Source organism: Pocillopora verrucosa, chromosome 1 (assembly GCF_036669915.1).
Source record: "Pocillopora verrucosa isolate sample1 chromosome 1, ASM3666991v2, whole genome shotgun sequence".
In the NCBI taxonomy this organism is placed as follows: Eukaryota; Metazoa; Cnidaria; class Anthozoa; order Scleractinia; family Pocilloporidae; genus Pocillopora; species Pocillopora verrucosa.
The window spans coordinates 15873967-16158651 of NC_089312.1; the positions used below are offsets into that span (position 1 = coordinate 15873967).

A 284685-nucleotide genomic window follows, 5' to 3' on the forward strand; every position below is an offset into this window, starting at 1 on the left:
ATATACGATGAAATATAGAAGATGCTCAGAAGGAATTTTTGGGAAATTAGTAACATATATTTTATTTCCAAGAGGGTGTAGTAGCGAATCTTGAAATCTGACTGGCTCTTAGTACGGTCCGGATCTCTACCCACGGGTACGATGACGCTTAAGTGAGTCGCTGAGTACATCCCTCGCATCGTTGCCATTTTTCATCGCGGAAAAGCAATTGCGTGACGCTCGGTAAGTTGCAAGATGACATGTTATCACGTATCAGACGAAAAAACAGTATAAATTCTCAGTCTGCATTTTGTACCCGGTCTGCAGTCAGCAATCTGCATTTTTTAATGACCGGATTGGTATTGCTGTTTTTGTTCGAGCGAGCCTCAAGTCCGGACCAAAATATTGGAGCTCGAAAAAAAATTCTAGGGAGACTATCTTGGCCGCTATGACTGATGTGTGGACTGTATTTTGCAGAGCTCACGAGGAAAAGTACAATGATAGAGCTATGATTACTTTATACAGACTGAAGACGAACGCAAATGCGCGGCTTACCAATATGGCAACTTTTGATGCTCTTTCGCGGGTCTCCTAGGTGTGGACATTTCGGCTTCTTGATTCAAGTTGCATTTTCAGAAGTTCGAAAATGTGAATTGAGGTTATTATTTTATTAAACCATATAAACATTTTATTTCTTTCAACGTGAGTTTCTGAGCTTCAACGAAATTAATTTTGACTTTCACTAACTGGGGAGGGGTAGCACGCGAGTTTACTTCCGTTCACGGTCCACAATGCAACTTCCGTCCACGGAATACAACTTCCGTCCACGGTCGACAACTTCCGTCAATATCTGCTCCACCACGATACGTCATTCATTGCTTTCAGCATGAATGAGCTAAAAAGAAAAAAAAGACCTTATAGTTTCATTGTGAGATTTGACTAGAAGTCTAAGGTAATTTAGCATTTTTTTAAAAAGCTGGAAAAACATTTCAATGTACACCAACTTAATCACAGTTTTGATTGTAACAACTTTAATTTCACTGATTCAACACTCACCTTGACAAATTGTATATTGATCAGAGTTTTATAGATAACATTTATTGCGTAATTTCCGTGGGTGTATGTGAAGTTTGATTAATATTAGGGAAAAATGATCAGCTTCGATCTTATTTATTATACATATTTACAGTCAATAAGGAACGGTATCAAGAAATCTTGCAAATGCGGAGAGTATTCATCAGCCACCTGTGGGTTGAGCGCTATTTTAATGATCCACACGTGCATCAGCTGATGCTAGAATTTTTAATTAAGCTACCCAAGCTAAATTCCTTCCTATCCTTCAAGCGATAGCGATCCTTCATAATGTACGTTATTATAATATCATGAACGTATTGTGTAATGTAGTCCACTAAATCAATTAATATATTTTTACATTATTACGGTAAGTTTATTTTATAATGATATGCTGGATAATACGTTTATTTATAGCTTATGTTATCAACCCACTTACATAAACATTTCAGTATATTGATTTAGAATTTGTTTCAACCCTCGCGCAGGATTAAACTGAAAGCCATCACATATGTTCAACTTATTTAAAGTAAATAAAATGTCTAGTTGTCTCTATACGTAACGTGCAGCTACGCTACAACAAAGACGAAGTTTTAGGAGTAACCTTGTCTTATTGATAGATCAGTTCAAGTCATTCGGACTGTCCCAAAGGCAGAGGAAAACTTTTTTAATTCCGTGGACAAAATAATCCGATGGACTCACACATTAAAGTTTAAATCCAACCATTAAGGCCTGTCACCTCTTTGGAATGGCAACGCATTTAAGCCGGCAGACTTTTTGTCATGTCATTCAAAGATGCAACTATCCTTGCTTGTGAACCAAGGAAAACATCTATAAACCAGCTTTTAAGACAAACGGTACACTTGGAGCATGTCTTCTCCGCTTTTACCAGTGTTCTATGAGGAGTTAGGATTCTGGTTCTGAGGTGGTGGACTATTTAGGTACGAGTGGCCTTCTTTGATGCTCATCCATGACAAAGACAGGTTAGTGTGCCCTCTTTCCCGCTTCTCTGAGGGACTACGCGGCAACGTGTACGCCGTTACTCGACCAAACGACATCATTTTCCACATGGTACCTCCAGTTGTAAAACTGTTCTCCTCCTCATTCTGTGACGAAGCCGACAAAAAGCGTGCCAGCCTGACTCGATAACGAGGACAGCAAGTCACCGTGATGAAAAGTTCTTTGCGAAATTTGCTGTTCAGCAAAATATAAAGTGATGGATTTATTGCACTGTTTGCGTGCGCGAGCCACAAAAACATTAGCTGTGCTTCCTCCGGTATCGAGTACCGAAGGTCAGGTCGCACGAACCAAATGTAATGATCAATATAATTTGGGAACCAGCAGATTGCAAAGACCAAGACGATTATGACTAATAACCGAACAACTTTGCGTTTGGATTTTTCAGCCGCAGCATGATTGGTAGTTGTCACATTTCCTGGGATCTTTCGAAGCCATAGTTTGCGGCAAATTAAGAAGTAGATGACGATGGTTATTGAAAGGGGCCATGCGTACAGCACAACGAAAATCGTGATGTGAAAGATCTTAAGTACGCGATAGGTTTCAGCATTTGTAACATCGTTTTTGTCTTGCCATGGCCACACTTGTAAACATAAATGCTTGTTCACTTGAGGACTATACTCTATTTGGTACAACATAGGATATGGGACCATCAGCACTAAAGATAGAATCCAAATTGTGGCGGACAATATTTTTGGCCTTCGGAAGATCTTCTCTCTGAGTGGATAGAATATGGCGTAAAATCGATCGAAGGAAATGAACATCATCGTGAACACAGTTGCTGCTATTGAAACTGGGATGATGTAGGACACCAGCTTGCATGTGACGATTCCCAGTGTTCCCGGAATCCAAGAAACACCCTTATGAATGAAATTCACCTGAACTGGCATGAGTGTACACGTCAACATCAGATCTGCAACGGCCATATTGGCGATAAACAAGTTCGTGACGCAGGTGGAAGAAGACCTCTTTAGCACAACGTACAACCCAAATGAATTTCCAAGGAAAGCGATGATAAAAATAACTGCATATGCACATGTTATGCCAGTTTTGAATTCCTGAGAGATGTCTTTTGGAGGGGGTGGGGTGCTTGATGCTGCAGAGGGAATCAAAAATCGCCAGATTATGAGTTACCACTGCAAACGGGAAGAGAAATTAAAAAGCTGCTTTTGGACGTTTATGACCCTTTTTTTTAATCACTGCAAATTCTTTAATAAAGGTTTTCGGCGGATGTAGTAGTGCAGATTAGCCTAGAAAAGGATTTCACTCATAAGAAACCCCACCCTTAAATCACCTCTCTCTCCTTTATATTCAGTTTTTAGTGATCGACTGCGACTATGGTGGACTGTCTGCATGGACTGTCTAAATGATAGTTGACCCCAGCTGGCGAAAACAAATTATCTTGGAAAGTTTTATTCCCGCCATTGATGAATATGAATATCCACGGGAGCTAAACCAACGACATTGAAGAACATAATCACAATGTCCCGGATACCATCCTTACCATTTGGTATTGATGTACTGGAGCTGTTGTTCATTTTGATGGCGAAGTTTCTGCTGCCAATAAGCTAGAGGATAAAAGAGCAACATAAACCATAACAGAAGTGACACAAGTGTAAAGCTGTGGAAGCTATGACTAGCAAAATGTAGTAGTACAGATAAGTATTCTGTGAGAATAAGTTCAGATTCAAAACCTGCTCTCAAAAGTTGGTATAAGTGAGGAAAGGGATAACGGTGCAAATCTTAGCTGGTTCAGGTCTTTTTCAGTGTTGTTTCCTGATATGATGTTTTTCTGAGCAGGGGAAACAAGAATCATCTTTTTGTGTCTGCAAAGTTGCCACCTTAGGAGAACTTGCTTACGACACACAGTTGTTGTAAACGACACGATGCAACCTGGTAATATAATAACTATTTTCAAATAGCTTATTTTGCTAGGCCCGTTTCCAACCTGGATGCAACGCGCGCCTCGACCCAATTTCCTGTAACACGAAGTTCCCCAGATCACTGAAAACCTTCTAAAATCGTCTTTCTCAAGAGCCATCCTGGACATATAGTTAACTATTTTACGGTAAATACATTTACCATTCGTCATTTAACAGTTTCCTTGCAGTATTTCGAATTTTGTCCGATAGAATCCGAAGAAAAATTTTTTTTAGTGTCACGCTTGGATCTCTTCGTACTCTGTGAACAGAGGACAACGTTCGAATTTTTTCACTTTCTAGAAGCGCTTGAGGATTCTAAATGAAGATGAAATATTTTCCAATAGAAATTGATATTTTTCAAAGAGAAATATGGAAAAATATCAGACTGCCGGACGTTTTGTTCTTCGAAGACCGTGTCCGGTAGTGTCCTGTGAAATTTTCTTAGTGTCATGCTTGGATCTCTTCGCACTCTGTGTACAAGTTAGCGAAACAGACGTTGGAATTTTTTAACTTTCTAGAAGCACTTGAGGATTGTAAATGAAGGTAGAATATTTTTCAACGAAAAATTGGTATATTTCAAAGAGAAATATGGAGTTATTTGAGGACCGTGTCCAGCTGTATCATTGAAAAGTTTTTGAGTGTCAAGCATTCGGATGGCTGTATACAAGGTTAGTGAAAAACATCAAGTTCGATTTTTAGGCTGCATAGAAGCGCTTGGGGATTGTAAATAAAGGTAGAACATTTTCGTATAAATATATTTTGGATTTCGAAGAGAAATATGGAAAATCATCGGACGACCGGACATTTAATTATTTTAAGTTTAGTCACTTCATTGCCGCGGGAACGTCAGCGACACTGACGGTTTGCGTTACAATTCTTATTTGCTGCTTTGCATGGACAACAACCTCGACCACTCTTTCGAGCGCAAGCTCCTCTCCACGGGCAGGAAACTTCAACTGACCCTTGATCCTATTTAACAAGGATGGCAAACTTCAATTAAAAAAAATTGATGAATGAATGAACACGTGATGGATTAACATTTTCACATTCTTCGAAATGCTCGCAAGGATTTTCGTGTTCCTCTTTAGCAACAACCGATCCATAAGCGTTTAGTGCCACAGAATCTACTAAATCATTGGATTCATCTGATTCCATACCAGATTAAAACGTATAGAACTGTTTTAAACACAATTGTTTTGACAAGCTCTTCAAACTCATCGAAGGAAACGCAGTAGGTATTTTGAGACAACGTGACACGGTAAAAATAACTGACCAATCAGAGGCGGTATTTAAACAAAAGCGGTGGTTCAAAACAAAAACAAACGACCGCATTGAAGGTTGGAAATGTGTCTTTAAAGACAGTACTTTGCTGGAAATAAGGCTTTCACCTCAATTTCCATTTTTCACAAAACTTGATATAAACTTTGCCAAGTGCTGTATCTCTTTATTTCGATTTCATGAAAACTTCCTTTTTCTTACCATCTCAGTAAATCTTGATAAATGAAAATTAAAATAATTTCTCGGTAGATTTCAAGTGTCCGTGTTATTGTGAGTGCTTCAAGGGATGTGTCCTTCAAAATTTATCGAATATGAAAATATGAAAAGTGTTTTAATTATTGTAATCCTGGCGGACGGAGTCTAAATGACCAACACTTGCATGTTGGTTAAGGCGCGTTAGAATCTTTGTTCATTAGAAAGCGGCATGGAAAAACCAGTTATTGCTTTTGAGAATTTTCATTTTCTGTCTCTCAGCCCGTAGGGAAGTATTTGCCAGTAAACTATTCATTACAAATTTATTGAATAACCTGTCTTTTACTGGGTAGATTATGAGCTACATTTCTCTGAATATGAATCTTAGTTTTTCCATGTTTCCAACTTTTAACCTATCAAGAAGAAATAAATATCCGAAATATGTCCTTTGCTTCTCTCTCACTTCAATTTGGATCAAACACCTTTTTGCAAAAATGAATTCGTATATAGGAAACCTGTCAGTAGAAAGCTGCACCCGATCATTAGCCCATGCAAATATGAAATGTTCTATCGGAAAGGAGCTGTCCATTTATATCACGCCGCCATGCGCCACAGTGTTAAAAAAACTACGCCTCTGAAAGTAGATCTGGTTTGATCAAATTGTAGCCGTTTTATATACCATAAAGAGATGAATACCACAAATATGACTTTTGCTGCTCCCTCACTTCAGTAAAGATCGAACACCTTCTTTCACAGCTATGAATTCGAATATAGAAAGCCAGTTTTAAACAGGCGTTCGAGATCATTCTTTCAAACAGGAACTTTTTCTAAAAAAAAAGCGCTATCCATTCATCCTGTGCTACAACGGACGACACTTTTCAAATATTGAGGATGCAAAAACGGAAGTTTGAACGACAGTGTTGATGTATTTGCCTTTCTTTACGCAAATTGTTCAACGCAATGCAGCCTGGCAATATTATAACTAGTCTTAAAAACTATTCCTCTTACTCAGCACATCGAGTGCCACATTTGACTGAAAGTAGATCTAGTTTGATCAAATTGTAGACGTTTTACTTACCATAAAGAGATGAATACCACAAATATGACTTTTGCTGCTCCCTCTCTTTGGACACCTTCTTTCACAGCTATGAATTCGAATACAGAAAACCAGTTTTAAACAGGTGTTTGAGATCATTCTCTCAAACTGGAACGTTTTCTAAAAAAAGCGCTATCCATTCATCCTATGCCACAACGGATGACACTATTCAAATATTGAGAATGCAAAAACGGTGGTTTGAACGACAGTGTTGATGTAGTTGCCTTTCTTTACCAAAATTGTGTCACATTTCATTGACGTTAGTACTTAACTATTTAGCTAATTGACTTCTTACATATTAAATAATAATAGAAATTGAATTGTGCTGGTCCATCACTTCAATTCAGATCGAAAACTATTTTAAAGCTAGTCTGTAAAGAGGTATTCTAGATCTGATTAGCTCAGAAATAAGCGTTCTAGTTAAGGAGGCACATGTTCTTAACCACGCACATCATGTGTCACATTTTACCGAAATTAATTAAAATATTTTCTCTTTTTACTCCTTTCCAAGATAATTTAACTGTTTACATTCTCTTGTTCTTGTATATTAAAACACCCCTTTGACAGGTACGAGTAAAGAGCATCTGTTTTCTCCTCACAATATCACCCCTGAATCAAAGGTCACAAGACTGAAAGAAAATAATCACCAAATAAAGAACCTCCCGATTGTTAAACGAATTTTCCTCGTCAGAACCTAGTGACATTTCTAGAGAACAGAAAGGAGAAACATGAACTGTTTAATCAAGGAAGAGTTGTCCATTCATCTCACGTCACGATGGACGATATTGAGGATGCAATAACGGTTGTTTGTGCCACGGTGTTAAGAGAGTGTCTCTGTAAGAGCGGTCGATTTTGCTTGAGACACGGATTTCACTCGTTTCTTGTGTGTTGTAAGGCATTCATGTACCTATACTAAAACAACAATCAGTTTGATCGGATCTCTTTACTTTTCGGAGTTTTACGGAAATTAAATTTCACTCGAGCGAAGGCTTGTCGTGACACTTTTCAAGACTTTAATTTCATACAACTTTGGAGGACAATTTACAAAAAACTACGGAGCTCAGAAAAAAACAAATACCACAGCCATGTATATTAACTTTATCTTATCTATCGAGGCGACTTTCGCAGACATCACGTTTCAATCAAGGAAACAGGAAGACTTGAATCACACCTTATCGGTTCGCCTAAATCACACACGCCAAAACCGATCAAATTCAAGGTAAATTTTTGAAAAAGTGAGGCGTTCTAAACTGATCCAACTAACATAGCTAGGAAGTAGTTGTCATAGAAAAGGTAACTACAGAAAAAAAACTTTGCAGCCCGACCTTTACGAGAACTTTATAACTCCGTGAACCCACTTAATTTTAGGTAATTTCCAAGACAAGCGACTAAATACAGGAAAAGCTCCGACCTGTGATTGGATGATAAAAGTAGTAAAAGTTAATAAGTTATATTTTAACTCCTTGCTCGTGAGTATTGTTAACCGCGTGTCTAGAAGCGGAACGATGAAATATCAATGCGAAAGAAAACACCGATCTGTCCAACAAGAAATGCTTACTTACGTAGCGAAGGAAGGCAGCCTTTCTCGTTCAGCGAAGTCGTTCAGCGATATTCCGGCGATGAAAAAGTCATCTGCTGACTAGCTCTGCTGACTAAACTCATTTAGTCAGTTCAGGCGGACGACCAGAGACTGGAGCCATTCCTGTATTTCACCGCTGACAGGAATAGCTCCGACTCAATAATGTAATAAACTCAAATAATTTTTTCAATAATGTTTTAATAATTTTTTAAACAATTTTTTTTTCAATAATGTTTTAATAATTTTTTAAACAATTTTTAAAAAAAAATTTTTCAAAAAATTTAAAACTAAACTAGTGAGCAATTGTTAAACTTCTTTATTCTCTGATGCGTTTCGTCTGACTGTCGTAAACTTCTTCAGGGAGTTTTACAAGTTGCGACTAAACGCCTACATTTATAAGCTATTGTGAGCGGCTATTGCGGGGGCCAATGACCATATGAGCCTTGGCGAAATAGGTAAAGTTGTGAAAATTTTGAAAATTTCTTTTGAAAATTTTTTAGGCAAGGTGAGAAATATTTCTGGGAGCCACCGTTTTAGCTAAAAATTTTCAAATTTGAAAAATTGAAGCGGTTTTTTACAGATGATTCCTGGAAAGCAGTTGGCAAATTAAGTTAGGATGGCTCGTGTACTTTACAGAAAATATGGTTCATGTTCTACTCATCCTTTCTTAAATTTAAGTGGTATAAATACCTTGTCTAAAACAGTAGTGTGATACAACAGTAAACGAAATTTACTCGTTCCAATACAGCGTCATGTGATGAACAGCCTTCATTAATTTTAGAACAAGTTTTATAAAATCATTGTACTCTTTCTTGTTCCATCACTGAAAACAGTCAAGGTACTTCGACACGATTCAGTGCGAGAGCTACTGCCACTGGTTTAACTGGTAAGACGTTTTTTTGGTTTGTTTTGTTTTTTCCCTTTTTAGGGCTAGTGGAGTTGTTAGAAATTACCAAGCAAAATCAATCCGCGACTTTCTTCCTTTATATGTTGTGCAAAAATAGATGAAGAGCCCGATGAATGGATTTGTCCTTCATGTGAACAATAACCTAAAAAAATCAGTTTTCTATGAAAAAACTCCCTCGATTGCGGCCAAGCCATATTTCTCTTCCAGAGCATACTGTAAATTAAAAACATCGGTCGCAGCGTCACGCAACATTGCGTGATTTTCCAAACGTGACATGCAGTTGCTGCATTATTTTAAGACTTGGAACCTATATGGCCCTGTAGTGATAAAAGAGGGCTTCATTTGCAAGCACTATAGACTTCAACATAAGAAGAACTTAATAAATCGCTCTTTCAGTTTTCATCTCCGTGTATAAATTATCTAGCCAGAACGAAAAATAATTAATATACGCATGAGTTGGAGCCATTCCTGTCTGAGGTTAAATACACGAATGGCTCCAGTCTCAGGTCGTCCGCCTAAACTGACTAAATAAGTTTTGTCAGCGGAGCTTGTCAGCGGATGACTTTTTCATCGCCGAAATATCGCTGAACGACCTCGCTGAACAAGATAGACTCTGCCTTCTCTTCGTTATGTGAGTAGCCATTTCTTGTTTGACTCATCGGTGTTTTCACATTGATATTTCATTGTTCCGCTTCGAGACACCAGGTTAGCAATACCCATGAGCAAGGAGTTAAGATGTAACTTATTAACTTTTACTATTTTTTATTATCCAATCACAGGTCGGAGCCATTCCTGTATTTAGTCGCTAGTATTTCCAAGTTTGGCCGCCATTTTGAGAAATTCTATAATTCGGCTAAATTTGGAATTAATGTGGTTACGTCGGGTGAAGAAGGATTTTCTGAGCTAGAAATCATCAAAATGCTGTTCTTTCTGAATACCAAAATCCCTATCACGTCTGACCATGTCGGTTGTCGGTTAGAATTTATTTGTCGCTAGTCGGTAATTTTTTCCCCGTTTCGTCGGTAGTCAGTAATTTTTTACGCCCTTTGTCGCTAGTCGGTTAACCCCATTCACACCCTCTACTGAAGACTACCTGATTCAACTGGAATAATAACTCCAAACAGCTTTTGAATGTCCTGAGACATATGCAAGGTAATTACATCTCTGCCTTGGATACGCTTCCTGACACCATCATGATCAGGATACTGACATGTTACATTTGCTTCTTCTCTTCCAAAACTTCCCCAAAGTGTGGCGATTCCTATAGCAAATCCACATTTTTTTGTTTATCCTCCTGAGCGAGGTGAAATAGGCCAATCCTTGCCAAGATTAGTACATTTTCACGTAAGACCTCGTTAGACAGGTGGCAGCTTATCAAATGATGTTTTACTTCGTCATTGCATTCAGGCAGTCGTACCAAACCACTTAAGCCACGCGATCAACCAAAGTTTTTTCCATCTTTGCTATTCAAAAAGCAGTCCTCAGGTCCTGAGACATAATGAACGTCTCGCTAACGAACTACTTCTTCCTGTACTTGTAATTGTTTCCAACGCGATACAAGTTCGGGAGATCTAAAGGAACTCACTATAACTTTGTATACTCGATACCATTTCAATTTCCGCTTCAAAGGAGAAGCCTACTGTGGTCAGTGGTTACGCTCGTGAGGTAAAGAATGGGTTTGTGACCTTCTCACCCAATTGAAAGACTCGCGTCACTCTTATGAAATGGTTGAACGAAATACAGACTTCGGGCAGTCTCTTATTTTTCTTAAAGATAGTGAGGTCACGTGTATCCTGTGAGTATAGAGAAGCCGCGAGACCCGAGACTCGTGTCTCGCGTCTCTGCCGCTCCACGCTCTCAGAGTTGCGCGAAGACAAGACACGTTATTTCTGGTGCGATGCAAGAGGTTCAATGGTTATCTCGATTATCTAAACACATTTATTTACGTGGTAAAGATTTGTTTGTAAATCTATAAATTGATGCCAGTCCCATTTGGAACGAAATGTATTTGAAAGAAAAAAGGAATACTAAGTAAAACAAAAGTTGTCTGCAACACAAAGCATGCCTTCACATTAAGACTGACAGTCCTAATGTTTATCATGATACTTTAATGCATATGTTCGAATGTTCCCAAAAAACTTCTGATAATCTGCCCGCACCCACCCCTCACCCCGCCCTCACCACTGAACCGTACTGTTTTCACTCAGCGGCTGGTCAGCGATCACGTTTATGAAGTAAACATGGCGATCGCTACCTGATCACCGTTCTTGTCGATCCGAATGTCAAAATGCCAGCGTGATATTGCCGCGAAGATGAAGCAGTTATGTTATTTTATTTGTACCTCACATTCGAGTCGAAGCTTGGGTGGCACAGGTTATTTCTTACGGTGGAATCGACGAGGGGAATTCGAACACTAGTTATAGTGTTTAAATTGTTGGAAGAAATGGTCGCATGGGGATGGTAAGTTTAACGAACAATTTCAAATTTTGCCGCTTGAATTGAAAGTAAAGTTCATCTGAATTGCTTTCGTATGTATTTTTGACGATTTTAGACCTACCTGCTTGATCTATATCGGTTACGCTTCATGTTGACAAGTCCCTCAAAATGGCGGCCAAACTTGGAAATTACCAAAAATTAGGTAAGTTCACGGAGTTATAAAGTTCTCGTAAAGGTCGGGCCGCAAAGTTTTTTTCCGTAGTTACCTTTTCTATGGCACCTACTTCCTAGCTATGTTAGTTGGATCAGTTTAGAACGCCTCACTTTTTCAAAAATTTACCTTAAATCTGATCGGTTTTGGCGTGTGTGATTTAGGCGAACCGATAAGGTGTGATTCAAGTCTTCCTGTTTCCTTGATTGAAACGTGATGTCTGCGAAAGTCGCCTCGATAGATAAGATAAAGTTAATATACATGGCTGTGGTATTTGTTTTTTTCTGAGCTCCGTAGTTTTTTGTAAATTGTCCTCCAAAGTTGTATGAAATTAAAGTCTTGAAAAGTGTCACGACAAGCCTTTTCTCGAGTGAAATTTATTTTCCGTAAAACTCTGAAAAATAAAGAGATCCGATCAAACTGATTGTTGTTTTAGTATAGGTACATGAATGTCTTACAACACACAAGAAACGAGCGAAATCCGTGTCTCAAGCAAAATCGACCGGACCGCTCTTTTAGAGACACTCTCTTAACCCTTTGACCTCTAAGAGTGAGTGGCATCTAATTTCCTCTTACAATAACCCCCCCCTGAATCACACTTCTTCATACAATCATTTCCCTCAAAACTGATAAAAAAATTAAGAACTTGGTTCGTTAACGAAGACGGCAAGTTATTGTAATGAAGACTTCTTTACGAAATTACTTTTTAATAGGATATGGATAGAGACATGGATTTATTGCCCTGTTTGCGTGGGCGAGCCACAAGAAGCATAGCTGTACCTCACCCGGCAACAAATTGCAAACTTCAGGTCGCACGAACCAAATGTAATGTCCACATAACTTGGGAACCAGCAGATTGCAAAGACCATGGCGATCACAACTAATAACCGCACAACTTTGAGTTTGAATGTTTGAGCCACAGCGCGATTGGTAGTTGTCACATTTCCCAGGATCTTTCGGAGCCACAATTTACGACAAATTAGGATGTAGATTACAATGGTTATCGAAAGAGGCCAGGCGTACAGCACGACGAAAATCGTGATGCGAAAGATCCTAAGTACGTGATAGGTTTCAGCATTTGTAACGTCGTTTTTGTCTTGCCATGACCACACTTGTAAACATAAATGCTTGTTCAATTGAGGTCTATAAATTTTCTTATTGGGAACTTATAAGTTCTTAGTATTACGTCACAATAAAAAATATCAATTTAGTATAGAGGATGCAAAAGCAGAAGTTTGAAGGTAGATCTAGTTTGATCAAATTATTGACCTTTTACATACCACTGAAGAAGAAGTGAATATTACAGATGTAACTTTTCCTTCTACCTCACTTTAACTCTTGACGAACGCCCTTTTTCACAGCAGTGAATCCGTATACAGAAAGCCAGTCTTTATATTGGTGTTCGAGATCATTAAATCAGACAAGAACTGTTTATCAAGAAGTGCTGTCAATTCATCTTACGTCAGGATGGACGATATCATTCAAATATTAGCGACACAATGATCGTAGTTTATACGACGGTGTAAGTAAATTTTACTCCCACTACGTTCATTATGCGTCGTATTTTACTAAAATTAGATCTAATCTTTTTCCTCTACTTGATTTTTTTTTACATACTGATGAAAGGAACACTTTAAAAATTGATTTGTACCGCCCCTTTTTTTTTGCAATAACGCCGTATGCAGGAAACCAGTTTTTATATAGGTGTTTGAGAACATTGACTCAGACAGGAAAGTTTCATTAAGGAAGTGCGTTCCATTCTTTTCACATCATGATGGACGATTTAATTCAAATATTGATGACCCAATAATAATAGCTTATGCGACAGTGTTAACAACTTTGCTTTTGACTACGCCCACTGTGTCACATTTCACTGAGATTAGATCTTCTCTTTTTTCCTTAATTGTATTTCTTACATATTGATCAAATCAATACCTGAAAAATGGTTTATGCCTGTTCGTCACATGGAACACAAAGTTGTGTTCAACCTGAATCCATGATCATTAGCTCATACGTTAACTTGCTCACTGAGTGGCGATCTTTGAAACAGCGGTCCAGGGGCATTTCTCATCGAAATAAAGTTTTGCCTCAAACTTTGCCCATTAAACTATCTTTGGTAGTAAGTAAGTAGTACCACATTAGTCTCTAGAAATACGTTAAAATTTTTTTTGAAAGCTCTCAATAATCAAAGCTGCAAAAGGCCCCTTTATGACCTCTTGCAGCATCGAAATTTCAAAAGTTGACGAGCTCGCTCCGTGTAACACACACTGCATGCAGCAAGAAATCGTTTGCATTCTTAAATTGTGGATCTTGGACAGTAATTTTCCTCTCGCTGATATGAAATCCTGTATTTCTCTGTTCTCATCAAGTGCAAACACGGCTGATAGCCTGGAAAATCTAGGCTAGACTTCCGAGCCAAAAAAACTCACGTTATCGCTGCCTTATTTAGAATAAATAGATTAAATATTTAGAATTACGCGACTGAGCCATTGCATGGTCAAGGTGAATTTTGGTATGTGCTGTTATAGACTACGTGCAGTCCCTTCTTTGGCGTGAATTCCGTCGCGCGAGTCAGAAAATAACCAGAGCTGAAAATAGAGAAAAAAAAGATGTCAGCGCGCCGCCGGGAGCTCTTGGAGTGAGGCACTAAAATTTGTTTGTCCTCACTGATTTTTTTCGACCTGCGCCACGACCGTCGCCGAAAAGGAGGGACTGCTCGTAGTCTTGTGCTGTTATCGCTGTTAAATAAAATCCTTTAGTTTGGTCCTGAAATGTTCATACAAGTTTGAATAACTTAAGCTCTCTAAACTCAAACATAAAATAACACACACCATTTTTTTCTAAAGAAAGAGTTGCTTATTAAAAGGTTGACCGAACGCTAATCAATACGATATTCGATACGTTTTGTTCACCTTTTTCGTGAACATTTGCCGGATTTTAGCCGTTTGAAATGTTTAGAGTATCAATCAGTGTGTTGTAAAAGCTCTTTCCCACTATCTATTTTTTTAAACGGTTTAAATCTAAGATTCATGGAGCTATTAATATAGAACTGTCAAAGTTTGCTCAACAGATAATTTGCATAATTCTTCAGTCACGCTAGGAAAGTCGCCTAAAGTTTGAAGTCACCACGGCAAAGGAAATTAAATAGTGCAAGATGTTTTTATGTTTCTATGCTATCGAACATCTTATTTGAAGAAACGAACCGGAGTCTTTAGCGGCCTGGTCTGGACTTGAGAAATAACATCCAAGAAAGAAAGAGTACTTTTGACCAATTTCAGAAGCTGTCTGACGGGTGTTTTTAGATAAATTATGGCGAACCTCTAAATAAACACACGTCAAAATTGAAATGCTTTCCAACCCCTTAGATATTACAAAATGTAGGAATGCAAACGATTTCTTGCCGCATGCAGTATGTTACGAGAAGCGAGCTTGTCAACTTTTGAATTTTCGAAGTCGCAAGGTCGAAAAAGGGCCTTTTGCAGCTTTGATTATTGAGAGCCCTCAAAATTATTTTAAACGTATTTCCGGAAACCAATGTGATTCTATTTACTTTCTACCAAAGATAGTTAATGGTGAAAGTTTGTGGCAAAAATTTATTCCGATGCGGCCTAGACCGCTCTTACAGAGATCGCCACTTGAGTTAGCGCTGACAATTTGTTACGTCATTATGGATATACGATGAAATATAGAAGATGTTCAGAAGGAATTTTTGGGAAATTAGTAACATATATTTTATTTCCAAGAGGGTGTAGCAGCGAATCTTGAAATCTGACTGGCTCTTAGTACGGTCTGGATCTCTACCCACGGGTACGATGACGCTTAAGTGAGTCGCTGAGTACATCCCTTGCTTCGTTGCCATTTTTCATAAAATGTATTGTGTTTTACTGGCTAGGCGCCATTTTAAAGCAAAGAATTCGGTCATGATCTCAATAGTTCTCGATTTGGATAACTTAATAATTCAGTCCACTACATGTGTATCTTCTCTCAAATCACTTTGGTTGCCTGCAAAAAACTGGTTTCGAAATTATCACGCCGAAAAAAAGAAAAACCGTCCTTGAGGTAATAATCTTTTATAAAAAGTAATTCATGATCAGAAATTTAGAAACTTACTTTTTTGATATAATTTCATTCATTTAATATCTGAATTCTCCAAAACAATTTATTCGTTGTAAAAAAATTTGAGCGAAGATTTGAATTCTACTTCATGTTCAATATCGGGGAGCAAACTCGTAAGCTTAATTTTCTACCGTTGACGTCAGTGCTATGACGTCAGTGATTGAACCATCCTTCCGTTTTGCATTATAAAAAAAAATGATTGACATGAAATGTGTTCAGGAAACAGTACAAATACAAGTTTAGTTATGTCTGGTCAAATTTCCCAGCAAAGCTGTTTCAGTCGTGGAATTCGAACTCACTACTTTCCTGAGCAGTGGTGAGCTGACGCTTACTCTTGTCTAATTAACATTTTGGTGTCGAATGCACGAGGAAATCAAAGCCAGGGCTCTTAGAGCCAGCTCATTCATGTTTTGGCTTAGGTTTGTATCGATTTCTTGGATTTGTTGAATATAGGTACAGTTGAATTCGGTTTATGTGAACTTTCAAGACTTTAAGAATAAATTCTCTCCTATTTTTGGGCAGTTGTGAGATAAGGAAACTTGTGCGTTCGTCGTGATGAGAATTGGAAAAAAGGTTGTGTGGGCTGTAGGTAGGATGAACAGAGGTCATTAGGCAGACAGTGTCCTTTTTGTTGGTGTGTGTGTTTGCGTAGTAACGAAAGAGATGAGAGATAAAACCACCAGAAAAGTAAGCAAATGGCCAGTCACGAAAGCAACTTTTCGCTTTTCCCTTTAAAAATTCGCTGGTTCCTCATGTACTAAGCCAATAACAATATAAGGCACATGATATGGAAAAATCAGTTGGTCTTGATTTTAATGAGTTAGTAAATTCTGTACCGACATCTCACCAACCAACTCGCGCGAAAAGTGAGAAGACTATATGAAGGCTTGAAATTATATTAAGAACGACTGTGATCAAGAAACGGGCAAGGAATTTTCCACAATAGTGCAAATAATCATGAAAGACAATCGCGGAAAAGCAATTGCGTGACGCTCGGTAAGTTGCAAGATGACATGTTATTACGTATCAGACGAAAAAACAGTATAAATTCTCAGTCTGCATTTTGTACCCGGTCTGCAGTCAGCAGTCTGCATTTTTTAATGACCGGATTGGTATTGCTGTTTTTGTTCGAGCGAGCCTCAAGTCCGGACCGAAATATTGGAGCTCGAAAAAAAATTATAGTGAGACTATCTTGGCCGCTATGACTGATGTGTGGACTGTATGTTGAGGAGCTCACGAGGAAAAGTACAATGATAGAGCTATGATTACTTTATACAGACTGAAGACGAACGCAAATGCGCGGCTTACCAATATGGCGACCTTTGATGCTCTTTCGCGGGTCTCCTAGGTGTGAACATTTCGGCTTCTTGATTCAAGTTCCATTTTCAGAAGTTCGGAAATGTGAATTGAGGTTATTATTTTATTAAACCATATAAACATTTTATTTCTTTCAACGTGAGTTTCTGAGCTTCAACGAAATTAATTTTGACTTTCACTAACTGGGGAGGGGTAGCATGCGAGTTTACTTCCGTTCACTGTCCACAATGCAACTGCCGTCCACGGTCGACAACTTCCGTCAATATCTGCTCCACCACGATACGTCATTCATTGCTTTCAGCATGAATGAGCTAAAAAGAAAAAAAAGACCTTATAGTTTCATTGTGAGATTTGACTAGAAGTCTCAGGTAATTTAGCATTTTTTTGAAAAGCTGGAAAAACATTTCAATGTACACCAACTTAATCACAGTTTTGATTGTAACAACTTTAATTTCACTGATTCAACACTCACCTTGACAAATTGTATATTGATCAGAGTTTTATAGATACCATTTATTGCGTAATTTCCGTGGGTGTATGTGAAGTTTGATTAATATTAGGGAGAAATGATCAGCTTCGATCTTATTTATTATACATATTTACAGTCAATAAGGAACGGTATCAAGAAATGTTGCAAATGCGGAGAGTATTCATCAGCCACCTGTGGGTTGAGCGCTATTTTAATGATCCACATGTGCATCAGCTGATGCTAGAATTTTTAATTAAGCTACCCAAGCTAAATTCCTTCCTATCCTTCAAGCGATATAGTTGTCCTTCATAATGTACGTTATTATAATATCATGAACGTATTGTGTAATGTAGTCCACTAAATCAATTAATATATTTTTACATTATTACGGTAAGTTTATTTTATAATGATATGCTGGATAATACGTTTATTTATAGCTTATGTTATCAACCCACTTACATAAACATTTCAGTATATTGATTTAGAATTTGTTTCAACCCTCACGCAGGATTAAACTGTAAGCCATCACATATGTTCAACTTATTTAAAGGAAACAAAATGTCTAGTTGTTTCTGTACGTAACGTGCAGCTACGCTACAACAAAGACGAAGTTTTAGGAGTAACCTTGTCTTATTGATAGATCAGTTCAAGTCATTCGGACTGTCCCAAAGGCAGAGGAAAACTTTTTTAATTCCGTGGACAAAATAATCCGATGGACTCACACATTAAAGTTTAAATCCAACCATTAAGGCCTGTCACCTCTTTGGAATGGCAACGCATTTAAGCCGGCAGACTTTTTGTCATGTCATTCAAAGATACAACTATCCTTGCTTGTGAACCAAGGAAAACATCTATAAACCAGCTTTTAAGACAAACGGTTCACTTGGAGCATGTCTTCTCCACTTTTACCAGTGTTCTGTGAGGAGTTAGGATTCTGGTTCTGAGGTGGTGGACTATTTGGGTACGAGTGGCCTTCTTTGATGCTCATCCATGACAAAGACAGGTTAGTGTGCCCTCTTTCCCGCTTCTCTGAGGGACTACGCGGCAACGTGTACGCCGTTACTCGACCAAACGACATCATTTTCCACATGGTACCTCCAGTTGTAAAACTGTTCTCCTCCTCATTCTGTGACGAAGCCGACAAAAAGCGTGCCAGCCTGACTCGATAACGAGGACAGCAAGTCATCGTGATGAAAAGTTCTTTGCGAAATTTGCTGTTCAGCAAAATATAAAGTGATGGATTTATTGCACTGTTTGCGTGCGCGAGCCACAAAAACATTAGCTGTGCTTCCTCCGGTATCGAGTTCCGAAGCTCAGGTCGCACGAACCAAATGTAATGATCAATATAATTTGGGAACCAGCAGATCGCAAAGACCAAGACGATTATGACTAATAACCGAACAACTTTGCGTTTGGATTTTTCAGCCGCAGCGCGATTGGTAGTTGTCACATTTCCTGGGATCTTTCGAAGCCATAGTTTACGGCAAATTAAGAAGTAGATGACGATGGTTACTGTAAGGGGCCATGCGTAAAGCACAACGAAAATTGTAGTGTGAAAGATCTTAAGTACGCGATAGGTTTCAGCATTTGTAACATCGTTTTTGTCTTGCCATGGCCACACTTGTAAACATAAATGCTTGTTCACTTGAGGACTATACTCTATTTGGTACAACATAGGATATGGGACCATCAGCACTAAAGATAGAATCCAAATTGTGGCCGACAATATTTTTGGCTTGCGGAAGATCTTCTCTCTCAGTGGATAGAATATGGCGTAAAATCGATCGAAGGAAATGAACATCATCGTGAACACAGTTGCCGCTATTGAAACTGGGATAAAGTAGAACACCAGCTTGCAAGTCACGTTTCCCAATATTCCTGGAATCCAAGAAACATCCCCATGAATGAAATTCACCTGAACCGGCATGATTGTACACGTCAACATCAGATCTGCAACGGCCATGTTGGCGATAAACAAGTTCGTGACGCTGGTAGAGGAAGACTTCTTTAACACAACGTACAACCCAAATGAATTTCCAAGGAAAGCGATGGTAAAAATAACTGCATACGCACATGTTATACCAATTTTGAACTCATGAGAAGTACCCTGTGGTGGAGCACCGGCGGTTGTTGCTGCAAAAAAGAAAAAAAAAAACACAAATTGCATAATTATATATAACCAATAGCACGCCTTATTAAGAGCGGTGAAAGCAACCATCCCTATTTACACTGTTTATAGATGAGTGTTAGATTAAAATGGCGAAACATTCCCCTCCCACCCGACCCTGCAGATCCTTCTTATTATTCATGCTCGGTTTGAATTCATCATGGCGACAATTGTATAATAAGTCATCACTCAGCAACAGGCAAAACGCATGACAACAATGACGGAATGGACGGCATATATAGAGCTACGAGATCCTTACCGTTTGTCGTTGATACATTGGAACTGTTGTTCATTTTGAGGGAGAAGTTTCGCAGCCTACAAACTATTGAAAAATAAAGAAACAAAAAAGGCATAAGAGAAACTATGAAAAGACAGAAGTAGCTTTAGCTCATATGAAATTAAATTGGTTGGAAATGAGGCAAAAGCTTTTGCTCAATACTTCTGCAATTTCTTGATGTCATATTTGATTTTGGCTTTGGAACGTTGTTTAAATAACTTGAATCTGTTCTTTACTTTTGTTAAATACCATAAAGTCAGAAACAGGGAATGTCTAATACGAATTACATATTGTATAGAGACATTACGAGTCTAGCTTTTTCTATTTGTAAATAAGTCATTCTTTTTTTTGAATGGAGTATTTTATCTTTTTGCCTTTTTTAAGTTCAGGGTGTACAGAGATAACACAAAAATGATATAGTTTTTTATATTTATAAATAACATTACATTATGTCAAAAAGATCATTTTGAGCAATGTATTATGTAGGTAGAATTTTGATTTTCATAAAGCTGTATTTCCTTTATTACAATTGTTATTATCATTATTATTTTTATCATCATCATTGTTCTTATAATAATTATCATAAGGCAGGTAGAGTGACGCGAATAACAACAAGAGGAAGAGGAAGGTATTTCTTAGCCCTTTACACCCTAACATCAGTAACTATTTTCTCCTTGTTCTTCTCTGTACATTTCTTTTAGTGCTGGTAATGAGAATTCGTTTAACCATTAAAGTTTCTTAGGTTGGCGATCATTTCCTTTGTTCTCATAATCTTAGTGAATCATTCAGCAGCATTACTTTAAGGAGAAATTAGATGCTGGTACAGGTAGCTTCGGTCCTCTATGTTTCGCGCCTTTGTTGTTAAGTCCCTGCGCACGGAAACAATTCACGGTAAACGCAATTCATAATTGAACAAAATGAAACTTTCCTCTTAGCACAGCGCGACACATTGCTCACAAAGGTATAAAACGGGTAACCCTTAAAGAAAGTTTATTTGCAGAATAGCTCTTGAAATGTCCAGAGCAAAGATACCTCTGTCAGTCAAAGTGATTAAAAATAATTTGTGTAATCCTAGGGAGGAATTAGCTTTAATATATGATCTCGTTAAAACTATAGGCAATGACCAGTGATGCAAAAATTAACGAAATAAAAAAAAAAGTTTTTAGTTGATAATGCTAAATTAATCGAACTGCAAGTTTGACAGAAGTGAGTGACAACGGGCGCGGAACACACATTAGCCATCATGAGAGCAAACAGTAAAAAAAAAAAGAAAAATCACGAGCGACTGACAACCCTTATTGTTGTATTATTTGCAATTGTTGTGAAATGAGCGATGGGAAAATATTTTGCTTGACCTATTGTAAGCCAAAGAAGACAGTGAGAGAGAATATGATCATACATGCAGTGATTAGAGGTTTGCAAGTCAGGGTGCCCTCTTTTTAGTTCAAATTATTCTATCGTTGCGGTTTAAAATTCGGCATTTTTAGATCTTTATCGGAAGTATATGGAGATTATTTATTCAGTTGACACTGGTTCTTTTTGGATGCTTTCCTTCCCTGTAGTAACAAGAAAAGAAAAATAAAACAAAACCCTGTTGCTGAAGAACAGTTGTCGAAAACCGGAAAACAGAATGTTTCCTAGCGTGACAGTTTGAACCAGAATTACTAGACAAGGCAAAAGAAATGCCAATAACGAACCAAAAAAAAGGAAAGAACCTCTTTAACAAGTTTTGTTCTGACCTGATTTGTTTGTTCTTGTATCAATTTGTTGCACAGGATGTATTTGATTTACTATATAAACAGATTGATCTCCTTTGATTCTCTAACATGTTTGCCGCAGCACGAATCATCCCTTTTTTGAAATGGTGAAAAAAAATCGCACGCTGCCTCCTTTGTAGAGATTATTTCTCCTCTTTGGGTAATCTTCCCTTCGACCGTTTTTTAGGTGGCAGTGGCGTTTAAAGCTCTTTACTGTTAAAGAATTGATTTATACTTCGAAATAACACCGGATTGCAATGTCAAATTGACTACAAAATACTCCAACTAGGTAGTTTTCGGGAATGCAATTTTGGCATTGTAAGACGAAGAGAATTCGGTATGTTAACTCCAACATTGACGAAATAACACAACCATTTCCAAAAGTGGGTAAGCAAGAGGCTCTTTGTGAGGTGTGAGATTAGAGCTGAAGTGTTAGGACGCAAGTGAAGTCTAAAATATGACATCGCTTAGAGTATTGTTACAAATCCGGCCGATCAAACTAAAGGTCGGTGCAGATTAATCTGGTTTTGCAGCTTTGCTGGTAGACAGGTTTTTTGTTTACATTTTGTACTTTAAAGTTTGTCTAACTGATAAAACTCCCACAGATAAAACCTCACGAAACTTTCGCCTTGAGAAATGTTTTTGTACAAAAATAAAATCACAATCGAGATTTTTAATCCTGATTTCGCGGTCATCGTGTGCCCAATTACCTACACCGTTCGGTGTGAGTAGATATCTGCGAGAAGCACATCTTCTTAAGTGGCACGAAGGGCCATCTAACTTCAACTTACATTACCACAGGTTTGAATTTGATTTCACAACTAACCTGATGTAGTATTTTCAAGCTTTTCTCGGAAAAACGATCGCCCAGCTGAAACTCTCTAATTTCTCAACTCCGCAATTAGAAGCCTCGACGAGCGTGGATAATAAACTGTGTCGTGCTCTGTTTCTCTCTGACTGACAAATCTGCAAACAAGAAAGAAAACAATGTGCGATGTCGTTACACTAACAGGAAATTAACCTTTAGCAAGTATGTGACCACGTATTCAAATTACAAATTTGTTACAAGTATAGAGGAAGTAGTCTTTGGCACCTTGAGCTGCATTCATCCAAGACATAATTCCCCATCAGCGGTCTTGCCACGTTGGCACAACAATCCTTAATATTCGTATGCACTTCGCTTAAAACGTTTTATTGTTTTTAACGCGCTCAATATGAAAAAAATTAAAGATAGAAGGTAAACATGTACGCCGCAACTGTCACTGAAGATTGCAATATCGTGTCCGGTGTTTAATCTAAAAACGAGAGGGTTTTAAAACCAAACGGAACCGAGATGTGATGATGCTTTTGTTGGCAAAGAAATATTCTCAGTTGTTGTCCTTGAAGCAACGTGACTCAGGGGTAAAACGTTGAAAAAAATGAAAACTCAACTCATATCATTGGGATGAAGTAAAATAAGGACTGTTTAATGAACGAATCGGCAAATAGTGACCACTTTCAAGCCTAGTTTACGATATAGAATATTAAGTCGAAATTGATAAATTTCAATTGGTCTATCTGTCTTGTATAAATAGCAGATTTTTTTTTCTTATTATTTCATCTTTTTTACATTTGGTAAACACTTTTTTGCAAAATTCTGTTTGTTCAAAAAATCATGTCTTGGGTTCAATTTTCTCAATTCAAAGAAGTTGTTTTCTCTCTTTAGGTAAAATGATTTAGTTATGTTTTCAGTAGCGGTACCGCTTGAGATTGAACCAAGTATCAGCTTTTGTGGCAGAAAGCGGAGCGCAAACCTGATGAATTTTGAGCGCTATTCATAGAAACAATATTTATATTCAGCAGGATACTTCTAATTAAGGTTATAACTGGTACTGGATTTCGGGCGTTTCAAAAGCATTGTATACATGATTACACTTGCCACCAAAACGAGTACCACATAATCAGGATTTTTTGTTACGAATCTGAAAAAACTGAGAAAAGGTGCTAATATCACAATGTCATCGATATCAAATGCTACTAATCCTTATTAAAGTAATGTGGCGTTGAATATACCCACTATAGCATTTTAATCGTTCGGTAATTTCGGGGACATCGGCAGAATTTCTGAGCTTCTTTTTTAAGTAAAGATTCAAATAGGCATTCTGTCAGGAAATATATGTTTTAACCTTTCTTAATCAAGAATCTGCAGGTGCTAAGTAGCACTTAGCATCTTCTTTGCGTTCGCAAAACATGAAAGGCAAGGAGGACCATGTCACGTGCATCAATTTCGCCATAAAAGAAGTTAGTCTTGATACCATGAAAGGCTATTGCGTAGATGGTGTATAGTGCTGCTGTTAGGAGCTTTAGAGCCGGGGGGGAGGGGGGAGGAAGAAGCGGCGCATTTTTAACTGCGGTTTATAATGCGCCTATTGTCAGAATGAAATTTTGCGCAATTACAAAGAAAACGGTGACGATTTTATAATGTAAATAAGCCTTTGTCCCTAGCAAGATGTTCTTTGTTACCTAGGGCGAATGTTTGTGGGCGGCGGAGAACAATATAAATAAATACGTCATTACTAGATTTTTCTTTGTCGTTAAGTTATTGCATTTATCAATAAACTTCCATTTCTATGTAGTCTCCCTTGTAAAAGCCGAAAACTGCCTGTGGCGGAAAAGATCTAGTTGTGTCTTCAACGAGCACAAGTTACTGCTTTTTTTTTTAGGAACACGATCGTTATGAAAAAAAATTGTTTTCCACCTCTAGTTAAGTTTATAATTGGTGTTGACAACAGCTTTTATCATTATTTGCCAGTATAGGAATATATGATATAGCAATGTTGTGAACCGCACACTAAACGAGAATCTACCGAGTATATTTCTGTTTTTCTTGATGGGGAGTCGGAAACTAGGGAAACCTGTTTTGAATGCTTTTATTTCGTTTTTACCCTACGTTCTTTCGAATCGTGTTTACGAAGTTGCAAATAGAACTTGCAAAAGGTGATACAACAAAAAATCATCATGCCTTTTGTAGGGAAAGTGAATTTGACAAACTGTCATCCTCACATGTTATCCTAACATGTTATGCTAACAATAGGATATTTCTTAAATTCGGCAGACTCTTACTATGTAAAAATTTAGCGAGAGAAAGGGTAATTGTAAATTAAAATTGTTTCCTAAGAAGGACTACGATGTTTTTCTGAACTTTCAAGTGACTGTGGCAATTTTAACACACTTTTGAAACGGAGTTTACATTCACCTTACAGAAACATATTAAGAAAACGATGTTGGTTCACATTTTCATATTTAAGGCATTAAGTACACTGCAGCTCGAACTGGATAATTTCTATAAGAAGAGAGTTCTACACTACTACCCATATTAACGTATTCAATATATGACAGACCACATGCTATTCAGTTTTTTACAACCTTATCGTATGAAGGTTTGAGTTATGATGAATTATGAGAAAAGGGCTCTTGAATGAAACTGAGGAATTTGAAAAGGGTAAAACACTTGTATTATTGAGCTCTGACCCATATGAAAGGTTCATACCGGTGGTTTAGCGACGTAAGCGTCTTAGTGAAAGAATTACCATAACCGCCGACGTAAGGATTAACAGTTCACTTTTTGAAGCCTATCTCTTCATTGGGAAATTTACTGAAAGATGCTGCTCTTGACTGACTTTACCTTTGCTCCTTATGCTCTATTCGTGTCCAAATCACGTCACGAGCCTCTTTAACCACTTGAGTTCAGGCGACCGATCCAAGTCGTTTAAGAACTTAGCGATCGCAAGATGAAGTGTGGCAACTGGTCTAAATCAAAATTTGCAAAATAACGTTCATCTTTTTAGCGCAAAAAAAGGTCATTGGCTGCGCTTTGCGCTCATCTCAGTGCGATCCATTAGGATAAGATAACTGTCATAGGAGTGAGCCGCGTTCATATGAAAAAGTGCTCAAAAACAAAAAAGCTGATGCACACAACACTTAAATTGGATAACTGTGCATAATAATTTTAAGAAATCTATTATTGCATGCGTTAATTCCTTACTTAGGAAATCTCCAGAGAGTAGTGTGCGCCAATTAACGAAGACTTGGTTTTGTGGCACCCGCAAAGCGGTTTCCCCTCAATGACGCAAACAATCAAATGTAATTTTGTGTAAATAGGTTGCAGAATGCGAAAACAAGACAATAAGAGCAAGTAATGTTTTTATTCTCCGAACTTATCTCTTTTCACGTAAGCGAGTAGGGTCTAAAGTTTTGCCGAGCGGGAAACACCATCTTTTTCTTCAATGTTTTGCCTGATAGTGATCATAAAAGCTGACGGCTTATGTTTGAATGATATATTAAAGATGGTTGCATGGAAGTCAACATTAACAAAACAGCCCAGCTCTTCTTTGTGATATCGTTATTGTTATAAAAAAATATCCACATTTACTCGACACTTTTTTGTTTGCTTGTGTTTTTCAGTATTGACCTAACAACGGGCTCAATTTTTTCAGATAATTGTAAGCCTAAATAAATTTGAACAAAAGAGTGGTGTCGTGGTACGCAAGATGTGACTGCCCAAAGAAAGGACTAGTTAATCTTTTAAGATTTCAATTTCTGTGGAAAACTAATTCGGAATTATTATTGAGATCAATTGACACTGATATGTTTTTGTTTTTTTGGACTTAAATTGACACAGATAAATCAGATGTACATTAATGACAGCTTCTATATAGGAACAATGCGGCAGAACGACCTTTGACTAACTAAGCCTACAAAGGCAAAAGCCCTAGGCAAATGCGTTCGATTACTTTTTCGCAGTTTTAACATAAACCGGGATGAATTACCTCTCAGGTGAAAGTACAGTTCTAGCTAGAGCCCTTTCGGCTGAATATTCAATGACCGCCTATTCGAGTCACATCAGAGTTATTCATGTTTAAAATAAGCTTGGAAGTATTATCATATCTATGTCAAGTTAATAAAATGACCGGGATGACATAAGAAGATATAACCGACTTATTTTAGGCGAAAGCGTTGACGACAACAAAGATTTCTTGTATGATTCGTGACGGAGTTATTTAACCACGGATTTAATTCGGTTATGAGCTATAGTCGAGGTCATGGTGTGTATATTCACCACCCGAAAGATACGAAATCTTTCCACATTTATACTCCACTGAGCGATTACCGTTTGTCAACCCCTTTGGCTGGGATGTATTTTCTCTTTTAAGATAATTTCTGGAAGGCCACTGATTTAACTCGGTACTGGACTATGGCTGGGGTTTCAAAATTTTTTTTTCCTGAGCGGTAACTGATGCTGTGGCGGGCGGTTGTGCAATAAACCAAAGCACGAGATCCTGCCTGAAGGCTAGACATACCACAGTGAGAGACGGTAGACCACCTGGGACCGACTCTTATTGAAACCTTTAAACCATGGTTAATATCATGCTGTGTGTATTCACTTTCCACAAGATATAACGTTTTTTTCCACATGTATAATTTAACAATTGTACTTCGGCGGAGAACCACTTTGGCCGAGATGCCACGTTATGTTTATGGTTATGGTTGGGTACATTTATTTTTCCATCTCCTTCTCCATTTTTTCATTTTTTTTTTTTTTTAAGACGGGAATCGAACTTTTGCACACTCGTGAGTCAACGTTAGGTTCCCTCTTTGAAGAACTTGCTTTGTTTTCGATGCATGGAAGGTTCTAATTTTTCAAATCAAATGTAACAGTATCTAAACATTGGAAAAGCATGTATCTTTTCCTTTGAATTTTAGCCCCTCTGAGGAGTGAAGTTTTCAAATGTAAAGTTTACGGGGACACCAAATAGATTAATTTTATTTTGCTCGGTTTTCCTCTAATCCTCAGAATCAAAACCATAGAAAAAAATTCCTTAACTAAGTAAATTTGAATACTTTCAATTCAGTGTACAAACAGCTGAAAGGACACGACAAGAAGTTTAGTTTTGTATTTTGCCCCAATGTTAAGCAAAACCTTTGAGTAATTTTTTTAACCGATGTTTTGCTGTGTATACTCGTTAAAATTTTGTCTCACTGAGAGCTTTAGGCCTTTTTAACACGAAGAATGTTCATGTTAATATGCGGCATTATTTTTTCAATCAACACAGCAAGCGTTGTTATTTCTGCTGGTGTCACCAGAAATGCAAACCTGATTCGTCTAGACACCCACAGATTTATAAATTCTTTTAAAGGTTGTTTTTCTCGCTTTACACCGAGAAGTGCTTAGGCTGAGCCATGTTTACAAAAAATATTTTAGAATAGACATTGATTCAAACTTTAAACGGGGAAAGATGCTTTTTTTTTTTAATTCTATTTTTGCTCGTAGAAGTGTGAAAAGGGAATTGGAATCAAAATGTTGCGTGAGCGTAAAATTGGCCGGATGTATAACAGTAATAGAAAAAATCCCAAATCTGTTAACTTTATAATACACTCAGTGAGTAGTTGTGCATAACATGGCCACCATATTTGCCTAAATAGCAGGAAAAAGTAGTGAACTGGATTGCATGAAACTTCAGGTCACTTTGCATCAAATTGCGACATAATTTGTTTTCCAGAAAGGAAATAAAAGAAATCGGTAGAACAAAAATTGACCGACTGTTTTCTCGCTGATAACCGAATATTTGTTCAGCAAAGTTTCATAAATTAGTCTAAAAAGCTGGGGGAATGCGTTTCTTGTAAGCTTGAGCTAGAGCATCTGTGAGAGGAACAGCCTGTATTTACCTGTAAAGGGCGGTGAAAATTCAGTATCGTATAAAAGTTATTGCAAGGTGCGCTGATGTTGTCCATTGTCAATCGGTGTTACAGACCAAGAGTGGTTGGGATTTACAACAATTAAGTTACCTCTAATATCAATAATAAGATTTCGAGTTACGACTAGCCCTACCTTGTAACTCAGTTTTTTCGATTTCTTTTCTTTTTTTTTTATGATAACTACCAGTAAACGGTCTCTCGCCTAAAAAACCATAAAATGAAATTTAATCTCGAAGCCCAAAATTAGATCAGGGAAATGGTTATGTCAAAAGTGTATGCAAATGCTGTCACATTACATATCAAAATAAAATGTCGAAAAGACTTTTCTAATTACCAAATAGTCTTACCTTGGCAGTTGAAAAGAAAACAAAAAATGGATTAAGTGTTTTTTTTTTCTTCTGATACCATTTAGGAAAAAAAATTAAGTTTTCTGTTGGCTTAACCACTTTGGTAACTCAAGGATACAAGAACCAAGTAAAACACAATTAAGGGGATTTTCAAACAAAAAAAAGGTTTTCAGGGTAAAAAAAAACAGTATAGGTATATCAGAATACATATGAGCTCAAGTTCCATAATGATTTTAATCTTCCTTATCACAGAGAGATGTGATACCACAAGGTGAGAACTGGAAATTTGCGACAGCCACTCCTAAAATACCCTGAAGGTGCAGTGATTTTATTTGCTCTCTCGCACTTGATATCTCAGTCCATGCATGATTCTAGCTCATTTTCTGTCATTAACAGGAGGAAGATCTTCCGGAACATTTATTAATCTCTCCTTGTTTTGGTTTGAAGCTTGACAATAAACGCAAATACTAAACGACGAAAATACTAATTTGCGAGAAAAAGTCTAAGGGCTTAATGTCGGCTTTAAAAGTGCAAAAGAACATTTTAAATAGTTTTCAACTTTAAAAGGAGCTTTTTTATGTATGTGGTAAGGAGGGTTTGATTCAGTTAACTTCAGCCTCATTTCAGATGGCAACAAATAAAATCAAATGCCCTAGGCTAAATACTTAATGAAATTACATCTTAAATTTAATATGTGGCCTCGCAGTTTCAATTTATCGTAATTGTCACAGATAAACATTTAAGTTGAGACTACCGGCTTAATGCATTCATGTACGGGTTTTTGGAAGCTAACAACTTTGACAAACGGAAACTGTCTTTCAAAATTCATTGAACAATATTTCATCACAGGATGTTTGCAATCAACTCACCCTTTTCGGCGTAATATTATTTGCGTTAGTCTGTGCAAACTATTTGTTGCGTACATTTGAAGAGAAACTTGCGGTAAAATTCTCGTCTGTCGTGGTGATTTGTTCTTAAAATTGTGAACTAAGTCACTTTTACCAATGACAATAAAACAAAACATGATTTTCCACTTCTACAAATTTATTTCTGACTGTTGAAGCTTATGTCTTAAATCTAATATCAACCAAAGACATGAAAAATGTTATGTAAGTGGAAAAACGTTTTAAAAGAACGTAAGTGTTTCATGGGCAAGCACATGTTTAGCTCAACCTATCATTTTGCGTCTTGGAGATCCTGCACTTAATTTGCTTTTCAGTCTTCACCAGCGATTTAATTTGGACAAAGGAGAGATGTTACTGTTGGTTACGGAACATCTTAGGAAAACATTAATGAAGCTTCGCGCTGCTTTTGTAAGATCAAGTTTTTGTACCACCTTAAATGGAATCCTGACAGTTTTGTCAACCTTAACCGAACGAAAAGAAATCACCAGGAGAAAATTAAAGTGGTCGGAACTTTTCTTATGAAGTTATTTATTTAAATTTGACTTTTACGGTCAGTTATAGAAATGGCTGTAATCCGTAACATGACACCTCTGCATTTTACTCTCGTTTCTTAACTCTCGTTCTTTCTTTTATTTTGAGGTTTGTTTTGCTTATTTTTTCAGTATTTATTAGCTAAGGATGCTAAGATTCTCTGACGCAAATTATCACAAAAAAAAAAGACAAAGTGAATTATTAAAACCTTTGTTTTGGTTGTTAACAACAGGGAATAGCAAACTTAGAGGTTTTTGTACTAGCTTGAAGTTTTACACCCTCCAAACGTCACAATAGGAAAAGTGGATAAAAAAATATGCTTTGTTTGTCTACTAAGGAAGAACTCGGATTTAAAGGAAACATCGACAGCTTCTTGTTTACGAATCTAGCGATTAGTAAGCTTAATTAATCCTTTGACCTTTAAGAGTGATTAGCATCTAATTTCTCCTAACAATATCACCTCCGAGTCACACATAAAGGTCACGAGAATAAAGGAAATGATCACCAACTAAAGAAGCTCTTGATTGTTAAACAAATTATCCTTGTCAGTACCAAGAAAATGTATAGAGAAGAGTATGGAGAATATTGACACTGATGCTAGGGTGTAAAGGGATAATCCATGTTCCTAGTTATTCTCCACAGAATTTGATTTCAAAGTCAGCGTTGAACTATCACCTTTATAACCTCCTAATGTTACTCGTATGAACTCAGCCATAAGGAGGCAGAGGAAGAAATATGTCTGAATAAATGATTTCATGACAATTTCGTATAATTCTATACTGATCTTTGTTTTTTATTTCTGTGAAGACGTTGCTATTGTCGTTCACTGCCATCGCTGTCATATCTTTTTTCCATTATTAAACGAATTACCTTTTTATTTCATTTCTACTCTTAATTTCTGAGTTAGAATGGAAAGTTTATTTTAAAAAATTGATTTTCTGATTGTAATATTGGTGATTTAGTTTACATTTTGGTCCTGAAAATTTATACATTTTTTATTGAAACAGATTAAGAGAAAACAAAACGCCAGGTACACATTTAGGAGAGTTAGGACCAGGAAAATGAGAAGACGATAGTTAAACCCATTGTTGTATTTTTATCTTTCCTCGGACTTTAATTATTGCAATATAAGATCACATAAATCTGAATATGACAGAGCAATAATTAAGAATTTACAATTCGTAATTTGCAGAGTACTGTTTACAAAACATGTAGTATTTCCTTTCATTTTGCCCTTTGTTCAAAACTATTTTTTCGAAATCAAATAACAGTGCAGGAACTCATGAGCGTAGTGATTTGACTACACTTTGCTTGGTCCTGATATAGAGAACTAGAACTTGTACAGTTGAAATTTGAGAGTATTGATTAATAGATAAAGCGAGATACGTGAACTACTGCTGTTTTGCAATACGCCCTTATCCTCTGTGCTTGGTTTATAAAGAATTAAAAATATCAAACAAAATAGGAAACTGTTCAATATTACTCACTTGTGCCGGTATCAAACTCTCTGAGCGCGAGCTCTCTGGTTATTTGCCGTCTGCCCATTTTTGCCAAACGATAAGTTTTGCACCTGCGCGCGTATCTTTGTCATTAGGTGCATATCAAACAAAGGTAAACGCATTTGAAGAATTAACACATGTTCAGCAGGTAGTTTAGCTGATAAAAACCACTCCACCAGTTTTACCATTATCTTTCTTCTTTGTTGTCATTGACACAGCAAGACCTCGTCACTCTTACTCAGTCAGCTTTGGCAAAGCTACACTTTCCTGAGAACGCTTTGTTAAATTTTCCACTTACCCACCAAACCGCAGTTAGATCTACAGGTGTTTTACTTCATCCCTTAAAGCATCCGTAAACCTGCGCGCAGAAAAGCTAACGTTTGGAAGCCGGTGGAGAATGCTCTAGTTCCATTGCGATTTCAAGCTTGTGATTTTTTTTAAAATTTATTTTAAAGGATTAAAAAAAGAAAAGGATTACTGAATGAATCAATTTTGGCTAGAATATCTTTGACGTGCGGTAAATTATCAATTTACTGCACTTTTAAGTACCAATCGCTCTGACGAAGGACTGACGCTCGAAACGTCAGCTTTTTTACATTTTACGGTGGCCAATTTACGTTTTCAACTCTGTTGTTAACACTTAATTACCTGCTATACTCTCCCACCGACGCAGCACCCCCTTTGTACAGGAAGTTAATTTGCCTCCTGGTGGCAGAAACGATAAGAAAAATTGAACGTGGATCAAATTCTTACCTGTGTTTTCACCTCAAAAAATGCTTCACGGCGTGGAGTTGGCCACAAGGAGATTTTCTCTTTAATTTTACAAGTTCGTTAAGACTGCTGTTAACCCTTTTACTCTCAGATCAAATTTATAATTCTCCTTACTGTCAACCAAACAATTCCTAGAAGTTTAGTTCAGAGAATTTAGTATCGGATTAACTAATCATCCCCCAATTGATATTTTTCTTTATTCTCATCACTTATCTGGTTGATATTGTATTGATGTTGTAAGGAGAAATTCTGTCTTGGTCACCCATGGGAGTTAAAGGGTTAAACGAACGAAACGTACCGCGTAAGCTATTTTGAAGAACTAAACTTGATAAAAATTAATAAAAATTCCGAATTGCCAATTCATAGTTTTCGTTGATATAACTCGCCCGTATGATTACAAACTAAAGAACTACAGAACTAAACTTGATAAAAATTAATAAAAATTCCGAATTGCCAATTCATAGTTTTCGTTGATATAACTCGCCCGTATGATTGCATGAAGCTTCTGTTTCGTAAGTACGATCAGAGCTACAATCTTTCCTGGATCCTTCCCTTTGACAGGCGTTAACAAATCACAAATACTTGAGCATAAATCGGGCTTTCAATACCCATCGAGCGTCAGTGAAATGGAAAATGTTTGAACGTATTAACTAATTCATACTCGGTAGCGATAAATCAACCCACGTCTTACATAGAGACAGCTGTGTGGAAACGTGAAAAAAAAAAAGTTTAAACAATACTCGGCCGCTATCTATTGATCACCTTTCTGTAATACAAATAAACGTTAAATTTTTTGATTTAGAGTTTTCTTTTCTTTCGTGCCAAAAGTCTAATTTGATGAGGAGTGTTGACGCTACTTTGTTATTTTTAGATCAACTTCTCGCAATGCGCTTTTAGAAAAATACTAATTTCCGTTTTTGCCTTTTGCTTTAATTTTTTCCTCTTCCATTTTGACCGCTCGAGAACTGAGTACGCACATAGCGCGAGCTTTAATAGTATAAACATACATAACAAACATGGAAGCTCGATACGATCGCATGGTTGTTAACTGAAAAGATGTGTTAAAACATTTTAAAACAATACAGTTTTTGTGTAATGGAATCTAGGGTCTCTAGCAACTGCACCTGTAATATTCATAGGCCTTCTACCCCTGAAAAAGAGGTCAACCGAAAAGAAAACACCGTGGGAAAGATTGCCAAAAGGCGACAGATTCGAAAGTTTACGCATGCTCATATATTGATCTTGACGAAGTTCTATTACATTACGTAATGTTTTGCGCAAAATAAAATAGGGATCTTTCGAGTAAGATTCATCACGTTTCCTTCGGTGGAATTTCCTAAGATTTAATGGACCGTTAAACATATCTGTGCCCTTCTTAGAGCTTGTTGATGAAAAAAAATTCATAACACAAAATTTGAGATAGAGGACGAAAACACAAAATTGCAAATAGCAAGGAAACTACCTAGGTAACCCCTATAATTTTTGGCTTTAAAATGATAGGCAGGACAAATTTCACAAATTGTGAAAATTTTGTGAGATTTTACCTAAGCAAATTGAAGAAAATCAAAAGCAAATCCGAATTATCGCTGACGGGCGCCTCCCTTCGTTGAGCCTGAGCTTAATAATGAAAATCATTTTGATAATATTCACTAAAGTAAACGATAATCCGAACCTTGGTCATCACCCTTCTGATGGCTTTCAGTGACCTTAAAATGCCAAAACATAAAAAAATTTTTCGAAAAAAATAACGCTTGCGCGCGTGCCAACATTGAGTAAAAGCGCTATAGAGCCTCCAAAGCATTCTAATGAAATCTATTCCTCAAGATGTAAAAAAATACGTAGTTAAAAAGGCAATCCACTTTGATGGTTCAGAAATATAGGATGTAAATGATTAAACATTCTCTGAGAAATTTAAAGTATGGTTTATTGTCGCTTATGGTTTAGAAGATGGAACGTTAAACAACTGAACAAACTATAGAACATCAAGTCAGCAATAGAAGTGAGGAAACTTGATCTATCCTTTAACAAAACTTAGGCACTGTCGCCCGTAAAATGAGTCGGAATTACTTAGATGGATTGTTGATTTGCAATTCTTGTACGCGGACAGTAGAAAAGAGATTCTGAAGCTTTCTTAAAGCGAACATTGGGAAAGAATGGTCAAAAGCTTGATCAACGTGAAAACTACATCTCCAAAATGATGTCTTAGATTTAGAATTAATCATCGGAAGAAGTAATTCCTATGGCATGGGATATCATTGTTCTGTCAGTAGGAAGGAATGACGATTTGAAACTGCTCTTCTTTTTCAAAACTTGTTTTTTACTTGGTATAAAGCAGTTGTATTCAACGAACAGAAAACTTAACTTTTAGAACTTTTTAACTATATCGGCATTATCTCAGAGTAACAAAGCGCGACAATCGATGATGATCGTGTGCATTACTTTTGCACTGTGCTGTATGTTTTAGTGGCAAAGTTGAGATAATTACAATTTGCGTCAAAGTGTTGTTCCAAATTGCGTATCGAGATGATTATTGAAAAATGTAGCAATGCATATTATAAGATGCGTAGGTTATTGAAAAATCCCACAACCGTTATTATAAAATGCAAAATTAACAAAATGAGTCGTTATTAAAAAATTGCCGTAGAAAACGGTGTTCTTTTTAAAGAAAGTAGTGCACATGGATAGTGCAGTTCAAATGTAAAGGTTTTGATCGAATCCATCCGCTCTTCAGTATTGATATGTGTCTTGTATTGGGCGGAAAACAAAAAAGTATAACACATGGCTTACGTACAGAATTCATTAGTAGAGAAATGTAACTCGCTAAGCTTCGTCTTTGCTACGAGAACTGAGTAAATCGCGATCAAACGTGCTTGCCAAAAGCTCATACAGAATAAAATGAATTTTTTCCTTCAATGGATTAAAATAACAAATATGAAAAAAAAATAACTTGGAATTCTGTGACAGTGAGACAATTTCACGATATGGCGTGTGGGTATTTTGTATTCTGTGCCTACCGAACCGAATGATTTCATAGTTATTTTTCATCCCTGATGTTTTCACACCCCAAAAAAGATCATCAAACAATAATGTAAGCGCCAATTTTGACCTGGTGATTATTTTCATCGAAGAACGCAATGAACAAAATGAAGAGAAACTTTAAGCTGCTGACCTGTATCTGTAACTCTCCGGGTCTTCACAGCATCCTGAAATGAATGTCACAAACCACTCATTAGTGGTTATGCTATTAACTAAGACCATTAAATTTGCTTTTAGTAATAATTTTTTTTTTAAGAAAAGTAAAGTCCTTCTCAAGCCGCGCCATTGGGCAGTGACAAGGCTGACATTTGCTAAACTAAAGAGCAATAAAGCTTTGGTCGGGTACCGTCCATAAGTGTCAGTTCGGTCCGCAAACTTGACACAATTAATAAAAGTACAACACATCCTGACACGCGATGCGTCACAAGATTTAAAAATGTAAACGAGGGCAAAATACGCTTTTAAGATCAAGTACATTAACGTGCGTCAATATAATAACAGCGAGATTATCTTGACGAAAAACTCTCTTGGCCGTGTTGGAAGAATTTAAGGTGATGATAGGCTTTGCGGATTGTATGCCCGTCAGCCACTTGATGAAAGTAACAACATGACACTGTGGTGAGACTTACATAAATGCGCTTATTTTGATTGGTTATTTGATTTACTTTCCTGAAACGGAGTTTACCTAGGTTATGACGTCAAGATATAAATTGACCTTTTATTGCGCTCTGTTCATAAAAACAGATTTTAATCTTTACTAGACGAAAAAAAATTTTTTGCCGCCAGCGCGTATGTTTAAGTTACACTTCGTTAACGAGGAGGATGCTATCTATTTCCTCAAAATTTTCGACAAAAAGCCTTGCTTATAGTTTACATTATAAAAGATGAGTGATTTTAATCGTGACCACAATCTCTTAATCCAAGGTTTAGAACATCAACTGTTTCAACTAAGTAATGCAATTGAAGAAGTTTAAAGAAAGGAAGTTGAAGGAGAAGATAACAAACGAGCGGGGGCTTTTGAATTTATGAGCAGTGTCACATGGAGGTCCAATCTCTGTGGGGATCATCACGCATCGTGACACGGTGAGGAGCAATTAAGAGAATTAGAAACTGTTCATTTGGGCACGAAAAATTCACAGATTTTCAAAGATTTCAGGAGTTTCAAATTTACGACGAATTGTGGTGATTGGGAGCCATATATATCAATCTGCTTTTGCTTAATTTCTACTCTTCTTCCGTTGGCTTCTCCTAGGAGCAGACATCACGTGTCGTCACGATGTCTCGGCCATTTGTATCTTGAAAATTTCAATCAAAATGTTGTGATATTATCATTTGCAATCTGTCTAGATATTTTCAACCTTTGATCCTTTGTTGGTCGTTGACAGGAGCCTATTTGGCGTTATTTTATTTTGGTTAAAGTTAAAGTTAATTTTATGCTCTGTAGGTCAGAATATCGTATCAGACCTCTTTTAATAATTATCCCGTACATCCTACAATATTCAGTCTGAATTAATGATTATCAATGATATTGTTGTTACAGCTATGATGTGGGCAAAGGGAATGGCGTGGGGCGGATGAAAAGGTTTCTAAAGAAGATTTATTCTTGGAAATTAAAAGGACTGCACTTATTAGAAGGATGGTTTTAAAAATTAGGAAGGAGATAAGTGCATTATGTACAGCGTGTTAATCACCACCACGAGTGTTTGGTTGTATAAAACGCGCTTTGATTGGATGTTATAATGTAAACAACGAGAATGGGACAGGAAAGTATGCCGTCCAGAAATTATGTTTGTTCGTGTACGCTATTGCTATCTCAGCCTACAGCAATCTTAAGCGACTTGAATCAAATCCTTCTATGATAAGGTTGCGGCTACAGGCCATTAAAGTAATTACGGCTTCATCGGCGCACTTTGTGACTTGACGTGAGAGGCTTTTAGACTGAGGAATGTGATGGTGAGTGATGAAAAAAAAATGAACGAAACACATAACTTGGAATTTTCCCAAATCTCTCTTTTTGTTTTCAAATGAAACTCCTCCAACGAAAGCGAGCCAAAGAGAGCACTTTTTGTCTCATAAACACAGCTGTCAAAGGCTTCGGTCTTTGACGAAGTCAACCATATTTTTAATAACACTTTTGTAAAGAGGAAATTTTTGAGGATGAAAAATATGGCTATGTGTACTTGCCTCTTGAAAATGAATATACAATGTCATTTAGAAACATTTTGTTGGGTTCCCTTAAAGTGTATTTTAAAATTATTAACCAGGCGAGAATTTCAAGGCAAATTTGGAATTCTTCGACTCTTCTACTAAATTAAGAGTACGGTATGGACATATAACAAAAATGATCGGAAACTTGTTAGAATTTGATCCAGAACACGTGCAGAACTTGACCAAGCGATTACCGAGATCATCAAGTTCATTTCTGTTCGCTCGTACAGAATCTGGTTGCAACAGAATGAGAACGACTTCCGTTATACAAAATCAAACTGAATTAGAGAATTACGAAATGTTCATAAAACTCACCGTTTAATGATTTGCTTTTCCTTTTCGCGTCCTGGAGTTCCGCTTTTCCGAGAACTCTACGGCGTTTATCGGAGTCACACAAACGTCAAATGACGGGGATTAAATTTTAACTTGTGTAAGAACTCTCCTTTATAGTAAGAAGCAAGTTTGTAAGTTTACAACGCCAACGGTTTGCCCTTGACGTCAAAGAGCTAGTACAAAAAGGAGAAATATTGTAATAGTTAGAACTACATCCGCTCCATAACCTTATCCGTTTTCATGCAACTTAACACTAGACTATAAACTTAAGCTCTCTTAATCCGGGTCAATATTTTTTCGTTGGTGAAATGTCAAATATATCCTCAGTCAACGTTGTTATCATTATCTCAAGATATTTCAGGCACGTACCGACTCTTCCGAGATAGATCTTGTAAATGCGATTTTTTCTTTGATATCACTTGTCTTTGGGCTGTTTTATCAAATAAATTCGGGCAAACAAACATGTAGAAGTATTGTCGCTAAAATTCCTAAAACGAGCGGCTGCGTTAGATCACTGGTGTCCTTTAAAATGTCAGGCTTAAACTATAAAAGCTTTTTAGTTCATGGGTGGCTCTCCAAGTGATTATATAAACGACAAGAAAGACAAAAAATGTATTCAGTAACATTTCGTCCCTTTACCTCCCTTGAGATCTTTGTTATTACACTTTACTATGACCAGCCAGTTCAGGAAGCCACCACTCATTATTTATCACGAGGGGGGGGGGGGGGGTTGGGGGGCCGGATGATTTTGGGTGTGACAGAGTAAATAAACCTGATACTCCCATATGGCTCTGTATTATTCTAATGATCCCTACTCACCCCACTCATAGGCAGTCAATTTTCTGTAGTCCCCTCAGTACTCTGTCAGTGACGACTGATATTCCTCCGTTCTTCCGGAAAACCATGTGATCCTTTAAAATCCTCCTTGCCCCCTCCCCACCACCCCCCCCCCCCCAGCCAAGAAAGAAAAACGGGTCCCTAACAGACAATTACTGGCATTCTGCCTCATGATATATTTGATCGCCCTCTTCATAATTCTCCAGTGTGCAATTAGGCCAACTGCTTGTTGACTGCGTTATCGAGCTTTTCAATCATTTACCATTCTTTCATCATAACCCAAAGCCCTATAATAACATCGTTATCTACCTGATGAAAGATATTTGAGAGAAATAATCGAGTTCAGTGTGGGAAACAGATATTATCTGCAGACCATACAGATTTTTGTCGGGCTGCTCATTGATCTTTTAATGTGAGTCGCTAGAATTTTTGTTTTGTTTTGGTTTGTTTTTTAATCTAGCTGAGTAGTCGAAAACTGGAATTATCTTAAACGTACTGCTTCCGTCTTTTGCATAATCTGATTCGCGCCAGTTGATGTCGTTTGTGGCTTCATTTGCAAGAGCCATCTCGGTTCTTTCCGCCAAATCCATCATAAATGATAATTTCTATATTTGGCATTCGAGGGTCTGTACCTTCCCTATCAAATACAAAGACACACTGTAATCTAAAGGTTACATTTATAGGAATCGTAAGTATTGATCATTTTGACAAGAAAAAGAAAGCATTTTTCATCACTTCCATCGGAGACCAGAGTTTTGAAACTCCCAGACATATCAATCCACAAGAATTAGATATCAGTTCCACCAGGAGCCCATTACAGTAATGGACTACTGGTTCCAGTTAATTACCACCCTCTTTTAGCAAAGTATCAAATTAAACTCAAGTAGGGGCCCTTAGTGCATGCAATGAGATATAACGAAGTTGATAGATCGTGTAAGGGTGAAACGGTTTTACTGGGGAGGGGGAAGGGAAAAGCTAATTCGACAGGGAAGCGTCAAATATTTTGCCTCTCAAAAAACGAATACCGCAAATTAAACTTAGAGTGATTATTTGTACGAGTCGTTAGAAAGGAAGTCACTGTCTTTCATGATCTTGGAAAGTGGTCACGGTAAAATTATTTTCACTAGCAAAGAGGGTGGGATTCAAATAAAGAATTTCAAAGTTCCTGATTCTTAGTTTGTATTGCTGAGTTCGTAAATCGTAGTTTTTAGGAAAAATCTGTGTGCATTGCTCTGAATTCCGTGTTCTAAAGTCCAGAGTCCGGAGTAAATATTTGGTGATTCCGTCAAGACGGAGGGCCAACTGGGGAGAGCCTCCATTTCAAGTTGAACGCCTGGCGAAAATGATGTGTGCCAGAGAAATATGGAGTCACGAGGTTTGTCACGGGAAAGCTTATATTTCGATTTGTGACTACCTGGAGGCGTTCCTCGAAAATTGAACTAAACAGAGAGACAACATAATCCAAAAGATCAAGAAGACCTCGCAGACATTGTCAAACGTTCGCTTGAATTCGTAGGCATGGCTTCACCTGTCTTCTCGGCGAGATCAAGTTTAGTTGTGGTTGTGTTAATACTGAGTGTGTATTTGCTTTCAGCCAAATCCCAGTTCACTGTTTTTGGTAGGAAAGCGGTAGAGCACAATGTCTCGATAAATTTGGATCGCGCTGTGTTCACTGTGAACGAAAAGTTTCTCTCCGTTGCCATTGACTCTGGTATCTTGAGGCATCACTGGTCACCGTACGTAAACTTTACCTCGGAGAAGCTGTATACGCTTGCTAAAGGTCTCTCTCCAGCATTTCTCCGGGTTGGAGGAACTTCAGAAGATTTCTTAATCTATGATGACTCAAAAGACTTCCAGACGTTCCAAAATTTTAGCAATTTTACAATCTCACATGCAGATTTGGACAAGATACACCTTTTGTCATCAAAAGCTGACTGGGACGTCATGTTTGGCTTGAATGTGTTTTTAAGGGGAAAAGATGGATCTTGGAATGCAAGCAATGCAAAAGAAATCATGCAATATGTTGCAGATCATGGATATCACTTTGGATGGGAGCTTGGGAATGGTATGGAATATTTATGATTAATAGATATTCATTATTTTTGTTAGTGTCAGTTGTAGCAAATGAGATTTAGTTGGCTGAATCAATGTAATTATTAAAATGTAATCTAATCAGATCTAAATGCCACAAAATACTCATTAGTACAAGTCATATACCTTAAGCATGTGGGTGTCTTTGACTATAATCAAACCTTCAAAGTGGCTTTTTTATATGCATGCTTTTCTTCCTCAGAGCCAAACTTGTTTAAGAAATTTAACAAGTCTATTTCACCTGAAGAATTGACAGCAGACTTTACCACACTCAGAGAAATACTTAAAAGCAATCCTGGGTTTGGCAACTTTCTTGTTGGTCCTGATGTAACACGCATATTAAATCACTCAAAAAGTGGCATCTATTTGGAGAGGTAATCACTGCAGTCAATATTAAACAGTACAAACATAATAGAGTTTATTTTTATTACTAGAGCCTGACCTTTTTTGGAGGTTTGGTAGGTCCATTTCCTCAGAGGAACTTGCTGAAGACTTTCACACTTTAAGAGCAATACTTGAGGGCAGTCCTCAGTTTGGTAACTACTTAGTTGGACCTGACATGGCAACAGTAACATCTGAAAAAACAGGAAGCTTTTTGAGGAGGTACAGTTGCACTCAGCTGTATGCATTGCAAAAATATAACTCCACTACTGTTATGAGAACAACTTGCACTTTGAAAAAGCTCATGTTTGCTTAAATAAATTCAGCACTGTAAATAAATTTACTTTTATTGCCAGTGATTTATTGCATTTTAATGTAAATGGAGGCTTTTGTTTGAAGTGTAACAATGCATCTCTCAAAATTTTAGCTTTTTTACCCATGCCAAGGATGTCATAGATGCAGTTACCTGGCATCAGTAAGTAATTTCCATTTATTCTATTTAGGGTTGTATGACAGTATTATATTTTGTCACCAATGAGATTCCCCTTCTCTTCTGCCCAATGAAACAAAATAAAGCAATAACAAGCAAAAAATTGAAAGCTTCTTTACTCTCTCAACCTTCATGAGTGATTCAGTTGTGATATTGAAAGGAGAAGTTAGATGCTCTTAGGAGTCAAACTAAGTGCTCAAAGGGTTGATGGTAGGTAGGCAATGAGTGTGCAGTGCTGAGTTAGGGTAAATAGAGTGAAAAATATGGGAAAGTTAATGTTGAGGGGTCTCTGTCCCCACCCCACCCCCACCATGCATATGGTTTTTCTTTTCAGTGATCTGATAGTGTTAGGGGGATTGACCAGGCATGGGGCTGGTGTTTAGTTCTGAGGCTGGCTGGACACAATGGATACCAAAAGCACTGATTTTCCTTTAAAGCAATTCGGTAGGCTAAAATGTGAATTGATGGACACATAAGTACCATTTGAACAGAAGTGTTGTTAGTAGACTGAGTATTGTACTGTAAACATTGTACTAGCAAATTTCAGTAATCCTTGTCAAAAAAGACAAATGGTTTTGTGTATATTTTATGAGAGAGAAGGCAGTAGAGCCACAGAAATGAGCAGAAGGGCTTCAATACAGCTATATTTTCTTTACTCCTGGATTCAGACTTTGATCTTCATACCTGTTTTTCAGCTTCTAAGGCTGGGGAATCAGTTTCCAGGAGAAGATTTGAAAGTGGAACATTTTTCACAATCTTCTCTTTCTACAAACAAAAACACAAACAAAATTGCAACAAGGATCCTCAACTAGCCCCTGTGCTTGGCAGTCACACAGCAATCTGTTATGATTTTATTACTTATTATTATCAATTTCTATTTCTCAGTGCATAGTATGTATGTTAACTTGTTTCATGGGCTTTGCCAACACTAATGCTGAAAATAAACTCTCTGTGTTTCTGTTACAGGTATTATGTCAATGGAAGAACATGCTCTGAGAAAGACTTTTACAATCCAGAGGTCCTGGATTACTTTTTGCATGAAGTGAGTGAAGCCAATTCGATACTGGATGGAATAAAATCAGGATTTTCTCGGTGGCTTGGTGAAACTAGCAGTGCATATGGAGGAGGAGCAAGTGGATTGTCAGACAGATATGTGGCTGGATTTATGTAAGTTGTTCATTTTGATTGGCTGTAAAAATTGTTATAAAGTTGGTTATTTCTTTGGGTTTGCAATCATTTACTTTATTCCTATGACCTTACTATTTGGAGGTGAGGTGAATATTGTTGAATAATCCTCAAGACAAAGTCAAGGGGATTATTCCACATTGTTATATACATAGACTTTCACTCAACAAAACAAGCACTGTGATTGGTTGATTGTTGATCACGTGCCCCTGATCAAAGTCAAATGTATCCTGACCGTGATACAAATGCGCAGTTGTTACCTGTGCGCCGAATACAGCAGCATATGATTGTTTAAGGGAAAGTCTAAGTATATAACAAAGCACTTAATGTATAGTCCCTCGGGAAACTAGTCGGTTTTGTTTTCCCTTGAGTCCTGAAGAAACCTCTTGACTCTCGGGAAAAGAAAACTAACTGTTTCCCTTGGGATCATACATTAAGTGTATAATATTCACTTAGCCTGAGGTGAATAATTGTCTTAGTATAATTGCTCAGGTGCCCTTGAATTCTGTTATAAATTCATTTGTTTGTTGATACCACCTTGTCACTGTTGTTTTGATCACTCATATCGAGATAAGCAGCCAGTTTCCACTATAATTTACCAGGTTAGTTAATTTATTAAGCAAAACCTCGTTTTTTCTTTTATTGAAAAGTATTATGCCAACTTTAGTAGCATTATTTTTGTTCCTTAGAACTATAGTTGTTCCATCGCGTTAATCACTTCCAGCTCAACTTTAACAAAATACAAGACAAGGCTTTTTTCCTCGCGGGAGGTGATTATAGCGAGATATGGCGTAATCCTCGACCAATCGGAGCGCGCGCATCTCTATAATAATCGCTGCAATTATACTAAATATATATTCATTTTCGAGATAACTTGTGGCTATCGTGCAGGTCACCTGTCCCTTTACTCCATATGTCTCTTACTTACCGAGTTCGAGGTCCGTGTTGTAAGTTACGGACTGAATTTTTTCCTCTCGGATTCCATTATAGCCCTCGCGCTTCGCGCGAGGGCTATAAATCCAAGCGGAAGAAACGAGGTTCCGAAACTCACAGTATGGACAGAGTTGACGAGGTTAGTAACTGTTATTTATTACGCACTGTTTATCTCTGAGTTAAGGTAGAGGGGTAAGATTTCAATTCAAACAAACTTTTCAATTTAGCAAGCCGTATAGACCATCCTACATGTATCTTGAACGATTAATTTTTTTTGATGACCTTCCCCCTAAAAGATTCATACCAAAATCATGTTTGGGCAATTCCCTGGTCGAGAAAGGTTATTTTTTCTTATGTAGTTTGTTTTCCTGTGTTGTCGTTTGATGGAACATGATTTCTTTGTCTTTGTTTTCAAGGTGGCTAGACAAGCTAGGTCTGGCAGCTCGGTTTAAACATGAGGTTGTTGTGCGACAGACGTTTGTTAAAGGAAACTACTCTTTATTAGATGACGATCTGGATCCAAATCCGGTATGTTCCTAGTATGAATACGATATGGCAAGGCTCAAAAGTACCTGTTTGTTTATTTTCCGCAGCAGCTTTCCTTGCTTGCTTGCCGACAGAAAATTCCACGAAGGCTGGAGTTTAGCCTTAATAGGTTTATTCCATGGCAACAGAGGATTTTGAAGAAAAAATAAACATAACATCGTTTTGCCACATTTTCATCCGCGTTTACGAACGACAATAAGCTCAACGTGAATTGAGTTCACCGAGTGATAAAATTTAGTGCAGCATACGTGTCGATGATTTAATGGAGCAAATTTAACCAAAAAATAGAGGTAGCATCGATACATTGAAAAAGTTCTGATTAAATCCACTTGCTGACTTCGCTCATCTGCCCGCTTTACTGACTTATTCAGTGCTTATCTTTTTTATAAACAGGCGGTTCTGTGCCTGGGAAGTCACTGTCGTCTCGTTTCTGGTCTCGTCACAGACGGCCCGAGCTCACGTCTCGAGAAAAAGCAAACGATTAATCATGAAAGTGTCACGCGTTGTGTGACTCTGTGTTAAGTTACGTTGAGAATTTGAACACGTTATAAGGAAAATTATAGGGAACGAAATATGGTCGATTTACGACGATAAACATTTCGAAATATGAACATTTTACACGTAAAATCAATAGCACTTACTCTCATCTTTTGTGTCTGCTGTGGTTTTTGGTAATTCCCGCCGCTCTAATGAGTTAATGGTTGGCTTTTTCTCGAGACATGAGCTTGGGCCGCCTGTGGTCTCGTTTTGCCTTATCTTTTCTCGTCTACTCCCTTCTCTTATTCTCTCCTCTACTATTCCACTTCCCTCTGGCTTGTGATTGTATGATATGAACAAAGGGAACTCGCATTAAGTTTTAATTTTTCTTGTCTTTAGGACTACTGGCTCTCTCTTTTACACAAACGTCTTGTTGGAGAGAAGGTGCTGGACGTGAGTGGTCAGACAGAAGAGAAACGAAAGGTTCGAGTGTACGCCCATTGCTCAAGCAGGTATTTCAAGGTTTCGTTTGCCTTACATTAATAATAGTTTGAGACGAAGTGCAATTTAAACAAGCGAAGATCAGAACAAATTACGATTGAGTGTCATGGAACTAAAACCAGCGTAAACAAAACGGCCAATCAGATTTAGGGATGATATTGCAAGCGGCTAATGAGATCTAAATTTAGAACACGCATACTATAGGAAAAGCAAGCCACAAAATACGATTTTTTTAGCATGAATCTGATTGGTTGAGATTGTGGTGCGACTTTTTTGAAACCAGCCACACAGCAAACCAAAGCAAAGCAAAACAAGAGAAATCTCAGAAAACCTTTGACACTTAATTGAAAATAAAACCAAGCCAATGTAGCGATTTCACTGATGGGATGTATGAAGTCCACGATGGGTTTGTAGGGCAATGCTATGTGCTTTTTCATGGCTAGCTTTGGTCCTTTGCTTGCTTTATTTCTCCTCCCTCCCTCGCTAATTTTGGGTTTGCTTTCATTCCAGTGTTGTGTCAACAGGTGCCTGGAGCAAGGCTGTGGCTTGGTTACCATGGTGACCTCGCTGCAGAGGAGATTCTTGCATCTATGTGTCTGTCCCCCAGTAAATCACAAGTAGAAAAATGCGTGCGTAATTCAGCCTTATATGTATACTATTATTAATTTATTTTGCTTGGCTTGGTGACTAAGTTTGTGAATTTTCTTTTTGCGCAGTCAGTATCCATTGGGTTCTGTCACGCTTCTTGCTCTCAATGTCCTCTTGGATACGCCAGTCGTCCTGAAACTCAACGGTGAACTTAAAGGAAAAGATGTCGACGTATATCTTCTTACTCCTGAGAACGGCGACCTATTGACAAAGTAAGTAAAATCATGTTAGAATTAACTTGCTGAAACTCAGTCCTCTCATCCATGGCATAAATTAATGAAATGGTTGATAAGAAAGTTACTTAGTTACTCACCTGTGCTTTGAAATGCGATATGAAATGGTACCTTATGAGAGACAGACGTCAACACACCAGTTGATGTTCAAGTTATAGTCAGGTGTCATATGCTGCTGTAAAGCAAAGCAGTATACAGAACACGTGACACACACTAGATGAACTCAGTAATGACAATATCTCACCACTGAGTTGTCTGTGGCACAGTGGTAGAGTATCGGAGCACGGAATCTGCAAGCCTCAGGCTGAATTTCTCGAAGGAGGTTAAGATTTCTTCTTTGCTCCTCGCTCGATGCCTTGTTGTTCGACCACCTTCCCGCCATGTCCATGAACAAAACACGATACATAGCCCAACAAAGAGTAGGAATTTCGAATCATGCCATTGAATTGATAAAAGATCAATTGACATCTTTCTCCCCTTAATTACAAGTGCTGCTGTTTGAGAACTTTCTCTCAAATGCTTCGACTGATTCAGACCAGTATATCACTGTAACGTTTTCGTCCCAGAAAGTATTTTATTTTTGTGTCGGTTCTCTTTTATCCTAAAAAAGACAACAACAAAAAGAATGTTTCTGATTATTTTCCTGTTAAGACTCAAAGAAAAAGCAAAAACAAACAAACAAACAAATACAACGATGCTTACTTTTGAAACAGGACCGTCAAGCTTAACGGTAAAGTTCTCAAACTAGTGGATGACCGCACGCTCCCAGACCTCGCGCCGAAAAGTGTGCCGGGAGACGAACCCCTCAATCTTCCACCTCTGACCTTTGGCTTTTATGTCATTCCAAAAGCCTCTGCGAGTGCTTGTGGTTAATGGATTAATTTAACAGCTTATGCAGATACGCAGAAAAAAAAAAGTTAATATGCACGACCTGTCATATTTCGTCAAATGCATTATTGTGAGCACTGGAGTTAAAATATTGAATCACCAGTGGGTATTAACGAATAATATATGATTAATTTATTAAGGAGTAAGAAATGAAACCTAAAATCTCTCTGTTTGTGTGGTCCTTACAATATACAATTTTAAAGTTACAAAGTTTTATGTCAAAACATAAAGTCAATGGGTAAAAAATTAAAAATAAACGAGTTGAATCAGGGCAGAATAATATTGGGTCGTTTGTGAAACACTATTTAGCCAATGTCTTGCTGATGCTAGATTGCACCTCAGTATTGTATTATCGTTTACTGTTTGTCATTGAAGTATGTCGTGAAACAGACTCAGGAAAGAGCTTTTTGAGAGGGAAGAAAAGTTCACATACAAGTAATCATGTACATCTTCGTGTGTCCTTTCAGATTGACTACAAGGGCTCATTTACAATCGTAGTTCGGAGTCCGAGGTTTGTAGTCTGTGTTCCATGTCCCGAAGTATGTGGTCTGTGGTCAGAAGACCGCAACTTGAAGTCCGATATCTCTTAGTCCGTAGTGTCAGGTATAGATTGTCCGAGGTTTGTGTTTAGTAGGTTGTACAGCTACAGTTTGTGGTCCATAGTCTGTGGTTCGTGATTCGTGGTTGCCGGCTGTTCACGGCTCGTGGGCAATGTTCCATGGTTCGTAGTTCACAAACTCGTAGTTTTACTTTTCTGGCAGAATTTCCAGCAACGGCCGCCTCTTTTGAACGCCCTCTATCTTTCTCTTAAGGGACAGGTCAGTTATTCTTGTTTGTCTTCCCCCCCCCCCCCCCACCCCCTGTCGATGAGTGCGCAAGGTTAGAAGGGATTGCGAAAGAGAGAGAGTCATAGACAGATTTGGCAAGATATCGCGACCATCCTCGCAGGAGTTCGCCCTGGTAACCGAGGAAGTAAAAAATTCTTTGAAAATTGGAGACACGGTAACTGAACATGGTGATTGATGTAAAACACAGATTTTATGCTGGGGGAAAAGAACAGTGAAAATTGATTACAAAATCGCTTTCATCTGGGCTAATAGCGGGAAAGTATCGAGTGTGGTCGAAACTTCGATTCAAAAATTGATTAAAACTCGAAAACTGCGACAAAAAACTGTTAAAAAGAGAGTTTAAGTTTCCGAAATACTATTAGCCACGCATGTCAATATGCACGTTTGTATTTTTTCCCTGACGAAGTTCAAGCCGCAAGTACCTTGTAAGACTGAAAATTTTGTCGTGGATAAGTTTATGCCTCTAGTTGTTATAAATTTGGCTGATGCCAAACTGTGATTTGTATCAAAATGTACTTTATCATTTCATCTGAACCTGAATAACGTATGAACGATTATCCTTTTTCATGGAGTTTGACGTGTTCACCTGCTGAGACTCGCTAAACTGGAATCGGTTCACTAATTTTCAGAGGGGTAGCTGTGGAAACTCATCCTGTCTTTCTCGCTTGCTTTTTCCACAACATATTCATCGAGTACACATGGCAGTTAAAAAGTGCCTTCCGCGAAAATCTAAGGTCGTATTGAATTTATTTCATAAAATTATACCAAATACCATTAGTATACTGGTATATTTTTACCCCAAAGGCTAGATGATGATTTTCTTTTTTCAATTTAATCTTACATTGTATGAAAACCCCCCTTCCCCACTCACACACACGCACGCACGCACACACACTTCTGCTCTTATGTCCGTTGTTCGTTTTTAAATGCTAAAAACAGCCTGAAAACTTTTTTTTACCTTCTGTTTGATATAATACATGCTATGAAGGGGTTAATCCTTGCCGCCGTGGTCACATAAGGTTAAGGGAATTTAGTGATTAAAACAAACATTTATCATTAACTCTTTTTTTCAAAAACGCAAATACCGGTCTGTTTCATTTTACTTCTCCCTTTACAAAGACATCGATGAAAGACATAAATTTGCCATTCGTTCTAATTTGCTTGAATTTTTTCCACTTTTCATTTTAAACCATTTTCAATTTCAATTACTTTAAATGCAGGTACACCTACAGGTAAGTATTTCATTAAATGTATTCTTTTAAAAGTTAAGTCTTATCGATGATAACGATTTTCTTTAACTTAAAGGTAATTTTTGTGTCATGTTCAGTCTTTCGAGGCTGTGGCATGTGCCTCTCGAATACCTAGTGAGTGGCCAGAGTGAGACGCTGTCAAAGCGATGGAATCGGCGCAGTTCAACCTGTTCTGGTAATTGCATCGCAGAATGCTGCGCACTTTAGACTTAAAATTTCCCCCATAATAGCCGTATAATAAAGGATCGAGCGCCGTATTGAGAAATACCATAAGTTGAGCCGCTCTCCAACCCAGGCCGTGGGAAGCCAGGTTAAAGTACATCAGCGTTCTAAGAATCATAAATGAAGACCAACACATAAAAAAAGCAAGAGATAGAGCTGCAAGTGTCTTAGCAACTCTCTTTTGTCTTTGGTTTGATTTCATGATATGCGAGTTGCGCATTGGAACAATGTTCGCTCGAAGAGAACGAGAAATTTTTCGTTGCGTGACAATCATATATGTCAATGGAATAACGAAGAAAACTATTGCATGCACAGTGTAGTATATTTGCCTTCCAGTGCTCCCCCATGTTGTGTTGGCACACACAAGTTTGCCATCCTCGTTGGGTTCGACTCTGTAAATATGTGCTATTGGTAAGCAGATGACCAGGCAAATACACCAGATGGTAACTAGTTTCATATATTCTCTACTCGAGAATCTTCCACTCCTAGAATTGAAGGGATCTGTTACAGCTTTGAGTATAAGGTAACTTATAACTACAAGGGTTGTGATTGAAGAACTATAACTCGTTTCGATGAGAAATCCTTGAAGTTTGCATGTTGCCGCCGACCCATCGCCACATAACACTAATGGCGTTGAAAGGAGTTAAACAAGTAAATAGAAGATCCGCAGATGCTAAGTTGGCCACGCACCACATTAAAGGAAACTGATTTCTTTTTAAGTTCCGATAACATGTCACCAAAACCCATATGTTACCCACAAGTGAAACAATGAAAACGGTGCCGTAAAATAACAAAAAGAAGATTAGTAGCGGAGAGAAATTGTCGTTATATGTCATCTCTAGTGATGTTAATCACTTATTTCTTCCTTGCCTCAATCAATCTAATTTGAACGATTTTCTGTGGAACCTCTCCTGTTTCTTGTCGGTCAGGTGTACTGCAGAAATAATAAAATTACAATATTTTTAAGTTCGCTTGTTTGCTCGATTAGTGCTTTAAGGACTTCATCCAGCTTAAGTTCTCTTTTTTTTTTTTTGTTTTGTTTTTTTTTTAGTTTTTGTTTTTTTCTTATCTACCGCAAGAAACAAAACAAGAGTCCATTCAAATCGCAAAATCACTAATTATGTAAATAAGTGTGGCTAAATATCATGGATAAGCAGTGGTTAAGATTTAAGCTTACTTGCGAGTTTCACACATTCATTATCCTGTTTCTTTCAGCAATTTCACGTTCGATTTTGTCGAAACTGCAGTGTAAGCTGTTACTTAATGACCTAATGAAATACTCAGTAGTCAAACGGTAGAATAATTTCCGTCTTGTTATTTACCGTTTTTCCCAGCGTGGAGTATGTGGTTTTCAGAGGCTGAAAAGAAAGCGAGAAGTTCTTGAAGCTTCTTAACGAGTTGGGGTTGCCCTCTTACTCACATTTAAAGAATATTACACTTGACTGACTCGCTCATATGATGAGAACATAAACGCCGCCACCCGGCAAACAGAACTTTCCAGTATGACACGAATTGCTGAGATTAATCTCCGTGATTATTCCTTTGAAACAAATATACGGTTAAAGCCTTATAGTAAGCACAATGCATTATTGATAAAGTACAGGTGTATGTATACATTGACTGAAAGCCGTGAAGTGCTTAGTGATTACCCGAGATGATGCGGATGCTGTAGGTAGCGCAAATTCTGTTTCTGCTTTAATCTATCTTCTATCTTCATGAATAATGCCTTTATATAATTTCGTGTGTGCTTTTACTGCTTCCTCCTCTTACTTTACTATTAAAATTATTCATTACAGTCCTCCCTATTAACATTTCTATTCGGACAACAATCGTAGGCTTTCAATTGCTCGAACCGGAACTGCAGAATTGCCAGGGGGAAATTTCAAGTGGCATTTAGAAGTTTCCTAAAGCTTTTAACATGCAAGGACAGAAGGCCTCTTTTTCTAGAGACGTTATTTAGATTTTCAGTTTATTCCAAGTTTACAAAGTTACACCCATTAACGTCAGTGTGTCCTTTGTTTGGGTAGCCTCTGTCCCTGTTCTTCTCTCGACTTTGTCGGCTGTGGTGCATCGCCAATATTTTCTTGTGCTACAATCTTTTCCTTTTTCTTCGATCTTTTTCGAGAATCAACGATATTATAGAAATGGCATGCCTATTTGTTCTCTTAAATTTTGTGAACAAATGACGTATGCTAATATCCATCAAAAAGACCCAGTTATTTGATCTTATTAGGAAGACTCACAGGTTCTCTGTAAACATTGAACATTGGAAAAAGAGCAGGTGTATGTAAATTGCCATAATGTTTGAAAACACTTCCATCATTTAAATTTTCGACTTGAACTCGACAACATTTTACAATAGACTATTTATTTTTTAATGGGACTTTTCCAAGCCTGTTTTCACAAATGGCGGCTATGTAAAACTAATTTCAAATCTGAATCCATACTTTTTGTTGCAAACGTTTTAAGTTTTACATAGAAATAGTTTGAAAGCAATTGTCAAAACTGAATTGAAATTATTCGAAAAATTGTCAAATTTCAGTTCTGACCGGCCTTTGTTGTACTCTAATGTATGAATCTTTTGTTCAAATTAAACCTCGTTTCGGACGTGTCTGTGGTTGTTGACACTTCTGGAGAATTGTTTGGTTATCAGCTGCACGTTTTCAATAGAGTAGTGATATTGGAAATAATGATGGTAATGAAATAAAAATGATGATGATGATGAAGATAATAGTAACGACAAGTTATTATTTCTTTCCATCAGTCAAGAACTTAGCACTTGACAAGCAAGCAACTGCCTGCCAACTGTCTGTTGTTCAAAGTTCTTAGTCCACTGGCAGTGATAAGATGACAATAGCTTGATTCCGTAGTCTTTAATCCATAGTTCGTAGTTTAGGTAGCCATCGTTTGTGGTTAGTCTGTGGTTCGTAGTTGCTGGTTGTTGTTTGGTGGCTCGCGGCTCGAAGTTGGGGTGTTTCGTGGTTTCAAGCCGGTGATTCGAACTTTTTCCTCTTTCTTATTATGATGATGATGATGATTATTATTATTTTAATTATTATTTACCTTGCGGAATTTCTGGCAACGGCCACCTCTCTAAAATGCAAAATGGATCCTTGGGACAAGTCACTTCTATTTGACTCCCTACCCCTTTCCCACCCATACGGCAACAGCCAAACAGCTTCAGCTTGTTCAAACCGGAAAAATGACCGCACAGCGGGCACGATGAACGTAAGCAAAACAAACGCTTTGCTTTGACAGCTTTATTTCGCCAGTGATTTCCACGATAGTAAGTGCAGATCATTGTACGAAACTGTTTTTCTCATTGAAGCCTATTCGGTTTGTGAGCAATCCTCCCTTTTTTTGTGCATATGTGCTAGACAATATTACTTCTATATGATAGAATGTGACCTGAAGGACTCTTGGGAATAGTTGACCCCGAAGAAAAAGAGATCCCCTTTGAGCATGTCACCGCGCGAACAGAGTGCCCTGCTGACGCCTCTGGTTTGAACGAAGGGTTGAACCATTGTGTCTGATGTCTGTGAGTAAAGTAGTGCTTTGTGGAAGCAAAGTTTAATCATGTGCGACCTTAAAAAATTCAGAAGATTTCCGTTTAGTTTTAATCTGCCACCTTTCCCGAAGTCTTAGTGTCTCAGATGAAAGCCAAGGGTGCAGTAGTAGCCATTCCAGCCCGAGAGTGCCATAGGGCACGAATGCCATTACTTGCGTTGACTATTTGTTCAGTTTTTTGCAATTTCACAATCAAAAGGTCATTGAAAGATCTGCAGACTGAAGGCATAAAATCATGGCCCCCTCCAATATAATACTTAGTTACACCCCTTCAACTTTTGAAACTTTTTGTCTTTGTACTGTTTTGGTTCAGGTGATGTCTCACCACCAATCAATGCTTGAGAGCTGCCAGTTAGGCTATAGTGTAGTGGTATACCCTATATGTACAAGGCGAACAAAAATTGTCAACGTTTTATTTCACTTTTTAAAAAAACTTCTCAGACTTTTCAGTTACCTTCTCCGCGCCATGTTAGTTTCATTTGTAGCCTACCCCAAAAAAGACCTTTTAACAGGATATATTAAACATGGTCTAGTGGTTCTCATTCTTATTTAGAAAAAGTTGCATTTCCTCGGGTAGGAAAGGGTAGAAATGGAATTACGAAGGAGGAGCGTCAATGAAAAGAAAACGACAAATTTGCCCACAACACTTCCTAGCACGGCGTTCGCCCTGTCAGCGTTGGAAGCAGAAATTGTCTGGACATAGTGGCAAAGGGAACTGAACTGATGTAGAATGTAGAGAGGAGATAAAAAATTTGAAAAAAAAAAGACATGAAGGGAAGACGGAATAAAGGTTATTAATGCAAACAAGGAAAGGGGCGTCGATTAAAAAACAGTTTCAGCTACTAAAAGCCTCGAGGAAGAGACAAGGAAAAAATCAAAAGTACCTTACGGAGATAATGAACCTTTGAGGCCATTAGCAGAAATTATACATTCATTTCAGCGCATAGTTCGGCCGGTAGTACAAAAATATTTTCATGTGAACTGAAGATCCTGAGTTAACACAACTGTAGTTCCATTAATAAGCAGTAAGTAACATTTAATAGCATCGTAATTGACATCCTGTTTTGTTCAACAAATTAAGGTTCGGTTTCGTTTGAATTGTTATTTAATAGCTTCCGAAAGGAAATCCTCAGTAGTCAAACGTTCACATTATTTTTATCTCGTTATTTATCCCTTTGCTCGGCGAAGTTCGTGTGATCTCTATAGGCTGAGAAAATGGCGAAGAGTTCTTGAGGTCGTTGAGTTTGCTCCTTTAAATATAATGCAGGGACTTTTTTCCGTGATCAATACGTGATTATTAACATACGGTAAGAGCCTCCTGAGGAGAGCAATGAACTATTGATTAAATACAGGTGTACGTATACGTTGCCTGATGGCCTTTAAGAATTAAAAGGGGTTGCTCAACCTGCACTTAACTTTAAAGAAAAGAGATTTCAATAACGCCATTACATCCCAATTTTTTTCTGCACCTTTCTGTTCATAATTAGAAACGAATTCCACGCACCCGTTTCTTACTGAAACGATCATAATTATAAAATGTTTATTTTCCTAAAAGCAAAGCCGAATCGGCGGTTATGACTTTCTTCTGACATAAATTTGTTTCCTCATTCAGTTTCCTGTAGCTCGTTTCGATGGTAAATCCAAAACGTTTGCACTTTTTGTCACAGCTGACTCAACGCCAACTAAAGTTATTGGCGTTGAAAGGAGGCAGGAAAGTAAATCGAAGATCCGCAGATGCCAAGTTGGCCAAGTACCACAATAGAGAAAACCGATTTACTTTTAAGTTACGATAACATGTCACCAAGACTAGCGTGTTACCCACAACTGAGATGATGAAAACCGACGTAAAATAACGAGGTGACGACGTAAAATAACGAGGTGACGCTGTAAAATAACGAGATGATCAGTCGTGCAGAGAAATTGTCGTTGGATGCGAATCGCTTTCTTTTAGTTACTTGTCCTAGTCAATCTAATTTGAGTGAGTTTCTGTGAAACATCTGCTGTCTCTTTCTAACAAGCTTTGTTGATCAAATGTACTGCAGAAGCAATGAAATAACATTTTTCTTACGTTCGCTAGTTTCCTTGAGGTGGTTCTTCAAAACTTTATCCTTGAAATGCTCTCGTTTTTTATAATCTGCCGCATTATTCCAAAAAAGTTATAATCCAAATTATGTAATCACTAATCATGTTAATAACTTTGTTAAACTATCATGGACAAACTTTGATAAAGATGGAAGCTTACTTCCCTTTTCATTTTCCTTTTCCGCTCAGCAATTTGATGTTTGATTTTGTCGGAACGTGGCTACTACGGTGTGTGTGGCTTTTAGGGGCTTAAGAGAAAGCTAGAAGTTATCAAAGTTTCCTAATGAATTAAGGAAGCTCTCTTACTTGCATTTAAAAATAATTAAGCTTGATCGCCTCAATCATATTGATGAGACTATAAACATCCCCTCCACACAGAACTTTCAAGTGCGACACGTACTGCGCTGACTTTTCTCAGTGGCATCAGAATTCGAGATTTAAAAACTAGAGACTCGGAGAACGTGGGAAAAGATCAGGTGCATTTAAATTGCCATAAATTTTAGAAATACTCCATCACTCCAGTAGGGTACTTAAACTTGTCAACATTTTTTAATGGACAAAATATCTTTTCGTGGATCTTTTGCTAGCCGATTTTCATAAAATGCGTATGAACGTTTAATTTTTTGAAATTAATTTCAAAGCTGAATCCTTACTTTTTTTGCAGTGGTTTTATTACACCCGTCCCTTTGTTGTACACTGGTCTATTAATCTTATATTCGAAGTAAACTTTCATTTGCAGGTTTGTCCATACCAAATTACCCTCGTGTTCCCGTGCTTCCGTGGAAAATGGCCATCGCCTTTTCTGAGCTTTGCGACATCAGAATAGTTCGCGATAACAATTATGAAATACGAACTGCCAGCCTGAAAGGTACAATTTAGACCCTTCTAAATTCCTCATTTTATTTTTTAGATTACACAGTTAATTGCTAACATAGAAGCTCGATATACTTTTTCCAGGAGTTTTGCAGATATACGTACAATACACCTTTCAAAAATGATACTCAAATCAGACATGTACAATCCACCTTTCCAAAGTCACATTCACTTGCAAATATATCTGCAAGATTTGTGTCCAAAATTGAAGTGGCAATGTAGAAGTATGTACATTTGTATCTACATATGAAAATACATTACAATTTTATCTAAAATTGTTATAATGTAATAAGATGCGTGAACAGACACATTTGTTACATTGTTGCTGAAAGCAAAGCCGAGTCGATGGTAATGGTTTTCTTCCGATGTAACTTGTGTCTCCTCGGTTAGTTTTACGAGAATGTGGCAGGTGTTACCCGTACACCTCGTGAGAAGCCTGAGATGATTTTACAGGGATGGAGGCGGATTTCAACCCGTTTTGTTAATTACATCGAAGGAATCGTCGAACCTTAGACTTCAAATTTTCTCCGTAATAGCCGTATAATAAAGGATCGAGTGCCACGTTCAGAAATATCATTAGTTGAGTCACGCTCCAGACTAGACTCGGGGACACTAAGTTAGAATAAATCAGCAGTCTAAGAATCATAAACGGAGACTGACAAGAAAAAAATGCAAGAGAAAGAGCTGCAAGTGTCTTTGCAACTTTCTTATGTCTTTGATTTGAGTTGATGATGTGCGAGTTGCACTTTGGAATAGTGTTCGCTCGAAGAGAGCGGAATATCTTTCGTTGTGTTGCAATCATATAGATCAATGGAATTATGAAGAAAAGTATCGCGTGTACGGTGTAGTATATTTCCCTGCCAGTGCTTCCCCAAGAGGTGTTGGTGCAAATCAGTTTTCCATCCTCATTGGTTTCAACCTTGTTCATACTTGCTGTAGGTGAGGAAATTACCAAGCACATACACCAGATTAAAACGAGTTTGATGTATTCCTTGTTGGAAAAGTTTTGGCTTCTAGAATTGAAAGGATCTGTGATAGCTTTGAGTCTTAGGTAAGCTATAACCACAAGGGTTGTGATTGAAGTATTGTAGCTCGTGTCGAAAAGAAATGCGTGAAGTTTGCAAATTACGTCACCGCCGACCCAACGCCAACTAAAATTAATGGCGTGGAAAGGAGTGAGAAAAGTGAAAAGGAGATCCGCAGATGCTAAATTTGCCACGTACCACATCGGAGAAAACCGATTTCGGTTCAAGTTCCGATAACATGTCACCAAAACCCATATGTTACCCACAAGTGAGATGACGAAGATAATACCGTAAAATATTAAAAATCCGATCACCATTAGAGAGAAATTGTCGTTGGATGCCATCTTTGATGATGTAAACCACTGTTTTCTTATTTCCTTTTCTTGATCAATGTAATTTGCTTGATTTTCTGTCTAACCTCTGCTGTCTATTTCAAACTGGGTATGGCCAGTGAAGTATACTGCAAAAATAACAAAGTGGCATTTTTCTTGAGTTTGCTGATCTGGTCGTTGTATCAGTTTATCCTTGTAAATTATTCACTATGTATGGCTAAATATCGAGGTAAAAGTTAAATAACATGGATAAACCGCAATTAAGATCGAAGCTTACCCTCTAGTTTCTCAAATGAATTAATTTTCCTGCTCTGTTCAACAATCTAACGTTTGTTTCTGTTTGAAATAAGCCGTGTTAGTTTAAAGCTTCCGAAACTAAATCCCCCGCAGTCAAACATTCACATTATTGATTAGCTTGTTAGTTACCGTCTTGCCCTAGCGCGGGTCATGTGGTGTTTAAGGCTGAGAAGATAACGATATTTCGTGTTCTTCAAATAATTAATCAAAGTATAACGGTGTTATGCCAAGACTGCTTTTGGTTTTCTAGATACTTAAATATGAATAGAACGATGCACCTGTCATTTTCTTGTTACCGAAAAAGGAATAAAAATCAACCCTCATTATAACCTAGGTGGTAAATTTGTCTAATCAAATTCAACTGCCTGAGCGTGCTTCATATTCCAATTATGCACGCTCATGACGTCAGCAAACAAATCCCTCGAGAAAAAAAAATTTCTCCGCGGTTTTTTTAACAATCAAGAAGCTAGAGTTGCCCTCGGCTATGCCTCGAGCAACTCTTACGCATCTTTCGTGCTCTCCAAACTTCCCGCGTGCTTCATATCTCGGTGAACGCACGCTGACGTATAAACCAATTATTAATTAGTGTTTTACGCCCGAGTATTCATCGATGCATAAATAATTATTAACAACTTTCCTTTAATTACTTTTTTCGAAAGTAAAGCATTACAAAGACTGTTTTAGCTTCTATGTCAACTACGGCCCATGCGGTTCAGTTCTAACTGAAAAAAGCAAAATAAAATCTGTCAGAAAACAATGAAAATTTGACATAAACTCTTTAGGAAAATTAAAAATGTGTTTTGTGCCAATTCTTTATATTTACATATCTTGGCTGCTAGATACTTAAACATAAACAGAATGATGCACCTGTCATTTTCTTGTTACTGAAAAAGGAATGAAAATCAACTTTCATAAGCGTTTTACGCCCGAATATTCATCGATGCATAAATAATTTTCTACAACTTTTCTTTAATTACTTTTTTTGAAAGTAAAAGCATTACAAAGACTGCCATAGCTTCTATGTGAACTACGGCCCATGCAGTTCAGTTCTAACTGAAAAAAGCAAAATGAAATCTGTCAGATACCAATGAAAATTTGACATCAACTCTTTAGGAAAATTACGCCCGAATATTCATCGATGCATAAATAATTTTTTACAACTTTCCTTTAATTACTTTTTTCGAAAGTAAAAGCATTACAAAGACTGCTATAACTTCTGTGTGAACTAAGGTCCATGCGGTTCAGTTCTAACTGTTCACTTAATAATTTTGAAGAGCGTTTGCAGGGGGTGGCTTATAACGTGGCGTTTTTAAGTAATAATTCCGCTAAAGTTTGACGTGCTGTAACCCGTCGTCACATATGAAAAGCGAAACAGTCTGTGGATCAATTATCGTGGACAGTTACGAAGGAAGATGCTTGAATGAAGGTCAAATTAAGGATTGGAATATAGAAAAGCCAACGTGCTTCGCTCTCGATATGAAATTCGTTCAGAATGGAGATCTGACACGAGAAATTACATCTTGAGGATAAAAGCGTTAAGGCAATAAGAAAGTGGGCCAGTAGTTGCGCGTCACTACATTTCCGGAAATGAGCAGGCAACCAATCAAAATGAGTTAAATTAAAAACTGGAAGCACTGTCATTCGACAAAAACAAACACACGTAGAGTCAATGAGTGAAACAGTTTTTTTTTTTTTAGCCAGAAAAGAATTGGCTTCGACAATACCTCCTCTGCGGTCACAAATATGAGCTGATGCACTGCACTCCATATTTTTAAAACGAAAATCCTTCAGTATAGCTGCCGTTAATCTATTTGACAATTTTTCTTTTTTCTTCCATTTGATCGTAAACGATAGTTGAAGCAACAAATAACTACACTCGAAGGTTTACCCGCAATAATATTCGTTTAAAAAAAAATATAGTTGGTATTTACCGCACTCTATATCTCCAAATGAAAATCCGTGAGCGTAGATACCGTTAATCCGATGCTTCTTCCATTTGATCATAAGCAATCCGGACAAACGACAACTGCGCCCGAAGGTTTCCCGTCGTAATTTCTTTCATAAGAACCAACACCTGAGATATTCATTAAATTAAATTTCCAAAGACACTCAAGTGCAAATGCAAATGCGAGTAAACGTTTATTTATTAAATTAGTTTCATAACTGGCTCCATACTTTTGTTGCAGACGTATTATTACATCTTTCCCTTTGTTCTACACTGATCTATCAATCTTGTGTACGAAGTAAACCTTCATTCGTAGGGTTGTCCATACCTAATAACCTTCGTGTTTCCGCCCCTCCGTAGAAAATGGGCATCGCCTTTTTCAAGCTGTAAGATATCAAAATGATTCGCGATAGCAATTATGAAATGTGAACTATTTACCACCTTTTTTCCAGGGCTTTTGCAGATATACGTACAATACACCTTTTTCGATAATGACACTCAATTGCAGACATACAATCCACCTTTCTAAACTGACATTCACTTGCTAATACATATGCAATATTCTTCTCCAAAAGTGAAGCGGCAATGTACAAGTGTGTGAATATTTGTATCTTTATATGAATATACATTACGATTTTATCCGAAAGTCATTATAATACAACAGAATGCTTCCAAACACATTTGTTGCATTGTTGCTACAATGCAACATGAGAACTAAAAGGAATAAGTGTCGTTATCGGAGAGAATCACAACTATAAAAAGTTCGCGGGCCAAAGCAAAGTTTTCCCTCACCATATTTTCTGTTCACCTGCTTCAAAAATTGGTAGATTGTTAAACCTTTATTGTGGTTGGTGATGGTTTGTTGCTCTAAGCTTTTAATTAAAGGGATCTCAATGACTTAATCGTTACGTTGAACCCTAGTTTTTGCTGCACCATTCTGTTCATAAGAAATTTTCTAAGGAGGTGTTTCACATTTATGCGATCGTTATTTGAAAACATATTTTTAGCGCAAACAAAGAAAGGTGCGTCGATTAAAAACAGTTTCAACTTCAATAAGGCTCGAGGAAGAGAGAAGGAAAAAAATTACAAGTACCTTGAGGAGATAATGAACGTTTTGCAGTCCATTAGCAGAAAATGTACATTCATTTCATCGCATAGTTTGGCCGGTAGTACGTGTACATGTGAACTGAAGATCCTGAGTTAACACAACAGTAGTTCCATTAATAAGCAGTAACTAATATTTAATAGCATCATAATTGACATTTATTTTGGAAAAACAGCGGTCAATATTTAACCTTACTTTGGAGCTTCACATATTGATTGGTTTTCCTGTTCCGTTCAACAAATTAACGGTTTCCCCTGAACTGTTATTTAATAGCTTCCCAAAGGAAATCCTCAGTAGTCAAACGTTCACATTATTTTTTATCTTATTATTTATCCCTTTGCTCAGCGCAGTTCGTATGATCTCCAAAGGCTGCGAAAATGGCGAAGAGTTGTGGAAGTCGTTGAGTTTGCTCTTTTAAATATGATGCAGCGACTTTTCTCCGTGATCAATACGTGATGATTAATATACGTTGTATATTAAATAAATACAGGTGTATACATTGCCTGATGGCCTTTAACAGCGTAGGAGTTACTTGTATTCAGTAAATTTCGTCCCCTTCATTCGCTTTGTAAAGGTTTTTCTGACCGCAGGCAAATGCCACGAAGAAGCCGAATATCACTCGAACACAGAGAGAGAATCGTGAGAGGATTTGAGGATGAGGAGGGAGATTATCTTGTGGTCGCGGATACGCTCGGAGTGAACTGATCAACGGTAAGAGGCATTGTGACGCGCTACATCAGAGAGGGCAGGGAAAGACTACGAGGAGGTAGAAACAACGTGCGCGTAGACGAAGAGATGAGAGATTGCCTAGAGGAAATCATAAACGAAAACTGTTTACTCACACTTGCTCGGATAAACGGTGAACTGAGGAGATGGCTACCCCTAAAAACCTCAGATCCATGACCGCACCGTGGCAAGGACATTAGACGGGATGCTTTTCCGAGTGAAACTTGCAAGGCCTCTCCTTGCGGTTAGAAGCAGACCTGATGTGATGAACAAGCGAGTGGATTACGCCACCTGGTTTATGAACCATGCCGTAGTGCGCCACTGTGTGTTTGTCGACGGATGCGGCCATAACTAATTCATACTAATGCTGTTCAGGAATGCTATTGAATTGCAAACAGTGTGATAAAAATGTTAATGGATGGTTTCTGCACTATATTGATGTATTGTCTCTATTCAATTTCAAGATGGTGTAAATGACTTGAATGTTAGCGCAAATGAAAGTATATTTTTCTCTTTTGTTTGACGAATGACGTCTAAGAATGCCTACAATTGTTATTGAATACTGATTAAAATGCAATAATGAATCTGATTTACCTGCAAATGATTGTATTTTGACGCAATTGTTTGCCCCTTAACGCAAATGAATGCGTATTTCCTCGTAAGGAACAGCAAAAGGTGTCCTTTGTAAAATAAATACACGTTTTAAGCCGTAATTAGGAAACAATGTAATTTCATTGAAGCACATGAGCGCGTATACATGTATATTGCTGCAAAAACTGGCCACTAAATACGCTTGATTATGTGACTGTAGTTGATGTCGCGAAATATCTTCTACTACACTTTCTTCCCGAGTTATTACTGAAAAGTTTTGTGTTCTGGTTCCCCCTTGTATACTTTCGTGTTGAGTTTTTGCTTTTTTCATCTTCGTATATTATTAAAATGATATATCATACAATCGTACCACTTATCATTTTCCTTTTGACAACGATAGTAAGATGTCAGTTGGCCAAAAAAGATTACAGAATTTCAAAATCCTTAAACAGAGAGGGAATTACGCGTTGCGCTTAGAAATTTCCTCATGCAACGATCAGGAAGGCCCCTATTTGGAGTCAGGTCGTGTATTTTTTTTTTATTTCAGCTTTACAAAAGCCAGTTTACCCCGTTTTAGATAGGCTCAATCCCGTTTATTCTAGACTTTTTCCACGGTGGTACCTTGGCGCTTTCATTTTGCTAATATATTTCACTATTGTTTGGTAATAATTGTTTCCTTTCTTGCTGTGATCTTTTTCGATAATTGGTGTATTAGAGAGGATTCTATCGTATAAGTTGCAGGTTCTGTGCAAACCATAAAATGCTTAACAAAAAAGTCCCCAGAATCGTTTATTTACATAAGTGGTGCCAAATCTGAAAACAACAGATATGCATGATGTAGTAGCATAATCGCTATTCATTCTTCTAACATAATTATAAGCTATTCCGCACTTTGTGAAAGTAATTGTGTGTAAGCTTATTCAAAAAGCCGTTGATTTCATTTTAAGCCCTCGGCGAGTTCTAAACTCTAATATTGGACAGCTTTATAGAATAGTTGAAGCACTTTTTGAAATGTTTATCGCTCTGTTTATCACTGAGCATTGTAAGATTTCGTCATGCCATGTACTCCTTTACAAAAGATCAGTTTAAAAATGATGAATAAGCAAACCTTGGAGCAAAATCTTTAACCAATCACGTTCAGTGTTGGATTTGTTTTAACGCTTATCCGATTTTGTCAACCTCTCGGCGATAGGGACACTACTCTATTATTTTCTGTTCACCTGCTTCAAAAAATTGGTAGATTGTTGAACCTGTATACTGGATTGGTGATGGATTGTTGCTCTAAACTTTCAATAAAAGGGATCTCAATGACTTAATTGTTAAGTTGAACCCTAATTTTTGCTGCACCATTCTGTCGATAATGAGAAATTTTCCAAGAAGGCGTTTCTCACTCATTCGATCATTATCCAAAAACTTATTTTCCTGAAAGCAAAGCCGAATCGATTGTAATGGTCTTCTTCCAATGAAACTTTTGTCTCCTCGTTCAGTTTTTTGAGAATGTGGCAAGTGTTACCCGTACACCTCGTGAGAGGCCTGAGATGATTTTACAGGGATGTTCTCGGAGTTCAACCCGTTCTGTTAATTGCATCGAAGGAATCGTCGAACCTTAGACTTCAAATTTTCTCCGTAATAGCCGTATAATAAAGGATCGAGTGCCACATTCAGACATATCATAATTTTAGTCACGCTCCAGACTAGACTCGGGGACACTAAGTTAGAATACATCAGCAGTCTAAAAATCATAAACGGAGACTGACAAGAAAAAAAAGTAAGAGAAAGAGCTGCAAGTGTCTTTGCAACTTTCTTATGTCTTTGATTTGTGTTGATGATATGCGAGTTGCACATTGGAATAGCAATCGCTCGAAGAGAGCGGAATATCTTTCGTTGCGTTACAATCATATAGACCAATGGAATTATGTAGAAAAGTATTGCGTGTACGATGTAGTACATTTCCCTGCCAGTGCTTCCCCAAGAGGTGTTGGTGCAAATCAGTTTTCCATCCTCATCGGTTTCGACTTTGTTCATACTTGCTGTAGGTGAGGAAATTACCAAGCACATACACCAGATTAAAACGAGTTTGATGTATTCCTTGTTGGAAAAGTTTTGGCTTCTAGAATTGAAAGGATCTGTGATAGCTTTGAGTCTTAGGTAAGCTATAACCACAAGGGTTGTGATTGAAGTATTGTAGCTCGTGTCGAAAAGAAATGCGTGAAGTTTGCAAATTACGTCACCGCCGACCCAACGCCAACTAAAATTAATGGCGTGGAAAGGAGTGAGAAAAGTGAAAAGGAGATCCGCAGATGCTAAATTTGCTACGTACCACATCGGTGAAAACCGATTTCGGTTCAAGTTCCGATAACATGTCACCAAAACCCATATGTTACCCACAAGTGAGGTGATGAGAATTAAGCCATAAAATATCAAAAATCCGATCGCCATAAGAGAGAAATTGTCGTTGGATGCCATCTTTGATGATGTAAACCACTGTTTTCTTATTTCCTTTTCTTGATCAATGTAATTTGCTTGATTTTCTGTCCAACCTCTGCTGTCTATTTGAAACTGAGTATGGCCAGTGAAGTATACTGCAAAAATAACAAAGTGGCATTTTTCTTGAGTTTGCTAATCTGGTCGCTGTGTCAGTTTATCCTTGCAAATTATTCACTGTATATGGCTAAATATCAAGGTCAAGGTTAAATATCATGGATAAACCGCAATTAAGATCGAAGCTTACCCTCTAGTTTCTCAAATTAATTTTCCTGCTCTGTTCAACAATCTAACGTTTGGTTTTGTTGGAACTAAGCCGTGTTAGTTGATAGCTTCCAAAACGAAATCCTCAGCAGTCAGACATTCACATTATTGATTAGCTTGTTGGTTACAGTCTTGCCCCAACGCGGGTCACGTGGTGTTCAAGACTGGGAAGATAACGATAGTTCGTGGTCTCCGAATAATTTAAGGAAACTCTTCACTTATAATATAGGTGAAACGAAATTTTATGTCTCATTCACTTTAATGAGACTATTAACACTACCATCAAGCAGGAAATGCGGTCACAATCTTACTCATCATAACTGATTATTCCACCTTTTGCTGTTCATTACGAGAGAATACGCATTCATTTGCGTGAAAAGGCGAATAATTGCGTGCAAATACATTCACCAACGGCAATAAACAATTATTTGCGCGTAAATCAGATTCAATAACGAGTTTTGCATTTTAATCAGCATTCAATAACAATTTTGGGCATTCTCGTGCGTCATTCTTCAAACAAAAGAGAAAAATATACTTTCATTTGCGTTAACATTCAAGTCATTTACACCATCTTGAAATTCAATAGAGACAACACGCAAACAATATAGTGCATAAACCATTCATTAATATTTTTATCCCACTGTTTGCAATTCAATAGCATTCCTGGACGGCATTAGTATGAATAAGACAATCATTAATGCACTTGTACAAACAATTCAGTGTTTTTTTATAATCGATATGCAAGTAGTGATTTTCAACTGAACACCGACTTCGTCCCCTTCATTCGCTTTGTAAAGGTTTTCTGACCGCAGGCAAAATGCCACGAAGAAACCGAATATCACTCGAACACAGAGAGAATCGTGAGGGGATTTGAGGACGAGAAGGAAGATTATCTTGTGGTCACGGACACGCTCGGAGTGAACCGATCAACGGCAAGAGCCATTGTGGCCCGCTACATCAGAAAGGGCAGGGAGAGACCACGAGAAGGTAGAAACAACGTGCGCGTGGACGAAGAGATGAGAGATTGCTAAGAGGAAATCATAAACGAAACTGTTACTCACACTTGCTCGGATAAACAGTGAACTGAAGAGATGGCTGCCACTAAAACCTCGGATCCATGACCGCACCGTGGCAAGGACATTAGACGGGATGCTTTTCCGAGTGAAAGTTGCAAGGCCCCTCCATGCGAACAGAATGTGATAAACAAGCGAGTGGATTACGCCACCTGGTCTATGAACCATGCGGTAATGCGCCACTGTGTTTTTTGTGGACGGATGCAGCTACAACATCTGGATGTCCAGAAGCCGCAGTAGAGCGCGGCAGGGAGAGAGGGCGTACCGTCAAGTGTGCAGCCAGCGAGGACGAAACTTGACTGTGACAATGGCAATTTAGCCAATCAATGGACTTGTGTTTTCCTCTGCAGCTGTTGGCGGAACGAATGCTGCGCGTTTCTATAACTTCCTGGCACAGGCGAGGAAAAATCTAGATCCCGACGGGGAGGTGACGTCTGTATGACGGAGCACCGGCTCACCGAAACCCGGACATTCCCGCCCCAAACACAGAGCTTAAAATGCTTCCTCTCTACAGTCCTTTCCTAAACATCGTGGAGCAGGCACTAAGCTGTCTGAAAGCGGTGATCAAGGCTGACATCTCGCGTCCGGAAATTCAAAGACGCATGGATAACAGAGATGAGGCCAGAGCCAGAGGAATCCCACTGGGGAAGTTTCGAACACAACAACTGCTTGAAGCTCTGCACAGAAACATCGATACTGTGACCGCGGCTAAAAGTGCGCAATGGTACCGCTTTATGCAGACCTATCTGCCAAAATGTCTGAATAGAGAAATTATGGAAGGGTAAACTGAAATTCAAAACAAGATAATTTTGGATTGGGTATTTTTCGATTGGAATTCGATGTTTGAATATTGAAAATAAAAACGCTTAATTGTTTGTACAAGCGCATACTGAATGATTGTCTTATTCACACTAATGCTGTTCAGGAATGCTATTGAATTGCAAACAGTGTGATAAAAATGTTAATGAATGGTTTCTGCACTATATTGATTATGTATTGTCTCTATTCAATTTCAAGATGGTGTAAATGACTTGAATGTTAGCGCAAATGAAAGTATATTTTTCTCTTTTGTTTGACGAATGACGCCTAAGAATACCTACAATTGTTATTGAATGCTGATTAAAATGCAAAAATCGTTAATGAATCTGATTTCCCTGCAAATGATGGTTTTTTGTTTCTAATGATTGTATTTTGACGCAATTGTTTGCCCCTTAACGCAAATGAATGCGTATTTCCTCGTAAGGAACAGCAAAAGGTGTCCTTTGTAAAATAAATACACGTTTTAAGCCGTAATTAGGAAACAATGTAATTTCATTGAAGCACAGGAGCGCGTATACATGTACGGTATCCAGTCACCTCGCCACCAAGCAGACTCGCCACCAGCGAACTCGCCACTAAGGAACGATCTCGCCACCAACGTACTCGCCACCAAGCGAAGTCTTCTCGCCACCAACCACCAATAAAGAGATTAGTCGAGGACAGTAGGATGTTCGGCTGATAAGTCTGTACTCAAACTTTATAAACGTATGTTGTCGAAAGCACGTTCGAAACCGATAAGTTTGTTCGCTTGTCTGTACTCAAACTTTATAAACGTATGTTGTCGATAAGTTTGTTCGCTTGTCTGTACTCAAACTTTATAAACGTATGTTGTCGAAAGCACGTTCGAAACCGATTAGTTTGTTCGCTTGTCTGTACTCAAACTTTATAAACGTATGTTGTCGAAAGCACGTTCGAAACCGATAAGTTTGTTCGCTTGTCTGTACTCAAACTTTATAAACGTATGTTGTCGAAAGCACGTTCGAAACCGATTAGTTTGTTCGCTTGTCTGTACTCAAACTTTATAAACGTATGTTGTCGAAAGCACGTTCGAAACAGATAAGTTTGTTCGCTTGTCTGTACTCAAACTTTATAAAGGTTGGTGGCGAGAGCACGTTCGAAACCGATAAGTTTGTTCGCTTGTCTGTACTCAAACTTTATAAAGGTTGGTGGCGAGAACGTTGGTGGCGAGATCGTTCCTTGGTGGCGAGTTTGCTGGTGGCGAGTCTGCTTGGTGGCGAGGTGACCGGTAACCACATGTATATTGCTGCAAAAACTGGCCACTAAATACGCTTGATTATGTGACTGTAGTTGATGTCGCGAAATATCTTCTACTACACTTTCTTCCCGAGTTATTACTGAAAGGTTTTGTGTTCTGGTTCCCCCTTGTATACTTTCGTGTTGAGTTTTTGCTTTTTTCATCTTCGTATATTATTAAAATGATATATCATACAATCGTACCACTTATCATTTTCCTTTTGACAACGATAGTAAGATGTCAGTTGGCCAAAAAAGATTTACAGAATTTCGAAGGACCTTAAACAAAGAGGGAATTACATGTTGCGTTTAGAAATTTCCTCATTCAACGATAAGGAAGGCCCCTATTTGAAGTTAGGTCGTGTATTTTTTTTTATTTCAAGTTTCCAAAAGCCAGTTTGTCCCGTTTTAGATAGGCTCAATCCCGTTTATTCTAGACTTTTTCCACGGTGGTACCTTGCACTTTTATTTTGCTAATATATTTCACTATTGTTTGGTAATAATCGTTTCCTTTCTTTCTGCGATGTTTTTCGATAATTGATGGTTTTACAAAAATCGCACGGTCTTTTATTCTCGTCAACGTTGTAAAAATATGGTATTGGCATATATCCGGCAGTCATTAATACCTTATTAGAGAGAACTCTAGCGTATTGGTCGCAGGTTCTGTGCAAACCATTAAATGCTTAACAAAAAGCGCTATAGAGTTCGAGGTTTGAATCAGAGATGGTTGACCATTGAAATTAGAAGGTGCATGTAAACTGTCATGAATGTGATGTAGTTCCATAATTCGTATTGCGTACTGAAACTCGAGAACATTTAAACATATTAGACCATCGATTTTTCAGTGGATTTTTCCCAATACTATTTTGTTCGCAAATGTGAGTCGGAGTGGAGAGTTTGTGCATGGATGCTTCTAACCCTTGAATGTTTAAAGAGGGTAAGATTTTAAAGAAACGGTGTTGCTGCGTCAGTGGGGGGTATAAAAAGATAAGCTGAACTTTAATATAAGATAATTTGGTTTTATCGACTGAGTTGAAAATGTAATTTGGCCACCGTAAAGAGTTTCAAAGCTGACGTTTCGAGCGTCATCCCTCAGTCAGAGCGATGATGAAGGGCTAACGCTCGAAACGTCAGCTTTAAAACTCTTTACGGCGGCCAATTGACATTATCGACTCGGGTGATAAAATCAAAATTACCTTGAATGGGTAGATGAGGCCATGTAAACCGCGGAATTTGTTTTCTATTCTCATAAGCTATTTCTAAAGATTCGCGCGAACCTTCCAACTTATAACCGTGATATCAGGGTAAATATATCTTATTAGACGTTTTAGTGTGTAGTATCGCTGAGTATTTTTACGAGTTGTGCCGTATTTTGACGAGCCCGCAGGGTGAGACAAAATACTAATAGGTTATTCATTCTCCAAATGCTTTTTTCTGCCAAGTCTCTTTGCTCATTTCTCATAAGGCGAGAAAAGCAAAGCGAAAAGAGAAACGTAGCGCGCTCAGCCGACTGGTCAAACAGGGTCTTTTTACAGTACAAAATAACCAACTATCCAAATAACCAACTATCCAAATAACCAACTTTTCAAATAGCCGTACAATATCGGAGGATATTTGTACTCTATTCGCGCATTATTGTACTCTACTTTGTGCAGTTGAATAATAAATACTACTACCACACCTATCGGTCAATGATAGAACGCGTTGTGGTTCCAACTAACGATATAAGAAGCCATGAAAAGATAGATTTCATAAAAGTTTGTGACACACATTCTGCTTGGAACTAAAAAAATTACTTTTAAATGTCATTTTGGCTTGAAAGAGTAGTTATGCGGAGTCTCACAACTATCGCCTGCGGAAATACCTCGATGCATGCATGCAGTCGAACAAAGGCTGACTCTAAATATAATTTCGCATTTTAACATTTCCTTCACAAGATGTCAAAATTATAGGGGATACATGCACTTCGTCGACCTGCACTAGTAAATGTATCTATATACGGATCATTTAACTGTATTTTCATTTGTTTGTGCTGAATCTACTGCTGAAGCCAGAGGGGAATTATTTTCAAATACCTCAGCTTTGAATTAGAAGGATCAGAATACAGTAGATCAAAGTTTTCAACGTCTGCTCGTAATTTTCAGTGTCTTCCCTTTTCTAGATATTTCAGTTGTCCAGTGACTTGTGTTGGACTGTATGATTTATATCAAAGTTACGATGATTGTGCTGTTGAAATGTTTTGAATATTTACCAAATCCTTAACGACAATACTTGCATTTTTCAATGCAATTTCAATTTCAATTTTTTCATTAGCAAAATCTTTAGCCAATCACGTTCAGTGTTGGATTTGTTTTTACGCTTATCCGATTTTGTCGACCTCTCGGCGATAAGGAAACTACTTTATTATGAATTGATTGAATGAATGGGTTGTTCAATATGCCTCAGATTAGATAAGATGCAGTTATCAGGTGATATTGGTTAACTCCTTCGTCCTTACTCTATAATAACTTGATTTAAGGTCCTAGAGCAAAAATCTCTTCATTATATGCTTAGTGTAACGCACGCCTTTCCAGTTTTTCCTATTCACTTTGTGAGAAGGCGTTTAACTTTAACTAGTGTTATAACTCTCCTTTTACTGGTAAATCAATAAATTCGATGGTGCAACTTCGTAAGGGTATATATTATTTACTGATATTAACTTGAGACATGTGATATAATGTAATTACCATAAGTTCTGTGACTTTCGCTACCTTTTATATAACATTTGGTTTTTATTATCTTAACTAAGTTGTATTCAGTCACGGTTCAATATTGGATTTTTGTGGGACAAACAAACCGCTGACGTACCTTTTCTTGACACAAAATTCACATATATATATCTATACTTCAGACAAGACACTTCTCCATCTTATTTTGTTTTGTTTATCTGTTTTTGTTAATTTATCCTTCCCATACAAAATACACGACGTCAATAGTATATTTGGGTTGCAAGCCAAACGCGGTGCTTCTCCTTCCTTTTTTCAATATTAAACAAAAAAAGGTTAAATATCGGAATAGACTTAAACTTGGCCTGATTAAGAAACACATTTCCAACAAAATGAAAGTTTTCATAAGTATTTAAGAGGTAGCAACCATGGCAATTCGATCGAAGTATCTTAAAGAACTTTTCACTCATCGCCGGTTGCCTTTCTTTCCTTTTCCTCTCTTAATGATGTTGTGTCTTGTTAACTTTTTATTCCCACAAGTAGAAGGAACCAAATGGACTTGCAGAGGTTCCTTGCACAAAATTTATCCCTGAAAACGTTGGTGTGTACTTTACGGATTACAAATGCGACGGTGTGAATTTAATATTTATACTAGCAGGAAAATTATTTCATATTCCTTTGTTCCTTTCTTCTTGTGTCTGGCTTTAAAGAAACACGCTCGCTACGATTCGTGTAGACCATGGAACACTCCTTCGTGGCTGCCACGGGCTCATGCCTTGTGTCTAACATTAAGTTCTCAAGTATACATTTCACTCTATTGTATTATATATCACTTACCGCTATTTTGGCCTGGGTAAAATATTCCTTCTATCAATATACCGAACAATTGAAAGCTGACTTTTCACACTTCTCTGTCCTTGTTTACCAAGGTAGTTTCTATTAAGGAGCCACAGAACTAATCAAAGTACAACGGTGTTATGCTAAGACTGCTTTTGGTTCTCTATTTTCTTTCCCCTGCTTTAAATGCTTTTGTTTGTACTTTTCTTTGTTTACCACCTGTTTCAAGTTTGGTTCTACATCAACAATTGGACTATTTGAAGAGCGTAAGAATATATCATAGCATACTGAAAGTTTTGTTTGAAAGCTCAGTATAAATTGTTCGAAGTCATTGTATTACTATACAAACCAAGATACCGCTTATAAATTATTAACCTTCTAGTTTCCAGAAGATGTCATCGAATATGCCTTAAGAAATAATTAAATGTTCAACAGTATTTTTGAAGTTTCTTAATGAGTTAAGGAAGTTCTCTCACTTGCATTTAAAAATAATTGAGCTTGATCGCGTCAATCGTATTGATGAGACCATAAACATCCCCTCCATACAGAACTTTCCAGTGCGACACGTACTGCGCTGACTTATGTCAGTGGCGTCAGAATTCGAGATTTAAAAACTAGAGACAATTGGACTATATGAAGTGTGTAAGAATATGTCATAGCATACCGAAAGTTTTGTTTGAAAGCACAGTACAAATTGTTGGAAGTCATTGTCATTACTATTCAAACCAAGATACCGCTTATAAATTATTAACCTTCTAGTTTCCAGAAGATGTCATCGGAACTGCCTTAAGAAATGATTAAATGTTCAACAGTATTTTTGTTACTGATGTCCAAAGCTTTACTTTAATCCCCAAAAGTAAATTTTAGATTAAAATAAAATCTGTTAGATACCAATGAAAAGTTAACATCAAATCTTTAAGAAAATTAAAAAAGGTGTTTTGCGCCAATTTTTCTATTTACATATCTTGGCTCTTGGCTTCTTGGTACTTAAATATAAATAGAATGATGCACCTGTCATTTTCTTGTTACCGAAAAAGGAATGAAAATCAACTTTCATATCCGTTTTACGCTGAGTATTTATGGATGCATAAATAATTATTTACAACTTTTCTTTAATTACTTTTTTTGAAATTAAGCTCGCGATCGTTTAATCAACCGGCCATGTTTGATTGGAGTTAGATTGGACGGTGGGGGAAGGGCGAGAAGACGCAGAGGAAAAATCTTTCTAGTAGATACTTATGGTGCCCTCGTAAAGTAGCCGAGTGGCATTACCGTCTAAGTTTAGTTGTAGTTCTGTATACCATACTATTTTTGGGCTTGTTGGGCCGTTCTGAAAAGGAGTTGTTTTGGCCGCGGTGAAATGGGCAGAAATAGCCAAAACTTCGACATAAGGGGCTGTTATGGAGAAATGAGGGGTAGTTTTGGCTTTTAAAGAGGTCGAAATTATTTTAGTGTAATGGCTTAATCGGCATCACTCTTGATAGGAGCAGTTTTGGACATAAATTATATAAACTTCCCTATGAAAAGGGCTTAGCCTACTGTGCAGGTGTCATATTAGTGTGAGCTAACGTTATAGGCTCGCGATTGTTTAATCGACCGGCCGTGTTTGATTTGGAGTTAGAGTGGACTGTGGGGGAAGGGGGCGGGGAAAGGGCGAGAAGACACCCACCCGAAGAGGATGTTGAAAAGCAAAACACCCCCTGAGTAGTTGCGCGTCACTGCATTCCCGAAATGAGTAGGCAACCAATCAAAATGATTTAAATTAAAAACCGGAAGCATTGTCATCCGACAAAAACAAACACACATAGAGCCGATGCGTGAAAAGGTGAAACAGTTTTTTTTATTTTCAGGCAGAAAAGAGTTGGCTTCGACAATACCTCCTCCGCGGTCACAAATATGAGCTGATATTTGCAGCACTCCATATTTTCCAAACGAAAATCTTTGAGTATAGCCGCTGTTAATCTATTAGACGATTTTTCATTTTTTCTTCCATTTGGTCGTAAACGATACTTTGAAGCAACAAAGAACTGCACTCGAAGGTTTACCCGCAATAATATTTGTTTCAAAACGTTCTCTGCTGATGCAAATACGAGTTGGTATTTGCCGCACTCTATATCCTCCAAATGACAATCCGTGAGCGTAGCTACCGTTAATCGATGCTTATTCCATTTGATCATAAACAATCCGTTGAAGCCGACAAACGACAACTACGCCCCATGCATTTGGCAACACGGCCAGTAGCTCCTTACCAGACACTAGTATAGAAATTGCTTCTTTTTGTTCCGATTTTAATGTGCGAGACAAATTAAATTCCTAACGACATTTTAGTGCAAATGCAAATGCGAGTAAACGTTTAATTTCTTAAATCAGTTTCAAAATTGACTCCATACTTTTGTTGCAGACGTATCATTACATCTTTCCCTTTGTTCTACACTGATCTATCAATGCTGTGTTCGAAGTAAACCTTCATTTGTAGGGTTGTCCATACGTAATAACCTTCGTGTTCCCGCCCCTCCGTAGAAAATGGGCATCGCCTTTTTCAAGCTGTAAGATATCAAAATGATTCCCGATAGCAATTGACTCCGAAGGAAAAGAGATCACCTTTGAGCATGTCACCGCGCGAAACAGAGTGCCCTGCTAACGCATCTGGCTTGACTCTAAGGGGATGAACTACTGTGTAGTGATATCAGCGAGTAAAGTAATGCTTTGTGAGAGCAAAGTTTAATTCATGTGCGACCTTAAAGAATCAGAAAATTTCTATCTATTTTTATCTACCACCTTTCCTGAAGTTTTAAGTGTCTCAGATAAAAGCCAATGGTGCAATAGTAGCCCTTTCCAGACCGAGAGTGCCATACCGCACAGGATGCCATCACATGCTTAATATTTATTAATTTTTTCTGAAAATTTCACAATCAAAAGGTCATTGAAAGATCTACACAATGAAGGCAAAAAAATCATAGCCCCCTCCAATATAATACTTGGTTTACCACCCCTGCAACTTTTGAAACGTTTTGTCTTTGTACTGTTTTGGTTCAGGTGATATCTCACCACAATCAATGCTCTGATAACTGCAATTTAGGCTATAGTTTAGTGGTATACCCTACATGTACAAGGCAAACAAAAAAATTTCAACGTTTACTATTTTTCACTTTGGAAACTTCTCAGTGTTTTCAGTTACCTTCTCTGCACCTGTTGGTGTCATTTATAGCATAATCCAAAAAATACCTTTAAAATGATATATTAAACATGGTCTGGGGGTTCATCATTCTTATTTTAAAAAAATTTGGTATTTCCCTCGGGTAGGAAAGGGGTGGAGATGGAATTACGAAGGAGGGAGAGTCAATGAAAAGAAAATGACATTTTTATGTGAACTGAGGATCCTGAGTTCACACAACAGCAGTTCCATTCATAAGCAGTAATTAACATTTAATAGCATCACAATTGATATTTATCTTGGAAAAACAACAGTCAATATTTAAGTTTACTTTCGAGCTTCACATATTAATTGGTTTTCCTGTTCCGTTCAACAAATTCACGTTCGGTTGCGTTTAAACTGTTATTTAATAGCTTTTGAAAGGAATTCCTCAGTAGCCAAGCGTTCACATTATTTTTTATCTTGTTATTTATCCCTTTGCTCTGCGCAGTTCGTGTGATCTCTACAGGCTGCGAAAATGGCGAAGATTCCACGCACCCATTTGTAGCTTAAACGATCACAATCATAAAATATTTATTTTCCTTAAAGCAAAGCCGAATCGACGGTTATGACTTTCTTCTGATTTAAATTTGTTTCCTCATTCAGTTTCCTGTAGCTCGTTGGAATGATAAATCTAAAACGTTTGCACTTTTTGTCACCGCCGACTCCACGCCAACTAAAATTATTGGCGTTGAAAGGAGTGAGAAAAGTAAGTCGAAGATCCTCTGATGCCAAGTTGGCCACGTACCACATCAGAGAAAACCGATTTATTTTTAAGTTACGATAACATGTCACCAAAACTAGCGTGTTACCCACAACTGAGAAGATGAAAACCGACGGTGTCGTAAAATAACGAGAAGATCAGTAGAACAAAGAAATTGTCGTCGGATGCCATCAGTTATGATGCAAATCACTCTTCTTTAGTTACTTGTCCTAGTCAATCTAATTTGAGTGACTTTCTGTGAAACATCTGCTTTCTCTTTCTAAAAGGCTTTGTTAGTCAAATGTACTGCAGGAACAATAAAATAATATTTTTCTTAAGTTCGCTAGTTTCCTTGAGGTGGTTCTTCAAGACTTTATCCTTGAAATGCTCTCGTTTTTTATAATCTGCCGCATGATTCCAAAAAAGTTATAATCCAAATTATGTAATCACTAATCATGTTAATAACTTTGTTTAACTATCATGGATAAACTGTGATAAAGATATAACCTTACTTCCCTTTTCATTTTCCTTTTCCGCTCAGCAACTTGATGTTCGATTTTGTCGGAACGTAGTTACTACGGTGTGTGTGGCTTTTAGGGGCTTAAGAGAAAGCTAGAAGTCTTCCGAATGAATTAAGGAAGTTCTTTTACTTGCATTTAAAAATAATTAAGCTCGATCGCCTCAATCATATTGATGAGACCATAAACATCCCCACCATACAGAACTTTCCAGTGCGACACGTACTGCGCTGACTTTTGTCAGTGGCGTCAGAATTCGAGATTTTAAAACTGGAGACTCAGAGAACGTGGGAAAAGATCAGGTGCATTTAAATTGCCATAAATTTTGAAATACTCCATCATTCAAATAGTGCACTTAAACTTGTCAACATTTTGTAATGGACAAATTATCTTTCCGTGGACCTTTTGCAAGCCGATTTTCATAAAATGCAAATGAACGTTTAATTTCTTGAAATTAATTTCAAAGCTGAATCCATACTTTTTGTTTCAGTGGTTTTATTACACCCTTCCCTTTGCTGCACACTGGTTTATCAATCTTGTGCTCGAAGTAAACCTTCATTTGCAGTTTTGTCTATACTAAATTACCATCGTGTTCCCGCACTTCCGTGGAAAATGGCCATCGCCTCTTTTGAGCTGTAAGATATCAGAACGGTTCGCGATAACAATTATGATTTACGAACTGCCAGTCTAAAATGTACCATTTAGACCCCTTTAAACTCTGAACTGGCATAGGCCAATTGTACTTGGAAACTTTCTCTTTGCTTGGCTCCTCCAAGAGGAATTACTGATTTGAGCCCAACAAGATATTACTATCATGCACACACAATAAAAGAACTCCGTCGGTTTTCTTTCAACTCTTCAGAGAAAGCCTACACGTTACGTGTCTTTGTACGTAAATGCTCTAGATTACACAGTCAATTGCTAACATATAAGCTCCATATACTTTTTCCAGGGGTTTTGCAGATATATGTACAATACACCTTGTCGAAAATGATACTCAATTACAGACATGTACAATCCACCTTTCCAAACTTACATTCACTTGCAAATATATCTGCAAGATACGTATCTAAAATTGAAGCGGCAATGTAGAAGTATGTACATTTGTATCTACATATGTATATACATTACGATTTTATCTGAAAGTTGTTATAATACAACAAGAACAGACATATTTGTTACATTGTTGCTGGATCATAAGGCCTAAAAGGAAAAAGTGTCATTGTCGGAGAGAATCACAGGTATGAAAAGTTAAGGGGTCAAAGGAAGGTTTTGCCGCAAAATTTTTTTCTGCTAACCTGCTTCAAAAATTGGTAGATTGTTGAACCTCTATTGTGGATTGATGGTGGATTGTTACTCTAAACTTTCAATAAAAGGGATCTCAATTACTTAATCGTTAAGTTGAACCCTAGTTTTTGCTGCACCATTCTGTCGATAATGAGAGATTTTCCAAGAAGGCGTTTCACACTTATACGATCATTATCCAAAAACTTATTTTCCTAAAAGCAAAGCCTGAGATTATTTTACAGGGATGGAGTTGGAGCTCAACTCTTTCTGTTAATTACATCGAAGGAATCGTCGCATCTTAGACTTCAAGTTTTCTCCATAATAGCCATATAATAAAGGATCGAGTGCCACATTCAGTAATATCATCAGTTGAGCCGCTCTCCAGACTAGACCGGGGGACACTAAGTTATAATACATCAGCAGTCTAAGAATCATAAACGGAGACTGACAAGAAAAAAAGGCAAGAGAAAGAGCTGCAAGTGTCTTTGCAACTTTCTTATGTCTTTGATTTGTGTTGATGATGTGCGAGTTGCACATTGGAATAACGTTCGCCCGAAGAGAGCGGAATATCTTTCCTTGCGTTGCAATCATATAGATCAATGGAATTGTGAAGAAAAGTATTGCGTGTACGGTGTAGTATATTTCCCTGCCAGTACTTCCCCAAGAAGTGTTGATGCAAATCAGTTTTCCGTGCTCATCGGTTTCGACCTTGTTAATACTTGCTGTGGGTGAGGAAATTACCAAGCACACACACCAGATTAAAACGATTTTGATGTATTCCTTGTTGGAAAAGTTGTCGCCTCTAGAATTGAAAGGATCTGTGATAGCTTTGAGTCTTAGGTAAGCTATAACCACAAGGGTTGTGATTGAAGTATTGTAGCTCGTGTCGACGAGAAATCCGTGAAGTTTGCAAATTACCTCACCGCCGACCCAACGCCAACTAAAATTAATGGCGTGGAAAGGAGTGAGAAAAGTGAAAAGGAGATCCGCAGATGCTAAATTTGCCACGTACCACATCGGAGAAAACCGATTTCGGTTCAAGTTCCGATAACATGTCACCAAAACCCATATGTTACCCACAAGTGAGGTGATGAGAATAAAGCCATAAAATATCAAAAATCCGATCACCATTAGAGAGAAATTGTCGTTGGATGCCATCTCTGATGATGTAAATCACTGTTTTCTTATTTGCTTTTTTTGATCAATGCAATTTGCTTGATTTTCTGTCTAACCTCTGCTGTCTATTGGCCAGTGAAGTATACTGCAAAAATAACAAAGTGGCATTTTTCTTGAGTTTGCTAATCTAGTCGCTGTGTCAGTTTATCCTTGCAAATTACTCAGTGTATGTGGTTTAATATCAAGGTTAAGGTTAAATATCATGAATAAACCGCAATTACGATCGAAGCTTACCCTCTAGTTTCTCAAATTAATTTTTCCTGCTCTGTTCAACAATCTAACGTTTGGTTTTGTTGGAAATAAGCCGTGTTAGTCTATAGCTTCCGAAACGGAATCCCCAGCAGTCAAACATTCACATTATTGATTAGCTTGTTAGTTACCGTCTTGCCCAAGCGCGGGTCATGTGGTGTTCAAGGCTGAGAAGATAACTATAGTTTGTGGTCTCCAAATAATTTGAGGAAACTCTCTACTTAAAATTTAGGTAAAACGAAATCATATGTCTCATTCACATTAATGAGACTATTAACACCACCATCAAGCAGGAAATGCTGCCATTAATCTTAGTTATTTTCCTTTGCAAAACGAATGCACGTTTAAAGCCGTTTAGGAAACAATTTAATTTTAATGTTGCACAGGAGCGCGTATACATGTACATTGCTGCAAAAACTGGCTCCTAAATTCGCTTGATTATGTGACTGTAGTTGATGTCGCGAAATGTCTTCTGTTACACTTTCTTCCTTAGTTTTTACTGAAAGGTTTTGTGTTCTGGTTCTCCCTTGTATGCTTTCGTGCCAATTTTTTGCTTAAATATATATTACAATCGTACCATTTGTCATTTTCCTTTTGACAACGATAGTAAGATGTCAGTTGGCCAAAAAAGATTAGAGAATTTCAAAGGACCATAAACAGAGAGGCCCCTGGAGTCAGGTCGTGTATTTTTTGTTTATTTCAAGTTCACAACAGCCAGTTTGTCCCGTTTTACATAGCCTCAATCCCATTTATTCTGGACTTTTTCTGCGGTGGTACCTTGGCGCTTTTATTTTGCTAATATATTTTACTATTGTTTGGTAATAATCGTTTCCTTTCTTTCTGCGATCTTTTTCGATGATTGATCGTTTTAATTGAAATCTCACGGTCTTTTATTCTCGTTAACGTTGTAAAAAATGGTATTGGCATATATCCGCCAGTCATCAATACCTTATTAGAGAGAACTCAAGCGTATTATTCGTAGGTTTTGTGCAAACCATTCAATGCTTAACAAAAAGCCCTATAGAGTTCGAGGTTTGAATCAGAGACTCTTGACCATTTGAAGGGAGAAGGTGCTTGTAAACTGTCATGAATGTGATGTAGTTCCATAATTCATATTGCGTACTCAAACTCGACAACATTTAAATATATTAGACCACTGATTTTTCAGTGGATTTTTTTCCAATACTATTTTTTTCGCAAATATGAGTCGCAGTGGAGAGTTTGTGCATGGATGCTTCTTCTACTTGAATGTTTAAAGAGGAAAAGGCTCTTTTTTCTGTCAAGTTTCTGTGCTCATTTCTCATAAGGCAAGAAAAGCAAAGCGAATAGAGAAACGTAGCGCGCTCAGCCGACTGGTCAAACAGGGTTTTTTTACCGTACAAAATAACCAACTGTCCAAATAACCAACTTTCCAAATAGCCGTGCAATATCGGAGGATGGCTGTACTCTAGTCGCGCATTATTGTACTCTACTTTGTGCTTTTGAATAATAAATACTACTATCACACCTATCGGTCAATGAGAGAAGGCGTTGCAGTTCCAACTGACGATATAAGAAGCCATGAAAAGATAGATTTCATAAAAGTTTGTGACACGCATTCTGCTTGGAACTAAAAATTACTTTTAAATGTCATTTTGGCTTGAAAGAGTCGTCATGCGGAGTCTCACAACCATCGCCTGCATGCATGCATGTCGAACACAGGCTGACTCTAAATGTAATTTCGTATTTTAACATGTCCTTCACAAGATATTTGAACTTACGAAATGGAGCAAAGAGAAAAACACTAAAAATCGCCACACAAAAAGCAAACACAACCCTAACTAACTCCCTAAGGGATAAAAATTCCATTTACTTTTATTTCATTTAGTTGCGTTCTGCTCGTTCTTAAAAATAACTCTTTACTTCTAACTAACGAACGAGAAATCTGTCAGGGAGGTCTCATTCACATTAATGAGTCTGTTGTACATTGCGCTTCCATTTTGCTAATATATCTCACTATTGTTTGGTAATAATCGCTTCCTTTCTTACTGTGATCTTTTTCGATAATTGGTTTATTAGAGAGAATTCTATCGTATAAGTTGTAGGTTCTGTGCAAACCATAGAATGCTTAACAAAAAAGTCCCCAGAATCGTTTCTTTACATGAGTGGTGCCAAATCTGAAATGCATGATGTAGTAGCATAATCACTATTCATTCTTCTTACATAATTATAAGCTATTCCGCACTTTGTGAAAGTAATTGTGTGTAAGCTTATTCAAAAAGCCGTTGATTTCATTGTAAGCCCTCGGCGAGTTCTAATCTCTAATTTTAGACAGCTTTATATAATAGTTGAAGCACTTTTTGTAATGTTTATCGCTCTGTTTATCAAGATTGCAGCACCTCGTCATGCTATGTGCTCCTTTACAAAAGATCAGTTTAAAAATGATGAATAAGAAAACATTGGAGCACAAGTTGCCTAGCTAACCAAGTGAAATATAATATGTAACTATTATTACTGACATTTCTTCTTTTCATTATGAAAACTTCAAAATAATATTTAACAGGACTTGATAGGAACTCTGCGATTTTAGCGGTTGCGATTGCAATTTTGTGCCTACTGTTTAAGAACTCCTGAACTCCTGATGTCAGCTTTCAGACAACCCACCAATTTGATCACAGCTGGCGATATACAGCACATTTATGGGGGATGCATGCACTTTCTCGACCCGCACCAGTAAATGTATCTATATGCAGATCATTAAACTGTATTTTCATTTGTTTGTGCTGAATTTACTGCTGAAGCCAGAGGGGAATTATTTTCAATTACCTCAGCTTTGAATTAGAAGGATCAAAATACAGTTGATCAAAGTTTTCAACGTCTGCTCGTAATTTTCAGTGTTTTCCCTCTTCTAGATATTTCAGTTTTCCAGTGACATGTGTTGGATTGTATGATTTATATCAACGTCACGATAATTGTGCAGTTGAAATGTTTTGAATATTCACCAAATCCTTAACGACAATAGTTGCATTTTTCAATGCAGTTTCAATTTCAATTTTTTCATTAGCGAAATCTTTAGCCAATCACGGTCAGTGTTGGATTTGTTTTTACACTTATCCGATTTTGTCGACCTCTCGGCGATAAGGAAACTACTTTATTATGAATCGATTAAATGAATGGGTTATTCAATATGCCCCAGATTAGATAAGATGCAGTCATCAGGTGCTATTGGTTAACTTCTTGATCCTTACTCTATAATAACTTGATTTAAGGTCCTAGAGCAAAAATCTCTTTTCATTATATCCTTAGTATAGCGCACGCCTTTCCAATTTTTCCTATTCACTGAGTGAGAAGACATTTTATCTTTAACTAGTGTGATAACTCTCATTTTACCGGTAAATCAATAAATTCGATGGTACAACTTCGTAAGGGTATGTATTATTTACTGATATTCACTTGAAACATGTGATATAATGTAATTACCATAAGTTCTGTGACTTTCGCTACCTTTTATATAACATTTGGTTTTTACTATCTTAACTAATTTGTATTCAGTTACGGTAGAATATTGGATTTTCGTGGGAGAAAAACACATGTTATTTATTTTTTTTTTTAAACCACTGAGGTACCTTTTCTTGACACAAAATTTACATATATATATCTATACTTCAGACAAGACACTTCTCCATCTTATTCTGTTTTGTTTATCTGTTTTTGTTAATTTATCCTTCGCATATAAAATATACTACATCAGTAGTATATTTGGGTTGCAAGCCAAATGCAGTGCTTCTCCTTCCTTTTTTCAATATTGAACAAAAAATAGGGCAAATATCGGAATAGACTTGAAGTTGGCCTAATTAAGAGACACATTTCTAACAAAATGAAAGTTTTCGCAAATATTTGAGAGGTAACAACCATGGCAATTCGATCGAAGTATCTTAAAGAACTTTCTCTTAATGTTGTGTCTTGTTAACTTTTTATTCCCACAAGTAGAAGGAACCAAATGGACTTGCAGAGGTTCCTTGCACAAAATTTATCCCTGAAAACGTTGGTGTGTACTTTACGGATTACAAATGCGACGGTGTGAATTTAATATTTATACTAGCAAGAAAATTATTTCCTATTCCTTTGTTCCTTTCTTCTTGTGTCTGGCTTTAAAGAAACACACTCGCTAAGATTCGTGTAGATCATGGAACACTCCTTCGTGACTGCCACGGGCTCATGCCTTGTGTATAACAGATTAAGTTCTCAAGTATACCTTTCATTCTATTGTATTTTTATAGAGAGATATCACTTACCGCCATTTTGGCTTGGGTAAAATATTCCTTCTATCAATATCCCGAACAATTGAAAGCTAACTTTTCACACCTCTCTATCCTTGTTTACCAAGGTAATTTCTATTAAGGCGCCATAGAACTAATCAAAGTACAACGGTGATATGCTAAGACTGCTTTTGGTTTCTCTATTTTCTTTCCCCCGCTTTGAATGCTTTTGTTTGTGCTTTTCTTTGTTTACCACCTGTTTCAAGTTTGGTTCTCCATCGACAATTGGACTATATAAAGAGAGTAAGAATATATCATAGCGTCACTGCATTACCGGAAATGAATAGGCAACCAATCAAATGTGATAAATTAAAAACCGGAAGCGCTGTCATCCGACAAAAACAAACACATGCAGAGCCAATGAGTGAAACGGTGAAACAGTTATTTTTTCAGGCAGAAAAGAATTGGCTTCGACGACACCTCCTCCGCGGTCACAAATATGAGCTGATATTTGCTGCACTCCATATTCTCTAAACGAAAATCTTTGAGTATAGCTACCGTTAACCTATTTAATAATTTTTCTTTTTTTCTTCCATTTGGTCGTAAAAGATACTTTGAAGCAACAAAGAACTGCACTCGAAGGTTTACTCGCAATAATATTTTTTTCAACGAGTTGGTATTTGCCGCACTCTATATCCTCCAAATGACAATCCGTGAGCGTAGCTACCGTTTATTCGATGCTTATTCCATTTGATCATAAACAATCCGTTGAAGCCGACAAACGACAACTACGCCCGAAGGTTTGCCGTCAATTTCTTTCATAAGAACCAACGCCTGAAATATCAGGCTTTTCCAAAGGCCAGCTGCATTTGGCAACACGGCCAGTAGCTCCTTACCAGACACCAGTATAGAAATTGCTTCTTTTTGATCCGATTTTAATGTGCGAGACAAATTAAATTCCCAAATACACTTTAGCGCAAGTGCAAATGCGTGTAAACGTTTCATTTCTTAAATCAGTTTCAAAATTGGCTTCATACTTTTGTTGCAGACGTATCATTACATCTTTCCCTTTGTTCTACACTGATTTATCAATGCTGTGTTCGAAGTAAACCTTCATTTGCAGGGTTGTCCATACCTAATAACCTTCGTGTTCCCGTAGAAAATGGGCATCGCCTTTTTCAAGCTGTAAGATATCAAAATGATTCGCGATAGCAATTGACCCCGAAGGAAAAGAGATCACCTTTGAGCATGTCACCGCGCGAAAAAGTGCCCTGCTAACGCCTCTGGTTTGATTCCAAGGGGATGAACTACTGTGTAGCGGGGATGTCGGCGAGTAAAGTAATGCTTTGTGAGAGCAAAGTTTAATTCATGTGCGACCTTAAAGAATCAGAAAATTTCTATCTTTTTTCATCTGCCACCTTTCCTGAAGTCTCAAGTGTCTCAGATAAAAGCCAATCTCAGGTTAATTAAGGCCTGGGTCAAAAATGATTTTCGTCTCCAGTTTCCCCCAGCAAGGTTCGCGGAATTCGCGTGGACTGCGCGAGTAACCATAGTTACTTGGAATCAAGATCGCGTAGTTCGTGAACGGCATCCGCCATTTTGAAGTGTCGGCTTTGCATTGGTTTTTCCCATCTTCGCTGGTGAATCCGACAATTTAGAGGAAGACATCAAAAGAAGGTTATAACATTTTCTTTGCTATCTTCATTTCTTCAAAAAATGGCATGATATCGCTATCTTAAAGCCAAAGAGAACCCTTTTGAACCTACGAAGACTTCTAAACACCGCTCTCAACATGTTCATTGACTTTACTGCAAATACAATGCAACATGAATTTATAATATAGCGCTCATTTCTAGAGCTCAATAGCGTTTTACAATGTTTGTAACTTATGCATAGAAAAAAGTACTATGTTTTGTAACAAATGCATAGAAAAAAGTTTCATTGTGGATATGTCATTCAATTTTGAAATTAAATTTAGCTTGATAAATCCTCTATCATATCATGATGTGTATACTTATGGTGTCTATCAAAATTTAGGCTTTTGAATGCTTTGAAAACAATTTCTCCAAGAAGCAGATGAATTTGCTTACAAAAGTAATCCCCCAAAGCAGTTCTTAGGTAAGTTTAATTGCTTCTGAACACTCGCGTGTCAAAATGGCGACTAAGTTGAATACGTGACTGCGACTTTTCAAAATTCTCACCTCTTAAACAGTTTCAATTTGTCTTTTTTTCTAACAAATAGGAACCTGTAGGATTACTTTCATTGACAGCGGTTGGAACCAGGTAAAGGCTAAGATGTTTTCGCTTGAAAACCATGATAGAGGAAGCAGCTTCGCAGAGACAAAACTTGATTTAATCTGCCTAGCGCATCTCTCTTTTTTTTGGCAGCCATTCCAAGTGGGAAAACAATGAAAAATTTCTCAAATATTCATAGCGATAACTGCATTTTGATTTGCCTTGTGTTTAGTGGTGGGAATTTGCTCAAGAAAGCAACCGACGAATTTGGCGCCTGAATTAACTGTTTTTGGCTGTTGAGATTATCATATTACGCTGCCACAATTCAGTCCGAGAGAGATGGTAGTGATACACATTTCTGCTAAGTATGAGAAAAATCCCTCGCCAAATTGCTAAGTTATTCTCAATTTTGTGAAAAATATGGGTTAAAGGCAGGGTGACCCAGGCCTTAATTAACCTGAGATGGTGCAGTAGTACCCTTTCCAGCCCGAGAGTGCCATTTGGCATAGGATGCCATTACATGCTTAATATTTATTAATTTTTTCTGAAATTTTCACAACCAAAAGATCATTGAAAGATCTGCACATCGAAAGCGTAAAATCATAGCCCCCTCCAATATATTACTTGGTTTACCACCCCTGCAACTTTTGAAACCTTTTTTCTTTGTACTGTTTTGGTTCAGGTGATGTCTCACCACAATCAATGCTCTGAGAGCTGCAATTTAGGCTATAGTTTAGTGGTATACCCCACATGTACAAGGCAAACAAAAAAATTTCAGCGTTCATCATTTTTTACTTTAAAAAACTTCTCAGTCTTTTCAATTACCTTCTATGCACCTGTTGGTGTGATTTATAGCATAACCCAAAAAATACCTTTAAAATGATATATTAAACATGGTCTAGTGGTTCATCATTCTTATTTTAGAACAATTTGGCATTTCCCTCGGGTAGGAAAGGGGTAGAAATGGAATTACGAAGGAGGGAGAGTCGATGAAAAGAAAATGACATATTTGAATATTTTCATGTGAACTAAGGATCCTGAGTTCACACAACAGTAGTCCCATTAATAAGCAGTAATTGACATTTAATAGCATCACAATTGAAATTTATCTCAGAAAAACAATGGTCAATATTCAGGCGTACTTTCGAGCTTCACATATTAATTGGTTTTCCTGTTCGGTTCAACAAATTAACGTTCGGTTTCGTTCAAACTGTTATTTAATAGCTTTCGAAAGGAAATCCTCAGTATTCAACGTTCACATTATTTTTTGTCTTGTTATTTATCCCTTTTCTTAAAGTCGTTGAGTTTGCTCCTTTAAATATAATGCAGCGACATTTCTCCGTGATCAATACGTGATAATTAATATACGGTGTATATTAATAATCAGAAAGAATTCCACGCACCCATTTGTTACTTAAACGATCATAATCATAAAATGTTTATTTTCCTTAAAGCAAAGCCGAATCGACGGTTATGACTTTCTTCTGATGTAAATTTGTTTCCTCATTCAGTTTCCTGTAGCTCGTTGTGATGATAAATCTAAAACGTTTGCACTTTTTGTCACCGCCGACTCCACGCCAACTAAAATTATTGGCGTTGAAAGGAGTGAGAAAAGTAAATCGAAGATCCACTGATGCAAGGTTGGCCACGTACCACATCAGAGAAAACTGATTTATTTCTAAGTTACGATAACATGTCACCAAAACTAGCGTGTTACCCACAACTGAAATGATGAAAACCGAGGTGTCGTAAAATAACGAAATCAGTACCACAGAGAAATTGTCGTCGGATGCCATCAGTTATGATGCAAATCACTTTTCTTTAGTTACTTGTCCTAGTCAATCTAATATGAGTGAGTTTCTGTGAAACATCTGCTGTCTCTTTCTAAAAGGCTTTGTTGGTCAAATGTACTGCAGAAACAATAAAATAATATTTTTCTTAAGTTCGCTAGTTTCCTTGAGATGGTTCTTCAAGACTTTATCATTGAAATGCTCTCGTTTTTTATAATCTGCCGCATGATTCCAAAAAAGTTATAATCCAAATTATATAATCACTAATCATGTTAATAGCTTTGTTTAACTATCATGGATAAACTGTGATAAAGATGAAACCTTATTTCCCTTTTCATTTCCTTTTCCGCTCAGCAATTTGATGTTCGATTTTGTCGGAACGTAGTTACTGCGGAGTGTGTGGCTTTTAGGGCCTTAAGAGAAAGCTAGAAGTTCTTGAAGTTTCCTAATGAATTAAGGAAGATCTCGTACTTGCATTTAAAAATAATTAAGCCTGATTGCCTTAATCATATCGATGAGACCATAAACTTCCCCTACATACAGAACTTTCCGGTGCGACACGTACTGCGCTGACTTTTGTCAGTGGCGTCAGAATTCGAGATTTAAAAACTAGAGACTCAGAGAACGTGGGAAAAGATCAGGTGCATTTAAATTGCCATAAATTTTGAAATACTCCATCATTCAAATAGTGCACTTAAACTTGTCAACATTTTGTAATGGACAAATCATCTTTCCGTGGACCTTTTGCAAGCCGAATTTCATAAAATGCAAATGAAAGTTTAATTTCTTGAAATTAATTTCAAAGCTAAATCCATACTTTTTGTTTCAGTGGTTTTATTACACCCGTCCCTTTGCTGTACACTGGTTTATCAATCTTGTGCTCGAGGCAAACCTTCATTTGCAGCTTTGTCTATACTAAATTACCCTCGTGTTTCAGCGCTTCCGTGGAAAATGGCCATCGCCTTTTTTGAGCTGTAAGATATCAGAACGATTCGCGATAACAATTATGATTTACGAACTGCCAGTCTGAAAGGTAGCATTTAGACCCCTTTAAACTCTGAACTGGTCTCGTCGAATTGTACTTGGAAACTTTCTCTTTGCTTGGCTCCTCCAAGACGAATTGTTGATTTGACCCTAACAAGATATTACTAACTCTCCCCCCCCCTCCCCATTAATAAAAACCCCGTCAGTTTTCTTTCAACTCTTTAGTGAAAGCCTATATGTTACATGTCTTTGTACTTAATTTCATTTAATGTTCTAGATTGCACAGTTAATTGCTAACATATAAGCTCCATATACTTTTTCCAGGGGTTTTGCAGATATATGTACAATACACCTTGTCGAAAATGATATTCAATTGCAGACATTTACAATCCACCTTTCCAAACTTACATTTACTTGCAAATATATCTGCAAGATACGTATCCAAAATTGAAGCGGCAATGTAGAAGTATGTACATTTGTATCTCCATATGAATATACATTACGATTTTATCTGAAAGTTGTTATAATACAACAAGATGCGTGAACAGACACATTTGTTACATTGTTGCTGGATCATAAGACCTAAAAGGAAAAAGTGTCGTTGTCAGAGAGAATCACAAGTATGAAAAGTTAAGGGGTCAAAGGAAAGTTTTGCCGCAAAATTTTTTTCTGCTAACCTGCTTCAAAAATTGGTAGATTGTTGAACCTTTATTGTGGATTGGTGGTGGATTGTCTGTCGATAATGAGAAATTTTCCAAGAAGGCGTTTCACACTTATACTATCATTATCCAAAAACTTATTTTCCTAAAAGCAAAGCCGAATCGATAGTAATGGTGTTCTTCCGATGTAACTAATGTCTCCTCAGTTAGTTTTACGAGAATGTGGCAGGTGTTACCCGTACACCTCGTGAGAAGCCTGAGATGATTTTGCAGGGATGTTCTCGGAGTTCAACCCGTTCTGTTAATTACATCGAAGGAATCGTCGAACCTTAGACTTCAAATTTTCTCCGTAATAGCCATATAATAAAGGATCGAGTGCCACATTCAGAAATATCATCAGTTGAGCCGCTCTCCAGACTAGACCTGGGGACACTAAGTTAAAACACATCAGCAGTCTAAGAATCATAAACGGAGACTGACAAGAAAAAAAGGCAAGAGATAGAGCTGCAAGTGTCTTTGCAACTTTCCTATGTCTTTGATTTGTGTTGATGATGTGCGAGTTGCACATTGGAATAACGTTCGCCCGAAGAGAGCGGAATATCTTTCCTTGCGTTGCAATCATATAGACCAATGGAATTATGAAGAAAAGTATTGCGTGTACGGTGTAGTATATTTCCCTGCCAATGCTTCCCCAAGAGGTGTTGGTGCAAATCAGTTTCCCATCCTCATTGGTTTCGACCTTGTTAATACTTGCTGTGGGTGAGGAAATTACCAAGCACATACACCAGATTAAAACGATTTTGATGTATTCCTTGTTGGAAAAGTTGTCGCCTCTAGAATTGAAAGGATCTGTGATAGCTTTGAGTCTTAGGTAAGCTATAACCACAAGGGTTGTGATTGAAGTATTGTAGCTCGTGTCGAAAAGAAATGCGTGAAGTTTGCAAATTACATCACCGCCGACCCAACGCCAACTAAAATTAATGGCGTGGAAAGGAGTGAGAAAAGTGAAAAGGAGATCGGCAGATGCTAAATTTGCCACGTACCACATCGGAGAAAACCGATTTCGGTTCAAGTTCCGATAACATGTCACCAAAACCCATATGTTACCCACAAGTGAGGTGATGAGAATAAAGCCATAAAATATCAAAAATCCGATCACCATTAGAGAGAAATTGTCGTTGGATGCCATCTCTGATAATGTAAATCACTGTTTTCTTATTTGCTTTTCTTGATGAATGCAATTTGCTTGATTATCTGCCTAACCTCTGCTGTCTATTTGAAACTAGTTATGCCCAGTGAAGTATACTGCAAAAATAACAGTGGCATTTTTGTTGAGTTTGCTCATCTTATCGTTGTGTCAGTTTATCCTTGCAAATTACTCACTGTATACTGTTGAATATCAAGGTTAAGGTTAAATATCATGGATTAACTGCAATCAAGAACACAGCTTACCCTCTAGTTTCTCAAATTAATTAATTTTCCTGCTCTCCTCAACAATGGTTTTGTTGGAAATTTAGTTTAAAGCTTCCGAAACGGAATCCCCAGCAGTCAAACATTCACATTATCGATTAGCTTGTTAGTTACCGTCTTGCCCAAGCGCGGGTCATGTGGTGTTCAAGGCTGAGAAGATAACGATAGTTCGTGGTCTCCAAATAATTTAAGGAAACTCTCTACTTATATTGTAGGTGAAACGAACTTTTATGTCTCATTCACATTAATGAGACTATTAACACCACCATCAAGCAGGAAATGCTGCCATTAATCTTAGTTATTTCCCTTTGTAAAATAAATAAACGTTTAAAGCCGTTTAGGAAACAATGTAATTTCAAGGTAGCACAGGAGCGCGTATTCACGTACACTGCTGCAAAAACTGGCTACTAAATTCGCTTGATTGTGTGACTGTAGTTGATGTCGCGAAATGTCTTCTGTTACACTTTCTTCCCGAGTTATTACTGAAAGGTTTTTTGTTCTGATTCTCCCTTGTATACTTTCGCGTTAATTTTTTGCTTTTTTCATTTTTACAATCGTACCATTTGTCATTTTCCTTTTGACAAAGATAGTAAGATATCAATTGGCCAAAAAAGATTACAGAATCTCAAATGACCTTAAACAGAAAGGCTCATATTTGGAGTCAGGTCGTGTATTTTTTGTTTATTTCAAGTTTACAACAGCCAGTTTGTCCCGTTTTAGATAACCTCAATCCCATATATTCTGGACTTTTTCCGCGGTTGTACCTGGCGCTTTTATTTTGCTAACATATTTCACTACTGTTTGGTAATAATCGTTTCCTTTCTTTCTGCGATCTTTTTCGATGATTGATGGTTTTGGTAAAAATCGCACGGTCTTTTATTCTCGTTAACGTTGTAAAAAATGGTATTGGCATATATCCGGCAGTCATCAATACCATAATAGAGAGAACTCAAGCGTATTATTCGCAGGTTCTGTGCAAACCATTAAATGCTTAACAAAAAGTCCTATAGAGTTCGAGTTTGAATCAGAGACTCTTGAGCATTGGAAAGGAGAAGGTGCATGTAAACTGTCATGAATGTGATGTAGTTCCATAATTCATATTGCGTACTTAAACTCGACAACATTTAAACATATTAGACCATTTATTTCTTGTGTTGGACTGTATGATTTATATCAACGATACGATAATTGTGCAGTTAAAATATATATCTTTACTTCAGACAAGTCACTTCTCCATCTTTTTCTGTTTTGTTTGTCTGTGTTTGTTACGTTATCTTTCGCATACAAAATATATTACATCAGTAGTATATTTGGGTTGCAAGCCAAATGCGATGCTTCTCCTTCATTTATTCAATATTAAACAAAAAATAGAGTAAATATTGAAATAGCAGTTAACTTGGCTAAATTAAGAAACACACATTTCTAACAAAATGAAAGTCTTCGCAAATATTTGAGAGGTAGCATGGCAATTCGATCGAAATATCTTGAAGAACTTTTCATTCAATGCCAATTGCCTTTCTTTCCTTTTCCTCTCTTAATGATGTTGTGTCTCGTTAACTTTTTATTCCCACAAGTAGAAGGAATCAAATGGACTTGCAGAGGCTCCTTGCACAAAATTAATCCCTGAAAACGTTGGTGTGTACTTTACGGATTACAAATGCGAAAGTGTGAATTAAATCAGGAAAATTATTTCATATGTTTTTGTTCCTTTGTTCTTGTGTCTGGCTTTAAAGAAACACACTCGCTACGATTCGTGTAGATCATGGAACTCCTTCGCGGCTGCCAAGGGCTCATGCCTTGTGTCTAACATATTAAGTTCTCAAGTATACATTTCATTCTCTTGTATTTTATAGAGAGATATCACTTACCGCTATTTTGGCTTGGGAAAAATATTCCTTTTATCAATATCCCGAACAATTCAAAAGCTGACTTTTCACACCTCTGTGTTTTGTTTGCTAAGGCAGTTTCTATTAAGGCGCCACAGAACTAATCAAAGTACAATGGTGTTATGCCAAGACTGCTTTTGCTTTATCTATTTTCTTTCCCCCGCTTCAAATGCATATTATTTTTATTATTCGTTGTTTTACCAGCTTTTTTTTAAAGTTCTCCATCGACAGCTGCATATTTAGGGTACAATAGGACTATATGAAGGGCGTAAGAATATATCATGGCACACTAAATGTTTTGTTTGAAAACATCGTACAAATTGTTGGAAGCTAGTTTATTACTATCCAAACCAAGATACCGCTTATAAATTATTAACCTTCTAGTTTCCAGAAGAAATTTGACTTTGATGTCACACGAAATGCCTTAAAATATACACAAATGTTCAACAGTATTTTGTTACTGATGTAAAAAGCGTTAATTTTATCCCCTAAAATCAATTTTAGATTAAATAAAATCTGTCAGATACCAATGAAAAGTTGACATCAACTCTTTAGGGAAATTAAATATGTGTTTTGTGCCAATTTTTCTATTTGCATATCTTGGCTGCTAGACACTTAAATATAAATAGAATGATGCACCTGTCATTTTCTTGTTACCGAAAATGGAATGAAAATCAACTTTCATTAGCGTTTTACGCCCAAGTATTTATCGATGCATAAATAATTATTTACAACTTTTCATTAATTACTTCTTTTGAAAGTAAAAGCATTACAAATTCAACTTGTGAAAATTGTCTTCTTTCAGCTACTTCAGCGGTTTTAAAATCTGATCTCAAGAAGATTACATTTCATATCAGAATGATTCCATAGGGCTGTATTTCCTGACCAAATCTATATCAAATTGTTACGGGTTTTTATAAAATAATACATCTATTGTAACAAAGAGAAACGAGTAGTTCTTCATTTTGGGCTTAATGATTAATGGATAAAACTGCATAACAATTTTGAAGGGCGTTTGCAGGGGGTTGCTTAGAACGCGGCGTTTTTAAGTAATAACTTCGCTAAAGTTTAATGTGTTGTAATCGGTCGTCACATATGAAAAGCGAAACAGTCTGTGGATAAATTATCGTGGACAATTACGAAGGAAGATGCTTGAATTAAGGTCAAATTAAAGATTGGAATATAAAGAAGCCAACGTGCCTCGCGCTCGATACGAAATCCGTTCAGAATGGAGATCTGACGCGAGAAATTACATCTTGAGGATAAAAGCGTTAAGGCAATATGAAAGCTCAACCATTCAGAAATCTTTCTAGTAAATACTTATTTTGCCCTCGTAAAGTAGCACGAGTGGCAATACCGTCTAAGTTTATTTGTAGTCCTGTATAAAATTCAGTTCAAATATAATACTATTTTTTGGGCTAATTGGGCCGTTCTGAAAAGGAGTCGTTTGGCCCCTGTGAGATGGGCAGAAATAGCCAAAACTTCGACATAAGGGGGCTGTTAAGGAGAAATGAGGGGTAGTTTTGGGTTTTAAAGAGGTCGAAATTATTGTACTGTAAAGGCTTAATCGGCATCACTCTTGATAGGAGCTGTTTTGGACGTAAATTATATAGAATTGCCCTATGAAAGGGGCTTAGCCTGCTTTGCAGGCGTCTTATTAGTGTGAGCCGGCTAACGTTACAAGCTCGCGATCGTTTAATCGACCGGCCTATTTGAATTGGAGTTAGAGTGGACTGTGGGGGAAGGGGGCGGGGAAAGGGCGAGAAGACACCTACCCGAAGAGGCTGTTGAAAAGCAAAACACCCCCCGAGTATTTGCGCGTCACTGCATTTCCGGAAATGAGTAGGCAACCAATCAAAATGATTTAAATTAAAATTCGGAAGCATTGTCATCCGACAAAAACAAATACACGTAGAGCCGATGAGTGAAACGGTGAAACATTTTTTTTTTTATTTTCAGGCAGAAAAGAATTGGCTTCGACAGTACCTCCTCCGCGGTCACAAATATGAGCTGATATTTGCTGCACTCCATATTTTCCAAACGAAAATCTTTGAGTATAGCTGCCGTTAATCTATTTGACAGCCCGACCCTCCTTAGAAAATAGGCATCGTCCTTTTAAAGCTGTAAGATATCAAAATTATTCGCGATAGCAATTATGAAATACGAACTATTTACCATACTTTTTCCAGGGCTTTTGCAGATATACGTACAATACACCTTTTTGGAAAATGACACTCAATTGCAGACATATATACAATCCACCTTTCTAAACTGACATTCACTTGCTAATATACATCTCCAAAAGTGAAGCGGCAATGTACAAGTGTGTGAATATTTGTACCTTTATATGAATATACATTACGATTTTATCCGAAAGTCATTATAATACAAAAGAATGCTTCCAAACACATTTGTTGCATTGTTGTTACAATGCAACATGAGAACTAAAAGGAATAAGTGTCACTGTCTGAGAGAATCACAACTATAAAAAGTTCACGGGTCAAAGCAAAGTTTTCCCTCGCCATATTTTCTGTTCACCTGCTTTAACTTGAAATTGGTAGATTGTTAAACCTATATTGTAAATTGGTGGTGGATTGTTGCTCTAAGATTTCAATTAAAGGGATCTCAATGACTTAATCGTTAAGTTGATCCCTAATTTTTGCCGCACCATTCTGTTGGTAATGAGAAATTTTCTAAGGAGGTGTTTCACACATATACAATCATTATTCAAAAAAATATTTTCCTGAAAGCAAAGCGGAATCGATGGTAATGGTTTTTCTTCTGATGTAACTTTTGTCTCCTCGTTAAGTTTTACGTCAGTCAGAGCGATGATGAAGGGCTAACGCTCGAAACGTCAGCTTTGAAACTCTTTACTGTGGCCAATTTAAATTATTAATTCAGTTGATAAAAACAAAATTACCTCACCTAGTAGTTTTTTAAAGAAACTGTGTTCCTGCGTCGGTGGGGGGTATAACAAGATAATTTGGCTTTATCAACTCAGTTGATAAAACCAAAATTGACTTGAATGTTTAGGTGGGGCCATGTAAACCACGGAATTTGTTCTCTTTTACCCTCATAAACTATTTGTGCAGTTGAATGATAAATACTCCTATCTCGTCTATCGGTCAATGAGAGAGCACGTTGTGGTTCCAACTGACATATAAGAAGCCATGAAAATATAGATTTCATGAAAGTGTGTGACACGCATTCTTCTTTGAGAAAAGCTATGAAAAAAGAGCTATCATAGCCTTTCTTGACAGTGTGGTTATGCGGGGTCTCACGAGCATCGCTTGCGGAAATGCACCAAAGCATGCACCCAAACATAGGTTGACTCTAGATATATCTTATATTTTAACACTAGATATCAAAATTATGTCTACGTCATCAGTGTTGACGAAATCTTCATTTTGGTGGTGTTACACCACCTTAATCCTTTCTTTACATACGAGGTGCCAAATCTGAATACAACAGATATGCATGACGTAAAAGAATAATCGCTATTCGTTCATCCAACATAATTATGAGCGATTTCCGAACCTTGTGAAATTGCTTGTGTATATAGAGATTACTTCATGGAAAATGCGCGCGTACGATTTTTATTCACGAGTTGTGTAGTATCAGAAAACGAACGAGTAAGCGCAGCGAACGAGTGAGTTTTCTGATACGTATCAACGAGTGAATGAAAATCGTACAAAGCATTTTCCATGCTGTAATGTGTTTATTTCATAGGTGCTGAGATTTTTCGTGTTGTCTTTGGTAGACAAATAGCACGAATGGGGCGATGAAAAGCGTAAAAAGTAGTTTAAAAATTTCTCAACAACAAGTTAATAAAAGTGCATAAAGTTCATAACACTTAAGCTTACCTGTGTTCATCAGATATCAATCAAGTTCAATGTCTATTAATATTATAATAAAGGAAGCCATGCCAACAAACTACTTAGTGTCATGTAAAGAGTGCGTACGGAGTACACACTCTTACTCTCACTCTTACTCGCACTTTAGTGCGTACGGAGATAATAAATTCGCTAATGAATTCATTCAACTCAGCCGCTGGAATATCTTCAATTTTCCTGTCTTCGTCCTTCGTTTTCAAAAATCTTTCAAGCAATCTTACATTTCTTTCAGTTTTTTGAGCGGTATTTTTTGTTTTCGTGTTCTAAAATGAATTCTTCAACTGAGTAAACAGAAGCGAACCTTCCCTCGGCCATTTTTCAAAGCGCGCGGGTTTTGTGCAACGGCTCTCGCATGACGTTCTCTTCAGAACGTTCATTCATCATTAGTGAAATTTCGTCGTTCGCGTTGCTGATTGGACGAACGATAATTTTTCACGGTGAAATTTTGTCGTTCGTACTCCTGATTGGCTACATTTAGAATCTGTACGAATTTTATTCACTACGATTTTTGTGGGTAAATCTCAGTACCTATGAAATAAAAGGTTATTCAAAAGCCGTGAATTTTATAGCAAGCCCTCGGCAAGTTCTAATCTCTAATTTAGGGCAGCTTTATAGAATAGAATAGAATAGTTGAAGCGCTGTTTTTAATGTTAATCGCTGTGTTTATCAAAACTGTAGCATCTGATTATGCTATGTATTCGTTTACAAAACATCAGGTTAAAAATGATAAATAAGAAAACTGCCAAGCTGACCAAGTGAAATGTAATGTGTAACTATCATTACTAACCTTTTTCTTTTCTTTAAAAAAACTTTAAAATGATGTTAAACAGAACTTGATAGAAAAGGTTGTTTGCGAGGTTTTTTTAGCTTTCACACAACCCACCAATTTGATCGAAACTGGTGATATATGATTTATATCAACGTTTGATCTACATCTACGTAATGACATATCAGTATGATTTTTATTAACGTTACAATAAGTGTTCAGTTAAAATGCACAAATATTCATCAATAGCTTAACGACAAGATCCTGATCGATTCAACGCCATAAACGTTTCACAAAATATTTGTTGACGATCTTGGAAGACCGTTGTGACTTGTGGTAGTGGCATATTTCAATGCACTTATGAATTTTCATAAAAATTTGCGAGCCTCTCACAGACTTCAAGTTCACTTTGGATCAAACAGACCCTTGAACAATACTGCCGATTGGATTTTATTTCGGACTCTAAGTAGTTATAGCTTATAAGTCTTGTCTTAACCTAATGGTTTTGCCATTTAACCTAGCTTTGAATAGAACATTATCAAGTGATCAGAGGAATTACTATATTTCTAATTACCTTGATTTTAATCCTAATTCTCCATCAGCGCAATCTTTCCCCAATCACTGTCAGTTTTGGATGTTTTTTGACGCTTATCTGATTTTGTCGACCTCTTGGCGATAAGGAAACTACATTATCATGTATTGATTAAATAGATTGGTTATTCAACATGCCCCAGGTTAGATAAGATTCATTGGTTAACTCTCTGATCCTTGCTCTAAAGTAACTTTATTTAAGGTCACACAACAAAAATCTTTTTTCATAATATCCATAGTATAACGCATGCCTTTCCAATTTTTTTCCTTTTCACAGTGTGAGAAGGCGTTTTGTCTTTAACTAGAGACATAACTCTCCTTCCACTTGTAAATCAATAAATTCGATGGTACAACTTCGTAAGGGTATATATCAATTACTGATATTCACTTGAAACCTGTGATTTAATGAAATTACCATAACTTTTGTGACTTTCGCTAACTTTTGAATAAATTTGGTTTTTACCATCTTATTTGTCTTCAATTACAGTACAATATCATGATTTTCGTGGGAGAAAAACACAGTTTTTTTTTGTTTTTTTTTTTTACAAACCGCTGAGGTACCTTTTCTTAACACAAAATTTACATATATACATTGTAGACAAGTCACTCTTCCGGCTGAACTTGATCCATCTTATTCTGTTTTGTTTATCTGTGTTAAGTAATTAGGTATGGACAACCCTAAAAATGAAGGTTTACTTCGAACAAAATGAAAGTTTTCGCAAGCATGGCAATTCGATCGAAATATATCAAAGGACTTTTCATTCAACGCCAGTTGATTTTCTCTCCTTTTCCTCTGTTATTGATGGTGTGTCTCGTTAACTGTTTATTCCCGCAAGTAGAAGGAATGAAGTGGACTTCCAGAAGTTTCTTCAGTAGAAAATTAATCTCTGAAAATGTTGGTGTGTACTTTACGTATTACAAATGCAACAGAGGGAATTAAATCTTCATACTATTCGGAAAATTCTTTCTTGTTTCTTTGTTCTTATCTTCTTGTGTCTGGCTTTAAAGAAACATACTCGCTACGATTCGTGTAGATCATGGAACACTCCTTCGTGGCTGCCACAGGCTCATGCCTTGTGTCCAACAGATTAAGTTCTTATGTATACCTTTCACTCTATTGTATTTTGATAGAGAGATGTCACTGTGTTATCCCTGTTCTTGCAGAGAACTCTTCGCAGTAAAGACTTTAAGTGTCCGTCGATAAAACCGTACAACAAAGGATCCAATCCGGTATTAAGAAAGATTAAAAGTTGAGATGCCCTCCAAATGAGTCCTTTTGGTGTTAAACGAAAGTAGATTAGCGTCCGATTGACCATAAAAGGGGACCAACAGATTACAAATGCTATAGTTAGTGCAGCAAGTGTCTTTGATGCCTTTTTGTGTCGTCTCTGTGCTAGCAAAGTGAACAATTTGCTCGTTGGTGTAACGCTTGTGCGAAGAGCGAGATGAATTCGGATTTGGGTAAAAATCATGTAAAACAACGGGACCGAAAAGAGTAGTGCTGTATGTAAACTGTAGTAAATCTGCAGGACAGTGACTCCATCTCTCGTAGTTATACAAGCAACGTTGCCGTCCACCGTTTTTACGCCGTAGATTTGCAGCAGAGGAGTGCAGACCAGTAAGCTTAATCCCCAAATTATTGCTGGTTTAAGGTATTCCCTGTTGAACCAGCCTCTTGCTCTGGTACTAAATGGGTCTGTGATAGCTTTTAATCTTTGGTAACTAATAGTTATAAGTGTCATGATGGAAGTCGTATAGCTCGCCTCCACAAAGAATCCTTGAAGCTTACAAGTGTTGTTTCCACCTACCCAGCGCCACAAATATCCGATCATGTTAAATACGGAAAGATAAGTAAACAGGAGATCCGCCGTCGCTAAATTCACCAATAACCACATAAACGGGGAATGCCTTCTTTTCAAAGTCTTGTAGCAAGTTAGCAAAACCCATGTGTTACCAACCGTTGATAAAATGAAAACTGAGATGTAAATAGCGATAAACAATACCCAAGCAGGCGCAGCGATATTGTCACTTACCGCCATTTTGGCTTGCGGGTTAAATATTTCTACCTTTTTTTTGAAGTAATCCTTTTTATCGATATCCCAAACAATTTAAAGCTGACTTTTCACACCTCTCTGTCCTCGTTTACCAAGGGAGTTTATAAGAGTCCACAGAATTAATCAAAGTACAACAGTGTTATGGCAAGACTGCGGTTTGGTTTTTCTTTTTTCTTTCCCCCGCTTCAAATGCATTTATTTTTACTATTCGTTGTTTACCAGCTTTTTTTTAAGTTCTCCATCGACAGCTGCATACTTATGGTACAATAGGGCTATTTTTTAATTATTTTTACTATTCGTTGTTTACCAGCTTTTTTTTAAGTTCTCCATCGACAGCTGCATACTTATGGTACAATAGGACTAAATGAAGAGCGTAAGAATATATCATAGCATAGTAAATGTTATGTTTGAAAGCACTGCACAAAGTGTTGGATGCCAGTTTATTACTATCCCAACCCAAGATACCGCTTATAAATTATCAACGTTCTAGTTTCCAGAAAAAAATTGATTTTGATGTCATTCAAAATGCCTTAAGAAATACACAAATGTTCAACAGTATTTGTGTTACTGATGTAAAAAGCGTTTCTTTAATCCCCAAAAGCTAATTTAAGATTAAAATAAAATATATCAGATACCACTTAAAAGTTGACATCAACTCTTTAAGAAAACTAAAAATATGTTATGTGCCAATTTTTCTATTTACATATCTTGGCTGCTTGATGCTAAAATTTAAATAGAATGATTCACCTGTCATTTTTGTTGTTGTTGAAAAAGGAATTAAATCAACTTTCATTAATGTTTTACGCCCGAGAATTCATCAATGCATAAATAAATGGTATAACTTTTCTTTAATTTCTTTGTATCGGTAATCACATGACTTCGAGTGCAATTTGGAATGAATAAGCGACAAATAATTTTTTCAAAGATTGACAAAATTGCACAAGTCCGAAGGGCTCGTGCAATTCGTGTCTTATTTATTCCAGACTGCACGAGAAAAAATCATGTGATTACGTATTAATAATAAACATGAAAAAAATACGATAGAGCTTACCATAATTACGCAGAGGAAAGCGCACGCATCAAATGCAATAATAATTTATTCAAACCTGTGCAGTCGGTCACAACAATCGCGTACGATTAAAACAATGATATTTTCACATCTGTAAGCGCAAAAAAGTTTAAAGTCCGACTAAACAGCTCAAGGAATTGTTCAGTCTGTGTCCGAATCACTTTGGACGGAATGGAATCATCGTTTGCGAGGTTTAACCACGTTTGTTTTTAATTTCGGCGTAGAATCGTTCGAGCAAAGTGTTAAGCTGGATCGGCTCGTAATTTTGATTTCCTCGGCAATCCCTTCTCTAAACAGCACTTTTTCCAAACCGACAACCAAAAAACAGTGTTTTTTACAGTGGTTTCATTCTTAGAGCTGTGAACGTAGGCCCATGCAGTTGAGTTCTAACTGTTCCTCTTTTGATAACAATTTTGAAGGGCGTTTGCAATTGCAGTGAGTGCTTTATAACGCAGCGTTTTTTAGTAATAATTCCGCTTAAGTTTAATTAATGTGTTGTAACCCGTCGTCACATGCAAAAAGCGAAACAGTCTGTGGAGCAATTATCGTGGAAAATTACGAAGGAAGATGCTTGAATAATGGTAAATGAAGGATTGGAATATAAAGGAGCCAATGTGCCTCTCCGTCGGTACAATTTTATTACAATTAAAAGAGCAGCATAACTATTGTGATCGACAAACACTTAAAAATGGCGTGACTTCATTTTCTTTACCCGCAAGAAAGGACCACATACAACGTCAGTTCTGTCATATTTAGCTTCCCACGTTGAGTAGTTAGACTCTAAAGTTAGTTTTGCTTCGCTCTCGATATGAAATCCGTTCAGAATGGTCATCTGACACGAGAAATTACATCTTGAGAGTAAAAGCGTTAGGGCAATACGAAAGTAGGCTTGTGAAAGCTCCACCATTCTGAAATCTTCCAAGTAAATACTTATTGTGCCCTCGTAAAGTAGCACGAGTGGCAATACCGTCTAAGTTTGTGTGTAGTTCTGTTTATGGTTCAGTTCAAATACAGTACTACTTTTGCTTGATGCTTGCAGACACATTTGTTGCATTGTTGCTGGATCATAAGAACTGAAAGGACAGAATGTCATCGTCAGAGAGAATCACAAGTGTGAAAAGCTAACGGGTGTAAAGCAAAGTTTGGCCTCACCATATTTTCTGTTCATATGCTTCAAAAATTGGTAGAACCTATATTATTGGATTGATGATGGATTGTTGCTCTAAACTTTCAATAAAAGGGATCCTAATGACTTAATCGTTAAGTTGAACCCTAATTTTTGCTGCACCATTCTGTCGATAATAAGAAATTTTCCAAGAAGGCGTTTCACACATAAACGATCATTATCCAAAAACATATTTTCCGTAAAGCAAAGCCGAATCGATGGTAATGGTTTTCTTCCGATGTAACTTTTGTCTCCTCGTTCAGTTTTACGAGAAAATGGCTGGTGTTACCCGTGTACCTCGTGAGAAGCCTGAGATGTTTTTACAAGGATAGAATCGGAGTTCAACCCGTTCTGTTAATTGCATCGAAGTAATAGTCGACTTCAAATTTTCTCCATAATAGCCGTATTATAAAGTTGAGCCGCTCTCCAGACTAGGCTGGGGAACACTAAGTTAAAACACATCAGCGGTCTAAGAATCATAAACGGAGACTGGCACGAAAAAAAGGCAAGAGATAGAGCTGCAAGTGTCTTTGCAACTTTCTCATGTCTTTGATTTGAGTTAATGATGTGCGAGTTGCATATTGGAATAACGTTCGCTCGAAATATATCTTTCGTTGCGTTACAATGTGCATCAATTATGAAAAAAAAGTATTGCGTGTACGGTGTAGTATATTTCCCTGCCAGTGCTTCCCCAAGAGGTGTTAGCGCAAATCAGTTTTCCATCCACATTGGTTTCGACCTTGATAATATTTGCTGTGGGTGAGGAAATTACCAAGCACATACACGAGGTTAAAACAAGTTTCACGTATTCCCTGTTAGAAAAGTTGTCGCTTCTAGAATTAAAAATATCTGTGATAGCTTTGAGTCTTAGGTAAGCTATAACCACAAGGGTTGTGATTGAAGTATTGTAGCTTGTGTCGACGAGAAATGCGTGAAGTTTGCAAATTACGTCACCGCCGACCCAACGCCAACTAAAATTAATGGCGTGGAAAGGAGTGAGAAAAGTGAAAAGGAGATCCGCAGATGCTAAATTTGCCACGTACCACATCGGAGAAAACCGATTTCGGTCCAAGTTCCGATAACATGGTATCAATATATGTTGTTTGCCGGCTGGGAGGTCCGTATAGTGAAAAACTGTATCTAGGTCTTAAAAATGCTGCCCGAGGCCGTAGGCAAGGCCTCTGTAATAGTTTTTCGCTGAACAGACCGACCCTTAGCCGGAAAATAACATAGTTTTTTTTTTTATCTCAATGAAATTCTTTCCGAGATAACCCGAATGATTTAGGGTTGTAAATACGGCAAGATCTTCCATAAACTGAACCATTTTTGAGCGAGTAAATGGTAGTTAAAATAGAGGTGATGCAAATTAACGAGAGATGCTTCGCCGAAACATTTTCATTAGCGTAACGATAAAGGTGATTTAAACGGTTTCCAAACAAACTTTGAAACATTATTTTTACAAGTATCTGTCGCAATCTGACTCCTGTCAGTTAGAGAGCAAGTAAGAAAAAAAGAAAGCGCATGTACACTTTTGGAAAACAACGAAACTAGTTTGGCAAGGACCGTCACGACAATGTTTTTTCGAAAAACAGTCCATGATCTTACGGAAAGTATTATTTACTCTCATCGACCATAAATTCATGTACGAAGATTCCTTTGTTCATTAAGTAAACGGCGAGGAAAGTAATTGTAAGTAAATTCAATTTTTTTTATTTTGAAGTTGTGAGAATTTGCTCTTTTCAGTGTGTGCTGCAATGGCGTGTGTAAATCTGGTTTTTCCTCCACAAAAACTAAGTTCGAATGATGCACTCCAACAAGTCACAAGGGGATTTAATGCGGCCTTTTCTCATTGAATTCCTTCAGTTTCTGTTGTACAATTTATGGTAAAGATGTCCAAATTGAACGGACTTGGAAAGACCCACCGAGAGCGTATATTTGTTGTAGAACTGAAATTTAAACTTCGCTCGCCTTTTCACTACGAAAAATTGTTTGATAAAATTCAGATATTAAATGAATGAAAGTTCCATGATTTAGTTCAACTGTAACCAAGTACCTCAAGTTTTAACTTTCTTGGTACTTTTTGTGAACGATTAAAATTAATTGCGGACGGTTTTTAGGCCGCTTGTCAATCAACGTAATGACACTATTGCTTCTACAAATTCATTCTGAAACCAATATTTTTCTGTCAACCATAGTGATTAGAGAGAGAGAAAAGGGAGGGTTAATAAGTTATTTATCGGCCTGAGGTAGTGATCGATATATTTGCTTAAAAATACTGCACGGCCGGAAAAACGAGATATATTTATTTAAAATGGCAACGAAAGTAAGGATGTATTCGGCGACTCACGAAAACGTTCTGTTGCCCGTAGGCAGAGATAGGAGAATACGGACCGCGTAAACAGATTGCAGGATTCGTTAGTGTGCCCTATGAAAAAAAAACCCATATGTTACCCACAAGTGAGATGATGAGAATAAAGCCGTAAATTATCAAAAATCCGATCACCAGTCTTAATTCCTTTTCTTGATCAATCTAATTTGCTTGATTTTCTGTCTAACCTCTGCTGTCTATTTCAAATTGGGTGTGGCCGGTGAAGTATACTGCAGAAATAACAAAGTGGCATTTTTCTTGAGTTTGCTAATCTGATCGCTGTGTCAATTTATCCTTGCAAATTACTCTGGTTATATATGGTTAAATATCATGGTTATGGTTAAATTTCATGGATAAGCGGCGATCAAGATTGAAGCTTAAGCTCATGTTTGTCAAATTAATTAATTTTTCTACTCTGTTCAACAAGCTAACGTAACGTTTTTTGGGAAATAAGCCGTGTTAGTTCAGAGCTTCCGAAAGGAAATCCCCAGCAGTCAAACATTCACATTATAATCAATATTGAAGTTTCGAGCGTTAGCCCTTCATCATCGCTCTGACTGAGGGCTAACGCTCGAAACGTCAGCTTTAAAACTCCTTACGGTGGCCAATTTACATTATCAACTCAGTTGATAAAACCGAAATTACCTTGATTGTGTAGATGAGGCCATGCAAACCACGGAAATTTTTTTCTATTACTCTCATAAACTATTTCAGAAAGATTCGCGCGAACCTTACAAGCTATAACCCTGATAGCAGGATAATATATATATTATTAGACGTTTTGGTTTGAAGTATCACTCAGTATTTTGCCGTATTTTGACGAACCCGTAGAGTGAGTCAAAATACTTAAGGTTATTTATTATCCAAATGCTTCTTTTTCTGCTAATTCTCTCTACTTAAGGCGAGAAAAACAAAGTGATTAGAGGAACGTAGTGCACGCAGCCGACTGGTTAAACACGGTTTTTTTACAGTACAAGATAACTAACCAACTATCCAAATAACCGTACAATATCGTAAGATATCTGTATTTGCTTGTTATTATACTCTACTTTGTGCAGTTGAATAATAAATACTCCTATCACGCCTATCGGTCAATGAGAGAGCGCGTTGTGGTTCCAACTGACGATATAAGAAGCCTTGAAAAGATAGATTTCATAAAAGTGTCATTTTAGCTTGAAAGAGCTGAGTAATTATGCGGAGTATCGCAACCATCGCTTGCGGAATCCCCCGCTGCATGCATGCAGTCGAACACAGGCTGACTCTAGATATAATTTCGTATTTTAACATGTCCTTCACAAGATGTCAAAATTATACGTCATCAGTGTCGACAGAAACTTTATTTTGGTGATGTTACACCATGTCAAATTAAGTTTTCACATGTTGTAATTATTCTTTTTTTTTTTTCCCAGCAAAACTAGGCATACTTCGAATTTACGAAATTCATAATGTAACAAAGTGCTTAACAGTGAAAATCGTCACACAAATAATAAACACAACCCTAATTAACTCCTTAAGGGAAAAAAAAATTCCATAGACTTTTATTTAATTTAGTGGCGTTCTGCTCGTTCTTAAAAATAACTCTTTACTTCAAACTAACGAACGAGAAATCTGGCAGCAAAGCATGGTTCATGATTTCCTGGATTATGACCATTTTATCCCTATGATCTTTAAGAGCGACTTGCATCCGATGTCTCATTCCAATATCACCTTCGAATCAAGCTTCAAGGTCTTGGGAGTAAAGGAAATGATCACCAATAAAAGAAGCTCATGATTGTTGAACAAATTCTCCTCGTCAGCACCCCAGGAGATGAATGGAGAACAGTTTGGAGAATATGCACACTGATGTTAGTGAGTAAGGGATTAAACAGCCAACTAAGTTATTCGGTTCATTTTACTCCATAAAAGAAAGTTCAATGGCTTGTGAATCCGTTACTTGCAAGCTTTCTTGTCTGTCGCGGAGAGGGTCCACACGAGGAAACGGGGCCCTTCCTGTTTTCTTGAATAAACTTCGAGCATACTGCCTCATAGCTTCCCCGTAGACTCCGTATAATATTGGATCTAAGACCGTATTTAAAAAAATCAATAATTGAGACACTCGCCATACATAACCGCCATTAGTGAGATGGAAGTACATCATCGTGCGTGTGACCATGAAAGGTGACCAACATATTACAAACGCTATTGTAAGTGCTGCCAAGACCCTGGCCACTTTGTAATGCCGCTTATAGTGTACAGAAGCTGTGGTATTTGACATATTTGAAGCAACGCTTGAGCGTAAGGATAGAAAAATTCTCTTCTGAACAACTATCATGTAGACAAGAGGTACAAAGAAGAAACAAAATGCGTGAATAGTATAGTAGATCTGTCGCGCTAAATCCCCGAACATGATATTCGTGCAGGAAACGGTTCCTGTGTCATCTGTTTGGGTTTGATATGCATAAAGCAAAGGCGAATTGACGGCTACGCTAACTGACCAAACGGCGCTTAACTTTCGTAGCGTGTCTTTCCTTGTGATGAGTCTGACACTTAAAGGGTTTACCACAGCCTTCAGACGCTCAAAACTGATAAGAACAAGAGTCATTATGGAGGTGGAGTAACATACTTCAATGAAAAAGCTTTGTAGTTTACAGGTTATCTCGCCTCCTAACCAGGTCCACAAGAATACTATCGAGTCAAAAATGGATAGCGCCGTAAATGCTACGTCTGCAATTGCCAAGTTGGCGATACAACACGTCAAAGAAGACTCTCGTTGTCGTTTTAGTTTGTAACAGAGCCAAAGAACAAATGAGTTCCCCACGATAGACAACATGAAGATTAGGAAATAAACACATGTGAATGTGGCAATTAGTGCTATGGGAAATCCGTCGCTCGTTGCCATGTGTGGTATTCAGGACCTCTTCAAATGTTGTGTTAAATCGTTTCTTGCCTTGCTCAGAGTCAATGTGTGTTTCTGTGATTGCCAACGACCGTTCTGAATCTTCTCTTATTACAACCAAACCTGTTTGCATTACAAGCTGTCAACTTATTAAAATTCGCTCTGTCTCTTTGTTCCTAAAAAAAAAAAAAAAGAGGAAAATAGACTTGGATTTTAAATTCAAATAGGATAAGGAATTATACAGAAAAACAGTATGTGCTTGCCTTAAGTGTGGCAGAAATAATCCGCGTCTGGAAAAGGAATTTTATTTTACCACCATGAAATTACAATCAATGCAATCGATACCTAAAAGTCTGTCATGTATCTATCCGATGTATTCGTATTTCTACGGTAAGGCAGCTGATACAACAAGGAGTATAGAAAGTTTTTGTGTTTTTCTGACATGTAAATTGGATGTCATCAATTAATTTCGAGGGAAATCTTCCCAGCCCTATCACTTAAAACGATCAGAGCCTTACGATAAGCATTCTTAATCCTTTCTTTACATACGAGGTGCCAAATCTGAATACAATAGATATGCTTAATGTAGTAAAACCGCAAATAATAGTGTTGTATGCAAACTGAAGTAAATCTGCGGGACAATGAACCCATCTCTCGTAGTTATACAAGCAACGTTGCCGTCCACCGTTTTTACGTCGTAGTTTTGCCGCAAAGGAGTGCAGACCAGTAAGCTTGATCCCAAAATTATTACTGGTTTAAGGTATTCCCTGTTGAACCAGCCTCTTGCTCTGGTACTAAATGAATCTGTGGTAGCTTTTAATCTTTGGTAATTAATAGTTACAAGTGTCATGATGGAAGTCGTATAGCTCTTCTCGACAAAGAATTCTTGAAGCTTACAAATGTTGTTTCCACATACCCAGCGCCACAAATATCCGAAATAGGAGATGTTTTGTCGCTAAATTCACCAATAACCAAGGAAAAGGGGAATGCCTTCTTCTAAAAGTCTTGTAGCAAGTTAACAAAACCCATGGGTTACCAACCGTTGACAAAATGAAAACTGAGATGTAAATTATGATAAATAATACCGAAGCAGGCGCGGCGATATTGTCACTTACCATCATTTTTACCACTTTTTTTTAAGTTCTCCATCACAGTTGCATATTTAGGGTACAATAGGACTATATGAAGAGCGTAAGAATATATCATAGCATACTAAATGTTAGAGAAAGATGTTTTCGTCTTGTCACGAGCGTGGGACAAAGAAATCGAACCGAAAGATCGAAATAAGTGTTATTTTGAAAACACCATACAAATTGTAATAGTAGAGATGGTAGGTTTTGTTGGAAGCCAGTTTAATACTATGCAAACCCAAACACCGCTAATAAATTATTAACCTTCTAGTTTCCAGAAGAAATTTTGCTTTTTATGTCATTCCAAATGCCTCGAGAAATACACAAAAGTTCAACAGCATTTTTCTGACTAATGTAAAAAGCGTTACTTTGATCCACAAAAGTTCATTTTAGATTAAAATAAAATCTGTTAAATACCATTGAAAAGTTGACATCAACTCTTTAAGAAAAAATTACAACTGTGTTTTATGCCAGTTTTTATATTTACATATCTTGGCTGCTAGATAGAGTGGTGCACCTGTCATTTTCTTGTTACTGAAAAAGGAATGAAATCAACTTTCATTAACATTTAACACCCGAATATTCATCCATGCATAAATAAATATTTGTAACTTTTCTTTACTTACTATTTTTGAAAGTAAAAGCATTACAAACTTGGGTCAATTCGAGCTCCAGCAAGGGCTACCACTTGAGGGACATTATCTTTAGCGGACTCTAGGCTTGCTTCAGGCACGCCGACGCGGCTTATAGCGAATCCAAGGAGGCACAAAGCGGAGAGTCAAAATTCGTGGCCGACCGCCAGTGTAAATTTTGAGAAAATTTCGTCACACAAAAAGCAAACACAACCCTAAATAACTCCCTAAGGGAGAAAAATTCCAATTACTTTTCTTTCATTTAGTTCCGTTTGCTCGTTCCTAAAAATAACTCTTTACTTCTAACTAACGAACGAGAAATCTGGCAGCAAAGCATGGTTCATGATTTCCTGGATTATGACCATTTTAGCCCTATGATCTTGAAGAGTGACTAGCATCCGATGTCTTATTCAATATCACCTTCGAATCAAACTTTAAGGTCTCAGGAATAAAGTAAATGATCTCCGACTAAACAAGCTCGTGATTGTTGAACAAATTCTCCTCGTCAGCACCTCAGGAGATGAATAGAGAACAGTTTGGAGAATATGCATGCTGATGTTAGTGGGTAAGCGGTTAAAAAGCCGACACCTCATTAAATTATTCCTGTTCAGTGGCTTGTGAATCCGTTACTTGCATTGTTTCTTGTCTGTTGCGGAGAGGGTCCACACGAGGAAACGGAGTCCATCCTCTTTTTTTGAATAAACTTCGAGCATACTGCCTTATAGCTCCTCCTTAGACTCCCTATAATAATGGATCTAAGACCGTATTTAACAGAATCAAGAACTGAGACGCTCGTCATACCTAACGGCCATTAGTGAGATGGAAGTACATCATCGTGCGTGCGACCATGAAAGGTGACCAACATATAAGAAACGCTTTTGTAAGAGCTGCCAAGACCTTAGCCACTTTGAAATGCCGCTTATACCGTACGGAAGCTATGATGTTTGATGTATTTGATGCAAATCTTGAGCGTAAGGAAAGAAAAATTCTCTTTTGAACAACTATCATGTAGACAAGAGGTACAAGGAAAAAACAAAATGCGTGAATAGTGTGATAAATCTGTCGCGCTAAATTCCCGAACGTGATGTTCGTGCAGGAAACGGTTCTTGTGTCATCTGTTTGGGTTTGATAAGCATAAAGCAAAGGCGAAGCGACGACTACGCTAACTGACCAAACGGCTATAAACTTTCGTAGCATGTCTTCCCTCGCGACGAGTCTGACACTTGAAGGGTCTACCATAGCCTTCAGACGCTCAAAACTAATAAGACCAAGAGCCATTAGGGAGGTGGAACAACATGCTTCAATGGAATAGCTTTGTAATTTACAGGGTATTTCGCCGCCGACCCAGGTCCATAAGAACGCGATCAAGTCAAAAATATATTGCCGTAAATGCTACGTCTGCAATTGCTACGTTGGCGATGCAACACGTCAAAGGAGACTCTCGTTGTCGTTTTAGTTTGTAACACAGCCAAAGAACAAATGAGTACCCCACGATGGACGACAGGAAGATTAGGAAATAAACACATGTGAATGTGGCAATTATTGCCACGGGAAATCCTTCGCTTGTTGCTGTGTGTATAGTATTTAAGACCTCTTCAAATGTTGTGTTCAAAAAGCGTTTCTTACCTAGCCCACTGTCAGTGTGTGTTTCTATGATTGCCAGCGGTCGTTCTGAATCTTCTCCTATTTCAACCAAACCCGTTTGTATTACAATCTGTAAGCTTATAAAAATTCGCTTAGTCTTTTTGTTTTTGAGAAAAAAAAAAACAAGAAAAGCTAAATAGACTTGAACTTAAGATTCAAAGAGGACAAGGAATTATACAGAAAAACATCATGTGCTGGCCTTAGTTGTGGAAGAGCTATTCTGCAGTGTCTGGAAAAGGAAAATTTTTCTTTAACTACTAAGAAAATATCATCGATGCAATGAATACCTACAAGTCTGTCATGTTTATATCCGATGTATCCGTATTTCTTACCACCACAATCAGAGTTTTTGTCTCCTTACCAGCCTTTCAGGTATGAAAAGGTGGCTAAGAACAGCTAAGGCAACTGTTACAACAGGATAATTTGGAAAGTTTTATGTGTTTTGCTGACATGTAAATTGGATATCATCAATTAATTTCGAGGGAAATCTCCCCAGCCCTATGTCTTAAACCGATCAGAGCCTGACGACAAGCATTCTTAATCCTTTCTTTACATACGAGGTGCCAAATCTGAATACAGGAGTTATGCGTGATGTAATAGAACAGCAAAGAATAGTGTTGTCTGCAAACTGAAGTAAATCTGCGGGGCAGTGAACCCATCTCCCGTAGTTATACGAGCTATTTGCCGTCCACCGTTTTTACGCCGTAGATTTGCAGCAAAGGAGTGCAGACCAGTAAGCTTAATCCCCAAATTATTACTGGTTTAAGGTATTCCCTGTCGAACCAGCCTCTTGCTCTGGTACTAAATGGGTCTGTGATAGCTTTTAATCTTTGGTAACTAATAGTTACAAGTGTCATGATGGAAGTCGTATAGCTCGCCTCCACAAAGAATCCTTGAAGCTTACAAGTGTTGTTTCCACCTACCCAGCGCCACAAATATCCGGTCATGTTAAATAAAAAAGGAAGAGTAACGAGGAGATCCGCTGGGGGACACTAAGTTAAAATACATCAGCATTCTAAGAATCATAAACGGGGACTGGCACGAAAAAAGGTAAGAGAAAGAGCTGCAAGTGTCTTTGATTTGAGTTGACGATATGCGAGTTGCACATTGGAATTACGTTCGCTCGAAGAGAGCGGAATATCTTTCGTTATTCGATCATGTTAAATACGAAAAGTAGAGTAACTAGGAGATCCACCCTCGCTAAATTCACCAACAACCACAAAAAAGGGGAATGCCTTCTTCTTAAAATCTTGTACTAAGTTAACAAAACCCATGGGTTACCAACCGTTGATAAAATGAAAACTGAGATGTAAATTACAATAAACAATACCGAAGCAGGCGCTGCGACATTGTCACTTATCACCATTTTGGCTTGGGTAAATTATCCTTTTTATCAATATCCCGAACAGTTTAAAGCTGAATATTCACACCTCTCTGTCCTTGACAGAGGCAGTTTCTAGTCGTCACAGAACTAATCAAAGTACAACGGTGTTATGCTAAGACTACTTTGGTTTTTATATTTTCTTTCCCCAGCTTCAAATGCATTTATGTCTATTTTTCTCCGTTTATCCCCTTTTTTTTCTCCAACGACAGCTGCATATTTAGGGTACATGAAGGTATACGAACAGCGTAAGAATATCTCATTGCTTACTAAATGTTATGTTTGAAAACACCGCACAAATTGTTGGAAGCACGTGTACTACTATGCAGACCCAAATACCGCTTAAAAATTATTAATCTTCTAGTTTCAAGAAGAAATTTGATTTTGATGTCATTCGAAATGCCTTAAGAAATACACAAATTTTCAACAGTATTTTCCTGACTGACGTAAAAAGTATTGCTCAAGAAGATTCCATTTGATACCAGAATGATTCCATAAGGCTGTAGTTCCAGACCAAATCTATGTCAAATTGCAAAGGGTTTTCATATTTTCATACCTCTGTTATAATAAAAAAACCATGGTAGTTCTTCATTTCGGGCTTAATGATTAATGGATAAGACTGCCACAGCTTCTATATGAACTAAGGCCAATGCGGTTCAGTTCTAGCTGAGTGTGTCCTTTTTTGATAACAATTTTAAAGGGGGTTTGCGATTGAAGAGGGTGGCTTATGACGCAGCGTTTTTCAGTAATAATTCCGCTTAAGTTTAATGTGTTGTAACCCGTCGTCACATATGAAAAGCGAAACAGTCTGTGGATCAATTACTATGGACAATTACGAAGAAAGATCCTTGAATTAAGGTCAAATTAAGGATCGGAATATTAAGAAGCCAACGTGCTTCGCTCTCGATATGAAATCCGTTCAGAATGGAGATCTGACTCGAGAAATTACATCTTGAGGATAAAAGCGTTAAAGAAATAAGAAAGTGGGCCAGTGAAAGCTCTACCATCCAGAAATCTTTCTAGTAAATTCTTACTGTGCCTTCGTAAATAAGCACGAGTGGCAATACCGTCTAAGTTTATGTGTAGTTCTGTATATAGTTCAGTTCAAATACAGTACTATTTTGGGGGCTAATTGGGCCGTTCTGAAAAGGAGTTGTTTTGGCCCCGGTGAGATGGGCAGAAATAGCTAAAACTATGATATAAGGAGGCTGTTATGGAGAAATGAGGGGTAGTTTTGGCTTTTAAAGAGGTCGAAATTAGTGTAGTGTAAAGGCTCAATCGGCATCATAGGGTCTGAAACTACACCCTTGATATTAGCTGTTTTGGACATAAATTATGTAAAACTGCCTTATGAAAAGGACTAAGCCTGCTATGCAGGCGTCTTATAAGTGCGAGCTAACGTTATAAGCTCGCGATCGTTTAATCGACCGGCCATGTTTGATTTGGAGTTAGAGTGGACGGTGGGGGCAGGGGGCAGGGGAAGGGCGAGAAGACGCCTACCCGAAGAGGCTGTTGAAAAGAAAAACACCCCCTGATTAGTTACGCGTCAATGCATAATAATAATTACTCCTATCTCACTTATCAGTATATGAGAGAGAGCGTCATGGTTCCAACTGACGATATAAGAAGCCATGAAAAGATAGATTTCATAAAAGTGTGTGACAAGCATTCTGCTTGGTACTAAAAGGTTACTTTAAATTATCACTTTAGCTTGAAAGAGTAGTTATGCAGAGTCTCACAACCATCGCTTGTGGAAATGCCATGCCATGATGTAGCATGCAGTCGAACAGAGGCTGAATGGAAATATAATTTCGTATTGTAACATGTCCTTCACAAGATGTCAAAAATATTGGTCATCAGTGTCGACAGAAACTTTATTTTGGTGATGTTACACCATGTCAAATTTACTTTTCACATGCTATAATTGCTCTTTTTTTTCCTTGCTAAACTAGGCATACTTTGAACTTACGAAATTCATAATGGAGCAAAGTGCCGAACACTAAAAAATCGCCACACAAAAAGCAAACACAACCCTTAATAACTCCCTAAGGGAAAAATTCTATAGACTTTTATTTCATTGAGTTACGTTCTGCTCGTTCTTAAAAATAATTCTTTACTTCTAACTAACGAACAAGAAATCTGGCAGCAAAGCATGGTTCATGATTTCCTGGATTATGACCATTTTAACCAATGATCTTCAATAGTGAATTCAAATTCGAATTAAACTTTAAGGTCTCCCGAGTAAAGGAAATGATTACCAACTAAAGAAGCTCATAATTGTTAAACAAATTCTCCTTGTCGGCATCTCAGGAGATGAATGGAGAACAGTTTGGAGAATATGCACACTAATGTGAGTGGGTAAGTGGTTAAGCAGCTAACACCTCCATCGATTGTGAATCCTTTACTTGCATTGTTTCTTGTCGGCCGCGGAGAGGGTCCACACGAGGAAACGGAGTCCATCCTGTTTTCTTGAATAAACTTCGAGCATACCGCCTCATAGCTTCTCCGTAGACTCCGTATAATATTGGATCTAAGACTGTATTTAACAGAATCAATAACTGAGACGCTCGCCATACGTAACCACCATTAGTGAGATGGAAGTACATCATAGTGCGTGTGACCATGAAAGGTGACCAACACGTTACAAACGCTGTTGTAAGAGCTGCTAAGACCTTGGCCACTTTGTAATGCCGCTTATAGCGCATGGAAGCTATGATGTTTGATGTATTTGATGCAACGCTTGAGCTTAAGGAAAGAAAAATTCTCTTCTGAACAACTATCATGTAGACAAGAGGTACAAGGAAAAAACAAAATGCGTGAATAGTGTAATAGATCTGTCGCGCTATATCCCCGAACATGCTATTCGTGCAGGAAACGGTTCCTGTGTCATCTGTGTGGGTTTGATAAGCATAAAGCAAAGGCGAAGCGACGACTGCGCTAACTGACCAAACGGCTATTAACTTTCGTAGCATGTTTTCCTTTGTGATGAGTCTGACACTTAAAGGGTCTACCACAGCCTTCAGACGCTCAAAACTGATAAGAACAAGAGTCAGTATGGAGGTGGAATAGCATGCTTCAATGGAAAAGCTTTGTAATTTACAGGATATCTCGCCGCCTACCCAGGTCCATAAGAATGTTACCAAGTCAAACATGGACAGTACCGTAAATGCTACGTCTGCAATTGCTAAGTTGGCGATACAACACGTCAAAGAAGACTCTCGTTGTCGTTTTAGTTTGTAACACAGCCAAAGAACGAATGAGTTCCCCACGATAGACGACAGGAAGATTAGGAAATAAACGCATATGAATGTGGCAACTATTACTAAGGGAAATCCGTCGCTTGTTGCCATGTGTAGTATTCAGGACCTCCTCAAATGTTGTCTTAAAAAGCGTTTCTTGCCCTGCTCAGAGTCAATGTGTGTTTCTGTGATTGCCAACGACCGTTCTGAATCTTCTCTTATGTCAACCAAACCTGTTTGTATTACAAGCTGTCAACTTATTAAGATTCGTTTAGTCTTGTTCCTGAAAAAAAAGAGAGAGGAAAATAGACTTGGATTTAAGATTCAAAGAGAGATAAGAAATGTGCTGGCCTTAGTTGTGGCCGAACTATTCTGCCGTGTCTGGAAAAGGAAATTTTTTTTTTTTTTAACTACTAAGAAAATATCGTCAATGCAATGAGTACCTGCAAGTCTGTCATGTATATATCCGATGTATCCGTATTTCTTACAACCACAATTAGAGCTGTTGTCTCCTTACCAGCCTTTCAAGTGTAAAAAGGTGGCTGAGAACAATTGTGAAAAAGGCGGTAACATATTCTGGCCGAAAAAAGAATGATCAAATCGACGCTTTATGCAAACACAACTGAGAGGGAAATTAACTTGGAAGGAAATTTTGCATAATTTATGCGGGTATCTCTAATTATAACCAAACAAGGTTTAAAGTTATTAACAAAGGAGCTTCTAAAATTTGCCTGGGTTGGATCTCTTTTTAAAAAGTCCGTAACCTCCTTTGTTTGTTTGTTTTTGTCTTGTGTGTGGTTTACGTAGAATGGAACATATCTAGCTTGATTTATGGGATCAACAGGAAGCATTAGGAAAGTTTCTTTACTTTACGAAGCAGCTGTTACAACAGGAGAATTTAGAAAGTTTATGTGTTTTGCGGACATGTAAATTGGACGTCATCAATTAATTTCAAGGGAAATCTTCCCAGCTTATCTCTTAAACCGAATAGAGCCTGACGATAAGCATTCTTAGTCCTTGCTTTACATACGAGGTGCCAAATCTGAATACAACAGATATGCATGATTTAGTAGAACCGCAAAGAATAGTGTTGTATGCAAACTGTAGTAAATCTGCGAGGCAAAGACTCCATCTCCCTAAAACCTAACCCTAAGCAATTACGCCGTAGATTTGCAGCAAAGAAGTGCAGACCAGTAAGCTTAATCCCCAAATTATTACTGGTTTAAGGTATTCCTTGTTGAACCGCGTCTTGCTCTGGTACTAAATGGATCTGTGGTAGCTTTTAATCTTTGGTAACTTATAGTTTCAAGTGTCATGATGGAAGTCGTATAGTTCGCCTCAACAAAGAATCCTTGAAGCTTACAGGTGTATTTTCTACCTACCCAGCGCCATAAATATCCGATCATGTTAAATACGGAAAGAAGAGTAAACAGGAGATCCGCCGTCGCTAAATTCAAGATACCGCGTATAAATTATTATCCTTCTAGTTTCCAGGAAAAATTTGATTTTGATGTCTTTTGAAATGCCTTAAGACATACACAAATGTTCAAATGTGTGACTGATGTCAAAAGCGTCAATTTAATCCCCAAAATTAAACTTTAGATTAGAATAAAATCTGTCAGATACCAATGAAAAGTTGACATCGACTCTTTAAGAAAATTTAAAATGTGTTTTGTGCCATTTTTATATTTACATATCTTGGCTGCTAGATGCTAAGATTTAAATAAAATGATGCACCTGTCGTTTTCTTGTTACTAAATAAGAAATGAAAATAAACTTTCATTAACGTTAACGCCCGAGTATTCATCGATGCAGAGATAAATATTTATAAATTTTCTTCAATCACTTTATTTGAAAGTAAAAGCATTACAAATTCAATTTGGTAAAAATTGTTTTCTTTCAGCTTCTTCAGCGGTTTTAAAATCTGATCTCAAGAAGATTCCATTTGATACCAGAATGATTCCATAAGGCTGTAGTTCCTGACCAAATCTATGTCAAATTGCTAAGGGTTAAAATTGTTCATAAAATAATGCATCTGTTATAACAAAAAAAAAAACTCCGGATAGTTCTCTATTTTGGGCCTAATGATTAATGGATAAGACTGCTATAGCCTCAAGGTGAATGTAGGCCCATGCAGTTGAGTTCTAACTGTTTCTCTTTTGATAATAATTTTGAAGGGCGTTTGCAATTTCAGGGGGTGGCTTATAACGCAGCGTTTTTTAGTAATAATTCCTCTTATTAAATTAAGGATTGGAATATAAAGAAGCTAACGTGCTTCTCCGTCGGTACAATTTTACTATCTTTGAAAGGAGTAGCATGACTGTTGTGATCGATAAACACTTTAAAATGGCGCGACTTCATTTTCTTTACCCGTCAGGAAGGACCGCACACAGCGTTATCATTATCCTATAATCCACTCATATTTAGCTTCCCACGTTGGGTAGGTAGACTCTGAAGATGGTTTTGCTTTTTGAAATGTTTATCGTACTGTTTATCAAGATTGTAGCATCTCGTCATGCTATGTACTCCCTTACAAAACATCAGTTTAAAAATGACGAATAAGCAAACATTGGAGCACAAGTTGCCAAGCTGACCAAGTGAAATATAATATGTAACTATTATTACCAACATTTCTTCTCCTCTTTAAGAAAACTTAAAAATGATACTTAAAAGAACTTGATAGGAACTCTGCGATTTTAGCGGTTGGGATTACAGTTTTGTACGTTCAGTTTAAGAACTCCTGACCTCCTGATGTCAGCTTTCAGACCACCCACCAATTTGATCACAGCTGGCGATATACAGCACATTTATGAGGGATGCATGCGCTTCCCGTCGACCCGTACCAGTAAATGTATTTATAAAATCTCTTTTCATTATATCCTTTGTATAACGCTTGCCTTTCCAACTTTTTTCTATCCACTGTGTGAGAAGGCGTTTTATCTTTAACTGGTGTAATAACTCTTCATTTACTAGGAAATCAATAAATTCGATGGTACAACTTTGTAAGGGTATATATTATTTACTGATATTCACTTGATACCTGTGATAAAATGAAATTACCATAACTTCTGTGACTTCCGCTAACTTTTGCATTACATTTGGTTTTTACCATCTTAACTCATTTGTATTCAATTACGGTATAATATTGGATTTTCGTAGGAAAAAAACACGTTTTTTTTTTCTACGAAACGCTGAGGTACCTTTTCTTATCACAAAATTTACATATATATAAATCTATACTTCAGACAAGTCACTTCTCCATCTTAGTCTGTTTTGTTTATCTGTTTTTGTTAATTTATTCTTCTCATACAAAATATACTACATCAGTAGTATATTTGGGTTGCAAGCCAAATGCGATGCTTCTCTTTCCTTTTTCCAATATGAAACAAAAAATAGGTCGAATATCGGAATAGACGTTAACTTGGCTGGATTAAGAAACACACATTTCTAACAAAATGAAAGTTTGCCCAAATATTTGAGAGGTAGCGAGCATGGTAATTCGATCGAAATATCTTAAAGAACTTTTCATTCAATGCCAATTGCCTTTCATTCCTTTTCCTCTCTTAAAGATGTTTTGTCTTGTCAACTTTTTATTCCCACAAGTAGAAGGAATCAAATGGACTTGCAGAGGTTCCTTGCACAAAATTAATTCCAAAAAATGTTGGTATGTACTTAACGGATTACAAATGCGACAGTGTGATTTTAATCGTTATACTAACAGGAAAATTCTTTTATATTTCTTTGTTCCTTTCTTCTTGTGTCCGGTTTTAACGAAACACACTCGCTACGATTCGTGTAGATCATGGAACACTCCTTCGTGGCTACCACGGGCTCATGCCTTGTGTCTCACATATTAAGTTCTCAACTATACATTTCACTCTCTTGTATTTTTACAGAGAGATATCACTTACCGCTATTTTGGCTCGGGTAAAATATTCCTTTTATCAATATCCCCAACAGTTTAAAGCTGACTTTTCACACCTCTTTGTCCCTGTTTACCGAGGCAGATTCTATTAAGGCGTCACAGAACTAATCAAAGTACAATGGTGTTATGCCAAAACTGCTTTTGGTTATTCTATCTTCTTTCCTTCGGTTCAAATGTATATATTTTATTTATCGTTGTTTACCACCTTTTTTAGGTTCTCCATCGACAGCTGTATATTTAGGGTACAATAGGTCTCTATGAAGAGCGTAGGAATATATCACGGCATACTAAATGTTATGTTTGAAAGCACATTACAAACTGTTGGAAGTCATTGTATTACTATCCAAACTATGATACCGCTTATAAATTTTTTAACCTTCTAGTTTCCAGAAGAAATTTAGTTTTGATGTCATACGAAATGCCCTAAGAAATACAAAAATATTCAACAGTATTTCTGTTACTGATGTAAAAAGCGTAACTTTAATCCCCAAACTTTTACTTAAGATTAAAATAAAATTGAAAAGTTGACATCAACTCTTTAAGAAAATTAAAAACGCGATTTGTGCCACTTTTTATATTTACATATCTTGGGTTCTACATGCTAAAATTTAAATAGAATATTGCACCTGTCATTTTCTTGTTACAGAAGAAAGAATGAAAATAAACTTTCATTAACGTTATACGCCCGAGTATTCATCGATGTATAAATAAATATTTACAACTTTTCTTTAATTACTTTATTTAAAGTAAAAGTACTACAAATTCAGTTTGGAGAAAATTGTTTTCTTTCAGCTTCCTCAGCGGTTTTTAAATCTGATCTCCAGAAGATTCCATTTGATGCCAGAATGATTCCATAACGCTGTAGTTCCTGACCAAATCTATATCAAATTGTTAAGGGCTTTTGTAAAATATTATATCTTTTGTAACAAAAAGAAACGAGTAGTTCTTCATTTTGGGCTCAATGATTAATGGATAAGACTGATATAGCTTCTATATGAACTAAGGCCCATGCGGTTCAGATGTAACTTTTCACCTTTTGATAACAATTTTGAAGGGCGTTCGCAGGGGGTGGCTTATAACGCTTCGTTTTTAAGTAATAATTCCGCTAAAGTTTAATTTGTTGTTAACCGTGTCACATATGAAAAGCGAGACGTTTGTGGATAAATTATCGTGGACAATTACGAAGGAAGATGCCAATTGAATTAAGGTCAAGTTAAGGAATATTGAAATATCAAGAAGCCAACGTGCTTTGCTCTCGATATGAAATCCGCTCAGAATGGAGATCTGACACGAGAAATTACATCTTGAGGATAAAAGCGTCAAAGCAATAGGAGAGTGGGCCAGTGAAAGCTCCACCATTTAGAGATCTTTCTGGCAAATACTTGTATATATACAAATATTGTGCCCTCGTAAAGAGGCACGAGTGGCAATACCGTCTAAGCTTATGTGTGGTTCTGTATATAGTTCAGTTCAAATACAGTACTATTTTTTGGGCTAATTCGGCTCTTTTGGAAAGGAGTTGTTTTAGCCCCGGTGAGATGGGCAGAAATAACCAAAACTTCGACATAAGGGGGCTGTTATGGAGAAATGAGGAGTAGTGTGGGGTCTTTTCACTTTTAAAGAGGAAGAGCTGTTTTGGACATAAATTATGTAAAACTACTCTATGAAAAGGACTTACCCTGCTGTGCAGGCGTCTTATTAGTGCGAGTTAACGTTATAAGCTCGCGATCGTTTAATTAACCGGCCATGTTTGATTGGAGTTAGAGTCGACGGTGGGAGTAGGGGGCGGGGGAAGGGCGAGAAGAGGCCCGCTCGAAGAGGCCGTTGGAAAGCATCCCCGTGTAATACCTGAGTATTTGCGCGTCACTGCATTTCCGGAAATGAGTAGGCAACCAATCAAAATGAGTTAAATTAAAAACCGGAACCATTGTCATCCGACAAAAACAAACACACGTAGAGCCGGTGAGTGAAACGGTGAAACAGTTTTTTGTTCAGCCAGAAAAGAATTGGCTTCGACAATACCTCCTCCGCGGTCACAAATATGAGCTGATATTTGCTGCACTCCATATTTTCCAAACGAAATTCTTTGAGTATGGCTGCCGTTAATCTATTTGACAATTTTTCTTTTTTCTTCCATTTGATCGTAAACGATACTTTAAGGCAACAAAAAACTGTACTCGAAGGTTTACCTGCAATAATATTTGTTCCAAAACGTTCTCTGCTGACGCAAATACGAGTTGGTATTTGCCGTACTCTGTATCCTCCAAATGACAATCCGTGAGCGTAGCTACCGTTAATCCGATGCTTATTCCATTTGATCATTAGGAATCCATTGAAGCCGACAAACGACAACTACGCCCGAAGGTTTCACGTCATAATTTCTTTCATATGAACCAACAAAGGCCAGTTGGCAACACGGCCAGTAACTCCTTACCAGACACCGGTATAGAAATTGCTTCTTGTTGTTGCAATTTTAATGCGCGAGACAAATTAAATTCCCAGAGACACTTAAGTGCAAATGCAAATGCGAGTGAACATTAAATTTCTTAAATCAGTTTTAAAACTGACCCCATACTTTTGTTTCAGACGTATTATTACATCTTTCCCTTTGTTCTACACTGATCTATTAATCTTATGTTCGAAGTAAACCTTCATTTGTAGGGTTGTCCATAACTAATAACCTTCGTGTTCCCGCCCCTCCGTAGAAAATAGGTATCGCCTTTTTCAAGCTATAAGATATCAAAATGATTCGCGATAGCAATTATGAAATACGATCTATTTACCATACTTTTTCCAGGGCTTTTCCACTTATAAGTACAATACACCTTTTTTGAAAATGACACTCAATTGCAGACATATATACAATCCACCTTTCTAAATTAACATTTACTTGCGGATACATATGCCATCTACGTCTCCAAAATTGAAGCGGCAATGTACAAGTGTGTATATTTGTATCTAAATATGAATATACATTACGATTTTATCTGAAAGTCATTATAATACAACAGAATGTTTCCAGACACATTTGTTGCATTGTTGCTGGATCATAAGAACTAAAAGGAATAAGTGTCATTGTCTGAGAGAATCACAACTATAAAAAGTTCACGGGTCAAAGCAAAGTTTTGCGTCACCACATTTTCTGTTCACTTGCTTCAAAAATTGGTAGATTGTTAAACCTATACTATAAATTGGTGGTAGATTGTTGCTCCAAGCTTTCAATTAAAGGGAACTCAATGACTTAATCGTTAAGCTAAACCCTAATTTTTGCCGCACTATTCTGTTGGTAAAGAGAAATTTTCTAAGGAGGCGTTTAACATATACGATCATTATTCAAAAAAATATTTTCCTGAAAGCAAAGCCGAATCGATGGTAATGGTTTTTCTTCCGATGTAACTTTTGTCTCCTCGTTAAGTTTTACGAGAATGTGGCAGGTGTTACCCGTACATCTCATGAGAAGCCTTTCTGTTGATTGCATCAAAGGAATCGTCGCACCATAGAATTCAAATTTTCTCCATAATAGCCGTATAATAAAAAATTTCATCGGTTGAGCCGCTCTTGAGACAAGGCGGTGGGACACTAAGTTAAAATGCATCGGCGATCTAAGAATCACGGAGACGGGCACGAAAAGAAGGCAAGAGATGGAGCTGCAAGTGTCTTTGCAACTTTCTTATGTCTTTGATTTGAGTTGATGATGTGTGAGTTGCACATTGGACTTACGTTCGCTCGAAGGGAGCGGAATATCTTTCGTTGCAATCATATACATAAATGGAATTATGAAAAAATAAAGTGTATTGCCTGTACGGTATAGTATATTTCCCTGCCAGTGCTTCCCCAAGAGGTGTTGGCGCAAATCAGTTTACCATCTTCATTAGTTTCGACCTTGTCAATACTTGCTGTGGGTGAGGAAATTACCAAGCACATACACCAGGTTAACACAAGTTTCATGTATTCCCTGTTGGAAAAGTTGTCGCTTCTAGAATTAAAAGGATCTGTGATAGCTTTGAGTCTTAGTTAATCTATAACTACAAGGGTTGTGATTGAAGTATTGTAGCTTGTGTCGACGAGAAATCCGTGAAGTTTGCAAATTGTGTCACCGCCGACCCAACGCCAACTGAAATCAATGGCGTGGAAAGGAGTGAGAAAAGTGAAAAGGAGATCTGCAGATGCTAAATTTGCCATGTACCACATCGGAGAAAACTGATTTAGGTTCAAGTTCCGATAACATGTCACCAAAACCCATATGTTTCCAATAAGTGAGATGATGAGAACAAAGCCGTAGAATATCAAAAATCCGATCACCATTAGAGAGAAATTGTCGTTGGATGCCATCTTTAATAATATAAATCACTGTTTCCTTATTTGGAATTTCTTGATCAATCTAATTTGCTTGATTTTTTGTCTAACCTCTGCTGTCTATCTCAAATTGGGTGTGGCCGGTGAAGTATACTGGAGAAATAACAAAGTGGCATTTTATGTTGATTGAGCTAATCTGATCGCGATCAAGATTGAAGCTTCCCCTCTAGTTTCTCAATTAATTAACTTTTCTGCTCTGTTCAACAAGCTAACGTTTGCTTCTGTTGGAAATAAGCCGTGTTAGTTTATAGGAACTTAAACATAGAGGGAATGCTGATGTTAGTTGGTGAGGGGTTAAACAGCCAACACCTCCATGGCTTGTGAATCCGTTACTTGTATTGTTTCTTGTCTGTCGCGGAGAGGGTTCACACGAGGAAACGGGGTCCATCCTGTTTTCTTTAATAAACTTCGAGCATACCGCCTCATAGCTTCTCCGTATACTCCGTATAATATTGGATCTAAGACCGTATTTAATAGAATCAATAACTGAGACGCTCGCCATACATAACCACCATTAGTGAGATGGAAGTACAACATCGTGCGTGTGACCATGAAAGGTGACCAACATATTACAAACGCTATTGTAAGAGCTGCCAAGACCTTGGCCACTTTGTAATGCCGCTTATAGCGCATGGAAGCTATGATGTTTGATGTATTTGATGCAACGCTTGAGCTTAAGGATAGAAAAATTCTCTTCTGAACAACTATCATGTAGACAAGAGGTACAAGGAAAAAACAAAATGCGTGAATAGTATAATAGATCTGTCGCGCTATATCCCCGAACATGCTATTCGTGCAGGAGACGGCTCCTGTGTCATCTGTTTGGGTTTGATAAGCATAAAGCAAAGGCGAAGCGACGACTGCGCTAACTGACCAAACGGCTATTAACTTTCGTAGCATGTTTTTCCTTGTGATGAGTCTGACACTTAAAGGGTCTACCACAGCCTTCAGACGCTCAAAACTGATAAGAACAAGAGTCATTATGGAGGTGGAGTAGCATGCTTCAATGGAAAAGCTTTGTAGTTTACAGGATATCTCGCCGCCTACCCAGGTCCACAAGAATACTATCAAGTCGAAAATAGTCAGTACTGTAAATGCCACGTCTGCAATTGCTAAGTTGGCGATACAACATGTCAAAGAAGACTCTCGTTGTCGTTTTAGTTTGTTATAGAGCCAAAGTACAAATGAGTTCCCCACGATTGACGCCAGGAAGATTAGAAAATAAACACATGTGAATGTGGCTACTATTGCTATGGGAAATCCGTCGCTTGTTGCCATTTGTAGTATTCTGGCCCTCTTCAAATGTTGTGTCAACAAGCGTTTCTTTCCTAGCTCAGAGTCAATGTGTGTTTCTGTGATTGCCAACGACCGTTCTGAATCTTCTCTTATGTCAACCAAACCTGTTTGTATTACAAGCTATCAACTTATTAAAATTCGCATGGTCTTTTTGTTCCTGAAAAAAACAAGACGTAAATAGACTTGGGCCAGCCGCTTAGAAAAATTGCGAAAAAGGGCAGTAACATATTCTGCCAGAAAAAAGAATGATCAAATCGACGCTTTATGCAAACACAACCGAAAGGGAAATTAACTTGGAAGTAAATTTTGTCATAATCTATGCGGGTGTTAGAACGCAATATCTCTAACCAAACAAGGATTAAAGTTATTAACAAAAGAGCAACTAAAATTTGCCTGGGTTGGATCTTTTATTAAAAAGTCTGTAACGTCGCTTGTTTGTTGGGTTTATTTTTTCTAATGTTGTGGTTTTGAGCGGAATATATAGAGCTTAATTATGAGATCAACAGGAACCATTAGGAAAGTTTCATTACTTTGCGAAGCAGCTGTTACAACAGGAGAATTAAGAAAGTTTATGTGTTTTGCTGACATGTAAATTGGATGTTATCAATTAATTTCTATGGAAATCTCCCCGGCCCTATCTCTTAAAGTGATCAAAGCATGACGATAAGCAACCTTGATCCTTTCTTTACATAAGTGGTGCCAAGTCTGAATACAACAGATGTGTATGACATAATAGAATAATCGCTATTCTTAATCCAACATAATTATTTATTTATAAGCTATTTCCGCACTTTGTGAAAGTAATTGTGTGTAAGCCTATTCAAAAAGCCGTTGAATTCATTGCAAGCCCTCGGCGATTTCTAATTTCTAATTTTGGACAACTTTATAGAATAGTTGAAGCACTATTTGTAATATTTATTGCTCTGTTTATCAAAATTGTAGTATTTGGTCATGCTATGTACTCCTTTACAACACATCAGTTTAAAAATGATAAATAAGCAAACATTGGGGCACAAGCTACCAAGCTGACCAAGAGAAATATATTTTGTAACTATCATTACTACAACTTCTTCTTTTCTTTAATAAAACTTAAAAATGATGTGAAACAGAACTTAATATAAACCATTGCGCGCGATTCGAAAGTCGAGGTGATGTTAGCTTACAGACAACCCACCAATTTGATCGCAACTGGTGATACATGATTTATATCAACGTTTGGTAGAAATCTATATCAGTATGACTTATATCAAAGTTACGATAATTTTGCAGTTAAAATGTTTTTAATATTCACCAAATCCTTAACGACTAGATCCTGTTCGATTTAACGCCGTAAACGTTTCACAAAATTAAAATTTGCGATCCTCTCACAAATTCCAAATTTACGTTAGATCAAAAGGACCCTTAAATAATACTCCGGATTGGATTTCATTTTGAACTCTAATTAGTTAAAACTTTTAGGTTTTATTTTAATTAAATGGTTTTGCTATTCAACTATAGCTTTGAAAAGAACATTATCAAGTGATCAGAGGAATCGATCATTGAACTATATTTCTAATTATCGTATTTATTCCACTACAATATCTGTCTGACGAGGGCGTCCTCTTTAATTCTTTAACTTATGTATACTTAGCTCTGCTACCACAGCATTGAGCACTTTATGCCAAGGTAGACTCTACCCCCACATTTATTTATTTATTTATTATTTATATATGTACATATATATATTGTAGACAAGTCACTTCTTCCGGCGGAACTTGCTCCGTCTTATTCTGCTTTGTTTATCTGTTTTTGTTAATTTATCTTTCGGGTACAAAATATACTACATCCGTAGATGAAATTGTTGAGTTTTGCAAAGGGTTGCAAGCCAAATGTGGTGCTTATCTTTCCTTTTTTCAATATGAAACAAAAAATAGGTTAAATATCGGAATGGACGTTGATTTGGCTGGAGTAAGAAGCACACATTTTTAACAAAATGAAAGTTTGTCCAAATATTTGAGAGGTAGCAAATTGAAATATCTTAAAGAACTTTTCACTCAACGCCGGTTGCTTTTCTCTCCTTTTCCTCTCTTATTGATGGTGTGTCTCATTAACTTTTTATTCCCACAATTTGAGGGAATCAAGTGGACTTCCAGAGGTTCCTTCAGCTGAAAGGTAATCCCTGAGAATGTTGGTGTGTACTTTTCGTATTACAGATACGAAAGTCTAATTGAATCTTTGTTCCCTTCTTCTTTTGTCTGGCTTTAAAGAAAACACTCGCTACGATATCGTGTAGATCATGGAACACTCCTTCGTGGCTGCCACAGGCTCATGCCTTGTGTCCAACAGATTAAGTTCTCAAGTATACCTTTCACTCTATTCTTTTTTGATAGAGAGATGTCACTTGTTATCCCTGTTCTTGTAAAGAACTCTTCGCAGTAAAGACTTTAAGTCTCCGTCGTACAAACCGTACAACAAAGGATCCAATCCGGTATTAAGAAAGATTAAAAGTTGAGATGCCCTCCAAATGAGTCCTTTTGGTGCTAAACGAAAGTATATTAGCGTCCGATTGACCATGAAAGGTGACCAACAGATCACAAATGCTATAGTTAGTGCAGCAAGTGTCTTTGAAGCCTTTTTGTGCCGTCTCTGTGCTCGCGAAGTGAACAATTTGCTCGTTGGTGTAACACTTGTGCGAAGAGCGAGATGAATTCGGATTTGGGTAAAAATCATGTAAAACAACGGTACCGCAAAGAATAGTGCTGTATGCAAACTGTAGTAAATCTGCGGGATAATGACTCCATCTTTCGTAGTTACACAAGTAACGTTGCCGTCGACCGTTTTTACGTCGTAGATTTGCAGCAAAGGAGTGCAGACCAGTAAGCTTAATCCCCAAATTATTACTAGTTTAAGGTAGTCCTTGTCGAACCAGCCCCTTGCTCTGGTACTAAATGGATCTGTGGTAGCTTTTAATCTTTGGTAACTAATAGTTACAAGTGTAATGATGGAAGTCGTATAGCTCGCCTCCACAAAGAATCCTTGAAGCTTACAAGTGTTGTTTCCACCTACCCAGCGCCACAAATATCCGATCATGTTAAATACGGAAAGAAGAGTAAACAGGAGATCCGCCGTCGCTAAATTCACCAATAACCATATAAACGGGGAATGCCTTCTTTTTAAAGTCTTGTAGCAAGTTAGCAAAACGCATGTGTTACCAACCGTTGATAAAATGAAAACTGAGATGTAAATAACGATAAATAATACCGAAGCAGGCGCAGCAATATTATAACTTACCGCCATTTTGGCTTGCTGATAAAATACTTGAACCTTTTTTTTGAAGTAGTCCTTTTTATCAATACCTCGAACAATTTAAAGCTGACTTTTCACACCTCTCTGTCCTTGTTTACCGAGGCATTTTATGAGAGGCCACAGAATTAATGCTTTTGGTTTTTCTATTTTCTTTCCCCCGCTTCAAGTGCATTTATTTTTACTATTCGTTGTTTACCAGCTTTTTTTAAGTTCTCCAACGACAGCTGCATATTTAGGGTACAATAGGACTATATGAAGAGCGTAAGAATATATCATAGCATAGTAAATGTTATGTTTGAAAGCACCGTGCAAATTGTTGAAAGCCAGTTTATTACTATCCCAACCCAAGATACCGCTTATAAATTATCAACGTTCTAGTTTCCAGAAAAAAATTGATTTTGATGTCATTCAAAATGCCTTAAGAAATACACAAATTTTCAACAGTATTTTTCTGACTCTTGTAAAAAGCGTTACTTTAATCCCCAAAGGCTAATTTAAGATTAAAATAAAATCTGTCAGATACCAATGAAAAGTTGACATGAAATCTTTAAGAAAATTGAAAATGTGTTTCGTGCCAATTTTACATATCTTGGCCGCTAGAGGCTAAAATTTAAATAGAATGATTCACCTGTCATTTTTTTGTTACTGAAAAAGGAATGAAAATCAACTTTCATTAACGTTTTACGCCCGAATATTCATCGGTGCATAAATAAATGTTATTACTTCTCTGTAATTACTTTGTATAGGTAATCACATGATTTCGAGTGCAATTTGGAATAAGAAAGTGCGAGTAAATTTTTTCAGACTAACAAAAAGTGCATATTTTTTTCCAAACTGCACGAGAAAAATCATGCGATTACGTATTAACAATATACATGGAATAGTCGTTTGCGAGATTTAACCATGTTTGTTTTCAATTTCGGCGTAGAATCGCTCGAGCAGTGTTAAGCTGGATCGGCTCGTAATTTTGATTTCCTTGGCATTTCCCTTCTCTAGATACCAATTTTTCCAAACCGACAACCAAAAACAGTGTTTTCGTTGTTGGAGCTGTTTTTCAGCTGCTGTATTATTGTTGCGGTAGCGAAGAAAACCTACTGAAAACTCATTGTCTCGCCTGATAGGAGCTGTTTTGGACATAAATTATGTAAAACTGCCCTTTGAAAAGGACTTAGTCCGCAGTGCAGGCGTCTTATTAGTGCGAGCTAACGTTTTAAGTTCGCGATCGTTTATCTGACCGGTCATGTTTGATTTGGAGTTAGAGTGTACGGTGGGGGTAGGGGGTGGAGGAAGAGCGAGAAGATGCCTGCCCGAAGAGGCTGTTGAAGAATCAGTGTAGAAATTGCTTCTTTCTCTTCCGATTTTAATGGGGCGAGACAAATTAAATTCCGAGAGACACTTAAGTGAAAATGCAAATGCAATGAACGTTTAATTTCTTGAAATCAATTTCAAACCTGACTCCATACTTTTGTTGCAGACGTATTATTACATCTGTCCCTTTGTTCTACACTGATCTATCAATCTTTTATTCGAAGTAAACCTACACTTGTAGAGTTGTCCATATCCAATTATCTTCGTGTTCCGGCCCTTCCTTAGAAAATCGGCATCGCCTTTTTCAAGCTGTAAGATGTCAAAAGGATTCGCGATAGCAACTATGAAATACGAACCATCAGTCTGAAAGGTACTATACTTTTTCCAAGGCTTTTGCAGATATACGTACAAGGCACCTTCTTGAAAAAGGCCCTTAATTGCAGACATATATATACAATCTACCTTTCCAAACTGACATTCGCCTGCTAATACATAGCAATATACTTCTCCAAAAGTGAAGCGGCAATGTGCAAGTGTATAATTTGTATTTACAAAGGAATATGCATTACAATATTATCTGAAAGTTATAATACAACAGGATGCTTGCAAACACATTTGTTGCACTGTTGCTGGATCATAAGAGCTGAAAGGAAAGAATGTCATCGTCAGAGAGAATCACAAGTGTAAAAAGTTTACGGGTGTAAAGCAAAGTTTTGCCTCACCATATTTTCTTTTCAAATGCTTCAAAAACTGGTAGTATGTTGAACCTATATTGTGGATTTGTGAAGGGTTGTTTCTCTAAACTTTCAATTAAAGGAATCTCAATGACTTAATCGTTAAGTTGAACCCAAATTTTGCAGTACCATTTTGTCGATAATGAGAAATTTCGAAGAAGGCGTTTCACACTTACACGATTATTATCCAAAAACATATTTTCCTGAAAGCAAAGCCGAATCGATGGTAATGGTTTTCTTCCGATGTAACTTTTGTCTCCTCGTTCAGTTTTACAAGAATGTGGTAGGTGTTACCCGTACACCTCGTGAGAAGCCTAAGATGTTTTTACTGGGATGGAATCGGAGTTCAACCGTTCTGATGATTGCATCGAAGGAATCGTCGCACCTTAGACTTCAACTTTTCTCCATAATGGCCGTATTATAAAGGATCGAGTGCCACGTTCAGAAATATCATCAGTTGAGCCGCTCTCCAGACTAGGCCGGGTGACACTAAGTTAAAATACATCAGCAGTCTAGGAATCATAAACGGAGACTGGCTCGAAAAGAAGGCAAGAGATAGAGCTGGAAGTGTCTTTGCAACTTTTTTACGTCTTTGATTTGAGTTGCTGATATGCGAGATGCACATTGGAACAACGTTCGCTTGAAGAGAGCGGAATATCTTTCGTTGCGTTTCAATCATATAGATCAATGGAATTATTAAGAAAAGTATTGCGTGTACGGTGTAGTATATTTCCCTGTCAGTGCTTCCTCGTGGCCAAGAGGTGTTGGCGCAAATCAGTTTTCCATCCTCGTTGGTTTCGACCTTGTTAATACTTGCTGTGGGTAAGGAAATTACCAAGCACATACACCAGGTTAAAACAAGTTTCATGTATTCCCTGTTGGAAAAGTTGTCGCTTCTAGAATTAAAAGGATCTGTGATAGCTTTGAGTCTTAGGTAAGATATAACCACAAGGGTTGATTGAAGTATTGTAGCTCGTGTCGACGAGAAATCCGTGAAGTTTGCAAATTACGTCACCGCTGACCCAACACCAACTAAAATTAATGGCCTAGAAAGGAGTGAGAAAAGAGAAAAGGAGATCCGCAGATGTTAAATTTGCCACGTACCACATCGATCAGAGAAAACCGATTTCGGTACAAGTTTCGATAACATGTCACCAATATATGTTGTTTGCCGGCTTGGAGGTTCGTACGGTGAAAAACTGTTACCGAGCTCTTGATACACTCCAACGAGACACAAGGGGATTTAATGCGGCCTTTTCTCATTGAATTCCTTTAGTTTCTGTTGTGCAGTTTACGGTACAGATTTGGACATCTGTACAGTAAATTGAACGGACTTGGACTCGCCGAGAGCGTATATTTGTTGTAGACCTGAAATGAAAAATTCTCTCGTCCTTTCACTACGAACAAATTTTTTTGAGAAAATTCAGATATTAAATGAATGAAAGTTCCATCGATAAGTTCAACTGTAACCACATAACCGTTTAACTTTCTAGGTACTTCTTGTGAACGATTAAAATTAATTGCAGACGGTTTTTAGGCCGCTTGTCAACCAACTTATGACATTATTGCTTATACAAATTCATTCTGAAACCAATATTTCCAGCCGGAAAAACGAGATATATATATGAAAAATGGCAACGAAAGTAGGGATGTACTCGGCGACTCACGAAAGCGTTACCGTTGCCCGTGGGCACAGATAGGAAAATACGGACCGCGTAAAGAACCAATCAGATTGCAGGATTCGTTACCGTGCCCTTTGAAAAAAAGAAAAAGCCCATATGTTGCCCACAGGTGAGATGATGAGAATGAAGCCGTAAAATATCAAAATCCGATCTCCATTAGAGAGAAATAGTCGTTGGATGCCATCTCCGTTGGCGTAGTTCAGTATTTTCTTATTTCCTTTTCCTAATCAATCTAATTTGCTTGATTTTCTACCGAACCTCTGCTGTTTCTTTCAACTCGGTTGTGCCGGTGAAGTATACTGCAGAAATAACAAAGTGGCATTGTTCTTGAATTTGCTAATCTGGTCGCTGTGTCAGTTTATCCTTGCAAATTTGTCACTTTATATTGTTAAATATCAAGGTTATGGCTAATATCGTGGATAAACCACGATCAAGATTGAAGCTTACCCTCTAGTTTCTCAAATTAATTAATTTTTCTGCTCTGTTCAACAAGGTAACGTTTTGTTTTTTGGGAAATAAGCCGTGTTAGTTCATAGCCTCCGAAAGGACATCCCCAGCAGTCAAACGTTCACATTATAATCAATAATGTGACTACTTGTTATTTACCGTCTCGCCCCAGCGCTGATCATGTGGTGTTCAAGGCTGAGAAGATAACGATGGTTCGTGGTCTCCAAGTAATTTGAGGCAGCACTCTACTTATATTCTAGGTGAAACGAGCTGTCATGTCTCATTCACATTAATGAGACTATTAACAGCACTATATCAAGCAGGAAATGCTGCCATTAATCTTAGTTATTATTCCTTTGTAAAATAAATACAATATCGAAAGATATTTGTATTCTATTCGCGCGTTATTGTACTCTACCTTGTGAAGTTGAATGATAAATACTCCTATCACACCTATCGGTCAATGAGAGAGCGCGTTGTGGTTCCAACTGACGATATAAGAAGCCGTGAAAAGATAGATTTCATAAAAGTTTGTGACACGCATTCTTCTTGGATCTAAAAAGTTACTTTAAAATGTCATTTTGGCTTGAAAGAGTAGTTATGCGGAGTCTCACAACCATTGCTTGTGGAAATGCCTCGATGCATGCATGCAGTCGAAGAACACATGCTGACTCTTAATATAATTTCGTATTTTGACATGTCCTTCACAAGATGTCAAAATTATACGTCATCAGTGTTGACAGAAACTTTGTTTTGGTGATGTTACACCATGTCAAATTAAGTTTTTGTCATAAATTATGTAATTATGACGTCACAATGCTTGCGATGTACTTCTAAGTTATGAATAAAACAACACAGCTGTCTTGACCATCGCGTGATACTTCGTAGTTACAATAGTTGTAACATTGGTGCCGTGACCAGGATGACAGAGGATATAACCAAAATGATATCGATCCGAGGAGCCTACAAAGGACACTGTACGCAAGAAGGATTCAGATCCCGCTGAATAAGAGGCACTTGTGGACAGACTCACACGAAGAGCTGGGGAAATAGCGCACATGGATGCTAAAATTGTAATGGCTTTGGAGACAGAGCCAGAAATACTAAAAGACACAGAATCAGCCCTATTGTTTCAAGACAATATATCGGACTGGCAATTCCGAATCAAACGATTTCTCAAGAGTAAACAAGAAACGCCGGTGAGTCAGTTCCATAACAGTAGTTTCAAACAAACACCAACGCCTCGAATGCACATTAATCTACCCAAGATAAACATCAAATCCTTTGGAGGAGATCCACTTGAATGGCTCACATTCTGGGATAGCTTTAGTGCAGCTATCGATAAAAACCTTGCACTAAGTGATGTTGAAAAAATGAATTATCTTAATGGAATGCTTAAAGGAGAAGCAGCGCGCGCTATCTCCGGGCTTCCATTGACTGAAGAAAATTATACAAAAGCAACTGAGCTATTAAAAGAGCGCTTTGGCAAACCCCAAAATTTAACCAACGCTTACATGGAATCATTATCCAAGATCCGAGCGCCATCAAGTGACATCAAAAATTTAAGGGAATTTCACGATACATGCGAAGCCAATATTCGTGGCTTAGAAACACTTGGCGTAATGACAGAATCATATGGTAGTTTGCTAATTCCCATACTCCTAAAGAAAATACCCGAGGACATACGCTGCTTAATATTCAGAGCGGATCCTTTAGCGGATAGCTCCCTGGATAGATTGAGGGTAGCCATAAGACAAGAAATTGAAACACGAGAGAAAAGTCACACATCCTCTCAAGAAGATTCCACATCTGTTGAAATGGACGGAGAAGTATTCGTACCAACCGCTGGCACTCTATTAGCCAATGCTCAGCAAAAACAAAGAATTTTCAACAGAAAACCGAAAGTAATATGCCCATGCACTTACTGCACGGAAACACACCGCCCAGAGAGATGCGATAAAATCACATCAGTAGAAGAACGCAGATCTATCCTTCAACGCCAACAAAGATGTCTAAACTGTCTTGGACTCAAACACACGAAAAGTCAATGCTACTCAAAAGGTCGTTGTATGAAATGTAAGAGAAAACACCATACTTCAATCTGCGAAGAAAAACAAGAGAATCCAAACCAAAGTTCATCATATTAGATGAAAGAAAACAGCAATTCAAACAGTAGTCAGCCACCTACACATACCACAGCAAAAAACACAACCCACATGGGAGCAACACATTCCCTTCATCCTACCAATCATATCCTGATGCAATCCGCCGTCACAAAGATACGTGGAGCCAGCAAACAATATCGTCAAGCTCGCATCCTGTTCGATACGGGATCACAAAGAACCTTTATTACTCAAGATATGACGCACAAACTTGAACTGAAACCAACGGGAAAAGAACTCCTGGATGTAACTACTTTCGGCTCATTTCAAAGTACCAGGAAAACATATGATATTGTCTCATTCTCGATATCGACAGAAACAGAGAATATCACAATAAAAGCACTAGTAACTCCAATTATTTGCCCACCGCTTTCAGTCATGGAAAAACTTAAGATACCTCCTGCATTGAAAGGACTCAAACTTGCAGATCGTCTGCAATCACCAGAAAATCTTGACGTTGATATCATCATTGGAAACGACTATTACGGTCAGCTGATTACTGGAAAAATAATCAAAACTGAAAACGAAGCCTTGATTGCTATAGAAAGCAAATTCGGATGGCTCCTGTCCGGACCCGTTTAAAACGAGAGCAACCACGAGAACGACTTAAACACACTGTGCCAAAGGATCGAAATAACGCCAGCACAAGAGTCAAAACTCGATAACCTATTAACCAAGTTCTGGGAAATCAGCAAGATACCAGAAGAAAGCGACAAAAACGACGATATCATAACAGACTTTCAGAAAACCATCCGATTTAACGAAGCGACCGGTAGATACAACGTAAGACTCCCATGGAAGCAAAACAAACAAGATCTACCAACAAACTTCATTTTAAGCAAAAGACGGTTAAACAGTCTACTAAACAGCCTCAACAAGAAGGACCCAGGACTTATTGAGAAATACAACGAACAACTCCTTGAACAAGTCAATCTCGGTTTCATAGAGAAAGTGAGGAACCTCAATCTTCACGAAGGCATTTTACATTACATCCCGCACTTTCCTGTTTTTAAAACGGATAGCGCGACAACTAAGATGAGAATAGTTTATGACGCATCTGCCAGAGTGTCATCAGAAGCATTGAGTTTAAATGACTGTCTACATACAGGTCCAAATCTAATGCAGGATCTAACTGGTATCCTATTAAAGTTCAGGACCCACAGAGTTGCCTTCACGGCAGACATAGAAAAAGCTTTCCTTCAAATCGAACTAAACAACCAAGACAGGGACGCTACTAGATTCTTATGGCTAAAAGATACGAACAAATCCGTTAACAGTGCGGACAATTTGGAAGCTTACAGATTTTGCCGCGTTCTATTTGGAGCAGCTCCCTCACCCTTTCTACTAAACGCGACAATACGATATCACCTTAACGAAAACGATAACTGGATAATGAAAGACTTAACAGAGAACATGTATATGGACAATGTGGTCACAGGAACTAATTGCCACGATAAAGCCTTAGAATATTATTCTTTGTCGCGAAATTATCTACAAAAAGCAGGCATGAATTTACGACAGTGGACGTCTAACTCAATCGCTTTAAATCGCAGAGCACAAGATGATAATGCACATGCAGCTCAAACAACAAAAATTCTAGGACTCACGTGGAACTCAACGAACGATACGCTATCCCTTTCACTCGAAAACATGATCAAAAAATCGGAAGCTATCACAAAACTTGCTAAAAGATCCACGATCAGCTTTGCATCAAAGTTGTTTGATCCCCTGGGATATGTTGAACCTATTACAGTCAAAGCAAAGATCATGATCCAAGATCTATGGAAACAGAACTTAAGCTGGGATGAGGATGTCCCAAGCGATCATGAGAACCAATGGCTAAACTGGATCAGCGATATCAGCAATTTGACGTCGATTGAAATACCCAGACCATACTTCCTCAGAGACATTTCTACACGGCAACTTCATATATTTTGCGACAGCAGCCAACTAGCTTACGGAGCAGTGGCTTACCTAAGAGGAAAATCAGGAGCTGAAGTATACACTGCGTTCGTTCTGGCTAAAACCAAAGTTGCACCTATTAAAACACAGACCCTTCCACGACTGGAACTGTTAACAGCACTCTTAGGAGCGCAGTTATCTGAATATCTGACCAAGACACTACAACTTACAAAAACCAAATGCGATCTGTATCTTTAAGAATAAGTTCTGGTAATACACTGCTAAGACCTATAGAGAAACTTTACCCATTGGAGGTATCCAGCGAGAACAATACACAAAGTATTGAAAAGGAAGACAAAGAAGCTATAACCGATAAACAACGCCCCCCAGTACGACTTGCCGCTCAGAAAGCAATTCACAGAATCCGGGAACAATCAAAGGAATACTTGACCTGAAAGATATTTATTACGAAACTATTCTTAAATATTTCTATTTTGCTAATCATTCCATACTATTTCTTATCTAATCGGCCCGGGAGAGTGTCATAAATTATGTAATTATGACGTCACAATGCTTGCGATGTACTTCTAAGTTATGAATAAAACAACACAGCTGTCTTGACCATCGCGTGATACTTCGTAGTTACAATAGTTGTAACAGTTTTCACGTGCTATAATTGTTCTTTTTTTTCCCAGCAAAAATAGGCATACTTCGAATTTACGAAATTCATCATGGAGCAAAATGCCAAACACTAAAAATCGTCACACAAGAAGCAAACACAACCCTAAATAACTCCCTAAGGGGAAAAAATTCCATAGACTTTTATTTCATTTAGTTGTGTTCCTAAAAAGAACTCTTTACTTCTAACTAACGAACGAAAAATCTGGCAGCAAAGCATGGTTCATGATTTCCTGGATTATGACAATTTTAATCCTATGATCTTTAAGAGTGACTGGCATCCGATGTCTCATTTATCATCACCTTCGAATCAAACTTTAAGGTCTCAGGAGTAAAGGAAATGATCACCAGCTAAAGAAGCATCTTGAAGAGAGAATGATCTTTTGTTCCTTTTGAAACGCTTCTATGCATCTATAATGCCTTAGTTTAACCTCATTTCGATTACTGTAGTGTCGTATGGGGGAATTGCAATAAATATCTTTCCATTAAACTACAAAAACTACAGAATCGCACTGCGCGTATTTTGACCTCTTCTTCATATGATGCCAATGTGGATGATCTCTCGTTAGACTAGGCTGGAAAAAACTTAATCTTCAACGAGAATTAAAAACAGCCTCTATGGTCTATAAATCTCTTAATGGTCTCGCCCCTGATTATCTAAAATCAATCTTTACTGATCGGAGTGCAATATCTACCTATTCTCTCAGGAATTGTGGGGGCAAACTAACTGTCCCACTCTCCCGCATCAATGTTCTTAAAAACAGTTTCAGCTATAATGGTGCGGTGATGTGGAACAGTTTACCTACCAATCTGCGGCAAGCACAAACTACTGCTAGTTTTTAATTCGACTGCAGCGGTTTCCTTTTTGATAATAAATAAGTTAATTAATCACACATCATTCATGGAAAACAGGTACTTCGTTATTGTTTTTATTTTGTTGTTATTAGATTTAATTAGTAGTAGACAATTAGCAGCAGATTAGTATCTTAACAATGTAATTAATGTAATTTTAGTAATTACTTAAAGTTCTGATGTTTTATTCGTGTTTAAATAAAGTTAAATAAAAATAAGCAAATCAATAAGCTCATGATTGCTAAACAAATTCTCCCCGTTGGCACGCCAGGAGATGAATGGAGAACAGTTTGGAGAATATACATACTGATGTTAGTGGGTAAGGGGTTAAAAAGCCGACACCTCACTAAATCATTCCGGTTTATTTCACTTCATAAAATCAAGTTCAATGGCTTGTGAATCCGGTACTTGCACTCTTTCTTGTCTGTCACGGGGAGGGTCCACACGAGGAAACGGGGGCTGTCCTGTTTTCTTGAATAAACTTCGAGCATACTGCCTCATAGCTTCTCCGTAGACTCCGTATAATATTGGATCTAAGACCGTATTTAACAGAATTAATAATTGAGACGCTCGCCATACATAACCACCATTAGTAAGATGGAAGTACATCATCGTGCGTGTTACCATGAAAGGTGACCAACATATAAGAAACGCTATTGTAAGTGCTGCCAAGACCTTGGTCACTTTGTAATGCCGCTTACAACGTACGGAAGCTATGGTGTTTGATGTATTTGAAGCAGCGCTTGAGCGTAAGGATAGAAATATTCTCTTCTGAACAACTATCATGTAGAAAAGAGGTACAAGGAAAAAACAAAATGCCTGAATAGTATAATAGATCTGTCGCGCCATATCCCCGAACATGATATTCGTGCAGGAGACGGTTCCTGTGTCATCTGTTTGGGTTTGATAAGCATAAAGCAAAGGCGAAGCGACGACTGCGCTAACTGACCAAACAGCGATTAACTTTCGTCGCATATTTTCCCTTGTGATGAGTCTGACACTTAAGGGGTCTACCACAGCCTTCAGACGCTCAAAACTAATAAGAGCAAGAGTCATTAATGAGGTGGTATAACACGCTTCAATGGAAAAGCCTTGTAGTTTACAGGATATCTCGCCGCCTACCCAGGTCCACACGAATGCTATAAAGTCAAAAATGGATAGTACCATAAATGCTACGTCTGCAATTGCTAAGTTGGCGATGCAACACGTCAAAGAAGAATCTCGTTGTCGTTTTAGTTTGTAACACAGCCAAAGAACAGATGAGTTGCCCAAGATTGATGACAGGAAGATTAGGAAATAAATACATGTGAATGTGGCAATTAATGCTATGGGAAATCTTCCGCTCGTTGCCATGTGTAGTGACCTCTTCAAATGTTGTGTCTAAAAAGCGTTTCCTGCCTTTCCCACTGTCAGTGTGTGTTTCTACGATCGCCAGCGGCCGTTCTGAATCTCCTTCTTTTTCAACCAGACCCGTTTGTATTACAAGCTGTAAGCTTATTAAAATTCGCTTAGTCTTTTTGTTCCTGAAAAAAAAGCAGGAAAATAGACTTGGATTTGCAATTCAAAGAGGATAAGGAATTATACAGAAAAACATCACGTGCTGGCCTTAGTTGTGGCAGAAATATTCTGCCGTGTCCGGAAAAGGAAATTTTTCTTTTAACTACTAGGAAAATATCATCAATGCAATGAATACCTACAAGTCTATCATGTACATAACCGATGTATCCGTATTTCTTACCACCACGATTAGAGCTTTAGTCTCCTTACCAGCCTTTCAAGTATAAAAAGGTGACTAGGAACAGCTAGGGCAGCTGTTACAACAGGATAATTTAGAAAGTTTTATGTGTTTTGCTGACATGTAGATTGGATGTCATCAATTAATTTCAAGCGAAGTCTCTCCAGCGCCAGGTGGTTAAATTTCGGAACAAGCGAGCAAAGGTTTGCAAAAATGCCAGGCATATTAATTTACGTAACTGTAACGTGAGCAGAGACAAAAATCCTCAAAGATAAAACAAAATAGAAAGTCCGAGTTTTAACGGTTTTCACGCTCAAAGTTTACATACGATAATAAAAATCAAACACAGCTAACACTTGTATAGTATATAAAGTTTCGTTTTAAAAAAAAAAAAACAGAAAAAAACAGGAATGATGAAAAATATAACCTGGTATAACTATTAAAATTTATACTAATCATGACGGTGTCAGAGCGACTGCGATCATGCTGAGGTCTATCGCGGCTAGCTCATCATGGCGATCTTCGGTCATCGCAGTGGAGCAAGCCTCAGGAACTAAATCGACTATCCTTCGAGTACAAAAATAAGAGCTTACTCTGATTACCTTTCCGATGCGTTGAGTGGAAGGCCATATCAGTCACTGCAGCCGAGTTTTACGGCGCTGTCATTCTGAGCGATTTTCATGACCTGGTGAATTCGGCTGTTGCTCATTCATGATACACTCGCCTTGAAGAGTTTGTTTTCTACTTGTCATGTGAAACAACTTGCGTATTTTTGTGAGCCACGATTGGGCCGAATTTCACTGAATATTCCACTTTCAGATTCTGTATTAGAAACTAAAAACTTCAGGCGAAAGTGTTAAATTCGACTTGCCGAACTATTTTAGTTTGTAAACTATTGCAGAATATAAACTTTGATGGTTTTTGAACTTTGATGGGTTGACATTTTTGACAGCTTTAGTCTTGTACAACCAATCAGATTATTTGAACCATTCTAACAGGTATTCTGATTGGCTTACTGTAGCGTGCTTTATGAGAGTATAGAGCATACTGACGACACTGTTGTTCGCTTTGGAAATAAAATTTGTTTTGAAAATCGAAAGTAGTTTTGGGGGAATTTAACGGATTATAAAACAAACAGAGAAAAAACAAACAGAGAACCCTTGACTGTGCTCTGTTCTATTGTAAAGCACTTAGGAAGCGGCTAGAGCACTCAAGAAGTAGGGAGTGAAATTTCTTACACGTCTTTCGTGCTCTAGGCGTGCTCTACACTTCTTTCGTGCTCTAGCCGCTTCCTGCGTGCTTTAAAATAGAACAGAGCACAGTCAAGGCTTCTCTATTTGTTAAATAAAATCTGTCGGATACCACTGAAAAGTTGACATCAACTCTTTATGAAAATTAAAAATGTGTTTGTACCAATTTTTATATTTCCATATCTTGGCTGCTAGATACTTAAATATAAACAGAATGATGCACCTGTCATTTTCTTGTTACTGAAAAAGGAATGAAAATCAACTTTCATTAACGTTTTACGCCCGAGTATTCATCTATGCATAACAAAATATTTGTTACTTTATTTGAAAGGAAAAGCATTACAAATTCAATCTGATGAAAATTCTTTTCTTTCAACTACTTCAGCGGTTTTAAAATCCGATCTCAAGAAGAATTCCATTTGATATGGATATCCATATCAAATGGATTTAATATCCATTTGATTTGAATGGTTCCATAAGGCTGTAGTTTCCCACCAAATCTATGACAAATTCCTAAGGGTTTTCATAAAATAATAAATCTATTATAACAAAAAAAAACCCCGCTTAGTTCTTCATTTTGAGCTCAATGATTAATGGATAAGACTGCTATACCTTCTAGGTGAACTAAGGCCAATGCGGTTCAGTTCTCACTCAGTGTTCCTCTTTTGATAACAATTTTGAAGGGCGTTTGCAGGGAGTGACTCATAACGCAGCGTTTTTTATTAGTATTTCCGCTTAAGTTTATTGTGTTGTAACCCGTCGTCACATATAAAACGCGAAACAGCTGTGGATCAATTATTGTGGACAGTTACGAAGGAAGATGCTTGAATTAAGGTTAAATTTAGGATTGGAATATAAAGAGGCCAACGTGCATCTCCGTCGGTACAATTTTATTATAGTTAAATGGAGCAGCATACCTGTTGTAATCGATAAACACTTAAAAAAGGGCGTGAATTCATTTTTTTACCCGCGAGGAAGGACCACATACAACGTTATTATTATCCTATAATCCGCTTCGAGCGGGCATATTTAGCTTCCCACGTTGGGTGGTTAGGCTCTAAAGTTAGTTTCGCTTCGCTCTCGACATGAAATCCGTTCAGAATGGAGATCTGACACGAGAAAATACATCTTGAGGATAAAAGTGTTCAGGCAATAAGAAAGTGGGCCAGTGAAAGCTCCGCCATTCAGAAATCTTTCTGGTAAATATTTATTGCGCCCTTGTAAAGTAGCACAAGTGGCAATACCGTCTAAGTTTATATGTAGTTCTTTATATAGTTCAGTTCAAGTACAGTACTATTTTGGGGGCTCATTCGGCCCTTCTGGAAAGGAGTCGTTTTGGGCTCCAGTAAGATAAGTAGAAATAGCTAAAACTACGACATAAGGGGGCTGTTTTGCAAAACCGAGGGGTAGTTTTGGCTTTAAAGGGGTCGAAATGATGCGATTGGAAAGCTAAATAAGCCCTTCTGGAGCCAATTCATACCTTAGAGAGGATGAAAATTGGCTACTATTTGGGGCCAACTTAACTCAATTTAAGGTCCAAATTGGTGTAGTTTGATGGCTCTAATGCTAGTAGTTCTATTTTTTCCGAATTAGTGTAGTTTAATGGCTTAATTGCGTCACAGGGTCTGAAACGACACTCTGGATAGGAGCTGCATTGAACATAAATTAAGTAAAACTGTCCTTTGAAGAGGACTTAGCCTGCAGTGCAGGCGTCTTATTAGTACCAGCCAACGTTATAAACTCACGATCGTTTATCCGACAGGCCGTGTTTGATGTGGAGTTAGAGTGGACGGTGGGGGTAGGGGGCGGGGGAAGGGCGAGAAGACGCCTGCACGAAGAGGCTGTTGAAAAGCAAAACACCCCCTGATTAATTGCGTGTCACTGCACTTCCGGAAATGAGAAGGCAACAAATCAAAATGAGTTAAATTAAAAACCGGAAGCACTGTCATCCAACGAAAGCAAACACGCGTTGAGCCGATGAGTGAAACGGTGAAACAGTTTTTTTTCAGCCAGAAAAGAATTGGTTTCGACAAAACCTCCTTCGCGCTCACAAATATGAGCTGATATTTGCTGCACTCTATATTTTCCGAGCGAAAATCTTTGAGTATAGCTGCCTTTAATCTATTTGACAGTTTTTCTTTTTTCTTCCATTTGATCGTAAACGATACTTTAAAGCAACAAACAACTGCACTCGAAGGTTTACCCGCAATAATATTTGTTTCAAAACGTTCTCTGCTAACGCAAATACGAGTTGGTATTTGCCGCACTCTATATATTCCAAATGACAATCCGTGAGCTTACCTACCGTTTATCAGATTCAATATGCTTACTCCATTTGATCATAAACAATCCGCTGAAGCGGACAAACAAACAATCTTGTGTTCGAAGTAAACCTTCATTTGTAGGGTTGTCCATACCTAATTACCTTCGTGTTCCTGCCCATCATTAGAAAATGGGTATCGCCTTTTTCAAGCTGTAAGATATCAAAATGATTCGCAATAGCAATTATGAAATACGAACAACCGGTCTGAAAGGTACCATACTTTTTCCAGGGCTTTTGCAGATATACGCACAATACTCTTTTTTGAAAACGACACTCGATTGCAGACATATATACAATCCACCCGTCGATTCCCCAACGAAGTTGGTGTCTGGTGACCCTCTTGTTTATTGGTGAACCCAACCAAAAGGCATTGCACTCCCCGCCTTGGGTTGAATTAGACGTTTAGTCCGGCAGGCATTGCACCGCCCTCACGGGAGCCTGGCCGTTCGCCTGAAACATAAAAAAATATACAGTCCACCTTTCCAAACTGACATTTACTTGCTAATAAATATGCACTATACGTCTCCAAAAGTGAAGCGGCAATGTACAAGAGTGTATATTTGTATCTACGTATGAAAATACATTACGATCTTATCTGAAAGTTATTATAATACAAGAGGATGCTTGCAGACACATTTGTTGCATCGTTGCTGGATCATAAGAACTGAAAGGAAAGAATTTCATCGTCAGAGAGAATCACAAGTGTGAAAAGTTTACGGGTCAAGCAAAGTTTGGCTCCACCATATTTTATGTTCACCAGTTTCAAAAATTGGTGGATTGCTGAACCTTTATTTTGGATTGGTTATGGATTATTGCTCTAAACTTTCAACGAAAGAGATCTCAATGACTTAATAATTAAGTTGAACCCTGGTTTTTGCTGCACCATTCTGTCGATAATGAGGAAATTTCCAAGCAGCCGTTTCACACTTAAACGATCGTTTTCTCAAACATATTTTGCTAAGAGCGAAGCTGAATCGATGAGAATGGCTTTCTTCCGATGTAACTTTTTTCTCCTCGTCCAGTTTTACGAGAATGTGGCAGGTATTACCCGTACACCTCGTGAGAAGCCTGAGATATTTTTACAGGGATGGAATCGAAGTTCAGCCCGTTCTGTTCATTACATCGATAGACTTCAAATTTTCTCCATAATAGCCGTATTATAAAGGATCGAGTGCCTCGTTTAGAAATATCATCAGTTGAGCCGCTCCCCAGACTAGGCCGGCTGACACTACGTTAAAATACGTTAGCAGTCTATGAATCATAAATGGAGACTGGCTCGAAAAGAAGGCAAGAGATAGAGCTGGAAGTGTCTTTGCAACTTTTTTATGTCTTTGATTTGAGTTAATGATATGCGAGTTGCACATTGGAATAACGTTCGCTCGAAGAGAGTGGAATATCTTTCGTTGCGTTACAATTATATAGATCAATGGAATTATGAAGAAAAGTATTGCGTGTACGGTGCAGTATATTTCCCTGCCAGTGCTTCCCAAAGAGGTGTTGGCGCATATCAGTTTTCCATCCTCGTTGGTTTCGGCCTTGTTAATACTTGCTGTAGGTAAGGAAATTACCAAGCAAATACACCAGATTAAAACGAGTTTGATGTATTCCCTGTTGGAAAAGTTGTCGCTTCTAGAATTAAAAGGATCTGTGATAGCTTTGATTCCTAGGTAAACTATAACCAGAAGGGTTGTGATTGAAGTATTGTAGCTCGTGTCGGCGAGAAATCCGTGAAGTTTGCAAATTACGTCACCGCCGACCTAACGCCAACTGAAATCAATGGCGTGGAAAGGAGTGAGAAAAGTGAAAAGGAGATCGGCAGATGCTAAATTTGCCACGTACCACATCGGAGAAAACCGATTTCTCCTCAAGTTCCGATAACATGTCACCAAAACCCATATGTTATCCACAAGTGAGATGATAAGGATAAAGCCGTAAAATATCAAAAGTCCGATCACTATTAGTGAGAAATTGTCGTCGGATGCCATCTCTGATGATGTAAATCACTGTTTTCTTATTTCCTTTTCTTGAACAATGTAATTTGCTTGATTTTCTGTCTAACCTCTGTTGTCTATTTCAAACTGGGTATGGCCATTGAAGCGTACTGCAAAAATAACAAAGTGGCGTTTTTCTTGCCAAGAATCTGGTCGCTGTGTTAGTTTATCCTTGCAAATTATTCTCTGTATATGGTTTAATATCAAGATAAAGGTTAAATATTATGGATAAACCGCAATCAAGATCGAAGTTTACCCTCTAGTTTCACAAATTAATTAATTTTCCTGCTCTGTTCAACAAGCTAACGTTTGGTTTTGTTGGAAATAAGCCGTGTTAGTATATAGCTTCCGAAACGAAATCCCCAGCAGTCAAACATTCACATTATTGATTAGCTTGTTAGTTACCGTCTTGCCCCAGCGCAGATCATATGGTGTTCAAGACTGAGAAGATAACGATAGTTCGTGGTTTCCAGATAGTTTGAGGCCACTCTCTACTTATATATTGCAGGTGAAACGAAGTTTTATGCCTCATTCACATTAATGAGACTATTACTACCACTATCAAGCAATAAATGCTGCCATAAATCTTATTATTCCTTTGTAAAATAAATATACGTACCGTTTAAGGAACAATGTAATTCATTGAAGCAAAGGTGCACGTATACATGTACATTGCTGCATCAACGTCCTATGAGATATGGTTGATTATGTGACTGTAGTTGATGTCGCGAAGTATCTTCTGCTACACTTTCTTCCTGAGTTATTACTGAGAGGTTCCGTGTTCTGGTTCTCTCTTATATACTTCCGTGTTTATTTTTCGCTTTTTCATCTTCGTATATTATTAAAATAATATATTACAATCTTAACATTTACCATTTTGCTTTGACAATAATAGTTAGGTGTAAGTTGGCCAGAAAAGATTACAAAATTTAACATGAAAGAGAGAAAATTACGCGTTGCGTCTAGAAATTTCCTCATGCAACGATCAGGAGGGCCCCTATTTAGAGTCAGGTTGTGTATTTTTTGTTCATATCAAGTTTACAACGTTAAACTCAAAAACAGCCAGTGTGTCCTGTTTTAGATAGCCTCAGTCCCATTTATTCTAGACTATATAAAGCTGTTGTACCTTGCCCTTTCATTTTGCTGATATATTTCACTGTTGTTTGGTAATAATCGTTTCCTTTCTTGCTGCGATCTTTTTCGATGATTGATGGTTTAACAAAAATCGCACGATCTTTTATTCCTCGTTCACGTTGTAAAAAAAATGGTATTGGCATATATTGGCCAATCATTAAAACCTTATCAGAGAGAATTCTAGAGCATAAGTCGCAAACTCTATGCAAACCATGAAATGCTTAACAAAATCCCTATAGAGTTCGAGGTTTGAATCAGAGACTGTTGACCCTTGAATGTTTAATGGGGGTAAATTTTTTAAAGAAACGTTGTTGCTTCGTCGGTGGTGGGTATAACAAGATAACTTGGTCTTATCGACTGAGTTGAAAATGTAATTTGGCCACCGTAAAGATGTTTCAAAGCTGACGTTTCGAGCGTTAGCCCTTCACCATCGCTCTGACTGAGGGCTAACGCTCAAAACGTCAGTTTTGAAGATCTTTACGGTGGCAAATTTACATTATTAACTCAGTTGATAGAACCAAAATTACCTTGATTGTGTAGATGAGGCCATGTAAACCACGGAATTTTTTTTCTATTACTCTCATAAACTATTTCAGAAAGATTCGCGCGAACCTCTAACTGAGCTCATTAATTAATACATTTGTAAAGGTGTTGTGCCTCTAGCCTGGAAGTCTGCTCAAGTAACCCTGATTTTCAAAAGTGATGAACCTTTAGACAAAAAAAATTACAAAATTACAGACCAATCTCTGTTGTGCCTGTATTTGACTAAGTTTTTGAAAAATGTCTTTACCTTCAAATATATAAATGGTTTGATTATCTACTTGTAAATCGATAATCTGCTTTTCGTAAACATCACGGTTGTGACACTGCACTAATTGACTTAACTAAAAACTGGAAACTTTATCTCGATTCTAAAAGATCAGTGGGCGTTGAATCTTTAGATTTTAGCAAACCTTCGACAGTGTCTATCACCAGACCTTCTTCTAGCCAAACTTACTGCATATGGGCTTTCGTCCACGAGCATCAGCCTGATGAAAAGTTTCTTGTTTGGCCGTAGACACCGTGTAAAAATTAGCGACAGTTTCTCTGATTGGTCGATGGTCTTAGGGGGAGTTCCTCAAGGATCAGTATTGGGACCACTTCTTTTTAATATCTTCGTCAACAACTTGCATTTTTGTGCTACCAAAACTTACGTGAATGTCTATGCTGACGACAATCAGCTCCACTTTAGTCATGAATGTCCTACGGCCATTGAGACTGCTATTAACGAAGACCTAAAAGAGTCAACGACTTGGTTTAAGGAAAACTCACTTAAAGCAAATCCAGACAAATTCCAAGGTTTTGGCCTGGCCCTTGGACGATCTTCCATTGATTTAAGGTTCAAAGTGGATGGTCTGGAACTCCAACAAGAGAATTATTAGATTTAAATGTCTTATTTCACTTGATGCGAAATTACATTTGGAATTTGGAATGTGAATTTTCATATATCTAAAATCTTCATTCACTTTGATGTTTATTTGTACCCAATTCATTGACCAGCTCCCAGTTGGCTTGTTAGCTCAATTGGTAGAGCGCTGCACCGGTATCGCAGAGGTCATGGGTTCAAATCCCATACGGGCCTGAATTTTTTTCAGGTCCTATTTACAACTACTCGTTTCAGTAGTGTTCTTAGCTGCGAGGATCTCCTAATTTCATCTCTCCACCGCAGTGCAAATATGTGTTTTTTCATATATCTAAAATATTCACTTGTATAATTCTTTCATTTTATCACATCTTATTTATTGTTCCACGATATGGCACTTTTGTCTAAAAAGGGGTTCAGATAAGCTTGAAAAACTACATAAACGTGTTCTTCGAAGTGTTTTTCAGGATAAGGAAAACGACTATCAATACCTCATAAATAGGGCAAATAAGACTATACTTTTTTTTAAAATTTAATTGTGACTTATTTATGTATATATTCGCTCAAACTAGCACCCGTGTGTTACACAATTAGCGAATTCAAATAAAGCTTTACTCACTTACTTAACCTTACAAGTTATTACCGTGGTAGCAGGGTAAATATATCTTATTAGATGTTTTGGTGCATAGTATCGCTCAGTATTTTGCCGTATTTTGTATGGTGAGTCAAAATTCTTCTAAGTTATTTATTCTCCAACTGCTTTTATTTCTGCTAAGTCCCTTTGCTCATTTCTCACAAGGCGAGAATAGCAGAGGGATTGGAGAAACGTAGCGCGCGCAGCCGACTGGTTAAACAGGGTTTTTTTTCAGTACAAAGTAACCTGTCCAAATAACCAACTTTCCAAATAGCCGTACAGTATCGCAGGATATTGTACTCTACTTTGTGCCGTTGAAAATTAAATACTCCTATCTCACCTATCGGTCAATGAGAGAGTGCGTTGTAATTCCAACTGACGATATAAGAAGTCATGAAAAGATAGATTTCATAAAAGTTTGTGATAAGCATTCTGCTTGAAACTAAAAAATTACTTTTCAATTTCATTTAGGCTTGAAAGAGTAGTTATGCGGAGTCTCACAACCATCGCTTGTGGAAATGCCCCGACGCATGCATGCAGTCGAACACAGGCTGACTCAAAATATAATTTCGTATTTCTAGATGTCCTTCACAAGATGTCAAAATTATACGTCATCAGTGTTGACAGAACCTTTATTTTGGTGATGTTGCACCATGTCAAATTTACTTTTCACATGCTATAATTGTTCTTTTTTTCCCAGCAAAACCAGGCATACTTCGAATTTACGACATTCATAATGGAGAAAAGAGCCTAACACTAAAAATCGTCACACAAATAGCAAACACAACCCTAAATAACTCCCTAAGGGGAAAAAATTCCAATTACTTTTATTTAATTTAGTTGTTTTCTGCTCGTTCTTAAAAATAACTCCTCTAACGAACAAGAAATCTCGCAGCAAAGCATGGTTCATGATTTCCTGGATTATGACCATTTTAGCCGATGATAAAGAAGCTCATGGTTGTTTAACAAATTCTCCTTGTCGGCACCTCAAGATGTAGTGGAGAACAGTTTGAAGAATATGCATATTGATGTTAGTGGGTAAGGGGTTAAGCAGCCAACACCTCACTAAATTATTCCGGTTTATTTTTCTTCATAAAATAACGTTCAGTGGCTTGTGAATCCGTTACTTGCACTCTTTCTTGTCTGTCGCGGAGAGGGTCCCCACGATGAAATAGGGGTCGTCTTGTTTTCTTGAATAAACTTCGAGCATACTGCCTCATAGCTTCTCCGTACACTCCGTATAATATTGGATCTAAGGCCGTATTTAACAGAATCAATAATTGAGACGCTCGCCACACATAACCACCACTAGTGAGATGGAATTACAACATCGTGCGTGTGACCATGAAAGGTGACCAACATATTACAAACGCTATTGTAAGTGCTGCCAAGACCTTGGCCACTTTGTAATGTCGTTTATAGCGCACGGAAGCCGAGATGGTGTTTATTGTATTTGATGCAACGCTTGAGCGTAAGGATAGAAAAACTCTCTTCTGAACAACTATCATGTAGACAAGAGGTACAAGGAAAAAATAAAATGCGTGAATAGTATAATAGATCTGTCGCGCTATATCCCCGAACATGATATTCGTGCAGGAAACGGTTCCTGTGTCATCTGTTTGGGTTTGATAAGCATAAAGCAAAGGCGAAGCGACAACTGCGCTAACTGACCAAACGGCAATTAACTTTCGTAGTATGTTTTCCCTTGTGATGAGTCTGACACGAAAAGGGTCTACAACAGCCTTCAGACGCTCAAAACTGATAAGAACAAGAGTCAATATGGAGGTGGAGTAGCATGCTTCAATGACAAAGCTTAGTAGTTTACAGAATATCTCGCCTCCTACCCAGGTCCACACGAATAATATCAAGTCAAAAATAGTCAGTACAGTAAATGTTACGTCTGCAATTGCAAAGTTGGCGATGCAACAAGTCAAAGAAGACTCTCGTTGTCGTTTTAGTTTGTAACACAGCCAAAGAACAAATGAGTTCCCCACGATTGACGAAAGGAAAATTAGGAAATAAACACATGTGAATGTGACAACTAATGCTATGGAAAATCCATCGCTCGTTGCCATGTGTAGTATTTAATACCTCTTCAAATGTTGTGTTAAGCAAGCGTTTCTTGCCTTGCTCAGAGTCAATGTGCGTTTCTGTGATTCCCAACGACCTTTTCCTGACATGTAAATTGGATGTTATCAATTAATTTCAATGGAAATCTCCTCGGCCCTATCTCTTAAAGCGATCAGAGCCTGAACGATAAGTATTCTTAATCCTTTCTTTAGATAATTGGCACCAAATCTGAATACAACAGATATGCATGATGTAGTATAATAATCGCTATTTATTCTTCCAACATAATTATAAGCTATTTCCGCACCTTGTGAAAGTGCCTTGTGTATAAGCTTATTCAAAAAGCCGTGAATTTCATTGTAAGCCCTCGGTAAGTTCTAATCTCTAGTTTTGGACAGCTTTATAGAATAGTTCAAGTGAAGCATTGTTTGTAATGTTTATCGTTCTGTTTATCAAAATTGTAGCATCTGGTTATACTATGTACTTTTTTACAAAACATCAGTTTTTTGGGGCACAAGCTGCCCAGCTGACCATGTGAAATATAATGATATGTTACTATCATAACTAACATTTTTTTTTCTTTAAAAAAAACTTTAAAATGATGTGAAACAGAACTTGATTGAAACCGTTGGGTGCAAGGTGATGTTAGCTTTCACACAACCCACCAATTTGATCGAAACCGGTGATATATGATTTATATTAACGTTTGATATAAATCTATATAATGAGACATCAGTATGATTTATATCAACGTTACGATAATTGTGCAGTTAAAATGTTTTGAATATTCACCACATGCTTAGCGAAAAGATCCTGATCGATTTAATGCCGTAAACGTTTCACAAAATATTTGTTGACGATCTTGGAAGACCTTTGTGACTTATGGTAGTGGCATATTTCAATGCACCTCTGAATTTACATAAAAATTTGCTAGCCTCAAAAAAAAAATAGTCAAATTTACTTTAGATCAAAAGGACCCTTGAACAATCCTGCCGATTGGATTTCATTTTGGACTCTAAGCAGTTACAAATTTTAAGGTTTATTTGAATCAAATGGTTTTACTATTTAACCATAGTTTTCAAAAGAACATTATCAACTGATCAGAGGAATCATTGAACTATATTTCTAATTATGTTGATTTTAATATGAAGTCCCCATTAGCGAAATCTTTACCCAATCACGGTCCGTTTTGGATGTTATTTAACGCTTATCCTATTTTGTCGACCTCTTGGGCATAAGGAAACTACATTATTAATATATTATGAATTGATTAAATAGATGGTTTATTCAATATGTCCCAGATTAGATAAGGTTCATCAGGTGCTATTGGTTATCTCCCTGATCCTTACTCTATAGCAGCTTGATTTAAGGTTATACTGCAAAAATCCTTTTTCGTTATATACTGCTCGCCTTTCCAATTTTTTCCCTTTCACAGTATGAGAAGGCGTTTTATCTTTAGTGAAATAACTCTCCTTTTACTTGTAAATCAGTAGATTCGATGGTACAACTTCGTAAGGGTAAATATTATTTACTGATATTCACTTGAAACCTGTGATATAATGTACTTACTATAACTTTTGTGACTTTTGCCAACTTTTGAAGACATTTGGTTTTTACCATCTCATCTTAGTTGTCTTCAATTACGGCACAATATTGGATTTGCGTGGGAAAAAAACACTTTTTTTTTTTTTTTTCTTACAAACCGCTGAGGTATCTTTTCTTAACACAAAATTTACATATATTGTAGACAAGTCACTTCTTCCGGCTGAACTTGCTCCGTCTTATTCTGTCTTGTTTATCTATTTTTGTTAATTTATCTTTCGCGTACAAAATATAATACATCAGTAGATGAACTTTTTTAGTTTCATTAAGGGTTGCAAGCCAAATGCGGTGCTTTTCTTTCCTTTTTTCAATATGAAACAAAAAATAATTTAAATATCGGAATAGACATTAATTAACTTGGCTGGATTAAGAAGCACACATTTCTAACTAAATGAAAGTTTGTGCAAATATTTGAGAGGTAGCAAGCATGGCAACTCGATTGAAATATCTCAAAGAACTTTTCATTCAACGCCGGTTGCTTTTCTTTCCTTTTCCTCTCTTATCGATGGTGTGTCTCATTAACTTTTTATTCCCACAATTAGAAGGAATCGGGTGAACTTCCAGAGGTTCCTTCGGCAGAAAATTAATCCCTGAGAATGTTGGTGTGTACTTTACGTATTATAGGTAGGACAGTGTTAATTAAATCTTTATACTATCAGGAAAATTCTTTCATATTTCTTTGTTCCCTTCTTTTGTCCTCTTTAAAGAAACATACTCGCTGCGATTCGTGTAGATCATGGAACACTCCTTCGTGGCTGCCACGGGCTCATGCCTTGTGTCCAACAGATTAAGTTCTCAGGTATACCTTTCATTCTATTGTATTTTGATGGAGAGATATCACTGTGTTATCCCTGTTCCTGTAAAGAACTCTTCGCAGTAAAGACTTAAAGTCCCCGTCGTACACACCGTACAACAAAGGATCCAATCCGGTATTAAGAAAGATTAAAAGTTGAGACGCCCTCCAAATGAGTCCTTTTGGTGCTAAACGAAAGTATATTAGCGTCCGATTGACCATGAAAGGAGACCAACAGATTATAAATGCTATAGTTAGTGCAGCAAGTGTCTTTGAAGCCTTTTTGTGTCGTCTCTGTGCTAGCAAAGTGAACAATTTGCTCGTTGGTGTAACGCTTGTGCGAAGAGCGAGATGAATTCGGATTTGGGTAAAAATCATGTAAAACAACGGGGCCACAAAGAATAATGTCGTATGCAAACTGTAATAAATCTGTGGGACAATGACTCCATTTCTCGTAGTTATACAAGCAACGTTGCTGTCCACCGTTTTTACGCTGTAGATTTGCAGCAAAGGAGTGCAGACCAGTAAGCTAAATCCCCAAATTATAACTGGTTTAAGGTATTCTCTGCTGTACCAGACTCTTGCTCTGGAACTAAATGGATCTGTGGTAGCTTTTAATCTTTGGTAGCTAATAGTTACAAGTGTCATGATGGAAGTCGTATAGCTCGCCTCCACAAAGAATCCTTGAAGCTTACAAGTGTTGTTTCCACCTACCCAGCGCCACAAATATCCAATCATGTTAAATGCGGAAAGTAGAGTAAATAGGAGATCTGCCGTCGCTAAATTCACCAATAACCACGTAAAAGGGGAATGTCTTCTCTTTAAAGTCTTGTAGCAAGTTAGCAAAACCCATGTGTTACCAACCGTTGATAAAATAAAAACTGTAATGTAAATTACGATAAATAGCACCGAAGCAGGCGCTGCGATATTGTCAATTACCGCCATTTCGGTTTGGGTAAAATATTTTACCTTTTTTTTTGAAGTAGTCCTTTTTATCGATATCCCGAACAATTTTAAGCTGACTTTTCACATCTCTCCGTCCTTGTTTACCGCGGCAGTTTCTATGAAGCGTCACAGAGCAGATCTATGTACAACGGTGTCATGCGAAGACTGCTTATGGTTTTTCTATTTTCTTTCCCCCGCTTCAAATGCATTTATTTCTACTTTTTGTTGTTTACCACGTTTTTTTTAAGTTCTCCATCGACAGCTGCACATTTAGGGTACAATATAGGACTATATGAAGAGCGTAAGGATGTATCACAGCATAATAAACGTTACGTTTGAAAACAACAAGCTAATTTTTGATTTAAATAAAATTTGTTTAATACCATTGAATAGTTGACATAAACTTTTTCAGGAAATTAAAAATGTGTCTTGTGCCAATTTTTTTCATTTAGATATCTTGGCTGTTAGATGCTATTATTTAAATAGAATAAAGCACCTGTCGTTTTCTTGTTACTGAAAAAGGAATGAAAATCAAATTTCATCAGTTAATGTTTTACCGCCGAGTATTCATCGATGCATGAATAAATATTTATAACTTAATTATCTTTAATTACTTTATTTGAAAATAAAAGCATTACAAATTCAATTTGGTGGAAATTATTTCCTTTCAGCTACTTCAGCTGTTTTAAAATTTGATCTCATGAAGCTTCCATTTGATAGTAGAGTGATTCCATAAGGCTGTAGTTCCTGACCAAATCTATGTCAAATTGCTAAGGGTTAAAATTGTTCACAAAATAATATATTTATTACAACAAAAAGACCCAAAAAACGCGTGTATTTCTTCATTTTGGGCTTAATGATTAATGAGTAAGACTGCTATAGCATCTAAGTGAGCCAAGGCCCATGCGGTTCAGTTCTAACTGTTTTTGATAACAATTTTTAAGGGCGTTTGCAGGAGGTGGCTTATAACGCAGCGTTTTTTGGTGATAATTCCGCTTAAGTTTAATGTGTTGTGACCCGTCGCCACATATAAAAAGCGAAACAGTCTGTGGATCAATTATCGCGAACAATTACGAAAGGAGGATGCTTGAATTAAGATCAAACTAAGCATTGGAATATAACGAAGCCAACGTGCTTCTCCGTTGGTACAATTTTATTATATTTAAAAAGAGTAGCATGACTGCTGTGATCAATAAACACTTAAAAATTGCGCGACTTCATTTTCTTTACCCGCGAGGAAAGACCACGTACAACGTTATTATTATCTTTTAATCCGCTCATATTTAGCTTCCCACGTTGGGTAGTTAGATTCTGAAGTTAGTTTTGCTTCGCTCTCGATATGAAATCCGTTCAGAATGGAGATCTGACACGAGAAATTACATCTTGGGAATAAAAGCGTTAAGGCAATACGAAAGTGGGCCAGTAAAAGCACCACCATTCAGAAATCTTTCTAGTAAATACTTATTGTTCCCTTATAAAGTAGCACGATCGGCAATACCGTCTAAGTTTATGGGTAGTTCTGTGTACAGTTCAGTTCAAATACAATACTATTTTTTGGGCTAATTTAGCCCCTCTGGAAAAGAGTTGTTTTGGCCCCAGTAAGACGGCCAGAAATAGCCAAAACTGCGAGATAACATTTGTCCCGATCTTAATGCGCAAGACATAATTTTATTAAATTCCAAAATAATGCAAATTCACGTTCAAATTCAAAATTAAACTGGCCGTGTTTGATTTAGAGTTTGAGTGGACGGTGGGGGTAGGTGGCGGGGGAAGGGCGAGAAGACGCCTGCCGGCACGAAGAGGCTGTTGAAAAAAAGCAAAACCCCCTGGTTAGTTGCGTATCACTGCATTTCCGGAAATGAGCAGGCAACCGATCAAAATGAGTTAAATTAAAAACCGGAAGCACTGTTATCCAACGAAACAAACACACGTTGAGCCGATGAGTGAAACGGTGAAACAGTTTTTTTTTTCAGTCAGAAAAGAATAAACTTCGACAAAACCTCCTCCACGCTCACAAATATGAGCTGATATTTGCTGCACACTATATTTTCCGAGCGAAAATCTTTGAGTATACCTGCCTTTAATCTATTTGACAGCTCTTCCTTTTCCTTCCATTTGATCGGATTCTTTAAAGCGACAAATAACTGCACTCGAAGGTTTACCCGCAATAATATTTGTTTCAAAACGTTCTCTGCTGATGCAAATACGAGTTGATATTTGCCGCACTCTATATCCTCCAAATGACAATTTGTGAGCGTAGCTACCGTTAATCAGATTCAAGATGTTTATTCCATAAACAATCCGTTGAAGCCGGCAAACGACAACTACGCTCGAAGGTTTCCCGTCATAATTTCTTTCATGAGAATCAACACCTGAAATAGCAGGCTTTTCCAAAGGCCAGTTGGCAACACGGCCAGTAACTCCTTACCAGAAACCAGTATAGAAATTGCTTCTTTTTGTTGCGGTTTTAATGCGCTAAACATATTAAATACCGAAAGACACTTTAAGTGCAAATGCTAATTCAAATGAACGTTTGATATCTTGAAATCCATTTCAAAACTGACTCCATACTTTTGTTGCAGACGTATTATTACATTTATCCCTTTGTTCTACTTTGATCCATTAATCTTGTGTTCGAAGTAAACCTTCATTTGTAGGGTTCATAGTCCATACCTAATTAACTTCGTTTTCCCGCCCTTTCCTAAAAAATAGGCATCGCCTTTTTCAAGCTGTAAGATATCAAAATGATTCGGGATAGCAATTATGAAATACGAACTACCAGTCTGAAAGGTACCATCTGAAAGTTATTATAATACAACATATTGTATTATGATGCTTGCAAACACATTTGCTGCATTGTTGCTGGAAAAGAAAAGAATGTAATCGTCAGAGAGAATCACAAGTATGAAAATTTCACGGGTCAAAGCAAAGTTTTGCCTCACCATATTTTCTGTTCGCCTGCTTCAAAGATTGGTCGATTGTTAAACCTTTATTGAGAATTGGTGTTAGATTATTGCTCTAGACTTTAAATAAAAGGGATCTCAATAACTTAATCGTTAAGTTGAACCCTAATATTTCCTGCACCATTCTGTCCATAACGAGAAATTTTCCAAGAAGGCGTTTCACGCTTACACGATCATTATCCAAAAACATATTTTCCTGAAAGCAAAGTCGAATCTATGGTAATGGTTTTCTTCCGATGTAACTTTTGTCTCCAAATTCAATTTTACGAGAATGTGGCAGGTGTTACCCGTACACTTAGTGTTCTAGTTCTCTCTTGTATACTTTCGTGTTTATTTTTCGCTTTTTCATCTTCGTATAATATATAGATTTAGCCAAGCCCAAAAGCGGAGCTCTGATTAGTTTATTTTCCAGCCCTTCATTATACTTAATAAAGACTGTAATAAAACTTGTCCGCACAGGCTGTAGAAGAGCTTCTTCAAAGGGTTAAGAGACCAGACAAGGTCTGGAACCTGGGGACGATGTTCTCAAAACACGCATGCTAGTCAGCGGTAACTTCACACAGCTTAGGACCTTCATCGGTGTTCCTGATGTTTTGAGCAAATATTCGAAGATTGGGAATGTTATCTTTTTCAGATGAAGTGTGTGATGACAGCATCAGTTGAAATTATATTCTAGTAAGTGTGAATTATAATTTCGTTTTAGGAAAATGGGCCAAAATTGAAAGAAACGACGGAAAACAACTTTGCGTGGAGACATCACTGGTAGATTGGGGTGTATACACGTGAGCACAGTGAGTCAGTAAAACAACACGCCAGAATCGTATGAGCTTCTCTTATATCGTCTCTTGAAGATGCCAGGTATGACTGCTTGCCCCACCGTTTTTCCCTAACGTTTCAACCTCCTCTGTTTAGCGTAGAAAATTAAAAAGAAAAGTACTGAATTTTCAACTCGTGTTTGAACCTGTAATCTTTTAAAACTTTCTTGCTTTCGGCTATTGTTTCATGCTTGTCCTTTGGCTGGAAATGCACGACGTCTTTTTCTGATATTGGTAAAATTTCCGCACAATGTAAATAGCAATGTATTGTTTTTGTCATTGTTTACTCTATCCAAGAACTGAATGCATAATGTAGGATGGGGCTATACGGAAATTTTACCTAAAAGTTTTTGAGTTGATGTTTTTATTGGCTATGTATATTAAATAGGTTGAAAAAGTTTTGGATGGTATTTTCTCATCTTTGCCATTAACTGAATTTACTGGAATTTGGAGTTGTTGCAATATGTTAACATGAAACACACTAATAAGTTTTATTGATATATAAAAAGTTTTCAGTCATTTGACTATCTACTATTTCAACCCAACCATTTTTCACAACTTGTAAACACATGTTTGAAATGCCTTGTCACAAATAAGCTAACAGGATTGAGGAGGGTGTATTTGGGAATAGCCTCTCTTGTCAGTATCATTAATTTGCTTATTGCTCCTGCTGGCAATGTTTTGATGAGGTTGGGCTGTCAGGGCAAAGGAACTGATGATTTTAGTAGGCAGTGACTTTTTTCAAAGCTGGAAACTATCATTGTGAATTAGCCACACTTGTGCCTGTTAACTCAACTTCTTATTCTGGTAAACTAGTTTTAAGAAGGATACAATATTTTATTATATAAACTTGATGCATAGGCTGTACAGAAAACTTTAATTTGACTGAAATTTTTATAGCCAATACCAATCCCTACACATAATAAAATGTTAGGAGGATCAGAGAAAAAATAATGTACCATACATCTGCAAGATTTATTTTAATTAATACATGAATATTAACTGATACTAGGAGATCTAAGAATATTCAAAAGAAAAGAAAATTTGGTTCAAAAATTAGAATTCAGCATAGGCTGGATAACCAAGATTCTTAGAAAAAGAAATTTGTACTAATGAAAAAGCTAATTTAATTTTTTAACTTATTAAGCTAAGGCATTTATATTCTTGCCTTGTGCAATATGTGGATGCCAATTAACTTAACTTTCATGCATCAAAATACAAAAAATGTTCTCTTCATCTATATGCCCTATAAACATTACAGGTGAGGGGGCAAGTCAAAGTAAAAACATGATTTAAAACAGGATGGCCCCCGTTAATTTCAGTCCTTATTAAAGGAGGATCCTTGCTTCTCCAGATTCCTACCCTTAAAAACTCACATATCTTATGACCATTTCCAGATATCAATGTTTATTTTTGGTATGAACATGGGTAAGAAACACCATGCATTAATGAAAGCTTGAGCACAAGTATTAAATGCAGTCTGAATAATAATAATATTACATGTTACAATGTGGTAACTTGGACAGCAAAATTATATAATAACACAATTCCAAACAAAGGAAGTCAGGTTATTGACCCACCTTCTTCAACTTTTGAGAAATAGATATGGTAAACAGTTACAATTAATGGAAAGTTGAAAGTTTGAAAGCTCAATGATGTACATTGAAATCATCAGAACCTATGCATCCTAGCGAAAAAAAGGTCAATTACCACCATAACTTCTCCCAAACATTCATGCTTACGGGATAACATTAATTTTTTTTTACTAGGTGATACTGTACTTAAAATACTTCTACTGACACAAATGCATTTTTCTAAAGTTATCTCATAGTATGTGACTGTACAGGTCATGTGGATGGTTCTTGCATGGGGACTGACATTTCAATTACCCCAGAAAACTTTAATCACCAGAATTGCAAGCTGAGGTGTATTTACCATGTGCTCAAGTTTCCAAATCAGTCACCTACCTCAGTTACAGTGGAGCTCACTCCTTTTTGAGCCTATCTTCAGTTTGATCATCCTGTTACATGTGAAAACATCAAATGTTACTCACATATTCAAATAATTAATGAAAGTTATAATTTTTTTAATAACCTACTTCCTTTAACCCTTTAACTCCCATGTATGATCAAGACAGAATTTCTCCTAACAATATCATTACAATATCAAGCAGACAAGTGATGAGAATAAATAAAAATGGTAATTAGGGGATTATTGGTTGATCCAATACCAAATTCTCAAAACTAACATCACAAGAACTATGTGGTAGACAGTAAGGAGAATTACTAATGAGATCTTGGGAGTTAAAGGGTTAGTTGTCTCCAGAAATAGTAAATGGTATTTAAAAGAAAGGAAAAAAGTTCTTGAAACATCTTATGTTAAATGAAACTTTGTTATGAATATTAACCCTCTAACTCCCATGAGTGATCAAGAAAGAATTTTTCTCTACAATATCAATATAATATCAACCGGGTAAGTGATAAGAATAAGGACAAATATTAGTTTGGGGATAATTATCATCTATTCTTAGTATCTATCTTTTACCAGCTGACATCTGAGAAGAATCAAGTCTGCTACACTGGTAATTTGACACATTGCAGGCAAACCCTACAACTGATTAAATTTTATTTGAATCAAAAACATGAAGGGCAATAGAAGAAATTACCTAGCACAATCCAAGTTTCCCTTCTTAAGTACTCTGTGATGTTTCTTCTATCATATGGTAAACTGAGTTTACAATTTACCTCATTTTTCTGATTGAGGGTGTCTTGTGCACATAAAAATTAAAGTTCAGTTCCTTTAGTAGCTTTTTTGGGTACAAAGATCAACAAAGAACAACATCCACACCAAAACATTCTTTTGAAAGACATCTCTACAATGGTAGGTACACACAACTGACAGGTCTGAGCAAAGCATGTCAAGCATTAAGATATGATTGTCAATTTACTTTTCATTACTTGCAAACAGCTTATTTCTATCAGCTTTGAAAACTTCTGTATCATTGCTTTCAAAGAAAAGCATTTCCCATGAACACTTGAACATTACAGACATAAGCTACCAGCAACAGGTTTTTCCATTGTTTCATAACATTAGCTTTTACATTTGAAAGAATAAGAAAATTTAATCATTTCAATATAATGAAATCCCACATTTTAACCCTTTTAGTCCCGCTAGTGACCGAGACAGAATTTCTCCTTACACTATCAGTATGATAGCAAGCAGACAAGTAATGAGAATACAGAAAAATATCAGTTAGGGAATTAATGGTTGATCCAATTCTAAATTCTACAAACTAACATCACATAAATTGTATTGCAGACAGTAAGGAGAATTACGTGTACTAATGAAATCTAGAGGGTTTAAGGGGTACGACACATATGGTAATCATATGTACCAGAAAAGTGTTCTTATTCTGGAAGGAGAGCTCTGCAACAATTCTGTTTTATCTTCTCAGTCACTTCACTTAAAACATAAAATTTAAATATTTGCAAGCAGGTTAAGAAGGAAATTAAAGGAATGGGGTAATTTTAAAAAAAAACTGTGTTGCTGAGTCAGTGGGGGTATTACAAGATAATTTGGTTTTTCAACTGAGTTAATAATGTAATATGGCCTCCGTAAAGAGATCCAAAGGTGCCGTTTCGAGCGTTAGCTCTCAGTCAGTGCGATGATGAAGGGCTAACGCTGGAAATGTCAGCTTTGAAACTCTTTACGGTGGCCAATTGACATTATTAACTCAGTTGATAAAACCAAAATTACCTTGATTGTGTAGATGAGGCTATGTAAACCACGGAATTTGTTTTCTATTACTCTCATAAACTACTTCTGAAAGATTCGCGCGAACGTTACAAGTTATAACCGTGATAGCAGGGTAAATATATCTTATTAGATGTTTTGGTGTGTTGTATGGCTCAGTATTTTGCCATATTTTGTAGGGTGAGTCAAAATACTTATAGGTTATTTATTCTCCAATTGCTTTTATTTCTGCTAAGTCTCTCTGCTTGTTTCTCATAAGGCGAGAATAGCAAAGCGACTAAAGAAACGTAGCGCGCGTAGCCGACTGGTTAAACAGGGTTTTTTTCAGTACAAAGTAACCAACCAACTGTCTAAATAACCGTATAATATCGCAGGATATTTGCACACTGTTAGCGCGTTATGGTACTCTGCTATAGGATATCGGTCAATGAGAGAGCGCGTTGTGGTTCCAACTGACGATATAAGAAGCCACGAAAAGATAGATTTCATAAAAGTTTGTGACACGCATTCTGCTTGGAACTAAAAATTACTTTTAAATGTCATTTTGGCTTGGAATAGTTATGCGGAATCTCACAACTATCGCTTGCGGAAATGCCCCGACGCATGCATGCAGTCGAACACAGGCTGACTAAATATAATTTCGTATTTTAACATGTCCCTCACAAGATGTCAAAATTATACGTCATCAGTGTTGACAGAAACTTTATTTTGGTAACGTAACACCATGTCAAATTAAGTTTTCACATGCTATAATTATTCCTTTTTTCCCAGTAAAACTAGGCATACTTCGAATTTACGACATTCATAATGGAGAAAAGAGCCTAACACTAACAATCGTCACATAAATAGCAAACACAACCCTAAATAACTTCCTAAGGGAAAAAATTCCATTGACCTTTATTTCATTTAGTTGTGTTCTGCTCGTTCTTAGAAATAACTCCTCTAACGAACGAGAAATCTCGCAGCAAAGTATGGTTCACGATTTCCTGGATTATGACCATTTTAGCCCTATGATCTTGAAGAGTGACTAGCATCCGATGCCACATTCAATATCACCTTTTTGAATCAAACTCTAAGGTCCCGCGAGTAAAGGAAATGATCACCAACTAAAGAAGCTCAAATTCTTCTTATCGGCATCTCAGGAGATGAATGGAGAACAGTTTGAAGAATATGCATACTGATGTAAGTGGGTAAGGGGTTGAGCAGCCAACACCTCATTAAATTATTCCGATTTATTTTTCTGCATATAATAAAGTTCTATGGCTTGTGAATCCGTTACTTGCACTCTTTCTTGTCTGTCGCGGAGAGGGTCCACATGAGGAAACAGGGGCCGTCTTGTTTTCTTGAATAAACTTCGAGCATACTGCCTCATAGCTTCTCCGTAGACTCCGTATAATATTGGATCTAAGGCCGTATTTAACAATGTCAATATCAATATCAATCAATAACTGAGACGCTCGCCATACGTAACCACCATTTGTGAAATGGAAGTACAACAACGTGCGTGTGACCATGAAAGGTGACCAACATATTACAAACGCTATTGTGAGTGCTGCCAAGACCTTGGCCACTTTGTAATGCCGCTTATAACGCATGGAAGCTATGGTGTTTGATGTATTTGATGCAACGTTTGAGCGTAAGGATAGAAAAACTCTCTTCTGAACAACTATCATGTAGACAAGAGGTACAAGGAAACAACAAAATGCGTGAATAGTATAATAGGTCTGTCGCGCTAAATCCCCGAACACGATATTCGTGCAGGAAATGGTTCCTGTGTCATCTGTTTGGGTTTGATAAGCATAAAGCAAAGGCGAAGCGACGACTGCGCCAACTGACCGAACGGCGATTAACTTTTGTAGCATGTTTTCCCTTGTGATGAGTCTGACTCTTAAAGGGTCTACCACAGCCTTCAGACGCTCAAAGCTGATAAGAACAAGAGTCAATTATGAAGGTGGAGTAACATGCTTCAATGACAAAGCTTTGTAGTTTACAGGATATCTCGCCGCCTACCCAGGTCCACATCAAGTCAAAAATAGTCAGTACCGTAAATGCTACGTCTGCAATTGCTAAGTTGGCGATGTAACACGTCAAAGAAGACTCTCGTTGTCGTTTTAGTTTGTAACAGAGCCAAAGAACAAATGAGTTCCCCACGATTGACGACAGGAAAATTAGGAAATAAACACATGTGAATGTGGCAACTAATGCTATGGGAAATCCGCCGCTCGTTGCCATGTGTAGTATTCGGGTCCTCTTCAAATGCTGTGTTAAACAAGCGTTTCTTGCCTTGCTCAGAGCCAATGTGTGTTTCTGTGATTGATTGCCGACGGCCATTCTGAATCTTGTCTTGTCCAAACCTGTTTGTATAACAAGCTGTCAACTTATTAAAACTCGCTTAGCATTTTTGTTCCCGAAAAAAAAAAGAAGAGGTAAATAGAACTAAAACTTGCCTGGGTTGGATCTTCTATTAGAAAGTCCATACCCTCGCTTATTTGTTATTGTTGTTTTTTTTTCTTTTTTTGTGGTTCAAGTAGAATGGAATATATCTAGCTTAATTATGCCGGGATCAACAGGAAACATTAAGAAAGCTTCTTTACTTTGCGAAGCAGCTGTTACAACAGGAGTATTAAGAAAGTTTATGTGTTTTCCTGACAAGAAATTGGATGTCATCAATTAATTTCAATGGAAATCTCCTCAGCCCTATCTCTTAAAGCGATCAGAGCCTGACGATAAGCATTCTTAATCCTTCTTTACTTAAGTGGTGCCAAATTTGAAGACAACAGATATGCATGATGTAGTAGAATAATCGCTATTCATTCTTCAAACATAATTATAAGCTATTTCCGCATCTTGTGAAAGTGCTTATGTATAAGCTTATTCAAAAAGCCGTGAATTTCATCGTAAGCCCTCGGCAAGTTTTAATCTCTAGTTTTGGACAGCTTTATAGAATAGTTGAAGCACTGTTTGTAATATTTATCGCTCTGTTTATCAAAATTGTAGCATCTGGTTATGCTATGTTCTTTCTTACAAAACATCACTTTAAAAATGATAAATAAGCAAACCTTGGGACACACAAGCTGCCAAAATGATCAAGTGAAATGTAATGATATGTAACTGTCATAACTAACATTTCTTCTTTGCTTTAACAAACTTAAAAGTGATGTTAAACAGAACTTGATTGAAACCGTTGTGTGCAAGGTGGTGTTAGCTTCCACACAACCCACCAATTTGATCGAAACCGGTGATATATGATTTATATCAGCGTTTGATATAAATCAATATAATGACATATCAGTATGATTATATATATCAACGTTACGATAATTATGCAGTTCAAATGTTTTGAATATTCATCAAATGTTTAACAACAAGATCCTGATCGATTTAATGCCGTGAACGTTTCACAAAATATTTCTTGGCGATCTTGGAAGACCTTTGTGACTTCTGGTAGTGGCATATTTCAATGCCCTTATGAATTTACATAAAAACTTACTATCATCTCACAGATGTCAAATTTACTTTAGATCAAAAGGACCTTGGAACAATACTGTCTATTTGAATTTATTTTGAACTCTAAGAACTTAACAACTTTTGACGTTTATTTTAATCAAATGGTTTAGCTATTCAACCATAGCTTTAAAAAGAACATTATCAACTGATCAGAGGAATCATTGAACTATACTTCTAATTATGTTGATCTTAATTTGAACTCCCCTCTAACGAAATCCTTACCCAATCACGGTCAGTTTTGAATGTTTATTACGCTTCGATGTTGTCGACCTCTTGGCAATAAGAAAACTACATTATTATAAATTGATTAAATACATGGTTTATTCAATATGACCCAGTTTAGATAAGATTCACCAGGTGATATTGGTTATCTCCCTGATCCTTACTCTATAGCGACTTGATTTTAGGTTACACAGCAAAAATCCTTTTTTCGTTATATCCTTAGTATAACGCACACCTTTCCAATTTTTCCTATTCACAATGTAAGTCTCCCTGTAAATCAATAAATTCGATGGTACAACTTCGTAAGGGTATATGTTATTTACTGATATTCACTTGAAACCTGTGATATAATGAAATTACCATGGCTTTTATGACTTTCGCTAACTACTGTAATACATTTCGTTTTTACCATCTTAACTTATTTTTATTCAATTACAGTAAAATATAAGATTTTCGTGGGAGAAAAACACCTGGTTTTTTTTCTTTTTTTACAAACCGCTGAGGTACCTTTCCTTAACACAAAATTTACATACATGTATATATGTATATATATATATATATATATATATATATATATATATACATATATATTGTAGACAAGTCACTTCTTCTGGCTGAACTTGCTCCGTCTTATTCTATTTTGTTTATCTGTTCTTGTTAATTTATCTTTCGCATATAAAATATATAACTTGGCTGAATTCAGAAGGGCACGTTTCTAACAAAATGAAAGTTTGTGCAAATATTTGAGAGGTAGCAAGCATGGCAAATTGATCGAAATATCCAAAAGAACTTTTCATTCAACGCCGGTTGCTTTTCTCAGCTTTTCCTCTCTTACTGATGGTGTGTCTTGTCAACTTTTTGTTCCTACAAGTACTGAAAGGAATCAAGTGGATTTCCAGAGGTTTCTTCAGCAGAAAATTAATCCCTGAGAAAGTTGGTGTGTACTTTACGTATTATAGATACGACAGTATGAATTAAATATTTATACTGTCAGGAAAATTATTTCCTATTTCTTTGTTCCCTTCTCTTGTCTAGCTTTAAAGAAAATACCCGCTGCGAATCGTGTAGATTATGGAACACTCCTTCGTGGCTGCCACGGGCTCATGCCCTGTGTCCAACAGATTAAGTTCTTATGTATACCTTTCACTCTAATGTATTTTGATAAAGAGATGTCACTGTGTTATCCCTGTTCTTGTAGAGAACTCTTCGTAGTAAAGACTTTAAGTCTCCGTCGTACAAACCGTACAACAAAGGATCCAATCCGGTATTGAGAAAGATTAAAAGTTGAGATGCCCTCCAAATGAGTCCTTTTGGTGCTAAACGAAAGTATATTAGCGTCCGATTGACCATGAAAGGAGACCAACAGATTATAAATGCTATAGTTAGTGCAGCAAGTGTCTTTGTAGCCTTTTTGTGTCGTCTCTGTGCTCGCGAAGTGAACAATTTGCTTGTTGGTCTAACGCTTGTGCGAAGAGCGAGATGAATTCGGATTTGGGTAAAAATCATGTAAAACAACGGGGCCGCAAAGAATAATGCCGTGTGCAAACTGTAATAAATCTGCGGGACAGTGACTCCATTTCTCGTAGTCATACAAGCAACGTTGCTGTCCACCGTTTTTATGCTGTAGATTTGCAGCAGAGGAGTGCAGACCAGTAAGCTAAATCCCCAAATTATAACTGGTTTAAGGTATTCTCTGCTGCACCAGTCTCTTGCTCTGGAACTAAATGGATCTGTGGTAGCTTTTAATCTTTGGTAACTTATAGTTACAAGTGTCATGATGGAGGTCGTATAGCTCGCCTCCACAAAGAATCCTTGAAGCTTACAAGTGTTGTTTCCACCTATCCAGCGCCACAAATATCCGATCATGTTAAATACGGAAAGAAGAGTAAAAAGGAGATCCGCCATCGCTAAATTCACCAATAACCACTTAAACGGGGAATATCTTCTTTTTAAGGTCTTGTAGCAAGTCAGCAAAACCCATGTGTTACCAACCGTTGATAAAATGAAAACTGAGGTGTAAATTACGATAAACAATACCAAAGCAGGCGCAGCGACATTGTCACTTACCGTCATTTTGGTTTGGGTAAAATATTCTTTTTAGCAATATTCCGAATAATTTAAAGCTGAAATTTTACACTTCTCTGTCCTTGTTCAACTAAGTCAACTTTAGTCGCTACAGAACTAATCAAAGTACAACGGTAAATGCCAAGACTGCTTTTGGTTTTTCCATTTTCTTTCCCCCGCTTCAAATGGATTTATTTCTACTTTTCGTTGTTTACCACCCTTTTTAAGTTCTCCATCGACAGCTGCATATTTAATGTACAATAGGACTATATGAAGAGCGTAAGAATATATCATAGCATACTAAATGTTATGTTTGAAAACACCGTGCAAATTGTTGGAAGCCAGTTTATTACTATCCAAACCCAAGATACCGCTTATAAATTATTAACCTTTTGGTTTTCAGGAGAAATTTGATTTTGATGTCATTGGAAATGCCGTAAGAAATACACAAATGTTCAATAATATTTTTCTGACCGATGTAAAAAGCATTACTTTAATCCCCAAAAGTCAATTTTTAGATTAAAATAAAATCTGTCAGATACTATTGAAAAGTTGACATTAACTCTTTGAGAAAATTTAAAATGTGTTTTGTGCCAATTTTTCTATTTACATATCTTGGCTGCTAGATGCCAAAATTTAAATAGACTTATGCACCTGTCATTTTCTTGTTTCTGAAAAAAGAATGAAAATCGACTTTCATAAGCGTTTTACGCCCGAGTATTCATCTATGCATAAATAAATATTTACAGCTTCTTTTTAATTACTTTATTTGAAAGTAAAAGCATTACAAATTCAATTTGGTGAAAATTGTTTTCTTTCAGCTACTTCAGCGGTTTTAAAATCTGATCTCAAGAAGACTGCATTTGATAGCAGAATGATTTCATAAGGCTGTAGTTCCTGTCCAAATCTATGTCAAATCAAGGATTAGAATTGTTCGTGAAATAATACATCTAGTGTAACAAAAAAAGCGGTTAGTTCTTCATTTTGGGCTTAATGATTAATTGATAAGACAGCTATGGCCTCAAGGTGAACTTAGGCCCGTGCAGTCCAGCTCTAACTATTATAATTTTCCAACCTTTTTTACCTTATTTACAAACAGTTTTGAAAGGTGTTTGCAGGGAGTGGCTTATAACGCAGCATTTGTTGGTTATAATTCCGCTAAAGTTCAATGTGTTGTAATCCTTTGTCACTTATAAAAAGCAGAACAGTCCGTGGATCAGTTATCTTGGCGCTTGAATGAAGGTCAAATAAAAGATTGGACTATAAAGAGGCCAACGTGCTTCTCCCTCGGTACAATTTTATCATTCTGGCCGTGAACGGGCCAGAATCAGAAATTCGATTTAGTTTTTCTCCCGCAGGAAAATACACAAAAAAGGCGCTACGTGGGAGTTTTCAATTGCGCGTCACTGAATTTCCGGAAATGATCAGGCAACCAATCAAAATGAGTTAAATAAAAAACCGGAAGTTCTGTCATCCGACAAAAACAAACACACGTAGAGCCGATAAGTGAAACGGTGAAACAGGTTTTTTTATTAGCCAGAAAAGAATTGGCTTCGACAAAACCTCCTCCGCGGTCACAAATATGAGCTGATATTTGCTGCACTATTTATTTTCCAAACAAAAATCCTTGAGTATAGCTGCCGTTAATCTATTTGACAATTCCATTTGATCGTAAACGATACTTTGAAGCAACAAACAGCTGCACTCGAAGGTTTACCCGCAATAATATTTGTTTGATGTAAACCGTCATACTCTGGTGAAACGGTGTGGCTGTTTTTTCATCAAAGAAAAAAATGGCCACACCAAAACGTTCCCTGCTCACGCAAATACGAGTTGATATTTGCCGCACTCTATATCCTCCAAATGACAGTCCGTGAGCGTAGCTGCCGTTAATCAGATCGAAGATGCTTATTCCATTTGATCATAAACAATACGTTAAAGCGGACAAAGGAGAACTACGCTCGAAGGTTTCCCGTCATAATTTCTCTCATAAGAACCAACACCTGAAATATCAGACTTTTCCAAAAGCCAATTGGCAACACGGTTAGTAACTCCTTACCAGAAACCAGTGTAGAAATTGCTTCCTTTTGTTCCGATTTTAATGCGCGAGACATATTAAATTCCGAAGGATACTTAAGTGCTTCCTCGAGAGCGGAATCGAAACTAATAACTTCACATTCAGAGTTCGCCGTCTTTCAGTCTTTCTCCCGCACGGGCAAAGTGTCAGAATGACGCTCAAATGACACATTTGGCTAGTGATTGATAGCTGGAGCCTAACCACACCAATCAGGAACTCCCACGAACGGAGTTTTGCAACTAACAGTGACTTCGGGTAGGCGCAATCTTCATTTCCCCACCCCCAACCCTCTCCATATTTTTGACCGTCGACCGCCCCCTTGTTACAAACTTCTTTATCTCCCCAGCCTTACACTTCCATTAAAATAAAAAATGGCGGCAATAATTTTCGTATATATATATATTCGTAAATACTGAGCACTTGCTCGTCAAAATTACGCCTGCTCTGCAGGCTACAAGGGACTAAAATTAGTGGTATGATATAAAATGGTCACACTTGCGCCATTTCGTATCTTTACATTAGCTTAACAAAAGGTGACTGATTTAGCTCGCATATAGTGTCAAAGGAGAGCACCTCTTAGGGCCGAAACAATGCAAACATAATCCTGGATGGTTCCAATTGCTTATTTGAGATACACTCACTATACAGCCCTTAGCAGCTGATATAATTACATACAAAGCTCCCTTCATTAAACTAAGAACCATAAGAGGTATGAGAGATAAATAGTTATGTATACAAGAGAAGTAATTTTTCAACAAAATAAAAATATTATTCTCTCCAACTAACCTTTTTCGACAAACACAGAACACCTGTGAATAAAACAGCTGTCAAAGGAGTATAATCCCTGCCAGTATGTCAAAATTTGTACATTTCTTAATACGAATTGTATCTGCTCATATTCTGGTGATACTTACGGTGACCACAAAAAGGTGGTGAAAAAAGGTGCTAACACTAGGTAAAGTATTAACCCAGGCAACAGGGCCTACAACAGGTCTAGAAAATATTACTTTGCTGTATTCATCCCATATTTCTGGTAAATATAGCTTTTGCAGCCTCAAAAGAGGAGGCGATCCCGCAGAGGCTTGTTAGCTCAGTTGGTAGAACTCTGCACCGGTATCGCAAAGGTTATGGGTTCAAATCCCGTACTTACCTGAATTTTTTTCAGGCCTCATTTCTAGTACTAGTTCAGTAGTGTTCATAACTGCGAGGAACGATTCTAAATTCGTTTCTTCAACCTCAGTGCACACATATGATTTTCATATGTTTACAGCCATTATGAACAACAACGTTTGTTGGGAAAGGTGTCTTTTTCATAGATCAATCAGTGTTTGAGACCCTGAGACAGCATACCCGTGTCTTTGTTTGTCTGCCAAAGGGCATCCACTCATCAGATAAACAACTCACTATCATTTGCAGTTAGTGTTTTTTTTTTTCTTTCTTTCTTTCTTTTTTTTTTTTTTTTTTGTACCTTGCTGGTAAGCCGGCAAAGATGCGTGATGACACTGGCAGCAAATTGAAGGTACACGTATATGTAATCTGTTCAATTTTGTGTTTTTTATAAGCTGGGGTCAGAAAAAACACATATTTAACGCAAATGACATTTAAAAGATGTACTATCGGATCTGAAGTAGTAAATAACCAACAGTTTTAAGGTCCCTCAGCAATGACGCAAATGTTGGTCACTTACATTTGTCCCTATAGCTCAGACATACGGTAACTTCCCAATTCGATCTTATTTAGAAGTCATAGCAGTTAAACTAGCCATAAAACCAAAGCTATCATTATCTGAGGTCAGTGTAAGGACATATTGACCATTAAAAAGTCTAACTCTTTTGCCAACAGGTATTTCTTTTATGCTTTATTTAGTCTATAATTTTGGGCTGCCACCAAGTTGTCGTTATTATCAGGAATCTATCTCTTAACGGACAATAACAGCCTTTGAAACGTTTGGTAAAATTCGTGACAATTCTGTAACAGGGTAACAGCGCCAAAGTAACATTTTTTTTAATATTATACAAGGATTTCCAGCCCTGAGAAAGCCGCAACGACACACGTAAAAAATACGATAATGTTCACGTGTGTTGGATATTACTAATTAGCTGCTGACGCGTCACTAGCTTTTCGCACCACTCTGTCATGTGAATGAATGAATAGCAAAACCTTCATCAATCTCAATCCAAGGTTTTCCTCGGATGATGGCTGCCAAAACACTGAAAACTTCGTATCGCTTACAGACAGTGACGTTCAAAAGTTTCTAGAAGGGAAGAAAACCAAAATACGAAAAGAAAAACCGAAAGTTACGTATTCTGTGGCGTTGGTCATGGTATTACTCGCTGCTGAGAACGAAAATTGACGGTTGGAAGACTTGTCACAGGCCGATTTCGGTCGTGCTACCTGAAAACAACATTTCCTTATGCTATTTATCACCAACTTGTATTGGATTGTCTACAACAATAACCAAAAGAAAGACGATACAGCATATTATATTTTTAGGGAGAAAGATACAAGGGTTTGAAATCACACCTCGCTCATATACAAACATGGACCTGCAATATACTGTAATCGTAATGTTTTCAGCCTATAAGGGTAACATAGTTCGAGTGATCAGGGTTTTCATTGCAATGTTCGATTGATTGTTCAATCCAGGGGAAATAAGTTTCTTTTCGCGTAATCGCAGGTTATCAGAAGGCTTGACAAAATAGTACCCTATTGCCCATTACCTCGATTCTTTAGACGATAGCTGATAAACTACATTGAATTCGTGAAAAGATTCGTAAATTCCACTTACCGTGTCTTTCTAGTATGTGATCGAGATCTTTGAATCCTCTTTGCTTTACATGGACTTTGACTCCTAATGCGACCAGAAATGATTCGTCGATCACGAAGTATTTACTGCCACCTTTCAAGATCGGCTTGAAACTTTTTGGCCAGTTAATTTCTCCATCAGAAGATTCATCCATTGTCAAACTCAACACCCTGATTTTGCAATATAACTAACCACAAGAAATTGTAGATCGGCAGATCGCCTCAGCTGAATTTTGTCCTTGCGGCGTGGAACGCGAACGGATGTTTACAAATTGTGAATGAACTATTGTCAAGAAGCAACCAATTGCGTGTCGTGTCTTGCTTGTTGTCAAGGGGGGTTTGTTTACGCGAGTCATTACGTGCATTGAACACTCTACAACGTATTTTATTAATTTATTATACTCATTACTCGTACTTTTATTTTTTCCACCGGATAAAAATATCTTAGAAAGCAACAAAGCAAGTTCTCAATGATTTAAGAACCCTGTTTAAAATCTATATAGAATATTTATACCGCTTGTTCTCTTAACTTCACATCGCAAATACCGTACTATGTTAAAATACGCGAGCTCCGTTTGGGGGCGCGCGGCGCATGCAATGTTTACTTCTACTTGAAAAGACATGTAAGCTGATAAGTGCTTGGGTTTGATCCGAGGTTGATGTTTTTGACATGTTGACCAACACACCGGAATGCGTAGCAATTATTAGACATCAATCAAGCAGATTCCCGGGAGAGTTTATTTCATCTGTTAACAAAAGAAAAATATCTCACCTACATCAAAGAAGTTGCGCTCTTCACGATCTTCGGAAGCATGCCGGCATGTCGGCAAACTCATCGGAATGAATAAGTAATGAGAAAGAACAATAGCCTGAATATATGAATACTTAACAACCTCAATTTTTGAGGTTCACATTTAATCCGCTATGGAGTTGTAATGAATACCACTCTTCACCACATCAAAATAAAAGAATTGGCAACGTGTTGCCAAAATTGAGATTACAGTCTCAGTATTTTACAGTTTTTGTGTCCTCACGGTACTCGTGCAGTAGTCTAAATATTTGCACAGGAGAATAAGAGTTTGAAAACTGCTTTAACATTCTCGCGCTCTCTGTAGATACCATAAATTATTGGATCTAATAACGTGTTCAAAAATATCAAAAATTGCGTTGCTCTCCACATGTACTCGTCGTTTGTTACGTGAAAGTATCTCAACGCTCGAACAAAGAAAAAGGGCGACCAGCAAGCTGCAAACGCTAATGTAAGAGCTGCTAGAGGTTTGGCGACCTTTAGATGCTGTCTGGAACGCATAGCTGTAAAAGTATTTTTTCTGGGAGAAACCTTTGCGCTAGAGCGCAGAGTTGAGAAGATTTTAGCCTGGGCATAAATCATGAAGATAAGAGGACCCAGGAAAAAACCAATGGCATGAATACTGTAGTAGATTTGTCTTCCCAAATCTCCAAGCGTGTCGTTGGTGCAGAGAATTGTTCCTTCGTCGTTAGCTTGCGTCTGGTAGGCATAAAGTAAGGGTGAGGCAACAAGCAAGCTAACAATCCACGAGATAATCAATTTTCTATATACACTCTTCGTAGTAATCGCTATTCGTCGAAATGGTTCAACAACAGCCTTGAGTCGCTCAAAGCTTATAAGAGAAAGGGTTGTTATGGATAATGTATAACAGGCTTCTATGAAGAAACTTTGCAGCTTACAAGTGATCTTTCCTCCAACCCAGGTCCAGTGATCGGCTATCGCGTCTAGTGTAGACAACAATGCAAACGTTAGATCAGCGACGGCTAGATTGGCTATGAACCATTTTAGTAAACACCCTTGCCTCTTTATTGAACGGTAGCAAACAAAAAGAACGAGGGAGTTTCCTGCCACTGATAGCACCAGCGACAGTGAGTAAATAATGTAACCGAATGCAATATACATTTCGTCTTCTTTGGCCATGAGTGTTTTTTCTCTAGTGGAAGAACCTCGATTTCTTGCGAAGATCGGGTTATCCTTAGGTTCATTCAGTGATAGCTTAAAAGAGGTCTTTTATATTCTTATGCTCTCCACCGAGAGAAGCCAGAAAAAAATCATGGAAATTAAAAAGGGAGACAGGTGTTATAGTGTTTGATGACGAGACAGTTTTTTGGCTTGAACGTTGAAACAACTGGGTTTGTAAACTCTGTGAAGCTACTTTGTATGAAAAAAGATCCAGATTAGCAAGTCAAATATCACAAGAAAAATGTAAAAGACACTTAACGAATGACCAAGACCAATATCACGAAATTAGCAGAATGGGAGTAAGCTGAATATAAAGAGTACTGAATGAATTAAATACGAGATGTCAACTCTCTCTATAGTTACATTAGCTAGGTTTTTTTCCTCCTTAGAACATTAACTAGTTTGCTCCAAGATAAATCATAGTACATCGTGACAAGATTTAGAATGATCGACAATCTGTATTAAATTACTTTGGCAGTAAAGATAAAATTACAATAAAGATGGTAATTTAAATTTCGAAGGATGCACAGTATTAAAGAGATAATTAACCTATAGCTAACAGTGAAAGGAATATACAAACTGAAGACTTAATGGGCAGGGTGTGTGATATTAGAGCATGGTCTCTTAAAATGGCGCCCCACGCAAAACGTAGTGAAATTACAACCCATTAAGTGAGATTGGGCTGGTGGTCGGTGTAACGGTAGAAGAAACACAAGAATTTGGAAAGGTGCAGTCTAACTTTAACACTGATTAATTGGATGCCTGGTTCTTATTTTGCTTAACAATACATGCACTTAGCATATGCAATTGATGCTAGCAAATTTTAAGGGCATTTCGCACGAAATCTACCGGTCAGCATAACTTTGTTGTTAGGACTTCATTTCAAGCTGTTGTAAATTAGTTGTGTTCTCAATCTTCTTGGCCTTTAATTGAGATATCACGAAAGGATCCCTAACTATTGTCAGTTCTTAAATATCGGTTTTTGATAAACATGAAGATGAATTTGCACCTTTTTTCCAATTTTGCTACCCGACAACGTTGCACTAATGTATAGGGTTATGTTTTTAAAGCACTTTTCTGATCATCAAATCATCCATAATTTCAGATTAAAAAACTTGTGTAGTCTTTGGCTTAAAAGGAAGAGAACCCTCCTGTTCTCAAAAAACTGTGCCCCTTAAAAAAAGGCCTTTTTGCTTCTTGCTTTTCCAAAATACAATTAAAAGTATTAAGGATAAGATTTTAGCTGAATATAATTTCCTACCTAGGCTATCTAGCTTTGGATCTCAAAGGAACATTCACGCCTGATACAACGATGATTGAAAATGAAAAATATCGAAAACCACATGTGTCATAATAATTTTCAGTTTAATTTAGCCTGAATTTCTTTATCATCATCAAGCTGATTTATTATTGATGTTTTGTCACAAACAAGTAATTGACCGACAGCGTAGTAGCTCTGCTCTCCAACAGTACATGAAATCAGCCCCCGCAAAAAAAAAAAAAACGAGCGACAAGGTTAACTGAACTTGTTGTTCCATTATATGGCAATCGTAAAGGCAATGCCTTCTCTTGCAGATGGAAAACAGACATAGTTTGATGATACTCTGGTTTACAGATTTAATGAATGTAACCGAAAAAGTTACAATTCATAGACCCAACGTTTCGACACTCCTGTCTAGTGCCTTCATCAGGGGTGATCTAAACTCTGCAACAAGAGGTCCTTTTAGATGATCACTAATTAGCGGCCTTTTTCCTGACGAGGTGTAAATAGGCGTCAGGAAGCAAACCGCCATCGTCACGATTTAAAGGAGCGTGGGCGGAGTTAATATGCCAAGCCTCCAAACAAAGGCGTTGGTGGTAACGCCGATTAGTGGTGATAATTTTAGAATTATCCCACCCAATTGTATGGTTAGTTAGACAATTGGTGAAACATTGAAGTGCTCTAGAACTTAGAAGTTCCATTATTTTATGTCTCAGAAAACGTTGCACTGATATATAAATCAGCGCTATCATGTTTATTCATCTGCGATTTCATTGCACAAAGGTGTAAGCGTCTGGCTGAAAAAAAAAAATAATAATCAGACACCACGCTTCGCGAAAATCAGGAAAAAGAGGGCCTTTACTGTTTTCCGTAGCGCCTATTTCAAAAGCCTTTTTTCTTGCTTTTCAAAGCTTTAATTTCAAATGTGAAGGAAAAAGAGTTTATTTTGTACATAATTTCCTACCTCAGCTCTCTCGCTTTGGCCTTCAAAAGATCGCCCATGGCTGATACAACGGTGATAAAGAATGTACGACGAAGAATAACCTCATGTCCTCAAAATCATTTTGCCTTTTCGTAAACGTTTTTGTGGTAGTTAATATTGCCATATTCAAAACAAAATTCGTGGCAGGTGCTCGTCATTTGGACAGCAGCATAATATTATATTTTAGGAGGGTTGATTCACTGTGGACTTTACTGTCAAAAGAAAATTATTGGTCAACAACATGCGAACTTTGCTCTCTACTGCTTATAGAATCGGCCTCTTCCAACCCGAATCGAATAGCTAGTTTTATGGCAAATTTCAAGTTTCATTTCTACAGCTACAATTGAGACAGTTACTGAAACTTTCAGGTGCTCTAATTTAAATTCGGTTTGCTATCTAAGTCGTAGCTGTTTCTCTTCTTATGCATGCTAATGACTTATATTGCCTTTTGTTCTAGCCGTATCACCGCAACTTAACACAAACTTCAGGATAAATTTTTTGGTAACGACAATGGAAAGTTATTAACTCATATTGGACAGAATCTTAATTGTTAGCCGTGAAAGCCAACACCTCTTTGAGACTCTGTACACATAAACATAAGCCCTGTATAAAGGTTGAGGTCTTTGGTATATTTACATTTAAAATATAACAGACGGCAATGGATGATTAATTTATAATCTTAAACATTCAAGGGATTAATCATTTAATGTCTGAAAAACTGTTCGACTACTGTTCAATGCATTACTTAAGTGATCTCTGATGCAGGTTGCTGGCTAAGGGTGCAAATCATTTTACACCAGCTTTTTTCCGAGAAAGATGGATCAAACTGTCAGTTGCTGTGTCCTGGTTCTTGCTTCGAGGAAACGAGGAAATAGGGGCCATTTCAGTGACAACTGCAAACCTCCTTTGTCTCCCCTGCTATTTCTCCCGCTTCTACAGTGGTGAGTTACAGCCTGGAACAGGCTCCTAAAATGACATCTACGGTGGAAAATACGATGGTGTCACAGTTTCTCCAGAAAATCATTTAATCTTTACCAATTGATGCAAATTAAAAACCTCCTCCCAGTGAAAGTTTTAATCAGACAGTTCCGGCGTCTTTCTTCTCGGTGCTCCTAACTTTACATTGGCTACAAACATTCTGGAATATATCTAATGTATGACCTGATCGAAATATTTGGTCATGACTCGAGGGCATGTTGGCCAGGAACTCGGAACATATCAGTTGCCTGCCACAAGGAAAATGAAGGGAATGCGTCGATGCAAATTGACCTTTTTATCAAATGGTATAGACATGCGCCATAAGTACTATTAGCGACATAGAATTCTCCTCAGGGAAGACTTCATATTTCCTCCATAATAACCATACAACAGAGGATCTAACCCAGCATTGAAAAAGATTAAAAGCTGAGACATCCTCCAAACTAAACCAGGGGACGCCAAGTGGAATTGAAGCAGCGTTCGTATGACCATGAACGGGGACCAACATATCACAAACGCTGTACTAAGAGCAGCAAGTGTCTTGGCAGCCTTCCTGTGGCGTTTATTTAATTGCAAAATAAAACACGAGGAGTTTCTGATTATAGGCACGACTCGCAGAGAACGATAAATGCGGCTCTGTATAATTATCATATACAACATCGGTATAACAAAGAATATTGTTGTGTGAACACTATAAAAAATTTGCGGAATTCTATTTCCCCTCGTCGTCGTAACACAAACAACGTCGCCGTTTTCATTTGTTTTAACGCGATAGATATATACCAAAGGAGAGCATACAAGCAAGCTAGAAGTCCACATTAAAATGAGTTTTATGCGTTGACTTTTGCTCCAACTGCTGATTCGAACGCTGAATGGGTCGACAAGAGCCCGAAGTCTTTGATGGCTTATGGCCACAAGTGTAGTTACTGAAGTTGTGTAGCTCGCCTCGAGCAAGAATCCTTGGAGTTTGCAGGTAATGTTCCCACCGATCCACTGTTCCAAGAATCCGATACCATTAAAAATCGTTAGGAAAGTAAAGAGAAGATCTGCCGATGCTAAATTTGTCAACAGCAACATGAATGGATAGTATCTTTGTTTCAAATTCTTGTAGCAGCGTAACAACACCCAAGTATTGCCAATGGTCGATAGCATGAAACACGTACTGTAAAATACCGAGAATGACACCAAAATGGCTATAGGAAAGTCGTCACTTGTCGTCATAGTTTAAGTAGACTGAGAGGCCTTGACGAAGAATATTCTAGAATCACACAAAACCTGTCGACCACAATCGAGTTCAGTCAAAGTTCTGACTGCCTTGGCAGATATGAATGTCGGAGTGTTATGTCGCTCAGAGAACCCAGCACAATACAAATATATATATTCACACTAGTTGTTTTCTTCTCATTCACAGATTAATATAAAATTTAACTTTTGACGGCTAGCCGTTTCCCCAAGTAATTATACTTTTTCTGCTCAGTTTGCTCAGCCCTTACAATTCTGTAACAATCCAAATTAAATACTGTCTTAAAATTTGCATGCTCATTAGAATTTTTTCTTTTTTATTTTATCTTTGAAGATCGGGCGGGCCTTTAGAACTCGCAAAGTCACTTTACAATTTGAAATTTTAAGATTTCGGTTTTTTGATCTAATATTCAAATAAGCAGATACAAAAGTGCACAAGAGAACTGAAAATAAACTAAGTTGTGGGTAGATTTTATTGAGGAAATGAAATGCTAAAATGTTTATTCAGCTTCACACCTACGTGCAACTGTTGAGCTAAAGCGCCAACCGTTTATTGGGATAAATCTTAAAAAAAGCTTGTCTTTTCTTGAGATTGTCCAGCGACTGACAATAAAACTTCATTTTCAAGGTTACGTGGAATTGTGAAAAGGCCATCTGCTGGTGGATTGCGCTTAGAAGGGCGCAAAAATAACAAGGAAACTTTGAGAACGGAGTAAAAACAAGAGCCTTCGTCGCTATGGTGTTACGTTTTGTATCATTGCTTTTCCAATTTAAACAAACCCGGAAAACTATGGATGGTGAATCTATCGAAAGCGATAAAAAAGCGATATGCGAATCGAAAAGAAATTTCATTTGCTTCAATGGTAGATTGTAGTTTTCAATTTTGGCCGGATTGGATCAATTTGTTCAGACCCGACACCTGGTTGTAATCATCACTGAAAAACATTTCTGGGTTTAAGCTCCAAGCTTTCATAAAGAAATGTGATCGATATAGCGGATGTGAAGCGACAAAATGGAGATATTTTTCCATTTCATTTTTTTTTTAATTCCTGCCTCCTTCGATTGTCTCAAAAGTACTCGCGCTGCAAATCTGAAAATTAGAATGCGAACTTTAAAATATTTTCAGGACACTGACCTCTACAAATTGCAAGTGTTGAATTGAAGGACAGATTAATTTACCGTTGGATGGAATATAAAGATTCATTAACCCTAGTTTTTCTTTTCATTTTTCGGTCACTGCATTAAAAAAATTTAGATTTCGTTGAAATTCATGCCATAGAAAAACAATATTTTAGTCGTTGGTGCTATCAACATTTTTCAATACAATTTAGAAGAGGATACTGAATATTTTTAATATGGTAGCCACTTGAACTTTGGCTTTACCAAGCATACCAATTAATATGCTGTCTTATCGCTTATTGTAAAAGTGAAGATCGTCTTTGCCACAAAAACAGTGAAAAATAGGAGTAATGAGGAGGAGAAGTTAAAGGTTACCAAGATTATCGTGGCTTTACATCTCTGAGTAACATATCGTTTTGATTGTTCCAAGATTACCTTTTATACTCTGATTGAGAATATCATGAGAGCATTCGTTTACCTTGTAACATTAAGAACAACAAGTTAAAAAAACTTAAAATGTTATTATTTAGGTTGAATGTACATTGTAATTATGATAAATTGTTTTGTTTTAAAATAATTTTTAGTCGGAGTCGAGGTAACGAGGAAGCTGTACACCTGCAGGTAATTGCTTCGTTAAAACGAAAGAAAAACCAATTTAGTGGTCTTAACACGTATTACTTGCCCTTATTGAAAATGTAATTAAAGCGTTTTTTTTTTTTTTTTTTTTTTTTTTTACTGGGCTCTTTGAGTTTTGGGAGAACACAGGAAAACTTTGTAAATTACGAAGCGAGGGCGAGTGACTTACAGAGTTAGCGAGTCACAAAAACAAAACTAATTCTGCGAGTGACTTGTCAGTCTGGTAAACAAATAACGAGAAGCGTATTCTTTTTTAAACAAAAAAACAAAGGGTTATCTCTCAAATAAACAATAGGCTTATAGCGCGTATGATATTTCGGTTCTAAATTTTTAAGAATTTTTTTCCAAAAAAATCACTTAACATGGACTAAACATGTAACAAAGACTCTATCATTGTTCTACGGCAGTTTATTCCCATCTCTACTGAAATTAAAGTTGAAAACCCACAAGAAATATGACTAACTTGAGGTGTTTATTTTTATTAGTTACTTGGTGCGGTCTATACTTCAAAGCGTTTTTAAAGAAGGGACTATATCTGAAGAGCAGCCTAGGCTCTGATTCAGAGAAGTTCTTAAAACGTGACCTGGTGGACTTTGTTGTGAATCCAGTGTGTTATACAAAGACCTCAAAACACCGGGTCGGTGGCGAGCCTGCAGCATTCACGAGGAAGAAACATATGGATGAATAGGCGAACTTGGAGAAACTCAATAGACGTCGTTTTCGACGGGTTCAAACTAGATAGATGATCTCACTGGGCACTGTCGGTAACGACGCAGACGCCTGCCTGATCTCGAACTCAGGTGTGGGAGAGAAGATCATGTGCCTCCAACCAGAAGCTATCTCAAATTGCCAGCTTATGCATACGAACACAGTTTTTGGGAAGTCGTTTTAATAGAGTACCACAACTGAGCGCAGCGATCAGCTTATCTGTATGACGGGATGATTCCTATTACTCTCTTTCATGGATAATTCATATCTGTCTTTGTCTCCCTTTGCATCGGCTCATCTTTGTCTATTGAACTAAAATACATTTTCATCTTTTATTCGTAGTTGCTTTGACCAATAAATAACTAGTGATCCCAGTTAACTTTAGTATCTTTAATATCTATAAAATCAATAATCAAAATTACAGTAGGAGAGCATTTTATCGCGCAAACATTTTGCACCAGCCTGAATCGAAAAATTGAATGAAGTCTTCATTAAGAATATTAAACAACTAAAATAAAAAAATGAGCACGACAATTTAATGAGTAATGAAAGTAAATGTACATGTATTCTGTCAGTATATTATAAACAAGAGATTTTAAACTGAGCTCAGTTTATATTCTCTTGATTCTGTTAGTTTGATGATTGCCCTTTCCAGACCAATACAAATACTTTTTACTATGAGATGAATTAAGGGCAATAGCTGGTTTGTCGATAAAATCATTTGGTCTTACTTGATAGTTTCCCTTTCTCCATTCTTAATTGGGAGGGTGGTAGTTTATGGTAAATTGAACCAGGGAGTTAAATTTCGTGACAATGTGTCGATAATTGCGCGGCTTCTACACAAGCACAGTAGCTACTGACACCAGCATGTAAGTCTCGGCCGCAAGCAAGACGTCAGATGTCCTCCATAATAGCCGTAAAGTAAAGGATCTAATCCAGAATTGAGGAAAATTAAAAGCTGAGACATTTTCCATGCAAAGTCAGGCGACGCTAAGCTAAAGTATATAAGTGTTCGAATAACCATAAACGGAGACCAGCAGATTACAAACGCCATCGTTAGCGCGGAAAGTGTCTTTGCAATCTTCCGCTGCCTTTGCTTTGAGTGCGTAATGAAGGCCGTGGTTGGAATGGACGCTACTCGTAGGGTTCGAAAAATGCAGCTTTGTGTGTAAATCATATAAACCAGCGGAGCTACAAAGAAAATTGTTGTATGTACACTGTAGAAGATTTGTGGGAAAAAATTCGTCCTCTTTCTAGCAAGGCACATAACACTATTTTGTTGCGTTTCCACCCGGTAAATGAACAACAAAGGCAAACAAATGAGTAGGCTGCAACTCCAAATTATGATAAGTTTAAAGTACTGTTTCTCTGGCCATCTTTTTACTAGAGCGTTGATTGGATTCGAAGTAACCTTCAGTCTTTCGTAGCTTATAGTCAAAAGCGTGATGATTGTACTTGTGTAACTTGCTTCAATTAAGAATCCTTGTAGTTTGCAAGTGATGTTACCACCGACCCATTGCCACAGAAATGCGATACTGTTGAATATGGTCAAGATTGTGAAGCAGAGATCGGCAGAAGCTAGATTTGCCAATAGCCACATAAAAGGGGAGTGTCTTTGTTTCAAAGTCTTGTAGCAGGTTACCAGGACCCAGATGTTTCCAACTGTTGATAAAATAAAAACAAAACTGTAGAAACCACTGAACAGAACCACAAGGATTGAAGAAAAAGAATCACTCCTCTCCATGTATGGTAGTTTGGTCGGCTAATTTCGGTGAAACCGTAGGTTTCATGTAACGTTTAAGGACAAATCTCACTTTGTGGTCTATATAAATTTTGTTCGAATATTCGAGGATCAAAGAGATAAATTCAACCTTGTTTTACTCGGAGTTCTGTGTCCTGTTTTCAGTGTCTTCAAACGCAAGTTTGAAGACACTGAAAGTTTGCCAATGGTCGATAGCATGAAACACGTACTGTAAAATACCGAGAATGACACCAAAATGGCTATAGGAAAGTCGTCACTTGTCGTCATAGTTTAAGTAGACTGAGAGGCCTTGACGAAGAATATTCTAGAATCACACAAGACCTGTCGACCACAATTGAGTTCAGTCAAAGTTCTGACTGCCTTGGCAGATATAAATGTCCGAGTGTTATGTCGCTCAGAGAACCCAGCACAATACAAATGTATATATTCACACAAGTTGTTTTCTTCTCATTCACAGATTAATATAAAATTTAACATTTGACGGCTAGCCGTTTCCCCAAGTAATTATACTTTTTCTGCTCAGTTTGCTCAGCCCTTTCAATTCTGTAACAATCCAAATTAAATACTGTCTTAAAATTTGCATGCTCATTAGAATTTTTTTCTTTTTTATTTTATCTTTGGAGATCGGGCGAGCCTTTAGAACTCGCAAAGTCACTTTACAATCTGAAATTTTAAGATTTCGGTTTTTTGATCTAATATTCAAATAAGCAGATACAGAAGTGCACTAGAGAACTGAAAATAAACTGAGTTGTGGGTAGATTTTATTGAGGAAATGAAATGCTAAAATGTTTATTCAGCTTCACATCTAAGTGCAACTGTTGAGCTAAAGCGCCAACCGTTTATTAGGATAAATCTTAAAAAAGGCTTGTCTGTTCTTGAGATTGTCCAGCGACTGACAATAAAACTTCATTTTCAAGGTTAAGTGGAATTGTGAAAAGGCCATCTGCTGGTGGATTGGGCTTAGAGGGGCGCAAAAATAAAAAGGAAACTTTGAGAACGGAGTAAAAACAAGAGCCTTCGTCGCTATGGTGTTACGTTTTGTATCATTGCTTTTCCAATTTAAACAAACCCGGAAAACTATGGATGGTGAATCTATAGAAAGCGATAAAAAAGCGATATGTGGATCGAAAAGAAATTTCATTTGCTTCAATGGTAGATCCGGATTAGATCAATTTGCTCAGACTCTACACCTAGTTGTAATCATCACTGGAAAACATTTCTGGGTTTAAGCTCCAAGCTTTCGTAGAGAAATGTGATCGATATCGCGGATGTGAAGCGACAAAATGGAGATATTTTTCCATTTCATTTTTTTTTTAATCCCTGCCTCCTTCGATTGTCTCAAAAGTACTCGCGCTGCACATCTGAAAATTAGAATGCGAACTTTAAAATATTTTCAGGACACTGACCCCTACAAATTGCAAGTGTTGAATTGAAGGACAGATTAATTTACCGTTGGATGGAATATAAAGATTCATTAACCCCAGTTTTTCTTTTCATTTTTCAGTCACTGCCTTAAAAAAATTTAGATTTCGTTGAAATTCATGCCATAGAAAAACAAGTTGAGTTGTAAATATTCCTGGATTGACAGGGTCTTGAAATCACAGGAATCGGCATGTGTTTTTGAGTGAAGGTATTCCGAAAGCGTAGAATGCCCAGGTCTTGGAGTCGGTGTTTTAATTCAGGACGCAAAGAGACGCTATTAATAGAGGCAGCCAAATTACGCAAAGCCGAAGGAGAATACGCAATTGTTGGTCGGGTTCGGTCAGAAGTCCTTTGCTGGTCTTGAATTAAACAGGGTCCTGGTAGAGGGTGAACGTCACTACTTCTAATGATGTTTTCTAGTCCGACGGGCCGCAGGACAAACGCTGCTTCGGGCAGACATATCATAACAGGCCCATGTTTAGTAGTCTTCTGAACAGCGAACTTAACTCGATGTTTCCGGCGAAATTTAACCAGTTCCAGTTTGAGAGATGGTCCGACTGGCAGGTTAGTATCTTTAGCCGTCCTGTAAATCAAGCTGGTGAACCTAGGCTCCGCTAGATGGGCTAGAAGAATAAGAAATACGAAGAGCCTAATGACGGTGCGTGTGTCCGCCATTAGACGCCAGTCCCCCCGACTGACGACTATTTTAGTCGTTGGTGCTATCAAAATTTTTCGATACAATTTAGAAGAGGATACTGAATATTTTTAATATCGATATGGTAGCCACTTGAACTTTGGCTTTACCAAGCTAAGCATACCAATTAATATGCTGTCTTATCGCTTATTATAAAAGTGAAGATCGTCTTTGCCACAAAAACAGTGAAAAAGAAGAGTAATGAGGAGGAGAAGTGAAAGGTTACCAAGATTATCGTGGCTTTACATCTCTGAGTAACATATCGTTTTGATTGTTCCAAGATTACCTTTTATACTCTGATTGAGAATATCATGAGAGCATTCGTTTACCTTGTAACATTAAGAACAACAAGTTAAAAAAAACTTAAAATGTTATTATTTAGGTTGAATGTACATTGTAATTATGATAAATTGTTTTGTTTTAAAATAATTTTTGGTCGGAGTCGAGGTAACGAGGAAGCTGTACACCTGCAGGTAATTGCTTCGTTAAAACGAAAGAAAAACCAATTTAGTGGTCTTAACACGTATTACTTGCCCTTATTGAAAATGTAATTAAAGCGTTTTTTTTTTTTTTTTTTTTTTTTTTTTACTGGCCTCTTTGAGTTTTGGGAGAACACAGGAAAACTTTGTAAATTACGAAGCGAGGGCGAGTGACTTACAGAGTTAGCGAGTCACAAAAAAAAACTAATTCTGCGAGTGACTTGTCAGTCTGGTAAACAAATAACGAGAAGCGTATTCTTTTTTAAACAAAAAAACCCAGGGTTATCTCTCAAATAAACAATAGGCTTATAGCGCGTATGATATTTCGGTTCTAAATTTTTAAGAATTTTTTTCCAAAAAAATCACTTAACATGGACTAAACATGTAACAAAGACTCTATCATTGTTCTACGGCAGTTTATTCCCATCTCTACTGAAATTAAAGTTGAAAACCCACAAGAAATATGACTAACTTGAGGTGTTTATTTTTATTAGTTACTTGGTGCGGTCTATACTTCAAAGCGTTTTTAAAGAAGGGACTATATCTGAAGAGCAGCCTAGGCTCTGATTCAGAGAAGTTCTTAAAACGTGACCTGGTGGACTTTGTTGTGAATCCAGTGTGTTATACAAAGACCTCAAAACACCGGGTCGGTGGCGAGCCTGCAGCATTCACGAGGAAGAAACATATGGATGAATAGGCGAACTTGGAGAAACTCAATAGACGTCGTTTTCGACGGGTTCAAACTAGATAGATGATCTCACTGGGCACTGTCGGTAACGACGCAGACGCCTGCCTGATCTCGAACTCAGGTGTGGGAGAGAAGATCATGTGCCTCCAACCAGAAGCTATCTCAAATTGCCAGCTTATGCATACGAACACAGTTTTTGGGAAGTCGTTTTAATAGAGTACCACAACTGAGCGCAGCGATCAGCTTATCTGTATGACGGGATGAGTCCTATTACTCTCTTTCATGGATAATTCATATCTGTCTTTGTCTCCCTTTGCATCGGCTCATCTTTGTCTATTGAACTAAAATACATTTTCATCTTTTATTCGTAGTTGCTTTGACCAATAAATAACTAGTGATCCCAGTTAACTTTAGTATCTTTAATATCTATAAAATCAATAATCAAAATTACAGTAGGAGAGCATTTTATCGCGCAAACATTTTGCACCAGCCTGAATCGAAAAAATTGAATGAAGTCTTCATTAAGAATATTAAACAACTAAAAAAACAAAATGAGCACGACAATTTAATGAGTAATGAAAGTAAATGTACATGTATTCTGTCAGTATATTATAAACAAGAGATTTTAAACTGAGCTCAGTTTATATTCTCTTGATTCTGTTAGTTTGATGATTGCCCTTTCCAAAGCATTACAAATACTTTTTACTATGAGATGAATTAAAGGCAATAGCTGGTTTGTCGATAAAATCATTTGGTCTTACTTGATAGTTTCCCTTTCTCCATTCTTAATTGGGAGGGTGGTAGTTTATGGTAAATTGAACCAGGGAGTTAAATTTCGTGACAATGTGTCGATAATTGCGTGGCTTCTACACAAGCACAGTAGCTACTGACACGAGCATGTAAGTCTCGGCCGCAAGCAAGACGTCAGATGTCCTCCATAATAGCCGTAAAGTAAAGGATCTAATCCAGAATTGAGGAAAATTAAAAGCTGAGACATTTTCCATGCAAAGTCAGGCGACGCTAAGCTAAAGTATATAAGTGTTCGAATAACCATAAACGGAGACCAGCAGATTACAAACGCCATCGTTAGCGCGGAAAGTGTCTTTGCAATCTTCCGCTGCCTTTGCTTTGAGTGCGTAATGAAGGCCGTGGTTGGAATGGACGCTACTCGTAGGGTTCGAAAAATGCAGCTTTGTGTGTAAATCATATACACCAGCGGAGCTACAAAGAAAATTGTTGTATGTACACTGTAGAAGATTTGTGGGAAAAAATTCGTCCTCTTTCTAGCAAGGCACACAACACTATTTTGTTGCGTTTCCACCCGGTAAATGAACAACAAAGGCAAACAAATGAGTAGGCTGCAACTCCAAATTATGATAAGTTTAAAGTACTGTTTCTCTGGCCATCTTTTTACTAGAGCGTTGATTGGATTCGAAGTAACCTTCAGTCTTTCGTAGCTTATAGTCAAAAGCGTGATGATTGTACTTGTGTAACTTGCTTCAATTAAGAATCCTTGTAGTTTGCAAGTGATGTTACCACCAACCCATTGCCACAGAAATGCGATACTGTTGAATATGGTTAAGATTGTGAAGCAGAGATCGGCAGAAGCTAGATTTGCCAATAGCCACATAAAAGGGGAGTGTCTTTGTTTCAAAGTCTTGTAGCAGGTTACCAGGACCCAGATGTTTCCAACTGTTGATAAAATAAAAACAAAACTGTAGAAACCACTGAACAGAACCACAAGGATTGAAGAAAAAGAATCACTCCTCTCCATGTATGGTAGTTTGGTCGGCTGATTTCGGCGAAACCGTAGGTTTCATGTAACGTTTAAGGACAAATCTCACTTTGTGGTCTATTTTGTTCGAATATTCGAGGATCAAAGAGATAAATTCAACCTTGTTTTACTCGGAGTTCTGTGTCCTGTTTTCAGTGTCTTCAAAAGCAACCTGAGGCGATGAGACTTTCCTATTTATCCTGATCAATCAGCTTGATAAAAATTAAAAGCCCTCGATCATTTTCCAATAAAGTTGTTTTTTTGAGCAAATAACTACTTTAGAGCTGACGTTTTGAGAGGCTTTTCGTGCTGCTATTTTAAAATTAAATTGACAGTCCCTCTCGAATTTGCATTTTTATTAATATACCGTGCCAAACTGAAAATAAGTGACATTATTGTTCACTAAGAAACATATCCCGTACTGGTCCCGCTGGCGACTAAGCTTCCGTTGAATGTGGCTTTAGGGAGAACCCTTTTAGAGATTGTTTCAAACAGAGTAATCTTTCACATGATGCGATTTTAGAACATCCGTGCGTCTATAATTGACGCTTTGAAAACTATGTCAGAGTGGGTTGCCCTTTGTTAATTTAAATGATAAGGTTTTGCTTCAACCAGGGCATAAAACTCTACACCATATTGGATCAGATAATCACAAAATAATTACTTCGACCGAACGTGCTGAAACTCTTTTGATTCCACGGGAATAATTTTGTTTTTTTCTCATATTTCATCAAATCTTTACCTCCTACGACGAGGAACAAATTACCCAAATCACCCATTATTTCAGTGGGTGATAGCCTTTTTATCCTTAAAATTGATTTCCATAAACCCCTTTTTCATGAAATATGCAAGAACGATACTAAGTCTACTGCAATTTTTTTTCTAAAAGATCAATGAACGTTTCAAGAGGTATGGTAAATCATTGTTTTCTTATTTCCCTTTCGTGCATGATCAATCTAATCAAGTTTGGGCGGTATTCGGAGGAAACTCTGATGTTTCTTTCGAGATAATTAATAAGTGTACTGCAGAAATAACAAAATAACAGTAATGTTTATCCCAGAAATTCTCTAGTACATCACCTGCCACAAGATTCAACGGAAGATTTCATTCAAATCACGAAAAAATCATCAAGTAAATAACTTTGCTTAAATATCATGGATAGGCAGCAGTCAATATCGAAACCTAATTAGTTTCGCTTACATAGTTTATTCTACTAATTTTCCTTTAACGTGCAACAATTAAAATGTGATTTTGTTGAACTTTCGCCGTTACTTAATAACTTCCGAAATGAAATGCTCAATATTCAAACGAGCTATGTACTTATTGATTCAATCGGCGAGCCGGAAGGGAAAATATTTGGCTCGAGGCCATGACATACAGACTGAGCGCAGCGAGAAGTATTATTTTCCTGTTCAATCCAGCCAAATTCAGTAATTAAACAGTTTATCACATGACCAAATTATGTTTCAACTTTGATAGGACGCAAAAGAGGGGCACACGCAGGACAATCACAAAAAAGATTCTACAAGAAAAACTCTTCCCTAATTTTTTTCGAGGCAGAATAACTCCGAGAAACTTGTTTTCGCAGTTTCTGTTTTCCTTTGGTTTCAAATCCACAATTATAATACACATTTTCACAAAAAAATTGAAAAATAAAGACAGCTATACGAGTGCGGAGCCAGATGGCTTTTTCCAGAACGACTCAGGTTACACCCCACGCATATAAGCCCTTATTCTGGTTTTCATGCCGGCACTGGGTAAACGGGGCGCGGGGCCGGACAGGTGTTTATTACCTCATTATTTACCGTTTGTGAGGTAGCGAGAAGTTCAAGGAATTTCTAAATCAGCCGAGGTAGATCTTCTTCTTACATAGTAGGTGAAATTAACTCCGCCAACTCACTCATTTTCATGGATTGATAAACACCGCCTTCAAACACAACTCTCTTGTGCAACAAGAAACGGTGCGGTTGAGTTATACTGTAAAAGCCCCCCCTAACAGGAACAGTGTATTGTCCGTAAGGGTTTGTACATACACTAGCTAACAGCCTCAAACTGCGCCGCCTAATTCCTCGAGATGTTACGAATGAAATTGGTTCCGAGAAATTGTAATATCTTTTGCTTCTATGTTCACGATTTAAGCCTTGCAACTAACTTATTCAGTCTCTCTTATTACTGAGTAAGTGTGTTTTACTTCTTCCTTTTCGTGAAAGATTATTGAAACTGTTCGTGTCGTTAAATTCTCTTTATTATTCAATGTTCTAACACTTGACATAAGCTAATAATCCCTTGATTAAAGGCGTCAGTTATTTTAAATTTATAAGGGAAAATCGGTGAGTATTGAATTTTACTCTCTGGTTCTGTATTCATAAATGCGAGTGATATACTTACTATGAAGTTCAATAACCCATTGACCCCCAGAAATGTTTAAAACGTAACCACTCCTTGAAATGTCAATACGTTATCCAGCTTGCAGGTGTTGAGAATATTCGAAATTATCAGGTCTTGCGCATAATTTTTGTAACTAATTTACAAGGAAATGTGTCGTAGCTAAGAGGGAGAATTAACAATCAGATCTTGGAGGTTTAAGGGTCAATGGAGTCATTTTGGGCTCTTGGACACTCTGAAAGTTCAAATCTCACCATGAACTGGGTTTTCAGTCAAATACTTTATCGTGAAAATTACGAAAAAATAAATCTTAACTTAACCTTAAGATTTTAATTATGCCTTGCAACAGGTTAAGCGTTGTCAAGCCATTACCACTCTATTGAAATTGCTCAATCATTCTCATTTGACAGTTTCCTTCCTTTGAGAAGCTCTCGATTTGGATAATAGTTTAAGCCAATAAGTTTAATGTTTTGATATTGTTGTGATAATTGTGCACCTTCCAATTTTAAGTAACTAATTACGTAAAAGTCTCGCTTGTAAGGAAGACTTCAGATGCCCTCCATAATAACCGTACAATAAAGGATCTAATATTATTGAGGAAGATTAAAAGCTGAGACATTTTCCAAGCGTAGCCAGACGATGTTAAGCTAAAGTACATTTGTGTTCGTATGACCATAAAAGGAGACCAATAGAGTACAAACGCTATCGTCAGAGTAAAGAGTGGCATGTCTTTGCAATCTTCCGTTGCCTTTGCATTGAGTGCAAAATAAAGGCAGTGTTAAGAATGGGCGCTACCCGCAGGACACGAAAAATGTGGCTATGTGTGCAAATCATGTACAGCAGTAGAGCCACAAAGAATATTGTTGCTTGTACACTACAGAAGATTTGTGGGAAAACAGGAAAAAAACACTTCATGTATTTCCTTAGCCATTAGATATTAGCCTTTTCGTTAAGTGTCATTTTAAGAGCGGCTTCCTCAAGATGTCACTCATCATATGGTTCCTCCTTCCTACAAGTTAAGCCTTACCATCAAAGTTCCTTAAAAAAAAAATAACGTTACTTTTCTCAAAATGCAACAAAGCAAAAAATTAAACACTTTATGTACTTCCTTGTTCATTGAATGTTGGCTTTCCCATTAAGTATAATTTTAGAACTGACATCCTAGTGATGTGACAAGTCATATAGTTCCCCTTATACTATACTTGACTAAAGATAAATTAAGTTTTTGTTTAACGAGCAAATACGCAGAGGCCATACTGTTTCCCATAGATTTGAGAATTTCCTTTCCATCGAGTGTCATTCAAACGAGTGGCCTCTTGATGAGGTCCTCAAACGTGAGCAACATAAATTTTTTGTTCAACATCTTCAAGAACACTTGTACATTTAGATTTTGCAATATACCGACAATTAACAATTAGAAATAATGAGTTTTAGTAGGTACCACGCAGATAAATGGTGCTTTTGCGCCCGCTGAATGGCCAATTCGGAGATGATTAGAAAGTAGTTTTTACCCCCGGGTGGCCAAAGAGACAATGATTCGAACCTGTGGTCGAAGGTGAAGAATTAGAAGACCAGGCGTCGACACAGGAAAACAGAAGAGTTTAATGTTTACACTTTACATTGACAAAAAGTCAAAAATTCTGGTGCGCCCTTTTTCTGGTAATGTTCCCGTTGATTACACAATGATCCCTAGTTACGCACTAAAGGGCGTATATAGATGTGTGTGAATCCTCTCGGGATTAGTCCTAGTCCTCGCATAAATAAATTGTTAATTGGGCAAATCAGACAAATTCGAGTCAAGAGTTGCATTTCCAACCATTTTTCACTGCATTGACATAAACAGCTATTTTTTTTGGCGGCTTAGTGAATATAAGCCACTTTCCCCGACGCTGAGGTGAATAATTTCAAATATTTGGAATTCAAATACTAATTTGACACCAAATTTAACATGTGGATGGTTTTATTTTTCATGAGTAAACGTCTTCAAATGGGTAAACTATCTGTCGTCAGGTTCACCAATGAACTTTTTCCTCATCGAGAGTAACCAGAATTTTTCTTAATTTGTAAAAGAAAGGATTTAAAGCAAAATTGTCCTTTTACTTTCTTTAGGGATATTCGAAGCTCAGAAAGTTAAAATCTTGCTTGAAACTGGCTTTTGATTGAATTTTTTCAAATACATGGAAAAATCTATAAACTAAGTCATGAGATCGTGAATGGTGGTAATGATGTCTTGAAAAACCATTGGAAATCCCAAAGAGAAAAGAGATACACTGTTATTATATGAGCCTTTTTCCTTTTTTTTTTTCCTTTCTTTTATTTCTTGGGGGAAAATTTAGCCTTGATTCAAAAGCGATAATCGATGAAATTTCCCATGTCAGTCAAATGCTTGACGTCCTCCGAACGTGTTTCAATGGGGGTCCACTTTCCTCCTAATCAATTATGTGTTTTCGTAAGGTTTGCTCCCTGAGCTTTAAGAAAATCTACAGTGTTCTAAATGACCTCCCGAAAGCGTAAGGGCATAAGGCTGGTTTTCACTTACGAAGAAGTCGGAGTCGTAATCAGATATACTGAGTGATACGATCTAATGGAAATCAAACCTGACGGTATCGAAAGAAAACTACTGATGCCACTTACCACTCCATCAGATATACAATCCAGTGAAAACTAGATGGTCATAGTCACAAGTGTAAGCCCAAGAATAAATTGATCAAAATATCTCAATGATTGGTTCGTTCTTCCACTCCTGACTGCGACTCTAACAGTCTAGTTTTTACTGGATCATAAAAGTCGCAGTCTTCAGCGAAATCGGAAGAAAATGAGAATGATTCTTCTGATTCCGATCCTGTTTCGTTAAGCTTATGACTCCACTTACGCACCTGGTCGGATGCGCGCTCTTACGACTCCGACTCAGTTGCGGGTGAAAAACTGCAGCCTTAGGATGGTGCACTCGGGTGACGTTTTCGGGGATATATTTCTGAACAATTCATTATATAATAACTTAGAGAAAAGTTCGATTTGTATGAAATTGCTTTGTTTTAGTTTTACTTAAAAATGAAATTCTCGTCTTGTTGGTTTAAGATACTCGCACCGCATTCAAAGCGAACATTTTCAAAACGGAAACCAATTGCAACTCGATTAAACGCGTTTTCCATCGCTTAAATTAGCCAGTTTGATGTTATTACTTTCAATTCGTTTGGCAGGTGTCAAAGTTATGTATATGTCGATGTTATCGTATTGAAAGGAAAATTGCGGCCGGGCAATAAGACTCTCCTTACTATCCTGACCAATTACCTTAGTGAAATTTCCATACGACTCAATTGCCGTTGTACAATTTAACTGATCAGGATCTTTTCATCGAATGGCGTTTCCACTGAGTGTCACTTCATTTGGCCCCTTTTTATAAAGTGCATTAACTAGATGGCTTTTTGTGCTTTGAAGAGACTTTAGCATGTAGACGTTAAATTTTCTGTCTGAAGTGATCAGATAATCATGAAATAGCGACTGCCACCGACCGTGCTGGAATATCTTTTATTATAAATACATATTTATATCTGTATTTTTTTTTTTTTTTTTTGATGAAATTTTTCACCTCGTGAGAGGGCAGACAAGCTGCCCATGTCATCTTCTATTTTAGACTGTGAAAGACTTAATGAAATATCCCGGCAGACAGAGGATTCAATTCATGTGAATGTCTGTCTCTCTCTCTCTCTTTTTAGTTTTTTTTTTTTCTGGTTGGTTTGCCTCGTAAACATTTTTTCCACCTTTCCTAGTTTTATTCCACTTAAAGTTATTCTCCATGACGTCGACGCTAAAATTTGTTCAGAATATCGCGACGTACCAGTTCTAAAACCACCCAAACCTGTCTCCAGCTGAGTGCGCTTATTTGAAAAGGAAAAAACTAGACAACAAGGAAACTGACCAGTTAGTTCAATACTGTGCCAGCTGAAAAAGAATCATTCACATACTCACATCAGTTATGCCGGTTTCGCATCTAAGTTGAAACATGCACATTGCGATGATGAAACACACGCATCAAAAGAGACTTATTATTTAGGTTCTATTAATTTGTTTAATCAGCTGATTCTGCAGTGGAAATAATGCTAATCGTTATTTTGTGATGATGACTTCAATTCTATCGATCTCAGTTTAAGAATGGTGTTGTAAAGTTACTGTAAGAGTCACCCTTCAAAAAAAGAAGGCGAGAATTTTCATTTATAGTTCAAAATTGTATATCAGTTGTGAAAAGGGCTTGGCAAATGATTGAAGAGTCATAGAGACTGTGGTGTTTTCTCGAGGTTTACTGATACTTATTAGCCCAAAAATCCAGGAAACAGTGAAGACAAGATCAAGATGGCGGTTTTACATTCTAAAAACTTCAACCTCGTGTAAAATCAAAATTGATTGTTCATACTAAGACTTGATTTAGATACTACGCGTTCTGTGATTGCTCCTTCCCAAAATTTATTAAAGAACAAGCCTAATACTTACGTCATCTAAAAATGGTTATCTCTCTTTGGTTCAAAATGCTGTACAATTTCGAAAATGGTCGTGATATTATTCAGGATCGCCCATGTAAAGGTGCCGATAATGTAGGTAAGCCTGCAGCCATTTTTGAGCTAAAAAAAAGGCAGTTCTAAGGCCAGAACTTAAACAATGTATCTGAAGAAGTTTAAATACTTTTGGTAACTTTCATTGTAACTTTGTGTTCAATGTCTAAAATGCTCGTTTCCTAAGGTTACTCCTGAAATATTTTGGACGCCCGCAAATAACCTCTCTACAAAGTTAGCTAAAAAACATGTCTTTTAAATAGTTTCCGTGATTCCTGTTTCCATAGATTTATGTAGTAACAAATCGTAGAAAACGCCAAAATTTGGAAAGAACACTGATGATGCACACGCCTGCGGCTCATGTGCCACTGTTTGGTTTAATTCGGCGTAGGACTGACTTATAATTCTATTACCAGACCTGGCCGTGGGTAACAGTTTTTCTCATTGTTAGTTGCCATTTGGCTTTGAGTGGACCGACTGAGTTCTTCCAGAGCACGGGTTTGACATTTGGCACATGGAATAAAACGTTTTAAAATTGCCTTGAAGTTCTCACGTTCCCCATAGATACCGTAAAGAATTGGATCTAACATCGTGTTCAAGAAAATTAAAAGCTGGGATGCTCTCCAGATATAACCTTCATCTGCGAGATGAATGTAAATGAGCCCTCGAACACAGATGAAGGGCGACCAGCAGGCAGCAAATGCCATAGTTAGAACAAGTAGTGGCTTCGCCGCCTTGAGATGCCGTTTAGAGCGCACTGTTGTAAAACTGTTTTGCTTTGAGAACACCTTGGTGCTCGAGCGTAAAGATATGAAGATTTTTCTTTGGACATAAATCATGTAGACTAGAGGGACGAAGAAAAAGAAAATCGTATGAATGCCATAATAGACTTGTCTTCCCAAATCTCCAAATTTGTTGTTGGTGCAGGAAACCTTCCCGTTGGCATCGGTTTGGGTTTGGTAGGCATAAAGTAATGGCGAGGCTATAACCACACTCATGCTCCAGGTGGCGATAAGCTTTCCATAAATACGCGCTGGAGTAATCGTTATTGTATGAAGTGGCTCGACCACTGCCTTGAGTCGTTCAAAGCTTATAGTAGACAGAGTTGTTATGGTTACTGTGTAGCAAGCCTCGATGAAAAAACTTTGCAGTTTGCAAGAGATCTGACCTCCAACCCATGTACGTGATAAATAACTAACGAGGTCCAGTATAGACAGGAACACAAACGTCAGGTCAGCAACAGCTAAATTAGCGATAAACCATTTTAATGAACCCATCTTTCTTTTTATTGATCGGTAACAAACTGAGAGGACAATAAAATTTCCCAAAACTGACAGCAAGAAAACTATAGAGTAAAAGGTTACACCGAATGGAACAATTATTGCATGTAACTCTCCACTTGTCATTATTCGTGTTAATTCGTGTCGTGCTCACAATAGCGTACGCTTCAACCAACCACTGTTGACTCGCTTTGTCAGCTCTTATCGCTTGACTATTTAAATGCATATACCCAATGTTCCATTCTTCTCAATCATACTTCGAGGTGAACCTGGCAATGAAACGACGATGATTAAAGCAGATTCTTTCCACGACATCATTTTTTTAAAGTGCCATAATTGACATATAAATTCTGACGCAGCAGGCACCTTTTTGTTGTGATTAATATCATTATTCTTAAAATATAAAAAGTAAAAACCCCGACTTCCTTTAATCTCCCATAGGAAAGACCCCCTTAAAATTTTAGGGAAGAAGAAGGGAGGAACAAAAAGCAATTTCTGAATTTGTAGATTTTGATAACAACTTGTAATGAAATAAATTTGAATGATTGATCAAGTACAACAAAATCTACAATTCAAGCAAAAAAATGATCCTCCGGAGGTGTAATCCATTTTTAACAACTGCAGAAAGGAAACCTGAAGCAGCTCAGACCCCTTTCGAAGCCTGATTTTTTTCTTTTCTGCGATTGCTGAAAGTCGCAGTTCATCTGTCTGGATCCTTTCTTTACGCGATTTGTAAATTTTGTTGTTCTAGATATACAAACATTGAGCCTTATTGCTTACAAAATGAATAGTGCCTAGTAAAATAGGTCTCTGTCTTCTGTCGCATACGCAAACTTCATATGCATGGAATCATGGAAAGAAATTTGATAATGTGAAACCTCTTCCAGTTTGCAATCACAATCGTCCTTAATGTTTTTGCTCTCGCTGCCATGACTCATTAACACTGTTCAATGAAACGAGTCGCATGCACACGCGCTTATTTAACAGTGACTCAGGATGAGGGAAGCTGAATTTTGGTTATAGGAGAACTTACCTTTGGCTTCGGGGTGAAAACATGATCCTTGGTTCTCAAATTTTTCTTTATAATTTAGCTTTATCCAGGAAAAATCTCTAGCCGGAGGGATTCGTCATTTCGAAATGCAGTTTCTTTAATTGTTTCCCTCTCTTTATTTACTTCTAGTTTACGAACATTTATTTTAAGGGACATTTCTTGGCAGCATTTCATTGTGAGTCAAGTTAACTGAAAACATTTTTGAATTCGGTCCATGACAATGTCATTCAGTTTCTTTAATTGTTTCCCTCTTTTTATTTACTTTTGATTTACGAACGTTTATTTAAGGGACATTTCTTGACAGCATTTCATTGTGAGCCAATGAAAACATTGTTTAATTTGGTCCATTTTAATGTCTATCTCCAAATTAGACAGGCGCCTGACTTTTAATCGTTTCCCATGGTGGAAATACTTCCTTTGATTTGCTCTATCTTAAGGCCAACCTAAGAGGGTACAATCCTAGGGTTTAGGCAATGAGGATACAATCCCACGCTTTAGGGTAACACATAAGAACCTCCCATGATCCATAATCTAATTTATCAGCAGTAAGAAGTTGAAAATTGCTATTGAGACGCCACGAATTTGCTTTACTTGACATTTTGTGTCAAGCTGGGCTTCCAGCGTAAATAGATCCGGTTCAACTTGTGAACAGTGAGGAAGTTTACCGCTTGAAACTGGTACTATTCACCAGTTATAAACAAGACTGGACAGGTGTCCTATCACTTGAGAGGTCGATAATTTTCGATGATTGTCCCAACCTCTCGAGTCATTACATTAGGCTATGAAAACACGGAAAAAACATACTTTGCTTCGACAAAGAACGTCTCAAAAGGAAGCGCGAACTTAAAACGTCACAATCTAGTTGACGTACTCTTTCAGTTCTATGTACACCCAACGACCACGGAGAGAGCAGTTTGTAACTGGGACATTCTAGAATTAGTGACTACTATCTTTACATAAATACAGGATTTCTCTAAACATAAATGAATTGGACTCCATTCAGTCCCATCACCATAACAAATAAAGATAAGATGATTTAACTCAAAATGTGTTATTCAAAAGTGGAAATGCGAATCTTACATTCAACCTGAAGGAGACCAGCAAAAGTGACCGAAACGTCGTTAAGAGACTATATTTCTAGCCCAAAAAAAAATATGGAAGAACAAAGAAAAATGCTTAAAAGCAAGAAATTAGGAATCATGGTGGCAAGTTATGTTGAGATAAAAAAATCAAGGAAGACTTTCGTGAACTTTCCTGATTTAATGGCTCTAGCTTTTGTCGATTCCAGAGAAACATACAATGACAGCGACAAGTTCCAGCTTAATTTTGCAGTCCAATAATCGAACTATAAAATTCAATTTATAATTTGCTATGTAAATAAGGAGCTTCTGGAAATTTTCTAGAGAGCTTAGATATTCTGATATAATACACTGGAACTTTCTAGAACATTCTAGTAATTGATGCAAGAATGATTTAATGTTACAAGAGTGTTTATTTTTAAGCTTCTGGAACCTTCCAGAGTGCTTTATATACTAACATAAGCAGTTGGTGACTCAGTAATTTTAGTAGTTCTGGCCGGCAAACCGACTGTTTAAAAAGGCTTTATAGCGCTTTTATGGTTTATTGTAAAAGCTTTCCCACAATATAGAGTTTCGATGACGTTCAAAGATATCGAGATGTTCAGGAGGGCATGGGCCAGGTTAAATATAATGTAAATGGTGTGGTTAGTTAGGAGACACTCCTTTGTAATTTATATAAAGTATGGTTAAAAAAATTATTTAGTTCTTTAAAATAGTTCAACTAGGGTTTTTTTGTTGTTGTTAAAGCTATACCAAAACAAATTCAGTCTATGACATTAAAGACCGGTCGAACCAGGAGAACGTCAAAAAATTAACAGATAATGAACTCCTCGATCACACGTCGGTTTTCCTTTAGGAATCAGGAGTCTTTTCCTCAATGAGTAAATTACTCATGATGTATCTAAGCTGCTATTTAATCGTTAGGGCGAATAAAAACAGACTATAGAATGATTCAAAGAGAATTTCGTACTGTGTTTCGTCGATCAGTATTGTTATACGGCTTCCTTGACGCTAGATCATAATATCTGTGGTGCCTCTAGAATTGACAACAGGCCTAACCTTTGCTCTAAAACTAATCATTTCACCAAGAAAGTTTTTTCTCTCTGCTGGCAGGTGGCATCTAATCTCTCGTTCGTTTCAGTTTCATAATTAATGCGCGTTATTTTCCGCACACCTGAAGATGAAAATATGAGGATTTCTGGTGCGAAAACCAAAAAAAAATACTCTAACTTTACACTTGACGTCGTAAGGATGCAAATTCTATATCCTATTGAAGTTTCTATCGTTAAAATGTTAATTGGTGACGGTACGAGTACAATTCCTTGTCGATTTGAATGAGAATGATGAAAAAGAAGTCATTCATTTCTCAGACTTAACGATAATAACACGCCTACATACATACAAAGATTAAAAAATTTTAACATAACATTGTGTACAGAGATATGTGAATGTCAATCCAGAACTTAAAATCTCGGAAGGAACTTTTTAGAATTCCCGAAATTCATTTAAATTCGACAGTACCATCTATCACTCAAGTAATAATTCATTTTCGCAAAGTACATGCGACAATTATCCAATGTTTTTGTACATGAAAATTAATCTATTTGAAACAAGGGACACCCATAGAGTCAGCCCGTAATTATCAATGACTAGTTGAAAGTGCCATAATGAGTGCTAATTGGCTTTGCAAGTTGTTCGCCATTTGTAAACAAATTTATAACCCAAATTCAGCTCATTCAGAGTTTGTGTCCATCTACGGTTTACAGTGCGGCTTCTCAGTCTCGAAACTCCTTCAGAGAACATCATGTCTGACATTGACAAATTCCCCGTAGGTTTAGTGATAGCATTTGTCATCTTTTACTTCGTTGTGTATGTTTTGTCAGTGGTTGGTAACTGTTGGGTTATGGTGACCTGCTACAAAACCCTCAAGAGAAAAGGATCTTCTTTGATGTGGTTCGTCCTCAACTTAGCAACAGCAGATCTCATTTTCACGTTCCTTACAATCTTCAACGGCATTGGATTTTTGTATCGTTGGGTCGGGGGGGAAATTGTTTGCAAGTTTCACGGGTTTCTGGTCGAGACATGCTACAGTGTTTCCATTAGCACTCTTGTAGTGATCAGTTACGAGAGACTGACAGCCATTACTGACCCCTTAAATGCAAGAGCAAGAAATTTCACAAACAGAGGCTATCGCAGGCTTTTGATAATTTGGGGGGTTTGCCTGATTGGATGTGTTCCCTTAGCAATCCTTTATCAGATGGTTCGCGAAGAAAACGGAGAACTCGTTTGCAATAATACGACGTGGGGAGACGTAGGTCGACAGATTTTCTACAGCCTGCATGCTTTCTTTTTCTTTATCTTTCCACTGTCCTATATGATATTTTCGCAAAGTAAAATATTTCTTGCGCTTCGCTCAAGAAGAACAGTCCCTTCACAACGAGATGCGGAGAGATCTAACAGACGACACCAGAAAATTGCCAAGACACTTTTTGCTCTTACGGTTGCCTTTGCGATTTGTTGGTCTCCATTTATGATCACCCGAACTTTGATGTATTTTCACATCGCCGAGCCAGGTGCATTGTGGAGGATGTCCCAACTGCTCATCTGTCTCAACGCTGTGTTGGATCCCATAATGTATGGTATTTATGGTGGAAATCTCAAAGCAACTTTGCGACAGAAGTGTTGCTTCAGATCTCCTCGTAATAGACTTGAAAGATCAGTAAGCCTAGAAATGTCCCAGACTGCAGTAACATGTGCAGTGCAACCAAATGCAGTGAAAAAGTTATCTTGCGAGGTCGAAGAAATGAACACTAGTTGATACTGAATTTACCTTTCCGGCATCAATTAACAAACTCCCACTAAAAGCAACAAAAACTCCGCGAGAAAAATACCCTCGAATCGGCTCTCCAGCTTGATCATGTTAATAGCTTTTCAGAATAAGATTATAATTTTTTATACTTTTTCAAATTTTTTTCCTTTTTTTTTCATTTCAAGCAGTTTCTTCTTCTTTCTTTTTTTTTCATTTGTAACCTTTTTCCTTTCATAATGATCACGTCATTAATTATGTTTCGTTCCAAAGGGAAATCGGATGCAATTTCACATTACACTGTGAAAAAAAAAAAAAAAAACTGTGCGGAACGGTGTAAAAAGTTGCTGATTTTATATTTGTTCTGATGTCGCCATCGGCGCAATTATTTAAGTTAACAGTTCTAAATCCACTGAGCGAGGGCTTTTTGTCGCAAGTCTCAGAGGGATACCTTCAAACTGATGGTTGCAACGTAAGAAACGAACGTGTTACAATCTTTAAATGGAGTACTGTCGTTAGAAAGAACAATTTCGTGCCATTCTTGGAGAATCCGCCGATTAATTGTAATGCAATTTGGCACAGTTGTTTCAGAACGACGGCAAATCCTATCATTAGTCCATGATGATGGGTGGTGAGGGAGAGTATCTCTTAACCCCTTACACGCTAACATAAGTATCCATGTTCTCCACACTGCTCCATTTACATTTCCTTTCAATATGACAAGGAGAATTTATTGAAATATTTTTATTTTTTAATTACGATTTGTACTTGCATTATACACCACAAGAGCTCAAAAACTGAACCATATCAAATACCTCTGTACATCTCCGGTTACATGATATGAAATGTTGCTGGACTGGCAATAACCGCGTATTTTTTGTTTATATATATCGTGCAACAAACATACTCTATTCCTCCTTGTTGTTGATTCTTACTTCAGCCTGCATAATTGAATAATGATAAAAGTTACTTGCTCGAGGTACATGCGCGTCTTGGACCAAAACAAAATGCGAAAGCTTGAAGCTGGTTTACATTTACATCTGGCCTTCTCAATGCTGAAACCGGCATAACTATTGGTAAGTTGTTTTCCGTTTTGCTTTAGTTATCTGAAGACTATATTCTGTTGCTTTATCACGCTAACCCGTTCGAATCGTAAAAGCAAGAAGATGCAACTGTCCGAATGAAATTAGTAGAATTTATGTGCTCTGAGTTTGATCGCCTGTCTAGCCAAGTAATGTTATCAATGAAATAATCGCAAAAATATATTATGAGGGGCTTAGTTTTACTGTGAAACTGAGTTCGGTAGATTTAATCCATCGAAAAGACATTATTGTCGTCATGAACATTGAGATTTACATACTGTAAAAAGTCAACGCGAATGCATATTTTAAAATTAAATTTTAGCGTGATTTTGTCACGCTCAGTCATTATTACTTAGCGCCCTCGCCTTGGAAACACGTTGTCTTGCATGAAGTTGATGACGTTACCTGCAGGACGATATCGACCTACCACAAATGTAAGTCTACCATCACCTGTTTTCGCTCGACCCATTCCTAACTCCTTACTGTCTTTCCACACCACTTGAGTAAAGTGTCCAGTTCCTCCCTGCCATCCACCACGGCGGAAATCATAATCCTTGTACTCATCGTACCTATTAGAGGAGTTAATTGAATTTATTATCTGACGTCATTTCCATTAGTCCTTTCGATAAAGTTTTGTGAAGTCAAACCGTCTTGAAAACAGTAATATATCAGAAAAAAGGAATATATCATGTAATTTTTTTGACGATAAAGCAGATTCGTGCAAAAAAGTCTGGATGTCGTAAAACGCTTGCGAGCTTTCACAAAGCAAAGCCAAGCGAAATTATGCAATCTTTAATTACTTTCCACACTTAGTCGAAACATTTTACAAATGTGAGGTTTGTCATTTTTTTTTTAAGTGCAGTTAAATACAGTTTAATTGTCGAGGCAATCAATTGATAAGCTAGGAAATGTGTTTCTTGTGAAATAAAATTCATTGATGAATGATCTTTTAATTTTTATTTTCAACACCCTCAATGGCCCTTCTGGAATAATTTTTATTAATATCAAAGCCAATATCCTCAGTTAAAAGTCATTGACCGACTTCAATATGACCAAGGAGCAATTTTTGTCAGTTGAGCAAAACTCGTGCTTTCCCATATAGCTTGTATTTAATTTGCCTTATTCTTTGTTTGCCGTTGCTAGTTTGAAATGATATTTGCTCTTTTCCAAAGTTTTTACTCACCACATAGTGGTAGCTTCTTCTCCTGCAGAATCAAACTTTCCCGTAAACATTGCTAGGTTCTCTCCAGCATTCTCTCTCTCGCTCTTACTCGAATGCTGCAATGTACGGGCACGTGCCAACTTCTCGGCCCAAGCCTGTGCTTCCCTAGCGAGGTCATCCGCCCACTTCATGCCCGGCACACCATGCATAGCTCGGTATTTGTTATGACTGTCTAGGGACTGTTTTGCAAGGGATCCTGAAGGAGATGATGTAGCTGAAGCGGAAGGAGTAGGTCTCTCTGCTAAAAGAAATAAAGCTAGCTGAATTTATTATGCGATATGTATTAGTTAGCCAATGTATTGAACAAGTACATGTTGCACCAACTTGTTGCTCAATTGATACTTCCAGATCAATTTTGGAATCACGCTTGATAGTGCGTTCTTCACGTATTAGGAGGGCGTCAAAATAAATTCCAGAAACCCCTAGTTTAGCAAGCATGATAGCTATTTTTGTCAGGTGCATGAACTCAATTATTACGCCATAGGGTCTAATGTTCCATTTACTATTTGGAACAACGAATTACAAGATCGCCTACAAACGTACTTGTTAGCACAGAATTCTTTCCCTTCCTTATGCACATACGGGGTGTCGCAAAACAAAAAGGATGACACAATTTTAATCAATATTTTTCGTCGATTTTGAACTTGTTCCGCGAAAAAAAATTTCTACTAGAAAGCGTACTCAAGTTGGTGAGTTCCACGAGGTCCCTGCTGATGGATAGCAAGCTTTAAAAAAATTGGACATGGCAAATTTCAACCTGAAATAACGCTTAAAAAAATAGATTAAGGAATTACCTGGTTTTGTTTCCTTCGGTTTTTGACTGTTCCATGAAGGTGAATAAGACGTTGGCTGAGCTAAAATCGTTATGAACAATTTAACAATTAATAATTTCCGTAACTTGAACTGATAAACAAAAATTGTGAAACTATTATCAACCTGTGTGTATGGCAGATGTTATCCGACTACTTTATCAAAAGGTGCTTTGGAACTTCTTCTTGTCACTCAAAGTAATCAATAATTGCAAAAACGTATTTCTGTCAAAGCTATTTCTCCACTCATCCCTTCCAGTGACTGCTATTCCTTCCTCGTAGATTGACTTGGAGAAATTTAGTTTTTTTTTTCTTCCTTTTTTTTCAAGACATTATAACCTTCAGTCATGCAAAAATGTTTATTTTCGGTGTCAGTGTAATAGATAATGCTTTGCATGAACTGGGACAAGTGACATGGGTAAAGGGTAAAGGGTTAAGAAAGAGCGTTAAAACAGTACCATTTCTCTCCCGCGTGTCCTTCCTATCCTTGAAAGGGTCTGTTTTTGTAAAGAATACAGCCATTTGAGATGTGTGAATTAAAAAGTAAACAAGTGCGACATTGGTGAAACGAAAATATTCACCATTTGGTCAAGAAGCAGTCACTGAGCCTAACACATTTTTTTTAAGGAGTCGGTATCATTTCAATCGATGGTACTTTGATATAATGATACAATTTTCAGACTCTCGATACAAGCAAAAAGGGTCACAGGTTATCCGTTTACACTCAGCATAGTGCTTTTTTTTACGTTCTTAAAACCTAACCTTGTTATTCAGTGTAGATTCAAAATAACCTTGTTTGATTTTAACGAGGCCTTAAAACAGGAGCATATTTGTTTACCTCCGCACGAGGAATTTTTCTCTTACACACTCGGTTTGGAATTGGTCTATATGAATTTGGAGCGAGGCCCCCTAGCTCTTTCATAGATTTAACTATGCAGGGCCTCTCAGATCTACAAGTTTGCAGGCTGCAAACTAGTAGATCTGTTTCCTCAGTAATTTCTTCTTTTAATCTTTTTTTAAAACTTCTAATGAGACATCTATGAAATTACCGTTTCGCTCCCATCTCTCCTTTCTATCTTTTAAAGGATCTGTAGAGAAAAATAAGTCTGAGTTGATCATAGCAGAAATGAGAAAGAGGGCATAGGTAACAAAAAACAAGAGAGCACAAAAAATACTAGCTATAGGCATTCGAAAAACGCAATTTGTGCCTCAGGATACTTGACATGGGTGAAATGATATACAAACGATATAATAAAAAGGCATTGAGATAAAAAAAGACTCAAAGAATCTTACCGTCGTCAAATGCTCTTCTCATATCTCTTGGAAATCTATCAAATGGATCTGAGAAGAAATAGTCGTAAGGACGTGATTTTTTTTTTTTTTTTTTTTTTGGGGGGGGGGGAACTTGAGAACAGAACATAAACAATTAGGATAACTAAATAATAGGATAATAGGTAAGCACTTGATTTGAAATAATTAAATGTCAGCGCGGATGTTCGATCACATGCAGAAATTTTGTTACATGGTTATCAGTGGCGGACCCAGACGCCCCTGGCCCCTCCCTTAGATCTGCCACTGGTTATGTCTCCCCGTTATATTGCTAAATTTCCTTTCTTTAATTCAAACACATGGCGTCATGGATCAACTTTGTTTGATCTAAACGGGCAGAAACTTGCGTATGTTTTTTTTTCTTTTTTTAGAGATCAACTGACCTCCCCTTCCTCCATCTGTTATGATTGTCTTCGTTACTGTGGTTTTGACCCCGTCTCGATCATAAGTAACCTGAAAATAAAAGGCCAGACTGCTATATTCAAAGAGCACTGAAATATTTAAGGCTTGGAATTCACAGAAACCCACCCCCCCCCCCCCCACCTTTTTTTCTTTAGCTCAAAGAACATGGAAATTGCTGGGTGAAAAATCCAAGGTTTGAAATTCCCACTACAGCCTACTCCCTTTCCCACTCCTGTCTTTGTTTTTCTTCTTTCAATTGCACCTTGGTCACTTGACCTCAAGCAAGACGATGCCTAATTGAATTTCGTACTCAATTGGAAATCGTTCATCGAGCAAATGTGGTGAAAACTTAATTGCCCTTCCTCCCTCTTGCTAACTTTCTTGATATCATCTTCACCAAGTTTTTTACACTCTCATTTGTTACGCAGACAGACGCTGAGCGAGTTAAATCTTTAACTCTATCCTCCTCTTGCTTCTTTGTATATTGTAGTGAGCCTTATTCTGTTTTTCTGCTTTTGTTTGCAACTTATTAACCAGGGAGGTCAAGTCTCTTGCTCCCTTATCATTTTCACATACCTCAAACACTACTTTAAATTTCACCCCTTAAATCCAATATTCTTTCCAGTACTCCCTCAACCATTTTTAACTTCGTTATTTATCCTTAATTCATCCCCTTATCCCTTACTGTTTCAGTTTTTTCTTGCCGAGAGGGAGATCTTCTCGAGTCATCGAAATCTCGTCTTGGTTCCAGCCGTGTAGAATAATCTCTCGAATCCCTCTCCCTAGAACTGCTATTGACTACGCTGCCCAGCTGCATAGAACAAAGATAACTAAATTAACTCAATATTATTTATTGCTTGAGAAATTTATGCGTTTATAAAAAAATTACGCATCAGAAATATTTCCAAATTATCATTTAAGGAGGATCGCAACGCTAATGCTCTTGACTCAAAGGAAGAACGAAAAGTAATTTTACATTTAAGTGATATTACCTTTGGCTTAACATTGTTTTGAAAGTGATTAATGACATTTCCTGGTGGTCGATATCGAGCCACGACAATAATTTTCCCGTTGCTACCCTTGGCCTTGCCTACTCCCAGTTCTGTTGACTCCTGCCACACAATCTGTGTGAAGTGGCCCGTGCCACTTTTGAATCCTGGACTTCTAAAATCATAGCTGTTAAAGAAAGACGAGATATTCATGGCTTAGAAATAAATTGATTGCAGTGACTTGTGATCAAAAGTAGCCAAGTTCAATTTAATTAATACAAAGCCGTATCTTAGATAGCGGTTAGGATTCTAACACGAAAGATTTCGGCGAGTGACGACCGCAGTTAGATTATAATATCATTTTACGTTTCTAGTGTATCATTGTCCCCGGAACGATCATCATACACGTAACAATCGACGAACTTAGCCCCCCTCCTTTCCCATGATCCTTGTGAGGTCTTAATTACTAATATTCTAATCGCATTATGTTAATCGCATTTAAGAACAACTTGAATTAATGTCAAACGGAAAGGATAATTAATATGTCCTTACTTGTCGACTTCTGCGTACCACCGATCCACGATTTCTCCTCCGGTGACATCACTCTTGCCGGATACGGAATACAAGTTCTCTCCATCATCAGTATCTTCGTGTCTTAGCCTCCCGTCTTTAGCCAACTCTTTAGCCCACTTTTCCGCGTCCTTTTCTAGAGATCTTGACCACTTCAGCGGAGGAGTCTGATGGAGAGACCGGTATCTGTTGTGAGCTTCAAGTGCTTCTTTACCAAATTTGTCTGGCATCTTTTACCCTGTACCGTCAGGATGTAAACATTCTAGCTTAGGCAATAGTTATAAAATATAAGACATATAAATAATATTGAAATGTAAACACCCTACCCCCCGTTGGGCAGGTCTCTGCTGAGGAATATTTACTAGGATATCGCGATAGCATCAAGCTGGGTCACCTGTCGCTGGATCACCGCACTTTGATTTACTTTGGAAGAATTTAAAATTTTCATTGCCCAGCGTAGCAGAAGAATTTTGTAAGTATTCAATTTTTGTTTTGCATGCATGGATAGTAATTACTTCCACGTTTACGGGGGGCTCTTAGAGAGATTGGCCATGGAAGGGAGAGTGAGGGGTTCTTTTGTCAAAGTTTTGGTTTCTTTAAACGTGCTTATTCTTAAGATTAGGTAATTCAAGAATGATAATGTTTTTGGTGAAGTTGATGAATTTATTTAAAATAGCACTTAGTTAACAGTTTGTGAGTTGAGTCGTCAGATTGCTGCAAGCTATGGCAATAACTTGGGAGCAATTAGTCATTTTTTTTTAGGTATCAGCATGTAGTTAACTTCTCCTCACAGTAATACTGCTGAATAATTCGTTACGATTATGAGAATAAGGGACATGATCGCCAACCTTAGAAGCTTGTATTGTTTAACAAATTCTCCTCTTGAAAAGAATTGTACGGAGAACGACATGGAGAGTTTGAGTACCGAGGTTACGGCGTGACAGGTTAAAGTGAGCAACGTGTGGTGATCTTTTTGTTTGAGTACCGAGGTTACGGCCTGACAGGTTAAAGCGAGCAACGTGTGGTGATCTTTTTTTCAATTTGAAGCAAGAGTGTGGTTTTTCTTATCAAAATAATAGTGTGAATAAGTTTTATCCTCATAGTGTCGCTCAAAGAAAAATTCCAGTCTAATGCTAAAAGCACGAGGGCTTCAAAGTATAGTAAAAATATCGTGAAGGTTTTGATGTTCAACCAAAATGGTTGCAAGAAGGACGACTCTTGCTTTGAAGCATCGGGAGTTTTGTGCTTCAATAATCTTTTTTCTATTGGTTCCTGAATCAATTAGCTTTGTGCTTTTCAAGTATTCGACTTCTCGATTAAAACATAACTACTTAAAACTTATATTGGTCCGCATGATTTTCACTATCTTTTGATCTTCTCAGTGCAGTTCTTGTTGAAAGGTATTTTAAAAACAATACCTCTAACCACAATTAAGGTAAACCAAACTACTTATTTACTTACTTGATGGCCTCTGACGGCGTCCACTCTCAGTAGGGAAAATGGTCTATTAATTGAAAAATCAATTGGTCAACTTCATTCGAGCTAATTACTGATTCTTCAAAACTAATGAATACCACTCTCAATTCAAGATGTGTCTCACAGCTTCGGCGTGCTTCGGTCGTGATCAGTGTAAATTATGTTTCTTGTATCATGTAAATGTCACGAGACGTATAAGGATGGAGCGGGTCGAAACGAAACATTTAATCTCCTCTTTTGTTAATCCTTATCATTAATTACGCAGAAAAATCGGATGTCGTATATTAGTATATTTACATCATTCGAGAATACTAAAGATTTCCTTCCTGCATAACGAGTCAGCGTTGTTATCACGTTTCGCTGTCTTGTTCATACCCTTGTGATGAGGTGAATTTTTTCAAGTGAGCTTATCTTACCAACGTGATTTCCGCAATGTCAGATTTGGAAAAGCTTGTAATATGTCTTAGACGCCCAATACTAAGTAAACATAAAATGCATTTTGTATAGAGCGTCTGATAACGCGTCCTGCACATATGAAACTTTCAGGTTTTTTAATATCTCAAATTAAATTTACTGAAGAATAAAAAGTTTTAACGTCTTTGTTTTCACATCAAAATCTATTAATGATCCTTCATTTAACTAATATTGGTCAAATGCTTATATTTTAGTTCTTTACCTTTTCTTTGGCTATTGTCCCGTTTGGTTTCCAAACTTTCTATCGCTTCTTTCTGTCAAACTGAGCCCTATTAGTGCGCCCTTCTAAGTAACAATGGAATGAAATGGCGCGCTGTTAAGTGCTCGCCTCTAGCCTCGTCATTCCATTTACCTAACGTGAATGCAAATCAACATACATAACAAGGTGCCAATCACGTACCAAGACTGCTCAAGCGAAAAGTATAAAAGCGTGATAATAGACTTACAGCGAGAACGAGCTGCGCTAATAGAGATTTTTTTCAAAGGAGATGTGACACAGCTGTGTCGATGTTTCTTGTGTCTTAATAAGTTATAAAGTCACGCAAAGTAGTTTGCGAATTACTGAGTTGCCTGGGCGAGCTGTTCTGTTTGTTTTCCGCATTCAAGGTTAAATATATTAGCATCAGGCTAAGGTTAATTACCGTCAAGTAACTTCGTATTAGTTTTAGAACTCAACGAATGAAAAATTTAATACAAAGAGTTTGAACGGAAACTAAAACGTGACCTCACAAATACGTTTTTCTGTCCTTTCACTTATAATTAAGTTGTAAAGGAATCCACGTTTATCCGGAATTCTTTTGAAACACTAGAGGATCTTGTAAATAAATGACGTCAGCCCATTGACTTCTTTATTCAGTTCGGCTTCAATGAAGAAAAACAACCCTCTTAGAAACGCATAAACACTTTCAATGTTTTTGTCTGTGGATGCGTGGGCCTCATTGTGAGTTTTTATTTTTCTTTCTCCTTCCTACAATAACATATTGTTGGTTGGCTTTTTTGTCGATGCCGCAATCGTTGATGAGCTTAAGTTAATTTAGCAGAAAGCACTTATTGATAAATTCGCGCCCCATGTATGTCAATAGAAACATTTAAAGATGTTTTTAACCGCCGAAGTTAATACCGTCAATCGTCGTCAAAACTTTACCTACAGTAAGTTGTGTAATTGATTTCTCCGCCTCGTTTCATTAAATATACGGGGAAAAGGCGACGAAATTAGACAAATATATCAGCATAGGAGTGCAACATTGATATAACGCCACATTCTCTTGACCAATTCAAAAGGAAATACAAAGCAGATCCAAATGAGAATGAGCTATTTAGAGCTTGGGAATTATATGGACGGCTACGATTGGACCTCTTCAATTGACGTAACTTCAGGACACACTTACTTATTTTGATGTATCTACCTTATCCATCAAACGGGTCATTAGAGTCAATGCAGTCCTTTCTACGCAAAGCAAGCCAAGATTACAGAGATTATAGCAGGGTACTGAAACACTTATAAAACGAGGCTAAATAAAAAGCCGCTTCTTTTCTTGTTTAATCCTTTAATCCCTTAGAGTGACTCGCATCTAAATTTCACCTTACAGTATCCCAGGTCGTGAGAACAGAGAGAAAGATCGCCATCTAAGGAAGCTCTTGACTGTTAAACAAATTCTCTCAGTCACTTTCATAGGGAATGCATAGAACAGTGTGGAGAAAATGCATGATGATATTAGGGTGTAAGAGGGTCTCATTTCAACTTGTAAAGCTTAATCGGAGGCTGAAGATGGTTGTTCTCAAAAATTCTCGTCGGCTGTATTTAAAAAAATAGAACTCTGTTTCGAAAAATTCACACAAAGTGATGTTCAAACTCGTACAAATTTCAGTCTGCAGTTTATTTTCTCCTTCACTCCAGTACAAAGTAAACTAACTCCTGAGTATTTTATTGATTAAATCTGTCATTATTTCAAAAGTTATCCTATAGGTATAACTTATGGCTAATGCCATAACACAGCCACAAAGATTTTAAATGAATTTTTGGTCCTTAATGATTCCGGTAAAGCTCGTGTTCTTCCCAGGAAAGTGTATTTGCCCTTAATTCATTTCCTCGCATTTTCACCCCTTTTGGCATTATTACTGATTAAAACATATAACATATATAACTTCATGTTATCGTTTATAAGAATGAGCCATGATAAACTGATTGAACATAAGGGTAGAAAATCTATTTTTTTAAGATTTATACCTCCATTATTCGAGGATTTTTCATTTCATTATTATAGAAAGACTGTACCTTTTCAGATTAATTAAATTGTGGTTATTATTATGTCCTTAATTCCCAAATTACAATGATTAAGTAAAAACCCATTTCTTGTTAAAATGATAGCTTCATAATAACATTTTAATTATCCCAATATCTATTATCAACATACAGAGAATAAGCACCAAGTTGGTGGCTTTGTCTAAAAATTTATCTTTCTATTTATCCTTTATAGCTATTCTTGCTCCTCTTTGCTTGATCGTTTTGTTGTTTTTTTTTATTACTTTTACCCCGATGATCGGCAATGATGATCTACAAATGCTATGCACTTTAAAATTAAATTTTTCTCTTCTCATCCCTTAAAAACATTTTCTTGGAAATGATTGAGCAAATTTCCTGCAGGATTGTACCTTGCCACCACGTACGTAAGCTTCCCGTCAGCGGTCTGGGCCCTACCCATTCCCAACTCATTACTCTCCTTCCACACCACTTGCGTGAAATGCCCAGTGTTGCCTTGGAAACCAGGTTTATCGAATCTGTAGTCTTTGACTTCACTGTACCACATGTTTGTCGCTTCATCAGCAGCTGTTTCAAACCTGCCAGAGAACATGGCGATGTTCTCACCATATCCTTTACGTTCCTTTTGCGTAGCGTGCTGCAGTTTACGTGCACGTGCCAATTTCTCGGCCCAGGCCTGTGCTTCCTTTGCAATCTCGTCCGACCACGTCAGTGGTGACACTTTATGCTTGGTGCGGTATTTGTTGTGAGCATCAAGGGCCTGTTTTGCAAAACCCGTTTGTGACACAGAGCTGGGGGCTTTCGGTCCTCCTTAAAGAAAGAAGATAAGACTAAGACGTGCTCTCAATTTATAAACATACAAACCGAGTTTTCATGGCAAAGATTGGAAGGAACAAAATTAAGTAGAGTGTCTTTATGGCTAACGGTTTAAATTTTGGCTATTTTTCCCTCTTTTCTGTTACATTTAAACGAAAAACCTTTTCAATTTTTTCGCCTAACTGCTAAATTTTTTGCTATTTTACGGCCAATGGTTTACCTCACTGAGACCCTCTAAGTAAGACTCTCATTCCGCACCACAGAGGATTATAGTTTACCCAAGGAGTGATTCATCTGTACAATTTTTCTCAAAAATAACACCTTTGGTGAGTCCGCGGTTTAAGCCGGATACACTACTCCTTTTCATCAGAAGTGAATAATTTTTTATTGAGATATGTTTCCTTGAGTAAATTGGGTAAAAAAACTAGTTACACTCAGCATAAAGCAAAATGATATCGGAATAATTTACACTGTACAGATTTGCGTCAGAAATAACACAATTAAATGTCTTTACCTGCAGTTGAACAACTCTTAGAAGGCTTCGGGTCTTGAGTAGGCGGAGAATCTGCACGAAAACGCAAATATATGTATTCATTTGCAACCGCACTCCAGCTCAACTTAGGGTAATAGAACAATTAGTGGGTGATTGGATGAGTGAGTCAGTAAGCGAGTGAGCGAGTGATTGGATGAGAGAGTGAATAAGGGAGTAGGTGTGCGAGTGAATGGGGTAGGTGAGTGAGTGAGTGAGTGGGTGAGTGGGTGGGGTGGGTGAGTGAGTGAATGAATGAGTGAGCGAGGGAGTGAGTGAACTAGTGAATGGGTGAGGTGGGTGAGTGAGTAAGAGAGTAGGTTGGTGGGTGGGGTGGGTGAGTGAATGAATGAGTGAGTGAGGGAGTGAGTGAATAAGTGATTGAATGAGTGAGTGAGTGGGAGGGGTGGGTGAGTGAGTGAGCGGATGGGTGAATGGGTGAGTGAGTGAATAAGTGATTGAATGAGTGAGTGAGTAAGCGAGTGAGTGGGAGGGGTGGGTGAGTGAGTGAGCGGATAGGTAAATGGGTGGGTGAGTGAATAAGTGAACGTGTGAATTAGTAAGAGACTGAGTGAGTAAATGAATGAATTAATAAACAACTGAGTCAATGGTTGCGTAAAACGATCTGTGATCTTAAAGAAGCATGATTCATTTTCGCCATTTGCTTTTGATAAAGAAACTCAAAATAGAGTTACAACCTTGAGGAAGTGCTGTTCTCATGTCTCGAGCAAACTTGTCTTGCTTTCTGGTCTCTGCGATTTGTTACGAGAAGAAAGAAAAATATTTTATAATTGTTTATGTATGAATGATTGGGAAACCGGATTTGTATCTGGACTTTCTTTTTATGTGTTTCTCATGTGTGTGCGTGCAGCTCTAAATCACAAGCTTCAGGTGGCAACAGCTGCGAATAATTAAGTGATCCGTTAAAGTGGAAGAGCCAAGTTTTTTACATGTCAAGCATTCTTGTGGTCTGAAATCTTTTGCTCAGCCATTTATATCTTTTTCCCACGGACAATTAATCTTTTTTTCACAAACACTTCACTTTCCTCTGCTCCAGTCAAGTTTGTAATATTACGATGTAGTATGGCTAAGAAAAGACTTTTGATGAAAGTCATTGAATGGTGTAAGTTTCATGAATATTGTATCGTGGATTTGTCCATGATAGGTTTCGTTCAAGATAGTGCAAGTCGATTCCACCTATTTTGTAAAAAAGGTATTAATAGTAGACGCAGCGTGTGGTGAGTACTTGTAGCTTGCTTCAGGCGTTCGTGACTTAATAAGAACGCAGCGTTTCCAGGATTAGCGATAGGTAAAATAAACATGCAAGCAGAAGCCAAGTTCGCTCTTCTTTCTTGTTAATGATTACTTTGGGCAAGACAATTGTCCAATATCAAAATCTTATGCACTATCTTTTAATGTTTAATTAGCCCACTAGTTCTGCATTTCAGCTACTTCATCTAATGATCTTGAAGAATTAATTAGTTTCTGAACTCCTCACCCGATACTGTTGTCACGGTTTCCTTAGAATAGCCACCTCGATCTTGACAAGAAAAAAAAAATTAGCCACAAAATAGCCACTATATGCAATGTCATTTGAAAAAGATGACAATGACATAGATCTCCACATAGATCTTCTGTGATCCTTGAGGCAAGAAAAACATGTCGCAGAAACCCAAGAGCTAAATCCATAGTTTTAGTGATTCACTCTTACCATTTCCTTTTAAGGTCACAGTTACGGTGGACACAACAGTCTTCTTTGTACCATCTGGGAGCGTAATAGTCTGTGATAAAAAATGCGTCCAAAAACAGTCAACTACTGGAAAAGCTTTCTTGAGCCATGTGTGGCTTATTTATTTGTGTATTTTTTGACAAGGATGTCTTTTTTCAAATCATTCTATTGTAATTTGATAATTCGTGTAGATTCTAAGAGTACTTTTATCCAAATGTCTTTGATTATAGAGTACTGGCGTGAATGAAATTCAACTTGTAATGGTAAGGAAAGATAACTACCTTGAAATCTGATAATTTCAGAATCAAGAATTTATAAAGCGAATAACAAAACTCATGTATGTATTGAATTCTATGTTAAATTTAGATCAAAATTTATTGCATTACTTTTTCCTCTGTCCGCGTCTCCACTCCGCTCGGTGGTCTTTCCTCATGTTTCTGCCGCTGGTACACAGGCACAGAACCCTTTTTAGAAGCTGATTCCCTCTCAGGAATTGTGACAGGCCCATCCTGCAACAACAACACACATTATTCGGCACAACGTACAATTGGCGTTCGGCGAAAAGCAAGAATATACAGCACTCCCTCACGAGACCCTTAACAAAGAGATGCGCCACCATGTCGGTGCGCTAAAAGAGGGAACGCCTGATTAAAGACTACTTAATGCAATATCAAAAAACTTGAAACAAAGCAGCAAAACAAAAAATTTCTGAATCAAACGCTCGAAGCACTCATAAGTGTCACGTACTTTGGACGGGAAAACATTCTCCGCGAAGGCCCTCATCATGTTTCCTGCTGGCCTGTAACGACCGACGACAAACTCTTTACCATCGACACTCTTAGCTCTACCAATGCCCAGCTCTTTACTGCCCTTCCACACAACCTGCGTAAAGTGACCGGTGTTTGACTGAAACCCAGGTTTACTAAAGTCATAATCCTTGACTTCGCTGTACCAACTGTTTACAGCATCGGTGCCGTCAATTTCGCGTCCAAACACCATAAATACATTTTCTCCGTCTTTTGTGTCGTCGTGTTCAAGGCGACCTTTTTTTGCGATTTTCTTTGCCCAAACCTCAGCATCTCGCGCCAAGGCGGTAGACCATGTCAGCGGTGGCACTTGGTGAGCTGCGCGAAATTTATTATGAGCTTCCAAAGCTTCTTTTCCGAAAGAATCCATATCACTGTTTTACACTGAAACTGAAAATATCAATAAGCTAGTCGAATTGAAAATGAATCGCTTGACTGTGTCGCGTCGAAAAATTTGCAAACTGTCAAGTGATTAGCACATGATGGTTTTAACCTTCAATACGACATATAATATAGAAAGATCAGCCCGCAATGCCCGCAATAGCCATCATGCATGTTTACGTCAAAATAACCAAGAGTGGTGTTGTTTATTGCGAAAGTATTCCCGAAGCATTTGTATCAAAAAAATACTCACTTTAAAAAAAATTGAGAGACTGGTATGGAATCGGGAAAAATGTAATGCAAAGTAAAAGAAACTTCGAGAGGGTGAATTTTTAGCAAATGACGTAGTCTTTCATAGGAACTATCGAGTGACTTGTCAGTGGAGCAGTTTCAAAGTGCTCGAGGGCTGCAAATAAGCAAATTAAAACGAAATTCAGATTATGCTCTTTCGCATAACACCTGATACATAAATTACAATGCAATGATGAAAGAATCACTCTAAATTTCCTTTATTAGAATGCTCTAGGAACGAGTAAAAGACAGCTAAATGAAATGGTCTTAATATGTGTTTCGGAAATTGTTTCAATATTTACAAATCGTCTTTCTAATATTTGAACGCCAGTTTGGTTGATTCACACTTGAAGTTTTCCAATATAGATTTTTAAAATGAAAAATTATGAGGAACGAACAAAAGAATAAATACATCAATTTATTTTAGAATGTTGACCCCGACGAGGTCGCCAATAATGGATTACAAACGAAAGACGGACTCCGTAGAAACTAAATCCTTTCATTGGAATATCAGCCAAAACTTGTAGAAAATTAATTCAAACACGCTGTTTATTTACTTTTATCTTCTTTTTAGTTTTCATTATGCGTATTGGTTTTTCCGACGACTTTGTGTGTGATTGGCACGTGTCTTTATAAAAAGACCAGGTGAAAAATTGTCCCTTCAGGTAATTATTTTTAAGACGATCGACATTTTGCTAACGGGTCCCATTAAAGTCGGCCGTCATCACGTAATGGTAGAGCCGTGAGAAGAGCATATTAAAAATTGCTTAACATATTTCTGCCGTGAAGAGCAGAGTATTTTGTTTAATATTGTAGACGTACACTTAAGTCATTATTTATCCATATCAGACACTACATACATATTACATTTTCCGTTCAAGGCTCACCCATTAATAAAGATCTTTATCATAACGTTCCCTGTCCGACAGTATTGACGTATTTTATTTTAATGTTTTTTTCCTAAGTGCTCTGCAAGGGCAAGGTCAAAATTGAGGCTCTTACAGGGACAAAGTTTTTTCCTTTAGACTGTGGGGAGACAATATGCAAATTTAATGGATGAAGTATATTTTTAGGAGTTTTCGCTTTCTAAAACCGACGTCTACTATTTTATTTAGAAAACTGTAACATTTTGTCTGGGTAACTGATCGAAATTTTGTCACATTTTTGAAAACGTCAGACCACTTTTTTTCTTTTGCGATAGCAGTTGCAAGTTTTTATTTTCTAGCCGCTTTATGCATGCATATGGACGATGTTTACAATTTTTTAAGAATCGAATCTGGGCGATCATACAACCTAGAGCTCTAGGTAATATCAATTTAAGATTCCGAAGACGAACAAAAAAACACAATTTGACGAATGTATTGCGGTTTTCCTGTCTGCAACTGAATCGAGAGTAGTCAAAGAAAATTCATTGTGACGACGTACTATCAAGCGTTGATTGTTTTGAAGACATGTGACTGATAAACAAAATAAACTCTATACGGCCTACCTCAACCAAAAGGATCTCCTATATACTAAGAGACTGATTGGAAAAATTTCAACGAGAGTAGATAAGAACAAAGCAGTTTAGATACCTCCTAGAATGTTTCTTTCTTTCCAACTGGCCGTGAAACTGTAGACTTCCTCGTGTCCGAACAAGTGCTGTATTCAGACTGGTCCTCAGGAGCACAATGACTAGCTACTTATAATAACCAAAGCGGGTTGAATTTGCATAAATTAGTTAACATGTATTCTGGGCCCCTGTTCAAGACCACATGGTCTTTTAATCCATGTTTCAAATGCCCTGGGCCTTACTTTGTGGTTAACCTCTGTAGAAGGAAAAAATTCACAGGAACTTCCACCCGTGGAGTACTCCTCACATTTTATTTTCCACATTTGTTACCACCACGTAACTTTAGTTACCAAGGAAAGTACAGAAAATACTTGCACCAAAATCTATAGTTACCGCTCGACGTAAATAATATTTACTTATTGACTGAGACGAAGGGCCGGACGGGAAATCTTTGGTGCGAGGTCTAAATGGACCGAGCGCAAGGAGGTACTACGTCACGGAAGGAAGCCATATTTTTTCCTGTTCGGCCCGACCTCTGTGATCAATAAGCAATTAATCAAATGAATACTAGGTGCTAAAAATTTAGAAAATTTCGTTTCAACCTATAGAGCAAATACTAGCATATTAAAGAAGGGCGCACATTGGAGAAGTACTAAAATGATTATCAGAAAAAAATTTTTCCTTTTTCTCCTTCGTCATAATTTCCCATTTATTTTTGGTTGGAGTCCGCGATTTCAATTCACGTTCTCGGAATAGTCAAAAGAGCCGTTTGAGTGCAATGTGAGTGGTTTTCTTTCGAACCGGCTCACGTCATCCCGTTCTGCACTGCACACGTCAGCTTTCACTGCGGAATTGCGCGCGGAGAATACGGAATACGACTGAATTACGACAGCTATTTCTACCAAGGGTAAGGATGTGTTATGGTTTTCCGTGACCCGTGCCCTCCCACATAATCTATCACACAAGAATGTTCCTTTATTAAGGTTCCAGTTAAGCACTGTGACAACAACAATGGGAATGAAAGAACTAGAGAGTCAGCGGGCCCCTTGCCGAAAAACATTTCTGTAATCCAGCCATAGAGGCACATAGCGTTTAAGTAACAATAGACCAGGGTTCTGAATAAGGCCAAGAATATATAGACTATAATTTAAGAATACTCTAACAGCAAAGTCAAAGTTGTAAATTACACTCATTCCAAAAGAAGAGGCGAAGAAAATCAGACGAGTGACCTGGATTTCAAATCAAGAGACCAGGCCAAGAGAAGCAGCTTATCTATTGCTGTTTATTTTTTCCTCTGGAAGCGTTCCTAGAAGAAATTCTTTTCTGTCCTCAAGTTGTAAAAATAAAAAAAATAAAAAACCTCAATTAACACAGTACAAGATAATGTGTTTCTGCTCATTTTGGCCTATTGTTTACAATTACACCTATATACCCACTGAGATTTACACACCGTAAAGGCGCAAAATAAATTTTCATTCCCAAGCTGATCGAAAAAGCCGAGAGCCAATCGGATAGTGCCCATTTTTCACGAGTGCGGAAAAAGATACGTCACTCGTCGGTTTGTATCGGAAATCTCACCCTTCATCGCCCTTCAGTCATCATTTCGTCCTTCAGTCGTCATTTTGCCCTTCAGTCGTCATTTCGTCCTTCAGTCGTCATTTCGCCCTTCAGTCGTCTTTATCACTTCACCCCCAATTGAATAAAAGAAACGTGATAATAGATATGCTTCCACCATGAGTTCCACAAAACCCTTTTATTCCCAAAATTGATGAGCGTAAAAATTTTCCTCTCATTAAAATATTTGATTCATCCCACGATCATAGAACTTAAGGGCAAGCTGATGCGTAAAGTTTTTACTTAAATTATAAACATAAAGAAATAAATGAAATAAATGTAGGCACGCAATGCGTACGCAAATGAGTCCCACCTTCTGTACAACCATAATTTCTACGGCAAAAGCAAAAGGCAATGTTCAAGATTAATTCGCTTATTTTAATTCTTATACTTGCGTAGATGTAAGAGAAGTTTGGAACAGCTAAATAACAGAAGAGAAATTCTTCTGCTTCTTTTTTCTCTTTGGCTTCCATTTAAGAATGAAATGTGACAGTCACCCTGTCACCATCTCCCTCTCATTTTCTCACGGTTATGTTATAAGGGACGTCTTGTTCCCTCCACTTCAAGGTTGAGAAACAGGTCGATAATAATGTTGCGATAAAGTCAGAAAATAAAAGTTGAATCAGTCTTTAAGTCAGCTTAATTCACCTCCCCTGCGTTTCTCTGTGTTTTCCTACCAAGGAACCTGTTTAATTTTAAAGAGGTCACATCTAGCTTCTAATGGTGAGCCTTAGCTATAAAATGTTCTTTAAAAAAATATGTAAAAAACGGCATGAGGTCGGGTAGTGTAGTGGATTTAACTTGCGAACGCTAAGAGCTCTTCCAGTACGTGTCCTAAATTTTCTTTTGGAATTTTTTTACCAAATCGTCTTCTTTCTCCTTATGAGAAAGAAAAAAGCTCACTGTTTTTAAGTATGGTGACAAAGAGAAAAGGAGAAGGGAGCAAATTTTCTAGAACCTTTTCATTGAAGTACTTGGACTGTGATCATACAAAAATCGTCTGGGTTCGAGTAAACATTTCTAAAATTACAATTTAAGAATGGTTGCACCTCCCTATTGGACTTCACTAGGATAAAATTCAGGCTTCAGCTTGAAATCCTTTTTCCTTTTTGGTGGAACGAGACTAACCGAGGAGCTTAGAGTCGATTATTATGAATCCGCCGTTTAAAGCAGAAAACTAATTTAAATTACAAATATTGTAAAATTAATATTCATATTTTCGCTCAGTCTTGCACGTGGAAGAAGCTTACGAGCTGCAAGAAATTTCAGCGTCTTTTCCTGCTTTTATGGATTCAAGACACCCATTTTTTTACCTTATTACCTTGGATATCGTCAGTTCTGTCAAGGTCAGCGAGTGTTTCATTTGCTGAATCACGGGGTTAACATTTGATCGTCGTCGAGGATTCATGACTTTGATTTTGTCCAGACTTTTCTTCAGGTAAATAACCTACGTACAGAGATATTTTGATGGAATTGCAGTGCTCGTGTTTTTCGTTGTTTCTAGAGTAAAATTCATTAACTTATTCGAATGTAAGAAGGGAGGGCAAGATCACATAGCACAGGATAAGACAAATACTCAATGTCAGTCGCCATGACAGTTCCTTGCTCGTGTCTTTCATGGGATGCCGAGAAATTCGTTCGTTATTCTTTTCGCACTTATCACTTGTTTCCTTATTGTCCATTTCATTTCTGTATTTATTTGTCAAACTATACACAATTTTTATGCTTCTAGTGTTGTAACATTGTTTTTTTTAAACGCGCTTGTTATTTCCCTTTAATCACGCTGAAGAAAGTAGAGAGTAACGGTTAATATGTTTTGTATGTAATACTGAATCTTGTTTTCTGGATATCAGAGGACTGATTCCCATCTTTCATGCTGAAACTGCAGATGGCAGTACTTACTATAATAATGTACTTGAGAAAATTACGCGCTTCTGATCGGCTGAAAACAAGTACATTCTCATGTAACACGAGCGCAACATTGTAAAACGAGTCAAAATTACAAATAGCGCGCGCACGCTTTCAATATTTAGTCTGTAGTGACTTTCTGTGATGTTTTTTTAGTGTACATTATTAACAAGTAATATCATGATTTCTCTTGCAATTTGGTGTACTAAGCATTTGTAAATTTTCCAAAGACTTCATATTGCACTTGCCTTACGGGTTCGTCCAATTTTGTTGTCTTTGAAAAATTTACTCGTTAACACTAAATTGCTCTCGAAGTCATGTTATTGCCTATACTTATTTGTACTATCAGAGGAACCTGTCTTAATACTTTGGAGTAGCCCGATGTGTATTGGCATATTGTGGGTTCTTATTCTCCTGGCCATTTCATCTGAACGAATCGATCTCATATGCAAAGACAGATGTTTATCTAGAATCTCTTTTGTGATTCTTAACATAACGGCATCTCATTACTTTAGACTCGTAGATTGTATGATAATTTTTTTTTTCGAACAGAAAACTGGTTTTCTCCCTTAATTCTGCATCAAATATGAGGGTTCCACGTATTTATATACACTAGTTTAGCTTAGTTTTTATGAACAAAGAGCTCACCTTACGAAAGGTTTACATGTATTCTTATGGTATTCACTTTTTTAGCACCAAACATAGGATGAAAAAGTATCGAAATCAAGAAGATCACGGGATAACATCAGACAAGGTTGGTTTTTAAGTTTTATAATTATTTTACTCATCTCATCTTGTAAATCGTTACAATAATGACAAGCCACTAAAGCTGAAAAATAGAGAAACAACAAAAGAAAATCAAAGCTGGCCATTTTATTCAATTTCTGAACTCTTTGATGTTCGTCTTATCAAGGTAACTTGCCGTAGTTTACATTGCTATTGCTCAGCTCATGAGCTAAAGCTACTGCTCTCAGTGTGTCTTTTGGTAGTGAAAGACTGGTACTATAAATGAAATAAATCTGTTGTCCCCCAAAATTGTTTTTAAACCAATCGTCTGTCATCAAAAACTCATCATAGGACTGCTTAGGCCTCTAAAAATGTTTTGTAACGATAGTTAATAATGTTAACCCTTTTTTTTTTCAAGAAGAACTGCAAGAAAGAAATGGGAACCCATCGAAATGAAGAAATTCAAGGGAGGAAAGAAAAATTAGACAGATTCTAACAAGGTCAGTTATTTGGCTTTTTATAGAAAATTAGGTATTTGAGCCTATTAGTCTATGTTGAACGATCTAATTTGGATTTAGCGAATAATTGTAATTAAAAAAATTACATGTATCAATAAGGAAGAGAAACTGCAAACGAATAAATGAATCCAGTTTTGTTTTCTGATTTCTAAGACCTGTCTTTGATTAAGGTGGCTTTCTGTTGTTTACAGCACTGCTCGTTTATTGAATCAACACCACTATGAATACTTTTTTTATCTGTTTTTATGAAACATTGGTGTCAAATGAATTCCTATCTGATATATTTTGCATCTAATGACCAGCCATCTGACCTATCGTGCTACCATAGCAACGGTTTAGTCTGCAAAATTATCTCTGAGTTTTAATATCAGAAAATAATGGTCTCAAGAATCTCGATAGTCCCATTTTTTTGCCTACTATCTTGCAAAGTGTAAACATTTGACCAGGTATAATATCATGATTGTGGCAAGCCATGCATGAGGTCAGACATACTAACGTACGCTTCGTATCTGCCAGGAGGTACTTCTTCTACCTGAAGTCTACCTCGTCAAAAATTGCTTGTGAATTCTTAATTAAACGATGAGTTAAAAAATCGTTACAAAGGAGAAGAATATTTAATAATTAATTACGGAATTTTAACACTGAAAACTCTGTTTGAAGTCAGTTTATTCTAAATGGATATAATGGGGCAACAAGAGGGACATTGTTTTTTAACATTATTCCCTGGCGGGTACGTGCTTTACGGAGATAACCACCTTCTTCAAATCATATTGAAAGCAATGGTATTCAAAGTTTCACTAAAATAAAAACGAACGATAAAGCACGACGTTTCGACCAAACTTCGTTCATTTTCAAGTGAATAGTAAGAATGTCTCGATGAATATATATATATATATATATATATATATATGCGTGAAAGGAATTTAAAAGTTAAAGTTTTTGGAAGTACAAACTTGGACTCAACTCGTGAAAAGGTTTTTAATTAGCTTCTAATTATTCTCCTCTTTGTAGGTTCTTATTGCCCGTTTACACTTCCAAAAAATTTACACCTCTTTCACGCATATATATAGATATTCATCGAGATATACTTACTATTCACTTGAAAATGACCTACGTTTGGTCGAAACGTCATGTTTTACTGTTCATTTTTATTCTCAAAAGTTTTACTATATCGCTATTGACATAATTAACTATGAATACTGGGACAAGAGCAAACCTCATTTACACTGTACAACTCAACACTGTCTTTTGAAAGAGTCATTGATGATTTCTTTGTTTCTTTCCAAGGTAGAAAGATATTCTCCCGCGGCTTTTGTAAGTGCAGCTGATTTCATGAGATAAGTATTGACCTAAGATATAAAATAAACGAATACAGATGTTGTTCAGTCTAAGTAAAACACTTAAAATATACACAAAGACTTAGTCCTACATTAAAGAGGAAAGAAAATTTTGTTTTGGACTCTGGAGTGTCTTTCTACAAGAGATGGGCTGACACACCATGGGGCATTGTCACCGTACAACCTCTTCCCTAGTCTTGATCTGTGATGCAAAGACTTGGTCCTCAAAAAGTGGGGTAAGACTGTTTCGGACACTGGACAGTCTTTATGTGCTAATCGGATGTTTGACTTTGTACAAGAGATGGGAGACTTAAACCTGGCCCTTTAAAGGGTTGGTGTCACCCAAAAAGTCTCTTCCTTAGTCTTGGTCTGTGATGCAAAGACTTCGTCCCCAAAAAAGAGGATAAAACTGTTTCGGACACTGGACTGTCTTTATGCGCTGATCGGATGTTTGACTTTGTACAAGAGATGGGAGACTTAAACCTGGCCCCTTAGGGGGTCGGTGTCACCCAAAACGTCTCTTCCTTAGTCTTGGTCTGTGATGCAAAGACTTCGTCCCCAAAAAAGAGGATAAAACTGTTTCGGACACTGGACTGTCTTTATGCGCTGATCGGATGTTTGACTTTGTACAAGAGATGGGAGACTAAAACCTGGCCCCTTAGGGGGTCGGTGTCACCCAAAACGTCTCTTCCTTAGTCTTGATCTGTGATGCAAAGACTTAGTCCCCAAAAAAGAAGATAAAACTGTTTCGGACACTGGACTGTCTTTATGTGCTGATCGGATGTTTGACTTTGTACAAGAGATGGAAGACTTAAACCTGGTCCTTTAAGGAGTTGGTGTCACCCAAAAAATCTCTTTCTTTGTCTTGATCTGTGATGCAAAGACTTGGTCCCCAAAAAAAGAGGATAAAACTGTTTCGAACACTGAACTTTCTTTACGTGCTGATCGGATGTTTGACTTTTTACAAGAGATGGGAGACTTGAAGCTGGCCCCTTGGAGTTGGTGTCACCCAAAAAATCTCTTTCTTGGTCTTGATCTATGATGCAAAGACTTGGTTCCCAAAAAAGAGGATAAAACTGTTTCGGATTCTGGACTGTCTTTACGTGCTGATCGGATGTTTGACTTTGTACAGGAGATGGGTGATTAAAAAAATCTAAGGAAAGATTGAAAAATAGCTCATTTTAGGTAATATTTCATACATTAAAACTTAAAAACAAGAAGGAAGAAAAAAAATTAAGATTGTTTTTGGATATTTTTATTCACATACAGAATTCAAGGAAGAGTGGGAAATTCGATGTATATTTACGTCTTGCATTTCAGTGGGATTGAGACGGCCTCTATGAGATGTGCAATGCAAGTGGTTTGTTATCATTAGGAAGCTGGAGTCTTTTTTTTCCCAACTAATTCCATTAATGGGTTGCATGTGCTTTAATATAAATCAAGGAGCATCGCCATCGTGTTTTTGAATCGTGTTTTCGCGGCACAAAATTCCAATTAATCTGAACGAAACTACAGAATTTAAATGAGAAAGGGTAAATAGACACCAAACATTCTGATTTGAAGAGATAGCCACAAACTAATTAAGAACAACAATGGCTAAGGAGAGTTTCGTTCAGTATTGTTTCATTAGTTATAAACAATTTTCCTCTTTCAGGTACCGGGAAGGTAACAAGTTCAGAAATAATGCAATGGTAGACGAGTGGTAAGTGTAATTACAGTTCAAAGAAAACTTTTTTAAAGCAGACTCCTTCATGGAAATAGTTTTTGAAGTATTTGGATTGAATCCCTGTATCCCTCGTTTTTTTCTTCTTCCTGAGCAATTTCTCCAAGACACTTCAAATGAGGCTAAAATATTTCCTACTGTTAATTGGCGAGATAAAGATGAAGGTGTGTTGAATCTCAAGCGGTGGTCTAGCAATTAGCTTCTTTTGTGTCACATAAAAGTAAAAAAAATATATTCAACCAGAACTGTCTTAAATTGCTATCATTTCGTTTTTTTTGTTTGTTTAGTTACAGAAAGATAATTTTAAAATAAAATGTGGACTTAGATTGCGGTGATTGTAACTGTTGTGACATAGTTGAACGGAAGCCTCTGTCATTCTTCATAATGGTCCATAAATTGTCTGTGAACTGTAAACTACTAGAACTACCTATTTGTTAATAGATAATAACCACGTGCCTTTCTCTTTCAGTCACCGTGATGTAAAAAAGAAGCTCAACGAGACGTGAATCCATGTTATACACTTAAACGAAGTGCAGTCTTTATAAAAGTATTTTACCTTATGTTAATAACATCCATTTTAAACGCATACGTTTTGTGTGACCAAACGTCATGGTGTTTTTTTCAAGGTTGATCTTTTCTCTGATGGGAGGACTTGTCAGTGATAGTGGCTGTGTGTACCATAACAAGTACTGTCAAAGAATTTTCGTCCTTCGTTTCTACATAGGTTAGACCACCTCAATAAAGAAACCGAAGACAAATATCATCCTTGGTGAGGTGAATAGTAGACAGTGTTCTAAACTATTCGTAAGAATTGTCTGCCTTACGGTACCAACATCTTTTAATTACACATATGTATTACGGTAGAGGCTTGGTGAGAAGGGGTTCTAAATCCTGTGAAATAAAATATTTGCAAAAGCTGTCTTCCTTGTGGTAATAACATCGTGTCATGCGCATGTGTGTTAAGAAAGACATTTGGGTGCACAAAACGCATATGTTTGAAATTAAATGTTACTACCACAAGGTAGACAACTTTTACAGAAGTAAGAAAACTGTTTGCAAGAGGTGGGTGTGGTGGGGGAGGTTGGATGGAGAAAAAAAAACAACTGTCTCAAATTACTGTAATATTACTGTATTAAAAGATTGTAAGAAAGAGATGGTAATATTACTACTGTAATATATATACACATATATATATAATATATATATATATATATATATATATATAACTACTGTAAAATGTATTAAAAGATGGTGGATGACTTCTCAAGAGCTAAGATTTTTTTTGGTTTCCTTCCAAGGTTAACTTAAGTACCGTCTAATAGGGGCGGGTGTGGTGGGGGATGGCTGACGGATTGAACCCCACTTTTTGAACCCTCACTTTTTCACAACTGTCTCAAATTACTGTAATATTACTGTATTAAAAGATTGTAAGAAAGAGATGGTAATATTACTACTGTAATATATATACACATATATATATATATATATATAATATATATATATATATATATATATAACTACTGTAAAATGTATTAAAAGATGGTGGATGACTTCTCAAGAGCTAAGATTTTTTTTGGTTTCCTTCCAAGGTTAACTTAAGTACCGTCTAATAGGGGCGGGTGTGGTGGGGGATGGCTGACGGATTGAACCCCACTTTTTGAACCCTCACTTTTTCACAACTGTCTCAAATTACTGTAATATTACTGTATTAAAAGATTGTAAGAAAGAGATGGTAATATTACTACTGTAATATATATACACATATATATATATATATATAATATATATATATATATATATATATATAACTACTGTAAAATGTATTAAAAGATGGTGGATGACTTCTCAAGAGCTAAGATTTTTTTTGGTTTCCTTCCAAGGTTAACTTAAGTACCGTCTAATAGGGGCGGGTGTGGTGGGGGATGGCTGACGGATTGAACCCCACTTTTTCACTTTATTATCTGAATTGGGGGTCGATCCGGTTTTTCTTTCTTTCTAAGATTGATATTTGGCTCTGGTCTTATGTTTAAGGTAATCTTATTCCTTGGTATCCTGCTTTGGTTCCTCAGTATCCAGCTTTCTAAGATTGATATTTGGCTCTGGTCCTATGTTTAAGGTGATCGTGTTCCTTGCTATCCAGCTTTGGATGGTCGAACAAAACTGCAAAACAGGAAAATGAAATAATCAAGACCAAGAATTCGAGCCATAAAAATGTTAACTCCAAATTTTTTGCCTTCCTTTCCATGGTCTTTTGTATTTAAAATAAAATTGAAGATTAATAACGTCGAAGCTATCAGATTAAAAGTTCAAGATTTCCAAGAGAGATTGAAAATACTATTTACAATTACAGTCTTTTTCCTTATCTGGCAATCTGAAGTAAACTACATAACAATTGTATTTAATCAACTGAGAACCAAGAGACGTCAGTCTTCAAATTGGCTTCTCTGTCGAACAAACCTTACTCCATAGTGTAGAATGAGCTTTTTCTTGATGTAATTACTGTAGAAGCTTTTCTTCTTATAACAAACTGCAAGCTAATGCTCTCTTAGGTCCAATCTTTGTCATTTGCTTCATCCAGCAATCTGCAGTAAGGTTTAAGATTACAAAGGTAAACTGTGCTCTTATGTGAACGGGCAGGAAATAAACATAATATCCTTAAATACGAAACCAGGTTCAGTGCACTGTTTAAGTCTCTGAGTCGAAAAAACCATCAAGTACAAATTTATTAGAATGAAGAACGCATCGTTTATGAAATAAGTAAACAGTGATAGAAAGAACAAACAGAGAAGGGCGAAACTGTAAGCGGAGAGCTCTCAAATCACTGGAGTAGAGTGAATTCTGCTTTAGGTAAGGAATTGCATATTACAACTTGCGTTTTACACGTAGCTTTCTGAAATGGCTCCGCAATTCTAGCTGCTGTAAAGCAAATATTTCTGTAATTATTGATAACACGAAAAACAATTTTGGCGAATTTTAGGCCAGGGAGATCCACTTTCGGAGTTGTATGGCGTGAATTTGACTGATTCGATTTCATTTTATTCATTTTTTTGGACACTAAAATGGATATTGGTTGACTTTCTAATTACTAGAATTACATGTTGAGGATTAAACAAAAATAATTGAAATTAGCGTATTCTCTATAATTTGGGTTTGACTACAAATTTCAAGAAGTTCACCTAAGCCAAACCTTGCAGTTATTTTGGACCTTCATGCAGTTCAGTTTTACTATGCCCTTAGACGGTTAAATCCTAATAATATCATTGAGATCAAACCAAAAGACTGCTTATGCAAGCAGTTTCAAGTAGTGACAATGATAAACGATCAAAAGTAAGTAGATAGTATCCCACTGTCAAACTGAACGTCTAAATTGGTTTCTGTAAAATATAACCATGGACTCAGTAAAATGAAGAACTTTTTAACCTGTAATCAGTATACCATCATATCATCTTGTAACCTTCAATTCCAGTAGACATCATTGACCATTCTTCCATAACTGCAATCTTCAAATAAACCATTGTCCACTTGAAAGAGACAGTTTCAGCAAAATTTATCTGCGGATGAAAACTAGTAAAATATTAAGTACTATACATCTAAAGTGAAAAAAAACTTAAACTAGGAAATAAAGCAGAGTCAAAGTAAACACCATTTCACTGCCAAAGTAAACTCCATGTCGCCAGTTTCCCCACCACCCCTCTAAAGAGGAGAGAATTCGCGTAATTCTATTCCAACCGAAAAGTATTGCTGATTATTCTGGCCCAAAAAACGATGATTATATATCATGAACACAGCACAATCATATGGGCATTACGTCACAAGGATAACTTTCCCAATGGCAAAGCAAGTAATGCAACACTTCCTTACCACACAGCTACAGGCCTTTACGACACATTTGATTCGTAAGAGCGAATAGGAACGCAAAAACTGCTTAACTGTGGGATTCGTTTTGGTAAAAGATATTGCCGTTAACAGACTTGACTTCCCCGAAAGGCAGCTAACCTGTCTTCTATCTCAGTGCCCCCTCACCCCCTCCTCCGGAATAAACCATCAACAACTGAGTCCAGGAAAACAAACTTCCTTTGAGATAGATCTTCAAAACCCCTGAGCGAATCTACGTGCGACGTTCAACGGGGGCGGGGGCAATCAGGTTCCTACTACAATATTTATCAATCTAACCATGGCTTCTCTCCATGGAAGCAAGACAAACAACGGTTATCTTTGAAGACTTCTGAAGTTGAGAGGCAATCAGGATTAATACCTTTCCCCAATAGAGAAATAAAATGATAAAAACCCATGTTCACCCTTCAATCTATTTTTCCACCACGATACTTATTTCCTTTAATATGTTTTACGACTTATTCATGATCTGAAAAAAAATTGATCAAAAGAAATCGAGACAACCTCTTTTATTTTTCTCTCAGTGCGTCAGCGGGTGGTACCCGACAAATCCTGCGATATGATTGGTTCCAAGAGCGAGAGGTATTCTCCCATAGCGGAAGGTATACATTGCGTGATGAGTCGACGAGAACATCCATCGTCTGGTTGCAATTTTCATAGATGAACTCGCTGGTTACAGAAATTTTGCAATTTAGAACCCCCGTTGCGAAAAAGAACAGCACATTATTCCAACTAAGTTGCCCATCTTTACACTTCGTGTATGCGGAGGGAATCAAAACGTGACATAAAAAAGCGTGAATAAAGACAACGATATCGGAGCGGACAATTCTCCTGCTTGTCAAAAAGTTAGCCAGTCACCCAGTCAGCCTGCAAGCCAGCCAGCCAGTCGGCTGGTAAGTCAGTTGGTTGGCCAATCTGGCAGACCTTCCATCAGTAAACAAGCCAGCTAGCCAGTCAATCAAACTGCAAGCCAGTCTGAAAACTCAGTAACGAGGCAGCCAGCCAGTTGGCTGGTCGGTCAGTCAGTCAGTCCCTCCCTCAGTCAACCACCCAGCCAGTCAGCCAGCCAGTCAGCCAGCCAGTCAGCCAGCCAGTCAGCCAGCCAGCCAGACAGCCAGCCAGCCAGCCAGCCAGCCAGCCAGACAGTCAGGCAGCCAGCCAGACAGTCAGCCAGCCAGCCAGCCAGCCAGCCAGCCAATCAGTCAGTCAGTCAGTCAGTCAGTCAGTCATTACATTGTAGCACATGATGAAACTAAATGACTTACATGAGTTCCAAGGAGACAGGCCCTATGCCAATTTGCATCTTGACTCAGTTTATCCATGCATGTGCAAGGACAGGCACACAACAAAAATCACTCATCAATATGAACAGCTACTAGCCACATAGCAAATTAGAGGTTTGATCTCCTCATGTAAAAGTCCTATCATACATGAATAGTAAAAATTAATATTTAGTGAGTGTAAATATAATATTTGAATCTATGAGCCTCTCAATTAGTACTAAAAATTTAAGACCTGTAAACACCAAAAATCAAAAAAACGTGAAGCCTCAAAATGCTAAAAAGATGTTTAACTTATGACCCTGAATAGAAGAAAACCCAAAAAAGCCTTGGACTTAAAATTATAGTAAAACCCTGAATCTGTCCACCTGGGAAAACCAAAAAGACTTAAACATAAATTTAAAAGTCTTCAAGTGAAAAAGTAAATACATTAAATAAGTTCTGTTAAAGCACTTGTTGGAACAATTTAATGTGGTCCACTCAATTTAACAGTACTATAGTAAAAACAAACAAACAAAAAAACTCCAGACATACCTCCCAAATTAAAAGGGTTGTGAGCCAACAGCTTGGTGAAAGAACTCCTTGCATATCCACTGGCATCTAGGATGACAACATAGAGCCAACTTCACCAACATCCATATATTTAAAATTTGATAGAAAACCATGAAACTGAAAAATAAGTCACCTTTCATTTACTCAACTCAACTCAATTTTTCCTTTAAATTCGTTCTTCTGCGGCGAGCGTAGCCTTTGCTTGGTGCTGTCTCGATTAAGACTTGTGTAGACTTTAGGCTACCTCTTCTTCCCAGAAGCCACAATATTATGCAACCTTTGACAACTGTAAAATAAGAAAGCAGGGGTTGGTAAGTGACAATTGCTGGTGTATTCTGGTGCCATTGCCTTGCAGTCAATGATCAAGGAAAGGCTAACATCTAGACAACCTACTTGGATCAAGAATGAAGATAAAAGACTATTAAAACGCACTTTCCATTCAAGTGAAATCAAATTAAATTTCATTCAGGACAGTAACTACAGCAAGATTTCAAATAGAAATCATTGTTGTTGTCAGTCATCATCAATCTCCTAATACTCTTCACTGTCATTTCTTGGCTCAATATGTTCTACTGTCATCCTTTTATGGTGAATCTTAAATAAATACACTCTATTAAATTACAACATGCAACACTCTTTAATGGGAACAAATTGCATTCTATCAGTGTCACAGTAGCTTACTTTGACCTTATTTATTTGCCTCTCTATGTACAATGTAAGTAGCCCATGTAGCCAAAGCTCTTCCAAAAACTTTACAAAAACAATACATTAACCCTAGCTAGGTCTTGAGGCCTTCATTTTTCATTTATAGTCCAGTTGGCTGGCCAACTACTTGTACTGGTTGTCCAGTATTTCATAACCGTTACCGGTATATTGCACTGCCCCATTTGTTTGGAGGTTGGACAAAACTATCCACCAGACAAACTGCTAATTAATTTTCTGGACAATAACATCTGGGATATTGCCCCATCTAGCCTTCTAAAACCTCAGATCTGATCTAACACTTGATTTAGGGCTTGGCATCAAAGTACAACAGGAAAGACAGATCCTTAAAGGAAACAGTCCACAATTTCTTCAATGAATACTTGTTGTGAGTAACTATTTGAGTAGACATGTCCCTCCATAACAAGTAGTGGCATTGACTGAAAAGAAAATTAAGGAAAGGCTCAAATTAATAATCCTTATTCCCTGGTTTAATATATAATAGGCTCTTATTTTTTATGCAATGAGCAAAATGTCTGGTTGTATTATATGTTAAACCATCATCATCATCAGCAGTTCATCGCAGGCGATGTTGACTGAGAAATGGTTAAGTGCTGCAGGAGTGTTGATGCACTAGATCAAAGTACATCATGTGCATATGTTACACCATCAAATAAGTGATTATTAATCCACTTCAGATTCACTTTTTTCAGTTTTTGGATTTCAAACTAAATCCTACTACGTTATCTGAGTATTGCATCAATCACATTACACAAGCAAAACCATTAAAGTGTTTTTTTATGACTGACACAAAAATTTGAAGCCCTTTCAAATTTGTTGCTCTAAAAGTCAAGCAAAAAAATGTAATAAAACAAGTTTGGATTGTTCAGTGCAGCCTTTTTGTTGCTATCCTTTCATCTGCATTTTACCATAGTCTACTGTGAAGTACAGTATGACCTTGTGCTTAGAAAACGTGTTTCTAAAAAGAAAGAAACTTAACCCTTATGGAGTATCCAGTGATTAAAAGTGTCACATCCATGTGCAGCAAGACTCATTCTGTCACAATTTTACTAGAGTGCCATCAGTCTAAGGGATTCTTCAATAAAACTTTGCAGAGCCTTAACAACAAAAGTGCCACCTTCCCCAAACTAAGTTTAGTTTAAAAAAAGTAATTTTCACAATGGTCTCTAAAATGAGTGGAAACAACCATATTCTTGTCAAGTCCTTAAGAAACCTAACTAACACTAAGTTCTTTGCAAATTATTGCCTCCATCTTCAGAAATAAAACCAGAAAAATGCAGAGCATCATACCCACTCTTGCCTTGCTAAATTAATAGTTAATTATCAACCAAATATCACTGTTTTTGATTACAAGCAAAATATGAATCTTAATCTGACTGCATAGAAATGTCTAGTAGCTTAGAAATATAATTAAGATTAAATTTTTTTCCAAGAACCAGGTAACCCTTTAAACCAATAAAATATAACCCTTATCAAAAGACCACCTTGCAGTTTGTACAAAAACACGATCTTCACAATATCTATAAACCCCTCATGGTACATTATCTACAGTGACATGCTTCTTACTCTACAGTGAGTACTTCGCTGATTCATCTACTTTTGTGACTCCACTTATCTATGCACACAATCTCCTTATTTACTACTGCAAAGTTTGATATTTTACCATGAAAATTCTCTTGTTATGAATGTTTACCTAATTTGATGTGGTGGCATGATGCCTACACCCTGGTAATGGTACTCAAAAATTTTTAACACTTGTCCACCACTCTCATTCCTATGATACAATCTCCTCAGCAATAAACATTCTCTGCACTAAATGTACCAGATTGTATGGAATGGAAAGCTACTACAGCTGAGATACATAAAAAAGTCAGTTAAAGGAAAATCATAATCATTTAGTCATAACCAGAATAATCTATTGTGTGATTGATCAATCATTCAATTAATCATCAATCATATAATCAATTTCACGTACTTGTATCTGCATCCCTTTTTATAAAATAAATGATAATGTAAAACTTTCTATACACAGTGTTAAAGAGACGAGTCTTTACACACACAACACTGTGAAAATAATGTACCCTAGATTTTCGAGTCAGTCTTTAAAAATTTTTAAAGATACTTCTAGAGGGCATTGGGATGGACCAATAGATGACTAATATATGCAAATGCAAGATAATTCAATCCCTCATGTGTAAGCAATAATAATTTGCTGCTCCACAGGGTGAAAGTGTTAGTACATTTAAATCAGAATTGTAAGCTGAGAGCCCTAAACTGTTTAGTAACAAGGCACACAGTGCAGTTTTTCAAATGTACTGAAGCACAGCAAGTTACAGGTGTTTAAATGACAGGTAATTCTTTGAACAACACCAAAGTAGGATCAAATATAAGTCCAATCAGTAGATATGATGTCCATACCATTATAGCTGAAATTATAGCTAAGGATTCCACTGAGGTACTTTCTGTTTTCAATGTTAGACAGTTTCCTTCGGTGTAACTTTAATAAAGTAACCAATATACAGCAATTTTCTCAAGACTGCTCTTAAGCTTTCATTTGATTTCTTTCAAAAACTTCTTTCCCAAAATTTGAGTTACCAAACTTGGGGTGCTACTCATCTTTGAGTGCAGCTTACTTGCCAGTGTTTACAATACCTGTCTTATTCCTATCAATATCTGAAATGACATAATTATACTCTCTGACTGAAGCAGTCTTGGTACTACAAAATTTCCTATATGCAGATGGAAAGATTTCACCTAGACAGGCTATTGCAATTGTCGGTGATCAATCAATTGTGAAGCTACCACTTTTCAGTAAGTTGAGACATAAGCATGAAGTTGGAGATGAGATGGAAGTTAGCACAATGTTTTAACCTTACTGATTTGCGCGATGTGCTGATTGGAGGCGGTTCCAAGGCAATAGAAAGTATAACAACTGAAAAGAGTACAGCCTTTCATTGGGATCACCAGGGAGGGGACATTGCGTGACGCTAAACCCAAAGGATCCACTGAGGGATCTACAGTGAGTTTCTGCCCCATACGAGAAAACTACATCGACAGTCACGCCTAAAAGAGCTCCTGTTACAACAACAACATCACGTGTCCAGAGGTACCCAGATTTAAATTTTCAAATTTGCGGCAATACTCCTTCACAAAATATCGGAATAGTTCACCACTCTTAAGCCAACTAAGCCAATAATATCAAATATTACACTGATAAAATAAATTTAAAAACTATAGTTTTTTTTTAAAGTTTCTTTACCTACCTTTTGCTGTCAATTGACATCTGGCATGCACTTGGGCAACATGGTCTTCATATCTGTTTTGCGGCCTCTCATCCTTCCATTTTATATTTAAATATCAGTAAGCAGAGGAAATTTGCCGAGAAGCTGAGGGGCTCTTTAGTTCCGGGCCTTGTGCCAAAGCAAGCTGCCATTTCCCTGCAGACTTCTCACAATATCTACCGCCATGTCCCGCCATGATGAAGTGAACCAGTCTTTTCCCCAGCTCTCCTCCCTAACGAGGAAACGCGCACGTTTCACAAACAGCAATGCGCGAAAACGCGGCAAATGCGGATACTGCGCGGAAACACGGACTTTCGAGGAAAGGGCTCCTCGTAGTCATGTAGGGAGAATTTCCATCATTTTCCTTACTACTTCTAATATAAGAATATTTACTTTGGAAAGGTAAGGAATAAGGTTCAACGTTTACTAAGTTACCAAGTCAAGAATATCTGCCGTTTTATCTTTCAGACTTCAGAAGTGAAAAAGCGTGTATAATAATCATGATTTTTCATATTACATTCATTTTGAAATCACTGGTGATCCTTGTGATCTGAATGGCTGTCATTGGTGCAATTTATTCAAGAATAGCACCTTTTTTGTTTTGAGTCGCATCTTTTTCCCAGCCAAAAAGGAAGCTTTATTAAAAGACAACCAATTGTTGGTTTAAAAAAACCAATCAATTTGCCTAAAAATGAAAACAACTTTTGCAACTTTCAACAAACTAGCTCACTGATGGATTAACAAAACATTTGTACAGACTTAAAACTCTTGAATCTGAGCGAATTAAAAAATGGATGAAATAAAGTGAAAATAAATTCATTGATAAATTCCTTGGATTAAAACCACATAGAACACGCAAACATTGCAAAACATCACAAAATAGATTTTCCACCGGCATTTCATGTAGCACAGGAAAAGGAAAAGGACACAAGTAAGATTTTAAGAAGTGAACAAGGATTTCTGATTCGACAGCTAAAGACCAAACTTAACTTCCAAAATTTTCTTGACGTAACAAAAGCTGATAAGACATTGAACCACGCAAATACGTTGTTACAAATTATCCTACTAAAGAACGTGACAGCTTGTTCTTGTCTTCGACCGAATTTACAAAAGAGAAATTCAGAGCAAATCGGTCCAAGTTTTCCCGCCAAAGTCTATACGAAAAAATTTTCTATACCTTTTTTTAATTAGAAACAAGACAACATTTCCTGTGTGTATTTGCATTTGTCAACAAAATTGTAACAAAAATGCCTCAAAATGATAAAAATGGTATTCTAAAGGTGGTTGTAGGTGGTTTCAGGTGGTTTCAGGTGGTTTTAGGTGGTTCAGGTGGTTGTGGGTGGTCGTAGGTGGTTGTAGGTGGTTTTGGTTGCTTCAGGTGGTTTTAGGTGGTTGTAGTTGGTTTTTGGTGGGTTTGGGTCATTCCATGTTTTTGCAGCTACCTGCGTTTTGTACCCGTTGGAGAGAACACATCAGCGCTCGATCACATCGCAACCTTCCTCGTCCAGGCTGGTCTCTCAAGGCGGCCCTGTCGACTCACTGATGGCTTCATTTCAAGAGGACCCCGAAGGTAAGATGTTTTGTGTAGAGAGTAATTTCAAATGTTGAATTAGGGCTTTTACGATGGCGGCGACTTTGCCTGAATGTATTACATGTTTGTTCTAAATCGCCAAGGTGGCTTAGCGGCTAACCATTTCTGGAAGTTTGGGTGTACTTCATATGAATTCGCCTTATTCTTGACATTTCAAATATTTTGTTGCTCGACTCACGGCCACGGTTTCACAAAGACTAAATGCCTGGCAATCTGAGATTTTTATCTACCTGGGTAGCGTTTGAACACATTCTATCTTTTCGAATTGTCTAACAATTACAAAACAATCAATGGTCATATACAGTTCAGCTGGTATTTGAAAATCGTATCAAGAAATGGTCCATTCCTGTGCCTCAACTTTTCTATCAGCTTTTCCGATGAGCGTTACACAATAGTCCTTTTGTCCTGGATAACGCTGAGGGAATCTAGCCGAAGCTAAACGGAAAAGTTCGCAACTCATCGGAATTCATGTCGGCAATAACAATTAAGCTGCACTGTGGAAGTGGGTAAGGTAAATTTGCACTCGTCGGTGTTGCCATCGAATTGATGATAATGCGCTCAGTAAGTTTTTAAGTTTGCCATAAGCGAGCGCGAAGGTGCGACTTTTTTCCCTAAAGAATAACAGATATCGCGCCCGTAATTCTTTTTCCCAAAACCTGTCATAGTTTCGAAATGAATTGTTCTTAGCATTTCAAGACTAAACAATTCACCATTTGAATCCAAACGAACGCTCTTATCGTTTTTCCCTGGCACTGGCTCTGACTCTCTTGTGCTTCTTTATTGTCGACCGCGCGGCACTTTGTGTCACTTTTATTCCTTGAAGCAACAAGCGAAGTCTTTCGCGTGTAAATCTCGAGTGAAGCCTGTCATAAAGAAAGAAACAGACTCGTGATTTAATAACCCTTTGAATGTAGCCTGCATCGCAGACGTAATCTAACCCCGACAAGTAACTCAACAAGGGGTTTGGTTTAAGGGGGTCAGTTTCTAAAGAAACTGTGATACTGCGTCGGTGGGAGAGTATAGCAGGTAATTTAGTGTTAACAACTGGGTTGAAAACATAAATTAGCCACCGTGAAGGGTAAAAAAGCTGACGTTTCGAGCGTTAGGGGTTTGGTTTAGTTTGGTTCCCTCTAAAATTGTCGAAGATAGATGGACTGCGAACGCAACAGTTTATGATTGCAACGGCAAGTGCTTTGCTTCCCGGGACAAGCAATCCGATTCCAAACAGAAGATTTGCGACACAGGTGATCAACAGAAACATGGACCTGACATGAATACAACGCTCCCCCAAAAAACGTTTCATCAGTTACTTGCACGAACCTCTCGGCAGCATTCCACTTACTATCAATAATTACAAGAAAATAAGAGTATTCAGTCAAGTGGACAATTAAGAAAATTAATCTCACTATACTGCCTGGTCAGGACATCCAGTTTTAAACTTCCTGACGTTTTCTCTCGTATCCAAGTTTACGGACATCCTGAATGCTAAAAAGATGATCGTAAGAGGAGGAAGCATGGGGGTGGGGGGCTGAGTTAGGTGCGGAATTACGTAAAATTGATTCAGTGCTTGAAAGAACAAGGCTTGTAACATATGCGCTGTTTTATTCTTCTTTTGTTATTTTATCAGATGTAAATGAGCAGTAGGTGGCTTTCTGAAATCTTAATGATACGACCCCACTCCACCCCTAGAGAGTGGGGTAGAGGGTTGCGTTGTTCGCTGACTGTTGACTTTTTCTTGGAACTACACTATTGCTTACTGAAATATTCATGAATTGATTTTGCTTTTGCCAAACACCTTATTAGTGCCCGCACTCAATGTTCTGAACCTGGCTGAATTATTCTGATTCCCCTCTCCCAATTTTACTGAACATGTAGTTTGATTTTCAGCAATTGTATCTATATCCATACCTTCTTCTGATGAAGATGAAGCTGGTAAGTAATTATGGCAAATGTTACTTCCGCTTCTTGGATATTCAGCAGAGGATATGAGAAGGAGAACAAATGGGGGCTGCTTAATTGGAAAAACTGGGCTTCTAATTTGATAGAAAAAAAAGAGACAAATAATTCTGATTTCCACATAATTCTAGCGATTAAGCAGGGAATCTAAGAAAGTTCCAGTGGGGTAATGGCAGGAAAACTAGCATGTCCGCATAAGTTTATGAAATTTAGCAATTTTTTTAAACTTATGATCTTTTCCTTTCAGACTTTGTTGGATATCTTCCAAGTAAAGCTCTTAAGGTATGTATATCTTCATTTAAATATTGCAGGGTATGTGGACTGCTACACTTTTTAGCCAGTAATTGATATATCAGCAAAAAATGCCAGGATCATTCACTAGAAGGTTAACATTTTACGGGTTTTTTGAGGTGGGGCCACTTCAGTGCATGAGTTTACGATTTAAATGTTCATTTTATTAACGCTAACTATTACTTTTCTTGATTTAGTTAGAAGAACCCACAAATTCAGAGAAAAATAATTTTACACAGAGGGACAGTCAAGTCAGGTACCCACGTGTTTTATAAAATAGTAGGTTATTTGGTTATTTCATAAACAACCAGTTCATTGTCTTAAATGACCTGTTGGTAACCTTGCTTTACTAGGCACTGCCATCGCTGATACAATTCAATTCTCGCAGAAACCACTAAATCTGTTACAACATCGTAAAAGATTTGCCCTGAAATCTCAAAGTTGTTCTTCAAAGACTTGTTGCCGACATGGAAATATCTTAATTCAGTGTACTGCTAATAAAAAAAATTGAAGGAAGAAAATCACTAGTAAAAAACTCTTTTTCAACAAGTCTTGAAAGCTATAGAATCGTGGAAACTTTTGGCTCGGATTGGCTAGCTAGATGTTGCCGCGAACGGTGACCAACCATTTGCAATATGAAACTTTTAATCCACGAAGGCTTTGAGTTAACTCGCAAAAAATTTTAACTTAACACTAAGACCAAAAAATCGAGAAACTAAACGTGATAGTGAGGTTTCAACTCGGTGGCCTCGTGGCACCGTTCGAGGATGCCCACCACCGCGCATGCACACAAAAAAACTGAAATGTCCCGTATGGGTACCCAGGCAATGGCTGGGCGTCGACCAGCTGCTACACTAGCAGCTCATTCTCATTCCCTCATTGACCCTCATTATATGATGTCCTATTACATTTCAGGGAAGAACAATTGCTGGGGGAAACTGATCACGAAACAATTCTTAACACCCTTCTTCAAAACCCCATAGAACTGAACTTAAAAGAGAAGCCTTCAGCCATAAGGGAAAACAAACTTTTCACCCTAGACATGAGGGAAATCCCCATATCCTCAGTGGAAGCAGAAGATAATGGTGCATATATATCAAAAGGTAATGCCAAGAGACTATTCCAGTACAATAGCAAAGGTTCCCGCACTGTTCACAAAAATGAGAACGGAGCATTTTATGCAAACGTCAAAACCTCTAAAGGCTACAGAAAGGAGTATATCCCTGAAAGTGAAGTTTATGAACTGACGAGGTATTACAAGACCAGCAAGTTCAATCCCCAGTTTTCACGTACAATTGCCACCGTCAAGGCCATAACAGATAAGGAACTCAAACCATTTTACCTTGTTCTGTACAAATGGGCAAGAGGAGAAAGTAAAGAATTCTTTCTTCCGCGCCATGGGAACGCCAAAAAGCCGACTAAATCAGCATATTTTCGTAAAGACCTTTGCACATCTACAGCCATAGATAACTTGTTGGATGAGGGTATGCCTACAGATACAGTTTATAATACCTTGATCAATGAAAAGACAACCACCGTCAGCGAGACAATACCAGGCCCAAAGATGTTTGAGAATAGAAAATACAAGAATATGAAGGCCACATCAACCAAGACCACACTGAAGCGTAATGAAGCGGAAACACTGATAACAAGTTTGCACACTCTGCCTCTCAACAGTAGTGTTACCTTCACAAAAGAACAATATATCTCAGTCAACTCGTCTCCCAACATGCTGAATGACATACATCGATTCTGCGTTCTTGGAAACAGTATACTGAGAATCGATACCAATTTTGAGTTGGTCGATGGCCTATGGCTAACAGATACTACATACACGAACGAGTCCTTAATCGACCAGAGCAACAAGCATCCTGAATTCCCCGGTCCAAGCTTCTGGCATTTCAAGAAGAGTCGAGAGAGTTATCGAAGATTCGCTGGTGAACTCATCATTGCTAAACCAGAATTGTTAGGAATAAAGAAGATTGGCCATGATCTTGACAAAGCTATTGCTGGTGGTATGACTGACATCTTGAAGGATGCAGACAATGTTTGGTGTACGCAGCACAGTCAGGAACGTGACGCCCTCAAACTTAAATCCCTTGGCGCAAATGAAAGATCAAGGAACAGAATCATGACTGACATCTATGGGTCCCAGGATGATGTCCTACTACACAATGGCTTGGCAGACACAGATGACCCAGAGGACTTCCAAATTAAATTGGCACGTTTGGAGACTGCCTGGGAGAGCTTGGTGCCGGGGTTCCACCGATGGTTTACAAAGCATAGGTCGGAACAATTCAAGACTTGTCTTGTCCTATCTGCCCGTCAGAATCTGGGTATAACTGGTAGGTTCTACACCAGTGGTTTAGAACTCAAACACCGACTTCAGAAAAAACGTCTTCGAGAAGATGAGATTCCAGAGGAGGTCGCCAATGTCACATCAATGCTGGAGAAGTGGACAACGGAATTCTACCTTGAGGAGGAAAGGGCTGTTTGTGGTTTGGGAAAGTATAGGCTTTCTCTTGGGTACGAACAGTTTCAAGTCGATCCAGTGAAGTGGAACAGGTGGAGCCTAGAAAGGCAAGCTCAACACCTATCAGCATTGCGTAACTTCACACCGAAGTCATATGACATGTATAAGAAACCCATGGTTACTGGAATTAAGTCATCTCCACAGAGTAAAAGAAGGAGAGTCCAACCAGAAATCTTCACCGACAGAGTTGAAGTTGGTGATGACACACCTCAAGCAGTCACCCCTATTCGAATCACAAAGAGTGATGACAAGACAAAGTGGCAGGTGAGAGGAACTCTGACTGCATTTGTTTATATCTATAAATGTGGCAAGCAGACTTAGATGTTGGGACTAAAATTTACTGGGTTAATGGTGCAAACTCAAAGACCAACACAAAACTTGGTGGGGGTCACGTTGGTCATACAAGTGAAGAATGCCAGAGTTTAGCTCATACTATATAGCGAGCAATTCACAATCCTGGGATCCACTAGCCAAAAAATAGGCATTGTTATTAGATCTGGGATTTCTACAAGGGTAATTTTTCTCTCCTACAGACAAACAGATACATATGCAGACTGAGGTTTAGGTTTGTTACTCATCAGGTTCAATTTAATTTCATAGGTAGAGAAAAGTACAAATGCAGCTACTGAAGCAATGAACTTCCTTGACCCTGACAGGATATCGGGAAATCAGTACGAGCTTGTAAGCAGAGATGATGAAAAGCTTTGCCCCAAAAGTGTCCAACGCTGTGAGCAATGCAGGGTGGCTTTTCATCAGGCGGATAAGGTTGTCGTCAAAAGTGTTAGAGTGCGGGAACGCACTGATAAGTCAGGAAAGACAGTCAAATATACCGGTAATCTTTACCTGCATTTTCTAACCAAATGCCTCTCTGAATATGACCAGAAATTCGCCTTTTCTGCTATAACGGTCCCCACACGCACCCTTACATTTCTACCTGAAGGAGGAAGGGCAATACTAGAGGCCAAGGGGTTGTATGTGGAGAAGTAACTCGCGTGTGAACCTCAAGCATTTTTCAGTAAGAAATTATTTACAAATCATTTCATTAAGCTGTTTCAGTTAAACATTTTGTAAAAGAAAATACAATGTTATTACCCTTAACATTGGGACAAGCTACGTGGCATTATCAATTTTATATTCTTCATATTCGGGGGTTCGCTAGAGAAAAAAAGAGTTTATGGTATTTGTTTAAGAAATACATTGAATTACTACAAGGATGTGTTAGTAAGTTTTGTTCAATTTTTGCAGCCACACAATGTCGTAATCTTGACATGAAATGAAATAAATGTGAAAAACACCAAATTTTCCCTTTAGAGTTGTTGCTATTTTCCAAAAGTTTTTAACAAATGAGTACATATATATTGAAACTTAGAATGAAGCAACGGTTCCATGCCAATCATGCTCGGGGTATTTAGGTTGATGAAGATATTTACTTGTTAACGGTTTTCAGATGTTTTGTTATGTTCTGTGAATTAAAGAATGCGTTGCTACGCTGTAAACTTAAAGTTTTATTTCTTTGTTGCATTTGCTGTCTACTGTTAAATCAAATCAAACCATTCCAGGGTTATCGGTGCAATTAGAGGACTAAAAGGCCCTAACCATACAAACAATATTGATTCCATTTCCGAGAGCGCATGTCAGCGAAGAGTAGACACAGCTGTTTACTTTGTGGACCTCTGAATAGGCAAACAGCACCCTTCACCCGATCCCATGGCAACTTCCTCATTTCGGTCGAATATTTTAAACAATATATAGATTTAGCCAAGCTTAAATTTCTGCTTGTTTTTAGTAATTCTGAAAATACTTGAGCGGTCAGCGGCCATCATCCAAATTACGTGGCTCTATGAGTTCTATGCGATGTAAGTTGACGTTAACCTTTATACTCCAAAATTGATTGGCCTTGATTTAAAATTAAAGGTTCAGGTTGGCGTCAACTTACATCATTTATGGTCAGTTGACAGCGGTCAAAACAAGGTAGCCGCTAACCACCGAGGTCAAGTGATTTTTAGAAGGTGGCCGCTGATCAGTCGTTAATGTTGTTAATGTTTCAAATGGATCGCAGGCTCAAGTATTTTCAGAAATTATTTAAACGTTAACAAGCAGAAAATTTGGAGCTCCGCTTTTAGGCTTGTCTTAATCTTTATATTAGTTCTCTGATACCTAACAATACAAAAACAAAATTCTAAGTGGCCATGGAATTTAATGTTTCTGAAGGTAGTTGTAGGTGGTTTCAGGTGGTTTTAGGTGGTTGTACACGTGGTTTTAGGTGGTTATAGGTGGTTTTGGTGGTTGTAGGTCATTCCATGTTTTAGTGTTTCAGCAAAGTTTAGACGACTGCCAGAGAACTTGCCAGTCACACGTACCCAGTTTGATTAGAAAATGCTGTTTCGCATTTGTCGTCGGCCAATAAGGCAAATAATCTCAACTATCCCGTCTGTTTGGAAAAAAATAGACTTCAGAATGATAAAAAACACTTGCTATGCAATATTGAACTGATTGAGGCGTTCTGTTTTTGTTCAATATACTCTCGCGTAACTGTTATTTGCATATCTAAGCCGTCACTCCTTTATTCAGAGCACGTGGTCGATAGAAAGGTAACTTTACTAACTATTCTTTAGAGAACAAAAAGTCGTTAATTGTAAACCTTCTTAAGAGAGTCTAAATTGAAGACGTGACTCTTACGATAAACATCTTGAACAGAAATTTTGGCAAGTTCACGGTTAATATTACACTCTAGCTTTATCTTTTTGATACCGCACGTACTGTTAACACTTTTAAAAAAGAATTAGAACTAGTTGCAATCGTTTTTAAAGATAACAAATAAAATCCTTATCAAGGTTTCAGTCATATCCTTTCAGTATGAATACAAACTAAGTTATTATCGGAGTGATCTGACAAAAGGAATTCTATCGAGTCATCAGTTACTGTAAGGATAGGCCAAATCGGAGTGAGCGAGTAAAACAAACCCCCGCTATGCGTGAACAAAATCAGAAAAAGGTAAACATGGTCACTTTTCGTCTCCTCTTATTTGGGCTCTGATCTTTTTGTTCCCAAAACAAATCAATATCTAGCTTCTCCTTGCAATATCCAATTTCTTTATTTTCTTTCCTTCTTCAACCCATGTCAACACTCCACAAAATCTTCTATAAGGATGAAAATGAGAGCCAAGACTGTATGCGCAAACTGTATTTTCACGTTACGACTATTATGGTTGAGTCATTTTCCATAGTCTTTTAATTCAGGCAGTAACTCAAAGGAATGACTGTATTACTGGGAAACACTTATATGAAGAGGTTGTGATGCCTGCACAGCAATCTTTTTAAAGCAAAATTTCCTGCGAACATTTTCAACTTTAACCACTTTTTAAAGGGAACATCGATGGTTTCGTGTTACGCTATATGAGGACATTTAGCCAGGTCTGTTAAGTTACATCATCAATGTACAAGTTCATGGTAAAGCAGTAGGTAAGAACCTTTTTAACTCGTGGACGTGCGTAAATTAAACCGATATGAATTTATACTAGAAACAATAACAACTTGATTAAATGTCGCTACAGGAAGTCTGTTTAAAGTCCAGTAATAAATCTGCAAATATAGAATATTTCTGATTCTTGTGAGATTTGGCAGAATTAAGCCGAATGATAAAAACAGGCAACAGCAGAAAAAAATATTCATCTGCTAAGGTGTCAGTTGACTTAGAAAAGCGTTCAATTTGATGTTTTTGACGAAGGGTCGATGTAATGTCTGTGGACGGCCTCCTTTTTTCGGCATTAATTCCTGAATGGAAAAAGCTGGGTTTAATTGTGTGAGATATGTGAGTTCAACTTTTGATATAACACAAGACGAGGATCTGCAGAAGAGAGAGGACCCCTCCCTTAGCTAATTTGACAATACTGAGAGAACAAGGAATCAAGTCTAATGAAAAAGGGTAGAGGCGACAACGAGAAAAAAAAAAGTTTATTATATTAAAGATACGAAGAAGAACATTAGTTGTCATGTTGCACAATTGTTTGTATTGTGGTAAGAGACTATAAAATGGATGCAACTATCTATATCCGGCCGAAACACACCAAAGGTCGGTTACCACTAACAACTAAAACAAGTGGCAATATTACCTACTTCATAGAGTTGTGATGGAGGGTATAAACGTAGTACTGCACTACACTCTTAACACAAGTTCCACTATTATCTACAGCTTTTAACTACGAGTAAAATAATCTTCATTATCCATATTTGTTCATTGATTTATTCTATATTATATCTTTTACCAATATATTTATTTTGTTAGTTCATTTACTTATTTCTCCACTTAATGCTATTCAATCCCCTCCAAGGTTCGTTTTATTTGAATAATTTTTTTATCGAACAGAAATTTAATTTCGTATTGTTTTGCATTGCTTGCTTTTATTTTAAGTACTTTCGTTATGTAGGGAGCTCAATCTTGTCACCATCATGCGCACTCCTTTACATTTACTTATTCAATTACATATTTATTTAATCATTTGTTTATTTATCTACCAACTATTTCACTTAATTACATATTTCTAACCACCCTCACAGTTTTTTTTGTTTACTATAGTTTCAATTTGTTGTTATTCCATGAATGGATTGAGATTAGTTTTATAGTCTGGAGAATCAACGGGCATTTTAAGAGTTACACCATGTAACACTAAATGTTCACAATTCTCAGAGTGTGCAAAACACTAGTAAAATTATAGAACTTCAGAAAACTTTAGACACTAACGAAAAAATAAACTAAAGAGAATCGTACGAATACACAGGATACTAACGAAACAATTGGAATTTAAATTTAGGCAGGGTACTGGACTTACAAACGAAATAATCGAGCTAAAGAGAACACTCGCAGTGCGCTAGATACTAACAAATCAGCAGAACTAAAATGAATTCTAAGAGTGCACGAGATATTAACGAAACAATAAATTTGAAAAGCATCTTTACAGTGTGCAAGAGATTATTGAAACACTTAAACAAAAAGAAATCTTCAGCGCGCACGAGAAACTAACAAAACAATAGAACGATAGAGACTACTTAAAGTACGCAATATCCTAACAAAATAAACGAAAAAAGGAATCATCAGAGTGCGTAAGGCACTACCGCAACAGTCAAACTAAGGGGAATCCTTAGAGGGTGCGAGACACTAATGCAACAGTCAAACTAAAGAGAATCCTTAGCGTGCAAGAAATACTAACGCAACAATCAAAATAAAGAGAATCCTTAGAGTGCGCAAGACACTAGCGCAACAGTCAAACTAAAGTGAATCCTTAGCATTCACGAGACACAAACGCAACAATCAAACTAAAGAGAATCTTTAGAGTGTGCGAGACACTGACGCAACAATCAAACTATAGAGAATCCTTAGCGTGCACGAGACACAAACTTAACAATCAAACTAAAGAGAATCCTTAGAGTGGGCGAGACACTAACGCAACAATAAAACTTAAGAGAATCCTTAGTGTGCACAAGATAAACACAACAGTCAAACTAAAGAGAATCTTTAGAGTGTGCGAGACACTAACGCAACAATCCAACTAAAGAGAATCCTTAGAGTGCGTGAGACTCTAACGCAACAATCAAACTAAAGAGAATCCTTAGAGTGCGCGAGAAAATAACGTAACAATAAAACTAAAGAGGACCCTTCGAGTGCGCTAGATACTAACGCAACAGTTAAACTAAAAAGAATCGTTACTGTGCGCAAGATACTGTTGCAACAGTTAAACCAAAGAGAATCCTTAGAGTGCGCGAGATACTAACGCAACAATCTAAATAGAGAGAATCCTTATAGTGCGCGAGACACTAACGCAACGGTCAAACTAAAGAGAATCCTTAGAGTGCGCAGGATACTAAGGCAACCATCAAATTAAAGAGAATCCGCAGAGTTTGCGAGATACTAACGCCACAATCAAAATAAAGAGAATCCTTAGAGCGTGCGAGACACTAACGCAACAATCAAACCAAAGAAAATTCTTAGAGCGCACGAGACACAAACGCAACAATACTAAACGCAACGGTCAAACTAAAGAAAATCCTTAGAGTGCGCGAGACACTAACGCAACAATCAAACTGAAGAGAACCCTCAGAGAGCGCCATTATAAATCGAGCTGGTGATAACCGATCACGTTCGAGAATTTTGTTACAGTTTTCATTAACTCAACAATCTCACTAAAGAGTGTCCTCAGATTGCGCGAGACACTGACGCACAATCAAACTGAAGAGAATCCTCGGAAAGCGCGAGATACTAACTCGAAAATCAAACTAAAGAGAATCCTTTGGGTGCTCGAGGTACGAACGCAACAATCAAACCAAAGAGAATCCTTAGCGCGCACGAGACACAAACGCAACAATGCTAAACTAAAGAAAATCCCTAGAGTGCGAAAGACACTAACGCAACAATCAAACTAAATTGAACCCTCGGAGAACGCCAGATAATAACTCGAAAATCAAACTAGAGAATCTTCAGAGTGCGCAAGACACTGACGCAACAATCAAACTAAAGAGAATCCTTAGAGTGCGCGAGACACTAACGCAACAATATAATTAAAGAGAATCTTCAGAGTGCGCGAGACACTAACGCAATAATCAAACTAAAGAGAATCCCCGGAGAGCACCAGATACTAACTCGAAAATCAAACTAAAAAGAATCCTCAGAGTAGGACGCGTACACTGTCCTATTGTCCTATTAGTGCTCAAATCGGGCAGGTGATAACCAATCACGTTCAAGAATTTTGTTATAGTTTTGATAAGAGTACTAATAGGACAGTACACGCGTCATGCTTGTGATTGGACAGTGTAATAGGACAGTTTACGCGTCATGCTTGTAATTGGACAGTGTAATAGGACAGTTTACGCGTCATGCCTGCAATTGGACAGTGTAATAGGACAGTTAAAGGGACAGTTCATACGTCATGCCTGTGTAAGTGGACAGAACGCGTCATGTGCGCGCGCTAATGTCTCGCATTTCGCCGAGTTAACTGATTTTTTTCTTTTATGAAAACGTATAGCCGATGTTTAGTTTCTTTCTCAAATTTTGTCATAGCTTTGATTAACTGGTAACAGGACTGAGTGGAGTCCAATTTCGTGATTAACAAATCAGACTCCCACTTCGCGCTTGTCCGATTTTGTTAATCACTCGTATGATTACAGACCGAATTGGACTCCATACGGTCCTGTTACTATTTATGAATAAAGTTAAGAGAATCCCCAGTGTGCGAGATACTACCGTAATAATCGAGCTAAAGAAAATACTTAGAGTGCCCGTGGAAGTAACGTAACAATTGAGCTGAACAAACTCCTGAGTGCGCAAAACACTAAAGCAATAATCAACGAAAGACATTAGCACAGTGCACAAGACACTAACGCAACAATCGAACTAAAAAGAATCCTTTTAGTGTGCAAGATGCTAACGAAACAATCAAACTAAGGAAAATTTTCAAAGTGTACAAAATACTTGCAACATATTCGAACAAAAGAGAATCCTTAGAGTGCGCGAGACACAAACGAAACAGTCAAACTAAAGAGATTTTCAGAGTGCGCGAGACACTAACGAAAAAATGAACTAAAGAGAATCCTTTGAGTGCGCGAGACAAATAAGAAAGAATCAAAATACTACAATCAATAAGCGTAAAGACGTTGTGTGAAATGAACATTCTCTTATCGCTGGTTCTTAAGCTACGTTACTTATGTTCCTTACTTGGAGGAATGTTCTTTTTGGGCACAATGGAATCAGAACGTCATGTAGAAAAGCGTTAGAAAAAGACATAACGATGTCGGAATAGACAATTCTCCTGCCTGTCAAACAGCCAGCCAGTCAGGCAGCCAGCCAATCAGCCTGCAAGCTTGTCAGTAAACTAGCGAGGCAGCCAGCCACTCGGCTGGCCAGTCAGTCGGTCAGTCAGTCAGTCTAGCTGTCAGTCAAACAGCCAGCCAGTCGATCCTTCAGTCAGTCTGTCAATGTATTAGAAACTAAATGACTTACATGAGCTCCAAGAAGACAGGCCTTGTGCCAATTCACATCTTGACTCAGTTTATTCATGTGCGAGGACAGGCACACAGGCACACACCAACCATCACCCTCAATAAGAATAGCTATAAGCCACATGGCCAATTGGAGGTTTGAGCCCTTTATATAAAGTCCTATCATACATAAATAGTAAACAGAGGATATTACATGGCCGCGTGGTGAAATTTCAAAAGAACTGGCCGCGCACCTGAGCAGGAAGCTCTCTTGTCATTGGCTAATCATGTTAGTAACCATGGCGACATCAATGTCCTCACCCGTGAAAGATAAAAATAGTATCTTCACTGCCGCGATGAAGGTATGATTTTTTAGTTAGAGGAAAAATTCTGGTATTTCATCAGTATCTATATAATAAAAATTAATATTTAATGTGTAAATATATTATCTGAATCTACAAGCCTCTCAATTAGTACTAAAATGATACTGTGAGGGGAAGGGAGGAGACAAAGATATCAGCAATACTCTAGACACTTTTTCAAATACATGTTATGATGAGCATCAAATGGCTCAAGTTGGCAGCCCAACGCTATTTTGATAAAGTTCCAAAGGACATGAAATGCATAAAATCCAATACATAAAATCCTGCAGCTCAGCAAGAACTATAAAGACCCAGACAACTAGGTCTGGAAACATGCAAAACCCACAAAAGCAAGGGCCCCCAAAACTTAAACTTCAAAAATATCCACAAACCGAAAAAAAATTAAGACCCATAAAAATCAAAAATCCGAAAAAACATGAAGCCTCAAAATACCAGAGAGATTCTTAACTTGTGACCCTAAATAAAAAACAACCCAAAAGTGACTTGGACTTAAAATAGTAAAACACTGAATTCTTCCACCTGGGAAAATAAATGTAATAATGAGCATAGATTGGTTCAAGTTGGCAACCAACCTCTAATGAGATAAAGGCCCAAAGAATATGAAATGCATAAAATGCAATTCAAATGTAATGGCATGATGCCCACACCAGTAATGGTACTTAAAAATTTTTAACACAGGTCAACCACCCTCATCCTTTAATACAATCTCCTCAGTAATAAATATCCTCTGCACCAAATGTACCAGACTGCATAAAATGCAAAGCCACTACAGCTAAGATACATAAAAAAGGTCGGTTTAAAGGAAAATCACAATCATTTAATCATAATCAAAATAATTTATCATTTATTTTATAAAACGGGATACAGATTCAAGTACGTGAAATCATTGGTAATTAATTAAATGATTGATTAATCATATGATAAATTATGTCAACTTTCCATACTCAGTGCTAGTAGAGATGAGTTTTTACACACACACAACATTGTAAAAGTGATTTAATAGAAGACACTGACTGATGGAATAGTCAAAATATCTAGAGGTAAATTATTATTCCATAGCCTTAGTGCAGCAACAGACAAGGCCCTCTTACCCTGGGTTTTCAAGTTAGTCTTTTGAAATTCTAAAAGATACTTCTTTTAGAGAGCATGGGAGGGACCAATAGATGACAAATATATGCAAGCACAAGATAATTTAATCCCTTGTGCATAAGCAATAAACTTTGATAATAGTTTGCTACTCCACAAGGAGCCAGTGTAAGTACATAAAAATTGCACCTAAACTCTTTGGTAACAAAGCACACAATGCAGTTTTTTCTACTGCGCTGAAGCAAAACGAGTTACAGTTGTTTAAATGAAAGGCAATTCTTTAAACAATCAACTATAAGTCAAATCAGTAGATATGATGTCCGTACTATTACAGCTAAAGTTATAGCTAAGGATTCTCCCTTTTCAATGTTAGTGAGTTTCCGCAGGTCTAACTTTGATAGCACAACCAATATACAGCAATTTTCTCAAGACTACTCTTGAGCTTTTATTTGATTTCTTTCAAAACTTCTTTTTTAAAATTTGAGGTGCCCAAACTTGAGGTGCCATACATCTTTGAATGCAGCTTATCTGCCAGTGTTTACAATAGCTGTCTTATTCCTATCAATATCTGAAATGACATAATTACATTCTCTGACTAAAGCAGTCTCAGTACTATAAAAATTTCCTTTATGCTAATGGAAAGATTTCACCTAGACAAGCTACTGAAATTGTCAGTGATCAATCAATTGTGAAGCTACCACTTTTCAGTAAGTTGAGAAATAAGCATGAAGTTGGAGATGAGATGGAAGTTAGCACAATATTTTAATTACTGATTTGCATATTTTAATATGTGAATATTTACCAAGGACAGGCAAGGAATAAGGTTCAACATTAACTAAGTTTCCAAGTCAAGAATATTCCCTGTTTTTATCTTTCAGACTTCAGAGGTTAAAAAGCATGTATTTTTTTATATTATTATTTCTCCATACTACATCCGTTTTGAAATCACTGGTGATCCTTGTAATCTGAACAGCTCTCATTGGTACAATATCCTCACAAATGGCACCATTTCTTGTTTTGAGTTGCATCTTTTTCCCAGTCAAAAGAGAGGCTAAGTTTACTAAAAAACAACTAATTGATTGTTTAAAAAAACCAATCAATTTGCAAGAAAATGAAAAACAACTTTTGCAACTTCCTACCAACTAGCCCACTTATGGATTAACAAAACATTTGTACAGACTTAAAACTCCTGAATCTGAGCAATTTCAAAATGGATATAGTAAAGTGGTTCTGAACTTCATATTGTGCAATTTTGGTGAGAAATCATAGCTGTGATTTCAAATCGCACATTTGATTCCAGATCAAATTGCACTCCACTCAGTTTACATTACCATCATAAATCCTGATTGTAACAACTGGGTATCACAGTAGGATATGGAATTCGTGTGTTTGTTCATGGAACACACACTTAGTTTCCTTGCTAGAAATCTCAAAGATGTGAAAATATTGAGGGACCACAGCCAGTATAAGACATGGTAAAAATTTTAAGAACAATCTCTGACTAAAAAAAATTGAAAAAATTATGAGCTTTTTACTGCCTGAACTACAGTCTTAGACAAGCAAAATGTGAGGGACAAAAGCAGAAAAAAATTAGAATAAAAAAGCATGAAATTGTGAAATGCAATGTTTGGTAAAAAATGTTATGCTCTAATCACCCTGAAACGAATATTAAATACTTTGTAGTAAATCTTAAGTAAACAGAACAAACAGTTCCAGATGCAAGCATCTCATTTATTGAAGTTGGTGAGCATTTAATGGTTACAATATAACACTGAGAAGATAAATACTCCTACAGTTCACATCAAAGTTCATATGCAGAAAGAAAAAAAGTGGGTGTAAGAGATGCCTTTGAATGGTGCTGAATAACTTGCAATATCTCAAAATAGCAAAATGCATCCCACAAGACTTCCTGCAGCTTAATCATTACCAGAGCATTCATGCATAAATTCCCTATATACATACACACAAAACACACTTGTTAATCATTCTGAAACATAACAAAATACATTTTCCACTGGCATTTCATGTAACACAGGAAAAAGAAAAAACAGAAATAAGGTTAATTTTTTAGAAGTGAACAAGGCTTTCTGATTAAACAGATGAAGACCAAATTTAACTTCCAAAATTTTCTTGATGCAACCAAAAGCCAATAAGTCATCAAACCAAGCAAATTACATTGTTACTAATTATTAAATGGCATCAACTCAAAACATTCCTCAAGTTGTTTCTTTCAAGGTCATAACTGACAATCCTCAAGTAACACGTTTCATACATGCTCTTAGCCTTATCTTTTTTCCCTTCAAAGAATAATTATTTTTTAGCTTTCCAGTGTAGGTCACCAAGCTTGTTCAAGAGCTAAAGACCATTGCACCTCTTTACCTGGTCCCTGAATTGAAAACAATACCCTGTTCTCAGAATGTGTGCACACTCATTTCCCTGATTATGTGATTTTTTTATGCCTACTACAGAATGCACGATGCAAAACTGAGGAATCACTTTAAACAGATAATTGGATAACCCTGTTCCAATTGCCTATGTACCAGAGGGATTAAGCGAATTGCCACCCACTGATTCAAGTGTTTTGATGAGGGGACAACAGTTTAATAAAGTGGTATAACTTCATCAAAATAAACTTAATAAAAACTAGCAGTTTTTGCACAGTATGACTTGAAGCATTAAAAACACTTTGGGGAGGGTTTGGCCTTATCCTGTAGTTGTGACCTAAAGGTATTGCATGCAGGTTAGTTTTGGATAACACTAAAATAAATTTCCACAGGCCAAAATTTTTATTGCATTAATTTGAAGTGCCAAGTACTGATTTTTGCCTATGAAGTTGGCTATGTATTTTTCTCCCCTGAAAGCAGTAAAAAAAAAGTGAATTAACAATTCTTTCAAAATTTATTTTGCAGCACAATTGGACAATTTGTCATTTAATCATTCAGTTAACCTGTACTCTTTCTTCCTATATCATCGTTGATCAATTTTTTTTCTTTTTGAGTATTATTTCATTCCAAACTTTTGAGCAGTTTCATGCTGGCTAAAGTATAAAGAAGACAAAAGATCAAGCTATCAGTTATATGGATATACATGTAAGAAGCTCAGTATATAATGGCATAGAAGAGTATACTGAGAAGATAATGAAGCAGAATCTTGCCTGTTTATTCATCTTCAGCACCATTTTTATCAGACATTGTGGAAACTTTTTGATGCGGCAAACTGTGGGAAAAGAAGTCATTAACAGAAGGAGTGCACCAAAAGGAGTAAATGATATTTAAAGCGGGCATAAAAATTTCACAAAGGTGTATGATTACTGCTCTATAGTGTGTCAAATGTAAATTTTTGTTTATGGTAGTTACTTTTTTTGTCTAAATGTAGTTGTGATTAAATTTAATTGTAACTACATGAATTGAAACTTACTCTTTTACAATCACCTCCAACATGTAGTCAACTAAGACTTTGGTATGCTGTGAGTTCCATGAAATATACGAGATAATTTGTCACTGAAATGATGTGATTCACCTTCTTAAATAGCTGTAGTTGACAAGACCTAGAGAAGAAAGTTGTTTTTTAGATTTAGTTTGTAATGTCAATGTATAAGCTTTTAGAAAATGATCAAATGAATACACATTTAACCCTTTAATTCCCATGAGTGACCAGGACAGAATTTCTCCTTACAATATCAATACAATATCAACCAGATAAGTGATGAGAAAAACATCAATTTGGGGATAATAAGTTGATCCAATACTAAATTCTCAGAACTAACATTATATGAATTGTATGGTTGACGGTAAGGAGGATTACAAATTTGATCTGGGAGTTAAAGGGTAAAGGTTTTAAACTACCCTGAATTGGGTTTTTCACTATACCAAAAGTTCACTTTAGATTTTAAAGAATATTGTCAAGCTCTGTAATCTCATTGATTGGAACATTTTAATTTGATGTATTTGATTGAGTATCAATACAGGTATAGTGTTACAAGTGTGATGAAGTTCTAAGGTCTAGATAAATGCTATGACAGTGATAAGGAAGCAGTATGCATTGTATTTTCTATTTGAAATATTTAATTGTTAATTAATTGTTTTCTATAGTTCATTAAGTGTTTAAGTGTCTTCAGCTTTGCACGAGATTTTTGTGTCACAGAAAACTTAAATGTGCAAATCGACCCAGTTATTGAATGAGTGACTTGTTAAAGACCTTGTCTCCAGGTCACTGTTTCTCTTTGATTATTTGTTCTTTAATGTTATGTCTTTATTGTATGTTTAGGTTAAAGCTGTCAAGGTAAAAAAAAGATCATGGACTTGTCTAAATATTACACTGATCAAGTATATGTGAACGCAGATAAGTGTCTAGGGCCTATTGACAGTCATGCCAAAGTAGCCCACGTTCAGATGGGGGTGTCAGAAAACACTGGAAAAAAAGCTCATTACTCTTATTTATTTCTTTGGGATCCAATGGCTTCTTGTTTGCTACTCCACATACATTGCAGCCTTGGAGCTCAGATAGCTCAAACATATGCCATACCAGTTGAACAGCCAAAGTTCTTTGCCAACATTGCCTTAGACCAGAGTGTCAGGGTTTCATGAACACCAAAGGGATTTACTGTGAATGGTGTTACACCAACAGCTTTATCTGTTTCCGGAGAGGGTTTATATACTTCCATCACTGCCGGGCTGTGCTTAGAATGATGTGGGAAGGTTCTGGTGACTGTCTCCCCAGTGCTACAAAGAACGGCAATTAGACTGTCTATAAGCTCGAGGATTTTTCTGAGGTTCTGTTGGATCTTTGCAGAGTCTTCCCTCCTGGCAGGCTGTTTTGTACTGGGTAATAAGGTCTTCATCGCTGTAGCCACATCAAACAGAATATGGGAAACAGCTCTCTTGTGCATGGGAGAGTTGACAAGCACACGTCAGACTAATAGAGAACTGTACACTGGATTTGTATTCACTGGGCTGACTGGTGCGCAAATGGCAATGATGGATTCGGAGATAGACAAACGCATGATGATGAAGGTAACAGTGCATGAACAGAGTGCCCATTGTTTGTTTTTTGTACTGATTCAACACATTTTTTTTACCTCAAACCTCAGTGCCAACACTGATTTTATTCAAAGAAGATCCTTTTATTCACCAATAGAGTTGACTTTTCTTGTCAGTAAAGGGCTATTGTGTTTATATGATAAACAAAATAATACATGGTTTCTTGCAGATATGAAATTTCTCCTCTTCTTTTCAACTCAACATTTCTTTCATTTGCTGTATTCATTTGTGAGCTATTGAGTTGAACACTCGAAAAGAAATTCCATATCTACGCGCGCCCATGTATTATTTTCTATGTAATACTGCTAATGCTGAAGCTTAGTTAGGTTTATGGTTAATCTGCATCAAACCATGCATAAACTTTTGTGTAGAACCATTGCTAAAATATACTTACAAACCACTCTAGAGGATCCCTCTACATAAATCTGCCCAAAAGCGACATAATACGGCCCCAGTCTCGAAATGCAATTTATGCAGCAAATACATTTGAACTGCGTAAAATCTCGAAATGACTTATACAACAAAGATCGAACGCACTTTACTAATGTTTGATTACTCCTGGTAAGAATTGTTTGAATCTAAAAAAATTAATGTAAGCAACGTGTATACATATGTTTTTTGGTGTAACTTAGCTCACCTCTAATAGCATCTTTGTATCATATATTGTGACGCTGTCGCCTGGCTAAATTGGAAACAGTGCGAGAGGGATTTGTTCCCAGCGCGAAGCTAGGCAGCCATTTTTGCGATTCGTGTCCAGAAAGGCCATTAATATAAGATATGACATATGTTTTGCTTAACAGGCACAAACATTATCAATTCCCTGAGACAACGAATCCCAACAACGGAGTTCAACATCCTTCCACGTACACTTCAAGGTCGTCGCCATGTTCAATTCGATTCCACTAGTACCCAGTTTCTCAGTTTGCGCGAAAAACGCGGGAAGCACAGGATTCCCAAGGACATCGAGAGCTTGGGTGGTAGCCTGCCTACCTAGCGGTTTTTCGGGGAGGTCGATGAAGCGGCAGAGCCACCTGATTGCAGTAGTGAGTCAATTAAAAAAAAAAACTGTACGAAAATTAGCAAAATTTGTACGAGGCGAAGATTTAAGAACAAAACCTTCTTACGAAGGCGCGCGGTCGCTGCTAACCACGTTGACTTGTCTTTGCTCCATTACATCAAATCTCACAGCACAGAAAAGCCACTGAAATGAATTGCGCAATGATTGAACCATTCATTTATCATATATCGTCGTTTATTTTCTTAACACACACGGTAATTAATTAAATCGAATAATGTCAAAAAGTCAGACTACCAGGAATTATAATTCCTGGTAGTCTGACTTTTTGACATTATTCGATTTAAACTGTCGGTGGATACTCCTTGTACATTCAGTAATTATATACTTGAACTACTTGACGGTAGTACATTTTCATTGAACCTTTTTAACACGTTCCCCGCCGGATGATACCTAGCTACAATGTAAGTTAGTCTTCCATCTTGACTCTTACAGGTTCCAACTCCGATCTCGGACGTTTCACGCCAAACGATCTGGGTGAAGTGACCAGTATCATGGCTAAACCCTGGTGAGTCATATTTGTAACTATTGACCTCCGAATACCAAATTCTGACAGCATCAGCAACATCATAGTGGTCAGACATGCGGCAAATATTCTCACCCTTGAAATTTCGCTCTTCTTTGCGTGCGTGACGCAGTTCGTCGTTTCGTGACAGCTTCTCGGCCCAAGCTTGCGCGTCTTTTGACAACGCCGATGACCATTTAAGACAAGGTACGTTGTGGTGGAGTCGTAGTTCATTGTGTGCTTTTAACACAGTATCAATGAAGGAATCTGAAACTAAAGAATTGTGTTCAGAATGAAGAGTAAAGGGAATCATTCTATGAAACAATATCCTCGGAAAATGCTCACCAGATTCTTAATTATAGGAAGCGGGTGGAGGAATGGGGGGGGAGGGAGGATGGGATTCTCGACAAAATTCTAATTAGTATGCAAAGGAAAACCAAATTTGGAGTCACCTTAATATGACAGTCCCATGTTCATCCGGCGAAAACCCATTCTTTTCGTCCAAAAAGACAAAAAATGCGGCAACAATCTGAAATTGTTTGCGCTCCTTAATTAGCCCAACGCAGCCCACAAGATCTGCATTTTTTCAGTATTGTGACGTCTATTTAGGACTGGAGCACCCTCAGCGATTCCAAGCCACGCATTCTAACCCCTCCACCCGATCAGTATAATCACTCCTAAGGATACTCTCGTTTTTCACTGATCTTCTCCGTGTATTAGTCCTCCCACCGGTAAGCTGACTATAGATAATTGAAATACTTTCAAAGTTCTCTTACACTTTGTTGTAGTGGAATCTTGCACATCGGTCACGATTTCTTGCGGAAATATCTTGTCTGTAAAGTGGAAAACAAAAACGTTTCACTGAAAAGAATTGATATGAAATTTTTAAAATACTCTTAAAATAAATTGATCAAGTTCATAAAATGTATAAAAATGGACTTACCTTGCGTTTGATGCTCCTCTTCCGTTGACACCTGCGTAAAACAACCAAAAAGAAACAATACTTTAAAATTTGGGCCTTTATGACATGTAAGCGAAGGGTATTCTCTATTTCACTGCGAAAGAGCTCGACTGCCTTCAGTTTTTATCATCAAATTAACTCCCGCTATTACTCAAAATTTACAGTTAAGCTGTTCTCACTACCAGTTTTACCACAATCTCAAATCACTCTCAGAGGGTAAATTTTAGCCCACCTCACCTTTGGAACGACGTTATCATTGAAGGAATTTAACATATTTCCAGCGGGACGGTATCTTGCCACCACGTATACACTTCCATCAGAACTTTTAGCCCTTGCCATGCCCAGCTCTTTCGAATCCTTCCATATTACTTGAGTAAAATGACCTGTTCCAGCTTGATGTCCGCCTCTTTTAAAATCATATCGCTCGACCTAAAAGTAGATTGTCATCACTGTATTATTCCAGTACTACTAAGTCATAAGGCAATCTTCCTACTACTGTAGCTCAGTTATACGAGGTACCACAGCTCTTCAGCCCTACTCCTTGATGGAACCAGCTGATATACCATCTAAATAAAAAATTTTTCACGCCAATCTTCCCCTCTCCACATCTCCCTCTAGTCCATCACAATCGTTGTTTAGTCTTGTGACGCTCTGAGCTGCGCATGAGCTCTCTTCCCTACCACACTTTTTCGGGAGAGGGGATGTTGCGTGACGTAACTAAAATAATAGCCACGTGTAGCCTACCAACCTCCACCTACCCCCGCCAAGGTGAAACGGTTTCACCTTGCAGGGGGGGAGGGTAAGGCTACACTTAGGCTACTAAAACAAGGGTTGTGGCTACACTCATACTTGGTCTCGCTCAGTTCAATTCTTCTTTATTGTGACTCCCTTAACTCTTAAAAATTAAAAAAAGTCATTAGGCACAATCGAATGAGTATATACTGTGTATCAAAACTAAAATATTATGAAGCACTTACCTCTGAATACCAGGTTTTTACGGCCTCTTCTGCTGCTGCATCGAAACCCTTTGAGGTCATGAAAACATTTTCGCCAATCCCCTTTAGTTGATCGTGTTCCAGACTACTTTCCTTGGCCAGTTTATTTGCCCAGGTTTGAGCTCCTCTTGCGAGTTCATTGGACCAGCCTAGAGGCGATACGTTGTGCAAGGATCGTTTATTGTTATGTGCCTTCAAGGCAGTCCTTGAGAAGATATCCATTTTCTAATCGTAAAGAACAAATGTGCATGCACCGAGTTAGGAAAAAAAAAAACGGTCGTTTCTTTTGTACAAACGATAGGGAGCAGAGGAGTGAAATTTGACTCTATTTCCAGTTTAATAAATCGGCGCGACACAATTTTGTTTGTTTGACCTTTGACAAATACGATCGTGTTACGTTTCTCTATTTAATAAGCATTGCGTGCGGTTGGAATTTCAAGCGACGCGCAACAAGATCCCATCTACTTACGAAAGCCAGTCAAAAAGATCGACTCTCGCTACAATTTTACAGGGTCGGCCAGGGTTTTTGGGTATTCGGTATTCAGGGGCGTTTTAAATCGGGTATACGGTATATTGCAGCTTAAATATGGGTATTCAGTATATCACTTTCTTTGAATTTCAGGTATAAAGTATTCAAAGCTTTGATTATTTTTGGGTATATTTGGAGGAATTTGGGGTATTTTGGGGTATTTTGTCGATTTTTTTTCGGGTATATTGGTATTCCACTACCCCCCCTGGCCGACCCTGATTTTACGGTTTTATAAACTTGACATGCAGTCAAATTTAACTGTCACGGGTGATCGCAGCCGTTGTTGTTTGGTCTTGTCACTCAAATTCCCTCCCAAACGCGTTGCGTGACGATACTAAACAACGGCTGCGAAGAAAAACATCATCGCTTAAAGTAGTTTTCGCTTGTTATTCAAAAGATCTTAGGAAGTACAGGGTTGACCACTAATTCTACTCGTATAATATTCCAAATCGCATCATTATGGTCGATGCAAGATTTCATGGTTGGTTGATCACTGGTACAAACCGATCGAGACCAAATCCCAAAAACCGACCGACCGTTATCAGGGGTGTGTGAGTACATCCAAATCCCGAGAGCTTAGAGTTTAGAATACCGGATCAAGATACATTAATATAAGACATAAGTACCGTAAAGTTCCGGGGAGATCGCAGAATTATTGTCGGTTTGACTGCTGTGTAGATATTTACTCGGTACCTTGTTTTGCTTGAACTTGCAAAGGTCAGACGACTGCCAGGGAACTCGCCAGTCACACGTACCCAGTTTGTTAGAAAATGCGTTTTCACGTTTGTCGTCGGCCAATAAGGCAAATAATCTCAAATATCCCGTCTGTTTGGAAAAATAGACTTCAGAGTAATAAACAACACTTGCTATGCAATATTGAACTGATTGCGGCGTTCTGTTTTTGTTCAATATACTCTCGCGTACCTGTTATTTGCATATTTAAGCCGTCACTCCTTTATTCAGAGCACGTGGTCAATGGAAAGATGTCTTAACAAACTATTCCTTAGAGAACAAAAAGCTGTTAATTGTACACCTTCTTTGGAGAGTCTAAATTGAAGACGTGGCTCTTACGGTAAACATCTTGAAAATAAATTTTGGCAAGTTCACGGTTAATATTACACTCTAGCTTTATCTTTTTGACACCGCACGGTTTACACTTTTAAAAAACAATTAGAATTGGTTGCAATCGTTTTAAAACGTAACAACTAATTTCCTTATCGAGGTTTCAATCATACCCTTTCAGCATGAATACAAAATAAGTAACTATCGGGGTGATCTCACAAAATTGATTCCATTGCGTCATCGGTTACTGCAAGGATAGGCCAAAATCGGAGTGAGCGAGTAACACAAGACACACTGTGCGTGAACAAAATCGAGGAAAGGTAAAACATTGTTACTTTTCGTTTGCTCTTCTTGGGCTCTGATCTTTTTGTTCTCAGAAAAAATCAATATGTAGCTTCGGCAATATCTGCGCATCAGTTCAAACATGTATGGAGAGACAAGCCTATCAGCTAGAGGTTGCTGAGTGATTAAAAAAACAACAACAAAAAGACACAAAAAAAAACTGACTCTGTGGTTGAAATATTCGAGTAAATGTTTACTAGATCACTCTCCCTTAACTTGTTAATGTACGGTGCTTTCCTTATGCTCTATTACAATTTGGTCATTCAATCATCCATTTGCACTAACCAAGCTCAAGAGAGATCACCTAATCTACTGTAACTTAAAAAGTTAATTAAGCAATTTATAGATCCAAATTTTAACAACAGCAGTGACCCACCTTGCTAAACGCAACTGGTTGCTTCAGACTTGAACTTGTGTCCTGCACGATTTTAGAGCGAAAATTTGCTGCAACAAGCGAGCGTGTGCAAGCTTTAATTCGCAAGGAAATGATTGCAACGTGTCACAGATGCAAAGGTGTTCTCATCAAATGGCATTCATAGGGTTAATTACCCGCTCCACGCAGAAGTTCAGATTTCACCGCGAGAACGTTCCCTCACAGACCGTGAATTTGTAGTGCGACTGAAAATAGACAGGAAATACTAATTGCATACCAAGATTCGATTGTTTTTATTGGCAAATCTTTTTTCCCTTATCGATGTTGATATTGGCCTGTTCTGAAATCTCAATTTCAAGAGAACTAATCCGTTCTGGGATAAATAGTCTAGAGAGGTTTTTTTGGCCAAAAAAACTGAAAAGCTGCTTTTCATTAGCTCCAGACGCTTGATGCAATATGTTTTAAGGGTGATAAGTTGCCATGCATAAATATGAATACATGGAGAAAAATGAAAGGGCTTCAAAAGCAAAGGAATGTTTTGTCATGGGCTCTTTCTCATGTTGCATTTCAAGCTTAGTTCTGCGGAATGACACCGACATAGAAGGAAGAGGAATGTTCGTCGAAAATTTAGAATCGATTGCCCCGCCAAAGTAAACCGAGCCATTTTGGACGTTGCTCGAGATTCCTTTCTAATTGACTTGAACCACTAAACCAAGAGACAGTTTATTTCAGCCTGCAGGTTAGTGGAAATTTCTAATTTAACTTAAATGTAATTAAGTTGTGAAAAGATTCTCCGATTAACTTATATTAACTTTCTTAATTTTTTTCCCTCTTCAACCCATGTTAACAATTCACAAAATCTTCTCTTAGGATGAAAGTGAGAACCAAGACTGTATGCGAAAATTGTATTTCCAAATGCCTGTTTACACGGAGATGGGGGACCCCAGGTAGGTGAGGTAAACTGCCTATGTGGGGTAACCCGCCTGCCCATATAATTTCTTATTTTATCTTGATCACGTTTACATGATAGGCGGTAGGTGTGAAAAATTCTCCGATTAACTTATATTAACTTTCTTTATTTTTTTCCCTCTTCAACCCATGTTAACACTCCACAAAATCTTCTCTTAGGATGAAAGTGAGAAACAAGACTGTATGCGAAAATTGTATTTCCAAACCTAGGCGGGTTGCCCGGTCTGCCAGGTAGGGTAACCCTGTCAGCCGGGGTGACAATTCGCCATGTAAACGTCTCAAGGTGGGGTAACCCGCCCAACCGGGGTCGCTTTCATGGCAAAAAGCTCAAAAGCGAAACACGTATGTTATAAAACCTTTTACATTTCCGAGCCGTCTCATGGCAGAAATCACCAGAAACCGCAACGGACGCACAAGGAGTGTAAAATGTTCACATTTCGGAATATTTCGCGTCGTAAATCGACCCTATTTTAAACTATTCCTTATAACGTATTAAGACAACGGTTCTTTGCGTAACCTAACAGCGCGTAACACAACTCGTGACGCTTTCATGAATAAACACATACGTGTCCGAGAATTAATCTTTCGTCTTTCTCGAGACGTGAGCTTGGGACGCCTATGCTCAAACTGCCTAATAGCAAGCGCAATAACAACCTCAAGAAACCTCACCCTAGCACCCCGGGGTGGTAAGATTGTATGTAAACGCATTTTATTTTTCGACCACGGCTAGGCGGGTTATCTCACCTACCTAGGGTCCTCCACCTCCGCGTAAACAGGACCCAAGTCATTACGATCCTTAGAATTCAGTGTCACGTATTTCATAAAAGATCGGTAAGTGTCGAAGTACTCATTTATTCTACTACTTTACTACTGTTTACATCTCTTATGGTTGAGTAATTTACTATAGTCGTTTTAATTCAGGCAATAACTCAAAGCCATGGCTGTATTACTGGGAAACATATATGAAGAGGTCGTGATGCCTGCACAACAATCTTTTTAAAGCTAAATTTCCTGCGAACATTTTCAACTTTTACCACTTTTCAGAGAGAAGATCGATGGTTTCGTGTTACAGTATATAAGGACATTTAGCCAGGTCTATTGAGTTACATCATCAATTTACAAGTTCATGGTAAAGCAGTAGGTAAAAACATTTTTAACTCGTGGACGTGCGTAAATTAAACCGATATGAATTTATACTAGAAACAATAACAACTTGATTAAATGTCGCTACAGGAAGTCTGTTTAAAGTCCAGTAATAAATCTGCAAATATTGAATATTTCAGATTCTTGTGAGCTTTGGCAGAATTAAGCCGAATGATAAAAACAAGCAACAGCAGAAAAAAATATTCATCTGCTAAGGTGTTAGTTGACTTAGAAAAGCGTTCAATTTGCTGTTTTTGACGAAGCGTCGCTGTGATGTCTGTGGACGGTCTCCTTTTTTTTGGCATTCATTCCTGAAAGAAGAAGAAAGAAGTGGCGTTTAAATGTGTAAAATTTGTGAGTTCAACTTTTAATATAACGCATGAAGAGGATCTGCAGGAAAGAAAGAACCCCATGTTTAGCTAATTAGACAACACTTAGAGAAAACAGAATCAAGTTAAGTGAAAAGGGATAGAGGCGACAACGAGAAATAAAAGTTATTAAAAAAACAAATGACACAGGACGAAATTGCAAGAATCCGTAAACGGAAACGTGACAGAAACATGTTAAACCGTTCCGGAAACACGACGGAAAACCTGTGTTTCCGTTACCGGTTTCGTGACGTTTTCTCGCGTTTCCGTTGCTGCGTATACAACGGAACCGGACCACTTTTACGTAAACATAATGGAAACATGGAGTTGCATGCTTCCGCCACGTTTCAGAAATACGGAAACATGTGATTTCGTCCTGTGTAAGAACATCAGTTGTTATGTAGCACAGTTGTTTGTATTGTGGTAAGAGACTATAAAATGGATGAAATTATCTATATCCGAAACACACGGTTGGTTACCACTAACAACTAAAAAACATAGGAATATTGCATACTTCATAGAGTTGTGATGGATATACACGTAGTACTGCATTACATTTTTAACACAAGTTCCACTATTATCAACAGCCTTTTAACTACGAGTAAAATAATCTTCATTATCCATATTTGTTCATTGATTTATTATAGATTATATCTTTTACCAATGTATTTATTTTGTTACTTCATTTACTTATTCATCCACTTAATGCTATTCAATTCCCTCTAAAGCTCATTTTGTTTGACTAATTTTTTTGAACAGAAATTTAATTTCGTTTTGTTTTCAGTGCATTGTTTGCTTTCATTTTTAGTATTTTCGTTATGAGTAAGGAGCTTAATCTTGACACTACCATGCGCACTCCTTTACATTTACTTATTTAATTACATATTTATTTAATTATTTGTTTATTTATTTACCAACTATTTCACTTAATTACATATTTCTTACCACCCTCGTGGTATTTTATGATTACTATAGTTTCATTTTGCTTTTACTCTATGAATGGATTGAGATTAGTTTTAAAGTCTGGAGAATGAACGGGCATTTTAAGAGTTACACCATGTAACACTAAGTGTACACAAAGTGTACCTTACTCAAAATTCAGTAGTATCTGAAGTAGTTTGAGGTTTCCTCTCAGGGACCATTCTTTTAGATCCTGTCACTTCCTTAGGTGGAGAAATCTTCAATTTGGTGACCAAACTTTTACGCGACACCGCATGTGTGGCTGAGGTCTTTTTTCTCGCCCCTAATCCTCTTTGGGAATCCTTGTAATTACTGCCTACAAGTTGAATAAATCTAATATATAGATTTAGCCAAGCCTAAAAGCGGAGCTCGCATTTTTTTTCCCGCACGTCTCAAGGGCACAACGCCTTGCCCCGGCCAGGACTAGAACCCGGGTCGTCCGACTCGGAGCCCAGTGCACTGACCACTGGAATACTGAACAAAGCCGTGGCGTTGGCGTGCCCGCGGTACAATTGACCACGCATGTTAAAAGTGGCACCTTGTAAGGTCGTACGGTCGTACATCCAAATTTTTTCGGCTCGATGAGTTACTACTATTTTATATAATTATGGGGCTACGCTCTGCGAGCTCCGCTACATTTATATCTACTTTGCCTGTCTAGGGCAAAGATATATTCAAATTAAAAAGGAAAGCTGCACAAGAAAAATCAATGAGCAACATTTCACGTTATGCAGAAAACATATCTCGGTTACGTTGCAATCCATTTTAGTTTTTAACTAACAAGATTTAAATTTATAACATGACCTTCAGGTATTATTCTATTATATCCTGAGAGAAACAAAATAAGGCATTCACATCGATAGAGCATATATTTTTGAAAAGCTGGGTGGTTGATAATTACCGCTGAAACAACTTATCGTTATAAAGTAAATCCACAGCACACTACTTACGGTAGATTACCATTTATTTCTCCTTAAATTTTCCCTTCTCAATAATCAGAAGGCAGGGATATCATTCCTTTCATTAGAGTTTCAAAATGCGAGCAGACGCTCATAGGCGCTGCGACACGGGCGGCATAGCCTGCACTTTTCGAGCAGGCAAGCGATGTGAGCAGGCGGGAGGTCCGCGAGGGTTCTATTTCCAGTCCTCTTGCCACATCCTACTAAAACCTCTCGCAGGTTTGCTCTATCGCCTACTCGAATCTCGCAGACATTGACGCGTTTACCGCTGCCCTCATGAGAGTCAGTTCGCAGGCTCACAAATTTTAATTATGCTGACAAGGAGGTAATGGCGCCTTGTCTGATGAGAGATAAACATATGGCACTGATGATGGTGTTATAAATCGACTCACCGCACAAGTTACACGTGATCCCGCACGTTGTCCTCATGCTTGTCGGAAATTTCTGACAATAACCTCGGGTCTTCACCATAGAGCAAGAATCGCGATCGTAAACATCCGCGCAGGCGACTGGAAAAAAGGAAGGTGAACGATCACACAGTTTCATCCAATCTCAATTCAGTTCCTGAGCAAAATCATTTACAAACCTTCTGACCCGCTAGCTTGGTCATTGCTTTCTTGTTTGAGCTGTTCTATCTCTTCGTCAGTTAACTTTTTCCTCCCTAGCAAAAACGAAAAGAAAACAGGCTAAATAACCACAAACATATCATTATAAAGTAAGACCTGAATCATCTGACTGACAGTTCCATAGGAGGCTTGTTGACTAAGCCACAGTAGTAAAAAATGAGACAATCCAGAGGACACACCTATCCGTTGTACATATACTGTATTTGCCACTGTGGGCCAGTCTGCAAGCTCCCTATATGCATTGCGGACCTATTTATTGGCTGTTTTAGTTATATCTACTAAGATAAAATAAAATATATTTACGAACAATGACTTTTCGCCTCGTAAATCCGGCTAAATACTGCAGTAAAAAGTCTAGACAACACTCACCATCACATTGGTAGAGTAAGTTAGCCTGCAGAATGTCGAATTTACTCAGAGCCCTTCGCTGACCAATATCAACATGCCGCAGAGGAATCAGAGTATCGAGCATGACAGGAAAACGGGAGAAAAATGCTCTGTTGTAGTGCATGATAGATCCGTAATCGTATGGCACGTCCTTTGAATCAATCCACTTCTTTCCAAATCTGTAGAAGTTTCTTTCGTAACCTACGCGAAATGGAACAAGCAGCGTCACGCTTTATGCTGTCCAAACCTCCGTCAATCGTTCTCATCTTTATACAATCTCTTTCCTTCCGAGTTTTTCGCTCGGCTTTGGTGTTTTCTTTCACTCTGACGAAGGGCTAGTGCTTACTAAATTAATACTTGAACTGATGAAAACCACAGTGTGTCATACAAAACGATGTAATTGAACTAAAGAGATTACTTAAAGTACGCACGATACTAACGAAACTATCACCTCTTTATGATTACTTAGGGTGCGCGAGATTCTAAAGAAAGAATGAAACTTAAAATCTTCAAAGTGCTCTATACAGTAAGGAAACAAACGAAATATATAGAATACTCAGAGTAGGCTAGATGCTAACGAAACATTTGAACTTCGAGAGAATCCTCGGAGTGCGCGAGATACCAACCAAAATATCGGAAAAAGAGCATCCTCAAAATGTGCAACTACTAACGAAGCAATTAAATTAAAGAGAGTGTGCGACTTATAAACAAAACAATAGAACTTTAAATGGAACCCTCAGAGTGCGCAAGACGCTAACGAAACAAGGGAACTGAAGACAATTTTCTGGAGTGCGTAAACACTACAGAAACAATGAACTAAAGATAATCCTCAGAGTGCGCCAAATACTAACGAAAAAATGACACAAACGAAACAAACGCATCAGACTAAATCCTTGAAGTGAGCGGATATTGTGAAAAGATTGAGCTGAGAGGAAACGTTACAGTGCATATGATACCAACGAAACAATCAAATCAAAGTGACTACTTAGAGTGCGCGAGATATTAAAAAACAACCGAACAAAGGGAGAATTCTCAGAGAGCACAAAGTACTAACGAAATAATCGAATAAAGAGAATCCCCAAAGTGCACAATATACGAAAGAAACAGTTGAACTAACGAAGAAGTCGGACGAAAGAGGATTCTCAGAGTTCACAAGACACTAACGAAGCAATAGAACTAAAAAGAATCGTCAGGGCGCACAAGATATTAACAAAACAATCAAACTGAAGAGAATCCTTAAAGTGCACGAGACATAAACGCATCAATCAAACTAAAGAGAATCTTCAGGGTGCACGATATACTAACGCAACAATCAAACTAAAGAGAATCCTTAGAGTGCACGACACATTAACGCAACAATCAAACTAAAAAGAATCCTTAGAATGCAAGAGACACTAATGAAACAATCAAACTAAAGAGAATCCTTAGAGTGCGCGAGACACTAACGCAACAATCAAACTAAAGAGAATCTTCAGAGTGCACGACACATTAACGCAACAATCAAACCAAAGAGAATCCTTAAAGTGCGCGAGATACTAACGCAACAATCAAACTAAAGAGAATCCTTAGAGTGCGCGAGACATTAACGCAACAATCAAACTAAAGAGAATCTTCAGAGTGCACGACACATTAACGCAACAATCAAACTAAAGAGAATCCTTAAAGTGCGCGAGACACTAACGCAACAATCAAACTAGAGAGAATCCTCAGAGTGCACGACACATTAACGCAACAATCAAACTAAAGAGAATCCTTAGAATGCGCCAGACATCGACGCAACAATCAAACTAAAGAGAATCCTTAGAATGCACGACACATTAACGCAACAATCAAACTGAAGAGAATCCTCAGAGTGCGCGCGACACTAACGCAAAGATCAAACTAAAGAGAATCTTCAGAGTTCGCGAGACACAAACGCAACAATCAATGAATATTCTCTTATCGCTGGCTCTTAAGCGACGTTACTTATGTTCTTTACCTGGAAGGATGTTCTTTTTGAGCACACGAACATATTTATTCCTGTCAGGTCGACTGTGCTCGTGAAAGAAGCCAACAGCATGACCCAGTTCGTGAATTATGTTTCCTATTTTACACCGCAGTGCTTTGCTTCCAATTGTCAGCTTCTGGGCCTTGTCTCCACCGCGACCAACTCGGGAAGCACAGCTAGTGAACAGGTGAGTAAAACAGGCATGTATAGACAATACTTGCCGATGTATACAAAATTTCCACGTTTGAATTAATTTTAACTCTATAAGATGTACTGCATTTCGATTGAGTGTCGTAAAAACCACAAAAGACCCTATTACAACAATCACTGAATAAGAACAAATGAAATTATTGAAAGAAACTAATTCGAGTTGAGACCATAAAAATGAAATCGTGTGAACCGCAGGAAATGCGAGTGAAAAACTAGCGAACATTTCTAAACGGGTCTTTTTAGTTCCTGAGTCCTCCACTGATGTAATACAACAGGGTTTCAGTATTTGCTAGGCGAGTTTACCTTTGAATCATCTGATGCTAATTGGCTGAGAGGAAGGTATACAGTCATTAAGGAAGTGGAGAGAGAGAGGAACCCATAATTTCTGTAAACAATCATAAAGCCAAGTCGAGGAAAACCAACGCAATCCTGGATAACTTTCTACAGCAAGTTCGGTGAAAAACCTTTATTGTTTATTAACCATTAAATAACAGATCCCCGAAAAGATAAAAGGCAATCTTTAGCAAAATCATAAAACGTAGAATCCGTCAGTGTAAAAGAAGCCTGCTATGACGAGCACTCGTACTGAATGAGGAACTGTATCAATGTGAGATTGACAGGTAAACGTGCTGAAAATGTCTCACTCACGCTTATACAGGAAATTCAAGAGGGAAAATTTATCTGGGTGCTGTAATAGCTATCCAGTTTGTTCTAGTTTTGCTAAACTTTGCTCTGACTTTGGTCGAGAAAACTCTAGACAAGTCAGATGCAAAACTTAAACCAATCACGATTTGGTCAACCGCTTTTCCCGCGTTTCAAGTTTCTCGAGTTTTAATTTGAGCTCTCGTTGGCGCGCTGCTATATTTTCCTGAGTTCTGATTGGCCGTTGTCAGTGCTTTGATTTGGTTTGAGAAACTAAATCGAAAACCGCTCTACTCGTCATCATCAAAGACCTTAAATCACAAACCTGAAATCAGCTGAGTTGAAAAATTGAGTAAAAGAGAAAGAGATTTCAACACTTACCCTCCCTCAAAAACGAAATTTACATATCCCAAGTCGTCGGCTGGTTTCTTGACTCGTTTGAACTTGAGGCAAGTGTGTCTCTGCCAGTGGCGCATAGCTGCACGAGCTCGTCTCCTTCCTATCCTATCTTAAGTAAGATAAATAAAAAACCCACTGTATAAATTAGGAGTTCTTTCTTTCTAGATTGTACATTTTACACCTAAACCAGATGCGTTTACTCTTGAGGTGAGTCGTATTTGATCAACAAACAGAAACACAGAGTCACAAATTGATAATCTACGTTGGAGCGAAATCACTAGGCGTCAGACGTCGCTGTTCGAAGATACAGACTGAATTTCTCTGCTGTGTTTAATACTAGAGGTGAGAATTCTAAGGTTCCAAACAACAATCGCCGGATAGAGCCACGATATATACTTAATTGTTAAACAAATTCTCCCTAACGGCACCTTGGGAAATGTTTAGAGAACTGTATGGAGAATATGCATACAGATGTTATTGTGTGAGGTAAACGTTTCATTCCCTTACCTACTCCCTTGTCAAAATTATAGTACACTTTGGCGTTCGGCCAGAGATACATTTTGTCCTTAATGAGAGCCCGTTTGGAGCCTTGTTGCACGCTGTCGTCTTTCTTAATATTGCTTAGGAAATCATTTTGGTCAGGTGTCAGTATCATGTCGCCTTCAAAGTAGTCTTTTCCTAAATTCTCCTCGCCTGCTGAGCAGCAAGAAAAACTTGTTATTACATTAAATTAATGGTTAAGGGCACAAGAACATTTCAAAATTTTAATATTGGAACGATGGAATGTCTCGGACAACGCTTATATTTCTATTGTTTGGTTTGGTATAGCAGAAATGGCTCCTGCATCTTCTCTAACCTTCGACTCTCATGAGTAACCAAGACAGCATTTCCCCTCACATTATCGACAGAATATTAAACAGACAGGTTATGAAAATAAAGAAAAATATTCTCAGTAGATTCTTATTTGATCCAACACCAAATTCTCTAAACTAATATCATGAGAATTGCATGGCAGAGAGTAAAGAGAATTACAAATAAGATATAAGGAGTGAAAGGGTTAGGAGGTTTTTTTTCCTCCTAGAGTTCACTGAAAGTATACAACGAACCATTTACACTGTAAGGTAGACTCTATGTCGGTAGATTGCTTTGGTAGAAATACTTAAAGGATTAACCACTCAAAAACCTTTCAAAGCTGATGAACTTGCATTCAGTAACATAGCTTGGCAGATTTCTCGATACGCTTCTCGCAGCTTCGATCGACCTGAAGCGTATACGGCGGAGCTTGGAAAAATAATAGGGAAGGGGTGGGAAAGCAGTTTCTGTACCTATTTCGTCGCTATCCTGTTGCTGAACTGCGTCTTCCTCTTCCTGAGCCAGCGTTGCTCTATCAGTGGCAAGTTGGTTGGGTGTTTCTGGGGCACTCGCAGGCGAGCTAACATCTGCGGAATAGGGGTGGAGTTTTGGTGTTTCATCCATTGAATATTTTAACAGATTGTTGCTTACACTATTCATTCAACGCTTTTTTAAGGATTAATATATAGGAATATCGAACCAAATATAAGAAAAAATAGAAAACATAAAGGCTACTCGAGATGCCATCAGCTGCTTCTATTTTTGTATTTAAATTGTGGTGACAGTAATCGTAGAAAGTGAGTCGACCTCGTTACCTGTTACAAGAATGCATATGTTGAAGAGACTTCCACATTTCAGAGTATCGAAGAACTAAAATACATTTTATCATCTAAACTGCGGTTTCTTCAAGAATTCCTAGCTTTGACAAAGCCGTAACTTCACACGTATAAAATTAAGATAATCAGTTTTGACGCGTCACTCGCTTTTCGCACCGCTCTGTCAATTGGTGTTAATCGATATCTCTCTTGTTCGCTGCTCTCACTAGTGAGATATTGTGTAGAACACGAGAAAAGAAATTCGATATCCACAAGAAAAAGTGTATTATTTTTTGTTTGTTCATTCAATGTATGTATAACGTTCCTGTAAATACAAGATAAAGAGTGAAACCTTTTCCCTCAGGAGCAGAGTTTGTTGTTATAATACACTTACCTCGTGAGTAAGACACATCGTCTTCTTCGTCATCTCCTTCTAAAATATTCGCGTCATCCTGGTGGTACGCTTCCTGTAACTGAGGTTTTATCTGGTTTTCTTTCAACACCATTGATCTGGAATCAGGCTTGGAGTGCTTGGCTGTTCTTTCTTCCGTTTTGGTAAGAGAAGCCTTTTTTAGCGCGGTTGATTTCTTGGGAACCGCCTTCTTTTTCAAGATCGTGTGAAGATGACTGCTTTTCTTCTCGGCGTTTTTCTTGTGCACTTTACTTCTAAGGACTTTAACTTCGTGTTCGCGGAGTGGTTTATCCCACAATTCTTCGTCTACTGGGGCTTGGCTTGTTCCATGTCCTTTTGTTATGTCATCTTTATAACCTGCATCCAAAATATTCAAATACCAACCTCAAACGAAATTTACGCACAGAAATATAAAAATATGCACACTAACGGTATTATTAAAAATCCTGCAGGATAATTATTTAATCATTTCCTTCATATTATTTCTTTCATTATATAACTGGCTCTGAAGATGGCTAGTATGAAAATAGTACCATCATCAAAATTCGATCTTTGACCCGTAATTGTATGAAGGTGCGGTCGAAAAGTCTTTTTTATCTGTTTTCATTTTTTGGTTTCAATCGCAAACCGTACGCTTGGTAAAATGGTAGTACGATTTCCTCGAAACAATTCACATAATGACTGCGATTGCAGAAAAAAATTTAAAACGGTTAGTCTCGAACCCAGACCTCTACGGAACAGTTACATACCAGTCAATCATGTAGAACCTGGGTAATAAGTTTTATACCTTGTGGTTCGAGGTACCCAGGGATTGAAATTAAGGCTTTCTATGCAAGATTGTGACCCCAAGTTGTATTACGTTATTTAGTGTAACGATATCTTGGAACACCATCATCAATTTTTACAAACAGAGTAACCATGACCAAACCTGGGCAACTATACAGCAAATTTCCTTGTTTTATATCCAGGTCACTGAGCCCGACTCTCTGACCAATGGTTGCGGACGTGTCTTGTATTGGTTCCAGAGTTTTTAATCCTTTACCCTTCGTAAAGAAGAATTCACCGTAGTGCATAACTGAGCCATAGTCGTATTCCACATCTCGAGAGTTCACAGTAGCTTTAGTTTCCTTTTCAAAGTTCTTTTGATAACCTGTCAAAAGAGGGAGAAGCTTTCAACACTTTACGACACCACGGCAATTTGTAAGTGTGTTTCTCATACTGATCTAAAAGACAGGAAATGGGGAGGAGGGAGGTTGAAACCAAAAAATTCCAAAAGTTCGATCTGGAGTAAATTCTTCTGAATAAAATCGCGGTAAGCTAAAGACGGGAGCTAGTAGGGGTTTGAGGACGCATGCGACCCCCTACCCTACCCCTCTCTTTTGTCAAGATTTATATATTCATACCGAGAAAAATCCTGGCATCTCCGTGAATGCTATTGAAAAAACACTGAAATCGTTTTACGCCCCTTAACGGCAAAATCTTGCTTACAAACGTAACTAAAAGCTCACACCCGTTGAGCTTACGCCCATGAAAGTAGGATTCGGATTGTTTACCGTGTTTGGTCCCTACACTGCAACCAGCAGTGATAAATAGCCCTTACACCGCAACCAGCAATCGGGACAAGATTATCGTTACACCTGTGCTAATCCGGCCTAGTATACTCGACTAGGCGGTTATAGTGCAACTGTTACCTGTCTAAAATTTCTTCCACACTCACCCATTTCAATATTTCTCCACTTAATTTCAACGTACTGATCACGGTCCGGTCGGCTATGCTCGTGAAAGAATCCCAGAGAATGGGCAATTTCGTGAACAAGGTTACCGTGTTTGCAAGTAATGGAGCCATCTGCGTTTCCGACTGAAATCGTCTGCTGGCCGCCAATACGTCCCACATATGAGGAGCATCTGAGGGCGAAAAGATGAAAAAAAAGAAACAAATTCCTTGCAAATTGGCTCTTTAAAGTTAAACACACTTGTGACCAGACCAGGGCGGAAACCCGAAGTAAATGTCGTTGCCTTCGAGGGTAGCGGTTGTTTGGGCACTCGACAGAAATAAAGGCGGATAAAGTGTTGCACTCACAATAAAATAACGATGGGGTTTTATTATTTTTGCTTTAAAATATGATAGTTTATCACCGCAACTTTCCGTTTACGCTGTCAATGAAAAGAGAATGGGAAAAATGTGATTACGATACCAAATTCAGGCTTAATAGATTTAGTTACATCAGGATAAGCTTCGTACGTACCCTACCTCGTAGACAAATTCTACATAATCCTGGTCGGCGTCGTTTTTAGGTCTAAACGTCAGGCACGTGTTGTCACCCCACTCTTGTATTGCTGAATTTATGTAACCTTGACTCTCTGTACCTGTATGATGGTCAGCATTAGAATCGTGTTGGTTCCCAAATCTTAAAATTAAATCCACTCTCAAGCATTTTAATAAATCACAGATATCAATCGCAATATTTGCCTGCATATAGGATTCTAATCCCGCTCTCTCTTCGATCAATGTAACTTTTAATGTTGTTAACACGACCATCAGCCAAGTAAGGGGTCGAAAGAAGGTGGCATATATTTATTTCTAGAGGTTTCAAGACGGTATGGGAGGGGGAGGTGGAGGGGGGAAGAAGAGCAAACGTAAAGTTCTGGGCGGGAGGCTCATTAGAGAAGAGAAGAATAATATAACATCACAGTAACCTTGAGTTACAATTAAGGTTAAGATCTAGGGGTTAATGGTGGTGCATTGCACTCACATCCCCAAGTAATTTCATAAGTGATTTCATAAGCCGTCACCTAAACCTCTTGCTCCCTTCGAGTGTCGGGACGATTTCTGTTTTGCCCACCTTCTTTCCTTTTTCGAACCTAAATTTGCTGGCCCGTAGCTTCGTTCTTATGGTCTTTGTGTTTCCCCCACCCTTAATTATCATTGAGGCTAAAAATTGATTGTATACTTTCAGTCGATGAAATAACACTTTAGACCTTTACCCTCTGCTATTTTGTTAAACATAACGAGCCCAAAATAGATCCTCAGATTTCGCCCCCTATCACATAACGGAGGTGAATTATGAGAGATGCATACGGACGCGTACCTCTTTCAGGTGTTCAGTTGATTTGAAAAATAGGGCGATAATACTGGCAGAATGACGCAAAAAAAGCTAGAAAGATTAAGGGGAGATTGTTCGCCTCCCTCTTTGGTGCACTCTGACACTTTTACCCCGTTATATATTAAAAGAGAGCTTGGAACAAACAAAAAGCAAAACAATTTGAAGCGCCTTGACAAAATGAAATATTTTTTGTTTATATGAAAAATTTGTAAGAGGCAAAGGGCTTAAAACTGAGGCCACATTTAGGACAGGAGACCTCTCTACTAAATCTGCAAAGGCCTAGAGAACAAACGCTTTTGCTTGTTTTAAGATAGCTGATTTTACTTACTCAGATCACTAGCAAGCGCATATGGCACCACACCATTAGGCCACAATTTTCGTTCATCTCTTATAAGTGCTCTGGCTTGGAGAATGTTTCTTCCCCGAGAGGCCTTTATGTAGTCTCTAAGTTGTTGGGTTAGCTTTATGTCTCCCTCAAAGTAATCCATTCCAAGATTTAATTCTCCTAATGTTGCTGGAAAAAGTGGCATTAAAGAAAATGTTACCGTAGTCGTATCACATCTACCTGTTTATGGACTATTCGTCTTTTACCAGGCATGCTGGTCAGGTAATATCACTGTGTAAGCTTCTTACAAGATGGTACACCGGACAAACACTTATCGCTAGGAAAATCATAGCAGGAAATGTATATTGTGTTAGTTTTGGCTCGTTCACCCAGTAGAAAGAGTAGAAACTAAAGGATTTAAGCAATTTTTTGCGTCACCATCTATCATATTGATGGCGACGATGATGACGCTGCTGATGAGGATAGCTATGTCGATGACATAACAAAAAATGGCGATAATGACAAAGATTTTCGGTATGCGGTTATCTTTACGATTGCACCAACATTATTTTACTATTAGAGTAAAGCAAGTAACGAGCTATCGTTCACCTTCCATTTCTTGGTCATACATTTTCAGATTCGCGGGGTCTATGGATGGATCCAAATCTGTAGAATTGTCTGGTTCACTTAAAGTGGCTGAGGGAGAAAAAAAAGCTCATATGCATTACTACTTTAACGTAAGGTAATATTTTAGAAGCAAATGCACCCCGAAAGGACTGTGTCACGAATAAAGTTTGTTATATGTTTTAATAAATGCAGTTACAATCAAGCAATTTCTTTAAAATGAAGAATTAAAGGCTTGTACACTAGGTAAATTGAGCAAGGAAATTATTGCTTTCATATTACTTCCTGATACTAAATATTCTTCTCAAGTCCTCCATCCTGGCTTTATTTATCTTCCTTAGAGTATATATAGTTTTTCATTCTTCAATTCATTTTCTTTATTCCTGCTCGGTTTCAGCCGGATTAATCGGCTCGTGGCTGGAGCAGGAGGAGTAACCACACGATTAAAACAATCTACAACTATACAATGTTTACACTCTTACCTCGGCATATGAAAATGTTTTGCATTAACAAAACAAAAACTGGAAGGCCTAAAACTCTCATCCTTTCCCTCCTGTTCCTTGAGAGCACAAAACAATGACCAAAAACATTTTAAAAAATTGGTTGATACATTAGTAATTGCACGATTGACAGACAGCTCGAATTTGAGTAATTCTCAACAGTTCTGATTGGTTGGCCTGTCCCATGAGAACTTTCTTTTAACTGAACTGCATCAATTGAACAGTTGGAGAGTCAATGAAAATAATTAAACAGAAAATGGGGGAGGGAGGGCAAGGGGTTTTATGCGGCTTCAGGATGGAACCGAAAAAATTAATGAAGTTAACAGTAGCACATTCTATATTTCCCACAAATACTCGTTGAACCATTTCAGAAAGTACTGTGCGTTTACGAACTCAGGTTTCGGTGCAATACAAACTCACTGAGTTTGACCAAATCATTGAAAAGAAAAAAAAATGAGTATTTCAGAACTCGATTAGTTCTGTTTATTTCTCGAGTCGGTGTTTTTATTGTACTTCTCAAAAGCGTAAAAATAGAAAGACAACAAAAGCGCTGGTACCAAATGGTGCTCGGCAGAGTAAAAACTGCAGGTATCATTTAGCCACTAAGCAGGCAAATCACAATGAAAAGAATGGAATTTTGGAACGACTTCCTACGGAATTTCGAAAACAAAATCCAAATTGGAAAAAATGAGTATGTCTTGAAAAAACGTTATTGTGTAAATCCCCTATAGGCATTGATTTGCCTCAAATGATCGTTGAAAGATTTTTCTTGACAGATGGAGCCACAAGGAATGTCGAATATAAGATCATTGCCATTTTCAGGCGTAATTGATCACTGACAGTTAATTCGCCTCATACATGATAACTTCAAGCATAAAGTGTGGGACTATAGTAATATAACAGTTAAAATTGCAGTTGAAATACGGTGAAGCACAGCCATTCAGCGAATTCATAGAAATTACGAGTCCATTTAATTTGGAACCAACATATATTTCATAAAAAAAATATGAAGATCAAAAGGGCATCTTACCTGCTAAAAATTCAATTTTCTTTCACCTGCACCGTGGATATCTGAAAGGGAAGTTTTCCCTTTAAGATTTTCGTTTTAGAAAGATGGTCCACAAAATAAAAGAGAATGTATGGAGCGTAAAACAGCAAACAACGCGATTGGTTCACCAGCAATGTTTTTAAGCAGGTACTGGTTCATGCTTGAGATCACTTACGACTGGTATCCCATTGTAGGGCCTTAAAGACAATGTCTAATTTAAGCATAAAATGCTTGCATTAAGCTTTCTTATTGTCTTGTCTTAAAGGGTATAAAAAATGCTCACACGACATAGGCAATGCTAGTCATGTGAAGTAATTGCTTTATCAAGTTATTTATGTCCTATAGTTATGAAATCAAAGTGGAAAAGCATTTCGCTGAACTAGAGGTCTTAGGTCAGGAGGCAAATTCAAGCTAATGATACCCAATACTGATATATTATGTCATAGAATTATTTGGCACCGACTTGCTGAGATATAACAAAGTTTTAAAGCTGTCTCAATAGTGACGTTAAACAGCATGTCGATTTGAAAAATAAAGTGACAGTTATGTTGAAGATTCGCAGATGGTCTCAAACATTGGACGAATGGAATGGTGGTAGTCCCCTCTTCTTCATTACAAGTTGGGGCAGCGTTTAGCTTAAGATAACTACATGATTCTTCATGTACCGTTAGCATAAGATTTCCGCTCTGAGAATACGCTAAATAGTCAATTGCGATGGTAATTTGTAGAAACATCTTAGAAATTTGTAAAGTTTTAAACCATACGTGTTGAGCCATTGTTCTGCACATGAAACGTTTTGTTTCACCGCATTCTCGTTGCAATCGCCGTTGTACCTTAACCCCAACACTATTGATTTAAGACTTATTTTATTTCCTCCCCGGCTGATAACTTTATAACTTGCTAGTAGGTTTAGTTTTCCCGGGTGCTCACGAATGGAGCCTTTTTAAACATAGTTACAAATGGTAGGTGGTACATTCTCTTTAATCTTATAGGTGAGGTTAAAGATTTTCTAGCTTATTAATTGAAATTACCAAGATTTCACTTTCTAAAATAAGAAACATTTTAAAAATATGTTTTTTCAAATTTCAATTTTATCTTTGCAATGATTCATGGGCGAATGGTAACGATTAAGAGGCGAAACAGTATTTTCTTTCATTCTTTAATTACACCTGATATTAATGAGGCTGAAGTTTTAATTTTAAGCGTTAACTATATCAGCCTGTCTCCTAAATCCGCATGCGTAATAGGCTCCACAGTGTCTGAAGTGACTCCAAATTCAGGTTGTTCGATTTCTTTTACACGTTTTATCAAAGACCGGCCGGACTCTGCATCACATTACTTGACTCCAACCACTGTCGATCCTTTAAGAGAGTTTAGAAAGGCAACACGTGAGAAAATTGAGTCCCTGATGTTCTGTTCAAAGTTTACTTAATTCTCGTCTGAGTATCAGCTGTCTTGAAAAACAAGTATTCTTCAGTGACCACATAAACTTTGATCTCCACCATAAACAGTATATATGAACTTATGACATTGACCGTGTTTTGACCTTTGGAAAGTTGTCTTCAAATTTGCCAAAAGTTCGACTGTTGAGGCCGCCATACAGTTTTGAATATGCTTCGCACTCTGGCCATTTACCTTAATCGTAACAGTCTCCAACCTATCTTTTCCATCTCGTGACGTTCGACTTGAGCAAGTATGAGCTACACTTCAATAAAATAACGATATTTTATTTTTGGTAAACAGGACAGCAGCTGTTTTTGAGCTGTTTTTACTGGCTTGTTTTCAAAATGGCGGTGTCCATCAGTAGTGGAATTTTCAGCATGTTTGCAGACAATTTTCAAACGTTAGGAAACTCCTCAAAATCTTAAAACTGCGGTAGATAGTTTATTTTCATGGATACTTTCAAATGGTGGCGATAAAGATCCATGGTTTCTGAAGCATACTTCTCCATAGAAGTCTCATATTCTTCGTCTCATCTTCTCTACAGTAATGACAATCGATGTCAGTTATCGCTGGCCAGACCAGTTCAGTCATGAAGAGACATTAATGAACTCGCAGACCAGATCCTCACTCCTTACAGACCAAGCTCCGGTTGATCGAAGGGTGGATAAGGCTACCAACTGGATAAATCTCTATCCGTTGGATAGCACAAAACGTTTTGGTAACACTTATCCACTGAACAGCGTTATCCACCCTTTGAGCAACTGGGCCGGGATCCTCTGTCCTTATCCTATTCCAAATGAAATATATAGTGAACTCTTTGAAGTACTTGAAGAGATCATTTTTGTCGGTCATTCTGGTGAACAGTTTAAAATATAAAACAGACTATTCCCTCCACCAAACAGAAGCGATACAAAATTTTCTCGACAGCTTATTGCCCTCCCATGATGCGACTTCGTTCCTCACTGACTGCCCCACCCTCATCTCCTCTTCTCTTCTCTTTACTTCCCTTCTCTACCCCTTATTCTCCTAAATCTTCCTCATTCTCCTTCCTCTTCGTTATCCCAGACTCAAAGTGTCGTGCCCAAAAGGTTTCTCACCAGCCAGCTCACTTATATTAGCTTGAACTCGGCTTGCTATGCTAATAAAATAAGCAGTTTTCAACTAGGTGTAATAGAAGCAAAACCAAAGTAATTACAACCGATAGTCCAAGCAAAGGAAAATATCACAATGGGTTAATGAGGAAGCGCGGGAAAACACGAATAGCATAGTTGCATGCATTGATTTAAGTTTTTCTGCTCATTGATTCAAAGGAAGGCACAAGTTTTCTAGACCTGCATCGCACTACGCAAATCTAAAAAACTTGGAAATATAAACTAAAAAATCATTCTACGCAAATTAAGCGATGAAAAAGATTAACACAATACGCTGCTCACCCCTTTCCCTATCACACTGATATAGCAACCGTCCTTTCTGAATATCCAAAGAGCTTAGTCTTTCTCTTTGTCCAATGTTTACACCTTTAACCTTTGCGTGTAAGGTCCTCATACCTCTCTCACGGGCAAAAAAAAAAGAACCATAGTGCATCACCGAATTGTAGTCGTATGGGACATCCTGCCCATAAATCGTCAGAAAACGCTCTTTCCTAAAATTGACTCTACACCCTGTCAAGATAAATATGACGAAGACATTTACATCGCTAGACTATCTCTCTTTATCACTTATTCACTCATAAATTAATGAGAGGAGGTTACATTCCACAACAAAGAAAAAAATGAAACTTAATAAATCAGTCTAATTTACCCGGCATCACATTGTCCCAAACTATTGTAACGTACATATCACGGTCTGGTCGATTTTGTTCGTGGTAGAAGCCAAGTGCATGCCCAATCTCGTGCATTATGCTCCCTTTACTACAAGTGATAGTCACGTTGCTTCCGTAAGGCGTAGGAGACCTGCAGGACATGTCTGCATATTCGGTTCCAACAGATCCCGCAGATACGACTTGACGACCTCCAATGCGGCCGATACTTGAAGAGCAACTAGAAAAAAAATACGTAAAAGCCTTACGTACAAAACAAACAACGTACAAACAAATATAATCACCATATCGCATGAATACTAAAATGCAGTTTGAATGAGAAGAAATGGTTTCGTTTGACCAGCACAACTTTTTCACATAATCGCTTTTAATTTAACAATTTTAAGGAGACTTAGGCTTGAAATCTTAACTATTGAAAACATAAAGAGCAAAAACTTAAGAGCTAGGAACAAAGAACAAAATCGTAAAAGTACTGTTTGCGAAGTGAACACGATTCATAATCTTTAACATAAAAACTCTTCTTAACCAGTTCTGCATTTATTCATTCACGAGCGTTACTTGCCTTCGTTTTTTCTTTTTTTTTTTTGGAGTTATTACCTACCCTCCCTCATATGCAAACTCCACATAGTCATCCTCGAACCTCCGCTCCTTGAAAACGATACAAAGCTTGTCTTGCCATTCCTTGATAGCTGCACGAATGTTTGTGAGACTCGCCTCGCCTGCAATAAAAAGTATATTAAACGTCAGATAATTTAGTGTGAACAACAGAATTGAAAACGTAAATTGGCTACCGTAAAGCGATCGCTCTGACGAAGGGCTAACGTTCGAAACGTCAGCCTTTAAACTCTTTATGGTGGCGAATTTTCGTTTTCAACTCAGTTATTAACACCAAATTACCGGAAGTCGCCATTTTGCATACAACTTGGGAACGATCCTTGGGAACCTGGCCGGCCGCGGACGCATGCGCTTCCGGACTATGTCAGAAATCTCAAAGTGAGTTCAACTTAAATGGCGGGAATTGGAACCAACGCGGGCCGCACACAAGGCGAGAACCGACGCGGAGAGCACACTTACAATCAGCAGCGCTATTTTTCGACTCGTCGTAAATAATCATAAATTGATTCAATAATGCTCTTTAGGATACTGTTCAAAGAATTCACCAAGAGATAGAAAAGAGTGCGAGACTACATTATTTTACAGGTAGGCTTTGCAGAGCAAGATTCATAGTTGTGACGTTCGAAGTCAATAATTTTGGAAAGTTTACGACCGCTTAGGTTATTTTTTTGAATCTCAGCTCGTCATTATGTTGGATTGTAAAACATATGGCTCTGGGGATAATTTCTTCTTCAAAAGTTTGTTTATGACCTTCTTTATGACCTGACATGTTTTAATAGATAACAGACAGCGATGTATATTAGTGAACGCATGGCATGTGCGTCTCATTTGCATATGCACTTAAGGAACTGTAGAATTGGGTTTTTCTTTCTATGGAATTCGATTCAGTCCAGAGTCAAGCTTACGTGATTCAGTTCCAGGCACGATGTTCCTGTGGGCCTCCCGTCCAGTGAAAAAAATACATTCCATTACTGTGACCGTCACTGATCATTTCTTACCATTTTCACCATATGGGACAAAGTTGAATTGGTCATAGAATTGTTTATATATTTGGATTCAATTTAATTAAGCTGCCTTACGCATTTTTGGTGCTATGGTGTATGGCACCGTATTGTTTAGCCAAAGTTGTAGAAAACCATTCTGCAGGAAATCCCTCTCCACTGGTGTGTTATCGACCGTGTCTTGCCAATACTTTTGGATGCTGTCTCTTTGGTGCTTTGTTAATAGCATGTCACCTTCAAAGTAATCTTTCCCAAGGTTCAGCTCTCCAAATGCTTCTATTTCACTCATCAGCGTTTGTCAGAAATGAAAATAAACAATAGCATAAGCCAACAGTGCCAAGCGGATATCGATCAAAGTTTTTTTCAAGTTCACGCACGCGGGCCATTATGCTCTTAAAACTTTCACTTTCACCTTGTAACAATATTAATAAGTCCTTTTAATGATATCGAAAGTATTGAAACAATCCTAAAAATTTCTATAGGTGGGAGAGTCGTTGGAATAGATGAACCATTAGTTACGACTATTTGCCATCCCAACCGCTGCCATGAACAAAAGAACGCAAGCTAAAGCCAACTCACAAACGCAAGTATGCGCGAGTGAGTTAACGAATCATTGCTCGATTTTGTTAACCTGCAAATATAAAGGCTAGGCTCTGATTTTGCGAAAGGACGGGTGGGTAAAGCTATCCACCGCACAGTCACGGATATTTTGCAGACTCGAAAAATGTATTCACAGAGCGATTGAAATACAAACAGATACAAATGCAAGACGGTTGACCGGCCGACTTGACAGACTGATAACGATCGGGGGGTGAGGGCATTCAGTGAGTGCAGGCGTATGAAATTGCTAACATAAGAACGAATGCCTGCACAAATCTACAGCCCAGAATTCGATTAGCATTTATGTCTTCAGACATGACAACATGTCTTATTTGTAGTTCTTAACAAAATTGTATATGTCTGTCTCTAACCTTGCATTTGTCTATCGTACAGCTCAAGCAAATCTGCGGCAGATGCTTCCTGACTTTCGTTTTCATCTAAACAAAAAAGAAACAGAATCGCGTGACAATTTATTATCTTAATGTATTATATTTTATAGTTCTGAAAATAATCACCATAATCAATAGGCTATTAGAGGCTCCCCGTTTCCCTACTTACCATCGAATATCGAGCCAAAACTTGAAGCAAAAATCAGGATATACGCTACTGCTGATGTTGAAAAGAGTTTCGTGCTCATAATATAGTTATGAACATGAGGAAGTACTTCTGTCTCGCGTACACCAGGATTTTGTTACTATATATTTTATTCTTTCTCGTAAAGCACATGGCAAAAAAATTTTTTAGAAATTTAAACGAAAGGAGATTTCAGGTACCTGGTTGAAATGCTGTCACATGTTTATGTCTTCATATAACTCTGACAATCAAATTAACAATGAAACAAAGAATCATAAAATTATATCAATAAACAAAGTCATTGAGAAAATTAAAACATGATATATAATTACTTCTAAATTCTTCTTTCAAGCTGTCGGGAGGCAATTCCTGGCTTAGAAATACTAAAGGTCACCAATTCAATCTTCATGTTCGTAAGTGTACCTTTGATTTAATTCTTACGTACGATTAGTTTCACTGTGATAATATTGATAGCGTTCAGTCTTTATTTAGGAGAATGAATGTGCTTGTGTTAAAAAAATCTGATAGGAGCTTCAAGAAATACAAGTAATGTCATTTGATTCTGTAAGCATAGACAATGCCTTGACGCGAAGAGGACTGTTTCAAAATGCTGGCTTTAAGGCCTCGGTATCATTAGCATACGCAAGTTGCTATCACCATTTCAGCGTTTTGCACTTAACTTTCACATAAAGGACAATTCCATCAACCTAATTTCCCATGTGAGAACTAGTCAAGCATACATGCAGGTAGTGCAAAACATTTTAAAAAATCGGCAAGATTTATATATGGCACAAGCTAGTCTCGGCTTTCTGTGGTTTCAATAAACTATTGTGTCTACTAGTGCGCGGGTAAAACATTCCATTAAGTTTTGAAACTGTTTTTTTTAAA

At 37.6% G+C, this 284685-nt stretch overlaps 28 protein-coding genes, 4 long non-coding RNA genes and 10 pseudogenes across 50 annotated transcripts in view; 8 read left to right on the forward strand and 34 right to left on the reverse strand.

Annotated features, from left to right (window-relative positions):
- Positions 1–1004: 1004 nt before the first annotated feature.
- Positions 1005–6586, reverse strand: LOC131789234 (substance-P receptor-like). The gene is made up of 3 exons (XM_059106310.2): positions 6538–6586; positions 3572–3635; positions 1005–3163 (listed from the first exon to the last, which is right to left on the reverse strand). The coding sequence occupies exons 1-3, from the start codon at positions 6538–6540 to the stop codon at positions 1947–1949; spliced, it is 1284 nt and encodes a 427-aa protein (XP_058962293.2). The 5' UTR covers positions 6541–6586; the 3' UTR covers positions 1005–1946.
- Positions 6587–17572: 10986 nt separating this feature from the next.
- Positions 17573–38409, reverse strand: LOC131789295 (prolactin-releasing peptide receptor-like). Of its 6 annotated transcripts, XM_066160356.1 has the most exons (6): positions 38139–38409; positions 35749–35782; positions 28660–28728; positions 22618–22757; positions 20017–20079; positions 17573–19723 (listed from the first exon to the last, which is right to left on the reverse strand). In XM_066160356.1, the coding sequence occupies exons 5-6, from the start codon at positions 20048–20050 to the stop codon at positions 18456–18458; spliced, it is 1302 nt and encodes a 433-aa protein (XP_066016453.1). In that variant the 5' UTR covers positions 20051–20079; positions 22618–22757; positions 28660–28728; positions 35749–35782; positions 38139–38409; the 3' UTR covers positions 17573–18455. The 6 variants fall into 6 exon arrangements, with proteins under 6 accessions (XP_066016453.1, XP_058962355.2, XP_058962360.2 ...); XM_059106372.2 differs by lacking the exon at positions 28660–28728; XM_059106377.2 differs by lacking the exons at positions 28660–28728; positions 35749–35782; positions 38139–38409 and adding an exon at positions 31797–31870.
- A 1920-nt stretch (positions 38410–40329) lies between these two features.
- Positions 40330–47455, forward strand: LOC131789316 (heparanase). Of its 3 annotated transcripts, XM_059106411.2 has the most exons (9): positions 40330–41058; positions 41287–41458; positions 41547–41687; positions 41893–41940; positions 42922–43122; positions 44490–44601; positions 45496–45608; positions 46314–46457; positions 47192–47455. In XM_059106411.2, the coding sequence occupies exons 1-9, from the start codon at positions 40512–40514 to the stop codon at positions 47349–47351; spliced, it is 1638 nt and encodes a 545-aa protein (XP_058962394.2). In that variant the 5' UTR covers positions 40330–40511; the 3' UTR covers positions 47352–47455. The 3 variants fall into 3 exon arrangements, with proteins under 3 accessions (XP_058962394.2, XP_058962395.2, XP_058962396.1); XM_059106412.2 differs by lacking the exon at positions 41547–41687; XM_059106413.2 differs by lacking the exon at positions 41287–41458 and having other exon boundaries at positions 41519–41687.
- Positions 47456–49242: 1787 nt separating this feature from the next.
- Positions 49243–50522, reverse strand: LOC131789317 (galanin receptor 2a-like; annotated as a pseudogene).
- Positions 50523–56620: 6098 nt separating this feature from the next.
- Positions 56621–57577, reverse strand: LOC131789237 (QRFP-like peptide receptor; annotated as a pseudogene).
- Positions 57578–61506: 3929 nt separating this feature from the next.
- LOC136277542 (uncharacterized) lies at positions 61507–66835 on the forward strand (annotated as a pseudogene).
- LOC131789226 (QRFP-like peptide receptor) lies at positions 63808–64695 on the reverse strand. Its single transcript, XM_059106304.2, has one exon. It carries the CDS (start codon positions 64693–64695, stop codon positions 63808–63810), a length of 888 nt encoding a protein of 295 aa, XP_058962287.2.
- Positions 66836–77636: 10801 nt separating the features above from the next.
- Positions 77637–92070, reverse strand: LOC131789224 (galanin receptor 2a-like). Of its 2 annotated transcripts, none has more exons than XM_066170243.1 (2): positions 92036–92070; positions 77637–78627 (listed from the first exon to the last, which is right to left on the reverse strand). In XM_066170243.1, the coding sequence occupies exon 2, from the start codon at positions 78522–78524 to the stop codon at positions 77637–77639; it is 888 nt and encodes a 295-aa protein (XP_066026340.1). In that variant the 5' UTR covers positions 78525–78627; positions 92036–92070. The 2 variants fall into 2 exon arrangements, with proteins under 2 accessions (XP_066026340.1, XP_058962286.2); XM_059106303.2 differs by lacking the exon at positions 92036–92070 and adding an exon at positions 83066–83154.
- Positions 88999–89886, reverse strand: LOC131789227 (QRFP-like peptide receptor). The gene has a single exon (XM_059106305.2). The coding sequence runs from the start codon at positions 89884–89886 to the stop codon at positions 88999–89001; it is 888 nt and encodes a 295-aa protein (XP_058962288.2).
- Positions 92071–98412: 6342 nt separating the features above from the next.
- On the reverse strand, positions 98413–99342 carry LOC131789238 (QRFP-like peptide receptor). Its single transcript, XM_059106312.2, has one exon. The coding sequence runs from the start codon at positions 99340–99342 to the stop codon at positions 98413–98415; it is 930 nt and encodes a 309-aa protein (XP_058962295.2).
- A 2630-nt stretch (positions 99343–101972) lies between these two features.
- On the reverse strand, positions 101973–105610 carry LOC131789239 (atypical chemokine receptor 2-like). Its single transcript, XM_059106313.2, is given in 4 exon segments — positions 101973–102239; positions 102241–102686; positions 104031–104106; positions 105557–105610. Coding segments are annotated over 4 exon segments (843 nt in total).
- Positions 105611–105850: 240 nt separating this feature from the next.
- LOC131789240 (QRFP-like peptide receptor) lies at positions 105851–106837 on the reverse strand. The gene has a single exon (XM_059106315.2). The coding sequence runs from the start codon at positions 106835–106837 to the stop codon at positions 105851–105853; it is 987 nt and encodes a 328-aa protein (XP_058962298.1).
- Positions 106838–109328: 2491 nt separating this feature from the next.
- On the reverse strand, positions 109329–111187 carry LOC131789241 (QRFP-like peptide receptor; annotated as a pseudogene).
- Positions 111188–113865: 2678 nt separating this feature from the next.
- LOC131789251 (QRFP-like peptide receptor) lies at positions 113866–116326 on the reverse strand. 2 transcript variants are annotated; one of them, XM_066160026.1, is made up of 2 exons: positions 116243–116326; positions 113866–115143 (listed from the first exon to the last, which is right to left on the reverse strand). In XM_066160026.1, the coding sequence occupies exon 2, from the start codon at positions 114969–114971 to the stop codon at positions 113988–113990; it is 984 nt and encodes a 327-aa protein (XP_066016123.1). In that variant the 5' UTR covers positions 114972–115143; positions 116243–116326; the 3' UTR covers positions 113866–113987. The 2 variants fall into 2 exon arrangements, with proteins under 2 accessions (XP_066016123.1, XP_066016120.1); XM_066160023.1 differs by lacking the exon at positions 116243–116326 and adding an exon at positions 115304–115398.
- Positions 116327–122098: 5772 nt separating this feature from the next.
- LOC131789243 (galanin receptor 2a-like) lies at positions 122099–123117 on the reverse strand (annotated as a pseudogene).
- Positions 123118–123435: 318 nt separating this feature from the next.
- LOC131789244 (QRFP-like peptide receptor) lies at positions 123436–124419 on the reverse strand. Its single transcript, XM_059106318.2, has one exon. It carries the CDS (start codon positions 124417–124419, stop codon positions 123436–123438), a length of 984 nt encoding a protein of 327 aa, XP_058962301.2.
- Positions 124420–126813: 2394 nt separating this feature from the next.
- Positions 126814–127713, reverse strand: LOC131789245 (galanin receptor 2b-like). Its single transcript, XM_059106319.2, has one exon. The coding sequence runs from the start codon at positions 127711–127713 to the stop codon at positions 126814–126816; it is 900 nt and encodes a 299-aa protein (XP_058962302.2).
- A 2397-nt stretch (positions 127714–130110) lies between these two features.
- Positions 130111–131630, reverse strand: LOC131789246 (galanin receptor 2a-like; annotated as a pseudogene).
- A 1321-nt stretch (positions 131631–132951) lies between these two features.
- Positions 132952–134040, forward strand: LOC136283804 (uncharacterized). The gene has a single exon (XM_066173051.1). The coding sequence runs from the start codon at positions 132952–132954 to the stop codon at positions 134038–134040; it is 1089 nt and encodes a 362-aa protein (XP_066029148.1).
- LOC131789271 (uncharacterized) lies at positions 134041–137478 on the forward strand (annotated as a pseudogene).
- Positions 137479–137567: 89 nt separating this feature from the next.
- LOC131789221 (growth hormone secretagogue receptor type 1-like) lies at positions 137568–140007 on the reverse strand. The gene is made up of 2 exons (XM_066158843.1): positions 139825–140007; positions 137568–139010 (listed from the first exon to the last, which is right to left on the reverse strand). Exon 2 carries the CDS (start codon positions 138838–138840, stop codon positions 137854–137856), a length of 987 nt encoding a protein of 328 aa, XP_066014940.1. The 5' UTR covers positions 138841–139010; positions 139825–140007; the 3' UTR covers positions 137568–137853.
- A 3888-nt stretch (positions 140008–143895) lies between these two features.
- On the reverse strand, positions 143896–144780 carry LOC131789248 (pyroglutamylated RF-amide peptide receptor-like; annotated as a pseudogene).
- Positions 144781–149026: 4246 nt separating this feature from the next.
- LOC131789255 (QRFP-like peptide receptor) lies at positions 149027–150031 on the reverse strand (annotated as a pseudogene).
- Positions 150032–152436: 2405 nt separating this feature from the next.
- Positions 152437–153366, reverse strand: LOC131789256 (galanin receptor 2b-like). Its single transcript, XM_059106326.2, has one exon. It carries the CDS (start codon positions 153364–153366, stop codon positions 152437–152439), a length of 930 nt encoding a protein of 309 aa, XP_058962309.2.
- An 8753-nt stretch (positions 153367–162119) lies between these two features.
- Positions 162120–163129, reverse strand: LOC131789257 (QRFP-like peptide receptor; annotated as a pseudogene).
- A 2416-nt stretch (positions 163130–165545) lies between these two features.
- On the reverse strand, positions 165546–166916 carry LOC131789259 (galanin receptor 2b-like). The gene has a single exon (XM_059106327.2). The coding sequence runs from the start codon at positions 166697–166699 to the stop codon at positions 165770–165772; it is 930 nt and encodes a 309-aa protein (XP_058962310.2). The 5' UTR covers positions 166700–166916; the 3' UTR covers positions 165546–165769.
- Positions 166917–172623: 5707 nt separating this feature from the next.
- Positions 172624–173520, reverse strand: LOC131789260 (pyroglutamylated RF-amide peptide receptor-like). The gene has a single exon (XM_059106328.2). It carries the CDS (start codon positions 173518–173520, stop codon positions 172624–172626), a length of 897 nt encoding a protein of 298 aa, XP_058962311.2.
- Positions 173521–176558: 3038 nt separating this feature from the next.
- Positions 176559–178004, reverse strand: LOC131789340 (QRFP-like peptide receptor). Its single transcript, XM_059106436.2, has one exon. It carries the CDS (start codon positions 178002–178004, stop codon positions 177114–177116), a length of 891 nt encoding a protein of 296 aa, XP_058962419.2. The 3' UTR covers positions 176559–177113.
- A 3018-nt stretch (positions 178005–181022) lies between these two features.
- LOC136278080 (galanin receptor 2b-like) lies at positions 181023–182296 on the reverse strand. Its single transcript, XM_066161292.1, has one exon. It carries the CDS (start codon positions 182230–182232, stop codon positions 181342–181344), a length of 891 nt encoding a protein of 296 aa, XP_066017389.1. The 5' UTR covers positions 182233–182296; the 3' UTR covers positions 181023–181341.
- Positions 182297–186416: 4120 nt separating this feature from the next.
- On the reverse strand, positions 186417–187312 carry LOC131789261 (galanin receptor 2b-like). Its single transcript, XM_059106329.2, has one exon. It carries the CDS (start codon positions 187305–187307, stop codon positions 186417–186419), a length of 891 nt encoding a protein of 296 aa, XP_058962312.2. The 5' UTR covers positions 187308–187312.
- Positions 187313–194041: 6729 nt separating this feature from the next.
- Positions 194042–196662, reverse strand: LOC131789337 (QRFP-like peptide receptor). Its single transcript, XM_059106433.2, has 2 exons — positions 196553–196662; positions 194042–195788 (listed from the first exon to the last, which is right to left on the reverse strand). Exon 2 carries the CDS (start codon positions 195643–195645, stop codon positions 194638–194640), a length of 1008 nt encoding a protein of 335 aa, XP_058962416.2. The 5' UTR covers positions 195646–195788; positions 196553–196662; the 3' UTR covers positions 194042–194637.
- A 2791-nt stretch (positions 196663–199453) lies between these two features.
- Positions 199454–200467, forward strand: LOC131789262 (neuropeptide Y receptor type 1-like). Its single transcript, XM_059106331.2, has one exon. It carries the CDS (start codon positions 199454–199456, stop codon positions 200465–200467), a length of 1014 nt encoding a protein of 337 aa, XP_058962314.2.
- Positions 200468–201184: 717 nt separating this feature from the next.
- On the reverse strand, positions 201185–209295 carry LOC131789319 (uncharacterized). 2 transcript variants are annotated; one of them, XM_059106417.2, is made up of 12 exons: positions 209011–209295; positions 208320–208362; positions 206841–207096; positions 206292–206475; positions 205985–206110; positions 205281–205350; positions 204862–204909; positions 204618–204656; positions 204027–204065; positions 203554–203613; positions 202721–202997; positions 201185–202106 (listed from the first exon to the last, which is right to left on the reverse strand). In XM_059106417.2, exons 3-12 carry the CDS (start codon positions 207086–207088, stop codon positions 201890–201892), a joined length of 1308 nt encoding a protein of 435 aa, XP_058962400.2. In that variant the 5' UTR covers positions 207089–207096; positions 208320–208362; positions 209011–209295; the 3' UTR covers positions 201185–201889. The 2 variants fall into 2 exon arrangements, with proteins under 2 accessions (XP_058962400.2, XP_058962399.2); XM_059106416.2 differs by having other exon boundaries at positions 201186–202106; positions 202721–203000; positions 209011–209289.
- Positions 206854–214478, forward strand: LOC136280567 (uncharacterized). Its single transcript, XR_010717312.1, has 2 exons — positions 206854–207330; positions 214139–214478. It is a non-coding gene; the product is annotated as an uncharacterized lncRNA (long non-coding RNA).
- Positions 210667–217337, reverse strand: LOC131789328 (uncharacterized). Of its 2 annotated transcripts, none has more exons than XM_059106426.2 (8): positions 217195–217337; positions 214890–215338; positions 214529–214651; positions 214125–214194; positions 213912–213953; positions 213112–213165; positions 212399–212449; positions 210667–211875 (listed from the first exon to the last, which is right to left on the reverse strand). In XM_059106426.2, the coding sequence occupies exons 2-8, from the start codon at positions 215316–215318 to the stop codon at positions 211403–211405; spliced, it is 1242 nt and encodes a 413-aa protein (XP_058962409.1). In that variant the 5' UTR covers positions 215319–215338; positions 217195–217337; the 3' UTR covers positions 210667–211402. The 2 variants fall into 2 exon arrangements, with proteins under 2 accessions (XP_058962409.1, XP_058962408.1); XM_059106425.2 differs by having other exon boundaries at positions 210667–211878.
- A 2748-nt stretch (positions 217338–220085) lies between these two features.
- Positions 220086–221918, forward strand: LOC136278008 (uncharacterized). The gene is made up of 3 exons (XR_010716151.1): positions 220086–220224; positions 221388–221448; positions 221839–221918. It is a non-coding gene; the product is annotated as an uncharacterized lncRNA (long non-coding RNA).
- Positions 221919–227375: 5457 nt separating this feature from the next.
- Positions 227376–230465, reverse strand: LOC136277106 (uncharacterized). The gene is made up of 3 exons (XR_010715787.1): positions 230158–230465; positions 228419–228549; positions 227376–227580 (listed from the first exon to the last, which is right to left on the reverse strand). It is a non-coding gene; the product is annotated as an uncharacterized lncRNA (long non-coding RNA).
- A 5708-nt stretch (positions 230466–236173) lies between these two features.
- LOC131789323 (uncharacterized) lies at positions 236174–242533 on the forward strand. The gene is made up of 5 exons (XM_059106419.2): positions 236174–236298; positions 238523–238557; positions 238764–238822; positions 239482–241363; positions 241700–242533. The coding sequence occupies exons 1-5, from the start codon at positions 236271–236273 to the stop codon at positions 242084–242086; spliced, it is 2391 nt and encodes a 796-aa protein (XP_058962402.2). The 5' UTR covers positions 236174–236270; the 3' UTR covers positions 242087–242533.
- Positions 242534–252245: 9712 nt separating this feature from the next.
- Positions 252246–256807, reverse strand: LOC131789327 (uncharacterized). Of its 2 annotated transcripts, XR_010718234.1 has the most exons (3): positions 256212–256807; positions 253953–254082; positions 252246–253751 (listed from the first exon to the last, which is right to left on the reverse strand). It is a non-coding gene; the product is annotated as an uncharacterized lncRNA (long non-coding RNA). The 2 variants fall into 2 exon arrangements; XR_010718233.1 differs by having other exon boundaries at positions 252246–254082.
- Positions 256808–256908: 101 nt separating this feature from the next.
- Positions 256909–261620, reverse strand: LOC131789334 (uncharacterized). Of its 4 annotated transcripts, none has more exons than XM_066171699.1 (7): positions 261420–261620; positions 260333–260464; positions 259093–259335; positions 258353–258544; positions 258098–258128; positions 257931–257987; positions 256909–257427 (listed from the first exon to the last, which is right to left on the reverse strand). In XM_066171699.1, exons 3-7 carry the CDS (start codon positions 259330–259332, stop codon positions 256970–256972), a joined length of 978 nt encoding a protein of 325 aa, XP_066027796.1. In that variant the 5' UTR covers positions 259333–259335; positions 260333–260464; positions 261420–261620; the 3' UTR covers positions 256909–256969. The 4 variants fall into 4 exon arrangements, with proteins under 4 accessions (XP_066027796.1, XP_066027787.1, XP_066027780.1 ...); XM_066171690.1 differs by having other exon boundaries at positions 260266–260464; XM_066171683.1 differs by lacking the exon at positions 261420–261620 and having other exon boundaries at positions 260266–260629.
- Positions 261621–263173: 1553 nt separating this feature from the next.
- On the reverse strand, positions 263174–277864 carry LOC131789315 (uncharacterized). Of its 4 annotated transcripts, none has more exons than XM_066168876.1 (17): positions 277729–277864; positions 276681–276757; positions 276184–276270; positions 275578–275763; positions 274392–274512; positions 273863–274050; positions 273074–273295; positions 272128–272502; positions 271392–271505; positions 270574–270762; positions 270049–270175; positions 268807–268991; positions 266811–267029; positions 266402–266476; positions 266208–266324; positions 264983–265172; positions 263174–263839 (listed from the first exon to the last, which is right to left on the reverse strand). In XM_066168876.1, exons 2-16 carry the CDS (start codon positions 276739–276741, stop codon positions 264988–264990), a joined length of 2451 nt encoding a protein of 816 aa, XP_066024973.1. In that variant the 5' UTR covers positions 276742–276757; positions 277729–277864; the 3' UTR covers positions 263174–263839; positions 264983–264987. The 4 variants fall into 4 exon arrangements, with proteins under 4 accessions (XP_066024973.1, XP_058962392.2, XP_058962391.2 ...); XM_059106409.2 differs by having other exon boundaries at positions 263175–263839; positions 264988–265172; positions 270574–270759; XM_059106408.2 differs by having other exon boundaries at positions 263175–263839; positions 264988–265172.
- Positions 277865–278969: 1105 nt separating this feature from the next.
- Positions 278970–284685, reverse strand: part of LOC131789339 (hatching enzyme 1.2) — a 5934-nt gene continuing 218 nt past the window's right edge. The window contains exons 2-8 of the mRNA XM_059106435.2: positions 283783–284038; positions 283596–283661; positions 282703–282900; positions 281610–281727; positions 280990–281228; positions 280623–280850; positions 278970–279107 (exon numbers count right to left, since the gene is read on the reverse strand). Of these exons, the coding sequence (XP_058962418.2) occupies positions 279082–279107; positions 280623–280850; positions 280990–281228; positions 281610–281727; positions 282703–282900; positions 283596–283661; positions 283783–283861 (954 nt within the window). The 5' untranslated portion in view covers positions 283862–284038 and the 3' untranslated portion in view covers positions 278970–279081. The remainder of the gene's footprint in view (positions 279108–280622; positions 280851–280989; positions 281229–281609; positions 281728–282702; positions 282901–283595; positions 283662–283782; positions 284039–284685) is intronic.

Excerpts from the sequence above, each read along its gene's own strand:
- LOC131789234 (XM_059106310.2), bottom strand. Across the intron at positions 3,164-3,571 it reads CAGTACATCAATACCAAATG|CATCAAGCACCCCACCCCCT; the intron begins GTAAGGATGGTA and ends TTCCCTCTGCAG.
- LOC131789295 (XM_059106372.2), bottom strand. The coding sequence starts at position 20,050 with ATGAACAACAGTTCCAATGTATCAACGACAAACG. Across the intron at positions 19,724-20,016 it reads CAATGTATCAACGACAAACG|CAACAACCGCCGGTGCTCCA; the intron begins GTAAGGATCTCG and ends TCTTTTTTGCAG.
- LOC131789316 (XM_059106411.2), top strand. The coding sequence starts at position 40,512 with ATGGCTTCACCTGTCTTCTCGGCGAGATCAAGTTTAGTTGTGGTTGTG. Across the intron at positions 41,688-41,892 it reads ACAGGAAGCTTTTTGAGGAG|CTTTTTTACCCATGCCAAGG; the intron begins GTACAGTTGCAC and ends TCAAAATTTTAG. Across the intron at positions 44,602-45,495 it reads ACGATCTGGATCCAAATCCG|GACTACTGGCTCTCTCTTTT; the intron begins GTATGTTCCTAG and ends TCTTGTCTTTAG.
- LOC131789226 (XM_059106304.2), bottom strand. The coding sequence starts at position 64,695 with ATGGCATCCAACGACAATTTCTCTCTTATGGCGATCGGATTTTTGATA.
- LOC131789224 (XM_066170243.1), bottom strand. The coding sequence starts at position 78,524 with ATGGCATCCAACGACAATTTCTCTCTAATGGTGATCGGATTTTTGATA.
- LOC131789227 (XM_059106305.2), bottom strand. The coding sequence starts at position 89,886 with ATGGCATCCAACGACAATTTCTCTCTAATGGTGATCGGATTTTTGATA.
- LOC131789238 (XM_059106312.2), bottom strand. The coding sequence starts at position 99,342 with ATGGCGGTAAGTGACAATATCGCTGCGCCTGCTTGGGTATTGTTTATC.
- LOC131789240 (XM_059106315.2), bottom strand. The coding sequence starts at position 106,837 with ATGGCAACGAGCGACGGATTTCCCATAGCACTAATTGCCACATTCACA.
- LOC131789251 (XM_066160026.1), bottom strand. The coding sequence starts at position 114,971 with ATGGCAACAAGCGACGGATTTCCCTTAGTAATAGTTGCCACATTCATA.
- LOC131789244 (XM_059106318.2), bottom strand. The coding sequence starts at position 124,419 with ATGGCAACAAGCGACGGATTTCCCATAGCAATAGTAGCCACATTCACA.
- LOC131789245 (XM_059106319.2), bottom strand. The coding sequence starts at position 127,713 with ATGGCGGTAAGTTATAATATTGCTGCGCCTGCTTCGGTATTATTTATC.
- LOC136283804 (XM_066173051.1), top strand. The coding sequence starts at position 132,952 with ATGGATGCTAAAATTGTAATGGCTTTGGAGACAGAGCCAGAAATACTA.
- LOC131789221 (XM_066158843.1), bottom strand. The coding sequence starts at position 138,840 with ATGGCAACGAGCGGAAGATTTCCCATAGCATTAATTGCCACATTCACA.
- LOC131789256 (XM_059106326.2), bottom strand. The coding sequence starts at position 153,366 with ATGGCGGTAATTGACAATATCGCAGCGCCTGCTTCGGTGCTATTTATC.
- LOC131789259 (XM_059106327.2), bottom strand. The coding sequence starts at position 166,699 with ATGACGGTAAGTGACAATGTCGCTGCGCCTGCTTTGGTATTGTTTATC.
- LOC131789260 (XM_059106328.2), bottom strand. The coding sequence starts at position 173,520 with ATGGCCAAAGAAGACGAAATGTATATTGCATTCGGTTACATTATTTAC.
- LOC131789340 (XM_059106436.2), bottom strand. The coding sequence starts at position 178,004 with ATGACGACAAGTGACGACTTTCCTATAGCCATTTTGGTGTCATTCTCG.
- LOC136278080 (XM_066161292.1), bottom strand. The coding sequence starts at position 182,232 with ATGGAGAGGAGTGATTCTTTTTCTTCAATCCTTGTGGTTCTGTTCAGT.
- LOC131789261 (XM_059106329.2), bottom strand. The coding sequence starts at position 187,307 with ATGGAGAGGAGTGATTCTTTTTCTTCAATCCTTGTGGTTCTGTTCAGT.
- LOC131789337 (XM_059106433.2), bottom strand. The coding sequence starts at position 195,645 with ATGACAAGTGGAGAGTTACATGCAATAATTGTTCCATTCGGTGTAACC.
- LOC131789262 (XM_059106331.2), top strand. The coding sequence starts at position 199,454 with ATGTCTGACATTGACAAATTCCCCGTAGGTTTAGTGATAGCATTTGTC.
- LOC131789319 (XM_059106416.2), bottom strand. The coding sequence starts at position 207,088 with ATGCCAGACAAATTTGGTAAAGAAGCACTTGAAGCTCACAACAGATAC. Across the intron at positions 206,111-206,291 it reads AAAACAATGTTAAGCCAAAG|CTGGGCAGCGTAGTCAATAG; the intron begins GTAATATCACTT and ends TGTTCTATGCAG. Across the intron at positions 205,351-205,984 it reads GGCAAGAAAAAACTGAAACA|GTTACTTATGATCGAGACGG; the intron begins GTAAGGGATAAG and ends TTTTATTTTCAG.
- LOC131789328 (XM_059106425.2), bottom strand. The coding sequence starts at position 215,318 with ATGGATTCTTTCGGAAAAGAAGCTTTGGAAGCTCATAATAAATTTCGC. Across the intron at positions 214,195-214,528 it reads AGACGCGGACAGAGGAAAAA|ACTATTACGCTCCCAGATGG; the intron begins GTAATGCAATAA and ends TTTTTATCACAG. Across the intron at positions 213,954-214,124 it reads TGTGACCTTAAAAGGAAATG|ATCGAGGTGGCTATTCTAAG; the intron begins GTAAGAGTGAAT and ends TTTCTTGTCAAG.
- LOC131789323 (XM_059106419.2), top strand. The coding sequence starts at position 236,271 with ATGGCTTCATTTCAAGAGGACCCCGAAG. Across the intron at positions 238,558-238,763 it reads TTCCAAGTAAAGCTCTTAAG|TTAGAAGAACCCACAAATTC; the intron begins GTATGTATATCT and ends TTCTTGATTTAG. Across the intron at positions 238,823-239,481 it reads CAGAGGGACAGTCAAGTCAG|GGAAGAACAATTGCTGGGGG; the intron begins GTACCCACGTGT and ends ATTACATTTCAG.
- LOC131789334 (XM_066171699.1), bottom strand. The coding sequence starts at position 259,332 with ATGGATATCTTCTCAAGGACTGCCTTGAAGGCACATAACAATAAACGA. Across the intron at positions 258,545-259,092 it reads TAAAAACCTGGTATTCAGAG|GTCGAGCGATATGATTTTAA; the intron begins GTAAGTGCTTCA and ends ATCTACTTTTAG. Across the intron at positions 257,428-257,930 it reads AGATTCCACTACAACAAAGT|TTTCAGATTCCTTCATTGAT; the intron begins GTAAGAGAACTT and ends ACAATTCTTTAG.
- LOC131789315 (XM_066168876.1), bottom strand. The coding sequence starts at position 276,741 with ATGAGAGTTTTAGGCCTTCCAGTTTTTGTTTTGTTAATGCAAAACATT. Across the intron at positions 272,503-273,073 it reads TTTGCTGTATAGTTGCCCAG|GTTATAAAGATGACATAACA; the intron begins GTTTGGTCATGG and ends TTTTGGATGCAG. Across the intron at positions 270,763-271,391 it reads ACAGGATAGCGACGAAATAG|CAGGCGAGGAGAATTTAGGA; the intron begins GTACAGAAACTG and ends CTTGCTGCTCAG.